At 43.6% G+C, this 288,358-nt stretch overlaps 1 protein-coding gene and 2 non-coding genes across 5 annotated transcripts; 1 reads left to right on the plus strand and 2 right to left on the minus strand.

Annotated features, from left to right (window-relative positions):
* The first annotated feature begins 6,404 nt into the window (after positions 1–6,404).
* On the plus strand, positions 6,405–241,518 carry ADCY8 (adenylate cyclase 8). 3 transcript variants are annotated; one of them, XM_027972893.3, is made up of 18 exons: positions 6,405–7,946; positions 53,831–53,980; positions 81,627–81,757; positions 93,007–93,118; positions 108,018–108,145; positions 130,321–130,479; positions 134,731–135,001; positions 153,833–154,030; positions 171,273–171,373; positions 188,495–188,696; positions 190,741–190,830; positions 204,054–204,226; positions 213,936–214,014; positions 222,380–222,538; positions 235,593–235,739; positions 237,153–237,245; positions 238,858–238,972; positions 240,939–241,518. In XM_027972893.3, the coding sequence occupies exons 1-18, from the start codon at positions 6,981–6,983 to the stop codon at positions 241,424–241,426; spliced, it is 3,762 nt and encodes a 1,253-aa protein (XP_027828694.1). In that variant the 5' UTR covers positions 6,405–6,980; the 3' UTR covers positions 241,427–241,518. The 3 variants fall into 3 exon arrangements, with proteins under 3 accessions (XP_027828694.1, XP_027828695.1, XP_027828696.2); XM_027972894.3 differs by lacking the exon at positions 190,741–190,830; XM_027972895.3 differs by lacking the exon at positions 153,833–154,030.
* TRNAG-CCC (transfer RNA glycine (anticodon CCC)) lies at positions 29,867–29,938 on the minus strand. The gene has a single exon. It is a non-coding gene; the product is annotated as a tRNA-Gly (tRNA).
* On the minus strand, positions 115,759–115,830 carry TRNAC-ACA (transfer RNA cysteine (anticodon ACA)). Its single transcript has one exon. It is a non-coding gene; the product is annotated as a tRNA-Cys (tRNA).
* Positions 241,519–288,358: the final 46,840 nt, after the last annotated feature.

A 288,358-nucleotide genomic window follows, 5' to 3' on the forward strand; every position in this document is an offset into this window, starting at 1 on the left:
GAGCCTTTACCCTAAACATTCTACATAGATCCCAAAGATCTCCAAGAGGGAAACAGTATAAGGTGAAACATTCCAAGAAAGAAGAAGAGTGGGGTCTTCCCTACTCTTAAGGCTCTGCTCTTCCAACGCAGAGGTGCTGGATTAAATCCCTGGTGTGGGAATAAGATCCCACGTGGTTCAGAGTGCAGCCAAAAGAAGAAGAACATGTCTGTGGTATTAAATTAAGAATCAGGTAGATTTTAAAAAAATAGAGTAGGGGAAAATGATCTCCTTTGTTTCCCATTGAGTCTGATCACTTTGCCCTAAGACTTCTTCAGTGTGCCAGATTAAAAAGCAGATATTAAACCATTGCCAAAGGAAGATTGGGGCTTCCCCAGTGACTCAGACAATAAAGAATCTACCTGCAATGCAGGAGACCCAGGTTCGATCCGTAGGTCAGGAAGATCCCCTAGAGAAGGAAATGGCAACCCACTCCCAGATTCTTGTCTAGAGAACTCCATGGACATAGGAGTCTCGTGGGCTACAATCCATGGGGTCACAAAGAGTCAGACAGAGCGACTAACACTTTCACTTTCAAAAGAAGGTTTGGTGATGTGGGTGAACTACCTGCAAACTCTTTCATTTTTTCTTTTACAACTACTTCTTTTAGGGAGCATCTTAACAGCTTGTCCAATGGGCTGTATGACTATGTGTGTGTGTTCTTATTATCATTTCAGTACGTGAAGGCTTCATAAGTGCTGCCACAGCAAGCTCACACCCTAGTGAAACCAGAGACAAAGGAATCATCTTTTAAGAAGAAAATGGTGCTTATGTCTGTCTCCCTTGGACAGATCTTTCTCTGACTTGCCTAACTGATGAATTCTGTGCATAAATACGCTGTCTCACAATCACTTTCCCACTGATGAGATTTCTGCTCTCAGACACCAGAGTCTAATTGAACCTAGTTCCCAGGAAGATCCAAAATGTATGCAAAATTTTCCCTCTCACATTTTACAATGCAAAGAAAACACATGGAAGGAGTAAAATGGACATTTCAATCTTTCTATTGTATATTTGTGCTGCATTTCAGATGAAACGTGAGTTTAAATTTGGTCATTCATAGACCCTTTCCATGGGTGAGCCTTATTTAATTTAGACATTGACTTTTCCTGGAGTTCCGTCCATGCTCTGATATTTCCTAAGAGCAGTGCTTCCAGTCAAGACAGTCATATCCTTTGCATCACCCTGCCCCCCAGCTTTATTGCGGTATAATTGAAACTAAAAACTGCGTCTATTTCATTTCTTCTTTTAGTGTTTGTTTATTTGCTTAGTTTTGGCTGTGCTGGCTCTCTTTGCTGTGAGGGCTCTTCTCTAGCTGCGGCGAGTGGGGGCTGCCCTCTAGTTGCGGTCCGCGGGCTTCCCATTGCAGCAGTTTCTCTTGTTGAGGATAGGCTCTAGGGTGCGGGGGCTTCAGTAGTTCCAGCTCCCAGGCTCTAGAGCACAGGCTCAGTAGTTGCGGCACACAAGCTCAGTTGCTCCTTGACATATGAGGTCTTTCCCAACCAGGGATCAAACCAGCATCTCCTGCATTGGTAGGTGGATTCTTTACCACCGAACCACCAAGAAGCCCCAAAACTGTATATATTTAAGGTTACAACTTGATATTTTGATATACAATATGAGTTCATCACAATCAAGTAATTAACATGTGCATTACCTCTTACAGTCTTTTTTTTTTTTTCCTTCATGTGTGTGTGTGTGGCCATTTAAGATCTATCCTCAGAAAATTTCCTGCTCTTTTCCTTTAAGGACTTCCAGCTTTGGAAGCTGCCTTGTCATCAACACCCTCCTTCCCTTTGGAAACAGGATCTCTCTGGTTTCAGGTCTCATTCCTGAACTGAGTCCATCTTTTCTTTTACATGTGAATATTTTATATGTCTTCAGTGAGTGTTAGAGTTTCTAAGGGTATTTTGCAAAGAGCACAGCTCTTATCAAATTTAAATCATATATTAGTTAGCCTAGAAAGTCAAAGAAGCATTTGAGAGGAACAAATTTCCCATATCTACTATACATGTGGCCAGCAGTAGGCAGCAACATCATAAAGCAAATACTTTTTTTTCCAATGGGGCTCTTTTGCCACTACTGCTCTTAGCCATTGAGTACAGTGTGATAATTAATTATTTTGGTAAATCCAATATGTGAAAAATCTGCTTTTTCACAAATTAGGAATAGTGTCCATAGCTCACACTGAGCAAAACCTAGCAGACCCTCTATAGAAACAAGAATCCGTTCTGCTACCTCATCCATTTGGAGTCATCCCACTAGACTTCTCAAAGCCCAAACATCTCAGAAGTGTCTTATTTAGTTTGCGTTTGGAAAGTCAAAATATATTTGACATTTTCTGGCCTATCAACCCTATTTAAATTAGGTCAAAAATGTGTGACCTGCTTGTCACAATATTTTTATTGAGCACATGGAGGCTAAATTTATACAATTTAAATTTAACTGCTGGAATTTTTGCTATAGATGAGATCTTGGGCAAGTTTCTTAGTTGAATGGAGCCTCAGTATCTTAATCAGTAAAATGGGAATAATAAAAATAGAGAAGGATCTAACTCAGAGAATTGATGGTTATAAAGATCATTGTAAAGGGTGAAGTGTGCCATCTACTATTGCTAATTTTATCATCTGTATGTACACTAGAGTTGTTAGAAACAGGGGGACATGGACTCAAGGAAAGTCAGTTTTGCCCTTCAATGAGCTCACCAGTTCATGGAGGGATACATGAGTAAGTAAGAACCATATTGAAGGGCCAAACAGAACAATTTGCCAGGTGGCTCAGTGGTAAAGAATCTGCCTGCTAATGCAGGAGACACAAGAGATAAAGGGTTCGATCTCTGGGTTGGGAAGCTCCCCCAGAGGAGGAAATGGCAACCCACTCCAGTATTCTTGCCTGGAAAATTCCAGGGAGAGAGGAGACTGGCGGGCTGCAGACCATGGGGTCTCAAAGAGTCGGACACAACTGAGTGGCTGAGTACAACAGAATGACAGAAAAGAAAACCCAACAACAGAAAAGGATCCGCTAGTTCTCACTGGAAATACCAGGAAAGCAGAGATGACATTGCTTGAGCTTTGAAGGAATGAGATGAGTAGGGCTTTGAAGGAAGGTTATGCAAGGAATAGAGGGAAATCCCAAGAAGAAGAAGCAGCTGTGTACAAAAAGACATTGAGTCTGCAAAATCCTTTCCCTCTACAGTGGAGACCCAGCCATAATAAATACGCAGGGAATTAAATGAAAGCACTATGAGAGGTCCAGTATAGCCTCACAGCAATGTGTTGACTTTTCTTGTTTTAAGTGATAATCATATGGTGGTTTGCATGTTCCCAAAAGCCTCCCAATATGTGTGCTGAGCCAGTGCTGTCATCCAAAAACAGAATTTTGGGGGTGCTGAATGGCACTGTGTCATTCCAACAAGAAGAATAACGTTTTATCTTATTCTGTCATCCACGCTCTTATTTTCAAACAACATGTCCTAACACCTCCTACAGCAAAGGAACTTTCAGAGGAGTCCGTTGACCAGATGCAATGTTTTCTCCCTGACATATTAGTTTCGACCTCTAAGTTCATGAAATTGTTTGAGCTGCTTTCTGTTAGCATGCTATGCTCATTCATCAGCCTGAGTCATTTTATCTGATTGGGTCCAATCTCCCCCTCCTTGGCACGCCTCCTTTTGCTGCTGAATAAATCATCCTGGGATATGTCCAGGAGGAAGATTTTCATAGGAAAGTTCCATCTGCATTCAACCCCTCATTTATTCAGGCTGAGTTCTCAGGCTCCCAAGGAGAAAGAATTGAGAAAATAAAGAGGTGTCTTCCACTGCCAAGTTTACTAATATGGTCATTAGCACAGATGACTTGGGGCTGTGCCTGCAACCTGAGGACACAGCTCCCCACATATCCTGGCATGGGGTCCACAGGAACCCCCTCCCTCCCCCACCCAGACCTCTGCCCTATTTGGGCTCCCGCGCCTCAAGTCAAGATACTTACTACCCAACCCAGAGTTTCAGGAGAGCTGGCCAGGCAGAGTCCACGGAATTTAAGAAGGGAGAAAGCAAGTAGCATTTCTCTCTCAGGAACGTAATGCCCAGGACGATTTCATTAAGGTCTGCTGCTGCTGCTAAGTCACTTCAGTCGTGTCCGACTCTGTGCGACCGCATAGACGGCAGCCCGTCAGGCTCCCCTGTCCCTGGGATTCATTAAGGTCTATATAACTGCAAAAGTGGGTTGGGAGCAGGGGGAAGGGTTTTGCCATTAAGTTCCAGCCTCACCGAAGAGACCAGCTATTCTGGGACCTCTTTACAGCTAAGGAATTAATACATCTACAACTGGGTTAAAGATAGAACCGACCTTCTTTCCATTTAAAATTGAGCCTTTAATTTAGTTCTCTTTCTTGAGGGGTGCAGTGGTAGAAGACAACTCGAAAGGACAAGGGTTAAAGGAGTCTTTTCCAGGAAGGACATAACATCTCAGAGATCTACTCTTAGGGGAAAATGCTGAGTCTTCTTCCTGCTTTGGGGCGGGGGTGGGGGCGATTCTATGTGCAAGACAGTTGACCAGTTCTGGGCTTCAACTGAAACCCATGTGTGTGGAAAAGAAAGGCTTGATATAATGAAATCTTGTGTTTCTGGGACACGGTGGACACAAATAACCCTGGAGATGGTGTAAGCGGTTGAGAAGGGAGATAGGCACAGCTATTCTTGCCCAGGGCAGGCGAAGGGAGGGGAGTTTCTCCCAGGGAAAGCAAGGAGGGACCGTCCGCTGGGGAGGGTCTGAAGGGGGTGGCGAGGCAGTCCCTAGGGCTTTCGGGGGGCGCCACGGAGAGCCGCGAAAGCGCCCGGGGCCTGACGTCATTGGCCATCAGCTGACCGTGCTCAGGGCCCGGGTTCCACCCGCGGCAGCCGCAGTCCCAGTGGCGGAGGTGGAGGCCACGGTGGCTCCGCCACCTGCAGTCGGGCTCGGGACTGCGGCGCCCGGGGCCCGTGGTCGGGCCGGCGCGGGCGCAGACACCACGCGCCCCCGGGTGGCGCCTGGCTCTGCCCCGAGCGCCACCAAGCGCTGTGTCCGCTACTGCTCGCAACCGGAGCTCAGCGGGCGGGAAACCGGGCTTCATCGGGCGGCTGGAGATGCCTTCCCCGCGGCCTCGTACTCCACCCCGCCTGTAAGCCAGGAGAAACTCGGCGTGCGAGGCACTCCGGGGGCCCTTGTATGCTAATGCCTCGCGCCCTCCACCCCCTGGACTGGCGTGATTAAGAGACTCTTTGGAGAAGCTGCCTGTCTCTACAACTGCGGCTTCTTGGGGACATTTTGCTTTTAGCCCGAAAGTTGGCTTTGTTATAAGACACCCCATTGGAGAGCGCGTAAAGGAGACCCTCTATTCCTTGGCGTTGGGCCCTCGGATTCCGTGGGCACAGCGGCCTACGAGTCCCGGCTGCGCACCTGCCCAGGACCCGAGCCAGTACCTAAAAAAGAACCGCGAAGGAACCGGCCCGCGCCGCCAGCTGGAGCGCTGCAGCCGGGCGTCAGGGGCCGGCTGGGGGCGTCGGCCGCAGCCCCACCGTCCGCTCCAGCGCGGAACTGCGCGCTCTGCCGCTTCCAAGACCCGGGGCGCCCTGGCCAGATCTGGGTGCCAGGTCCTCGCCACCACAGCCCCCCGCTCCCCGCCCGGCTCCGGGGGGTGTGGCCTGGCGTGGGGGCGGGCTTAAGTGGCCGCCGGTGTCCGGCCGCTCTGACAGGTCTCCAAATTCTTCCCCGTCGCCCGGTGACCGCAGCGCGCTTCAGAGCGACACGCGGCGCTTCCCTGGATCCGGCGGCGACTCCAGGCGACTTCCCCGCGGCCTCGGGCCTCCCTTCTCGCTCCAACCTTACACCCGCCGCAGCCACCCCGCTTCGGATCTTAGCCTCAGGAGTCTGCACCGGCGGCTTCTTTCAGTTCGAATTGTTGGCTTGGGAGCCCTCCCCACTTTTTCCTGCCCCCGCCTCCCGCTGCTCCCAGCTCCGGACAAAATGGATTCCAACGAGCAAAGTGAAGGGGGTTGAGAAGCTTGGGCGGCGACCCCCAGGAAGCCCAGCTGGAAAGGGGGGGCTTCGTCTTACAGCCGCGACTGGGACCCTGAGATCCTCCCCTCTCCCCGAGGGATGCGTCGGGCTAGGGCCAGCTCAGCGCGGCTAGTCTTCGCTCAGCAAGTGGAGACAGCTAGAAACGAACCCGGAGGGGAAGGCTCAGCACACCCCCACTTCCAAATTAACTGTTTGGTGACCCGTAAGCGCTGAGGCTAGCGCCCCTCCACGCCTCCCGCGGGCCACCCGCCACCACCTCATGGTCCCCCACTCCTCCCCCTTCAAATCCCCCGCCCCCAGCTCCGCCCCGGCTCCCCATCCCGGCGCAATGGAGTTCTCCGAAGGGCTCTGTTCCAGCCCCAGCTGCTAACTTCGTATCCATCTGCGCCGCCGGTCACCCCCCGACCAGCCCCCCTGCAGCCGCCGCGCCGTGGGCGTCCCGAGCCCAGTGCCGCAGCCAGGACCCGCCCGGCGCGCAGCTCAAGCCCGGAGCCCCAGGCGCCTGGGCGCCTCTTGGAGAGCAAAGGCTTCGCCGAGACGCTGAGCCGAGAACCAGCCGGGAAGCCCGAGCCCGGGAAGGGGGCTGCGTGGCTCCGAGCGCCGCGGCTGCTGCGGACACCGAGCACCGGCTGCCACGCACCCAAGCTGCGCGGGGCTGGCGGGAGGGCGCCGAGCAAGGACGCAGGGGTCTGCGGCCACCTACCAGACGCCCTTTGCCCCGGGGCACACTATGACCTGACGTGCGCGGGCCCTCCTGCCCGGGGCGGCTGGGGAGAGAAGGGCTCGCCGCCCAGCTCCGACCAGGCCAGCCTCTGGGTCTTTAGGGACCTCCTCTCCCGGCGGCCTCCCGCCGGTCCTGCGCCTCCCTCCCCGCGGCCCGGCGCCATGGAGCTCTCCGATGTGCGCTGCCTGAGCGGCAGCGAGGAACTCTACACCATCCACCCGACGCCCCCGGCCGGCGACGGCGGGAGCGGCTCCCGGCCGCAGCGGCTGCTGTGGCAGACGGCGGTGCGGCACATCACCGAGCAGCGCTTCATCCACGGGCACCGCGGCGGCGGCGGCGGCGGCGGGAACGGAAGCTCCAGCAAAGCCTCGGACCCCGGAGGCGGCGGCCCCAACCACCACCACGCGTCGCAGCTGTCCGGCGACTCGGCGCTGCCCCTCTACGCGCTGGGCCCTGGGGAGCGAGCGCACGGCACCGGCGGCCCCAAAGTCTTCCCGGAACGCAGCGGGAGCGGCAGCGGCAGCGGCAGCGGCGGCGGGGGCGACCTGGGCTTCCTGCACCTCGACTGCGCCCCGAGCAACTCGGATTTCTTCCTCAATGGGGGCTACAGCTACCGAGGGGTCATTTTCCCCACCCTGCGCAACTCCTTCAAGTCCCGGGATCTGGAGCGCCTCTACCAGCGCTATTTCCTGGGCCAGAGGCGCAAATCGGAGGTGGTGATGAACGTGCTGGACGTGCTGACCAAACTCACCCTCCTGGTTCTCCACTTGAGCCTGGCCTCGGCCCCCATGGACCCGCTCAAGGGCATCCTGCTGGGCTTCTTCACCGGCATAGAGGTGGTGATCTGCGCCCTGGTGGTGGTCAGGAAGGACACCACCTCGCACACATACCTGCAGTACAGCGGTGTGGTCACTTGGGTAGCCATGACCACCCAGATCTTAGCAGCAGGGCTCGGCTATGGGCTCCTGGGAGACGGCATCGGCTACGTGCTCTTCACCCTTTTTGCCACCTACAGCATGCTGCCGCTGCCGCTCACCTGGGCCATCCTGGCCGGCCTAGGCACCTCTTTGATGCAGGTGGTCCTCCAAGCGGTCATCCCCAGGCTGGCGGTCATTTCCATCAATCAGGTAACTCCTGCCTGCCTTGCTCTTCCCCTGACTCCCCTGGGGGTTCTTTAGAAATCGCTTTTCTAAGAAGCAGGGTTACCTGGCTCCCTTCGAGTCTCCTCCCCCAGCCTGGCACAGTGCCTTGCACCTGGGAGGTCCTGGGTCCCCCTGGGATGGTATTTCTTTCTTCTTAGAGGGAACTGGAATTAAATGACCTCTAAAGTTTCTACCAACTCGACCATTCCACTCTGATTCTGTGAGTAATTCCTCTCTTCTTAGCTTCTTAGCTGATGTACAGTCTCCTTTCTGCTCCTCACACATCCCCCAAGGGCTGCAGTGAGGCTCTGGAGCAGGAGATGGAAGGGGGAGGAGAAGCACCCCAATTTAGAAGGTGACCCATTCCTTAGCAGCTTTACTCATAAGCGTTACAGCAGGGGGTTGTAAGGGACTGTGGGATTCAGTGTTGGGTTTCTCTGAATCTCTGTACCGCAAAGGAATCAACATTAGTTAACCCTGTACTAATTTCTGGTGCTGGGTACCCTACTTAAGTTTTCTCAAGCAGTCCTTCAGTCAAGCCTGTGATACATGTTTTATGTGGGAATTCTTTTTTGTCTTCTGAGTCTACAAAGTTATCTTCTCTTATTACAGGATCCAACCCCAATGCTTTGAATAAATCAAATTCAGAACTTGAGGTTGGTGGGGAGGGGGAGCATGCCATTAGCAAAGAAGGCAAGTTTTTCTTCATTGGAAAGGGACATTTTGACGTAGATGGTTTGAAATATTTAGGTGGAACCTGACTCTTTATGTCCCTTTCTCCCACTTTCTTCCTATCTTTCCCCATTAAATATGGATGTGGTTTTGTGAACAGAGTTCTCTTCATCTGTGAAGGAGGAGGTAGACGATGACTATTGTTTAAATTCATTGAAATCAATAGGTAATTAATGCTCTGGCACTTCCTTGGCCAAATGTCTGGTAGGTAACAAGAGTAAATGGAAGGAGGGTCATCTCCATAAAAATGAAGGAAGCGTATCAGCAGAAGTGTTTTCAAATAAAAAGCTGATGAGAGGGGCTTGAAGAGGGGCATGCTTTGTACTTTCCTGCTTTAGCTTCAGCCTCTGGGGTACTTTTGCTCTATTGGAAGTTTAGAGGCTCCTCTTGAGGTCTGGTTTGAATAATGCTTCTTAGAATAAACAGGTACAACACCTATGAAAACTGCTCATGACTTTTAGAGCACTGGTACTGTCAGAGTTCTTTCCCCATCACTGACCTTCTGGGCTTCTAGCTGATTTGGGATTCTCTCTCTTCTCTGCTGGCTCTTTATCCATTTGCTCAGGTTACTTATCTGGTTGACTGCTTTTACGATGCTTTTTGAAGTCTCCCTGGGTAGAGCAAAGAGCATATGAAGTACTTGGCTGTGATCATCAGGCGTGAAATGAGGACGTGAGGGCCTCTGTGAGTAAGGTCTGACCAGCTGTATTTTTTCTTATTAAAGATAATAGTGAATGTTTCCTCAAAATCTCCGTGAACCTGTAATATCCACATATGATAAGAGTCTCGGTTTGGAGATTATAGGAAAGTATATGTTCACTGTTTTTCTGAATCTCGTTGACCCAGTGATTTGAGCCCCAGTGTCCTCTGATTCTCTCCCTTTCTCCCAAGCTCTCTCCTGCTTTGCATTTACTTTATTACCTACCTAGACATCAGCTAACCTCTCCTGACCCCTCTTGCTCCTTTCCCCTTCTTCCCCTTCTCAGTTTTTCTGTCTCCTTCTCCTCTTTCCTTCCCCTTCTCTCTTTTTTTCCCACTATGAGTTGTTTTCGTAATATAACTATCCAGCCATTTGCGGAAAATTCCATTTATCATAATCCATTGCTTCACATGCAGTAGCCTTTCTTGGTATGCGTTACTGAAAGGCTTCATCTAGTCAGTCTGGAATAGTATTTAGAATAACACATCCTAAGTGGCAAATGATGAATATTTTCAAAGCCCTAAGTATAGAGATACTTTTTTTGCCAAACAAATCCAGAAAGTAAAGTTTGGATCCATATTTGTTTTATACTTCACTCAAATACTACCAGATGGGAGAAGATTAAAAATAACCCCAAAATGTCTTCCTACTCCCACCCCATCATAAACAACCCTTCCGTGTGAAAACTAGGGTCCTGGTACCTGCACACCAAGCTCATCCAGCTTTCTGTTTGGGTAGGGCCTGTAGATGAACCGTCCTCTCATAACTCGTCACCTTTTACCGGACTGAAGGCACAAGCAGAGCGCTTTCCTCGGATTGTAGGTGCTGAAAAGAACCTTGGTGGCTACAAAACATTTTCCTTTGGCGCCCTCTAGAGGTTCAAGTGTCTTTCCTGGATCTTGCAGGTGGATGAAGTGAAGCATTAATCGCTTAAAAAAAAATAACCTGTGGTTTTTGTATTGATGATGTTTGGTATACCATTTGATGATATACAGGGCATACTTAATACCTGCTAACGACCTTGTATAGAAACCCGAATAAAATCCTAACTCCTTACCATGGACTACTGGATCCACTATTATTTCATGCTGCTTTTCTTGCTAATTAGATTTCTCTTCTCTCCTCTTTCCTTTTCCTTCTCTCTTCCTTTCTTTCTCTTCTACTCCTCAGTCTCCAAATCACTGTTTTCCTGTCTTTCAAATATCCCAAACTCTTTCCTACTTCTTAGGCTTTTTGCCTGCTGCCTGGAGCAATTTTTGCCAGGTTTTCCATGACTGACACATCCTCGTGATTCCAGACTCAGTTCAGATGCCACTCTCTGGTACATGACACGCCTTGTTTTCTCCAGAGCACGTGCATCATCTGGAATGATCTGATTTGTTTGTATTTCCTGTGTTTCTTCTCCCAACCCCATACGTACCCTCACAAGAATGTAAACACCATGTAAGAGGCAAGATGTTGTCTATCCTGTTTATCATTTTATCTTCATCACCTAGAAAAATGCCAGGCACCTGGTAGGCCCTTCAATTACTGAATGAGCAAGACTACTCATTGCATAAGTAATATTATGAAATAGCCAAGTCCCCTGACGTTTGTGTTGGTGAAAGCTTTCTACATACACACACACACACACACACACACACACACACACACACACCATGTATGCAAGGCAGTCTTTTACACATAAACACCTTTGGGGAAATCAAAGCACGGTAGCAACTCTTTACATTTGTACCCTATTTTGCATGTAACCTTTGCATGAGCCTTTGCACACATGATCTCATCTAGTAATGCCAAACAGATGGTAACATCCATCGCTTTTCTTTCAGAGAAGAAATGACAGGTTCTTAGAAACTTTAAAGGGACATCCGGAAGATGATAAGAATAACAAGTGGTGAGGGCTGGATTCAAATCCTAGCTCAATGCTAATCATATTTCAGAAACTTTTCAGAGAGCATCCTTCTAAAAGTGTAAGCATTTGAAGTAGCTTCAGAGCGAGAGTCTCATCCGTGTTTCATCACTCAAGGGAGTAATATCCCATATAGCCCAAGAATTAACATATAACAAAACAGCCAAAGGGCGATCAGGAAGGGAAAATGATTGAATTGCAGGGAACAGGCTCTTTGTAGCTAGCTCATCTCATCATCTAACTCAGCGGATATAAATTTGTCAACTGAAGGGCATAAACACTGGCATATCTTCTTTCCCTATATTAATCTCAATTCCCATTAAGCGGATGGCTCATGTTGAACTTAGCATTTTCAAGAAGCAGGAAGCTGAGGATATAGTGAACACACCTCTCAGCTATTTCCCTTCACCGAAAAGGCCATTTTCAAAAGGAACAAATGAGCTGGTGATTGCCTTCTCTAATCCGGGCTTGAGAGTCGGCTTCTCTTTTCCTCTGGAAGAACGTGGTATCTGTGGCTTGACGGGGTAACAACCAAGCTGCAGATCTCTGCAGATACCCTATATGAAGAGGGAGAGTCCTGTGTTCATTCAGCTCTCATGTGCTTTCCACTGTGGATCCAAGATGGAGCCTATTTTTGTAATACCGTACAGAAAAACCCGGACACACTTTTTGGCCAGCCCAATAAGAAGGGCCAACCAGGAGGTTCCTTACTATCAGCAAGGAAATGGTTACTGTTTTCTCCACTTGGTGAACCGTTGGAAAAAAGTCGTGAACTTCCCACCCAAGGAGGTTCTGTTCAAATACATAGATACGATCCCTGCATATTTTGTATGTCTAAAGCAGCATTGGAAATATTGAGGAACACTTAGAAGGTACAAAGCCCAATTCAGAGGATTCCTTTCTTTTGAAATCTCCCCCTAAGATAGTTCAGCTACTGGTCGTATTAGGACTGCAGTTTTCCCTTCCTTTGGGAGTCTCATCCATTTTAAGTTAAATCAGTTTCACTGTGGGCTTCCCTGGTGGCTCAGGGACTTCTCTTGTGGCTCAGCTGGTAAAAAATCCAGCTGCAATGTGGGAGACCTGGGTTCGATCCCTGGGTTGGGAAGATCCCCTGGAGAAGGGATAGTCTACCCACACCAGTATTCTTGGACTTCCCTTGTGGCTCAGCTGGTAAAGAATCCACCTGCAATGTGGGAGACTTCAGTTCGATCCCTGGTTTGGGAAGATCCTCTGGAGAAAGGAAAGGCTATCCACTCCAGTATTCTGGCATGGAGAATTCCATCGACTGTATAGTCCATGGGATTGCAAAGAGTCAGACATGACTGAGCAACTGGTGGCTCAGTGTAAAGTATCCGCCTGTCAACACAGGAGCACAGTTTCGATCCCTGATCTGAGAAGATCCCCTTGGAGAAGGAAATGGCAACCCACTTCAGTGTTCTTGCCTGGGGGACCCCATGGACAGAGTGCCTGGTGCACTCCAGTCCACAGGGTCGGAAAGAGTCAGAAACAACTCAGCGGCTGAAGAAACAAACAGCTTCCCTATGTGATTCAAGCCAAAGACAGTAGCACTTCTGTCCAGGTTTCCTCTACAACACAGAATTCTCCCACATGTTAAACAAATTGTTTATCCTGCCAGTTCAATTTACCCATCTAAAAATTCATTACAGAATGGCATTATATGTATAAATAACTTGTGAATGATAAGGTCATATTTGTTAAGTTCTTCCACCTGGTAGATGCAGCCTAAGCTCTGTTGCTGTAATTAGCATTTTGTTCTATTTGCTGGTGACAGTAATACAGGCTACCTAACATTTGAAATTTGTCTCATTCTCATTCTTCAGTCCATTAGTGATAAGACGGTGAAAATCATTTAGTTATTGGAACCCTGAGAGACAGCAGTATTTAACCAGAAAGATCGCTGCAGTATGCTTCCCTCTGGGGGATTCTAAAATGCTGCAGCTAGTGGCTAATTAGCCCTTTGAACCTCTTGGTGAGGCAGATAAGCAGAAGTGTCAGAGAGGAGGTGATTTCTCCAAGATAACTCTAGAACAAATGCAGCCAAGTATGCAAACCCAGGTAAGTTAGTGCTCAAGGTCATGCTGTCAGAGTTGAATTTGGAAAGCAACCTTTGCTTCCCAATCTTACATACATCCGATGAAACAGTGCCAGAAGAATGCTAATTAAGGCACAATCATTACACTTGACTAAGAGAAAGGGACTTAGAGCTTACCATTTGGCCTTTAAAAAATCCTTTTGGGGAGTATCTTTCGTTTATATTAGGTGAGATAGTGGTGTCTGGTATGAGAAGGTGGGGGTCAGGAGAGAAGTAGCCTTTGCACGTTTCTGATCATTTAAATGAAGGGTTGACTTCACAGTAAAGACAAAGTGAGCATAATGGAATTACCATCTTTCTCTCCATTTATAAAATTTAAATATAAGCATATATTATATGTTCCTTGTCTAAGTCTGCTAATCCAAGTCAGATAAAGGGAATCTTATGACTACTTAATGCATGGCGAATGACATGTCATTTAAATTATCTCAATTTGGTATTTGATATCAAGACAGATACTTCAGAAAACACAAATATCCATTAAATGAGTGTAACTGGAGTCCTATTTCAAGCACCTCACTAGTTATGATGTGCATTTTTTAAAAGCCCAAATACCTCCATTTCTGTGCATTTTCGGTTGGCAAATTCATGTAGGCTTTAAAAAAAAAATAATTGCAGCGTTCCAACCTGTCTGAGAAAATGACTTTCAAAAGCAGATTTGAGTGTCAGCATTCCCAAGAGGGTCCTCTGAACGCCAGGAAATGGAAATATTATCCTCTCTTACTTCTGAAAAATACCCAGAGACTGTCCTTTTTGGCTCTATCTATTCCTTCTTTCCTTTCCTCTTTTTTTTTTTTTGATGCAGAGTAGGCTTTGCAAAGGATCTTTTTAATGACATCTGAAATGACCAACCAAGTCCCTTCAGCCTTTATCTGTAGGCACATTTGCCCTGGAGTTGCCAATAAGCTTGACATCTGTGTATTTAGACTGAGTTGTAAAATGATGTGTGGTGTGGTCTTTGCAAGATTGGATTATGAGTTTGTGTTTCTGCCTAGCCAGTAATGTCACCTGACTGGTTTCAGTGTATCGGAGCACAGTTAGATGGGAACTGGGAAGACTGGGAGGACTTTATTTCTGGAGCAGCAGCTGCAGTATCATACTAAGTAGGGCAAGTGCGTTAGTCATATTTACACCTTGATGAGTGATGGCATTTTAAGAGCTTATCGAAAGTAAGTGAAACCAAGCATTAAAGGGAAAGATTTTTTAAAAAAAGTTGATTCCAACTTCAGTGCTGCCGGCAACATGTAATCAAAGGACACGACTACAATCACGCTGATATGACATTTCACTGATGTTTAAATATTTCTTAGGATGATAATTTATTCATTTCCCAAGTATGTCTATTTGAGTTGATCTTACATGTGTTTTGTTTTCAGAACATGGGAGACACTTACAGTACTCATCCCATAACCTTCCTCTCACCAACGAATGGGCACAATACTGATGCTGTGATCAACCAGGAAGTCTAGAATATGCAGTTGATGTCGTATCAGTTCACTAGGCATATGGCGCATTCTTTACTTTCTCTATAACACAAGGTACCAAGAACAAAAAATAGGCAAATTTCTGGGATGTATAGGTCTGACCCTCAGTTAGCAAGAAAATGGGTTCCATAAATAATTTCTCCCCCAGCATTTTCTTGGGGCTGAAGTAGAAGACTGCTACTCTGCCCAACCAGCCATCACAGAACAGTGAGAACCAGTATCATCTTCCCTGTGCTTCCCCAGGGAACATAATTGGATTTACACACTCAAATTAGATCATGTGAGTTTTGTTTATGAAGGACTATTTTAAGAAGTCAGGTCACTTAAGCAGCACTTCGGAAGCCAGCTTTTCTCACTGCAAGATTTTTCACAGTTAGCTCTCTGCAGGGTATAGAAGAATGCTGGGTAGATGAATTAACTGTTGAGGCCCCAGACATTCCCAGGGAGGCCAGGCCACCTCCCAGGAGGAATAAAAGCCATTCTACCTGTGAATGCAAATGAGTGCCCGCCCTCGCAATCAGTGAACTGGGATTATAACTCTGTTGTCAGATAAACCTACAATTCGGTATTTCCTTGATATCTCTGCTTCGGACTCTGATTGGGTATGTCTATGGTTTTGTATCTGAACTTTATTTTTAGCTACATCATGTGGTTTAATATGTATAATGCCTTGCATATTCATTAGTCAAGTGAGGTTTTCTATCTCTTCCACCCCACTTCCTGACTTACATGCCTCCAAGCTCAGGTGTTAGGAATTGCAAAGTATCTTTGAAACACAAAATTCTCCTAAATCAGAACATGGTAAAAACTTAAATGGTGAAGACAAGAGCTAAGTGTGAAATTAAATCATATTAATGTTTTTTTTTTAACAAGTAAATTTTTAAAACTGCTATCTCTCTATAAAAAGCATACCAGCATAAAATTTTCACGTGAAACAAGAATTATTTTGTTGAACTATCTTATAAACTACGTCTTTATCCTGTGTCAGCTGGTTTTCCAGTTGACTGGAATAAACCGTTTCAGAATCTTTTCTCCTTTTTTTTATGTGTGATTATGTGTTGAATATACATGATTGCTTATAAAACCAAGACGACTAAGGATTAGGGAATGTATAGTCAAAATATAATGTATTCCTTTCACTCAGAACATGGAAAAAATTGCAGCAAAATAGAACAGAACTAGAAAAACAAACAAACAAAAAGAAACACTCCTGCAAGGCCTAAAGATAGAAGATATATGGTCAGTGTTTTCAAATATTGGGGGTACTTCATGACAGAGACTGTTTATTTTAGGTGTATTATTTAAGACAGAATAATGACCAGTGGGTAGTCTCTATACCATGAGAGATTTTGGTTCACTTAAACCTCATAAGGCTTTGTAACAACTAGAGCTGCTCAGGGGGATTTTTTTTTAAGTGATGAGCTCCCTGTCAGGGGATTCATCAAGAGAAAGCTGTACAGAAATCTATCCAGATGCTCTAACAGAAAATTCCACAGGGAAGATCTTTTCCTCAAGGTCATTTGAAAACAATTGGTTGCATCTCTAAGCCATCACAGCCACTTTGCAGGCAAGAAAAAAGGAGAGGACAAAGGGCAAAGGGTCAGAGGTCAAGATGATCATGTTGTAGCCCTGCATTCTGGGAAACACTCAGGACGATGCAGGCGGTGGAGTGCAGTTTATTACACCAGCGAGCCCGCGGCAGAGAGTCTCCTCTCAGCCAAGGACCCCAACCAAATTTTGTGAAACCCTTAATACCTTAAGTGTACTGCTCAAGCCCACATCCCCAAATTCCTTAACTCTAGCCTGGAAAGTGTTAAAGGGAGACACAATCAGGTTACAGCCATGATTCACAATCAGAAGAGTCAGCTGGTTATACATTGTAGCCTACACCAATGGGTACCATAAAGATTACAAAGGTGATTGACTACATAAGGGATTATTATATTCTTTTTGGTGACGGGAAATCTTGGTATGGAATCTGGTGTTTATCACTCTGGGAAGCCAGTTTGGCTGTGGGTATATTATCCCCATGGCTACCAGGCATATAGTCCAAAGCTCAGTGAAAGTGCGAGATGGAGTTTCCTTCTTTTTCAAAGTGGAGTCAGCTCGGCCTGTTCCTTTCCTCCCTCAACCAAAGCGCATTTGCCCACGAGTCTGTAGCCCTTTCAGGAAGGGACCCCTGCATGGTCCTCTGGGACCCATACCCAATGCCATCTGCCTCTGTTTTGGGGACCAGAATTCTGAATTCTGACGCATGGCCCCGCCTCCATCATCATGAAAAGATGGCAAAAATAGATTCAAGTTTACTGCTTCTCAAAAAATCAAGAGTAGATTAGGAAGAAGAGGAGAATAAGGATTGAGTAGGAAAACTGTTCAGTAAATACTTGTTGACTGACTGTTTGGTTCTAGATTCTGAGACAGCTGTGTGCTACACTGTCAAGGCTGCCACTTTAAGGAGGGTGATACCTGAATGGATCTGGGGGGGTGAGGGTGCAGGGGAAGTTTGTGACTCTGGTATAGGAGTAGGGAGGTTGTAACTGGCTCTTGGAACCTGTCTGAAACACACAGCATTGGGTAAGTATTTCATGCAGGTCTTGAGCTCTTTTTACTACAATCTCTAAAGCAAGAAAAAAGTCAAAGCTACAGTGGATTTCTTTTAGGAGTTGTGTGAAAGGAAATGTCAGACTTTAGAAGAAATTGTAAAAGGGTGTGGATCTTCCTGGCGAAGAGGGTAAAGAGACCCTGGGAAGGGCCAGGAGGTCAGTTATAAAGCATCACCTTATCACAGACCGAGCGCATCCCAGGCCTGGTGACCAGAAGACGCACGAGAGCATCTGCCTCGTGTTGAGAAGGTCGGGCTTGGCAGCAGCTCCAGGTTCTCCTAGCTGCTCTGTGTGTTCTCAGTCACGTTTGACTCTTTGCGACCCCATGGACTGTAGCCCGCCAGGCTCCTCTGTCCGTGGGGTTTTTCAATCAAGAATGCTGGAGTGAGTTGACATTTCCTCCTCTAGGGGTTTGTCCCGACCCAGGGATCAAACCCGTGTTTCTTGTGTCTCCAGCATCAGCAGGCGTGTTCTTTATCACTAGGGCCAGGTGGGAAGCACATGTACGCAATAACTCCAGCTAGAAATGGAGCAGATGCCTTGGAGCTCCAGGCAGCCCATTTCACACAAGAGTGGGCAGACAAGGAGCTTAAGCAAGGTTCAGTTCCCTCTCCTTGGTACATTGCCACACTCTGCTTTTCCAACTATCAGAGCAACTTACAACATTTCATGTGCCTACCGGGCTGTGAGCCCCTTGAGGTAAAGGATTGTGTCTTTGTGTCCCTAGCTCCTAGCATCGTATCTGGCACATTAACAGTACTAAACAGCGCAGTTATAAGTGAAGTGAATGAATGAGTATTATATGATCAACTCCTTCCCCTGTCCCCTTCCTGGCTACCCCTCAACACACACAATCAGTGAGACACCAGTGAGAGGGGGAAAAAAAAATCCATTTCTCTGATCAATACAGGCAAAAGAACACCAAATGTTATCCCAAGAAGTCCTTTGGGCAGAAAGTTTCAAGCTGAGTGCTTGCTAGACCTGTGTTAAGGAAGTTATATTAGATAACATGAAGAAAAATTTTTCATTATCCAGATCACTTCAGTCAAAATAGGAAAAGGAGATTAAAAATGATGGACCTAAATTATCCATATCTGTTTGTCCATTCCTGAAAATTTTAAACGGATCCAGTCCACCTACACAAAATAGAGTCCAGGTATTAATGAGAGTCTTGCCCGTTCCTTGGCTTCCTTCTTGGTTCTTCAGCGCCTTGGCTGTGAATCCCGACACCGACACCTCGCTCAGGCTCCCTCTGCTTTGCGGTCCATCATCTTTCGTCTTTGTGCACGCGTGCACGCTCTGTGTGTGTGCTCAGTCCTGTCTGACGGGGACCCCATGGACTGCAGCCCTCCAGGCTCCTCTGTCCATGGAATTTTCCAGGCCAGAGTACTGGAACAGGTTGCCATTTCCTTCTCCAGGGGATCTTCTTGACCCAGGGATCAAGTCCACATCGTTTGTGTCTCCTGCATTGGAAGCAGATTCTTCACCACTTTGCCACCTGGGAAGAAGCCCCTTGCTTTGTGGTGTCGTTGTTCAGTTGCTCAGTCGTGTCCTACTCTTTGCAACCCCATGGACTGCAGCACTCCAGGCTTCCCTGTCCTTCACTACCTCCCAGAGCTTGCTCAGACTCCTGTCCATCGAGTTGGTGATGCCATCCAACCATCTCATCCTCTGTCATCCCCTTCTCCTCCTGCCTTTAATCTTTCCCAGCATCTGGGTCTTTCCTAATGAGTCGGCTCTCTGCATCAGGTGCTTTGTGGTATACTTCTTCGTGGTATTCTACCCCAAATCAATTCTTTGGCCAGACCCCTCAGTGGTCCCCGCTTTTGGTCACCCATGGATGTTCACTCTCTAGCTTCATCCAGGTGTAGCTGTGGACAAGCAGTGTCTCTGCTTTCCTACCTGCTTCCTGGCGCCCCTCACCAGCCAGGCTGGTCTGCCTCATTCCTAAGAGAAGGCCATTGAACAGAACCAGTTGATCTTGCTGAGTGTAATAACTGAATAATACTTAGTCTCCCACTTTTACAGTGTAAAACCTATCATATAAAGACCAATTTGTACCCCAACTGGACCAATTTTATCTGAAGACTACCTAAAGCCAACATATGGACTTCCCTGGTGGTCCGGTAATTAAGAATCCACCAGCCAATGCAGGGGACATGGGTTCGATCCCTGGTCCAGGAAGTTTTCCCATGCTGTGGGGCAACTAAGCCCATGAACCAGGCTGAGCTTGCATGCTGCAACTGCTGAAGCCTGTGCGCTCTAGGACCTGAGAGCCTCAACTACTGAGCAAAGTAAAGCCTGTGCCCTAAAGAAAGGCTGTGCTCCACAACTCAAGAAGCCACTGCAATCAGAAACCTGTGCCCCACAACGAGAGAATAGCCCCTGGTTGCAGCAACTAGAGAAAGCCCATGTGCAGCAATGAAGACCCAGTGCAGCCAAAAATAAATTAATTATTTAGTAAGACAATAGTAAAGGCAATATAGAGCCTGATTTTTGCAGAAGACAATGGCACCCCACTCCAGTACTTTTACCTGGAAAATCCCATGGACGGAGGAGCCTGGTGGGCTGCCGTCTATGGGGTCGCACAGAGTCAGACACAACTGAAGCAACTTAGCAGCAGCAGCAGCAGAGCCTGATTTTAGATTTTGGAACCCAATGCAAATAACTAAAACAGTCTTCACAAAAAGGTCCAAAAAGACTACGAGTCAGTCTCCTATTTTCAGTTATGTGAGTCATCACCCCCATCAATTCCCTTTTCTGCTGTCAATTAGTTCAAGAAACAAAATCAAAATCAGTAAGAACCAAATATTTTCTTCTAAGTCAGCATCAAACTTTTCCCATTACTTACATGAGTCTTCCTATCCTACTGGTGATGGGCAGCTCATTTGAGGGTGGGTTCATGGGACCAGACAGTCAGCACCCAGTGAATAGAAGGCTTTCTTCTCTGTTTATGAGAGAAACACAACCTTTGTCTCTTATCAAGTGAACAATGACATCACGTGCTGTTGGGGTCCTGCCCAAGGCATTTCAGCTAGAGAGGATCTGTGAACTGTGCCAATGGACAGTGAGAGATATTTCTGAAGCTATGTATATACATTTCCTTAAAAACATAGGAATCACCAATTGTCATCCTATTTTTACCCCGAATTTTCTCAGTGACATTGGCCAGGTGACTTTGTTTTCTTGATGCCTAAAAGGGTTTTGTGAGTAGTGAAAAAATGCCAGAATTCTGAAGTTTTCTCAGCAGCTAGAGTTAGGGGCTTCCCTGGTACCTCAGATGGTAAAGAATCTGCTTGCAATGCTGGAGACCCAGATTTGACCCCTGGGTCAGGAAGATTCCCTGGAGAAAGGAATGGCTACCCACTCTAGTATTTTTGCCTGGAGAATTCCATGGACAGGAGAATTCCACGGACAGAGAAGCTTGGTGGGTTATAGTTCATGGGGTCGCAAAGAGTTGGACCCAGCTACACGACTTAACACACACACAGAATGAATTAGATATTTCTTCTTCTCTGACCTCATTACCTTTTACCAGCCCATCTGCTTGAAATTAGCAGAGACCCCACCTTCCCTGCAATGGGCTTTCTGACAATAGACCAGGTGGATGTAGGTCCCTGTCCTCTTGGGTCTCCTTGTGCCCTTCACATCCCTCCATTTTACAGGCAATATACAGCCAAATAAATAAATAAATTTCTAAACTGTACACCCCAGGAGCTCAGCTAGTCTCACCCTAGTTCTGGTCCTGGTATCCATTTAAAAGAAAACACTTGACTTGAACTGAGATGAGAAAAGTATTCCTAATTAAGACCTGAAGAAGGACTAGAGGTTGGTACGTGAGATTGAAGCTACTGTTTCCTTGTTTCTACTACTAAACCATACACTCTTTGAGGACATTTAACGGACCTTTTACATATCTCTGGAATGGACGTTGGCACATCATGGGAACAGCTCGTAGCAGAGGCTTATTGAGTCAAGGCCTGAGGAATCATCTTAGCATCAGTGCTGCTGTTTCCTTTTTATAGCTGAGGATGCTAAGCTCAGCGTATTACATCATATCCCTTTGGTCAGATAGCTAATAAAGGATTTTAACCACTTCTGTCTCATTTCAAAGCTACCCCTCGATTTGATGGTCTTTTAAGATCATTTTATCTCAATTAACTCTGCTAGTTTCAGAAGCGATTCGTTAAAAGTCATAAAAGGGAAGAAAAATGAAATTTGTATTCCAAATGGTAGCAATGCACATAATGATATTATTGCTTTATGGAGCCAGGGGAAGAGCACATTGGATTGAAAATAGCAGCTAACAGTCCGCAAAAGATGGACCTCGGATTTTATATCCAGTACCGTGCAGCTTTGTACAGACCACTCCTCCTGTCTTGGCCTTGAAATGAATTCCTCACAGCTCTAAAAGTCTGTCACTTTGAAATGGTTTTTGAGATGGCTCATGCTCTACAATTTCGAACTGTGGTGCTGGAGAAGACTCCTGAGAGTCCCTTGGACTGCAGAGAGATCAAACCAGTCAATCCTAAAGGAAGTCAACCCTGAATATTCATTGGAAGGACAGATGCTGAAACTAAAGATCCAATAGTTTGGACATCTGGTGTGAAGAGCTGACTCACTGGAAAAGACCCTGATGCTGGGAAAGATTGAGGGCAGGAGGAGAAGGCCACAATGGAGTTTGAATAAACTCCAGGAGATAGTGAAAGACAGGGAAGCCTGAGCATGCTGCAGTCCATGAGGTCGCAAAGAATTAGACATGACTGAGCAACTGAACCACAACAACAAGTTATAATGAGCGTGGAGGTGAGGATTTGTATGTTTTCTTGGTTTATTTGGCTTCCAAGATCAGATTATGACAGTCATTACAGAAAATAGAGCTGGCTAAGGTCTGTGATCTCTGAGAAGGAAGAGAAATACAAGGAAGATTATAGCAAATGCGAAGAGAATTTCTTATGAGATTGTATTTAATGTTTAGCTCCTCCCAGTAGTTTAATTACATTGACTCCGTGACTTGTAAAACTGTATGCGGTTTTAGTCATTCGATTTGTTTCACAGGGGATAGGAACTGAGATATTTAATTGACAGACAAATGTTTACTTTGAATATTTAATTAGTGATCCGTGGCACTTGTCAGAATTGCCAATCTAGCTTTTCTAAAACGTGCGTGTCAGCCGTTATCAACAAGCCATTTTATGTCAATGTTGCGTAGAAGTGATTGAGCTGGGCATTTATGCAGCCTGAATATCCTACAGCTTGGAGTTTGGCTTCTGTGGTTTCTTCTTCATCATCTGCAGGCTCCAGGACACAAACAGCAGGGCCCTGAGGAACTCACTTTATCCTGTCATACGTTAGTCACATGATCGGGAACAAGGTGAGGATGTAGGATACCTGCTGTCAGAACCTCATAGTTTATAGACATGAAAGGAGCTGAGGAATAAGAACAAGTGTTGAGCTGCTAAACAGGAGGCACCACGCCCTGGAATGCAGTGGCAATCGCAGTATTTCTGTGGCACACATGGACCTGATGCGCTTGTCAGGCTCTCTTGCTCTGAGATGGGGCTGGAACTGGTCAAACACAGGACAGTAGCCCACAGGCTGAGTACCCGATCACTTGTACAGTGTGTGGAATCTTTTTAAAAAATGATACGGGGACTTCCCTGGTGGTTCAGTGGTTAAGATACCAGTGTTTTCACTGGAGGGGTCAAGGGTTCGATTGCTGGTCAGAGAACTAAGATCCCACAAGCCACAGGGTACTGCCAAAAAGTTAAAAAAAAAAAAAGCTTAAAAAAAGAAATAAGCATTCTCAGTTCAGTTCAGTCGCTCAGTCATGTCCGACTCTTTGCGACCCCATTTACTGCAGCATGCCAGGCCTCCCAGTCCATCACCAACTCCCAGAGCCTACTCAAACTCATGTCCATCAAGTCAGTGATGCCATCTCATCCTGTCTTCCCCTTAACCTCCCACCTTCAATCTTTCCCAGCATCAGGGTCTTTTCCAAAGAGTCAGTCCTTCGCATCAGGTGGCCAAAGTTTTGGAGTTTCAGCTTCAGTATCAGTCCTTCCAATGAATATTCAGAACTGATTTCCTTTGGAATTGACTGGTTTGATCTCCTTGCTGTTCAAGGGACTCTCAAGAGTCTTCTCCAGCACCACACCTCAAAAGCATGAATTCTTCAGCGTTCAGCCTTCCTTGTGGTCCAACTCTCACATCCATGTATGACCACCGGAAAAGCCATAGCTCTGAGAGCTCAGTTGGTAAAGAATCCGCCTTCAATGCAGAAGACCCCGGTTCGATTCCTGGGTCGGGACGATCCCCTGGAGAAGGGAAAGGCTACCCACTCCAGTATTCTGGCCTAGAGAATTCCATGGACTCTATATTCCATGGGGTCACAAAGAGTCAGACACGACTGAGTCACTTTCACTTTTCACTCACTTGACTATATGGACTTTGGTCAGCAAAGTAATGTCTCTGCTTTTTAATACACTGTCTAGATTGTCATAGCTTTTCTTCCAAGGAGCCCCATGAACACACGTCTCCATTACCAACATGTCAAATGCGATTACTAATCAATGCTGACTACAAAATATATCTGTGGTACATTGACCAATACATAACCATTGACCACTCATTGATTGCAACTCTTCTGTTGATTATCTGTTCATTTAGGAAAAACAGAGACAGTTTCATTTTGTGATTTTTTTTTTTTTTGCTTCATACTTTAGGTTTCGGGAACATAAAGAAAGATTCAGATCAGATGTTGTGTCATCTGATACATAATTTATAGCACTAGAATAAATGCCAGGCAATAATTATGGCTGGAGAAGACTTGTAGGACTATGTCCCAAGGGAAGAAACGGATGCCTTCCTATTTATAACTCTTTGAAATCACACCGGGCTTTGTGAGATTAAAAGGCATCCCTGGAGGTGTTCAGGAGAAGCCAGATGCCCATCATCAGGAATTTGGGGCAAAAGGCAAAGGGTTGAACTAAATGATTTTTAAGATCCCTTCTAATTTGAAGCTTATGACTCTGTGACTCTTGATGTTATAACTAATTGGCTACATGTAAAATAATTTGATTCTAAAAGGAAATCCAAAAAATACCTTCTAATATCATAAAGGAATGAGGCTATTTACATCCTGCAGTTCCCCTAAGCTTGCCTTCCACCCAGATCTTGATCTGAACAGATCCAGGGTTCTCTGGTCCATCCTTGCAGTTGCCCAAACCAGAAAGCCCATCTCTGTCCCTTCTCCGTCTCTCAGTCCCCACGGCTGGGCTACTGGAAGTTCCTGCCCAGTTTGCCATCCGAATAGGCTCATTTCCTCCCCCTCATCTCCATCCTTTCACTTCGGTGCAGTAGATCCTGTTCCTCTCCTGAATCACAGCGGCCACCCTGCACCCACTTTCGACCCTTTCCAGTCTTCTGTCCACAATGTCCTAGGGTGGAGTTCTTCTCTTGGGGATCATTGCTTAGAATCCTTCAGCAAAGCTGAGTAGCTTCCCATTGCTCTTGATGCAAAGGCAGAACATCCCCCTGGGATCCATGTTTAAGATTGGGCTTCTGTCTTCCTCCAATAATTCCATTCTTCATCTCCCTCTCACTCAGTTTGAGAAACTGACTTCCGTTCAGTTCCTCCAAAGACCCATGTCTCTTTCTGCCTCTGAGCTGCCCAAGTTTCTGTTCCTCCTTTTCCCAAGAAGCACTTTTCTCATTCTCAACCCAAGGAACTTTCTCAGGGAGGCTTCTTCTGCCCTCTCTTAGGTCCCAACTTGCGGCTTAGTGATAATAAATCCACCCACCAATGCAGGAGATGCAAGAGATGCCAAGTTCAGTCCCTGGATCGGGAAGATCCCCTGGAGAAGGAAATGGCAACCCACTCCAGTCTTCTTGCCTGGAGAATCCCATAGACAGAGGAGCCTGGAGGGCTACAGTCCATACCATTAGAAAGAGTCGGACATGAGTAAGCACTTGTCTTCTTTTTGTACTCTTCTTAGATAACATATAACACTCTGTGTGTGTGTGTGTGTGTGTGTGTGTGGTGAGAGTATTTGTTCCATGTCTATTTTTCCACCAGAGAGTAGGTATGATGAAATAAAGAGTGGGTCAAATTTGCTTGCACGCCTGAATACTCTTAGCATTCCATGTTTGATAAACATTTATATGAAAATGAAAAAATGAATGGGAAATACCCAACTCTGATATTCAGGGTCAGGTGGTAATTCTAGCTTCTCTAGAGGATATATTACAATAGATTTTAATGTCCAAGAAGGTGAGATAATTGTGGGTTGGACCAGGGTTCAGATTAGTGCTTCTACCAAGCTTCTGGCCTCTTTCTTTCTGGCTCAAATCCTGGATAAGGCTAAAAATTGCAAACAAAATATTTTTGATACCAGTAGATGAATAGGAATCATACCAAGGGAAGATGAATTTGCCTTTAAGTAATAATTCCAGTGATCCTACCACAAAATCATTATGCCAATGTGATGCTTTTCTTTTAATAGTCCACATTCTGGTAAAAATACTCATGACCTCCATAGTCTTTAAATAGATGATGTCATTAAAGAGATAACCACCAATTTTATTAAACATAATTACTCTTATCTTACTGCTTATTTCTTATGGTGGATTTCAGTAAGCTTGAGTTATCAAATAAATTTATAAGATCTGTTGACCTCACGATGAGGAAGTTGACACAAATACTGGATTGGGTGGCTAAATAGCTAACTAGCTAGATAAATAGATAGGTAGATGAAAGGAAAACTTACCTAATACTAGGGAAAACTTTTGAGTCATACTGACATTCATTTGTCCTCTCAGTTTTGGGACTGAGTCTGGGAAGAATAATGAACATCATAAAAAAGTAGAATATAGTTTAATATGTTTAATCTATATATGAAAGTAAAAGTTGGTCAGTTGTGTTGGACTCTTTGTGACCCCATGGATTATACAATCCATGGAATTCTCCAGGCCAGAATACTGGAGTCGGCAGCTGTTGGCTTCTCCAGGGGATCTTCCAGACCCAGGAATTGAACCGGGGTCTCCTGCATTTCAAGCAGACTCTTTACCAACTGAGCTATCAAGGAAGCAACTTAATCTATATATTTTCTATTAAATTTTTATACCAACTCTGCTTGAATACGCCAATGACAGGAAACTCACTCCACCCCAAGAAGCTCTTGGCCTTTTGTGACACACCTACTCATAGAAAATGCTGTTTGTCACATGACGTAAGCAGCTGCCATACTTTTGTGCTGCAAAAAGCCAGTACTGCCTACAATATCTCAGATCATCATTTTCATTAATTCCAACATTACCCTTATTTCCATCATCACCATGATCATTCCTTTTCTCCTCCCTTTTTGTCATCTCCATGAGAGTCCCTGGCATTTGTGTAGTATTTTGAGCCAGAAAGAAGGTGGTGTCATTAATTCTGACTGGGGACACAGGAAAATTTCACTGTAGCAGGTGAGCTGGGAATTCAAAGGTAAGATTTAGAGGTACCAACAAAATGGCATGGCTAAACAGTGAGCCCTCCACTGCTGAAAAATGAGATGCCCATATCCATACCCTCCACTATATTTTTGTTTTCAGGAAATGTCACTTGTGTATTTCCTCTCGAATTAAAGAAGATGTTTTGGCAAAATGAGTGATAAGACATGCTTTGGAACTAGAGTACTTGGGTTTGAATCCTGACACCACCACTCACTAACTTGTGATCTGGCAAGTTATTTAACTTCTTTAAGCCTCAGTTCCCTCATCTATAACATGGGGATAGTTATAGTATGTATCTTATAAGGCCAGTGTGCGCATTAACAGAGGTAATGTGGGTAAAGTCTTGGGACTTTAAACTGCTTAGGCCATGTGTGTTGTGTGTGTGTGTGTGTGTGTGTGTGTGTGAGTGTGTGTGTGTGCTCAGTCCGAGTCGTGACCCCATGGGCTAAAGCTCCCCAGGCTCCTCTGTTCATGGGATTTCTCCGGGAAGCTTACTGGAGTGGATTGCCATTTCCTTCTTCCCAACCCAGGGATTGAACCTGCGTCTCCTGCATTGGCAGGTGGGCTCTTTACCACTGAGCCACCAGGGAAGTCTTGTGTTACCTGTTACTCTACAGTTTGCAGTGGAAGCTTCATAAAGGCAAAGACCTTGGTTCTTTTTTAATATTTATTACTTTTTAATTTATTTTATCTATTTGGCTGCACCTGGTCTTACCTGTGGCTTGCGGGATATTTAGCTGTGGCATGTGGGATCTAGTTCCCCAACTAGGGATTGAACCTGAGCCCCCTGCATTGGGAGCTCAGAATCTCAGCTGCTGGGCGACCAGGGAAGTCCCGAGACCTTGATCCTTTAATTCACTGTCATCTTTCCAGCCCCTACAACATTGCCTAACACATAACTGATAATCTGTAAGTAATTATTGAATGAATGAACAGAGCTATTGGGGAGAGTGACAAGGCCAAAATGAAACAACTGGCAAAAGGCTCAGGCCAAAGCACTAGCGAATAGCCTGATTAATAAAAATGTATGCCTTTGATATTTTTAAACTGCTACTTCCAAATCATTTGATGGAAGGCTGAAAGAATGTAGTCAAACATCATTTCTCCAGCATGGTGTGTTTTACTGAAAAGAAAAAAAGTAAAAGAGTTGCGTCCCTTTCTCTGAGTATTCTCTTTGACCTTTAAAAAATAATAGCTAAAAGAGACAGTATTGGAACTCTATTGAGTCACTATTTTGGTTAAATATTGAAGGAGGACATGTATTTCAAAGCCCACTTCTTTCCATTGAACCAACGCTTTCTCTAAATGATCCACTCACTCAAAGCACTCATACCAAAAAATACACTTGGCAGTTGTTAGTACAATTTATATTTTAAAGCTTTCTGATATTCAGTGTATCAGATGGTATAATAACTTGGTTATGGAGGGCAAGTTACTAGCCCTGTTGCTTATCAGACCTGGAAGCTTGCACCTGAAATGTTTCTTATTATCCTGAAACTGGGCAGGGTACTATCCTGGACTGTTCATTTACTAGTGGGATTTCTTTTTCTCTAACTTGGGATACTTCTCTGTCACCATTTTCTAAAACTCTGATGAGCAAAGGAAATTAATTGTTAATAGATTGTGATTATAACTTGCCAAGTGGCACAGTGGGAAAGAATCTACCTGCCAATGCAGGAGACTCAGGAGACGTGGGTTTGATCCCTGGGTTGGGAAGATCCCCTGGAGTAGGAAATGGCAGCCCACTCCAGTATTCTTGCCTAGAAAATTCCATGGACAGAGGAGCCTGGTGGGCTACAGTCCATGGAGTGACGAAGAGTCAGACATGACTGAACCCGCATGCGTTATTTTACATTACAAGGCTGTTATTGCTAACTGGTTCCAGTGCCTGCCTCCAGTGGGCAATGGGGTCAGATTTGCTATTGGTCACAAGTGAGAGCAGCGTCCTCTGCCAGCTTCCCAGAGACTCCAGGAGATGGGGCAGGTCTTCTAGCATCTGGTTTCCTGGAGCTTCTCATCCCATACGCTAAAGAACGACTTTGCAAACGTATGTCCTGTACTTGAATTCAAAGCCATGGCCTTTGTCTACAGAAGGATAGGAGCAAGGAACACCAATCTGAGTGCTTCCAATCCTCTAGCTTGGCTTTCTACTGCACTTCAGAATCTCAAGCATTCCAAGCTTGAGGGGATGCTCATGCTCCCAAAAGTTCCTTCTGATCAAAGCAGGAGTCCTTCTTCCAGCTTCTTGGATGGGTCGGGAGAAGAACTTAAAGCTGAAGAAAATTTAGGAGAGCTCAGGAAGCCGTTGTGTATTCTGCAGGTTCTAGCAGATGGACCAATGGCTTTTCAGAGGATAACACCCAAAACGAATGTGTCATCAACAGAGCCCCTCCTCTGCTGCAAACCAAGCACGGCTGCCCATTTCATGCTGGTCAAGCTGGGGTCCACTCTGGCCCTCCACCTGCTGCCCGGGTTCCTGCTGCTCTCTCCCTTGTTCACTCTGCTCCAGTCTCAACTCTCCTAGAAATTCTTGAGTACACCCTCCTGGCTTTACCATCTGCTGGGGATATCCTTAACCCAGAGATCCCCATGTCAACCTCCTCTTTCACATTTTGGCAGGAAAGCCGTCTTTTCGGTGGCAGCATCTACCCTGATGTTCTCGTTTAAATTTGTAACCTCTCTCTCACACAGCATCCCTACCCCACCCCACCCCACCCCACCCCAACCTACACTCCACTGTATTTTACGCTGCAGTATTTTGTTTTTATCCATTTATTTGGCTGTGCCAGGTCTTAATTGCAGCACATGAAATCTTCGACTGCTTCGATCCAAACATGCAAGATCTTTAGTTGTAGCATGCAGGATCTAGTTCCCCAACCAGGGATTGAACCTGGGCCCCCACAGTGGGAGCGTGGAGTCTTAGCCACTGGACCACCAGGGAAGTCCCCATTGCTCTATTTAAAAGCATGCTTTTTACCTTCTTTTTGTTGTTGTTCAGTCACTAAGTCATGTCCAACTCTTTTGTGACCCCATGGACACACTGGGCTCTTTCTGCTTCACTGTCTCCTGGAGTTTGCTGAAATTCATCTCCATTGACTTGGTTATGCTATCTCACCATCTTGTCCTCTGTCATCCCCTTCTCCTTTTGCCTTCCATCTTTCCCAGCATCAGGGTCTTTTCTAGTGAGTCAGTTTTTCGCATCAGGTGGCCAAAGTATTGGAGCTTTGACATCTGTCCTTCCAATGAATATTCAGGGTTGATTTCCTTTATGATTGACTGGTTTGATCTCCTTGTTGTCCAAGAGACTCTCAAGAGTCTCCTCCAGCATCACAATTCAAAAGCATCAATTCTTCAGTGCCCATCCTTCCTTATGGTCCCACTCTCACATCCGTACATGACTATTGAGAAAACCATAGCTTTGACTATACAGTCCTTTGTCAGCAAAGCAGTGTCTCTGCTTTTTAACACGCTGTCTAGGTTTGTCATAGCTTTCCTTCCAAAGAGAAACCGTCTTTCAATCTCGTGGCTACATTCCTGTCTGCAGCGATTTTGGAGCCCAAGAAGATAAAATCTGTCGCTGCTTCCACTTTTTTCCCCTTCTGTTTGCCATGAAATGATGGGACTAGATGCCATGATCTTAATGTTTTGAATGTTGAGTTTTAAGCCAGCTTTTTCACCTTCTACCACTTCAAATAATTTATGTAGTTGTATTAGTTGTTTCTGCCAGCAGAGCAGGCCCACAGATAGAAAATGATGTCCACTTCTCACGAATGTATCCTCAAAGTCTAGAACAGTACCTGGCATGTAGTAGGCCCTTGGAAAGCATTTGTTGAATGATAAAGGAAGAAAGGAATTTCCATCATTAACTATGTCTTGATGTTTGCTCTTGTTCTCAGATGGACACAGGCTTCTTATCTAAGTGTTAGGATTACAAGCAAAGTCATCAGACAAAAGGCAAGACATTTGAAATCTGCAAACTGGGGTCTGTATTTCAGGCCTGGTTCCTCTACCTGGCCATGGATACACACAAGGATTTTCACCTCTCTGAGCCTCGTGTCTCTCATTGGAAAAGCAGGTGCCATAACCCCCATGCTGACCTATTGTGGTAAAGTACCACGCAAGTAGGAGATACATAATAAATTTAACTACTATTTTTATAATGGTGACAGCTGGTTAAAGCTGTTATGTTATAAATTATTGAAAGATCAAATCACCAAAATTATAAGGAAAACAACAGGCATATGTGAAATGAGTTTTTAAAGTCTCCGTAAAATTGCTTAGATTATATTTTATCTTCTGATTTCCATTTATTGTTATGAATGTTTGTCGATAATGGAGTATATACTCCACATTATCCCTTTGGATATCTGCATGGTTTGCTCACCTTTTGGGGAGCTCTCTGCTCAAATACAACTTGATCAGAGATAGCTATATTTTTCTCCATAGCACTCTTCCCCAGTGCACAGGAAATACTATAATTTTGTATTCCTTTGGCATTTTTCTTACGGGCCAACAGCTTTGGTGTTTTGTTTTTATTGGAGTGTAATTGCTCTAATGCTGTGTTAGTTTCTGCTGTACGGCAACGTGCATCAGCTACATGTGCGCATGTCTGCCCGCCCTTTTGGACCTCCTCTCCCATCCCAGCCCATCATCGCAGCAGCAGCACGCTGAGCCCCCTGTGCTGTGTGGCAGCTTCCCGCTAGCTGTCTCTTTCATACGTGGTGGCATGCATGTGTCCGTGGTGCTCTCTCCGTTTGTCCTGCTCTCTCCTTTCCCCCCTTGTGTCCACAAGCTCGTTCTCTCCATCTGCATCTCTGCAACTAGATTCATCAGCACCATTCTTCTATTTTCCACATATATGTGTTAATATACTGCTGCTGTTGCTGCTGCTGCTGCTGCTAAGTCGCTTCAGTTGTGTCCGACTCTGTGTGACCCCATAGATGGCAGCCCACCAGGCTCCCCCTGGGATTCTCCAGGCAAGAACACTGGGGTGGGTTGCCATTTCCTTCTCCAATGCATGAAAGTGAAAAGTGCAAGGGGAGTCACTCAATCGTGTCCAACTCTCAGCGACCCCATAGACTGCAGCCCACCAGGCTCCTCCATCCATGGGATTTTCCAGGCGAGAGTACTGGAGTGGGGTGCCATTGCCTTCTCCAGTGTTAATATACAATATTTGTTTTTCTCTTTCTGACTTACTTCACTCTGTATGACAAACTCTGGGTTCGTCCATGTCACTACAGATGACCCAATTTCATTCCTTTTTATGACTGAGTGATATTTCATTGTATACATGTACAACATCTTCTTTATTCATCTGTCCATGGACATTTAGGTTGCTTGATGTAGTTTTAAGTACTTCTTACCATTTTAAGCAGTGCTGCAATGAACGCTGGGGGTGCGTCTGTCTTTTTGTATTCCTTTGTTTATTGTCTGCATCCTCAGAAGTAGAAGGGGTTTGGTCTCTTTTGTTGATTGACATATCCCCAGACCCTAGAGCGGTGCCTGCGCTTACAGAATTGAAGACATTGCCCTTTCTTAAGCTATTTCCCAAGAGTGTAGCTTGAAGGTTTATATAATTGGCCTGTGCCTAAGCCAGGAGCATGTGCCACAGGTAGGATCACTATATATTACAGAGTGCCCAGGACACCCCAGATTGGTGCCTGCCTCCTCTCACTCTTAAAAGTATCCAAGTTTTCAAAATAGATATATTGTCATAATAGTTATAGCATCCAAAAGAATTAGGCATGACTATTGTTACTCATTAAAGGAACATGCAGGCTTCCCAGGTGGCACTAGTGCTAACGAACGCGCTTGCCAATGCAGGAGACATAAGAGATGTGGGTTCAGTGCGTGGGTTGGGAAGAGTCCCCTGGAGGAGGGTAGGGCGACCCACTCCAGTATTCTTGTCTGGAGAATCCCATGGACAGAGGCACCTAGAGGGCTACAATCTATAGGGTTGCAAAGAGTCAGACACTACTGAAGCAACTCAGCACGCACGCAAAGGAACATACAGTCTAGCTGAGAAAAAGAAATGACTTGATGGTAACAGCTGGCGCGTACTAACTGATCATTGTATGCCAAGGGATCCATGTAATCACTTCTCTCCATCACAAAAACCTATGAAGTAGGTACAGTTATTATCCCCACTTGACATGTGAGGAGCCTGAAGCTTAGAGACATTTTTAAAGCTCCATCTCCCCACATTTAGGTAAGGGGCAAAGTTGAGAATTCAAATCCCAAAGGCAGATCTTTGTACTCCTAGATTAGTGTAGCCGACAGCATGGTGGGGTTTGTCCTTAGGTGACCTCTTTTTATCTTGCGGCGATCCTGGAAAGTTAGTTGTCCCACTTTTTAAAGCTGGCGAAATAGGCTTAGCTGTGCTCAGTAGCAGAATTAAGAGACAAACATAGAATAATATGAAAAAAAATTGCAAACAGGATGGCGTTAGGTATGAGTCACCATGGGCTGGAGACACTTCATGTTCTTGGCTTCTGTTATATTTTTACTGCCTAATGTGTCACAAGGTATATAGCTCAGCCTTATAGACCCAAACACACGGCACTTACTCATAACCACCATGGACTTCAATGTTTGAAGAATATTTTATTTGATTCAAACATTAAATGGGTAAACTTGGAAAAGTGAGAGTAAACTAAACTCTTGGCAACAGATTCTGTGCTTGTGATAAGTCACTTTGGTCGTATTTGACTCTTTTGCGACCCTATGGAGTGTAGCCTGCCAGGCTCCTTGTCCGTGGGATTCTCCAGGCAAGAATACTGGAGTGGGTTGTCATGTCCTCTTCCTGGAGATCTTCCTGACCCAGGGATCAAACCGACGTCTCTTCTGTCTCCTGCATTAGCAGGCATGTTCTTTACCACTAGTGCCACAGAATAGCAATGTCTATTCTCAGCTGCAGAGGTTAACCAGTGTTTGTCCTTTGGTAGATTGCCATATTTCAACCACTCTATTCTGTATACTCATCTGATAAAAGAAATGCTGGAAAACTGGCTTTATCCCCTGCCTGTAAAATTGTGTAGTTGAGGAACTTTATAAAGTTATTCCCTATAAAGTTATCCTCTCTATGAATTGGGCTGTTCAACTTGGACATAATGGACTCTTTTTTTTTTTTTCGTCTAAGTCAATACTATATTCATCCATAACAACAAACATGCCTTTTTGTGAAGTAATGCAGATGATAATTGGGCCTTCTTTGGAGGAGTCAAGATCAAGATTTAGGTGTCTTGAGAAAATGCTCCAATTTTTGGTGTATACTGCACTTTATCAGAACAGCAGACACATTTTAAGAGAAAACAGGCTCTTGGTGAGGCACTAATTTTAGCTCAGTAGCTAATGATGAATCAAAATGTTTCTTCAAACCCGATTACCCAATAAAACTTGCCATAGTAACCATCATGTTACACAACACCTCCTTCAGGCTCACACCAAAAACTTCCCTGGGAACTGCTACCACCACCTCCTTGACAGCGCCATCTGCTCTGGAGGGAGGGGAAGGAGGAGACGGTGGGGGAGGCTGGAGAAGAAAGGGTAGTTCTGATCTCAAATCGCAGGAAGAGAGAGTCTCAGGGCAGAGATATATTGGAAAAACCATCTTCTGTGGTTTTCACCGTGACCTAGAAGTGGCTCGACCCCAGAGCACCAGGCTGAAACAAGCTATAGAGCATCAGCAAGAAGCCCTCTGCCCTTGCTCTCCCCCTACCTCACTTACTATTGGGTCACCCTCTCTGCTTGCCCTCTGCCTGGGGTAGTTGTTGCTTGCCTCTTTATTGGCCAACTCCTCCTCATTCTTCAGGTTTCCTTTAAACTTTCCACCCCTAGAGAGGTTTTTCCTGAACTATTTGATCTAAATTAAAGTTCCTACAGAGTGTTCCATAAGGAAGGGCCCTGAGAGAAGGTCTTATTTGCCATGAGAATCTAAAATAGATGTGGAGGCCACCTAGATGCTGATCAACAGAGGAATGGATGGGAAAGGTGTGGTACATATATACGACAGAATGTTACTCAGCCATGGAAAAGAGTGGAATGATGCCATTTGCAGCAACATGGATGGACGTAAATATTATCATCCTCGGTGAAGTGGGCCAGACTGACAGGGACAGATGGCATGTAATGTCACTTATATGTGGATTTTTTTTTTTTTTTTTTACAAAAGGGTACGAATGAACTTGCTTTCAAGACAGAAACAGACTCACAGCTTTTGAAATCAAGCTTTTGGTTACCAGAAGGAAAACGAGGGGACATGGTGGATTGGGAAATGGGGATTGGCTTGGCATGTGCACACTACCACGTAGAAAGTGGATAACTAATAAGGACCTATTGTATAACACAGGGAACTGTACTCAGTATTCTGAGGTGGCCTATATGGGAAAAGAATCTGAAAAAGAACGCATGCATATGTATATATTTGTGGTGGAGGGGGGCTGGTTCACTTGCTGTATACCTGAGGCTAACACAGCGTTGTGAATCAACCATACTCCAACAATAATTTTTTTTAATAAAATAAAACAGTGTCTAGGTCATTGTCTGATATCTCAGTTGGTAAAGAATCTGCCTGCAGTGCAGGAGACCCCGGTTCGATTCCTGGATCAGGAAGATCTGCTGGAGAAGGGATAGGCTACCCACTCCAGTATTCTTGGGATTCCCTTAAGTCTCAGCTGGTAAAGAATTCGCCTGCAAAGTGAGAGACCTGGGTTCTATCCCCAAAGTGAGGGACCTTGGGAAGATCCCTTGGAGAAGGGAAAGGCTACCCACTCCAGTATTCTGGCCTGGAGAATTCCATGGACTGAGTAGCCCAGGGCTCACAAAGAGTCGAACACAACTGAGCAGCTTTTGCTACACTTTTCAGGTCATTGTTGGGCCTCAGTAAATATAAAATAGGTGAAGAAAGAAGAGAACTCTCTATGACATGATCAAATCATCATCCATCTAGTGGTCTGGATGGCAAAATACACTCATTATTTAAATCATTCATTGAACAAATTTATTTGTTCAACCAATATAGGAGGCTGACAGCATTCTTGAGGGTTCTGAATGCTTTCTGGTTATTACCAGTTGGGTCCCAGACCGAGAGGTGGATGAATGTTGGGAGTTTATTAAGGGGTATTTTAAGAATTAGCTCCCTTGGAAGGGAAGAGAAGAAAGTAAAACTAGACAAAGGGACAAATTGAGCTGTGAATCAATTTCATCAGCAACCTCAGTAATTCCATGGGGAGTTTGTTTGTTTTCGGCTGATTCATGTGGCATTCAGGATCTTAGTTCCCCAACCAGGCATCGAACCTGTGCACCCTGTGATGGAAGTGCAGAGTCTTAACCTGAGAAGTCCATAGGGAATTCTGAAGCCAGGATGATGTTTCTGAGCTGAAGTTATGAGCATTTATACCTTCAAGTTCATTGGTCTTAGAGAGTGACCTTGGGTGAGGAAGCCCTCTCAGCTGAGTTGATTCTCAAAGAATGATGCCAGCCCTTGGCAGGAATCCTAGGAGAATATGTCCCTGGTTCCTAGAGGGAGACCTAATGGCTCATCCCAAGACCCACCACAGTTCACTCCTTGTGCCCCTGGGGTCTACATCTTTGCATAAGTTCTGAGAGCAGTTTCTCTATGACCCTGGTGAGCCTGTCTTTCCTGGGCAAGCTTAGAAGAGGGCAGTGCCTGAGACAAATCAGTTTCCACTGTGGCAGCTGGTCTTGGGGGCCCAGCTGATACACATGGTGTCCCTCCTCTTGTCTGTGTTCTAGATTCCCCTCTCCGCCAGCTGGCATCTCTGGTGGTGGTTTACATCTCTTGGTGGTTTAGCATCTCTTGGTGGTTCACCTGATGGCATGGTCCCATTTCTAACCCCTCAGGCCTCTGAGCCTCTGGGCACCATGCCTTTCCTAGGCCAGGATAGAATTCCTGCCTGAATGATGACTCTGCTTGTCTGCTGGTTCCTTGGCGTGATGAGCCCAACCTGCCAGATTTTGTAGTTTGCAGGACTGTTAGTCTGTCTCCTGGTAGAAGTTTTCACCCAGTGGAGAGCTGGAACTCTAAAGCTATAGCACTCCTGCTTTCAGGCTCCCCAGGTGGGTCACTGGGAGAGACGGTAAGTGGGGTCACTCCTGCTTCCCCGCTTTATTTCTCGGACTCATGCACCCCACCTACCAGGGCTTAGCATCATGCCTTTGAAGTGTCCACTGCATCCTGGAGAGTGGTGTCCCATCTTTGGAGAGGTTGACTACCAAATGACACCAAGGTGTTCCCTTATTCAGTCCAGGGCTCCCTCAGCTCCTGGGAGTGATGCAACCACTGGATCCTGCCATCCTGTGCCCATTCTCACACCCCTTCTGTCACAAAGGACATCCCAGGGTCTGACACGACACCACTGGAGACATGTTTAATATTCTCCACAGGCCAGACCCCCACACATGCATCTATCTCCAAGCTAAGCAAAACCACCCAGGCTCATACCATTACCTCCATCTTTTAAATTTTTGAAGCTAACTCTGGAAGAAGAACCCCCTTTTTTTTTTTGTCTGGCCTGTGCCAGCTCTTAGTTGCATTCTGTGGGATCTTTCGTTGCAGAGCACAGACTCTCTAGTTGTTCTTCAGGATGTGGGATCTTAGTTCCCCGACCAGGGATTGAACCTTCACCCCCTGAATTGCAAGGCAGATTCTGAACCACTGGACCACCAGGGAAGTCCTGAGAGAAAGCACTCTTACAGGTAGCTAAAGCAGATTCCCAGCTCTTCGGTGTCCTGTGTGTCAGGAAAGGAGAATGTGACAAAAGGCGACATTTCATCAGTGACCCGCCAGTGACCCGACCAGGAGGGTCCATCCAAGCAAGGGAGCAATTCATTCGAGTCTCACATTCCCCAGCTGACCCTTTGCCTCCTCCTAGCCACATCCATAAAGCACTTGAGATGCGATGCCTGACAGGCCCTAGATGGAGAGAGAAGAGAATTGAATCAGTGTCCACTTGGGTCTTCAAAACATATCTGATTTGCCTGCCTGTGAATATTTATAGGCTTCATTTCCAACACAGTGCTGCAAAATGCCCTGTGCCTTTTGCATCGAGAGTCTTTTCAAAAAGGACACCTGAGTCTCTCCTGACTCAGATGAGTCATTCATTCCTTTCTTTTCATTCAAAGAAACGCTTATTATTCACCTGCCAGCTCCAGGAGCTGTGGGCATCCAGACTCTGACTTTTCCCATCTCTACTTGTTTTGTTCATTTCCGTATTTTCTGCTACACGTGTCACAATGCAACATCTACTACTTGGATGAAACCTACTCTGGAATCACAGCTTACACTGAGGTTTGGTTTTAAAGCGAACAACGTAGTCAAAAGTCAGGCTGTAAAAAAAAAAAAAAAAAAAATCTGTTAAATGCCAAAAGGAGGATGTATCCCACCTCCATAAGCCAACATAGGCAAGTTTTACTCTGGAATGGTCGAGGCCAGATGAAGCAGCTGGCTTGTGTTTAGAGCTATGATGTGTGACAGAGATGTAATTTTAAACCTACTGGCACATCCAGTTGGATTGGGTGGGAGCCACAGACTGAGACAGGCTGTAAATCCTTGTCCTCTCCCACCACGTGCTCATGAACAGACACCATGCTCAAACCAGTTGCTCAGTCGTGCCCAACTCTTTGAGACCCCATGAGCATCAGCACGCCAGGCTTCCCTGTCCTTCACTGTCTCCCAGAGTCTGTTCAGATTCATGTCTATCGAGTCAGTGATGCCATCCAGCCATCTCATCCTCTGCGACCCCCTTCTTCTCTTGCCCTCAATCTTGCCCAGCATCAGGGACTTTTTCAATGAGTCAGTTCTTCACATCAGGTGGCCAAAGTATTAGAGCTTCAGCTTTAGCATCAGTCCTTCCAATGAATATCCAGGGTTGATTTTCTTTAGGATTGACTGGTTTAATCTCCTTGTAGTCCAAGGGACTCTCAAGAGTCTTCTCCAGCATCACTGCTCAAAAGCATCAATTCTTTAGCACTCAGCCCTCTTTATGGTCCAGGTCTCATATCCGTATGTGACTACTGGGAAAACCATAGCTTTGACTATACAGGCCTTTGTTGAGAAAGTGATGTATCTGCTTTTTAATATGCGATCTAGGTTTTTTCTTCTCTCTCTTCTTTTCCCCTCCCTTCCTTTCCCTTACCTTTTCTTTCCCCACCTCTCTCCCTCTCTCTCTTTGTTCTTCTTTCTTACCCCCATCTTGTAATTGCAATACAGAGAAGCTAAATGTACAAATGAGAAAAGTCTGCTAGGTTATAATTTAAAACTCCTTATAAAACTCAGAGTCCAGTGGAGAAGCTTCCTCCAATACTCTGGGCACATATGACAAAACTCTGCACCTAGACTTAGCTCCTGATTTTCCTTGCAAAGTAACAGTTGAGTTGGTTGATGTTGTCAAGCCTCCAGAAAAAGCATCTCCTCCTAAAAAAAATCCATTAATATTGATATTAATTGATATTAATATTAATAAGAATTCTTTGATGATGCCATCTTTAACTGAGATATTCAAGGAAGTGTTTGTGAGTCCTAAAGTTAGGAGGGCTGAGTATTCTGCAGGGAAGGATTGAGCATAGTGATACGGAATGGATTTTGGCATCAGACATATTCTTGGTTCCACTGTCAATCAAACAAATGTTTGGGATAGGATTTCGTGCATGCCAGCTCAGTCAGTCAGTCCTTTCTGACTCTTTGCAACTCTATGGACTATAGCCCACCAGGCTTCTCTGTCCATGGGATTTCCCAGGCAAGAATACTGAAGTGAGTTGCCATGTCCTCCTCCAGGGGATCTTCCCAAGCCAGGGATCGAACTCACATCTCTTGGGTCTCCTGCATTTGCAGGCAGATTCTTTACCACTGTGCCACTTGGGAAGCCCCAGGATCAGATTGAGGGAGCTACAAAGCATGATGAGACACAGAGAATGCTGTTTCCACCCCAGAGATCTGATGGGGCAAGGAGAGGGGTGGTGTTATCAAAACCTGGGGAGAGCTGTCATATTAGTTACACAGGAACACAGTCTTTGCCCAGGCTGCTGCAGAATGAGGGCTTGCCCCAGTCTCTCTCTCTCTCTCTTCCTGTCTTTCTGGCTCCTTCCTGAACTAGCCATGGAAGAACCCAAATGGAAACTGAAGACGAAGAGACCTGATACCACCCAGAGATATCAGGATAGAGAGGGGCACAAAAGGGCAGCTCTTTAGGGCAAAAAACTGATCTAGAGAACCCCAGGATATCCTCTATGACTACGAGCCAGGGAGCACATACGGGAGAAAGAAGAGAGAGAGAACCAAATCCCAATGACTCCTCCTTAGTCTCAGCCCACTGCCTTTCTCTGAAGGCAGCCTATGTGAAAACTTCTATACTAGTGGCAATTTTGGGGTGTTTATTGTGTAAAATAGAGTTGGCTTAAAACTCAACATTCACAAAAAACTAAGATCATGGCATCCAGTCCCTCATCACTTCATGGCAAATAGATGGGGAAACAATGGAAACAGTGAAAGACTTTATTTAGGGGGGTGCTCCAAAATCACCGCAGATGGTGACTGCAACCATGAAATTAAAAGACGCTTGCTCCTTGGAAGAAAAACTATGATCAACCTAGATAGCATATTAAAAATCAGAGACATTATTTTGCCAACAAAGGTCCATCTAGTCAAAGCTGTAGTTTTTCCAGTAGTCATGTATGGATGTGAGAATTGAACTATAAAGAAAGCTGAGCCTGAAGAATTGATGCTTTCGAACTGTGGTGTTGTAGAAGACTCTGAGAGTCCCTTGGATTGTGAGGAGATCCAACCAGTCCATCCTAAAGGAAATCAGTCCTGAATATTCATTAGAAGGACTGATGCTGAAGCTGAAACTCTAACACTTAGGCCACCTGATGTGAAGAACTGACTCTCTAGAAAAGACACTGATGCTGGGAAATATTGAAGGCAGGAGGGTAAGGGGATGACAGAGGATGAGATGGTTGGATGGCATCACCAACTTGATGGGCATGAGTGTGAGTAAGCTCCAGGAGTTGGTGATGGACAGGGAAGCCTGGTGTGCTGCAGTCCCTGGGGTTGCAAAGAGTCGGACACGACTGAGCTACTGAATTGGACTGAACTGACTGTGTAAATGCTAAGTAGTTCTTTATGTATAGCAACTGCCTCCCCAGCCCCCTTTTTAAAAAATTTTTTTGGCCACACCCTCTGCAGTGGAAGCACAGAGTCTTAACCACTGGACCACCTGGGAAGTCAGCCTCCCTCAATCTTTATAACTACTCACAGAGAATCATCACCTATGATGATTCTTCTATGACTGCTAAGCTATAGTAACTTTGAGAGTAAGTTTTGCGTGTTATTTTATCTTTTCAATAACCCTAGATCATAGGGATTCCTTTATTCTTTTGCATGTGAATAGTAAGTTCACTGGAATATAAGCTTCAGACAGGAGAGACTTGTTCTGTATCCCCAGAGCCCAGGATAGTGCCTAGAACATGTATAATAGGTCATCAATAGTCATTTCTATTAAAAACCAAAATAGACTCAGAGGCTCTCAGAGGTAGAGTGTTGGGGTTAAATTCTGACTCCCAAACTCTAAAATCCTAAACCATAGAAGCTTCCTGGATAATTGAAGGGGGACAACTGAGAACAGACACTTTCTTTCTTCCCTTGGGTATCCATGGAAATTTGCCTCATGAACTTCGCTGGCAGTTCAGTGTTAGGACTCCACGCTTCCACTGTAGGGGGATTTTTTCCATCCCTTGTTGGGGAACTAAGAGCCTGCAAACCACACAGCGCATGGCCAGAAAAAAAAAAAAGGTCTTGAGAATCTTTGACTAAGGCATCCCCTAAGGGAAGGCAAGAAGCTGAACAGCTCACATCCCTTTAGTCTGTCCACAACTAAGCTCATTTATTCATTCAACCAACATATCCCAAAGGCCTGAAGTGTTAAGAGTCTGTATATTTCATGTGGGCAGGGCTTATGTTTCTTTGGTCCATCTTTAGCATGCTGCCTCACATATTGGAGGCACTCAGTAAATATTTGTTGCCTCTAAGAATGAATGAGGAGCAGGCTTCCCTGGTGGCTCAAATAGTAAAGAATCTGCCTGCAATGCTGGAGACCCAGGTTTGATCCCTGGGTGGGGAAGATCTCCTGGAGAAAGGAATGGCTACCCATTCCAGTACTCTTGCCTGTAGAATCCGATGGACAGAGGAGCCTGGTGGGCTGCAGTCCAGGGAATCACAAAGAGTCAGACACCGCTGAGAGGCTAACACACACACACACACACACACACACGCACACACGTTAAGTGTAAGCACTAGGCAAGGCCCTGGGAATGTAGAGTTGACAGCGGATGAGACTGATCACCACCATTTGAGCAATGATAGATGACTGTATGAGATACAGTCCCACAGAGCAGAAAACAAAGAGGAAAGTTGCTTCTACGTGGGGTGAGGACCAGGCTGAGTCTTGAGCTCTGTGAATTGAATAGATCATGGATCCCCAAACTTTGGGATCTAAAGCTTGATAATCCTAGATGGAGCTGATGTGGTAATAACAGAAATAAAGTGCACAATAAATGTAATGTGCTTGAATCATCCCCAAACCAGCTCCCCATCAACCGTGAAAAAATTGTCTTCTGTGAAACCGGTCCCTGGTGCCAAAGAGGTTGGGGACCACTGGGTTAGATGGCAAGGAGGCTGTACAGAAAGCATGCTAGGAAAACTCCTTCTGGTTTTCCCAGGACCATCCAAGTTTTAAAGCAAAGTTCTGTGCTCCAAGAAAACCAAGACCAATTGGTCATGCTAGTGCCACTTCCTAGCTCTGTGGCCTTGGGTAATTACTTAACCTCTCTGAGTCGTATTTTTCATTTCCGTGAAATGGAGCTAATAAGACCAAGTCTGTTAGTTGGTCAGTCATGTCCAACTCTTTGCGACCCAATGGAGTGTAGCCCACCAGGCTCCTCTATCGATGGAATCCCCCAGGAAAGAATACTGGAGTGGGTTGCCATTCCCTTCTCTAGGGACTCTTCCCAACACAGGGTCTTCTGCATTGCAGGCAGATTCTTTGCCATCTGAGCCACCATGGAAGCTCCTTTAGGTTGCTATAAAATAGCATACATAAAGGCCAAAGCTCAGTATCTGGTACACAGTTGGAGTGTGTAAAAGGAAGCTCTCCTCACATTCCCTCCCTTGCAAAGAAGCAGGAGATGCTAAGGATAGAGTTACCTGAGGCTGGAAAACACTGTTGGAACATTACTGGCCACTTGGTTTGTCCCTTTCTCTGAATACTGTGGAATAAACATTGTAAATGGGCTAGTATCTTAAGTTGCTTTGCATGAGCATAATTTAGTTTAAATTTTGAGCTACTGCTTGTTATACTTGTGATATTTTCTAAAAATTTAACTTCATCATCTTACCTTATCTATTGTTGAAGGGTTTAATCATTTATTTTTCCTCACCTCCAGTCCTTCCTGTTTTTAGCCTTTAACATTTTTAGTTCCTCCTTAATGTCAGAGTTTTGTTTAATCCATTTTTTTAAAAAAATCTTATACTCTTCTTATTTGTTTAATTGTTTTTCAGAATAATTCTCTCTTCTTGTTCTCATCTGAAAAGACTGCCTTTTCCCCTCATTATTTTGTCATTTCTCACTGAACTCAGAGTTTTTTATGTACTTTTTTCATCATTTAATTCATCATGCTATCATACGCCCTCTGAATTCAGCATGCCAGCATCATTTTTTCCCCTTAGATATGCTCTTAAGTTTACTACTTTAATGCTCTGTTATTTTTTTTTAATTTCATTATGTACTACCTATAATTTCTTCTCCTAATTCAGTATGTATTATTATAAAGGACAAGTAGGAAGCTTGGTCTCAGATTGACAGCTGTAAGAAGAACCCACGACCCTGGCAGAGGATGCTGGCAGTGGTACCTTTGTGCCTCCAGTTGGCTCAGCTGAGCCCATGGAGCCTCCTAATCGCCCCCATCCCAGTCTTCTCTGAGTCCTTAACTCACAGAGAGTGGTAACTCTTCCTCCTGCTGTATTGCTGAACATCTTTCTCAAACACAAAGCTTCCCAGGTTGCTTACCTGCTCAGACCCTCCATGAGTCATTCTTGTGATAGAACACACAATGAAAGCAATAATAATAATAACCATGACCTCAGTCAACACATAGTGAGCAATGACTGTCTTATAAGCCTTTTGCTGATTGCTATCATTACTTATACAACAGCATCTTTAGGAGGGCATTCCTCTGTTATAAATGAGGGCTGTATTAACTAACTGGGCCAAGATTACATAACAAATAAGTGGCATTACTGGAAACTCGGATGGCTCAGATGGTAAAAAAAATCTGCCTGTAACACAGGAGATCTGAGTTCAGTCCCTGGGTCAGGAAGATCCCCTGGAGAAGGGAATGGCAACCGACTCCAGTATTCTTGCCTGAAGAATTCCATGGACAGAGGAGCCTGGTGGGCTACAGCCTGTGGGTTCACAAGGAGTCAGACACGACTGAGCAACTTTCACTTTCACTCACTCATTGAGAACCCAGATCCTCAACCACTGGGCTAAACTGCTAAGTGCTACAGAGAAAAGCAAACCAAACCATTTAATATCCACGCCCTTAGTGAGGGGAGTGACTTGCCTGGGTCACCCAGGGGTGAAAGGTGGAGATGGGATTGAATGACTCCATAATTCCCCCAACTACCTTCTCTACATAGTAAACAGTGAGCAGAAACATTCTTTGTAAATTAGCGTAAATACAAGAGATGTTAATACTTTATGGTCCTCTGGGTGATTTCTGAACCTGAAGGGAGAAAATCTTTTTCTCCTGTGTTCAGAACACCCCTGAAGCTTGAATAAGAAATATGATGTAGGATTGGTTAACTCAAGAAATGTGCTCAAACCCATTCATATAAACTCAAAGAGACAACATCCTCAAAGTCAACCTAAAGAGAACTAGGAACATTCGGGATTATACCTATGACCTTTTCATTTTTGGCATCATAGAGAAGGCAATGGCACCTGACTTTTCCCTTTCATGCATTGGAGAAGGCAATGGCACCCCACTCCAGTGTTCTTGCCTGGAGAATCCCAGGGACGGGGGAGCCCGGTGGGCTGCTATCTATGGGGTCGCACAGAGTCGGACACGACTGAAGTGATTTAGCAGCAGCAGCGGGAGCAGCATACTGCATCCTCACAGAATGATTTTCAGTGCTTGATTTAGCGGGCAGCTTCTTTCTCAAGAAAACAGGAAGAGAAACCAGCTAGAATAGTAATTTGTAATGCATCCTTTATTCAGAGATAAAAAATATATATTGCACTGTACACTAGAATTTGGGGGGAAATAACCCCATGGTTATATATACAACACTTATTGGATATCTGTTACCTGCTATGCATATTCATATATATATATCATGTAAATATTTATTGTTCATTGTTCTGTGGTTAAGTCGTGTCCGACTCTACAACTTCACGGACTGCAGCACGCCAGGCTTCCCTATCCTTCACCATCTCTTAGACATAAATATATAGCTATACATGTATGTACTTCTATGTGGTGAAGTTTTATTCCCATTGTTCAGATGAGAAAGTTCAAAAGGCAAAAAGTGGCCGTATGCCTGTGGTCGTGTGCCTATTAAATGGGGGCGACAGGAAGTGCAAACCCAGGTCTCTGGTTGCAGAAGCTACAGCACCGGGCAGATGTGAAGGCCCTTGGTGTGTGGCTGCCCCACTCACTTTGTCAGGACCCCCAGAACTAGGTCTTCTTTGCTTGTACGCAGGCTTTCTCTAGTTGAGCAGGGATTATTCTCTAGTGTTGGGGCAGTGGCTTCTCTTGTCACACAACATGGACTCTAGGTCCAAAGGCTTCAGCAGTTGCAGCACGCAGGCTCAGCAGTTGTGGCACACGGGCTTCGTTGCCCGCTAGCGGTGTATGGAATCTTCCCTGACCAGAGATCAAACCCATGTCCCCTCCGTTGGCAGACAGATTCTTATCCACTGTACCACCAGGGAATTCATCCTTACTAAATTAAAAAAGTAAACCTGTCCACAGGGACAGGTCCCATAGTCACTTTTCCAGAGTTAGTTTTTCCATACACACAGTAGCACTTGAAAGGATGCTTTTGGAAACGCAGAAATGAATGGAAAGGCAGTCTTTCTCCTGTTCTTATAATAAAGTGCGTCTCTTCTAGCCTTCAACAGCTTGGACTGCAGACTGTGGCAATGCTCCCTGTACACAGTGAACTGCAGAGAAAATGAGATGCATATCCCAGTGGCATAACTTTGAATGCAGAAGGGTAGGGGGATCCCCAGGGAGTCAGTCCTCTCTCCCTCCTCCGGTCTGGCCAGTTGGCAATGAATGGCACAGATCTTGCTGCCATGATAAAAGCGCAAATCCTGTGTCTAATGGGGCAGCTGACTCTGCGAGCCTTTCCAGCTCTCGACTGTCTGGCCTCGAATAGCAGTGCCCATGCTGTGGACACCGCCCCAGGGAGGAAGGGGCCAGCCTGGCCCACACAGAGAGGCTTCCATCTCCAGGGCTTGGAGGAAGAGACGATGGGGAAGGTGAGGAGGGACTCATCCTATCTGGATGAATTTGTTGAGGGCTTCCCATTCACAGTGATAACATCCCTCTTCCCAGGCATCACAAAACTGCACCCAAGAGGTGGGTCATTGAAATTCACTCATGTGACTCCGTCAAGTTAATTAGATTTGACAAGTGTTTGTTGAGTATTACAATGCCAAACCCTATGTTAAGAGATGAGATACAATGAAATGGTCTCTGCCCTGTGGGAGTCCAGAATTTAGTGATGTTAGTGAACTCAAGTTCATCTGCCCAACGTACAATGAAGCCAAATAATACCAAAACACCAGAGTTCAGATCAGAGAAAGGCTTATTGCTGGGCTATGCAAGGAAATGGATGACTTGCGCCCCAGACCAACACAAACTCCCCGAAATGCTCTCAGCAAAGCATTTTTAAAGGCAAAGTGAGGGAAGGGTGAGGTTGATTGTGGCAAACTTCTTGATGCAGAAACACTTTGTCCACATAGGTCAGGTCACCATGTTCCTGTAAATCTCCAGCTAACCAAATGTTCCTCTCTGTTTACTTTTTTTCCCTTGTTTGAGTGGAAAAGCATCATACCTTTAAAAGTCAGAGCCTTGAGAATAGGCTATCCTGTGTACTTTAAACTACAGGCAACATTCCTAACTCTTAAGCAAAAGCAAGAGAATATAAAGGTTAAAGTAAGAGAGAGAGAAGAGAATATAAGAGAGAGAATATAAAGGGTAAAGTAAAATAAATAGATCTATATGGACTCAACTTTGTTCTTCCCTATTATAGCATGACTGATGGACCTATATATAGGAGGTCAAAGGCAGTGTTATTAATGATCTTCAGACCGTTTTCATGAAGCAGTGATTCCCTATGGCAACCCATTGACCCACTGCAGAAAGTGATTTTGGGAGATTCTTAAAAAATGAAGATTCCCAGGCCTCATTCCTGTATATGTTTATTCAGTAGGTCTGAGTAGGACCGAGGGGATCTACATCTTTTTAAGCCCCTAAATGATTTGCATGTGTGGTGAGAATAGGTAATTTCCAGGAGGTCACTCTCACTTCCTCTCTTCATCATCTACACAACATTTATCAGTGAATCTTGTCTCTACCTTTGACATGTATTCAGGGCCTGGCCCAATCGCACCAGCTGCACAATTGCCACCCTGGTCCAAGCCCACAATCTCTCTTCACTGGACCTTTCTAAGAGCCTTGTAACTTTTCTCCATAACGTCATCTTGGCCCCTCATAGAGTCTGTTTTCTTCACAGAAGCCAGTGCATGACCCTTAAAACATGGAAGGTGGGTCATGTCTCCCAGGACTGAGGACTCTCCAGTGCCTTCCTGTCTCACAGAGAGAAAAGCCAGTATTCTTTTAATTTTTTGGCCACGCTGTTCAACATGTGTGATCTTAGTTCCCGACCAGGGATCAAACCTGAGTCCCCTGCAGTGGAAGTGCAGAGGGTTAGCCACTGGACCCCCCAGGGAAGTCCCTGAAGTCAATATTCTTATCATGTGCAAGGCCATGCACAGTCTAACGCTTTGGTACATTTCAGGGTTTGTCTCCTAAAAGCGCCTCCATCCTCTCTGTCCAACCATGGTGGATTTCATGATGGGCTTGAGCGGGCTTCTTGCTTCTCCAGCTCAGAGCCTTTGTGCTTTCTATTTCCTCCTCCTGAACCTCTCTTCCCAAATATTCCATGATTCTCTTCATTTTTTAAGATCTTACACAAATATCTCTTATCAGAGAGTTTTCTCTGAACTCCGTTTAAATGAGCAGTCCCAACTTTACTCCATCACTGTCTATCCTCCTTATGCTGCTATATTTTTCTTCTTAGCATTTATCTCACACACAACAAATCACCATGTGTTAAATGATGTGCTTGACGTGTTCAGTCATGTCTGACTCTGCGACCCCACAGACTGTAGCCCACCAGGCTCCTCTGTCCATGGGATTCTCCAGGCAAGAATACTGGAGTGGGCTGCCATTTCTTCCTCCAGGGGATCTTCCCGACCCAGGATCAAAACCACGTCACCTACGTCTCCTGCATTGCAGGCGGATTCTTTACCACTGAGCCAACAGGGAAGCCCCTATGTGTTAAATATTCCTTGGTTAATTTGTTCATTACCTGTTTCCTACCACTAGAATGAGAACTGAGCCTGACACACAGAACTTGCTCCAAAAATAATTTTGAATAGAAAAATTATTTAGTAGTGAAGGGTTAGGAAGACTTCTCAATGGCAGTTTACAGATATGTATGGGAAGAAAAACAAAACATTGATCAACAGATGTTTCTTAAGCATCTCACATTCAGTATGTCAGCTCTGGGGCAGAGGTGGCTTACAAGTGGGGCTTACAGGGATCTAGAGAGAGCTGTAAGTTGGAGGGATTGTATAAGATAACCAACCTGAGACATCATAGCAATATGTACCCCTCCCTTTCATGGAAACACAGATCTGCAGCTTCTGTAATGGAATAGTACCTACATAAAATTTGCTTTAAAAAATAATTCAATGTTTTAAGTATTGTCAGATACTTATTTGATACTAAAATGCAACAGTAAAGATATTTGGGAGGTCAACTACTGATCAAGGATCAAGTCCATATACAAGTGGTTGTTTGGGGACTCTTTTCTCCTCCAGCATCTCCACCTTTGCTTCCTCTCAGCTTTTGTTCCCCTGGTTCCTGAGTCTTGAACACTCAGCTCTGCTTCTGAAGCTCTCAGACACCTCCTTTGAAATTTGCAGGTGCCCTTAGGAAGAAAGAAGCCCCAAATGCTAGGCTCACCTTTTTGGGTGTAATTCTTCTCTATCTTGATTCCTCATGTTTTTGTTTTTTTCCGTTTTTACTGCCTTGTCTGAAAAACCTATTCCTCCTATTTTAACACACACACACACACACACACTTATACACATGCATGGACATATATGTAAGTACATATATATTTTTTTTCTTTTGTACTGGGCATTAGGATCACATTGATTTCATAGATTAGTGCTATAATACATTTTTAAATATTATATCTTAATGTACCATACAGGTTTGCTTATGTCATTAAATATCTTAATGCAACTTTATATTATCTCATATATGCATGCTTCAGTCATTCAGCTGTTTCCCCTACTCCTAAAATGCACTATTTCCATTTATTTTTTTCATTAATAAATGAACATCCCTTAACAGAAACTTCTGATCCTATATATGATTGTTTCCTTAAGATAGATGGCTAGAAGTTAGGTCACTGGGTGGAAAGAAATGAGTAATCTTTACCACCTACACCAGCAATATGTCAGAATAATTTCATTTTTTATAAAAAACCTACTTATTTTTGAGACTTAACTCAAGCTTTTCTGCTTAGATTAGAGCAATATTCTCTGTTATTTTCCTTTTTGAGTAGTCTCTTTTTCACATTTAAGTCTTTATTTCATTGGCATTTATTTTGATATATATTATGAAGTGGCTATCATCCATTTTTTCAATAGATGAAAAATTATCCTATTGCTGACAATTATTTTCTCACTGAATCATTGAGCTTTATGTATTGCATACAAACTCATTATGTTTTCTATTTTATTTCACTAAATTTTCAGTTGAGGTTTTCACTATTGTCAGAATTTTAATTATTGTTGCCTGATGGTGTATATTATCTTCTGGCTGTGCAGTGACCCTCTGTAATCACTTTTGTAAAAATGTCTCCAGTATTCTAACTCATATATTCTTTCAGGTACACTTTTAAGTCATCTTCCAAGTTCCAAATGGAAATTCCAGTTGGGATCTGATTGCTAATAACATTAAAGCCATAAAGCAATTTGAGTAGTGTATTTACATAGTTAATAGCTAGCATCCCTTTATCAGAAATGCTTCCCCCTCCTTCATCTCTTGTAAAGTCAGGTACTTTAGGTTTTTCCAGTTCCCACATATTTTTTAATTTTGTCAAGGATTCTTTTGGGGGTGTTTTACATTATTATTAGTATTTTAAGACCATTAGTCCATTGTGTCTTGTACGTAATGATGAGTGGTACAGCGGAGAGCTATTCATACATTCATTCATTCAGTCAGCAAATATCCCACACATACTAGGTGCCAGTTAACAGGCACTGTGCTTAAGCACTTAACAGGCACTGGGCTTAAGCACTTATCAGCCACTATGCTAGGTACTAGGTATCGGTACTGGAGAAGGCAATGGCACCCCACTCCAATACTCTTGCCTGGAAAATCCCATGGATGGAGGAGCCTGGTGGGCTGCAGTCCATGGGGTTGCTGAGAGTTGGACATGACTCAGTGACTTCACTTTCACACATTGGAGAAGGAAATGGCAACCCACTCCAGTGTTCTTGCCTGGAGAATCCCAGGAATGGGGGAGCCTGTTGGGCCGCTGTCTATGGGATCGCACAGAGTCGGACACAACTGAAGTGACTTAGCAGCAGCAGCAGGTATCAGTACATGGCAAAACAAACATCATCCTATAGCATCAGAAGTAATAATCCAATGTGATAAAATAGGTACCAGACAACCAAGCTTGTAAATAAATATAAATTGTGATAAGTGCACAGTGTGCAAGGATAAAGAATGGTAGGGCAAGCCTACTTTCTTAAGATGCTTAATTAAATTTATTTTTATTTATTTATTCTTTGGCTGCATCACACAGCATGCAGGATTTTAGTTCCCTAACCAGGGACCAAATCTGTGCCCCCTGCAGTGGAAGTGCAGATTCTTAACCACTGGACTGCCAGGGAAGTCTCTACAGACATTTTTGATTCATACAATAATAGTTAGATTTATCAACACCACTGAGTGGTATTTAAGTATTTTAATACATCCTAAAATATCCATTCTACTGTTGGTGGACATTCAGATTATTTCCACTTTCAAGCCCTTGTAAAAAACACTGTTCTTAACATTCTTGGGCATGTTTCCTGGGCTGTTTGTGCAAAGATGGCTCTGGGTATCAAGGGGAAAGGTTCAGTTCTAGTGATGTGCAAATTCAAGATTAGTGTGCAAAGTCCAAGTAGCAATGTCAGTTCACATTGCCAACAGCATCCTTTCCGATTTGATGATGCCCCACTATTTTTTTTTCCTTTTTGGTGCCAACCTGGTAGATGTAGATGTCTGTGGATTTTTAACTTATAGTTCCTAAATTGTTACACTTATTTTCATGTTGATATTCTCTTGTCTTTGAAATACTCCACTTCTCTTTTGCCTTTATATCCTATAAGATTGCTTTTATTTTTATAGATTTATACAAGTTCTTCATGTGAGCTTAAATTAATTTTTACCAGTTGTAAATGCTGCAAATATCTCTACTTATAGTGTTTCCCATTGTGTTTCTATCCCAAAGATAATGTTTCTATCTTTCAATGGATAGAAATGCTTAATTTTAATTTTGTCAAATGTATCAATCTATTTTTGTGGTTTGTATTCTTTGCATTTAATTTTTAAAATTTATCAAAATAGTAAAATATTTGTGCCTTTCATATTTAAGACGTTAATCCACTTGCAATGTATTCCTATATATTGGATTAGGCAGGAATTTACTTTTACTTTATTTTCCAAGTGAATAACAAATTGTTCTAATACCCTTTGTTGAAAAAGCCGTATTTTATCCTTAGAACTACAATGCATTATTATCAAGTTTGTGTGTTTAGGTTTCTGGGCTCTCCATTCACATCCACTGGTCAATTTCTGTATCCCCTTGTAAATACCAGGATGTCTTACTTATTATGGTTTTATAACAATTCTGTTACCCGGTACTGCAAGTCTCCTATGCTGTTTCCTTTAGGAATATTTTATGTATTCTTTTTTTAAATGTTATTTATTTATGGCGATTCAAATCTCAGTTCAATTCTTTACCATTAACTCTAGCATTTGCTGTTTGCCCTGTGCGTATGTGAGTCAGAGAAGAGTGTATATAGGAACCTCATGTTCTTCCTCACTGGTTCTCTTCTTTGGGGGCTTTTCCTATCACTTTTCAGCAGTTGTTCTGAACCTTACTAGTTTTTATTCATTGATTTTTAATTGTAGGATAATGGCTTTATAATATTGTGTTGGTTTCTGCCACCCATCAGCGTGAATCAGCCATAGGTACTGAGCCTTATTTTTTGCTTCTTCAGACCAACTGGGTTTCCCGTTGCAATTTTTCACCCTCAAACTATACCTTATGTTATCTGCCCTCAAGCTAAAGCCATAAAAATCAAGAAAGCCTTACTATGCCATTTTTTTTTCCTTCCATGTATTTTTCCTCCTTTCCAGAATCTCCTGCTTTTCCTCACCAGAGAGAAGTTTGGAACGGGGCAGGCGTGCTTCCTAGGTGGCTCAGATGGTAAAGAGTCTGCCTGTAACACAGGAAACCCGGGTTCAATCCTTGGGTCTGCAAATTTCCCTGGAGAAGGAAATGGCAACCCACTCCAGTATTCCAGCCTGGAGAATTCCCTGGACACAGCATGTGGACTATAATCCATGGGATCGCAAAGAGTCAGGCACGACTGAGCGACTAACACTTTCAATTTCAAATGTGAAAATACAAAGTTTAACTCAAGAGTTAAAGAGACTTTGGCACCTGGGAGATGGGTGATGGCAGGGGAAATCCTGTTTCTTACTAATCTTTCCCGTCTTTTCACTTGCTTCCCCAACCCTTTAAATAATTAAAAATTTCAGCTAGTGAAGGGATAAGTGAGATAGAGTGAGGAAGGAGGCTTTGCTTGAGGTTTCAAATTTGAGTTCAAATCTGGATTTAGGGAGGGAGAAGCTTTAAGCTGGATGGAGCCTGTAGGAATAAGTTGACCTGAGAACTGAATGAGGGGCCAGGTTCTATTCAACTGCTACTAAACATTTGGATTATTACCTTAAGATCTGCCTTGGAAAATTTTTTAAATCTATATTTATTTATTTGGGGCTGTCGTGGGTCTTCGTTGCTGTCTGGGTTTTCTTATAGTTGCTGCGAGCTGGGGCTACTCTTCATTGCAGTGTGTGGGTTTCTCACTGCGGCGGCTTCTCTGGGTGCAGAGTACAGACTCTAGGCATGCGGGCTTCAGTAGCTGAGGCTCCCCAGCTCTAGAGCACAGGCTCCACAGGTGTGGCCCACAGGCTTAGTTGCCCCAAGGCAGGTGGGAGATTCCCCACCCAGGGATCGAATCCATGTCTCCCGCGTTGGCAGGTGGATTCTTTATCACTGAGCCACCAGGGAAGCCCTCCCTTGGAAGTTTTTGTTTATTTAGTTATTCTCTTTGCCTGCAGGCAGCTCTTCTTTTAACCACTTGACCAGGCTATGTTTGTAATTCTGTTCTAGGTTGTGGCCCAGGCAGTGTTATTCATGTGTATGAACACAGCTGGAATCTTCATCAGTTACCTGTCAGACCGGGCCCAGCGCCAAGCCTTCCTGGAGACACGGAGGTGTGTGGAGGCCAGGCTGCGCCTGGAGACGGAAAACCAAAGACAGGTACCAACTGAAAAGACCTTCTGCCTTGCAATCACTTCGCCAGTCTCTGAATTCCATAGAGATTTTGTCTCCCCAGACGCATCCTACCTAGCAAGTGCTGTCTCAAAATCTGTGTCATGGGATTACAGACGCTGAAATAGTTATGCTAGACTCTCAGGTCAAAATGAATTGATCTTAGTTTCCACACTCAGTTGTTCTCCGTAAGAAATAAAATGAGCCTAAATATAAAGTGATTTCCTGACGCTTTTCACTGACATCTGTGTTTGTGGAAAAGGCCATGGTTTCTGAAAACCATTCATATTCTCATCTTTAATTCTTCTTTTCTCAAACTGTAAATAGTTATTTCAAGTAAAATTTTCACTACATAGCAATTCAAATTATAGGAAGCTCAGAGAAAAATCTTGCACATGTGTAGTTCTTAATGACTCATCCTGATTTTCAGAAGAGATCATTGTACACAATAAATTTTATGGAACATGATACCAGTCCCAAGATAGGAGATGCAATAGGAAAAGCAGCTTGGTGCAAAGTGGAGACCATGAGTTTTAGCTGGAAGAGGTTAAAATAAAGGAATTTCTTGGACATCCTGTTTAGGTGGGTGTTATAAGGATTTAAAAAATAGCTTTGACCTCGAATGATATGTTTCTCAAAGATAAAATTAGTTCTCAAAAAATAAAGATTTTTCTCCTATTTAAATTATTCATATACAAAAATTAATGGATATCTCTACCTCTGAAAGTAATGTTCAAATAGCAATAACAGGAATATGTTAAAGTTGGTTATAGAATGAACATATTTTATACTTAAACTGTTTATATACTCTTGGGAATCCTAGGCTCAATAGCTATATTAGTTCTACCATACAAGGCTTTTTTAAAAACAAGCTACATCTGTGGATACATGCTTGTTATTTTAAACTTTGTGCAATAGTGGTTTGGGAAATTATAAAGAAAATAGCTTCAAAAATGGAACATTTTTTATCTTAATCTCATCGAATCATCAGTAAAACTTGGATCTTTGAAGTGAGCAAAGCCAGGTCTGTTTGATAATGGATGAGGCGGACAGATAAGGTGCAACCTGACAAAATGCAACCCCCAGTGCTCTATGTTATTGCCAGGGTTACAGAAAAAATTATTGAATTTCCAGCTCCTACATAGATTTTATAGGATTTAGAATTAGGACAGTTCTAAGTTGATGTCTAAAACACCTATGGAACCTCATAACAGATTTATTGTAGTTGCCCTGAGCATCACTGTAAAATAATTTAGAAAAATAGCTTTAAGAACGAAATCACTTTGTGCAATAAACACGCTATCTCCCAGGTTCTATACACATATACATTATGTTGCTCTGTAAAACAGAGCAGTTGCTAGACTGGCACATCACTCTTTCCATGGGATCTACGCCAGTTCAGACAGTGCTGCAGATTAATAATTTATCAGCTGTTCCTGATGCACTATCACAACCAGAACTGCAACTGTGGAGAAGTTGTCTGGGAAACTTAGTCTTTTATTTAATGTTTATGAAATATTGGAGATACTGAAAATGACTGCTTCATCGTATTCATAAGACTTTTTTTCTTTTCCCATTCTTCAAGTTCATTGTCTGGGAGTCTCTTGCGACGTAACAATTTGACATGCTGCACAGACCTTCCTCAATCCTCTCTAACCTTTCTTTTTTCTTAAGTTGATAATAGGAGGAAGAAAATAACACCCAAAGGTGAGAATAAGCGACAAATCAAATGCAGTGGAAAGTTCACTAGAATACTGGGGTGGGTAGCCACTCCCTTCTCTAGGGGATCTTCCTGATGGAACTCAGGTCTCCTGCATTGCAGGCAGATTCTTTACCCTCTAAGGGACCATGAGAGCCCCGTAGAATTCATACCTCTGCCATATCACCTCCTAGTGGGCCACCTTAACTGCTTAACTCTCAGTCTTAGGCTCCTCATCCTTACTTGGTGCAATATATTTCTTCAGCATTGTGTTTGCTTCCAATAAGAGGATGCATATGAAACAATAGAAAACTGTAAGTCAGCTTCATTATTTTATGATGAAGCATGAGAAGAGGCTCTTCTGGTGGAAGGTTCTTTGTTCTGAGGATTAAATAAAATATGCTCTGAGTTTGTTATAGTCCTGTGTGTACAGTTCTGATAAAGTATTTCTGGTATATTGACCACCCCCTTCCCCCCACAACCCTCCACTCCACCCCCCTCCACCCATCACCCCACCCCACCCCCTGCCCTCACCATGGTAGTGTCAAAGCTAACTGGCTCTGAATCATTCAATGCTATTTCTTTCCACTGATATTGATCTCTCACTCAGGTTTCCTTTATCCCTGAGAACTTCCTCAATGGTAGATGGGCAGAGAAGGCAAGGTTTTCAAATGAGATGGCCCAGAATTTGAAATGTTTCCTTAACTTTCTTCCTATCTTGGCGAACTTGAAAGAGCTCTGAGCCTTCAGACTCAGAGTCCTGAAAATCAGGCCTTTTCCTTGGATAGCCTGAGGTTGCAGGCAGTGTTCTTAAGGTCAAGAGCAAGCAGGCAGAAGAAACCAGCAAATACTAAAGCTCTTTGCTCAAGGTCTCTTCTAAACTAGGTTTTTAACAAAGATCCTTGATGTTGGTTCTCAGCTTTACAGCACCCCTGTTCCTTTCCATAGTAGCTGGCAGAATTCCAGGAAGGAACTACTGCATGGGCCCAAATGTTGACATTTTTATTTTAGATGATTGGCGTGAAGACGTTGAGCTTATATTGGCTCTGTTTTCTGGGTGATAGGACTTTGTCTTTTTTTTTTTTTTTTAACAATTTTTGCCATCAACTGTAACAAGCACAGAGCATACTAAGCATGTCTGGTTTCTCAGGCTCTAGCTTCTCTTTCTCTAAACTGTTCTCCATCCCCAAAGCCCAGTTTTGTTCAGGACCAGTACACTGTAGGGGTCAAAAGCACAGTCATCAATGTCTGCAAGATCTGGATTCTAATCCTACTTCCTGTGTTTCCTGACTGTGAGAAATCAGACAAACCCCCCTCCTCTAAAGACCTTGATTTTTGTGGGTGTAAGATGGTCATTCCACGTTAGATGAAAATTCCGTGGATGGATGAGCCTGGTAGGCTACAGTCCAAGGGATCACAAAGAGTCCGGCATGACTGAGCAATTTCACTGGTTCAAGATGGTCATAATGATTCTACCTTTCTCCAGGGTTGTGGTGAGATGAAGGAGGAACAGTTCTCAGTCCAAGGCAGAGGATGCACTCAAGCCCTATTACAAAGAATGATAATGACATTGGCATCACCCTTCTATGCAGGAAAACCCTTCAGTGGTAGCATTCCCTCCAAGATGAAACCCAGACCCATGCGTGGCCCGACAGTTCCTCCAGGATCTAACCCTCTTCTTCTCTCTCTGGATTCTTCTCCACCTCCTCGCCTCACACCTGAAACCAAATGGCCATTAGCTCCCTGAATGGCTGTTTCCCTACCCTACACCATTTGGTTCTTTCAGCCCAGGAAGCTCACCTTCCTCTTGTTAATTTCAGTGAATATTAACCTGAATATTCTATTCCAGCGTCCCTCCTTCTGTGAAGCTTGCTTTCCCCTCCCCGGATTGAGGTGAAATGCTCTCCTTATGCATCTAACAGGTCTTAAAGTCAACTCTCTCATAGAATCTGTCACACTCTGTAACATTTACGAGTCTCCATTTCTTTCTTTCCATGGTCAGTAAAGACCGATTAAAGGCAGCCGTCCTCATTCATCTGGTTCTCTGGTATTTATCCAGCACAATGGCTGGAATATAAGATCTTCTGATTCACATTTATTTCACTGAGTTATACTGAACTCTCACTTCAGCTCCTGGCTTCACTTCTACCTACACGAGAGTCATGTTATCATGATTCTGCTGTATAAAAGTAAAGGGATGGTGCTCATTGTGACCCCCATTAAAAAACTTGGTAGGAAGAGGTTGTTGTTGTTGTTCAATCACTAAGCTCTGTCTGACTCTTTGAAACTCCAAGGACCACAGGACATCAGCCTCCTCTGTCCTCCACTATCTCCTGGAGTTTGCTCAAATTCATGCCTACTGAGTCTGTGATTCTATCCAACCATCTCATCCTGGGCCACTCCCTTCTCCTCCTGCCATCAGTCTTTCCCAGCATCAAGGGTCTTTTCCAATGAGTCGGCTCTTCACATCAGGTGGTCAAGTAGGAGGAGGACTCTTTTCCAATTCAGAAGAGACTGGGACAGGCTGAGACCATGTCTTGTTTGGACCTGCTATAGAATTTTCCATCTGGAAGCTACATTTTAGGAAATCTCTCTTTGGGGAGTCAGATTCTAATTATTGTAATTTTTGTAATCCCCTCTCTCTCTTCCCAAATGATCCAAATGGCCTATGTTTATTTTAAATATTAAAATGAATTAATTGTTTTTCTTTCAGCTTTGGGAGTTGCCAAAACCTGCTTATGATGATACAGCATTTTGAAGTGTCTCAGAAGCTCTGAGGGCCCTGGAATAAAGTAGTCTGATGCTGCCATATGTTGCAACAGCAAGGAGGTTATTATAAAATGCAGATGTTTTAGTTGTATTAAAACAATTCTGTTTAACTGAAACATCTTTGTTAGATAATATTGGTATAAGCAAATGGTTTGGATGATAGATTGGGTGAGAAATTTGGGTTTCTTATTGAGTTTTGAGTTGGTTGTTTGGGTGCATGTTGGTGCCCAGTGGGATCTAAGAGAGTATTTTTGAAGCTGTAGAGAACTGCTAACTAGTAAGGCAGAGCCTTGACATTCTTTCATTCATTCAAAGAAGAATCAAAATGGACCTGGAATCTCAGAATGTGTGTTTGTTTGGTTTTTTCTCCAGCTAGATGACTCTTATTATGCTCCAGAAAAACCCTTTATGCTCTTCTCCAGCTCTTACATTAAGACCATCCGTGTGCTACCCTGGGCTTTGCAGGTGGTGCTAGTGTTAAACAACCTCCCTGCAGGAGACATAAGAGATGCAGGTTTGATTCCTGAGTCAAGAAGATCTCCCAGAGGAGGACGTGGCAACCCACTCCAGTATTCTTGCCTGGAGAATACTATGTGCATGAATTTCCTCATCTCTCAATCGGAAATGATAATGCCTACTCTAACCCACAGGGTGTTTTCCCAGAGACAAATAACATAATGCCTGAAAAAGCGTTATTTCAACTGTAAAGAACTCTACAAATGTTAGGGCTATTTTTGTGAAAGTCTCACCAACGCCTCAAACCGATGCTGAGATGTCTTCCCTTTAGAAAGCCTCCTTTACTGTTTGCAGTCATGAGCTACTTTCTCCTTGGCACTTAGATATTTTTATTTAACATGAGTTCTTGCCACTCTGCCCAGTAATGGGGTCAGCACTGTGATTGCCTTTGTCAGTAAGATTTGGCGCAGTGAGCAGAAGCTCAGTGTTCATGACCATTGACCCTCCTGTAACAGCTGACTTCACTCAAGGGTCAGTCTTGTGTTTACCCCCTTGCACCTCTGGCAACCACCTGGCTGCCTAGTTCTTTGCCATCTTTCTAGCACATTGTTTGCATCTTCTGGCACAGCAAAAAGAGGAAAAGCTTTGAAGAAGGACAAACCTAGATTTGATTGCTAATTCCAACTCCAGTACTCTTGCCTGGAAAATCTCATGGATGGGGGAGCCTGGTAGGCTACAGTCCATGGGGTTGCAAAGAATCAGACACCACTGAGTGACTTCACTTTCACGTTTTCCAACTCTATGCCTGGGTGACCTTGGGGACACCACTTAAACTCTCCGAATACTGGATCCTTTATCTGTCAAAAATGATAATCCCTGTTATCTCAAGGTTGCTGTGAAGAAATCAAGGAATAGAGACGGCAGTTGGGCATCATAGTTGGTCCTTGAACCTATGGGACCACCTGGACCTGTTTTGAGCAGAGCACGCTCCAATTGTAGTACCTACAGTTTTTCTTCTTGTGGTTTGTGTTCTTCTGTCTGTCATCCCTGTGTGGGTACAGATTTTAAATACTTCCCCTGATACAAAGAGAGGCCATAATCCTGCACTCATTTGCATACAATTAACATTTCCAGAGGTAGTTCATGTAGAAGAAATCCCTCACCATCCTTGACCTCAACGCCTCTGATCTAGCTGGGAGAGGCTGAAGAGCAGACTCCAACAACCCTGTGGGGCCCTTTTAGCTCATAAAACTGTTGGGGGAATTTTGGCTACTGAAAATTGGAATTGGAAACTTCACACAACCTAACTGTATAATGCTGGAAGGAAGGTGGGATTTTGTAGCCTGGTTATAGTTAAAAGCACTTTTCAAAAATAGTAGTAAACTAGATGAGGGGAAAAGAAAAAAAAAAATATATATATATATATATATACATATATATATATATATAGAATAAAAAGATCCATGCCTAAAATAGTTTATTTCATCTGGATGTGAGTATATGTCCACTGACAGGAATTCTATACCCTCTATTTTATACAAACTGCACTCAAAATGTATTGACAATAGAAGAGGGCAAATAGTTAAAAAATACTTTTAGAGCAATCTTGAGGACAGAACCATTCTCAAATGTTCTTTATTTCCAGTCTTTTGCAATTTCATACCCACACCTAATTCAAAAGCATTTTTAAGAAGAGCGCTAAGGAATTCTGAAGCATTCAACTTTTCACAGAAACAAAAGCTCGCTTTCTTTTTATATTCATATTCTGTTGTTTGTGCTATATTTAATTACAGTTTTAGCAATTGCAAATACAGCTGACGTAAACAAATTTGGAAAAGCATGCTACTGCCTCTAGGTAAAGATACATCATAACTGATGAGGCAGACATGGGAGGTGGACTAGACAAGACCTCTTTATTTGGGAGGAGGGGCTTTGCAAATGTAATCAAAGATGAATTTACACTGCATTAGGATGGGCCTTGGAGAAGGAAATGGCAACCCACTCCAGTGTTCTTGCCTAGAGAATCCCGCGGACAGAGGAGCCTGGTGGGCTGCTGTCCATAGGGTCGCACAGAGTCGGACACGACTGAAGTGGCTGAGCGTGCATGCACGCATTGGGGAAGGAAATGGCAACCCACTCCAGTGTTCTCGCCTGGAGAATCCCAGGGACGGAGGAGCCTGGTGGGCTGCTGTCTATGGGGTCGCACAGAGTCGGACATGACTGAAGCGACGCAGCAGCAGCAGCAGCAGGATGGGCCTTCCTGGGTGGCTCAGGTGGTAAAGAATCTGCCTGCAATGCAGGAGACCCTGGTTGGGAAGTTCCCCTGGAGAAGGGATAGGCTACCCACTCCAGTATTCTTGGGCTCCCCTGGTGGCTTTGATGGTAAAGAATTTGCCTGCAGTGCGGGAGACCTGGGTTCAATCCCCAGGTTGGGAAGATCCCCTGGAGAAGGGAATGACAACTCACTCCAGTATTCTTGCCTAGAGAATCCATGGACAGAGGAGCCTGGGGGGCTACAGTCCCCCAGGGGTTTGTCCCCCATGGGGTTCCAAAGAGTTGAGTACAACTGAGTGACTACAAGCGCACACACACACACACACACACACACACACACATACAATATCTAATAAGTTGCAGAGCTGGTATTACAACCTAGACAGTCTTACTCCAGAGCACATATACCAACTATTATACCTTGTATTTAGTGAAGTCTCCTGGACATGCTACCTCTGTTCATAATCAGTGCATCATCCAGACACTGCTAAACACTCACTACCTGCCAGTGAAGTAGGTACTAAAATGATCTCCAGTAGGCAAAGGTTTGGAGCAGTTCATAGTGTTCATAAGTGGTTGAGCTGGGATTTGAACCCCAGTCTGTCTAGACACAAATCCAATGTACATGACCAGATGCTATACCACCAGAAACCTGTAGAGGACCGTAGCAGTGCGGTGACGCTTGCAGAGGAAGCCTCACACAGGAAGAACCGAAAGGTATCATTCCCATGCTTAAAACCCTTCACTCGCTTTCCGTCATGGTCAGGAAAAAGTGTATTCATCAACCTGGCTCATCCAGCCCTTCCCTGTTCCCTGTCTCTCTCTCTCCTCCGCCCAACCATTCAACCATGAGGCACTTTTGTGCAATAGTGATGCTAGGAGTTAACACATTCAGTCCTCCCCATCTCAGCCCAGCATCAGTCCAGGTCCCGCCCTTGCTCTCTTGCCCTCTCTTCCTCACTAGAGATTCTCCGACTAATTTTGGCCTTGGCAGTAAGGAGAATGCATTGCCTCGTGTTACTGAATAGATGCACTAATGACTCACCAAGACTATGGTGTAATCAATGGGAATAAAAGGAGAGACTTGGGGAAATCAAATGAAGCAAGTAGGGGAAAGAAATAGTGATTCTACTCAAAGAAGGGTCTAGTGGAGGATTCCAGTGAAACCTCAATGAGAGCTCCTGGTGCCCATGATGGACTCCAGGAGGACCAAGAGTAGCATAGGGTTTGCGGGCAGTTCCCTTTGCTTTTCTCACATGGGTTTTTTATGTTCTCCTTTCTCCTCTTAACTATTCCAAATGCCCCAACTTCATACCAATCTGCCCACTGAGTGCAAGGAACCAATAACAACTGCAAAAGATTATTTTACGAGGTGTGCACTCCTCCCAGAATTAGGGAGGAAACCAGCATTAGGCTTCAGGAACAGCTTGATCCAGGGGCTATTTGGTACACTTGGCTGATTTCATTTAATTGTTTAGGACTTCGGTTATCAAAATCCAATCAAAATTCCACTTGAATTTTGATCATTTTTTTTTTCAGAACCCTCTTCAGAATTTTCATAATGGTAACAAATGTAGTAATCAAGTTAGTGCATTATGAAATGTAGACCAATCTCCCAGTTAGGTGCTGGAAATAAAAGTAAAATCTTTAGATACAATTTTTAAGAATACACTGGAATTTGATAAGTTCGGCAGTTTACATCTTGTCTTATATGACATATCTTACATCTTGATACTGGATTACAAGCTTCTTGATCCAGGAAAACTCATATTTCATTCCCTCCTCCCCCCCCATAATATCTTACTTGATATTAGACATTCAGTAAGTAACATTGTATCAAATCAATACAATCATGATTGAATTAAGGAGCATTTCCCATGAGGCCCCTTCCCCCAAATACGAGCATATTGTTGACAAATATCGAAGAATAATTTCCCTTCCCCTCTAGTCAGTTGGGAGCTAGATTCTGCAGAGGTTTTCACATCGCACAGAGAGTGTTCCTGTTGAAGCCTACACTTGATCAACTCTTCTTTCTTCATCCCCATTGTCCAGAAGAGTTTGTGGTTTAGCTCACAAACTGGAGCCTCATCGTTTGTCTGTTAATCACCAGGATGTAAATACTTCATCTTTACACCTCTCCAACAGCTCAAAGCATTTCATTTTTCGCATCTGCTCTCCTGATATTGCTTTGGAACAGGCAGGTGACAGGTGGTGCCCTGTGCTGACTTTTATCATAATGTCATTAATATTTTATTGCAGTCATTTTCAGCCTCTCTGTCAACTAGACTACATGCACGGAAAAGGCAGAAGTGAAGCTTATCCACTGCTCTGCCCAGTGCAGAGCACATTGCCTGCCTCTAACTCATTCCTTAGTGCATATTTGCTAAATAACAGCTTGTCAGATGCATGAATGGGTAGTGGATGATACTCCACAATAGATCATACAAAGTGTGGAAAAGATTGTGATATGAGAGTCAGCCCAGGTGATCCATTGCACTCATGAAAAGGATAAACCCAGTTACATCCACATGCCCAGATTCACATCCAGGCACCGCCACTTACTAGCTCTGTGCCCTTGGGACAACTACATAACATTTCTGTGCCTCAGTTTTCACATCTGTATAATGGCAGGAAGAAATGTTTCTCCTTCGTGAGTTGTGAGGATCAAATGAAATGATTCATATACAGAGCTTGACACTTAATAAGTGCCCAGTAAGATCTATTGTTCGTAGTAAGGTTGATAAAATTGCTACTCTTTCTTAGGCATGTGCTTTATTCATTGAACTAATCCATTCCACCGAAAATAAAGTCTCCAGTCTACTACAGACTGAATTGATTTTAAATAAGTATAGGGAGAAACTGATTGAGATGCTTGGAGTGTGAGAAGTTAAGGAAACTAAAGAAAGACAAGAAAGTGAAGTCGCTCAGTCGTGTCCAACTCTTTTCGACCCCGTGGACTGTAGCCCACCAAGCTCCTCTGTCCATGGGATTCTCCAGGCAAGAATACTGGAGTGAGTTGCCATTTCCTTCTCCAGGGGATCTTCCCAACCCAGGGATCGAATCCAGGTCTCATGCATTGCAGGCAGACGCTTTAACCTCTGAGCCACTAGGGAAGCCCCAAGGAAACTAAAGACAATTGAATTACACCTTATGTTGTAGGGAGTGCCTGCCTATATTTTTCTATTGAAACAATAAAAGGGAGAACTAATGAATGAATGAGTATTGCATGTATTTTTCAGGCGAGCTCTGATGGTCATGATATTTCCTGCTTTTCAAATGTAAATGAGAAATGTTTGATAATTGCACTTCTTGGGAGCAGAAAATTGACGTGAACTCAGAATTAAATATCAAAGTGAAAAGCAATGACTGAGCTCTTTAGCCAGTTGGTTTAATGGGGTCCGCAGACTGGGTTATAGAGACCATGTGCCCGCATCTGACCCAGGCAGTTTCATGTTCGTAGGGGTGTGGACATGCAAGGGCCACCAGCCCGGTGGCCTCTGCCACGTCACACCCACCAACCTTTGATTTGGTTCCTTTTTTGGAGCTCTGGTCTTGACAGTCATGGGTTTTTGAGATACAGCAGAAAGAGGATATGCGACTTGATGCCCTGCATTAATAGATAAGCTAGCCTTGAACAAATTCTCTTAGCCTCAGTTTCCTCACTGGTAAAATCATTTTACTAACTTCAACCTTCAGGATTCTTCTGACCGTTCAGTGGGCAAGTACACATGAAAGTAATTTTTAACTATACACACACTACAGACATGAGTTATTCTTTTTTATTATTTTTTAAACTGTCATTGAAGAGGATATACAAGCTCCTGATAATGATGCCAGCAAGGGGCTCCTTATTTGAATTTTAATCCATCTTTCAACCTCCAAAGCTTTCTGTCCCAATTGCTATTAAAGTATGATGTTCTTGAATAAGAGGCTTCCCTGGTGGCTCGGGGTAAAAATATCCACCTGCCAATGCAGGAGACTTAGGAGACGTGGGTTTGATTCCTGGGTTGGGAAGATCCCCTGGTGGAGGGCATGGCAACCTACGCCAGTGTTCTTGCCTGGAGAATCCCATGGATAGAGGATTCTGGTGGGCAACAGTCCATAGGGTCACAAAGAGTTGGAAGCAACTGAGCATGCACTCACATTCTTGAATAAACATGAAAAGTTCCGCTCTCTATCAAGATAAAACACAAATTCAATGTTTTTAAAATTTCAGTGGATGAGTGTTATAAAACATCTTTAATAATCTAAAAAAGGTGCCATAATCATAACAATTGAATTAGAAACTAAGAATTTACTACATCAGAGACAGTATTCAAATAACCTTCCAAAATACATGTGTGGCACAGTTTTAATCAGGTATCTATGGAAACAGCTGCATATTAATACTTGAGCTAAGCGATACTGTGTTTTATTTGTTCACACACAGCCGCAGGCTCCAAAGTGTTGGCATCTTCCAACGTTTATAATAAAGAAAGATGGTTTGCCTGCTCAGAAGCAGACTTTTGGTGACAATGATAAAGTTTAAGCTTTAGGGCTCCTCGCTTATAAGGCTGCTCTAAGGCCCTCCAAGGGGTCCTCTGAAGTTTGCAGTTACAATTTGTGATGTTTTTCCTTTTTTTACTGTATTGGGTAAATGTCAGCCATTTTTCTAAAAAAATAATTGTATTCATTTTACTATTGGCTGTGCTGGATCTTTGTCGCGGCACGAACTTTCCTCTAGTTGCAGTGAGGGGGCTACTCTGTTTGTGGTGTGGCGGCTTCTCATTGCGGTAACTTCTCCTGTCGTGAATTTGGGGCTCTAGGGTGCAAGGGTGTTGTGGCTCCCGGGCTTTAAAGCACAGGCTCAGTATTTGTGGTGCATGGGCTTAGCTACTCCGGGGTATGTGGGATCTTCCTGGATCGGGGATAGAACCCATGTCTCCTGTGTTGGCAAACAGATTCTTGACCGTTGAGCCACCAGGGAAGGCCTTGTGATGTTTTTGTTAAATAGGATCCCTTCAATTTATTGGAGTCTCAGGACCCACAAGTCTGGATCAGCCCACTTGGAATCGATGGGAAATTTTCTCCCCACCACACCTTCAAGGCTGAAGTCTTCACTTTGCAAATACCCAAGTGGTTCCCATCCAAGGATATGGATGCTAGTTTGGAAATGTGTGTGCTCTGCCACATCCATCCAAATATTCTTGGAAATCAAAAACCAAAAAACACCCCATACCACTAAGAGCTTTTTCCACATGAGGATTTGCAGTCGTCCAAAAGGTATGTGTTTCTGTAGCCAGTTAATTGAAGCAACATTTGGTAGCTTTTATACCATTGTTTCTCAGCACCTATGATAGCATGTTATTATAACAGATTGTGAAGTGGCCGTGGTCTGAAAAGAGTTTATCAGAATCGAGGGAAATGTCACCTAGAGTTCTCCAAAGACGAGCCTCTCTGTGACTTCTGACTTTTTCAGTGTTAGAATTTCACCGGAAAATTTGTTTCTTGGACGGCTCCTACTGTGTTCACAGGTGACTTAATCGACGCTGAGACTCAGAAAGACTTGGTTTAAGTTCCAGTTTTGCACCTTATTGACTGCATAAGCTTGGGCAAAGACTGTAGCTCCCTTGGTTTTCCTATCTGTTAAACTGGCCATAATCCAACTCTCTCCACGAAATTATTGAGAGACTTATTTGAAATAGATGTCCTAGTGTGACTGAGGGACAGGGACCACCAGACCCCACTGTCCCACCCCTCCTCTGGGTCACTTCTGGTATCCCCAGAGGGCCAGGTTCCTGCTTCTCTGACGGCGCTTACTGAAATGAGCCGTGAAGTGTTCCTGCACCTGGATTCCCGGTGCAGGGACCGGGAACGCACCGGCTGTGCGTTCTCTGGGGCTGGAGTTTATTCAGCTCCTAGGAACACTTCAGACAGGACCCTGTTTATTGAAGGAAATTGAATTGAATGGTCAAATAGAGGCAAATAGGCATGCTCTTTCGGTGTGTAATAGAATATCAGAATGACATGTGGTGTGTGCCATTTGCAAATATATAGTCAAGAGGACTTCCAGGACAAGGCATATCTAATTTCTAAAGTCCTGATGAATTTTATCTTTGTTAAAATGTGGATCGTTTTTTCTAAAGTCTTTATTAAATCTGTTACAATATTGCTTCCATTTTACATTTTAGTTTTTTGGCGTGTGGCATCTTAGCTCCCCAGCTAGGGATTGAACTCACATCTCCTGCCCTGGAAAGTGAATTCCTAACCACTGAACCACAAGAGAAGTACCCTGATGAATTTTAGAAAGGATTTTTGAGTGTTGGTGAAATTATAAAATGCCTTCCTGCCACAAGAGGGCTTTCTTATCCCTTGGCCTTGGAGGTGGGTTAAATCCTCTCTTGGGACATCTGTTTCTTTTCTAAACCTTGGGGACTAGCTTCCCACATGCTGTGAAGAGCGAGGATCAGGGAATCCCTGTTGCCACAGCTCTTAGTTCCAGACCAGTGCCACCTTTTCAGTACCCCCCTGGCAAAAATATGGACAATGGCCACCTTTCAAACAGCCATAAATCTTGTGAATAGATAGCGGAAGGCTGCTATTTCAATCCCAGTATCTCCATAATCATAATTGCCAGCAACAAAAAAAACAGAAGTAGATGAAAAATAGCTTCTGTCTAACCTCCAAATTCTGTCTTATAGAAAAGCATCTAATTGTCAAAACCCAAATCAGATCCAGAATTGCAGGATTTGGGGAAATGTAGACACTAACTTTTCAGTCTCTAATTCAGAAAAGGATATTTATGGCCTTTTCACTTTTTTGACTGTAACTCCTAGTGGTTTTTTGTTTTTGTTTTTTTTTTTTTGGTAACTCCCAGTTTTAAAAATCACTTACTGCTCTCTCTTCCCCTGTGGGCTAAAGATCAGGTTTCTTTCTTTTTTTTTAATTGAAGTATAATTGTTTTTCAATGTTGTGTTAGTTTCTGCTGTACAGCAAAGTGAATCAGCTATATGTATACACATATCCCCTCCCTCTTGAACCTCCCTCCCACCCTCCTCATGCTTCCCTTCTAAGTGATCACAGTGCACCAAGCTGAGGTGTCTGTATTATACAGCAGACTTCCACTAGCTATCTGTTTCACACATTGTTGCTGTTGGGCAGTCACTAAGTCATATCTGACTCTTGGCAGCCCCGTGGACTCTCATCTGTCTTCCACTGTCTCTGGGACTTTGCAAAAATTCATGTCCATTGAATCAGTGATGCTTATATATGTCATTGCTACTCCCAATTGTTCTAGCATTTGAGGGCCATCCCAAACTGTTTCCAGTGGAATTCTCAAGTCTCAGTTCTGACCAGTGCCTCTTCACCAAGAACCTAACGCACTGGTGAGCTTTTCCACAAGCTTGCCATCTTCCATCTCTTCTCCACATCTTTGCCCATTGCCTGAGTGTTTTCCTCTGATTCTGTCCAGCAAGCTCCTTTTTTTTTTTTTAAGACACTGTAATATCCAGCTGGAATGTCTCATCCTCAATAAAGCTTCTTTGTGAAGTAGGCAGAATGAGATTTAGTACCTGCTTTTATACCTGCTTTAGTACTCACTTCCATCTGATGGCTCAGATGGTAAAGGATCTGCAATGCAGGAGTCCCGGGTTCGACCCCTGAGTCAAGAAGACCCTGTGGAGAAGAGAATGGCAACCCACTCCAGTATTCTGGCCTGGAGCCTTCCATAGACAGAGCAGCCTAGTAGGCTACAGTCCATAGGATCCCAAAGAGCTAGACATAACTGAGTCACTAACACTTCCTTCCACTTTATACCTGAAAACTCAGATTCAGAGACATTATGTAATTTGTCCAAGATCAGAAAATTAGGGAGCGCATGCCAAAAAAAATTTAGTTCTTCTGATTGTGATTTCTGACCTACATATCAACATCTTTTTACTGAAAATAGCGCAATGCTTAATCGTGTTACCTGCATCTGAGAAAAGTAGTGAACTTTGTGGGAAAGAGCCTTTTAGCATTCTCTGCAAAGACTGAAATCCTCAAGCCTTAAGAAGTGCTTCAAAGAGAGATTTTCAAGAGAGGCTACTTAGCAGCAGGTTTAGTGCCTAATGTCTTCTGGGCTAACAAATGTGTTCTTTATTCCTCACATTTGACTAAATTCCTTTAGGAGAACAAAGCATCTCCCCGAGTGTCATATTGCCTTTGGTTTATCATTGCATTCCCAAAGGGCAAAAGAAAGTGCCTTCCTTTTTATTTCATCAAGTTATAGTGGTTGATACATCAGACTAGACCCTCAGCTAAAGGTTGCACGGATGTGCATTGCCACATCATGGACGGGTCTACAGGTGTCCTATGTGCCAAGTTCTCTGCTAAGCAATCATCTTGGGAGTGAACAGGGGTATTTTATGGCTGGCGTTGTTTAAAACTGCCAATGAACAGTGATAATAAAAAGCAGAACAACCTTAATCCTTTTATTTATTTATTTGGTTGCTCTGCACAGCCTGTGGGATCATAGTTCCCTGACCAGGGATTGAACCTTGGCCCTCAGCAGTGAAAGCTCAGGGTCCTAACCACTGAACCACCAGGAAGATCCCCTGTTATAATGATCACCCCATTAACACCATAATCCTTGTCCTGATCCTGCACCATGAGCATGAGCTAGATGTTTGACCCAAGCAGAGCCCCTAAGCAGACATGTTGCATCTTGAACTCTGCAAGAATTTTCTCAAAAACAGCCAAAGGATAAGGACCAAGAGCTCTCAGTGGCTGAGAAGTCAGAGAGGAGGATGAAGCTGACCTTCAGGAGAAGGAGAGACTCAAGTTTTAGGAAACGAGTCATTATGGGTCTCTGGTTCTTTTTGTTTCCAAAGTCCAGGTTTTGCCCCTAGATTCCTTAAGACATCAGTATAGCTTCAGCTGTGTCAACTAGGATATCTGTCTCTTTATCACCAAAGGAATCAGATATATAGCCACTTCCTCACTAAGCCTGTGTTGGTTTCTGGAGGTGGAAAAAAACATGCTTTTTGCTCTCAAATGCTTCCCGGTTTAGGGAGGGTGCTGTGCTGTGCTAAGTTGCATCAGTTGTGTCCCACTCTTTGCAAACCTGTGTATGGACTGTAGCCTTCCAGGCTCCTCTGTCCATGGAATTCTCCAGACAAGAATACTGGAGCGGGTTGCCGTGCCCTCCTCCAGGGGATCTTTCCGAACCAGGGATCGAACTCTCGTCTTTTATGTCTCCTGCATTGGCGGGAGGGTTCTTTACTGCTAGTGCCACCCAGGTAGCCCTTAGGGAGGGTGACAGACACCCAAATAAGAACTGTAAAGTCCCTTTAGCTGAAGTCATCTGGATGGGAGGCTGCTTGGTAAATTGAAAAAGTAGGTTGAAATAGGAGCTTATGGGAATTCAATTTAAATATTTTATTTGTAATTTCAACATAGAATAATAAGTTCATTATCTGGTCTCTTAAAATAAGGCCAAGGTATTTTTCAGGCAGAGGTCTATTGTTTCTTACAGAGACCACAGCTACTAGTGCATCAGTCAAAATTTCCAGCTCTTTAAAATGGAGCCACATATTTAAAAGTACTCTCAACATTATCAGAGTGATTTCTGGATTTTTATTATTTTTCCCACAAATGTGTATGGCTGGCTTGCTGACATCTAGTTTGGGCGCAGTGTTGTAGCTACGCAATATTACCAAGTCTTTCCAAAGTGTTCGATTCCATTTTTACATAAACAGCATCCTGTATTCTTACTCCATATTTTTATTTACCATTCATTACCTCTAGAACATTATCTCTGCAAAGGTGAGTACCATGTCTGGTTTTGTCAACTGCCTATTCTCCGTGCCCAGCCCTGCACCTGTCACATAGCACCTACACCTTGACGTGAGAAACAAGTGAATAAATGGATGAATTATAATCTAAGTTTCAAAGGAAAAAGAAATGGGCTTGAATCTTCACTATGCACTTAGCAACTGTGTGACTCTGAACTGCTTCATTTGGCTTAAATTCTTTAAATCTCAACATCTTATATATATCAATAAAATGCAATGAAAATAGTAACCTACTGTCAATTAAAAAAATAGTCACAACCTGGAAATTGAGAGTTGTTTTGTATTTGATGGGAATTCTCAGAACTTCAAGCCCAGGAGACAGCATCCCAAGTGACCCCGAGAGAACTGTTGCAAGGAGGCAAGTGGGGAGGGGTCAGGTTAGACAGAAGTTTGCAGCAAAAGGCAGGTAGTCTGAACATCAAAAGGTTATTGTTAATTAAGGAAAATCAGGTATCTCAAATTAAGGAATTTGGTGCTCTTTTATGTATGGGAAGATGGAAGCATCTGGGCTTACTGAAATCATTCCTTTTATATGCATCTCAGCTTTCTGGGGCCAGCAACGTGCTTCTTGGTTTTTTACATCCCTAGTTCCTCATTCACTGTAGGGAGGACTCAGAAACTGAATCACAGGCATTGTTCTCCTTTTTGGGTGCCCTCTGGGCTCAGAGATTCACATTTGGAGGCTGGAAATCCCTGATGGCTGTCCCATCCTTGTTTACTGATAAGGCAGCAAATACTCCATTTCACACTACTATGGGCTTCCCAGGTGGCTCTCATGGTAAAGGACCCACCTGCCAATGCAAGAGATGTTAAGAGACATGAGTTCAATTCCTGGGCCAGGAAGAATCTCCTGAAGGAGGGCATGGCAACCCACTCCACTATTCTTGCCTGGAGAATCCCATGGACAGAGGAGCCTGATGGGCTATGGTACATGGGGTCGCAAAGAGCTGGACACAACTGAAGTGGCTTAGCATACATGCATGGTTAATGTGAGGTTTTGATTAGATACTGAATGCGAAGCACTTGGCTTGCTACACAATGAGCGATCACTTTAAAGTAAGATATTATGGGGGACTTCCCTGGGGGCCAGTGTCTGGGACTCCAAGCTTCCAATGCAGGGTCCCTGGGTTCAATCCCTAGTCAGGGAGTTGGATCCCTCACGCCACAGCTAGGAGTTCACACACCTTGACTAGGAATTTTCCTGCTGCCACTAAAGATCCCACATGCTGCAGCTAAGACACAGCACAACCAAATAAATAAATATTTTTTAAAAAAATATATTATCTATAACCCCAGGATAAGCCTCTCGCCAGAGCCTGGACCTATACTGCAGTTGACCTTGCTTGGCCTGCTGTACAGAGAGTATTGGGAGGTCTCTGGTTTGCGAGAGTCTGAATGGTGAGTTCTTCCCAAAGCCATTCAGAAGCATGGGTGCATGCAAGCTCGGAAGTACTGCCTGCCTCAGAGGACTGCCCTGCTTTCTTTCTCTCCTCCAGGACAAGTATTTGCATAAAATGAGGATGCTGACTCCCTCACTGTTTTCACCTTGACTTCCCCTTCAGGGTGCACCGTAGCAATAGATGCCATGAAGCCATTCTCAAGACTGGAATAGAGCCAGTTAGGTGAGAAGCAAATCCAGGCAGAAGCCACTGAGGCCCTTGAAATCCACCCAGAGCCCCTTTTCATGCAAATGGGAAAAACCTGGGGAGAGAAAGACGTGCAGAATGTGAGTACAAAGGCCACCCTGGGCCACAGTCTGGCTACACGAGAAAGTCTTGTACCTCTGACCTCCAAAGCCGGAAAATCTGATATTCTGCCTCAGTAAGACTTGGGAATTATATTAAGGGGCAAACTTTCCCATTTTTCTTTCAGACTGTGTTTTCAGGGGATTTGAATGATGTTTCTCAAGCAGCTAGCAAATCTGAGGGAAGCAAAAGTGTTGAAAATGGGCTTTTATAAGCAGACTCCAGGCAATTTCCCATTGTCTGGAAGAAAATGCCTTACAGGGTGGGGAGCTGAGGCAGTTGGCAGTAGCCAGACTAGCTAGAGGCTGGCAAACCTAGGTGCTCGAGAATTTTGCTATTAAAATTTTATTTTGAAAATCTCCCATAAAGATGTTGAATTTTATGAAATATATCTTCAGAATTAATGGGGACAATATTATGATTATCCCCTTTTGATTATTAAAAGGTATTTAATGTTAAATTGTGTTTCTGGAATTGTAAAACAAAGGAAACAAACAAAAAATCTATTTCTGTTTGTAAACAAGGTGCATCTACCTCCTAAATAATATCTGTTGTTCTGTTCACCAGTGTCCCAGAACTAATAGTCAGAAAATAAAACATGAAATGGTTTGGTCAGAAAAAGCTCTTGTGTATGAAAATTTGTAAAAAGTTTAAATTTTTTAGTCATCTGGGAACACATTGAAATTAAAATGTTTTCTAAAAATAAAAAATAAAAGTCTCGCATAAAGCGTCTATGCCATACTTGAAGACTGAATGTGCACTGCCACTTAAAGAATCTATTTAATAATTAATTATCCCATGCCAGGGACTGTGATGGCCGTGGAAGGAGATGCAGTCATGAGCTGAACATAGTCTCTGCCATCTCTCTGCTCACTTATTTGTTTAGGAAATATTTCTTTAGTACCTACAGTTTTGAGGCTCCGAGTGCCCCTCAAAGCCATGATGAGGACCGACTCCCACCCAGCAGCGATTACCTGAACTGGATCACAAGTATCTGGAAATTGACAGCATAATAAGCATGAAATGGACATCAGGCAGGGGCGTTTGCAGGAAGCAGGCTTCTCAGCCCCTCAATGAGACAGCTTTCCCAAGAGGAAAAAACCTTATCATGTAAAGCTCTGTGGACACTCCATTGATAAAGCCCTTCACATGAGAGGAGGGTTAAATAGAGCAAAGAAGCAGCAGGAGGGAATTAACTCCAGTACCTGCCATATTTTATTTCATTGAATTTCCTTTCCAGCCTTGTGAAGTAGGTGATATTATCACTATTTGCCAAACCAGGGAACTAAGTCTCAGAGAGTGGATGTAGTTCGCCTAGCGCTACCTTCTTATTCAGGGATGAAGGCAGGATCTGAACTCCAGTCAGACTTAGAACCTGAGGCTTTTCCTGTCTCACCAAGAATCCCATCCACGAAAAGCGTGGTAAAGGATTGCATCCTGGCTTTGCCATGTGGTAACTGTTCAGGTCATGGAAGCGATTGATTTGATTCAGTCTGTCGGTTAAGTGAAGCTAATTATCTGTGCCTGCTTCTTTTCAGGGTTTTGTAAGGAACAAATGAAAGAATGAATGGTGAAAATGCTTAGGATCCGTAAATATCTATGAAGATATGAGGAAACTATGATGATTAAAATGCACCTGTCTTAGGGGTAGAGGTTGGGGGAGGCATGGAGTGGGTGGTTGGTGTCAGCAGATGTAAGCTGTTATAGGTTAAACGGATAAACAACCAGGTCCTACTGTTTGGACAGAGAACTATATTCAATATCCTATGATAAACCATAATGGAAAAGAATATTTAAAAGAATGTATATGTATATGTGTGTGTAAATGAATCACTTTGCTGTACAGTTCAGTTCAGTTCAGTCGCTCAGTCGTGTCTGACTCTTTGTGACCCCATGAATCACAGCACGCCAGGCCTCCCTGTCCATCACCATCTCCTGGAGTTCATTCAGACTCACGTCCATCGATTCACTGACGCCATCCAGCCATCTCATCCTCTGTCGTCCCCTTCTCCTCCTGCCCCCAATGCCTCCCAGCATCAGAGTCTTTGCCAATGAGTCAACTCTTCGCATGAGGTGGCCAGAGTACTGGAGTTTCAGCTTAAGCATCATTCCCTCCAAAGAAATCCCAGGGCTGATCTCCTTCAGAATGGACTGGTGGGATCTCCTTACAGTCCAAGGAACTCTCAAGAGTCTTCTCAAACAGCACAGTTCAAAAGCATCAATTCGTCGGCGCTCTGCCTTCTTCACAGTCCAACTCTCACATCCATACATGACCACAGGAAAAACCATAGCCTTGACTAGATGGACCTTAGTTGGCAAAGTAATGTCTCTGCTTTTGAATATGCTGTATAGGTTGGTCATAACTTTCCTTCCAAACGTCTTTTAATTTCATGGCTGCAGTCACCATCTGCAGTGATTTTGGAGCCCCACAAAATAAAGTCTGACACTGTTTCCATTGTTTCCCCATCTATTTCCCATGAAGTGATGGGACCAGATGCCATGATCTTCATTTTCTGAATGTTGAGCTTTAAGCCAACTTTTTCACTCTCCTCTTTCACTTTCCTCAAGAGGCTTTTTAGTTCCTCTTCACTTTCTGCCATAAGGGCGGTGTCATCTGCATATCTGAGGTTATTGATATTTCTCCCAGCAATCTGGATTCCAGCTTGTGTTTCTTCCAGTCCAGTGTTTCTCATGATGTACTCTGCATAGAAGTTAAATAAGCAGGGTGACAATATACAGCCTTGACGTACTCCTTTTCCTATTTGGAACCAGTCTGTTGTTCCATGTCCAGTTCTAACTGTTGCTTCCTGACCTGCATACAGATTTCTCAAGAGGCAGGTCAGGTGGTCTGGTATTCCCATCTCTTTCAGAATTTTCCACAGTTTATTGTGATCCACACAGTCAAAGGCTTTGGCATAGTCAATAAAGCAGAAATAGATGTTTTTCTGGAACTCTCTTGCTTTTTCCATGATCCAGTGGATGTTGGCAATTTGATCTCTGGTTTCTCTGCCTTTTCTAAAACCAGCTTGAACATCAGGAAGTTCACGGTTCACGTATTGCTGAAGCCTGGCTTGGAGAATTTTGAGCATTACTTTCCCAGCATGTGAGATGAGTGCAATTGTGTGGTCGTTTGAGCATTCTTTGGCATTGCCTTTCTTTGGAATTGGAATGAGAACGGACCTTTTCCAGTCCTGTGGCCACTGCTGAGTTTTCCAAATTTGCTGGCATATTGAGTGCAGCACTTTCACAGCATCATCTTTCAGGATTTGAAATAGCTGAACTGGAATTCCATCACCTCCATTAGCTTTGTTCATAATGATGCTTTCTAAGGCCCACTTGACTTCACATTCCAGGATGTCTGTCTCTAGATGAGTGATCACACCATCGTGATAATCTTGGTCATGAAGATCTTTTTTGTACAGTTCTTCTGTGTATTCTTGCCACCTCTTCTTAATATCTTCTGCTTCTGTTAGGTCCATACCATTTCTGTCCTTTATCGAGCCCATCTTTGCATGAAATGTTCCCTTGGTATCTCTAATTTTCTTGAAGAGATCTCTAGTCTTTCTCATTCTGTTGTTTTCCTCTATTTCTTTGCATTGATCGCTGAAGAAGGCTTTCTTATCTCTCCTTGCTATTCTTTGGAACTCTGCATTCAGATGCTTATATCTTTCCTTTTCTCCTTTGCTTTTCACCTCTCTTCTTTTCACAGCTATTTGTAAGGCCTCCCCAGACAGCCATTTTGCTTTTTTGCATTTCTTTTCCATGGAGATGGTGTTGATCCTTGTCTCCTGTACGATGTCACGAACCTCATTCCATAGTTCATCAGGCACTCTATCAGATCTAGGCCCTTAAATCTATTTCTCACTTCCATTGTATAATCATAAGGGATTTGATTTAGATCATACCTGAATGGTCTAGTGGTTTTCCCTACTTTCTTCAACTTAAGTCTGAATTTGATAATAAGGAGTTCATGATCTGAGCCACCGTCAGCTCCTGGTCTTGTTTTTGTTGGATGTATAGAGCTTTTCCATCTTTGGCTGCAAAGAATGTAATCAATCTGATTTCAGTGTTGACCATCTGGTGATGTCCATGTGTTGAGTCTTCTCTTGTGTTGTTGGAAGAGGGTGTTTTCTATGACCAGTGCATTTTCTTGGCAGAACTCTATTAATCTTTGCCCTGCTTCATTCCTCATTCCAAGGCCAAATTTGCCTGTTACTCCAGGTGTTTCTTGACTTCCTACTTTTGCATTCCAGTCCCCTATAATGAAAAGGACATCTTTTTTGGGTGTTAGTTCTAAAAGGTCTTGTAGGTCTTCATAGAACCGTTCAACTTCAGCTTCTTCAGCGTTACTGGTTGGGGCATAGACTTGGATTACTGTAATACTGAATGGTTTGCCTTGGAATCAAACAGAGATCATTCTGTCATTTTTGAGATTGCATCCAAGTACTGCATTTTGGACTCTTTTGTTGACCATGATGACTACTCCATTTCTTCTGAGGGATTCCTGCCCACAGTAGTAGATATAATGGTCATCTGAGTTAAATTCACCCATTCCAGTCCATTTTAGTTTGCTGATTCCTAGAATGTCGACTTCACTCTTGCCATCTCCTGTTTGACCACTTCCAATTTGCCTTGATTCATGGACCTATCATTCCAGGTTCCTATGCAATATTGCTCTTTACAGCATCGGACCTTGCTTCTATCACCAGTCACATCCACAGCTGGGTATTGTTTTTGCTTTGGCTCCATCCCTTCATTCTTTCTGGAGTTATTTCTCCACTGACCTCCAGCAGCATACTGGGCACCTACTGACCTGGGGAGTACCTCTTTCAATATCCTATCATTTTACCTTTTCATACTGTTCATGGGGTTCTCAAGGCAAGAATACTGAAGTGGTTTGCCATTCCCTTCTCCAGTGGACCACATTCTGTCAGACCTCTCCACCATGACCTGCCCGTCTTGGGTTGCCCCACGGGCATGGCTTAGTTTCATTGAGTTAGACAAGGCTGTGGTCCTAGTATGATTAGACTGACTAGTTTTCTGTGAGTATGGTTTCAGTGTGTCTGCCCTCTGATGCCCTCTTGCAACACCTACCATCTTACTTGGGTTTCTTTTACCTTGGGCTTGGGGTATATTTCACGGCTGCTCCAGCAAAGTGCAGCAGCTGCTCCTTACCTTGGACGAAGGGTATCTCCTCACTGCCGCCCTTCCTGACCTTCAATGTGGGATAGCTCCTTTGCTGAATAGCATACATTAATGTACAATTAGCATTGTCAATCAACTATATTTAAATTTTGAAAATTAATAGTAATAAAAAATGTATCTGTCTTAATCTCCTTTCCATACTAGAGCAAATTATAGAAAAAGAAAGAAGCAGATTCTTGCCTAGTTCCCACAGCACAAGATCTTTTTAGGATTTAGTTCATGTTGCTAATCAATGGGTTATTTTGTTTTTATCTACCGTGTTGATCACATGGTAAAACATTTTTCTGACAAGTGTTGGGTTCCTACTTTCAGGCTATATGTGTCTGGTTTCCTTTCCTCTCAAGGAAGAGTTGATGTCTTCTGAGCCTGATTCCTCTCCCGTGTTTCCCCATTTCAGTGAATGTAGCATATGCTTCCTATTAACCAAAGTCAAAAACCTAGCTATCACCATGGTTACACCCTCCTTCTCTCCTGCCATCCCTCTGGTTGCCAGTCCTATAGACCGTATCCCCCCATTACCTCTCACCTGGTCTCCCTGCCCGCACTCTTGGCCCCTTCTGACAATTCATTCTCCAAACCACAGCCAAGGATGTTCTTTTAAAATATCAATCAGCTTATTTCATTCCTCTGTTTAGTATCATCCAGTGGCTTCTGGTTTTATTTGGAATTAAATGCTAACATCTTAGGCAGGCCTGACACATTTATCTACACCTCCAACCTCATTGCATATCACCACACTCCTGTCTTACCACCCTCCAGCCACACCATTGCTCTCCATTTGCCTCAGGACATTTGCAGTCACTGCTTCCTCTTCCTGGGGCTCTCTTCTCACACTACACAAGGCTGGCTCATTCCAAACTTTGAAAAATTCATTTACATATCAGTTCCTCAAGAAGGTCATTCCTGACCCCCAATTTGGATCATGTCATCAACCATCATAATCCCTGATCATGACCTGTTCTTCTTGGCATTTGTTACACATAAGCGTGTGTAGGCATGTTTGGGTGTGTTGTATTCAATGTCTGTATCTCCTTTTAGAATGTAAGCTCCACAGTAGCAGGGCTCTCATCCATTTGGTTCACCACCATCTACCAACACTCAGCGTGGCGCCCAGAAAATAACAAGTACTCAGTAGACATTTGTCATGTTCCTAGAATAGCAGAAAATCAATAGTTCCTCAAGAAGTTCAGCCAAGAGCCCCATGACTTCGACATGCTCCATCCACCCTTCTGAGACCCAGTGATCAGTTTAACAAGATTGTCCCTTGTTGACTGGAAAAATATTGCACAACCTAAAAGTTGATAGTTATTGTTAGGTAGTTAGAATAGGAAAAAAGGATGGCTTTTTCCACCACAAGAATGCCGATGGCTAAAAGACAAGGAAGGGAAAAGGCCACGAAAATAGAACAAAGGAAGGTCCAAGGACCGGAGTAGGACCTCAGGTAGAACAAACAGCTCTCCTGGCTAGCCCAGTTCACATAGGGTAGGCCCAGGGGGAGGAAGAAAAAACATATAAAAAGAGGAGCCAAAGGGCCCGGGGTCTCTCTGTGTGTGCGCACATACACACACTCTGTCTGTCTTTGTCTCTGTTTGTCTCTTTCTCTCTCTGTCTTCTCTTTGTGTCTTTTGGGTCGGCATGCCCTTGCCAGGGTCCAGCCCCAGTGAAGCCAGGGTAATTCAAAGCAGAGATGGAGTTGGTGATTAGGAAAGAATTATTTAATTCGAGATAGAAAGAGAGATTAGGGAAGAATAGTGTAGTGAGAGAGAGGAGAGAAAATAGAAGAGAAAAGATGCTGAATAACTTGGTTTACGCAGAAAACCAATAAAACCCTGAGACAAGGGGCTTGCACAGTCTACGTAGGCCACCGGTGTCTGCTTGAATAGTGGAGGGTGCTCCGCCTTGGGCTCCCTCTCGCGTGGGTCTTAGAAGCCAGGGCAAATAAGTAGACATGGAGAGCCTCTGTGCTCCAGATGGGAATTCAGCCTGAAAAGGAGAGAACGAGAAAAGACGACATGGGAGAAACCAGTCTTTCCAGGAACTGGTCCATTTCTTTATTTTCCAGGGCTGCTTTTATACTTTAAGTCATACATAGAGATAAATGGAAAATACAAAGTCACGCACGGTCAGCAGTCCTGACCCTTATTGAAACCACACTTTCTTTCTGCATTCCTTCCGATATACAAAGTTCCAGGTGATTTACATCATCTTCTGGCCAAGAGGCCTGCTAACATTTTATGACCCTTTCTGATGATGATTAGTAAACCAGAAAACTTATTTTCTCCAAAGGTGATTTTTCTTAAGTCAGGCACCACCCTCCGAAGGCACCAGATAAAATTGCATTCCTACAGAGCAAAGGTGCAGTGGGCTATAATCAAGAAAAGAATTTACTTAGTCTAAGGTCTAATGTGATTAATATCAAGGTTCATACTTATTTGTCCTATATGCTAGTTATATCAATTAGTGTGTATAAGGGGCAAGGGATATGGAGTCTTAGCAGCAAATATTGGCTCAACAATGAAACCCTCCACTGGTATAATTTCTAACTAACTCACTAATACTGTACTAATAATTTTCTAACTTCTCACAAGAATCTGTATTTAGAAAGTTTATGGCATCTCGTGCCTCTCACGGTTGGGAGGCTGTGAACAATCACATGTGGCCAGATAAACTTCTCAGGCAGGCTAGAGAGCCATCAGAGGAGTTTTTGGACTGAAACACTCTTGTTACGCCCAGGAGATTTATTAACTGGAGCTCTAAGTTAGCTCCTTCTCAGAGAGAGGTGGTGGGGGACAGCCCCCCGTAATGTCAGAAGTGTAGGTGAAAGCATAATGCAGTAAGGTAGGCAGACTCTGGTTTTGGGGGTAGATGCTTGAGAATGTCCAGGGGGACCCCTGAGGCCTGATCCCACGTTTGCGTATGTCAGGCCTCCTTCCTCATGACCTTTGCCACGGGCGGGATTCCTCACCCTGGCTCCAGGCATGCCCTCATGCCTTGAGGATGTATTTTCCTTTTATTTTCTAAATAAAATGGAGCTATAACATGGAGCTGTAACACTGTCCGAGAGCTATGACACGCGGAGGGCTTTAACGTCCGTCGCTTCAAATTTTTGTTGTGATGAGTCAGAATCGAGGAAATGTACCCACTCCCCTAACAGTTGTGTTTTATTCAGCAGACTTTCTGAGGATTTCAAGCCTGGAACACAGCATCTCAGACATGCTCAGAAAACTGTTTCTAAGAGGCAAGGGTGGATGGGGGAGCCAGGATATATAAGTTTTTGCAACAAGAGGCCAGGTAGTTGGAACATCAAAGGATTACTGTTAACAAAAGAAAATCAAACATCTCTCCTTAAGGAATTTGGTGCTTTTCTATGTAAGGGAAGATACAAGCATCTGGGCTCATTGAAATCATGCTTTTGATAGGCAGTTCCGCTCTCTGGGGCAAGTATCCTGTGTTTCCTCATGGGAATTTCCTCAGGGTGCATGGTCCAGGGTTGCTACAGCCACTTGACTGCTAGATGGGCTTGGCAGTGGGCAGCTCCTTTGTCTCCATCCTGAGTTCCCTCAGGGCTCACTGTCCGGGCAGCTGTAATCTCATGTCTTGATGGCTCTAATGTCCTTTGTTGACTGATACGGCAGCAATACTTTAGTTCTCACCCTTGTGTTGGTTTGTCACAGGAGCGACTTGTGCTGTCCGTGCTTCCTCGTTTTGTTGTCCTGGAGATGATCAACGATATGACCAACGTGGAAGACGAGCACCTGCAGCATCAGTTCCACCGGATCTACATCCATCGTTATGAGAATGTCAGGTGAGCAACAAGACTCCCACCTCGGTCTCTGCCCTGGCTGCTCTCACCTCACCGCCGTGATTTCTGTCTGCCTAAATGTCAGCGCCTTGCTTCATGTGATTGATTAACTCATTAACTAGTGATTATTCATCAGAGAGTTTTACACTTCCAAATTGAGCCTCCAGAATAATGTCAGAGAAATGCAGTTATATTTGCTAATCAACCTCTTGCCTGGCTCCCCTGCAGCAGACTTGCTTGCCTTTACATTTTGAGTAGGAAAGACAAGAGCTTTTTATACTTTTATGGGAAAAAATGATTCCAGAATATGATCTGGAGGCTTCAGGAGCAATTGCATACATCCCTTCTTTATATTTCTAATGCATGCCAAGTCACTTCCATCGTGTAGATTCCTATCTATGCCCAGACTTGTCTGGAACAAGCCCATCTACCTTGGCAGACAAGGGTCAAGTCGTGACGGGCTGTGAATGTCCCATTCAGGGCTCCCTTCTGAGCTGAGCTGTAGTCCTGGTTCCTCCTCATCCATGCTCATCACCACTGTTTCTAACTGGTGAATTTATGAGATACACTAAAGTATTAGAACCTCACATACAACGCAAGGCTCTGAGCATGTTCCCATAGGCTGTTTTATAACAACAAAAAATGGGTCTTTTGATTCCCCATTCAGATCAGTACGCTGAGGCTTCATCAGGTCAGGGGGCTTCCCTAATGCACAAAGCTCTTGCTGAGCGACCTACAGAGATTTGTTTGTTTAGTCACTAAGTTGTGTCCGACTCTTTGCAACCCCATGGACTGTAGCCCACCAGGCTCCTCTGTTCATGGGATTCTCCAGGCAAGAATACTGGAGTGGGTAGCCATTCTCTTCTCCAGGGGATCTTCCCCACCGAGGGACTGAACTTAGGTCTCCCACATTGCAGGTGGATTCTTTACTATCTATGCCACCAGGGAAGTCCCATAAGTGTCTTTAAAACAATACAAAAAAGGATTACAGCTTATTTTTGTTTTGCAAATATATTTTTGGCCCCACCCACTCATCCATCCATCCACCCAACCATCTATTATTGCTTCACCCATGCATCCATCCATCAGTGCCTCCTCTGTGCCAGACGATATGGTATGTAGTGAAAATCAGAGGGGCGGGATTGGCGGCTCCTTAATGAGGCAGTGAAAAAATGAAAGTGTTAGTCGCTCAGTCGTGTCCGAGTCTTTGCAACCTCATGGACATGAACCCCGTACTATAGCCCACCAGTCTTCTCTGTCCATGGAATTCTCCAGGCAAGAATACTGGAGTGTCCTCCCAAAGGAATGGTAGCCATTCCCTTCTCCCGGGGATCTTCCCAACCCAGAGATGGAAGTGGTACCTATTGCATCACAGGTGGATTTTTTACTGTCTGAGCCACCAGGGCAGCCCTTTGATGAGGCAGACCAGTTTAGAATGCCAGTTCTCCCTCTTCCTTGTGTATGACTGTGGGCAATTTACATTCCTGCATCTCAGGATCTTTCTCTGTAAACTGGGCATTTTAACAGCCACCTTATAGTGGTTTATACAGATTATGTCAGTGAAGATACATACAAAGCGAAGGATGGGTGTAAGCGTATCATAGAGCATTAAGCATATTGTAGATTGTTTCAGACATTTTCATGGTTGCAAGCGAAAAAGAATCCAACCCTGTTAAAGTCCATGAGCTGAAAAATTTGTAAAACAGCATCACTTGTAAATGTGGAGCAGCATATGTTGGTTTTAAGGTCTTATTTTTTTATAACTCAAAATAAGCAAAAAATAGTTTCTCTTTTCCTTGGTTCATATAAAGTTTACTTACAGACATATTTATGGAAATTTTGTATAGGATATTTAATATCTTAGTAATATTTTATAAGTTAAAATTCTTAAATGCTTATTAGTAATTGGTTCCAGGTCATAGTCATACCTTTTTAAATAGCAAATGAATAAAAGATAAATCAAGTCAATTTTTATTCTCTGAATTGAAATAAGTGAAAACTGATGCTTTTTAAAAAAAAAATAAATAAAGACTCCAACCCTGGCTGTTGTAAAGGAAATGTAGTGAAAGGCCACGTGGTGGCCCCCAGAGTCAACTGGGGAAGGATGGAGAGGCAGGCTCAGGAAATGGGCCAGAATGAAGTTGAAAGCACCAGCCAACATCCCAGCAGGGCACTGGGCCAGTAAGGACAAGGGCTGCTCCCGCTGTTCCTGAAGAATCCATTTCCTGCGCTACCAGCCCTGTCCCAGACTCCACCCCTGCACACAGCGTTCCTCCTGCAGCCCCAGAGTCTGGATCTGGCTGCCTCTGAGCCACCCCCCACCCTGACCCCACCTCTTTGCATCTCAAGTTAAGCAAGCCTGAGGCACATGTGTGTGTCCAATTGGCTGAGCCCCAGTCATTCCCCAAAAGTAACCAGGAAGCAGACAATCTAACTTTTCAGCTTGTCCAGTAAAATTGTGTCTCCCTCCCAGCAAATATCATAGGGTGGGAATTTCCCAAGCACTGGGGGAAATCTCTAGGTTGACCAGCTCTAAAAATCACCAGTGTACCTTCTTAGTTCCTTTCCTCCTAACTTCGGTAGAACGGAAGAACAACTTTTCCTTCTTACCAGCATCTCTGGGTGTTTTTCTGGTGTGCCAGGGTACTCGTGTGAAAGTAAGTCTGACAGAAAGCTTGATTCTAACACCACCCTTTAGAGGGTGTTTTTAAAGTATGGGTCATTCAGATACTTAACCAAGAATTGAGATACACTGGTTTAGATGCATGACTTTGCAAAGAGCCCCTTGTCAAACAGTAACTCTAACAAAAGATACAATCCAGATCAAGGAACTGGTCCCACAGTCAATGGGAACCCATCAATACCAGTTGCAGAACAGGCTCAGGGCAGTACCAATAACTATAATCCAGTGTGAGGTTCTATTATTAAAATAAGCAAAGGATGATAAGAGACCATACAAAGAAGAAGGCCTGGAATGGGGATGGAGGTGGGTAGAGAAACATTCCTAGATGAGATGATTCTTATTTGCTTCTTTGAAGTTGAGTCAGCCAAATGAAAAAACCAAGGAAAGGAATCCTGGACAGAGGAATCAGCGCAAGTGAAGGCAGAACAATGAGATATAAATACGAAAAATACAAAACATATAATAAATATTTGATATATATGACATGAAGTATGTATTGACATAGCATAATGATTTATGTATAAGCATGCATGCATACATGCTCAGTCACTTCAGTTGTGTCCCACTCTCTGTGACCCCATGGACTGTAACTTGCCAGGCTTCTCTGTCCATGGGATTCTTCAGGCAAAAATACTGAAGTGGGTTGCCATGCCCTCCTTCAACGGATCATCCCAACCCAGGGATCAAACCCATGTCTCTTGTATCTCCTGCATTGGCAGGCAAGTTCTTTACCGCTAGTGCCACCTGGGAAGCCCATATATAAGTATAATGATATGTAATTTAATGAAGTATAACTGTAATGAAACATGGCATATTTTAAAATAGGTGTATGACAAATTACAAAAGTAATGTCACCATGGAGAAAGAGGAGAGAAAAAATCACCCTAAAAATATATAGAAGTAAATATTTACAAATAAAAATATAAAGAAGCCTACATGCCCATATCAACATACTTGGGAGCTTTAAGTTCAATAAGTAACACGTTTGGGGTTCCTTCCCCATTAATCAATTTCCAGGACTTCCCTTAGTGGAGGACAACTTAAGTTACTTCTGCTCTCTGCACCTCACCCGTTTATTTTCAGCCATCGAACCGAGCTTTTGTGCTCCAGACTCCTTTCCAGAACTTGGAGCCACACTAAATTAAGATTGAGTTTGCTGCCCTACATTCTCCAGCAGCCTGAGCTATCGGTGAAGGAGCCGCTTCTAATGGGAGAAGAATGCGCAAAGATCCTGGCGGCTGGAGGCGCCCCTCCCTGCTGTTCATAGAGGCATTGATGGCTAGATGCCCATGGCCTGCAGGTCCTGGGAAGATGCTCTCAGCGCAGGGCAGTGAAGCCTCTCCTGCCCACAACAAGGCTACTGAAAACTAAAATAGGACCGGAGATTAAAAAAGAAAAAAGCAGAGGAGGACAGCCTTACCCTGGCCCCCAGAGCACACCCAGTGCAGGAAGGTGGCATTTCTGAAATGTAGTTCTCATCCTGTCACTGTCTTCCAGGCAACCCACCTGGATCATTCTTTCTTCTCGGTTGCTTTTATGTAGTTTTTATGTTGTGACCTTTCCCTAAAAATAGTCTGCTCTAAATGTCCAGCTCAGTTATATTTCATACAGCTCATTGCATCCTGTCCTGATAAGGAGTGGTAGAGGAGCCGTGCTTGGGGACATGAGTATCCCAGGGTGACTGCGGCCAGCAGCTCCAGGTTTGCACACATCCCAGAGCACTTTCTACGAGGCACTCATCTCCTGCATCATTTCATCTTTCTAGATCTCCGTTTCCCTAATTCAAAAGCCTAGCTGCTTGAAATGGACAAAACATTTGGACTGTCAAGTCGATTTCAGCTATAAACATCTGAGACTTCATCAGCTCTGTTCTGGAGCTCCACCTGGCTACTCGGCTTTTTATGGCAAACCACTTGGGCTTCCAGTCCCATCTGTCCAGTTCTATTTCTCTTTCCTTACTCCCCATATATTTAAGACTCTTCTTGTGCTAGTTAGGGTAATGCTCTATCAAATAACCTGTCAGTTTCAGTGATATAAATTCAATATAATTTGTCCACACAGTTTCCTCCTGGCTTATATACCCTGGTCAGTGGGTGATTCAGGGATAAAGGCCCCTACATTTCATATGGGTGTCAACGTTCTCACCACTCTGTTCTTGGAGAGAAAAGGCATACCTGCTTTTATAACACTTGGCCCAGAAATGGCACGTATCAGTCTGCTCAGATTCCATTGATGGAACCTGATTACATGGCCCCACCCTGATACGAGAGGGCCAGAGCCCCTGCTAGTGGCCTTTGCTAGTGACTAGGAGGTGTGGATTTGGTGGACAGTTAGCTTTTCTGCCCGAGCTCCCTAGCTCCCTTCCTCTTGCCCCCAACCCCATAGCATGAACATTTGCACCTATGCTCACATAACTCAGTCCACTCAATTTCTTGATGGCTGCTTCTTCCCAGCCAGGCTTGTCAAAGTGGGCAATCATCACTTTGAAGCTGAATCCAGCCTCTGTACTCAGACACTGAATTAATTCTTGGAGACAGAATTTTGGGTGAAGTAGAAAAGAATTGCTTTATTGCTTTGTTAAGCCAAGGGGGCCACAGTGGGCTGCTGCCCTCAAAACAATGTGTGCTGACCTGGAGGGGGCAGTGAGGAGTCTTACAGCTCAAAGAGGGTGTGATCAGCTGATGGATACTCTTCCGATCCACTGGTGGGGAAGTAAGTGGGCGTGAGCATCATCAACCTTCTGGTTTTAACCAATTTGGGGTCTCCATGCTTGTGGTCATACTGTTAACTTCTACATGGTGGGGGCTTCAAACAGCTCAAAGATATTGTTGCGTGTATCCCCTAAGGGGGAACCAGGACCCTGCCCCAATACCTTACACTATTGTTTCTTAACTGCTCCTCCCTGGTCTTTGCATCCCATCTCTTCCCTAGTTAGTAATTGTTTGAGCCTGCCCTTTGAAACTCAGGGAAAGTCACAGAGGCTGAATGGACCGTATTTTTTGTAATCAAGAAATGGGGGACACAGAAAGGCTTTTGTGCCCAGGAGCTCCACAGGGACCTGCTTGGTTTCAGCATAAACAAAATGCAATTGAGTGGAGCTAGAAAACTTGGCTTTGAAGGTCTATTTGAGTGGCCATCTCTCCAATTCCCAAAAATTTTCACAAGGAGTTACATACCCTCCACTTATTGAGGACTACACTGTTATTTATAAGTGATATAAATGATATTTATAAGTGGAATAACCTTGAAGAGTAGCTTGCATGATCTCTGCTTTATTATCAAGAAAATGGAAGCTCAAAGAGGTTAAATAACCTTCCCAAAAACACAGGTTAGAAGAAAAGTCTACACACAGCTCATGTTCCTAATGAGTCTAGTGAATTCAGCTAAGCATCCTTGAGGACAGTATTTGCAGAGTGACTAATTTTTTTCAGCCAAATGAACAACTTATGGAAGCAAATTAGATCTGACAATTAATATGGCCTCTTCTGTATATTCACCTTGGAAGGTTACAAGCTGATATTTAGAGTCAATAGATCTGATCTTGAGTCCAGCACCTGGCGTTAGCAGAATGAACAATAAAGTGAGAACCAGGGCATTGGTTTCTTCTTATCTTTTATTCGACAAATTTATTGCATAACTAAGCATGCGCAAAAATCACCTGGGGCTCTTGTTAACCTCTTGTTCGATTCTGACCCAGAGGGTCTGGGATGGGGCCTGAGATTCTGCATTTCTGAGCAGGTTCCAGGGAATCCCAGGGGTGGTCATGACCACTCAGAGGAAGGAAGATTTAATTCTGAAGATTTCTGTTGTTTCAATTCAGGGAATATTTTATGAGGCCCACCACGCGCTAAGGTTTGGGATACAGAGGTGACGCCGCTCTTCCTGTTCTTTACCTATGGATGGAGCACACCTAGGACATGTGATTAGGGGATTAGTGCCCTGACAGAGGAGCCCACAGGCTAGGCAAAGAGCGAGAGTGTGGTGACCAGCTATGCTTGGGGAAATCTCCATCAAAGGTGAATCTTAGCATATGAATGGGGTCTTAAAGGACAACTAGGATTTTGTTTTATTTTTTCCAAAGATTGTTTTTTAAGGTGGACCATTTTAAAAAGGGTTTTGTTTATTGACTTATGGCTGTCCTGGGTCTTCACTGCTGCTCAGGCTGTTCTCTAGTTGCAGCGAGCAGGGCTTACTCTCTAGTCGGGGCGCCTGGGCTTCTCGTTGTGGTGGCTTCTCTTGTTGCCGAGCTCGGGCTCTAGGGCCCTCGGGTCTCAGTAGTTGCAGGAGACCTAGGTTCGATCCCTGGGTTGGGAAGATCCCTTGGAAAAGAGAAAGACTACCCACTCCAGTATTCTGGCCTGGAGAATTCCATGGACTGTATAGTCCATGGGGTCGCAAAGAGTCAGACACGATTGAGCAACTTTCACTTTCACTTTCATTAATAGTTTATATATGTCAATTCTAATCTCCCATTTCATCCCACTCCCATTTCCGCCCTTGGTGTCCATACGTTTGTTCTGTATGACTATGTCTCTATTTCTGCTTTGCAGATAGGTTCATCAGTACCTTTTCCTAGATCGCATATACAAGCATTAATACAAAATATTTCAGTAGATAGTAAAAGGAAAGAAAGCTGTGCCAGGGAGCAGGCGCACCCTGTACAGACACAGGTGCATAAAGCAACATGTGTTCAGAAGACCACACACAAAAATGATGCTGCTCAAACCCTGAGCATGTCTGAAACCTTTATGCCCTTTGTTCTTAAGGATTCTATTTCTTTCAGTAGGCTCCTTGTTCCATAAGGGCTGTGATTATACTTTCTTCTCTCCATTGTATCTCCAGGATCTGACACATAGTAGGCATTTAATTAATTAGCTATTAAATGAATGAATGAACCATTCCTTCCATAGACAGATATTGGTAGTTTGGGGCAAATAGATCCATAAAGTGAGCAGTTCTACTAGACGGTCTCTGGACCCTTCCACTTCCCGTGTGTGTGAGGATGATGGTTTATTTCAAAGGTAGCATACTATATAGAGAAGGCAGTGGCACCTCACTCCAGTACTCTTGCTTGGAAAATCCCATGGATGGAGGAGCCTGGTGGGCTATGGTCCATGGGGTCACGAAGAGTCAGACACGACTGAGCGACTTCACTTTCACTTTTCACTTTCATGCATTGGAGAAGGAAATGGCAACCCACTCCAGTGTTCTTGCCTGGAGAATCCCAGGGACGGGGGAGCCTGGTGAGCTGCTGTCTCTGGGGTCGCCCAGTGTCAGACACGACTGAAGCGACTTAGCAGCAGCAGCAGCAGCAGACTATAGAGGTAAAGAGCGTAGACTCCCTGGCTGTCCAGTGGTTAAGAGTCTGTGCTTCTAATGCAGGGGATGTGGATTCGATCCGTGATTGGGGACCCACATGATACGTGGCATGGCCAAAAGCTTTTTTAAAAAGAGTAAAGTTTCCAGAGCCAGGCTGTCTGGTTCAAACCCCAGCTCTTCATGTGTGTTGCCAAGTTACTCAGGCTTCAGCTTCCTTATCTGTAAAACGGAGAAGATCATCCTAGATCCTCCCTCATAGGGTTTTATGAGGAATGAATGCGTTCATACTTGTAGAACTCCTAGAACTGAATCAAGTCCACAGTCTATTCTGAGGATTGCTGCTAATGTTGTTTCAGGCTTTTGCCCACAGTTAGGAATTCTTTTAACTTCAGGTGATAAATAATCCAGTTAATAGTCAGATTTTCTTCTATCTCATTGCTTGTCTCTCTCTCTTCCATTCAACCATTCAATTATAGTGTACTTTTGTACAATAATGATGCCAAGAGCTGACACATTTATGGGGCACTTACTATGCCAGGCACTGTGCTAAACACTCGCTACCTACCAATGAAGTAGGTACTGAAATGATCTCCAGTAGACAAAGGCTTGGAGAAGTTCATAGTATTCATAAGTGATTGACCTGGGATTGGAACCCCAGTCTGTCTAGACACAAATCCTATGCACATGACCAGATGCTATACCACCAGAAACCTGTAGAGGACCGTAGCAGTGCGGTGACGCTTGCAGAGGAAGCCTCACACAGGAAGAACCGAAAGGTATCATTCCTGTGCTTAAAACCCTTCACTCGCTTTCTGTCGTGGTCAGGAAAAAGTGTATTCATCAACCTGGCTCATCCAGCCCTTCTTTATTATTCCTCTGCTCTCTCCTCTGAGCTCCTCTCTCTCCCTCCCTTCCTCCCTCCTTCTCTCCCTCTTTCTCTCCCTTCTCCCTCTCCTCTTCCCACCTTCCTTGCTCAGTACTACCCTTTGACAAGCTGTCTTTGAATTCTTGCAGAACCATGGTACGTTTGCTCATTCTCCAACCAGACCCTGGTATGTGCTGATCTCTTGCCAAGAGCACCCATTCTCTTATTCACTTTACCATCAAGTCCTCTAGAGCAGCAGTCCCCAACCTTCTTGGCACCAAGGACCAGTTTCGTGGAAGACAGTTTTTCCACAGACCAGGGCATGGACAGGGGATGGTTTTGAATGATTCAAGTGCATTCCCTTTATTGTGCACTTTATTTCTATTATTATTACATCAGCTCCACCGCACATCACCAGGCCTCAGATCCCAGAGGCTGGGGACCCCTGCCCTCGGTCATTCAAGACTCCCCCTGGACTTTGCTTCACTAGGAAACTCCTGATCCTCCAGTGGCTGGTCAAGCCCCTCCACGAGTTTTTCCATTACAGCAGTCATTGCCTGTGCTGTTTTTGTCTTTCTCTTTGACTGCCCAACTCCATTCCCCATCCTCTGAGGATCTTGAGGACAGGTACTGGGCATTCTTTATCATTTAATACAATTTTCTAGCACAGTGTGTAGCGGGTCACATAAATATTTGCTTAAATGATTAAGGCATTAACTGATTAATTAAAGCAATAGCTTTTCAATTGATATCTAAAGGGGACTTCCTTGGTGGTTCAGTGGTTAAGACTCTGAGCTCCCAAGGAGAGCCTGGGTTTGATCCCTGGTCAGGGAACGAGACCCCACATGCCACAGCTAAAGACCCTGCATACTGCAACAAAGATCGAAGATGCCATCTGCCACGACTAAGATCCAGTATAAATAAATAAAAGGAAATAAATATTTTTAAACATTGAGATCTAAGGATTCCTAATGAGTCCCTGAGTGGGCTTCCGGGAAAGTAAAAATCCCTTGAAATCAAGTGCAAAATTTGGAATACTTGCACATTTTTTAGGAGCTAAAATCCATAACTTCTATCAGATTCTTAAAGGCGTTTGTAATGGAGACAACTTTAAGAACCACTGAATACCAGGGATGACCAATGTAAGTCCATGCACATTCCACGGGGCCTTCTGACCGATTCAGCTATCTCATTAAAACTAAGTCACACTGGTGGTAAAACTCACCATTATTTTATGCAACACTAAGAAAAGTAACCAAAAAGTGTGACACATTGCAAAGATGCAGTCAGTTTCAGATTTGGTAAAAACACGAGAATCAAGAAAATACGGTGCCCTCTCTGACGTTCATCCTTCCTCTCAGAGGTACCCCTGAGGCTGAATTGATCCCTGAGATGGTGTGTTAGGTGGGCGGAGTAGTACCTCACCATGCAGTTCAGCCTCAAGGACAATCCCAACTCTGCCATGGGCTACCAGTGAATGTTGGGCAAAAGTTCCTGATCTTCACATTGGGATGGATGAACAGTGCCTTCCCCACGGGCTAACTGGGTGGCTTGACTAAGACAGCACTCATACAGTGCCTTGCTTTGATAAGGCTTTCAAGGACCACCCCTCCCCTTCCACCAAGCAATATGCATAGGATAAAACCTCAGCTAACTGAAATTCTTAGTAAATATGCATTTCATAGAAGTCATTATTATTCTGCCAAAGGTCTCCCAGGCTTGCTATTTATTTCCTCAATTTTAAAAAACATCGTAACTCTATGTGCCTGCAGTTTGGGATAGAGCATATGTCATCGGACTGGAGATAAGTGGTTTTGCATTCTTTTGTCCCTGTGTCCATTACGCTCTGTGTTCATGACATCTGCATTTGCAAGGATAATTCATAAGGCTTCAGTTTGTTTTCCACAATAAATTCATCTATTCTGGGGCTTCTCTCATAGCTCAGTTGATAAAGAATCCACCTGCAATGCAGGAGACCAGGGTTCGATCCCTGGGTTGGGAAGATCCCCTGGAGAAAGGAAAGGCTACACTCTCCAGTATTCTGGCCTGGAGAATTCCAGGGGGTTACAAAGAGTCAGACACGAGTGAGTGACTTTCACTTCACTACTGAAAACTTCGCCTTTTGGGTTGTTCACGTTACCAGCGCTCCACAGTCCTGCACAGGAAGAAGGGCTTTCTCTTGCCTTCTTGTCCTTCCTGAATCCCTGGGTGGACTGTCTGCTGAAATGTTTGGTAAACACTGAGTAATACCTTGAGACTCCCCTGGCAAGGAGAGCTAACATCTCAGGCCACAGTTGGTTTGCTTGAATGGGGATGTTTCTCCCAAGATAGATTCAAGTATTAATGTACTCTCTTCCCCCTCCCCATCCCTTCCCTGTTGTCTAGTATTCTTTTTGCAGATGTTAAAGGATTTACCAACCTCTCCACGACCTTGTCTGCTCAGGAGCTGGTCAGGATGCTCAACGAGCTCTTTGCCAGATTTGATCGACTGGCCCACGTGAGTTGAATTTAATTCCCTCCTCGTCTTCGCAGGAGTGACAGACTGCATGCAGAATTAGGGGAAAAAGGGACTCAGTTTTCATCACCAATGTCATTACCATTCTGCATCCTGATCCCAGACCTGGACCCCTGACCGCTGTGCATTCTGGGGACTGATGTTAGTTATTTACAGTTTGTCAGATGAATTTTCCCAGCTGAGAGACAGCTGGTTGAGCGACAATTAAACCCAAGTCCTTTAAAATCTGCTCTCCATCTTTCTCCGCCTGTGGCCGGGCTCCCGTCAGATGCAGCGTCAGTGCTGCTTCATGCGAGCCGACTGCCCGCAGTTTCCCCACCAACCCCAGCCGTCTGGAACGAATTAGCCTCTTCTCAAGGACCAGTGAGCTACTGGCCCGTCCCACCGCCATTTTGTTTGACCTAAGAGCTTGGGTTTTAGCCAACAGGACACTACCTTTCTTTTGCTGCTGGCTTGACCAGAGCTAAAATAGAGAACAGGTTAAAGAATACGAACATTTGCCACCAAAACACAGATTTCAAGTCCTCAAGCCACTCAAGTCACAGAGGAATGTCATTGTCACACTGTATTTTTAGCCCCAGGTTTTGGATTCAAGTTAGCATGACTTGACTTCTTGCTTTGTAAAGGATGTGTAGCAGTGCCAGTTTCACAGGCTGTTGTGAGAATGGAATGAGACCATATCATTGTTCTGTGACCCCATGGACTGTAGCCCACCAGGCCCCTCTGTCTATGGAATTCTCCAGGCAAGAATACTGGAGTGGGTTGCCATTCCCTTCTCCAGGGGATCTTCCCAACCCAGGGATCGAACCCAGGTCTCCTGCATTGCAAGCAGATTCTCTACTGTCTGAGCCACCAGGGAAGCCCATATCATTATTAGAGTATCAAAAATGTCCTATTTTAAGGTCACTTCACTTCAAGAGAGATACATTCATCCTTGCATCTGAGCATCTATTAGGTGTTGTGTTAGGAATATGGGAATGACTGAAACACGTTTTCTCCCTGTGTGCTGTGATGAAAGAATCCCGTGGGAACGTAGAAACAATGTATAACCCTTGGATCAGAGAAGACTTCTGGGAGAAACTGATTCTTAGGCTGGATCTTAAAAAGGAGACGACAAACACAGCAGAATCCTATTCAGCAGTAAAAAGGAATAAACCACCAATACATGTAACAGCATCTGTGAATCTCCAATGCAATATGACAAGTGAAAGAAGCCAGGCCACAGAAGATTAGATACTTGATTCCATTTGTAAGACAATCTAGAGAAGGCAAAAATTACAGGGAAAGAAAAGGGATAAGTCATTGCCACTTAGGATAAGGGATGGAGGGAGTGGATGGATTGCACAGAAGCATCAGTTCAGTTCAGTCGCTCAGTCGTGTATAACTCTTTGCGACCCCATGCACAGCAGCATGCCAGGCTTCCCTGTCCATCACCAACTCCCAGAGCTTGTTCAAACTCATGTCCATCGAGTTGGTGATGCCATCCAACCATCTCATCCTCTGTTGTCCCATGCACAGAAGCATAGCATCGTTCTATGCAGAAAAGCATAGGGTGAGGTGATTTGTGGGGTGATCTGGTTGTTCTGTATGTAAGCGTGATTGTTCACATTTATCAAGATGGTAAATTTTATTATATAAAAATTGTACACCAATTAGGAGGTAAAGAAAACAGGAAAGGTCAATGTATGCAGAGGAGAGAACAAAAATAAAGATGCTCTATGTGTGAAGAACCAGAAGATATTTAGCATTGCTGAAAGGGGTAGAGGGGAGGCTAGAAAAATAAGCAAGGACTGGCCAAGGACCCTGCGTTGTAACCTGCAGCTATTGGACAGCTGCTAAGCAGGAGGCTGACAGGGGCAGAAGAGGTGGAAACTGAGGTCTCCTCCCAGGAGAAAGACCAGGTTAACCTGAAGGGCTGGAATTTGCAGGCAGGGAAGAATGCACACCATTCCTCTTTATCGCTGCTTCAAGGGTGGTTGGTGCCAGTTACACATAGATCTTCTACTTTATACTCTGGTTCTCAATATTTCTGCCCAGAGGTGCTGAGAAGAACAAAAATGGCCCTCCAAAGAGAACTGAAAGATATGATCAAGGTCAGTTTCTGGTGTCACAGTAATCCCCATTGACCCAGATAAAGGATTGCTATGAAAGATGCAATCCAAGTTGTTTAGTCAACAGGCCTTGTGTACCTACTATGTGCCAGGAACCGTGTGAGGCTGTGGCAAGACAGAATCAGCCCCTGCCCTCAGACTCCGCTAAGGGAGAAACAAGTCCACCAACTTTGCAGGACAGTGCAGTACAGGCAGGGGGCACAGAAGTCCTGGTGCCCACGGTCAGTGCTTGGGGTGAGGCGGGGGGTGGTTGAGCAGCATCAGGAGAAGAGGCCATATGCAGATGGGGTCTGAGGAAGAGCAGGAGCTTTGCCAGCATCAGATTAGATAACAAAGCACCTTCCAGGCTGAGCCACGCAAAGGCAGGCAAGTGTGAAAATGCGGAAGTGTGCTGCTTGTTTGGAGAGCTATAAGGAGCTCAAGATTGCTGGAGCGTAAAGGGCATGGGAGACTGCAGTGAGGAGTGAGCTTAAAGAGGAACGCAGACACAAGTCTGGAGGGCACAGCATGACATTTAAGGAATGTGGACTTGGCCTTATAGCCCCAGCTTTTTGCCCTAGCTACACTGTACACTGGGGCTTCCCTCGTGGCTCAGATGGTAAAGAATCTTCCTGCAGTGCAGGAGACCCGATTTCGATCCTTGGATCAGAAAGATCCCCTGGAGAAGGGAATGGCTAACCTACTCCAGTATTCCTGTCTGGAGTATCCCATGGACAGAGGAGCTTGGTGGGTTACAGTCCATGCGGTTGCAGAGAGTCAGACATTACAGACTTTCACTTTCACACTGTACATGGTTGGGGAGAGGTGAGATGGGTGTGCACAGCCCAGCGAGTCCCTGGGCTGCAAGAAGCTATAGTCTTTCTGGAGTTTGAACCTTATTGAAAGATTTTTGTTTTAATGAATATAAAAATAAACTCAGATAGACAATGGAGTAAAATGATTAATTTCAAGCGTATTAAACATTCATCAACTGCCCAGCGTACATTCTGTGTTACTCGGTGTATTTGCCCTGGATTACCTAACTTACAGTTAGGCAGTTCTTACGAAAATCTATAAAGGAAGTTTTTTTATTGTTCCCATTTTGTAGAACAAGTAACCGAGACTCAAAGAAGTAAAATAATCTGCCCGGGACCCCTGGTGCATCTGTGATTCAGGCCGCCTGAGGCCAGGTGCTGGCTTCTGAGCACCGAGCAATGCCCCAGGCATTTTAGGGATGGAGCGAGATGTCAGAATGTATTGTTACTCATGCTGGATGACTCTGAAAGTTAGGTCTCTAGGATTTCAACTGTGGGCTGGACTTCAGTTAACTTCAATTGAACTCCCCTGTCTGAATCTCAGCTTCCTATCAGAATAGTGCATACATGCTCAGTTGCTCAGTGGTGTCTGACCCTCTGCAACACCATGGACTGTAGCCCGCCAGGCTCCTCTGTCCTCCACTATCTCCCAGAGTTTGCTCAAATTCATGTCCATTGAGTTGGTGATGCAATTTAACCATCTCATCCTCTGTCATCCCCTTCTCCTGCCTCCAATCTTCCCCAGCATCAGGGTCTTTTCCAATGAGTTGGCTCTTTGCATCAAGTACCCAAAGTATTGGTGCTTTAGCTTCAGCATCTATCCTTCCAATGAATATTCAGGGTTGACTTCCTTTAGGATTGACTGGTTTGATCTCCTTGCAGTCCAAGTTACTCTCAAGAGTCTTCTCCAGCACCAAAATTCAAAAGCATCAGTTCTTCAGTACTCAGCTTTCTTTATGGTCCAACTCTCACATCCGTATGTGACTACTGGATGAGCTATGGACAGCTATGGGCTGGACTTCAATTAACTACAAATCACCTCTCTGAGTCTCAGTTTCCTATCAGAATCGTAATGAAGGATAAATGAAACAACACAAAGTCTGGCTCAAAATAAGTCCTCAGCACACCCAGAAGTACTCAGTGATTCCCACTCTACCCCAAGCCCATTTTCACCCACCCACCTACCCCAGGGGCATCAGCACCTTCCACTCTAGGGGACTTTCATGAAAAAGCTGGAGAAATCCTCCCAATGGAAACAATTCAGCTCACCTTGGAATGAGAAAACCTGCTTGAAATGTTTTTGCCTCCCAACCTCGGGCAAATCACTTAACCAAGTGGGTCACAGATTTTGCTTCTGTGTGAAAGAGGATTAGACTTGCCTTTTCTAGTATCTTTTAATATCAAAATTCTGTGGCTTTATAATGACCTCTCCCTGCCGTGCCATAATTCTTTGCTTAGTTTTCTGTCATGCATCTGACAGAACCCACTTCCCGTGTAAATACCATCTACTGCAGCTGCCCATTTATCCACTGCCTCATTAATATACAGGCAAAAACTTCAAAGCTTTCTGTTAAAGATCCTCTTAATGTAATTGAGTTCCTCAGCGCCCTTGTGGTTCAGGCTGCTCAAAGCAAAATGTTTTTGACTCTTTCTAGTGTCCTTGGCAAACTCTAGTAACTTTTGATCTTCGATCTTTAAAAAAAAATAGTCCATAACTACCATTTTCCCTTCCAAACTAGAAATGATATGTATGCTATTATCAAGGCTTTAAAATTGTAAATTTAAAGCAACATCATTACATCTGAAACCTTGTTTCAGATTCCTGACAAAATGGGAAGCAACCTAAATTATTGTTGCAAGAAATAATTCTGGGGTTTCTCTGGTGGTCCAGTGGTTAAGACTTCACCCTCCAATGCAGGGGTCATGGATTCGACCCCTGGTGAGGGGAACTAAGATCCCATATACCCCAGGGCCAAAAAACCAGGATATAAACAACAAAAGGAGTATTGTAATGAATTGAATAAAGACTTTTAAAATGGTCCACATCAAAAATAATATCTTTAAAAAGAAACTATTCCAACACTATGGGAAGCTTATCAATAGATTTTAAAGAATGAGATAGCCATTTCTGTACCAAACATGAAATTACAAGATAAGTGTTTGCATGAAAAAACACATGTTAGATCTATAAACATGGTATGGTCAGTTTCCTCTCCACGGATCACAGCTTTGTCATGGCGAAGGACCTTGTGTAACTCAATGACGCTATGAGCCATGCCATGCAGGACCACCCAAGATGGATGAGTCATAGTTAAGAGTTCTGACAAAACATGGTCCACTGGAGGAGGGAATGGCAAACCACTCCAGTATTCTTGCTGTGAGAACCCCGTGAACAGTGATGCAAAGAACCCATGAACATGATGTGAAGAGCTGACTCATTGGAAAAGACCCTGATGTTGGGAAAGATTGAAAGCAGGAGGAGAAGGAGGCAGCAGAGGATGAGATGGTTAGACAGCATCACTAACTCAATGCACATGAATCTGAGAAAAGTCCAGGAGGTAGAGAAGGACAGGGAGTCCCGGCCTGCTACACTCCATAGGGTCTAAAAGAGTTGGACATGACTTAGCAACTGAACAACATAATTGATCAATTTGTAACTAAAGAGCATGAAAAATAGTGCATACATAAAAATATAGAAATGTATGTATGAATGCACAGCAGTCTCAAGAGGGGAAAAGGGACCAGGTTTGTAGTGTGTGGTGTGTCTGAGGGGGAGAGACTACTCAAGGAGACTTATCTACAGCTTTGTTTTTACTAGGGCAATATATTTATGTGTTAATTTGTATAGCTGCAGTTAGATAAAGTACCATAAAAATTGCCATGATTTCTAATATAACTTTTTAAAGTGCATTGATGGCACTAATGTTCTTGTTCTGAGAGTCTTTTTCCTTTTCATGGTTTTTTTTTTTTCTGATTACTAAAGCCTTACTTGTCCATTATGTAAATTCAAACATCAAAGATAGAGACAACACATGGAACCCCTCGTGGTCCAGTGGTCAGGACTCCCTGCTTCCAAGGCAGGGGGCGTAGGTTCGATCCCTGGTTAAGGAACTAAGATCCCATATGCTGTGCAATGTGGCCAAAAAATTTTTAAACTTTTTTAAAAAGAGACCATATAGAAAGTATGTATCCCTATAATCTTACCCCTCCCCAATGATATAACCATCTTTGATAATTTGGTACCTGTGTCTCCTCAATGTTAGGTATATATATAGTTTCATAAATTCTCTGGATTTTTTTCCCTAAGATTTTTAACATATCAAAGCCATCAAGATAAGAAGAAAAGTATTATATTAGGACTAACTGAATAAAATTTATAAGACCCTCACCCTACTTTATTTTTCTTTTTCTATATCTTTTTTCAAAGCAACCTGGCTTTTTTAATGTGAATTTTTCAAAGCAGTTTCTGGTAAAAAAAAAAAAAAAAGGATGTTGCTTGGATATTACTGTCAGATCATCTGACAGCTCACAGGAATTGATCAGAAGAATGTGTCTGCAAATTGACAGAACTTGACAGATGAGAAGACAGGCCCTTTCATATTTGTATTTGTATTTATATATTGTTGTTCAGTTGCTAAGTTGTATCTGATTTTATGTGACCCCATGGACTGCAGCACTCCAGGCCTCCCTGTCCCTCATTATCTCCTTATTTATATTTATATATACGTACACAAATTATTATTATATTTATGTAAAAAGGTTAGTCACTCAGTCGTGTCTGACTCTGTGACATCAGGGATGGTAGCCCTCCAGGCTCCTCTGTCCATGGGGTTTTCCAGGCAAGAATATTGGAGTGGGTTGCCATTTCCTTCTCCAGGGGATCTTCCCTACCCAGGGATTAAACCTGGATCTCTTGCATTGTAGGCAGATTTTTTACTGTCTGAGCCATATATACATACATTGCTACTGCTAAGTCGCTTCAGCCGTGTCTGACTCTATGCGACTGCATAGATGGCAGCCCATCAGGCTCCCCCATCCCTGGGATTCTCAAGGCAAGAACACTGGAGTGGGTTGCCATTTCCTTCTCCAATGCATGAAAGTGAAAGTGAAGTCGCTCAGTCATGTCTGACTCTTCGTGACCCCATGGACTGCAGCCCACCAGGCTCCTCCATCCATGGGATTTTCCAGGCAAGAGTACTGGAGTGAGGTGCCATTGCCTTCTCCGATATACATACACAAATGGTATTTGTTTGGGGACCACAATTTTTCAAGAAGCTGTCAGCTTCACCTTCTAAACAGAAGGAAAATGGACCCTTCAAACATCGTCACCACATTGTCCTCTGTCTGCTCCAAAAGGTAATAAACTGTTTTCCATGTCTCCTTCCAAAACACATTTTGTCAAAAAATCTATCATCCTAGACCCTGCCACAATTTCGGTATTTTTCTAAAGGGAGCGTGGAGCCCCAAAGTCAGACAGAGATGCTGTGAATTCCACTCTGCCTCTGACTTGCTGGATGACCTTCATTTCCGTAATGCATCTGTGAAGTGACACGTGGCTCAGATTGTGGTCCTAAAGACTAAACAAGGTCAACGTGATGCCTTCAGCATATAGCCTGGCACGTAGTATGTGCTTAATAAATACAACTCCCTTTCCCTAAGTTTTTCCAAAATGCTTTCACCTCTGTCTTCATGGAAAAATCACGGATTTGGGGGTGTTGAATATCGTTTATAGTCCATATCATTATTTTTAGCCAGCTGCCCTGTGGCACAGGAAGTTTTCCATCTCTTGTATGCTGAAACTTTCATATCTAAAAACACGCTCGGCTGTGTTCCAGGCTGTTGTGATACTCAGAGGAGAAAAGATAAGGTGTGGTGTTGAATGTGGAGAAGACTATTTTCAGATGCTAGCTGTCATTGCCATTGCTAGTTGACGGCCATGCTTGCTTTGTTATTTGTTGAGGACAAGCGCATCATTTTGACTGGAGTCATATGGCGAATTGAAGCCCACGTGTCAGTGGCTTCAATGACTTAGCGAAGGTCAGACAGCTGGTAAATTTGGCTAGAATGGAGGTCTGATTCTTAGACCAAAGTATTTCCTGCTCCACACTTCCCCTCCTTCCTCCCATGGTCAACAGGGAGGAAGATGTCTCCACTGCACCAGGTCACCAATGGCCTGAGTCACTGCAAGCTCTGCCCAAAGACCATTTGCACGTGAAGGGAGCCCGACTGATGTTACCAGTCACTGCCTCCCAGCCTCAGTGTCCTCACTCAAAATAAGAGCAAGGGATTTGCTCCTTTGCAAACAAATTTTAACTTGTGGCCACTATGAGATATTTATATGTACATGAAAACTCACATTTCTGTAGTGTACATATCTCTATGTATACATATAGATATGTATATATCTATATATATTTAGCAATATATGCAGTATATATATGTAGCAATTGCATATATATTTACATATCTGTAATACATATACAGAAATGTAGTGAGTTTTTATCATTAATTTCATTTAGGGCCAAAAGCTTTTCTTTATTCCAAGCATGTGTCTTTTTACTTTTTCAGTGTTAAAATGCCTTTTCCTTTTTTTTTCCCTTAAAAAAGTTAGTTGAATGTAGTTTTTATTTTAAAGCAGTTTTATCTTTATAGAAAAAAATTGTGAAATAGTACAGAGTTCCAATATGTCCTACACGCAAGTTTCCCCTATTATGAAAATCTTACACTAGTATGATACACTCATTGAGATTAATGAACAAATTTTGATAGATTACTATTAATGACAGTCTATTCTGTATTCAAATTGCCTCAGTTTTTAACCAGGATACTATATTAATTCTCATGTCTCCTTTAGACTCCTTGAGGATATGACAGCTTCTCATTCCTTCCTTTTGATGACCTTCACACTTTTATTTGTTTATTTTATTTATTTACTGAAGGATAATTGCCTTACAGAATATTGTTGTTTTCTATCAAACCTCAACATAAATCAGCCGTGAAAGTGAAGTCGTTCAGTTGTGTCTGACTCTGTGTGACCCCATGGACTTTAGCCTACCAGGCTCCTCTGTCCATGGGATTTTCCAGGCAATAGTACTGGAGTGGGTTGCCATTTCCTTCTCCAGGGGATCTTCCCGACCCAGGGATTGAACCTAGGTCTCCTGCATTGTAGACAGATGCTTTACCGTCTGAACCACCAGGGAAGTCCATAGGTATACATATATCCCCTCCTTTTGAACCTTCTTCCCATCTCCCTCCCCATCCCACCCCTCTAGGTTGATACAGAGCCCCTGTTTGAGTTTCCTGAGTCATACAGCAAATTCTTGTTGGCTGTCTATTTTACATATGGTAAAGTAAGTTTCCGTGTTACTCTTTTCTTACATCCTACCCTCTCCTCCCCTCTCCCATGTCCATAAGTCTATTCTCTATGTCTGTTTCTCCATTGCTGCCCTGTAAATAAATTCTTCAGTACCATTTTTCTATATGTCATATTTGTGCATTAGAATACGATATTTATCTTTCTCTTTCTGACTCACTTCATAGCAAGATCCTCTATGACCCACCTCCTAGAGTAATGGAAATGAAAACAAAAGTGAACAAGTGGGACCTGATTAAACTTAAAAGCTTTTGCACAGCAAAGGAAACTGTAAGCAAGATGAAAAGACAACCCTCAGAATGGGAGAAAATAATAGCAAATGAAACAACTGACAAAGGATTAATTTCCAAAATATACAAGCAGCTCATACAACTCAATGCTAGAAAAACAAACAACCCAATCAAAAAGTAGGGAGAAGACCTAAACAGGCATTTCTCCAAAAAAGACATACAGATGGCTAGCAAACACATGAAAAGATGCTAAACATCACTCATTATTAAAGAAATGCAAATCAAAACCACAATGAGGTATCATCTGACACCAGTCAGAATGGCCATCATCAAAAAGTCTACAAACAATAAACACTGGAGAGGGTGTGGAGAAAGGGAACTCTCTTGCACTGCTGGTGGGAATGTAAATTGATACAGTCAGTATGGAAGACATTATGGAGACTCCTTAAAAAACTAGGGATCAGTTCAGTTCAGTTCAGTCCCTCAGTCGTGTCCGACTCTTTGCGACCCCATGAATCGCAGCATTCCAGGCCTCCCTATCCATCACCAACTCCCGGAGTTCACTCAGATTCACGTCCATCGAGTCAGTGATGCCATCCAGCCATCTCATCCTCTGTCGTCCCCTTCTCCTCCTGCCCCCAATCCCTCTCAGCATCAGAGTCTTTTCCAATAAGTCAACTCTTCACATGAGGTGGCCAAAGTACTGGAGTTTCAGCTTTAGCATCATTCCCTCCAAAGAAATCCCAGGGTTGATCTCCTTCAGAATGGACTGGTTGGATCTCCTTGCAGTCCAAGGGACTCTCAAGAGTCTTCTCCAACACCACAGTTCAAAAGCATCATTCTTTGGTGGTCAGCTTTCTTCACAGTCCAACTCTCACATCCATACATGACGACAGGAAAAACCATAGCCTTGACTAGACGGACCTTAGTCAGCAAAGTAATGTCTCTGCTTTTGAATATGCTATCTAGGTTGGTCATAACTTTTCTTCCAAGGAGTAAGCGTCTTTTAATTTCATGGCTGCAATCACCATCTGCAGTGATTTTGGAGCCCCCAAAATAAAGTCTGACACTGTTTCCACTCTTTCCCCATCTATTTCCCATGAAGTGATGGGACCGGATGCCATGATCTTCATTTTCTGAATGTTGAGCTTTAAGCCCACTTTTTCACTCTCCACTTTCACTTTCATCAAGAGGCTTTTTAGCTCCTCTTCACTTTCTGCCATAAGGGTGGTGTCATCTGCATATCTGAGGTTATTGATATTTCTCCTGGCAATCTGGATTCCAGCTTGTGTTTCTTCCACTCCAGCGTTTCTCATGATGTACTCTGCATAGAAGTTAAATAAGCAGGGTGACAATATACAGCCTTGATGTACTCCTTTTCCTATTTGGAACCAGTCTCTTGTTCCATGTCCAGTTCTAACTGTTGCTTCCTGACCTGCATACAGATTTCTCAAGAGGCAGGTCAGGTGGTCTGTATTCTCATCTCTTTCAGAATTTTCCACAGTTTATTGTGATCCATAGAGTCAAAGGCTTTGGCATAGTCAATAAAGCAGAAATAGATGTTTTTCTGGAACTCTCTTGCTTTTTACATGATCCAGCGGATGTTGGTGATTTGATCTCTGGTTCCTCTGCCTTTTCTAAAACCAGCTTGAACATCAGGAAGTTCACGGTTCACATATTGCTGAAGCTTGGCTTGGAGAATTTTGAGCATTACTTTACTAGCATGTGAGATGAGTGCAATTGTGCTGTAGTTTGAGCATTCTTTGGCATTGCCTTTCTTTGGGACTGGAATGAAAACAGACCTTTTCCAGTCCTGTGGCCACTGCTGAGTTTTCCAAATTTGCTGGCATATTGAGTGCAGCACTTTCACAGCATCATCTTGCAGGATTTGAAATAGCTCAACTGGAATGCCATCATCTCCGCTAGATGTGACTGGTGATAGAAGCAAGGTTCGATGCTATAAAGAGCAGTATTGCATAGGAACCTGGAATGTCAGGTCCATGAATCAAGGCAAATTGGAAGTGTCAAACAAGAGACGGCAAGAGTGAATGTCAACATTCTAGGAATCAGCGAACTAAAATGGACTGGAATGGGTGAATTTAACTCAGATGACCATTATATCTACTACTGTGGGCAGGAATCCCTCAGAAGAAATGGAGTAGCCATCATGGTCAACAAAAGAGTCCAAAATGCAGTACTTAGATGCAATCTCAAAAATGACAGAATGATCTCTGTTCGTCTCCAAGGGAAACCATTCAATATCATGGTAATCCAGGTCTATGCCCCAACCAGTAACGCTGAAGAAGCTGAAGTTGAATGGTTCTATGAAGACCTACAAGACCTTTTAGAACTAACACCTAAAAACCTAGGGATAAAACCACCATATAACCCAGAAATCCCACTCCTAAGCATATACCCTGAGGAAACCAGGGTTGAAAAAATGCATGTATCCCATTGTTCAATTTACAGTAGCTGGAACATGGAAGCAACCGAGATGTCCACTGACAGATGAATGGATAAAGAAGTTGTGGTACATATACACAGTGGAGTATTACTCAGCCATAAAGATGAATGCATTTGAGTTAGTTCTGATGAGGTGGATGAACCTAGAACCTATTATACAGACAGAAGTGAGTTAAAAATGCCCTTTCTTTTATAAAAAGTGATGGGAATAGTGGGATAGTTGGGCTGCTATTTTTGTATGTTGATGGACATTTTTCATACTTCCTTGGCAAAACACAAAATTGAACCTTGATGCAGTCTCTTGGGCCCTCTGGTTGTTTTATATATATATATATATATATATATATAGATATATATATAGATATATATATATATATATATTAGTGAAGTGAAGTCGCTCAGTCGTGTCCGACTCTTTGAGACCCCATGGACTGTAGCCTACAAGGCTCCTCTGTCCATGGGGTTTTCCAGGCAATAGTACTGGAGTGGATTGCCATTTCCTTCTCCAGAGGATCTTCCCAACCCAGGGACTGAACTCAGGTCTCCTGCATTGTAGACAGATGCTTTACCATCTGAGCCACCAGGGAAGTCATATATATATATATATATATATATATATATATATATATATATATATATGTATATATATATGTATGTATGTATGTATATATATAACTGTCCCATGGACTCCACAAATCTAGAAACCACCCAAACCAGTGGCCAGTATCTAGTTCTATTCTGGCCGTCACAGTCTAGATGTTAGAGTGTGTTAGGAGAAACAAGTGAAGGTCTTGAGCTTCCCTTTTTGCTGTCTTGCAAAATTAGTGGCACTGAAGCTGCCAATAGATAGAAGCTGCATGCTCCTAAAAATAACTATGGGATGCTGTGCATGCTATCAGCGTTCTGAAGATCGCATCTGTGCCTGTTTGGAAAGGTTGGCAAGACCCTGGAGATCTGATGCAGACAGGGAAACACCAAAGCCAGTTCTGATTCTCTTTTCCCTGTCTGGTATTTGTTTTTTTATTGGGAGAGTGATTTTACTCGTTACTCAAACATGATGTCCCAACCCCTCTTCAGCTTAAGAAGCCAGCATGGTGCTTTATCGCCTGCAGTACCAGGGCATTGGTGTGCTTCTGGCATCTCAGCAGGCCCCTCTGTGTCTGCACTTCCCCTCCTCCTGCCCTTGGACTCTGGTTTCCCAAGGAGAGCTGCTCACCCACAAAGCCATAGACTCATAGGCTCCTAGGGCTTCAAATCCAGAGAACACCACACAGGCCACTGAGTCCCAGCCATCTAGCCCAAGGAGATCTAGAGGGCCTCTGCCGTGGTCGCAGATAGAAATGTGGAAGAACTAGGACAGGAGTCCAAGCCCCCAGCACAGAGATGGGCAGTATTTTTAGTGTCGCATCTGCTCGACCTTATACTAAGCCTTCCCGCACATCATCTTCTTTCATCTTTACAGTCACACAGTGAGGTCCTATTCTTTTTTTCTCTTTCCTAAAGACCCAATTTTATTTTATTTGTTTTTAAACTGGTTGACCACATGGCCTGTGGAATCTCTTCCCCAACCAGGGATTGAACCCACGCCCCTTGCATTGGAAGTGCAGAGTCTCAACCACGCGATGACCAGGGACATCCCTGAGGTCCTAGTCTTCCTTATCCTCTTTTTATAGATGAGGCAACAGAGGCTCAGAGGTTAAGTAATTTACCTAAAGACACACAGTAAAGATGAGGTGGGTGGGGTGGGGGCGTCTAGGATTTGATCTCTGGCAGTGGAGCTCCTCTGCCAGCACTCTTTGCCCCAGTGCTATACTGTCCCAGGTTCTCTTTCCTCTAAAATCTGCAAAATCCAGCCTATTCTGATTCAGTATGAAAGGATGCACTGTTTCCTAGATGCTTGTTGCTCTTTGAAACTTTGTAAGAATCATATCTTCAAGAATGTGAATCCCCCATCAGCTGTGTCCTGCTTCTCACTGGTGAAATGATGAGGATAAATACTGTACCTACCTCAAGGTTGCTGTGAGATCCATTCTGTTTAGTATATGATGCATATTGTTGTTCTTTAGCTGTTAAGTCATGTCTGAGTCTTTGCGACCCCATGGACTATAGGCCACCAGGCTCCTCTGTCCATGGGATTCTCCAGGCAAGAATACTGGAGTGGGTTGCCATGCCCTCCTCCAGGGGATCTTCCTGACCCAGGGATCAAACCCAAGTTTCCTGCTTTGGCAGGCAGATTCTTTGCCACTGAGACACCAGGGAAGTTCATGGTACATACTAGGGGCTATTATTAATCACCTTTGTGTCAGAGACAATGGTTGCTTTATGATATATAGGTGCTCAACTGATGTTTTTATCAATAAGCATATGAATTAATAAATGAATGGAAGTATGTATTAGACATAGTCAGCCCATCTTATTAAGGTGTCAGTACCCTAGCTGGGAAAGGACTTTATATAGAGTTGAAATAGCTGATATCTCTAAGTGATTTATATATTTAAGTGCTTGTTTTGAGCTAACAAAGAAAAAATAAAAAAAGGAAAAGCTACCAAACCAAGGACATGTCCTGAAAAGAAATGTATCAGTGGGAGCAGGACTCATAGGGGAACATTGAATACCCATGTTGAATGCCCACTCTGCCAGGTCCATCCACACAGTAGGTATTAAGATTAGAACCAGGATATGACAGTGTATCTGTCAGGCCCAAAATACACTGTTTTTCCATGACTCCATTATGCCCCTGATACCTTCAAACATCCCCTAATTTCCTGGGAAGATGATAACAGCTTTTCAAAAGGAGGAGCCCCTGATCCCAAGGCGCAGACCTCTTGACTCAGCTCCCCTCTTTCCCAAGCCGTTCGGAAGCACTTACCTATCTGCTGACTCAATCCTTTCCCACATTATGCCTTTCAGGAGCATCACTGCCTTCGTATTAAAATCCTGGGGGACTGCTACTACTGCGTTTCAGGGCTTCCCGAGCCCCGCCAGGACCACGCCCACTGCTGTGTAGAAATGGGCCTCAGCATGATCAAAACCATCAGGTAACTTGGGACCTCCTCCCTGATACCGGGCCTTTGGTGGGCTTGATGGAAAAGACCAAAAGCACCCTATCCTTTGAGGTCAATCATGTGTATGTTGCAAGGTGGAGCTCTTTGACTTATTTTATGAAGATTTATGCCCATTAGTTCTCCCATAAAACCAATAAACCTGCTAGTTTCATTGTGTTCTAGTTATACTTCCTTTTCATTATTTGTTCAACAAATTGGTCTTCTGGGGATACAGCAAGGAACATGATGAATGTAGTGCTTACCTTCAGGGAGAGATAATGCATAGACAATTTCAACACAGTACAATATGCTCTGAGATGAATCAAACCAGGGTTGTTGGGGGCGATAGAAAACCAACAGTTTGTGCAATCTGGGGTGCTGGAGAAGACTTTCCAGCGTACAAATGTCTAAGCTGTTACCTGAAGAGTAAGACGTTAGATCCTGGAGGTGGAATGGACAGCCTGGAGGATAGATGGCCATGTGCAGAATTTGAGATGTGCTGCCAAGGCAGTTGGTGAGGTCTCGACTGGAATGTGGTGACAGGCAGGCTGCACCCTGGGATCAGCCAGAACCTGCAGGGCCTTCTCAGTCATGTTAAGGGGTCGCAGTAGCTCAGCTGGTAAAGAATCTGTCTGCAATGCAGGAAAACCCGGTTCCATTCCTGGGTCAGGAAGATCCGCTGGAGAAGGGATAGGCTACCCACTCCAGTATTGTTGGGCTTCTCTGCTGGTTCAGCTGGTGAGGAACTTGCCTGCAATGCTGAAGACCTAGGTTTGATCCCTGGGAAGATCCCTTGTAGAAGGGACCAGCTACCCACACCAGTGTTGTGGCCTGGAGAATAAACAAAGAGTCGGACATGACTGAGTAACTTTCACTTTCATTTTATCCTAAGGTCAACAGGAAGGGCAGCCAGGGGTGTCTTTATGGGTGTGTGACAAGTGCTGTTGGCTTTGGTCAGTATATCTGACAAACAGAGATTTAATCAAAGACGGATGAGTTATTGAGGTCAAGGACTTTAGAACTAGACTGTCTGTGGCTGTGTGATAAAAGCTCAGTGTTGTCAAAGCTCCCTTCGAGTTTCCAAAATGTTTGCAGATCCTTCAAGCATCACATCCTCCCACAACCACAGCAAAGGCAGTAAAGAAAGGACCCATGGACAGAAATCTCCATGGCTTCTGCCTCACCTATTAAGAGAAGAGTATTGTTGAAAAGAGACTGGAAAACTCTCCCTGTGAACTCACACCTTGGTCATATGGTCGACCTGGTATGCATGTGATGCTTGGGAGTGTTAGTCTGGATTAAAGTCAGCAGAGACAGCAACCTGCACCCCCATGCACACCCTCCACTGTAGGCTCAGCTTGCCTGCTGGTTCCCAAGACCAGTCTGGGTACAGGCAGGGGGAACCTCAGGAGCTGGAGGCTCCCTCTCTATTACAGTAGAGCCTGGCTGTGACCAACACCATGTGCCTGACCTTTCTACTTGCTGACAGATCCCTGACTTTATTCAGGTTTCAGGCAGAAGTCCATTGACACTGGGAAAGGCTGGGAAGTCCCCTAATTAAGAAGAGGGCATAGAAACACTTTTCCTAAATACGATCCTGTCCCACTGAAGCAACCCTGGTCATTTCAAGACTGAGACCGACATCACACTCTGGGAGGGCAGGTGTGCCCCCTGGGCAGGCCTTCAGGGTCCCACCTCTGGAACCAACCCATGACCAGGGCCTGGTCAAAGCACTGAGGTGCTTTGCCATGAGGTGTATGGTGAGAGGCCTTCCCTGGGCTCAGTAGTAAGGAATCCGCCAGCCAGTGTAGGAGATGTGGGTTTGATCCTGGGTGGAGAAGATCTCCTGGAGGAGGAAATGGAAGCCCATGCCAGTATTCTTACCTGAAGAATCCCATGGACAGAGGAGCCTGGTGGTCTACAATCCAAAGGGTCGCAAAGAGTTGAACACAACTGAAGCAAGTTAGCACACACGCATATATAATGAAAAACCCCACCTTCACGAACCTTAAGACCGGGTAGGCTGATGGAGAGAGGCTGGAGATGTCCACTCTGCTATTACCTCCTCTTCTACAGAGATACAGACGTTTCTTCCAAGAGGGATAGAGAAAGGAGTCCACCACTTCCCACCAGAGTTCCCTTTCTGTAGATGGGAAAGGCTACAGATGCTTCTCAGCTGTTAATCCAGATGCTTGAGAGTCTTACCCTGAAAACTAGGTTGAATTGTGATCATGTGTTGACTAGTTTCAAAGGAGTCAGTGGGCCCAAACCCAGAAGACCCAGTGTTTCATACCAGCTCTGCAGTTGATGAGGTCTGTGAACTGTACTCTGTCAGTCAATTAGTGGGTCAGTCAACAGATCATTTGTTCAGTTCTACCATGTGTCAGATACTGTGTTAAGTCCCGGAAATACAGTGATGAATGGGTCACTCCGGGGTCCTTCTCTTGTCTATGGCTGCCCAATAGAGATGTTCCTTGGATTGGTTGTCTGAAATGAGAAAGTTGGACTAGACCAGCTCTGAGGCCTCTGCAAGTTTGTAACTTATCAACCATGACTTATCAAAATCAAGTTTAAGTAGTAAAACCTTCCACTGACTTTCTGTCTTTCTCTCTTTCTTTAAATTTGTGTTAAGATTAAATTGATCAATAAAATTAAGAGCCACGGAGTCTTTGTTAAGGCTCGTGGGCTCGTCACTGCTGCGCGGAGGCTTTCTCTGGCTTTTGTGCACTGGCTTCTCATTGTGGCGGCGTCTCCTGTTGATGAGGATAGGCTGTAGAGCACGCAAGCTTCAGTAGTCGTGGCACACAGGGTAGTTGCTCCACCACATGTGGGATCTTTGTTCCCAAACGAGGGATCTAACCCGCGTACCCTGCACTGGCAGGCAGACTCGCAACTACTGGAGCGCCAGGAAAGACCCTACTTAAACATTTTTCAATGATGATCACAATCAAGTTAATGAACACAGCCATCACTTCACATAGTCATCTTTTTATGAGAATGCTTAAGACCTACTCTCAGTGAATTTCAAATATACAATATTGTCAACTATAGTCATCACGTTTGCATTAGAACCTCAGAACCTATTCATCTTATAATGAATATTTTTACCCTTTGGCCAACATTTACCCTGTTCTCTACCTCATCCCTAACTCCTGACAACTACCTTTCTATTCTGTGTCTATTGGTACAGCTTTAAAAAAAAAAAAAAAAACTGTCCGCATATAAATGGACTTAGCTTTCTCTTTCTGGCTTATTTCACTGAGTATAATACCCTCCACATTCATCCATGTTATTGCAAATGGCAAGATTTTCTTCATTTTTAAACCTGAATAATATTCCAGTGTTTCTGTGTGTGTGTGTCTGTGTCTGTGTGGAGAGAGAGAGAAAGGGAGAAAGAAAGGAAGAATGAAAGGAAAGAAGGGAGAGAGAAGGAAGGATAAAAAGAAAGAAAGAATATTCCCTTTACCCATTCATTCACAGACTTTCTATAGGAGTTTCTAACTTGAACTTCAGCAGAAGATATGCTGCAGAGATGACATTGCAGAAGAAATGAACATTTATTGTCAAAATGCTTTAAGATTCTCAGAACATTACCATTTATCTTTCTGGAGAGGATCTTATCCCTCCTGACCATTTTAACCAATTTAAAGTGTCCTTTCTGAAGCTTTGGAGTGGGACACTGAGATTTGGAGGAGTTGAAGTGATTCAAGGACTTTCTCTTGTTAGTTTATTAAGTACAGCTTTTACTTCCTTTAGAACAAGACAATTCAGGAGGATGTTTTTTAACTGCATGAGTCAGAGTCTATTAATGCTCAAACAACTCCTTGATTATAATGTAGGTGACTTGAGGTCCAGCATGAATTCTTCCGGTTACCAACAAAGCATGGTGCAGAGAAATAAACACAAGCTCTAGAAGTAGGCAAACGTGAGTTGCAATTGGCTCGGACTTGTAGAGTTTCCACTCCTGTCAAGTATTGCACTCTGAGGGATGACCAGCAGACAATATTTACACCTCCATGTGTGGATAAGAAAATTCCAGTTCTATAGTTTTACCAAAAAGTCAAAAATCTTAACCAAGCACCACTTAGACACAATGCAACTTTGTATTCAGCCCAAAGGCACTTGTTCCAACTGGAAAACTCCAAAGAAGCCGTCAAATCTGGAACCATACTTAACATTATTTGCATATGTTGTAATGTTGATAAGCCATTTATTGACTGATATCCCCAGGCTTGATGGCCACCCTGTATATTTGTCATCAGAGATGGATCCCTGTTGAGGTACTGCCCCTGCCTTGTCAGGGTTTCTCTTTGTCCCCCTTTTTGACATTTCCTCAAGGAGTCAGAATCCCAACACCAGTCCCCAGAGCACAGACTGACAATGAGGGGCTGGTGCTCTGATGGTAAGATGGCATCTGGACCCCAGCAGCTTCAGTCTTGTCCATGCTTGGGTGAGATTTATAACTCCTGCACAAATGGCAAACCAACACTCAAAATGGCCCTGGGCCTTTATTCACTGATCACTCCAAATATGTTATAGGGATTCTCCTTCTGTCACACACTAGTGGGGACAGAGAGATGGAAACTGGAAAGGTGGGATGAGTTGCTACTCAGAACACCAGAAGGCTTCTCAAGGAAACAGAGTCAAGACTGTCAGAAGTAACACCGTAAGGGAATGGTTTCCCCATCTATGTTATCTCCACAGTGGTCTTTTTCACTGAGATCCAAAGTTTTTTTCCTAAAAGCAAAGTCATGGGTCTTCCCTGGTGGCCCAGTGGTAAAGAATCCATCTCGCAACTCGTGGGACGTGGGTTTGATCCCTGGTCTGGGAAGATACCACGTGCCTTGGGGCAACTTAGCCTGGGTGGCACCACTAAGACCCAGTGCAGCCAAATAAATTTGAAGTACCTTTAAAAACCACAAGGCTATGAAGGAGGTTACCCTGGTAGTTAAGAACGACAGAAACCACATGTGTGCATATCTGTGTGCACGTGTATGTATGCTTATGTGTGCAACCCACTCCAGTACTCTTGACCGGAAAATTCCATGGATGCAGGAGCCTGGTAGACTACAGTCCATGGGTTGCAAAGAGTCGGACACAACTGAGCAACTTCACTTTCTTTCATGTGTATTGTCTATATGTACATGTGTGCTGTGTATTCATATGTGGCATGTATATGTGTGTATGTATGTGTATACGTATGGTGTGTATGTGCGTGTGTGTCTTTGTGAGATATGTGAATATGCATGAGTATGTGTGCACTTCTGTGTCTATACATGTGTGTTCATGGGCATGTTTGTGCATGTGTGTGTGTGTGTGTGTGTGTGTGTGTGTGTGTGTGTGTGTGTGTGAAGGATTTGAAGCAGGCTCCCTGGTCACTATAATTCTAAATTCCGACTGTGGAGTTAGTGCACAGATAGTTGGTGACCTCTCGAGATACACCAGGTTTTATCCCGCAGGCAATGGGAAGTCTCTGACACTTGAAGTGGGGAAGTGTCATGTTCCAATCGGCGCTTGAGGAGGGTAACCATGGAGATGGGCAACTCTCTCCAGTTGACTCCGGATGAGAGAAAACAGAGGCCAAGGGGAAGGAAACTGGTTGGGAGATATTTTTATAACAGTACAGGGAAGAGGAGTAAAGACCTTAAATAGAGCAGTAGTGAAATAGGAAAGGGTTATAATCCTCCAAAGCTGAGACCCCGAGAGTCCCTTAAGACACCAAATGTGACCTAGAAGTTAAATTTTATCATTATAGTAAATGTCCCTTGTTGATTGATAATACTGTAAGCATTTGGACAGGGTTCTAGGCTTCCCTGGTGGCTCAGACGGTAAAGAATCTGCCAGCAATGCGGGAGACTTGAGTTCGATCCTGGGTTGGGAAGATCCCCTGGAGAAGGGCATGGTAACCCGCTCCAGTATTCTTGCCTAGAGAATCCCCATGGGCAGAGGAGCCTGGCGGGCTGCAGTCCAAGGGGTCACAAAGAGTCGGGCACATTTAAGTGACTGAGCATGCATACACCACCTTATTAGAGTTTGTTGCTGGATGTGATCACAGCAATGGTTCCCTGGAAGAGTGACTATGGCACCATGAGATGACTTCTAGGGAGCACACTTCATCCTGAACTGCAGTCAGAAGACGTAATATGGTTCCTGCTTCTTTACTTCTCAAAGCCTACATGACCTCTTCTGTGAAATGGGAATCATAAGAGCCCTAACTCAGAGTGTTCTTTTGAAAATTTAAATACATAGCATGCATTTATCACCAGAAAATGTGTTTTTCTAATAGAATCTTACAATCAGGGCTGAGTTTGGACACTGGAAAATTGGACTCAGTTAAGTTACAGAAATCTATTCATTTTTTTAGGTCTCCCAGTCTAATAAGATAATAATAACAATAAGGTTTAATGAACACCTACTCTATGCCATGAACTAAGTGTTGTACATGTCTTCACTCATTTAGTCCATATAGCAGCTCTAGGAGTTAGGCAGGGCTGAGAGCAAAATATTGAACAACTAGTGATACTATGATCTCCGAAGAAGATTGAGCTTTGGAACCAAGGATCAGGCTTGATCACTCAAGAGCTTTTGTGATGCAGAGTTTTATTAAAGTATAAAAAGGGACAGAGAAAGCTTCTGACACAGACATCAGAAGGGAGAGTGGAGAGTGCCCCCCTCACTAGTCTAGCAAGGGAATTAGATACTTTTTAAATTAGTTATTACAATAACTCAAAAGAATGTCTCAAGGTTGTGAAAGTTTTACCAGACCCACTCCCACAATTTACATTTTAAGATAACAGGATTCAGTTCAGTTGCTCAGTTGTTTCCGACTCTTTGCAACCCCATGAATTGCAGCACGCCAGGCCTCTCTGTCCATCACCAGCTCCCAGAGTTCACCCAAACTCATGTGCATCGAGTTGGTGATGCCATCCAGCCATCTCATCCTCAGTCATCCCCTTCTCCTCCTGCCCCAATCCCTCCCAGCATCAGGGTCTTTTCCAATGAGTCAGCTCTTCACATCAGGTGGCCAAAGTATTGGAGTTTCAGCCTCAGCATCAGTCCTTCCAATGAACACCCAGGACTGATCTCCTTTAGGATGGACTGGTTGGATCTCCTTGCAGTCCAAGGGACTCTCAAGAGTCTTCTCCAACACCACAGTTCAAAAGCATCAATTCTTCGGCGCTCAGCTTACTTCACAGTCCAACTCTCACATCCATACATGACCACTGGAAAAACCATAGCCTTGACTAGATGGACCTTTGTTGGCAAAGTAATGTCTCTGCTTTTCAATATGCTATCTAGGTTGGTCATAACTTTCCTTCCAAGGAGTAAGCGTCTTTTAGAACTTACCAATAGAAACATTTTACCAGACGGACTCCCATAATATACATTCTAAGATATCAGGATTAGTCAGAAGGTTTTCAGGAAGGAGAAACTGTCCTTAAGCAGGATACATTGTTGTTATATAATCCTTGAAAGTGAAGTGATGTTGCTCAGTCGTGTCTGACTCTTTGCGACGCCATGGACTGTAGCACACCAGGTTCCACCGCCCATGGGATTTTCCAGGCGAGAATACTGGAGTGGGTTTCCATTTCCTTCTCCAGGAGATCTTCCCAACCCAGGGATTGAACCTGGGTCTCCTGCACTGTAGGCAGACGCTTTACCATCTGAGCCACCAGGGAAGTCCCCGTATAATCCTTGGTAAGGAGTTTAAACTGAGTTGTTTGTAGTGTAATCATCAGTTCCAGGCTTAAAGAGAGAAACGTTTTAGGTGACTAGTCGTAGTAGTAGTTTAGTCGCTAAGTCGTGTCCAACTCTTGCGACCCCATGGACTATAACCTGCCAGGCTCCTCTGTCCATGGGGTTCTCCAGGCGTGAATTCTGGAGTAGGTGGCCATTTCCTTCTCCAGGGGATCTTCCCAGCCCAGGAACTGAAACTGGGTCTCCGGTACTGCAGGCAGATTCTTTACCGACTGAGCTATAAGGGAAGCCCTAGGTGACTAATACTAAGGAATGTAGGGGGAAAAGGGCGTTTGTCCTTTCCACCTCCTTGGGAATTCCAGACCCCTATCTCCTCCTTGAGAGTCCCAGATCCGCCGCCCCCCCCCGCCCCGCCCCACAACCACCTCTCCTCCTCAGACCCTGAACTTCCTATCAACCTGCCTAGGAATTGACTCTCTCACTAATATGGCTACAACATGGACTAATCAGAATCAGCCAGGGAAGTCCATCGGAGTGGATGTTAACCATAAACAACTGTGGTTTATGTTTACCATAAACAACCATACAACTGTGTGGTTGCATCCTGACTCACCTCTGGAATTAGGCTCCTACTTTACCCATGAGGAAACTGGAGCCTATAGGGTTCATGTAGTTGCTCACAACTGGTCAGAGCTGGTCAGGAGCTGAACAAGGGCACCAGTCAAGAACCATCTGCCCTCAAAACCATTGGTCTTAACCATGACAGCATGATTACTCTCTTCTCTAGATTTCTGGAGTTCTTTCTGATGACTGCAATCTGCTATTGACACCCAAAGGGTCGAAGGGTAGCCTAGGAAGTCTCACATACATCCTTAATAAATTATCAGAACTGACACTGAGTGGGAAGAGAAGTCAGTAAACCTCTGACAATCACAAGATTGTAAGCCTTCATCAAACCTCTTAGTAAATGTATTCCATTAGAAAAAATAGTTGATTTTAGAAACATGATATTAGCTGGGTGAATGGCAAAAAAAAAAAAAAAGGTGATTGAATGTAGCTTTATTTCTAATGAAGCATTTAATAGCATCTCATGGATGTCTGTTCATAAAATTAAATTAATTAAAATAGGCTTAGATAATAGTTCCATTAAGTAGATTGAAAAGTGGTTCCAGGTGGCACTTCTTCACACACCCTGGCCCTATTTCTGGGGAGGCTTGATAGCTTATAAGACGCTAGAGCCGAAGGTGGGCTCTGTAATATGCAATATCTTTATTAACGGTCTGCAAAGGCTCCCTTGATGAAACTTAATGAAAACTGCAGAGCCTGATCTTTTCATTGCAGTTGCTAAAAAGACATGGAATGACACCAGAATGCCAAGCAGAAACTGGCTTGTCCCCAACGGTTAACTGGAGCAAAGGTCTTAATCCTTGTGGTGGGGGTGTTCTGCCAAGCAGCATGGCAGGATGAGGAATGAAAATCAGGATTTGTTTTTCTTCCCTTAAGAGGCAGGAGTGCCTAAGCCTAGTGCATGCCTCTGGGCATCTCTTCCTTCTCCTTTCTCCCTCTTGAACTTCTTTTTTACTCTTTCTATCTCTCCCTTTCTCCCTTGTCTCTCTCTTTATATATAAATCTTTCTTTCCTTTCCAAACCCCTTTCTTACCTTGATCTGAAAAGTCATTGACTACAGCATCCACAAAGCTGTAGTTCTCTTTAAAATGCAACAGAGTTGTCTGTAATGCATGAGCAAGGGTTCTTTTCACAAAATTATTTACAATGGTAAAGATCAAATCTATCCAGTTGCAATAGTTCATTAAGCTAATATTGACTGAATGCTTACCATGTGCCAAACACCATACTAAATAACCTTCCTGACTCACCTCGCCTAATAGTGACCACAGCCCTGTGAGGTGAAGAAGCTACTGTCTCTTTCCTCAATTGTAAGAGGAGGAAAATAACACTCTGATTGGATAAATAACTTCCTGTCAATGACGCACAGCCTGTTAGTGGCAGGGCAAAGACCCTGAGGCATATTCATCTAAATCCCTAAATGTCCAAAGGCAGGGAAATGGTTAGATAAATTTTTGCATATTACAAAACAGGGAAATGAGGAACCGTTAGTTGCCATGGTTTGTGTTAGTATTCAATGGCGTAGAAAAGTGCTTGTGAGTTTAAAGAAATATGCATTGTAGAGTACACACACACACACACACACACACACACATGTTCACACGCTCATCATTTAGGGCAACCTTAGTTTTTTATATCTATTTTTACAGAGAGAGAAAGACATACAGCTCAGTGTGGGAAATGAGTGGCTGGATCTTTTCTCTTGCTTTTCTCTCATGGGGTTCACACTGTTTTTGACCAGAAATCCTGCTCTAGATTCTCCCCTTACCTTCCCACTCCCAAAAGCAGGAGGGTGATGTTGAGTGGACTACAAGCAGCGACCAGGTGTCCATGGAGCTCTCAGCCTGCAGTTTGGCGTTCTGAGGGCCAATCAGGACCTATCACTTCCTAACCTTGAGCAAGAGACTTAACCTCTCTCCATGCCAGGCTTCTTAGCTGCAAAATGGGGGGAAAACATCCTAATTCAAGTTCGATAAAGACAGGAACAGATTTTCTGGTTTGTCTATTTGATTCCCTGCTTATATCTGCCAAGGTCTTCAAGAAATGCTTGTTGGATGAATGAATGAGATAAATGGATAGGATATGTAGTATCGGGTGGTCGTGAGAATGAAGGGAGATCATGAAGTCAACACAGAACATGAGGTCAACACAGAAGAGATATTGAATATGTTTTAACTCTCTTGGAACCTCAGTTTCCTCATCTGTAAAATGGAAGTTTGTAATCCTGATAGGTATCTACCTATCAGAACTGTTGTGGACATCATATGAAGTATTTTATGAGACTGCAACGTCCATGCTAGGATAAGACATGGCAGTTTTTCAACTTTTTAGAAGCAGATGAGCTGCAAGTTTTATAAGGCAAGCTGACTCCAGCGCCCAGTAAAGGCTGTGGGATAGATCATGGTTGAAGGCAAAGTCGGGCTCCACGACCAGCGTGCTGACAGCCCCCACCCTGACAGCGAGTGACTCCTGTGCTACCTTCCATGAACTCAGAAATCTACAGAAGGGAGCTTGTCATAGGTCTGCTGACTTTGGGAATTAATCAGCAGAGACTGTGTCGTCCCTCTATTGGGCAGAGCCAGATTAAACCCCAGTGGTTCGTGGACTGTTGAGGATGGCTTCTTTCTCAAAGTAAACCATTCCAGGCAGTAGAGGTGGACCCCTGGATTTAGACTCGCACCCCTGGGGAGAAATCCCAGCTATTCCACTGCTATATGTGTGACCAAAGAAAGGAACTTATTGGAACTCAGTTTCCTCGGTTGTAAAATGGCGCTGGAAATGGTACACAGAGTTATTGTAAATATAAACCTTGACACTTGCGCAGAACACCTGGCCCAGTGGCTGTAATTGGCTTCCATAACTAACTCCCATGCTGTTCCTTTTTTTCCCAGCATTTCAACTGAAAGAACATTTCTAAGGTTCTCCATCTTTTACCATACACCAAGCACTCTTCTTTAACCATTCAGTTACAGGAAATAACATCATCGCTTTTTGCTGGTTAACTGTTGCATTATGGGTACCCCCGCTTGAACTAGAGCTACAAAAAAAATTGTAATAACTATTAAGTGGAGTCTTCATTTCAAAGAAATCTTAGATAGAAGCCCTCCATGAAAACACATGAGAGCAAAGCTGCTTGAACTGAAGGGGGAAGATGTGGAGATTCTCCCCACTCTCCAACTGGCAGGCCCAAAGGCACCTCCACAGTTCCCCTGGGACTCTAAGAAGCAGCCAAAGGCTACAGAGAAAGAAAGGTTTTGTCCATGACTTCAATAAGTACATCTGAGCACTATGTGCTAGTGGTTAAGAATCTGCCTGCCGATGTAGGAGACACGAGACACGGTTTCAGTCCCTTGGTAGAGAAGATCCCTGCAGGAGGAAACGGCAGCCCACTCCAGTATTCTTGTCTGGAGAAGCTCATGGACAGAGGGCTGTAGCCCTGGCGGGCTACAGTCCATGGGGTCTCAAAGAGTTGGACACGGCTGAGCGTCTGAGCACACAGCACACCTATGTGCTATGTACTGGGCATGTGGAAATGAAAGATGGTACCCCTGCCCTCCAGAAGCTCAGAGTTTATGGAGAAGAAAGGGAAGGTAACGTTTATAAAGTGAGCAATCTATAGGCATTTTTTTCTTTATTTGCGGTGATGAAGCACAGCAAAGCATCCGTGTGGCTTTATTTTGGAAAAAGTAAACAGGATTTGTAATTCAGAGCAGAATTCTATCCATTTTAATTTCAAGAATACACAGAGCACCCCTTTAAGAACTGGGCTTGAAACACATGGTATGTGTTTGTAGTTCTATGCAACCGCTGGGCAGCCTTTCTAAAGAGGATCACTGTCTGTAAATTATTCATTACTTTGCCATAATTTCATTCTTATCTTTTATTAAGTCAAATCCCAGACACAACAGAAAGAAAACGCAGTGTAGCAACCATGTTTGTCTTCTTATGATTTTTGTTTTGTAGAAGAAAATAAAAAATCTAAATGTCTTTTCATTAAGATGTTCCAGTGCATTCCCTGGATAATGTTAATTGCCCAGTGGCATTAGCACAGAGTGCTGTTTAATAGACCCTCACAATTAGTTGGCAAAGTGCTTTAACATCCATTATCTCCTCTGGGGCTCACAGAGGCTCTGTAAGTGAAACAATCAGCTAGAGTGTTATTTTATGACCGTTGAAACTCTGGGTTGGATCTAGCTATTTGCCCAGACTCACATAACACATACAGTATCTACGTTGTGAAGTGCATGAGGTTTAAAAAACAACAGCCCCGGTTTAGTCTTAGAATCCTGCTTTTCAGCTGTGTGGCCACAAGAAAATCCTTCTACTTTCCTGTAGTTCCTCATGGGCTTCCCAGGTGACTCAGTGGTAAAGAATCCACCTGTCAATGCAGGGGACACGGGTTCAATGCCTGGCTCGGGAAGATCCCCTGGAGGAGGAAATGGCAACCCACTTCAGTATTCTTACCCAAGAAATCCCATGGGCAGAGGAGCCTGGTGGGCTACAGTTTATGCGGTCGCAAAGAATCAGACACAATTCAGTGACTTAACAGCAGTTCCTTCAAACGTGATAAGCATCCAAGTCGTCTGTAGTATGTTCCAGACACTCTTCTCAGCTCTCTGTGTATGTTTATTCAATTAATTCTGACAATGCTACTATCATTCCCATTTTAGGTAGACATTGGGTAATTTGCCTAAGATAGTGCAGCTAGTAAGGGGCAGAGCAAGACGTAAACTCAGGTAGTCTGACACCAGAGTCTGTATTACTCCCTCCACTATAGTGATGCTCATATCATGAGGAGGATGTAGATTGGAGGTGATGACTGTACCCTTCAGGATAGTGCCAAGTAGGCTGACATGACAGACATCCCCCCAAAGCTCAATGGCTTAACTCAACAAAGATTCACTTTTCATTCACATTTTCTGTCCATTGTGAACTGGCTGAGGCAATGGCAGGGAACCACTATTCAAGAACCCTAGTTAAGAAGGCTTCATCACCAGGTGTCCTTGACTGATGATGGGAACAGAGAGAAAATGTGGTTGATCAGTCTTTTAAAGCTTCTGCCTCCCCAATATGTATTTTCTTGGCCTCACGGCAAGGCATGTGGGACCTTGATTCTTCAACCAGGGATCCAACCAATGCTCCCTGCACTGCAGCTCTGAGTCTTAACTGCTGGACCACCAGAGAAGTCCCTCTGCTCGTATTGTATTGGCTAAAAATAACATGAAATATGCAAGAAAACACAGTCCTAATATGTGTTTGAATATTGTGGTGTATAAGACATGGTAGACCACACCGAAGACCTCCCCCACTGACGCATCTAGCAGAAACTCATTGAGAAAGCATCAGAAACTGAAACGCTCTTCCTAAGTGCTAGATGCTGCTTGTCCTCTTGCTTTAATGAGTTTTTCAAATGGCCTCAAATGTTTTCATTATCAGTGGATGAAGGCTGTGTGTATATATGTATACACAAGCAGTTTTTAACTTAAAAGTTAAAGTTAAAACGATGGCCCAGAAACCAGAGTCCTCACCAGGAATAACACTTGTCTCATCCTTTAGCTACAAGCATTCTTTCTAATGTCTATGGCTGCCTTCTTAACATGTAATTTATTTCTATATTCTCAACCCACTTCCACTTTACTCTCTTGTTTAAATAAGTGTATTATCTTATAACTTGTTGAAGTGAAGTGAAGTGAAGGTCACTCAGTTGTATCCGACTCTTTGCAGCCCCATGGACTGTGGCCTGCCAGGCTCCTCTGTCCATGGAATTCTCCAGGCCAGAATACTAGAGTGGGTAGCTATTCTGTTCTCCAAAGGATCTTCTCAACCCAAGGACTGAACCCAAGTCTCCCACATTGCAAGCGGATTCTTTACTGTCTTAGCCAAACTTGTTAAGAACAGAGAATACAGCTTGTATATAGAATCATTCATTTATTCTTTAAAAAAAAAACAAAAACAAAAAACTATATGTGAGGCATGATGCTCCAGGCTGTGCGAGATACAAGAATTATTCAGACAGGAATACTGCCTTCAAGAAGTTTATATGTAGAAATGTGAAACATGGGGACTGCCCTGACTGTCCAATGGTTAAGACTTATTGCTTCTACTGCAGGGGGCATGGGTTTGATCCCTCGTCAGGAAATTTTAAAAAAGAGAAAGAAATGTGAGAACATGATTAGTGAGTATGGATACCCATCCATTCACCCATCCATTTTTCCATCTAGTAAACATCCGTTAAGTGTGGGCCATGTTCCAAACCCAGTACCATGTTAAAAGGGGTGGGTGGCAATTGAACCATGCAAAGTCTATACCGCCAATGTTTAGAATCCAGTAGAGGGAAGAGATGATTACAATACAGCATCCCAGTTATTGTTCATGTGGGATGCAGTACAAACACTGGGGAAAGCAAGTAATCCAGACGTCACCTGAAGGGAGGGGATGGACATTCCAGACTGGGGGAGGAGGGCCCAGGCTTCAGGCAGTGACTTTGCAGTTTGGACGTCTGGAGTCTGATGTATGCTTGAGAAATGAGGCTGATAATTGAGATGCACGTAGCTCATGAAGGATTTTATGTGCCAGGCCAGGAATTTTCCATTTTATCTCACAGGCCAGTGATTTCTGAATATTTTGATCCCCTATCTCTATCAAAAGTGATCATAATAATCTAGAAATTGTATTATTGTCCATTCTATCATTATATTCATACATTTAAAAGCACATACTATAAAATGCACATGAGAGATGGATTGTAAATGATACTGGTGAAATAAACAATACTTTCAAATATTTGAAATTCACTGATAGTGCAAAAATCTTTCAGCTGTCATCATTTTTTGGTGAGAGCAGTGGGTTTGAACATAACTGATTTTTTTTCATCTTAATAGTTTATGATACAAAAATGCAAGAGTTGGGTTTCAAATTCAGTTTATTTCTGTGTTTGGCTCCATCAGAGAGAAATAAACATCTTATAAAGACAGGCAGATCCTGGAGGTGTATTTGCACCCTTGGTTGTATTTTCTAAGTCATTTGTGACAAAGCCTTATACAAGGTTTGCCATACATCTTCCTTTTTGAAAAATATTTACTTATTTGGGCTGCTCTGGGTTTTAGTTGCAGCATGCAGGTCTTAGTTGTGGCACGTAGGATATAGTTTCCTGACCAGGGCCCAAACCCAGGTCCCCTGCACTGGCAGCAGGGAGTTGTAGCCGCTAGACCACCAGGGAAGTTCCCAACCTTACTTTTTTTCTCTGATGTTTGTGAGTTATTCATACAAACTCATTATAAGGCAATAGGTTTTTTATATTTTTTTTAACAAACGGGTTCAAAGTCTACCATAATTCTGTACTTGGAAAATTATAAAATAGATTACCATAAGGGAGCAAAATTTGCCACCCCAAAATGTGTCTGTTTGGCATGAAGATTATTTTAGGCTGTTATTTTTGTTGTTTTGGTTTTGGGTTTCCCCCCCCCCCCCTTACTGTGCTAGGTCTTCATTGCTAAGCACAGATTTTCTCTGGTTGTGGTGAGCAGGGTCTAAACTTCATTGTGGTGCACAGGCTTCTCATTGCCATGACTTCTCTTGCTGCAAAGCACAGACGCTAGAGTGCAAGCTCAGTAGCTGTAGTACACGGGCTTAGTTGCTCTGTGGCACGTGGAATCTTCCCGAACCAGGGATCGAACCCATGTCCCCTACGTTGGCTGAGGGATTCTTATCCACTGTACCACCAGGGAAGCTCTGCCAGGTGGATTTTAAGAAACAAAAGGCTCAGGAAGAGATTTTACCGCCTCCTTTTGACTGCCTAAAAGAATTTAAATTGGCCCCATTCCAGGAAGAGACCTGGCCTCAGAGATACTACAAGGAATAGGAGCTAAACATGTTAAACTGGGGAAAACTTAGCAAGTCCTATTTGATCAAACTTCTCTCTGTGTCCCATTGTCTTTGCAAAGCCTGGCAAATGTTTGTTTACCAAACACTTCTTTCCCATCTTCATGTAAATTGCTCTCCTCCCCTTTGAAGTCACAAACTCCTCTCCCCTTCCCAAGTGGAAGAAGCCAATACTGGAGAAACCAAGCACCACACGGGGAGAATCCGGGAACTCAGGTTTATTATGCTGGCAGGCCCAGAGGAGGTAACACTCCATGCTGTGAGCCCCGGACAAAGGAGTTACAGAGTTTCCGTAGACAGACTACAGTGGGCAACACCAGCTGTTAATAGGCTGGTTTAAAAAGACGGGGAGGGGGATGCCTGACCTGGAGAGGCATGATCAAGCAGGTTTGCAGGGGCTGGGCTATCGCAAAGAGCAGGAAAAGGGTGAGTGAGATAAACTCCAATTCCTAAAGTCCCCACTTTCTGAGACTTCGTGACCTACGTGATCTAGACTTTGCAAAGGGCAAGCTAAGTTACAGAGGCAGAAGAAGGAGATTATGTAAAATTTTAACTTTTCCCCTTCATCCCTTCTCTCCTCATAGAAGCCTTCATTCTCTAATTTGTCTTGGGATGCCATTTTTCTTAGGAGGTCCTCAGTTCAGTTCAGTTCAGTCGCTCAGTCGTGTCCGACTCTGCCACCCCATGAATCGCAGCACACCAGGCCTCCGTGTTCATCATCAACTCCCTGAGTTCACTCAAAATCATGTCCGAGTCGATGATGCTATCCAGCCATCTCATCCTCTGTCGTCCCCTTTTCCTCCTGCCCCCAATCCCTCCCAGCATCAGAGTCTTTTCCAGTGAGTCAGCTCTTCTCATGAGGTGGCCAAAGTACTGGAGTTTCAGCTTTAGCATCATTCCTTCCAAAGAACACCCAGGGCTGATCTCCTTTAGAATGGACTGGTTGGATCTCCTTGCAGTCCAAGGTACTCTCAGGAGTCTTCTCCAACAGTCCTGGGTGTAGGTAATTAAATTTTATTATTTACTCTTACTCTGTCTCACGTCAATTTAATTTTTAAAGCAGTCTGAAGAAACTAGAAGGGGAAAGGAAAACTTTTTTCTCCCTGACATTAGTAAATATGCATCTTTGAGAGTATTTTTGGCCCCACTACCCAGCTTGAAAGATCTTAGTTCCCTGACCAGGGATCAAACTTGGGCCCCGGCAGTGAAAGCCTGCTAACCACTGGACCACCAAGGAACTCCCTCTCTGAGAATTTTGATAGTTGATGTAACATGTTTGACAGTCAGGTTCCCAAAGAGAAGGTGACATTTCCAAACTTCTATTTTCTAAATTCTTTCTTCAGAGTGTGAATTTCTCAGGAAAAGCGGTTACTTTCTCATTCCTTCTTAAATCATCCTCTTCAGTTTGGATAAACAAATTAAGAAAGTTTGGGTTTTTTCCCAAATATTCACTTTCATGTCAAATAAAAAGGGATAAATCTTCTTTGGAGAAATGTCTATTTAGTTCTTTGGCCCATTTTTTGATTGGGTCGTTTATTTTTCTGGAATTGAGCTGCAGAAGTTGCTTGTATATTTTTGAGATTAGTTGTTTGTCAGTTGCTTCATTTGCTATTATTTTCTCCCATTCAGAAGGCTGTCTTTTCACCTTGCTTATATTTTCCTTTGTTGTGCAGAAGCTTTTAATTTTAATTAGATCCCATTTGTTTATTTTTGCTTTTATTTCCAGAATTCTGGGAGGTGGATCATAGAGGATCCTGCTGTGATTTATGTCTGAGAGTGTTTTGCCTATGTTCTCCTCTAGGAGTTTTATAGTTTCTGATCTTACATTTAGATCTTTAATCCATTTTGAGTTTATTTTTGTATGCGGTGTTAGAAAGTGATCTAGTTTCATTCTTTTACAAGTGGTTGACCAGTTTTCCCAGCACCACTTGTTAAAGAGATTGTCTTTACTCCATTGTATATTCTTGCCTCCTTTGTCAAAGATAAGGTGTCCATATGTGTGTGGATTTATCTCTGGGCTTTCTATTTTGTTCCATTGATCTATATGTCTGTCTTTGTGCCAGTACCATACTGTCTTGATGAGTGTGGCTTTGTAGTAGAGCCTGAAGTCAGGCAAGTTGATTCCTCCAGTTCCATTCTTCTTTCTCAAGATTGCTTTGGCTATTCGAGGTTTTTTGTATTTCCATACAAATCTTGAAATTATTTGTTCTGGTTCTGTGAAAAATGTGGCTGGTAGCTTGATAGGGATTGCATTGAATTTGTAAATTGATTTGGGTAGTATACTCATTTTCACTATATTGATTCTTCCAATCCATGAACATGGTATATTTCTCCATCTATTAGTGTCCTGTTTGATTTCTTTCATCAGTGTTTTATAGTTTTCTATATATAGGTCTTTAGTTTCTTTAGGTAGATATATTCCTAAGTATTTTATTCTTTTCGTTGCAATGGTGAATGGAATTGTTTCCTTAATTTCTTTTTCTACTTTCTCATTATTCGTGTATAGGAATGCAAGGGATTTCTGTGTGTTGATTTTATATCCTGCAACTTTACTATATTCATTGATTAGCTCTAGTAATTTTCTGGTGGAGTCTTTAGGGTTTTCCATGTAGAGGATCATGTCATCTGCAAACAGTGAGAGTTTTACTTCTTCTTTTCCAATTTGGATTCCTTTTATTTCTTTTTCTGCTCTGATTGCTGTGGCCAAAACTTCCAGAACTATGTTGAATAGTAGCGGTGAAAGTGGACACCCTTGTCTTGTTCCTGACTTTAGGGGAAATGCTTTCAATTTTTCATCATTGAGGATAATGTTTGCTGTGGGTTTGTCATAGATAGCTTTTATTATGTTGAGGTATGTTCCTTCTATTCCTGCTTTCTGGAGAGTTTTTATCATAAATGGATGTTGAATTTTGTCAAAGGCCTTCTCTGCATCTATTGAGATAATCATATGGTTTTTATTTTTCAATTTGTTAATGTGGTGGCAAAGAAGACATACGGATGGCTAACAAACACATGAAAAGATGCTCAACATCACTCATTATTAGAGAAATGCAAATCAAAACCACAATGAGGTACCACTTCACACCAGTCAGAATGGCTGCTATCCAAAAATCTGCAAGCAATAAATGCTGGAGAGGGTGTGGAGAAAAGGGAACCCTCCTACACTGTTGGTGGGAATGCAAACTAGTACAGCCACTATGGAGAACAGTGTGGAGATTCCTTAAAAAATTGCAAATAGAACTACCTTATGACCCAGCAATCCCACTTCTGGGCATACACACCGAGGAAACCAGAATTGAAAGAGACACATGTACCCCAATGTTCATCGCAGCACTGTTTATAATAGCCAGGACATGGAAACACCCTAGATGTCCATCAGCAGATGAATGGATAAGAAAGCTGTGGTACATATACACAATGGAGTATTACTCAGCCGTTAAAAAGAATTCATTAGAATCAGTTCTGATGAGATGGATGAAACTGGAGCCGATTATACAGAGTGAAGTAAGCCAGAAAGAAAAACACCAATACAGTATACTAACACATATATATGGAATTTAGGAAGATAGCAATGACGACCCTGTATGCAAGACAGGGAAAGAGACACAGATGTGTATAACGGACTTTTGGACTCAGAGGGAGAGGGAGAGGGTGGGATGATTTGGGAGAATGACATTCTAACATGTATACTATCATGTGAATTGAATCGTCAGTCTATGTCTGACGCAGGATGCAGCATGCTTGGGGCTGGTGCATGGGGATGACCCAAAAAGATGTTATGGGGAGGGAGATGGGAGGGGGGTTCATGTTTGGGAATGCATGTAAGAATTAAAGATTTTAAAATTTAAAAATAAAAAACTAAAATTTAAAAAAAAAGGGATAAATCATCTTTATTTTTTACATTAATTTATTTTTTATTGAGGTATAGTTGATTTACAATATCATAATGTTGTAGCCACGTGTTCCAGGAAACAAACTCACTCAGAAGGACAATGCAGATAGTGGAGTACAGTCTATTACACCGGCGGGCCCGAGGCAGAGTCTCCTCTTAGCCAAGGACCCGGACCAGTTTTTATGAAAACCTTATATACCCTAAGTGTACGTGCTCAAACCCACCTCCCCAGATTCTCTGAAACTAGTCTGAACAAAAGAAAAGAAAGATACAATAAAAGTTAACCCGTGGTTCGTATGCCTTAAGCCTAGATAGTTAAGAGTGAACAAATATCAATAGGCCTGTGGTCATACTCCAATAAGCATAATAGAATGTATGATTCTGTTTGGTTACACAGATAATTAGGGTATTCTTTTAGGCGATGGAGAGTCTAGGCACGAGCCCTGGGGCTCTTCCATCCGGGGGGTCTGATTCTCCAGTTGGTATGTCCTCTCCATAGATACTGGGCATATAGCTCAAAGTCCACAGTCTGGTCCAAGAAGGAGTCCTGCTTTCAAGATGGAGCCTGTTCTGTCTGTTGCCTCCTTCAATAATAGTTTCAGGTATACAGCATAGTGATTCAGTATTTTTATAGATTATACTCCAATAATGGTTATTATAGGATAATGGCTATAGTTCCATGTGCTATACAATATATCCTTGTTGCTTATCTGTATGATCAATGTTGATCATATAAGCTGCCGTAAAGATAAGTCATCTTTATTTATTTACTTATTTTTGGCTGCACTAGGTCTTCGTTGCTGGGCATGGGCTTTCTCTAGTTGACACAAGTGGGGACTACTCTTTAATCACAGTGGGCAGGCTTCTCACTGTGATGAAGAGAGGCACCAGTGGCTTCTCCTGTTGTGGAGCACTGGCTGTAGGCATGCGGACTTCAGTTATTGTGCCCTGTGGGCTCTAGAACTCGGGCTCAGTAGTTCTGGCTTAGTTGCTCCACCGCACGTAGAATCTTCTCAGACCAGGGAGCGAACCCATGTCCCCTGCATTGGCAGGCGGGTTCTTACCTACCGTACCCATCAGGGAAGTCCAAATTTAAATTTGACAACTCCTTTCAGCATTTTGAAGTAAAGTAACTTTGGATTACTTCATTACTCCAAAACATTGGATTTCTTTCTGGCAGTGAAGATTTTTCTAGCTCTTCTATTTTAAAGTATTATATTCTACTGTTGGAATTTCTTTCTACCTAAATGACGTCTTTTAACTCTTAAACTGAAGTGGTTGGAAATACTCTGAAAATGAGGAAGAGATGGCAGAGGCAGCCCTTGATGGAAGAAATCTTCTATTTTCAAGATGCCTCCCCCACGCTTACAAGCAGAGGACAGTCTGACACAGACCCTGTAAAGGCCCCAAGATCAATCCATATATTGAATTCTGGTAAAGATAAAAACAAAAGCTATGGACGGAAGTTGTGTGATTGTCTATACATCCCAACAGCTGACCCGGCTTAGCCCTGGGATGTGAGCAAGTTACTCTGGAGACCACTGCTCTAAGGGGTTGGGAGGTCAGGAAAGAGTTTTAGACAAGGAGTGATGGAGTGACAGTCACTTTTGTCTTGTAGATAGCTATGTGGAACTTGAGCTGTAAGGGGACACCAGACTGAAGCTTAATAGTGACCTGAACTAGAATGTTAGTATAAGGAATGCAGAGAAGGAAATGGAATAAAAGTTAAAATATTTAGGTTGGAAATGGAGTGTTCAATGAAGTGCAGAGTCTGTAATCTATCACAGGTTTGTGCAGTAGTGGGTTGTCATTCCCTGAGAAGTTACATAGGATGACCAGGTTTGGGGAGAAAGGTGATAAAGACCCTTAGAAGTTCAGATTAAAAATTAGTGGAGTTTGGAGAAGGAAGGGTATCTTTCTAGTTATCAGGAAATCCAAGAAGTCTTCGTGGAAGAGGTGGCACGTGAATGAGCAATGAACTTATGGAGTAAGCAAGACCCAAACTGCCACCAAGGCCAAGATGGCCACTCTGGCCTCTGACATCTGTCTCTTCATTCCCTTATGTCATCAGGTATGTGCGATCAAGGACGAAGCACGATGTTGACATGCGGATTGGAATCCACTCGGGCTCAGTGCTGTGTGGCGTGTTGGGTCTTCGGAAGTGGCAGTTTGATGTCTGGTCTTGGGATGTGGACATTGCGAACAAACTTGAATCTGGAGGAATCCCCGGGTAAGCCAAAGCGAAGCCCTCTCCTTGCTTAACACTTATCATTGGCTCACTTTGTGACAGTGGGTTTCTCATGTGCAGAATTCAGAAGTACATATATTCAAGAAACAATTATTTTGGAGGACACAGAACTTTAAAACATCATGCAAATATTGGCTCCAAAAGTTTAGTGACATCTGTCAGAGGCAGTGAGGACACTCAGGTATTCTGGACTCAGTCCTGTAAAACACTGGCTTTCAGATTTGACTTCGCATTGGAAATAGCACAGGAGCATTTTAAAAATCCTGGTGTCTTGATCTCATACCAGTCCATGTCAGGCAGAATCTGTGCAAAATCTCATCTAAGTTCTTAAAGCAGTTCTCATGGGCAGCCAGGGTTAAGACTTACTGACCTTCTGTATGACCTTAACCTTCCTTTGAAAACTCAGACATGTCTCTGAACATTCCATGATTTGACATTGTTTGGCTTTTTCTGCTATTTTAATGTCTGTTATTTCCTCTCCTCTTTTGTAGGATAAAACTCAGCTTACTTTTCCTTTCAGTGAGAGAGATAGCCCCCCCATTCTAAACCCGTGTCAAGTATCTTTTATGCACTAGACAGCCTGCTAAATACCATGAATACATCATATCATTTGATCTCTCCATATAGTAAATAGTAGCTTCCTTGTTTTAATGGGGACACTGGGGCTCAAAGAAATGAAATATGTCACATAAACATAGCTATGAAGGGTCTCCCTACCCATCACTGTCTCCCATTGTTGATTTATCAGTCCTGTTTGCTCAAGATTGTCCTTTATTATGACTCTGCAGCCCGTCATTGTGTGTGCAGTGCCGAGTATGATGCATGGGACATAGGAAGAAGGGAAGGAGGCATACAACACCATGGCATAATGGTTTGTGGTCTGTTCCCCGGAGTCATGCAAAATCCATATGTAATTTGTTAAACCACCAATAGCTGGGCCCATCCTCAGAGTTTCTAATCAACATGTCTGGGATGGGAACAAAGAATGTGCCTCCCTAACAAACTCCCAAGTGCTGCTGCTGCTGCTGCTCTGAACTTTTAGTTAAGTGAAGCAATGTATATAAAGTTCTTTGCTCGGGAAGTAATTGTGGTTATTGTTGTAGTATTGACTATGTGATGTAGCTGTGGGTCTTGGAAGGACTCTGAAGGTGAAATCTGTAATCCCCATCCAGCACTGTCCTCTCCCATTCATAGGACTTTGGTTCAGTTACTTATTCATTGCCTCTGAGCCAGTTTCACTGTCAGCAAAGTGAGGGGGGAAAGTGCTTTATCACCTGCAGTTGTTGGAAGGAATGGAAATTAGATGATTCCTGGAACAAAGCAGATAGACTACATTTGGGTACAAAATAACATTTATGCAAAATAAATGTTGTCCATCTGTTAGAACTTGTTTACCATCATGACTATTATTATTATGTCGTGGCATTTAAAATTATCAGAAACTGTCAGATTTACCTAACCAATATATGAGAATATTGTCTGAGAACTGATTTATTTCCTTACAGGGAAATGTAATCACCAGACCTCAGCTGCAAATGTCTTACTCCAAAGCTCCAGATAGTAGCAAGGATGAAAATGAGCCCCCAAAATTCCATTTCCATCAAAGCATTTAAATATTGATTAAAATTTCAGCAGAAGGATCATAGTAAATGATGAGAAGTGTGTCTTTCACTATGGGAAACATACTATTGATTTAGGATATGCAAATATTAGTCCCCCTTAGCACTGACCACAGAATGATAAAATGTAGAATCCAGAGACAATACCAAATGGGGTTGGTGTGTAACTTGATTATTTTTAAAGAAAATCAGCCATCGGACTTTATAAAACACTTCCAAGAGTTTCATTTTGCCTGCGAGAAAAAGACAGCTTTCAAGCACCCAGCTCTGAGACTGATCTGAGAAAGACTGGGACACCTTTTTAGTTCATGGAAGGTGAAACAACTTTTTTATTCTCCTAGTTCAACACTACTGAGCTGAATTCCTATATATTAACAAAATTTATCATGCATGCTTTTATTTTTAGTATGGATGTACCTTGGAGATACTGCAAACTGGATTCTAGACCACTACAATAAAGCAAATATTCCAATAAAACAAATCACACGAAGTTTTTGGTTTCTCAGCACATAAAAGTTATGTTAACACTATACCATAGCTTATTGAGGATGCAATAGCAGTACGTCTGAAAAAATACGCATACCTCAATTAAAAAATTGTTTCTTGCTAAAAAGATGCTAACCACCACCCGCGCCTTCAGCAAGTTGTAATCATTTTGCGACAATAACATCAAAGATCACGGATCATCATAACAAATACAATAGTGGACAAGTTTGAAATGTTTCAAAAATTACCAAAACATGACACAGACATAAAGTGAGTAAAGGTTGTTGGAAAAATGGCTCTGATAGACTTGCTCAGTGCAAGGTCGCCACAGACCTTCAATTTGTATTTAAAAAGAAATGAAATAGCTGTGAAGCAAAATAAAGGGAAGTACAGTAAAGTGAAGCCTGCTTGTATTTTACCTCACTTTTGACATCAATGACTGTATACAAGAATACTTATTTGGAAAATGTGCAGAATCTACCTTAAATGATCAGAAATGCACTGTTGGCAATTTCTTTATATGTCTTTGCAGTGAATTATTTTCTCTGTAAGCAAGACAGGTGACAGAGGGAAGCAGAGATAGTACTAAGTAAAATGCATTTGGAAAAGTCATTTTAAAAAAATTGTTTCCTTGGATATATTGTTTCTAGAATCCAGAAGCCAAGCAAAGTCTTAAGTATCTACATTATTCATTCATTCATATATTCAAGAGCATTGAAGTCAGCGAAGAGAAATGAATTTGTGCTGAATCAGGAATGTGGGGTGAGCGTTCTAGGCAAGGAGAATGGCTTGCTCTGAGTTTAGCAGGTGTGAAATAGCACCTTGAATTTGAGGACATGCCAATTACTTGATTAGCTGGAGAGAGTGTCAGTGAATGAGCCTTGAAGGAGAAGGATCCACAGAATAGAAGCCTTATAGATCTTGTTCAGAACATATACTGTATCCCATAAGCATTGAGGAGGCATGGAATAAACAACAGAAATAAAATAGTGCCATTCTAAAGAGTACTTCAAGTGGTTTTTTTTTTTTTTTTTTTGTAGCTCGTGTAGTGTGCCACGAACTGTTTTGACTGCCTTACATGAATCAACTCTTACAATACTTGTGATGACCCTAAGAAATGAATGCTATTATTTTCACCATTTTTATGGGTGAGAAAATAGACACCTAGAAATGTTAAATAACTTGTCCAAGATCTTTCAGCTAGCAAGTGGTAGAGCTAGGGCTTCAGTGCAAGCAACCTGGCCAAAGTGTCTGTGCTTGTAAGCAACAAGCGAGTCTGCCCAGACCACAGCACAGCACAACAAGCAGTCAGATTCAGGTAGTGACGAGGATAGAAAAGCTTTTGTCCGGAAGGATTTACCATGTGACATTCCCAAGATTCACATCAGATCTTTAAAGCACTTGACGTCATCTGTTGTTTGGCTAAAAAAAGAAACTAGAATCTCGGACTGTGATGGCTAATACAAGTCTGTTACCTTGTGAGTGAGCCTAGCCCACACATATCCACAGCTTTGTTCTCTTCTGCTTTTCACATACACGTTACAGGGGAAATCGCATCTTACAGTGGTTTTCCTAAAGGATCCCTCCATGTAGCCCTGTGGACTTGTAAGACCTGCCTTTGTTCTTAAGAAGATTATAGATAAATTGAAGAAATAAGGCACAAATGTGTGAAAATTGAAATGATAGGAAAAGTAGACACTTGCATGGTAATCTGACAATAATTGCCGTTGGATTCAGCAACATTTATAGAACTTGATTTTCCGAAATAATCAACACAACTGAAAAAAAAAATCACGTGTGTTTAAAAATTACTGAGATCAGGCCAACAGTCATGAGGGAAAAAAGGAGGTTGCTTAAATGTGTCTCAATGGGGCTGCAATTTATCAGAGGCTACAGGGTCCCTTGGGGTGAAGTTGGTAATAGATACTCTGCTCATTGATTTCTGCTTATATTTCTGTTTTCTTTTATTCTTTTTGCTTTTTTTCAGAGGAACAGATACAGTCCTTGAGGACATGTCCTCCCAGCACCCATGTACAGGCCTGATTTGGGGTTTGCACAAGAACCAAAAACAGAGATGGCCTTTGCAAGCCAGGTCAGGTGTATGACAACCTATGCTTTGTCCACACAGGCGGATTCACATTTCCAAAGCCACGCTGGACTGCCTCAACGGTGACTATAACGTGGAAGAGGGCCACGGAAAAGAGAGGAATGAATTCTTGAGGAAGCATAATATAGAGACCTATTTAATTAAGCAGCCTGAGGAGAGTCTGCTGTCTTTGCCCGAAGACATCGTCAAGGAGTCTGTGAGCTCCTCAGACAGGAGAAACAGCGGGGCGACGTTCACAGAGGGATCTTGGAGCCCTGAACTGCCCTTCGATAACATAGTGGGGAAACAGAACGTAAGTCCTGGCTTCCTTCTTCTGGTTTGCTGTGAATGCATGTGCACCTCCAACCCAGATGCCTCAGGGAAAACCGATTCATCTTTAACCTTTTCTCCATTGAGCATCTTAATCGTAAATGATCAAACATGTATCCTCAGGATGGAATTAACTCATGCAGTCAATTTCAGGAAATGCCAGGAATACCAGAGGGTTCTCAACGCCCACTTCTTTTTTTTTTTTTTTTTTGACCTAGTTAAAAATAAATGTCATGTGAAGCTGGATTATCAGTTTACCAAAATGAATCCCTCATGTTGGAGAAGATAAACCTCATGTTATGAAACTAGCAACAGAAGAGGAAGGTCAAATCCATGAGAATGTCTTTTTTTTTCAGTTAGTTGGCTAGCTCAGAGAACTGAGATACCCTCTGAAATTTAGAATCAGAAGGTCACTGTTGATTGGGAAATATAATAGCTTCAAGTGAGGTAAAGGTGAGGTCATTCAAGAGTAGCAAGCGATTTCAAAGCCAGTGCTATTTTTATGTAGCATGGATTTGCATCTTCTATGAGAGATAGGATGGGCATCCCTGGTGGCTCAGCTGGTAAAGAATCCACCTGCAATGCAGGAGACACAGGTTTGATTCCTGGTTCAGGAAGATCCCCTGGAGGAGGGCATGGCAATCTGCTCCAGTATTCTTGTCTGGAGAATCCCATGGACAGAGGAATCTGGTGGGCTGTAGTCCATAGGGTCACAAAGAGTCAGACGTGACTGAAGCGACTGAGCAGTGAACGCATGAGACACAGGGCAACACAGTCAGTACATAAAGTGTAAATGATCAAAGAATCAAATTTTTTTTAACTATATCTTCAAATACTAGAATCACACTAAACCCAGTGAGATGCTCTTACTCTGAGAAGCACCAGAGAACTGAGGTTGATCAAAAGAGAACCGAAGTGGCTTCAGGGATGCTCTACTGCCCAGAGTGCTTGGTCAGAGCATGGGCAAAATCACCTGCTCAGACGTGGGTTTTCCCTTTCATTATTTAGGCCAGGCACACATAGTTGACCTTTTGTAAGTTATGTGAATTCATTGCACTTTTTTAAAGAAACTTACCCAAAAAAGTCCATATATAATACTTGTAAACAGCTTCTGACATGCTCCTGAGCCAAGGAAAAGCTGAAGCTGCTATGAAGTAAACAGACCAAATTGATAGTATCTGGAGCTTTGTGAAGACATATAGAAGTTAATTATTTTAACCCCCAGAGCTGAACATTTCTCATTGACTTGTCATTAAGAAAAATCTGTCTGCTTAAAGGCATGTGAAATAGAAAAGGTTAAAATGCTGAGAGTCTTGCCTCTTTCTTCTGCATTTGAAAGATGAAAGATGAGGCCAGGGTAACCTCCGTTTCCTTCCAGCTCTGTGTAAAGGAGCAGTAGATCAATGCATGGAACCCATTCCACTGGGCAAAGATGCAGGTTCAACCGTGTCTGCATGCATTGCAAGAGTCGACCCTTAGATCTTCAGTGTTCTATTGTGAGTGTTTACTTTCCTCCGAAATTATTATGCCCACACAAGTCATCACTGATTTCAATACCTACCTCTTTCCATCCCTAAATTGGTGCGCATGGTACAATTTGCTATTATAGAAAATTACAGTCTTAAATACTTCCTGGAGTTGGTGCATGCCCCGCTGAAAGTACCATCTGTTTCCTCTGTCTATTGTTAACTTGAGCCTGAATGCTGGTTATTTTAAATAAGATGCACACCTCACCCTGAGCACCTCAGTAACTGTGCATAAAGTTGTCTCTCTTGCTTTTATGTTTTTCCTTTTATTTTTGGTCTTTCCTTTTGAAAAACTCTGTCCATTTAAGCTGATTGTGGAAATGAGGATACTTTCTGTTAATAATTGTTCTAGTCTCAGTGTGCCTATCCTTGCTACTAAGAATTGAGAACCCAGAAGAGAGGCAGAGATACTTGGTTTTAATTCATGATTGACTGATCTGGTAGAATTATATAGGAATACTAGAAATATTTCTCTGCTAATTTCCTAATGATCTTAACTGATATCATAAAGATGTCATTATTAGTCAAAGATTATTATTTTTGGTGTTTAACCATACCATATATTTCTTAAGATGCCTGAGTTTTGCCTGTATTTACCATCTTCAGGATGAGTAATCTCAGTTTGTTTTGATGTCTTAAGACTTAAGAGCCAATGATATGCTGATAACCAAGTGGTACTAATAACATTTTGGAAACGATTAAGTCAATTAAAATGGTCACAGATGCACTTGTGCTTAGCTCTGGAAGTCAGCAAGCCATATGTGCAGTGCAGGGACATAGAGTGTGCCTGGAAGAGATCAAGACTGGTCTGGCTGAGCCTGTGCTCTGCCAAATCACCCGGTCAGTACTACAGAAAGCCCAGAGCACCAAGTGTTAGCTTAACACAGACAAAACATACTAATGCTTTGTTGGGGGTTTTCTAGCTAAATTGGCCAGATGTTTTAGCTTCTATTGATTCATACAGTATGCTTTGAAATATTTTTAATGACAGCGGTATGCCATGCTGTAATCCATGCTATATAAATAGCAGATGTTTGGATAGTTACATTCTCATGTATTCATTCATTCAATAAAGATTAATTGAGCATCTGTTTCATGCCAACTACTGCTAAAATAATAGAGAAGGAGGGACAGAGGAAAGAAACACTTTAGAGATGAAGTCAGCCAGTAGTTTATATGCTTCGGGAAGACAGGGATTGTGTCTGTTTCCCTTATCACTTTTGAGTCCACAATCAGAACATTACCTAGTGAATAACAAGGCTTGTTTACAGTTTGCTAACTGATTGAATTAAACTGATTAAATGAATAAATGTGGGTAGAAAAGGAGACGACCCAATCAAGTTTAACTTCCTGGTTTTTTGCTTGGATCTGACAGGCTGGATGGTAGACCTGCCCATCAAAATAAGCAATACTGGAATGGAAGGAAACACTAAAAGCCTGGGAGAGGTCCAGGGGGAGATATCCAAAAGGCTGTTGAACACACACTTCTGGAGTTTAAGCATAAAAGGACTACACAAGGGATGTGAGTCTGGTAACATTTGAGGATAGATGAAACCACGAGAGTGAAAGAGGTCATGCTAAGGAATATGCAAAATAAAACAGTAAGAAAGTATAAGACAGACATGCAGGGACACCAGGTGGAGGTAAAGGAGAGTCAGGATCCCATGACAGAGACAGATAGGAAGCAAAGTGACCAGTAGAGATTAGGCGATGAGGTATCATGGAAGCCGCCAGAGCAGAGCATTTTGAGAAGGATGAGGTGATCAACAGTGGCCAGTGTAGCCAAGAGGCCCAGTTAAAGGACGACTGAAAATTGCCAATTTGAATTGGATTGGAAAACAACATTGGCAAGAGGCAGACTTGCTGCAGTGGTGAAGTCAGAAGCCAGATTGTCCAAGTTGATATGAGAGAGCTCTAGATTTCCAAGAACCCCAACTCCACCCCAGTCCCCTCTCCACTACCCATTTCAGGAGTCTGTTAGTAGTTTGCAGGAGCAAGGGAAGTCACTTAGAATTATTCCTGGCCTCTATGTGAGTCTTCAGTCCCAATCTATGCCTGAAGATAATCTCTTGGTTTAGATGTTGTACATCTTCCCAGCCCCTATATCTGTGCCCCATTGGGCTAAAACTGCTTCAGCCCGCTCTTGGACACTCTAAACACTTATGCTTTTTATCCTTTACTCTTGACATGGGCAAACGATTTGCCCACCGATTTGCTGTCCTGGCTCCATGAACCCTGGCTCAGATACCTGTGAGGTTTCTTATGCTCTGAGCCTGAGTGAAATGAAATTAAGAAAACTTAGAAGGCAAGAAGCTTATGATTATACGTGGACTATTAAAATGTAAGATTACAAAAGTAAATGTAGATGGCTGAAGTACACCAAAAGTGTGAACATTTTGACCTCAAGGAGGATATCCAAGAAATTTCAAGGCTAGGTTGTTGAGTGAGTCATCAACATGGTCATTGAATTTCTCAGAACAGAGACAAAATTTGAGATGAAAATGAAGACATAAGAAAAGGGTCCTTGTTCTGAAGATCATATTTTCCCCATGCTATAACTGAAATCTGTTTGTAAGCTTGAGCTCTGGTTCATTCAATTGCTTAACAGTCAGTCTTTGAGATGGTGAGGATCCTGTAAGGAGAAGACAGACTTGGCCCCCATCTTTCATGAGCTTACATTTTAAGGGAGTAGAGAATGCAGACAATTAATCAAAACACAAAAGTACTGAGAAGTAAATATAGATGGATATATGACTAAGGATCAAATAGAATTACTGCAGACTTACTACATCAAGAGACCTCTGAAATTTTTATATGAGTGTTGAAAGAACCCTGCATTTGAATGACCTGGAAAAGAACATTATATATAGTAGGAACAGCTTGTGCAAAGACCCTGGGTGGGAAAAAAGTTTAGTGCGTTAGAAGAACAAAAAGGCCCAAGTGACTAGAGCATAGTGAGTGGGGAAGGAAGGAACACAAAATGAAGTTAAAGGAGACAGAGGCTGAGCTTGAAAACCTGGTTGACTTTGGATCTTATTCTAGGGAAGTGATAGAACTATTTTAAGCTGGCCAGTGACATGATTTGATTTAGATGTTTAAGAGATCATTCCAGCTGCCTGTGGAGAATGGATTGTAGGGAGCAAGAATGGATTCATTAGACAAGCAGCATTTTTACTTATGATTTATATGAGGATATCAAAGGTTGAAGCTTTTATGTCTCTATAAAGTGCATTGTGTGAGGACATGAATCATTTTAACTTGATTTTGTGTGTGTGTGTTTTATTGGAGTATAGTGGCTTTACACTACTATGTCAGTGTGAGTTTCTGCTGTACAGCAAAGTGCAACTTAACTTGATTTTTATGACAGGTGATATGCCAAGAGAGGTGGAGCTACTCTTTTAGAAGCAAACTCCCTTTTAAAGCCTGGGTTCTCTCCCCCATTTATTGAGAAATCATCACCATTGTCCCATCCCTCCTTTTCACATTGATCATGACATCAGAACCTAGGCATTTTTCCATTACTCCTCTAGACCTTTTAAAAGAATCACTGGCAGGGAAAGCATAGATTTGGTACTTCTGTTGTATATATTAGTTGTTTCTGTACAGTAGACTGACTTTGGTCATTATTCATGAAGCTCATATGTGCACTGTGAAGATCGCAAACAAATGAAATTATTTTAGATCTGCTTCCAAACCACCATCATAAAGCAAATGTCACAATAAAACTGGTCACACCAATATTTTGGTTTCCCAGTGCATACAGGTTAGATTAACAGTATACAGTAATCTATTACACGTGTGATAACATTATGTCTTAAAAAAAATGTACATACCTTAATTAGAAAACATATTTTTGCTAAAAAAGATAACCATCACTTGAGCTTTCAGTGAATCATAGTAGTAACAGCACAGATCATGATCACAGATCACAGCAGACATAATGCAGTAGTCTGAAATATTGTAAGAGTCACTACAATGTGACACAAAGACACCAAGTGAGCAAATACAGTTTTAAAAAAATGGCACCCAAAGACTCGCCTGAGGCAGGGTTCCACAAACCTTCAATTTGTCAAAACCACAATATCTGCAAAGTGCAATAAAATGAAGTGCGCTAAAATAAGGTATGCCTGTGTTCCATACAACAAGACAGAAATTAAATGCATTTCCTTACCAGGAACATAGATAAACATCCATGGCCTCACTGACACTAGCAGAAGGGGAGAGCCTGGGGCCAGGTACCATGTGGGGAGTGTTGCTCAAAGTCTTTACGTTTCATTCTCACATCAGTCTTACTGGGTCAGTTTGATGTGCCTGCTTTACAAGTGACCAAATTGTGATTTGAGAGATAAGTTCATTCCCTGAAGGGCATGTACTGAGTGAACAACAGAACTAAAATCAGAACCCGGTCATGTCTGGTTCTGAAACCTTCATGCTTTGAATCAGGCTGCATTGCCTCCTCTCTGCGTCCTGAAGATATATAGCAGGTGTCTACTGTCTACCTTGTTTCCTGGTCAGTCGGTCTTAAAAGGTCATGTGTGTGTGTGTGCACGTGTGTATGTCTTCACCCTCTGAAGATGACTCACTTTCTCAGCAGGCATATTTAGAAATTTTCTGTGAAAACTCCAGAAAAGGACCAGCTTTTCCTCCAGGTAGTATTAGCAATACCCCTAACATCTTACTCCCTGAAAGTCCTGATGTGATCATTGTTGGCATGGAAAGGGTTAAGCAGGAAAGTCTCTCTTGTCTATGCAGTAATAAAACAAGAAGTGAACCATTTGATTTAGTTGCACTTAGCCTAGAGAACTTTGAGTCCAGAAATGTGTAGGGAGTGAGGCTAGCCATGGTTAAAAGCAGGATATGAGCATATTTGTGTTATTATGTTTTTATCAGTCCCAGCTGGGACTTCTCTTAGAGCCTGTTTTCTGTAGGCATTGAAAGAAAAAAACTCTCATCTGATTGCCTTGCTGATCAAAGCCATGTGGACTTGGTGTTGAGGGCCTGTTTTCTCATAGTAAGCCAGTTAGCCCTGTGTGTCTCCTAATCTTGGGGCAAATTTCTGCAGGACCTCAAATTTGCCTCTATGATAATGGGAAGGGCTGGAACAGAAATTCAAGAGAATGGAGTCCTGGCCCTAATTCTCCGCATACTATTGCAAGGCCTTGGGCCACCGCGTCTGCCTTCCAGGCCTCAAGGTTCTCATCTGTGCAAAGGCAGAACTGGACTAGATGGTCCCATGACTTTTCTCTCAGCTCCAACATTGCCCCTTCAGTTTGTCAGCCTCAGACACATGTTGGAAGTCTGTGGCTATACTGGTGAGTTACCTACACTTCAGAATCTTGCCACCCAAAGCCCAGAGAACAAATAATTCACTAGGAATTATTTGTGATGATGGGAAGTAATGGGAATACCCCTTATTTACAGTTTTCCTGGTATAACAGTTTAGCGTAACTGTCATCTAATGAACTGTCTTAAAATGTTAATACCAAATCAGAAGCAAGAGTTAAAGCAAAAAAAAAAAAAATTATTGAGATGAAATTTCATCTAACTAGGAGATGAAGTCTGCCCTTTCTCTCTCTCAGTGTTCTGGATAATTGCATTTTGATTAAACGGAGTGGGGTGGGGGGGAACCAAACATCGTTATAAACATCATCACACTTTGCTATTTTTCAGGCAAAATGATCATTCAGGCAAAATAATCAACATGACCGTTGTATTCTCCTGTCAAGAAATACTGATCACTAGGGTTTGATTTCTTTCCTTCTGTTTCTCTCTAAAGGTGGGATGCAAACTAAGTGGCAGGCCCCTTCTTTTTGCCTATGAAAGGCCAGAAGACAAAGAACAGTCTTAATTCAATGGGGAGGGAGGTGGGAGGGGGGTTCATGTTTGGGAATGCATGTAAGAATTAAAGATTTTAAAATTTAAAAAATAAAAAACTAAAATTTAAAAAAAAAAAAAAAAAAAAAAACTCATTTTACTTTAGCATTTGACTTGGGCAAGTCCGTCCCCCCAGAGGTCCATTTGTTTCCTCATTTGTTTCCTCATTCGTGCAGCCACTGATTATTCAACTACTTAAAGAACTACGATTTGCTAAGCCTTGTACTGGGTGCTGAGGACAGGGAGATGCTGAAAGAGGTGCAAGCTGTCTGGGAGCTCACAGTCCAGTGGTATTACTAGCAGGTCATCAGGCTCAGTGGACATTGTTCTCATTCTAGCAGAACTGAATAGTGATCCCAGGTAGTCAGTGAAGACCTTCCCCAGGAGGGAAGGTTAAGCTGAAATCTACAGACAAGCAGGAGTAAAGCAAAGGATGAGGGAACAAGACCCCAGGAGGAGAGAAAAGACAGGGCCATCATCTCAGCCTGGGTTTCGGCTCCTGAGGACCAAATCACATGCTTCTCCTCTCCCTCTGAGAACCCTGACCTGAAGTTTCTACCCCTAAAAATGCCCGAAATACTGGGCAGTGGCCTTGAAGAGGAAGCTGTGTTTTCCAAATCAGCTGCTTCTTTGACAAGCTGCTGAGTATCTAATTGTCTGTGTTCAGTCTTGGTATAGAGGAAGCCACAGGCAAATTTTCCTCCATAGGTAATTTCTTTTGAACCACTTTTAACGTCAGATTAAGCTTTGATGTTCATTGGATGGGACATCTGCAGGCTTTGGGGATAGACACCATGATGGGTTCTGGACATTTCCCCGAAGTCCATCTGTACTCTTCCAGTAACATGGCTTGTACTGACAACAAAAGTGCCCAGGCTGCTCTTAGCCCCAACTCTGAAGATAGCAGCTGAGTTCAGCCAGGAATTAGAGGGATCTGGTTTTTCACTCTCTTCAGAAAGGCAAATGGATTTGAAGCCATCCAGAAAGGGTTGAGTGGATTAAGTGGGCATTTTGATCCATTAACTTTGACGCAACATCCCCACTTTCTCTGAAATTCCAGAGATAGACTGAGGTGGAAAAGATAAAGGGAGAGATGAGTTTGTGGCTCGTATGGAATTGCAGCTCTGGAAAGGAGCTTATAAGTTGGCACAAGACATAGCCTGTGGCTCCCCCATGGCCAATAGATGGCTGAAACTTTGCTAAACTCATTGGAGTCTTCTTTCACCAAGGATTGACTAGTTGTTTCAGGAACCCTAAACATCTGAGGAACTGGACCCAATGAACGCAGTGGTAGTTTATTTTTAATTTTTATTTTTGACCATGCAGAGAGGCATGTGGAATCTAATTTCCCCGACCAAGGATCTTCACCAATGGACTGCCAGGGAAGTCCCAATAGTATTTTAAACATGTGAAGATAATTGTATGATATTTTAAATGTGTGAAGGTAGGTAGGAAAAGAAAGCAAAAAATCTGCTTGTTTGCTTTTTTACTTATTTCCTCAATTTGAAAAAATAGCTGTGGATTTAAGTTTTATTCATCTTGGTGCCAGTTTTTCTGGGCTGAGATGTGTCACTGTAAAAGTTTTTCATTGAGTTATGTCAAGATTTTCCCACCTTTTCTCCATGAATACCTTTCATTGTTCTGACCCCATGTGATTTATATATATCAAAGTTTTTCTTTCCAAAGAAAATTGCATTTGATGTGAGTGAATTTGCAGTCCCTCTTTTTAAAGTGAGTTGGCACATGTGTCATGACCCGCCATTGCTACTGCTCTTCACAAGGAAACGAATGGTCCCATCATAAGATGATTCCGTTCCAGCCCAGAGCACAGACCCTGAATATTTCTGTTGGCCTGGCCAGCTTCATCTTGACTATTGGTGTATGTACTTATTTTCACTTCACATGGAGTTTACAAGGAGTTATAGTCCTAATTCCTTGGATATTGATGGAATTTTTTGAATGACCATCATGTCTCAAGGATCTTCAAACTACTACTGTGAATTCCAGGTTATGAACCACTAGATTCCATTGTGTCTTTCCCACTCCATGACTTCTGTATCACTTTTAGGCCCTTAAAGGATCTTTTCACAGCTTGAGATGATAAGAGCTCCATATACATCATATACGGTAGCACCCACTCAGGTGTCCATATCTTGAGAGTACTTAGACACAGGACTGTTCTTAAGTGATAAACTCAGAAACAACCATTAGGAATAATGATAGCCAGGAAGAGCTAAATTAATTGGATCGATCTAATAAAGTGTGTGGTAGAAAAGTTAGGATAAGAGGAGGTAGAAGCCAGGGAGCAGCCTCCTCTTTTCCCAGTTTTGTCCTGCTATTGTTACCCCCCAGGGTTCTTGGCCTTCTCTATATAGAGATTGATCAAAGGCCAGACAAGAAATTTAGGCAAGGCTTTACTGGGGCCCCTGCTGTAGCAGGAGGGAGTGAGAACAAGTAGCAGGTTCACTTGCTTGCTCATTCCCCAAAGTGGGGGTGAGCTTGTTCCTTACATGGGGTGAGGGTAAGGATGTATCCAGGGGTCTGGCCAGAAGGGTGGCTGGGGTTGTTTGTCCACCCTTTAGGTGGTGTTGTGCAGGGGGCATGCACAGAACCCTGCTTTTGCTACCAACTCCCTGTTTTTGCTCCTGGCTCTTCAGAAGTGGCAGTTGGGCTTTTTTGGTCTTTTTGTATCTTTTGTTCAGAATTTGCCCCAACCCCACATGCACAAAGTTATTTTTAGTCCCTTACAGTTTCTTCCTATTTTGTGGTTCGTGGAGAGGTGCGTTCAGGTGCAAGCATTGCAGCACTGCAGCCAAGGGTCCCGGGTCCCAGTCTGTCACCCCATCTCTGCTGAAAAGTTTAGAGGCTGGATTCTTGAAGGTCAGTAATGTGAGCTCCTTTGAAGCTGAATCCAGGAAAGTATCAGTCACTAAACTTAATCAGCCAAATTGTATAGTAAGACCCATAGACTTATAGCACCAAATATGAGCAATTTATCAGCAACTCTTGATAGAATGTAATGGTTAGATAGCATCACCAACTCAGTGGACATCAGTTCAGTTCAGTCACTCAGTGTTGTCCGACTCTTCGCAACCCCATGAATCGCAGCATGCCAGGCCTCCCTGTCCATCACCAACTCCCGGAGTTCACTCAGATTCACATCCATTGAGTCAGTGATGCCATCCAGCCATCTCATCCTCTGTCGTCCCCTTCTCCTCCTGCCCCCAATCCCTCCCAGCATCAGAGTCTTTTCCAATGAGTCAACTCTTCACATGAGGTGGCCAAAGTACTGGAGTTTCAGCTTTAGCATCATTCCTTCCAAAGAAATCCCAGGGCTGATCTCCTTCAGAATAGACTGGTTGGATCTCAGTGGACATGAATCTGAACAAATTCTGGGAAATAGTGAAGGACAGGGGAGCCTGGAGTGCTGCAGTCCATGAGGTCTCAAAGAATCAGACACGACTTAGCGGCTGAACAACAACTTGATGTAATACTTAGGCCACATTCCTCAGTGAAAAGAGTTACTTCAGAACCTTTTAAAAAAGATTAAAAGTTAGGTAATTCTTATATTTAAATTTTCTGCAAATTTCTGTTAAGTAAACAAAGACACAGATATAACACACATACACTAATTTTTCCCATGGCATTAACATTTCTGAAAAACCTACATCACTGATGTTCACAAGAAATCTGAATAACTTTGGTCCTGATAGATGATTGTTTATTTATTACCTGAGCTGAAATTTTCTGATTGCCAACCCAATCCATTGCCAGAACAAAGGGTCACTTGGTCAGTGGGCTAGTGGCCACCTCTCCAGCCATAGTCAATTACATTTTGGCCCAGTCATTTCAGTGCTGTGACTACTTTGATTCACACCTATCCTGTGGCTTTATAAACAAGCCATCAGTGTGTTGGTTTCTCTCGCCCCAGCTCGTGAGCCAAATCCAGAGGGAAATCCTGCCTCCCTCCCTAAGTCCACACCATCCCTCTCACCCACTCTACCCAGTCCTGAGATGAGGTCCAAGCCGGGGTTTGCACATCTCTTCCACACATTACTGTGGATGTGATATTTTAAAAGCTAATAATTCAATTGGCAGCTTGCCCCCAAATCATCTAACTTCAAAGTGGCCACATCTAAATGGGCGTGCCAAGTTCTGCTTCAGCCAATTCTGCAGCAGTTTAGCAACTATTTTTGATTAAAAATGGCTCAAGTGTGTAATGACAAGAGTACAATCCTATTCCCAAAGTGAGATTAGCATCTTTCTGAGAAATTCAGAGGATGAAATCAGACTTAAGGGATCCTGAACTAGTTAGCAGATGGGTCAAACAGAGCCAGACAAGCTCCTGGCTGGACAAAATCAGTGTCAGACACCGCTTGTCCTAGGTTAATCTGGCTCTGAGGTCCTTGGATCAGAGCTCTGGGACAAAATCTTGAATGCTGGAGCTTCCCTCTGTGGGCTCCAGGTAACCTTGTTTCGAGAGCTCTGCCCAATTACCTGGAATTGTGGTCAGCCCAAAAATTCAGCCACAAATGACCATTTGCCCACCCCTCAGCTAAAGGGCTAATCCCATGGACGGAGGAGCCTGGTAGGCTGCAGTCCATGGGGTCGCTGAGGGTCAGACACGACTGAGCGACTTCACTTTCACTTTTCACTTTCATGCATTGGAGAAGGAAATGGCAACCCACTCCAGTGTTCTTGCCTGGAGAATCCCAGGGACGGGGGAGCCGGGTGGGCTGCCGTCTCTGGGGTCGCACAGAGTCGGACACGACTGAAGCAACTTAGCAGCAGCAGCAGCAGCTAAGGGGAGGGGCTTCCTAGGTGGCACTAGTGGTAAGAACCCTCCTGCCAATGCAGGAGATACAAGAGACGCAGTTCGATCCCTGTGTTGGGAAGATCCCCTGGAGGAGGGCATGGCAACCCACTCCAGTACTCTTGCCTGGAGAATCCCATGGACAGAGGAGCCTGGCAGGCTACAGTCCACAGGGTCGCACAGAGTAGGACAGGACTGAAGCAACCTAGCACGGACGCAGTCCAAAGGCAACCAACCAGCATATCTGTGTCCAATGCCAGGAGCCACTAGTAGGATGAACTGAAACAAAGAGTGAGGCATTTAATGTCAGACAAAGGACCCTGGGAAAGGAACCTAACACATCTGGGACCTAAAACCCCAAATAAGTAAACTGTCTTGATGATCTGCCCTACCGATGTTAGTCAAAAGTTCAAGAGTGCGTTTGTGGGGTTCAAATCAGCAGCAAATTAGTAAATGTTTATTGTGGATTCTGCCAGAATTTTGGGATATCTTCCTGGTTATTGTTTTGTTCTCTTAATCATAAACAGTTTGAAATTTCAGACCACAAAGTGACAAAGGAGCTTATACATTTTTTATTCCTTATCCAATGCAGCATCCAGCCAATATTTGCACACTTCCGATTCTGCTCCAAAGTGGGAAGCAGTGAAGGATCAAATAGCCCAGGCCCCAGACTGACATTGTTTGCTGACAATTGAGAATAGGCATCCAGGCTACAGAGAGGTGCTGGAATCCTGGAGCAGGCTGGCTAGAAATGTCCGGACTATTATTTCAGCCAACAGAGTGGACATTCTGATGCTTGTTATTTCGTTTCCTGGTGCAGAAGCTATGAGCCTATTATGAAAATTCCTTCAGCTCTTCCTGTGGTTGTATTCTGTAAACCTCCTCCCACAGTAAGATCTCATTAAACATTCTTTTGATTTGTTTGGGAGATAGGTGATGATGGGATAAATATCTTAAAGAGAGAGAAAGTAAGCAATATCCCTAATTTTAGGAAAAGCATCAGGTATATCATTTGAATGTGACATTTCATTTTTTCTCAGTACAGACAGGGAAAATTGTGGCAATCTTGGCTAATACCCCTTGCTTATAAAGAATGGTCTAATTCACTAACACCTCCATTGTTTTCAAAAGGAAAAATTGTTACATGGCAGGTTCTGGAAAGCCCCATGTGGATATTTTCCCTGGGACCCCCAGCTCAGTGTTTTCCCAAATAAATACCACCTAGAATGGCAACCCACTCCAGTATTCTTGCCTGGAGAATCCCATGGATGGAGGAGCCTGGTAGGCCACAGTCCACGGGGTAGAGTAGGACACAACTGAGTGACTTCACTCACTTCACTAGAACCTTCTTACCAGAAAAACATGACATGCATACCCAAAGAAATCTCCGCTCCCCATCCCTGGATTTGAGGGGGAAAAACAATAATTGTTCCACTTTCAAATGCAACAAGCATTCTTCCTGGAGCAAGTAATTTTGGACTAGATCACCTCAAAGCTTTCCCAAGTGAGCTTTCATAAAAAGAACACAAAAATAAATTTAAAAAAAAAAGTCTTCTCTTCTGGGGGCTGGTTGGGTGTGGTTAATAAACAGTAGAAGGAAAAAAATGAGCTTTCCTGGTGGCTCAGTGGAAAAGAATGTACCTGCCAATGCAGGAGATACAGGAGACTTGGTTTCGATCCCTGGGTCAGGAAGATCTCCCGACTAGGAAATGGCAACCTGCTCCAACATTCTCGCCTGGGAACTCCCATGGACAGGGGAACCTGGAAGGCTACAATCCATGTGGTCACAAAGAGTAGGGCACAACTGAGCATAGCACAGAATAAAAAAGAGCTCTAATGTGTACACCTGAGAGCCCTTATTCAGGCTTAGTGTTTGTTCCTGGCGATTTCTTCTCGCATTGGCCTATAGTTGCAGGACACAGAAAATAGGTTAGGGACTAAAACGTACAATTTCTGCCTTTTCCGCAATCTAAACCCTGCAGGAGACAAGTTTGAAGTGGAGCCACTGAGGCCTCCAGATGAGGCTCAGGGAGATGCTGCCGTAGGAGTGATGGGAGGAAGCTCTGGAGCAGCTGAGGAAGCTGCTGGGCACACCTGCTTTGGAGTGCAGCCTCCAGCTTGAGGCTGGAAGCAGTCAGAGGCTGGGGAGAGGATAAGCCATCTCCGCGTAAGAGACAGAGGTCCCTGTGAGGTTCTGAGCCTGCTGGGCTGGGCATCTTCTCTGGGTCTTTCCCAATCAATAGCGAGCTGGCCTACAGTGCAGGATTTCAGTCACAACTACCTATCACTTAATGTCAAGACTCCATCTCCAGCAGGGCTAAAAGATGACACCCTTTCACTGATAACTTTAACCTTTGCTTTATTCTGGTTCATGGGAAACACTCAAGCTGATGTTTATCCAGGCATTGGTCCCAGAAAGGACTGTAGGTTAGTGCTTTCCCGTCTGTGATCTCATGTTCTGGATTCCAAACACCTGAATAAAACCCCATGCTGAGAAGCATCATAAAGCTGCCTTTCAAGGTTGTTGCTCTTGGCTGGAATTCTCTTAAGCTGTTGTGGCAATGCCTGTTATCCCAGGCTGATCAAAAACTAGGCATTTAATTGAATAGTAGGAAAACAAACTACTTCTTATTTAATAAATGCAATTTGGTAAACAAAGTCTAAATTTGGAGTCCATTTTGGGGAGGACAGGAAAAGCATCACCAGACTTTTGGTTGCAAGAGACTGAAAACAGTGCCCTAAGAATAGTCTGACACAGCCATTCAACCTTTCATTCACGCATGCCTTCATTCATTCCGAAAGTGCTTATTAAGAATGTATCAAATATGCCAGATGCTGAAGGTTTAGTTATGGGTAAAACTCAGTGCCTGGCCCTCCAGATCAGAGCCTAGAGAAACAGGCAAACCCACAATGAGGCGGTAACAATACCTCACAGTAACTGCTGTGCTAAGGATACGTGCAGACTCATAATAGGCTTCTTGCAGAAGATGATGTCTGAATTGAGTTTTAAAGAAGCAGCAGGACATTCTCCCTAGCTGCCACACATTCAGGTGCAGAAAATGTAGTAGACTGAGTGACTGTTTACTAGGTCATACTGTGTTAGTTGCCCAGGCTCCAACACAGAGTCTGATGTCATTTGCATTCAGTCTGATTCTGCGCAATAGTATACCCAAGGTATGGACAAAGTGGAGAGCATTGTTGTGCCCTATGTGGAAACCGTGTCACCTGTGAAGTGATTGGGAAAGCTGACACCATTAGCCTGTGGAAGAAAAGTGGAGGGGAGTAAATAGATTATATTCAGAGATCAGAAACAGATCCACTAAGTAAGAGTTGCAAACAAAACCAGGGAAGAACTTTAGCATGCTATTTCCAAAGTGGTCCTCCATGAACCATGTAGAGGAGATCTGAGCAAAAACTGTTTCATGGTTATAAAAGTTTGGAAAATGCAGTTTAAAAGCCTGATTTCTGCAGAACTTATCAGTACCTTTATTTCAGTAATGTGTACTGTGAGACTCCAATAGGAGGTTATAAGAATTTTTTCATTCAACACACCAGTACCGAGTGCCTACTTTAGTGCCAGGTTCTGACATACACACTCCAGACAAAGAGATTCACAAAAGAAACAAAATCCTTTCTCTGGAGGAGAGTAATGAGAATGGATGGCGGTAAACAAAAAGTGGATCCACATTTCCTAAACTGATTTGTCCATAAACCATTTTGTAAAGAAGCATTCCTTCATTCCTGTGTTCCTTAGAACAAGATTTTGGGGAAAGAGTTAATGAAGAGAATCTTGTGATGAAAGAGAGGGATGATTTCCTCAAATTCCAGAACGGAGACTGTGCAGGCTGATTTACAGCATCTACACGGGTGCTGCAGAGGGCATTTGAAGACTGGAATACGTGATCCATAAGAGCTAAAGTGTTTTTGACTCAACAAAACTGGATGTTTCTAGAGTACACTTTCAGTCTGAGATCTCATTAGGAGTAATTTGTTATTTGCTGGCACAAACTGATTAAGAAATACCAAATATATGACTATCCATGAAGCCATAGGACCTATTTTAAAAAAAGAAAAAAGTAGGTTGTTACTGTGTACACAGATAAACATGATTCTGAAAGAACAGGCTTCTGGTCATGATGAGTGTGAAAGGGTTTATATTCTCCTACCGCATCCAAATGAAGTTTACAAAATCCCAAGACTCTCAGCAAGACCCTATGTTCAGAAACTTGAGTTCAGAAGGAACTCTGGTTTTCATCTGGGAGTCAATCATTTTTTTTTTCCCCACACATCAAAGCATGCAGGATCTTAGCTCCCCAACCAGGGATTGAACCCATGTCCTCTGCAGCTGAAGCGTGGAGCCTTAACCATCTTAAATGCTGCTGAGCTACTAGGAAAGTCCCACAGGGTTTAAACAATTTGCCCAAATTCATAGACCTGGAATGGAGTTTGGAAAATTATGTTCCCAATGGTACTGGGCACACCTCAGTTTGTGTTTTGGGTCTGCCGTGAGCAGCAGAGTGTCTTTCCCACCTCCTCTCTGAGATAGAAGACTGAATTCTGACATTTCCAAACAGTGGAGAGAATTTCTGCCCAAGAAGATGATAGGAGATCCACAGAGGGTAGGCTCTAGTCTCCTTCACCTTCTGAGATGCTGTTCTAAAAACATTTAACACCAGAGCTCAAACCCTCTGCCCTATATGAACCCTGCTCTTCGGTTTTCTAAAATACTGGTACCTGCTTCCTTCTCTTGGATCCAGCTCTCCTCCTCACCGCTCATCCTGCCATACCTCCACCTGATATTTGTTTTTTTTTCTCTGTGCTTGCCTCCTTGGTACTCAGTGCTGAAATTAGCTTCAGTATCCTCAGAACATATACTGTACTTGCTCATGTTGGCACCTGTGACTCCATCTTTTGTCGTGTGGCTAGAGAAAAGGTTTTCAGTAAATTCTACCAGTGATAAAGCTCTGCTCTAGTTCTTTAGAGACTATAAATTTAGGTTATGTCGAGTATCTCCATGATGATTAAACGGAAGAGTCCAACAGTGTCATAGGAGGAATCCTCATGGAATGGGCTAGTGGGCTCCATGAGATCAAAGCCCCCAACTCTGGCTCCAGAGTCAGAGAGTCTGACCTGGCTGCAGAGAAGCTGATGGCTCATGAGTATAATTCTTTGAGGCTCATGAAGCTCCAATACTTTGGTCACCTGATGCAAAGAGCCAACTCATTGGAAAAAACCCTGGTGCTGGGAAAGATTGAGGGCAAGAGGAGAAGGAGGTGATAGAGGATGAGATTGGTTGAATGGCATCACCGACTCAATGGACATGAGTTTGAGCCAACTCCAGAACATAGTGAAGGACAGGGGAGCCTGGCGTGCTGTAGTTCAGGGGGTCACAAGGAGTCAGACATGACTAAGCGACTGAACAACCACACGTGTATATGAAGGATTCAGGCAGCAGGACCTCCAAGGTGTTCTGTCCGCTCTCACAGGCTGTTATTCCATGACTGCATCATCTTATCTCAGTCTAGCTTATGGTCTAACATGGGCCAAGATGAGAGGCTGGCAGAGAAAAGAAGATGCAGTGAGTGTGTTCAGAGGCAGAGCTTTCTCTTCCCCTCTACAGAGGTACTGCATCCTCCACCTCTTCTCAAGAAATCTTCTGGGGGAGGAGATGAGCCTTGCTGTCCTTATATCCCTCGAGCTCCAACTCTCATGTTTTAGGTCAAAGAAGTTGAAATTGGAGCTGTGAGTGGGTGTTGCCTTTGGCTGGATCCCACTGGTTGATCTTGTCACCTGCAGCTAAGATGCCAGGAGACGGAGTCCCCTCTGCCGAATCTGCTGGGTCTTCCTAAGCCAGTGCTATTTCTGCATCCGTGTGGCCACACCCAATGATCAACCATGATGGTTGTGCCTTTCCCCACCTCTTGCTGTTTAATCCTGTGAAACAGTGAGAGGCTGCAACTGCTTGCATTTTTGCCTAAAGGAAATCAAACACATATATCTATATGAAAATATAGATATATAACAGTCTATGGGGAAAAAACATTTGTCAAGTATAAAAGGTCTAACAATCTCCATCAAGATTAAGTAGCAGATTCTGGCTCATTTGACTGTCCATGAGAAATGCTTAAAAAAAAAAAATGCAAGCCATTCGTCCCCAAGTCTCTCCACCACCATTCAAGGAAAGACCACGTGAAAATGTGGAATCTACTTGGTTGGAGAGGATCATTTCTATGGGCTTTTCAGCTCTGTTTTCCCTTCTGTTATTTGTATTGGTTTTCTTTCTCTCAAACCAGGGATGTGCCTGGTTAGAGAAGGCTCTTGGTTAACATTTGCAAACTGACAGCTCTCCCTGTACCTGAACCGAAGGAATTCAGTGCACCTACACAGAGGAGAGGGAAATGTCCCCCTTGATATACTGTTTTTCCAGGTTGTGTTTCTGGGAACCAAATGCTAACTTATCGACTTCTGTAGGTTTCACTGAATACAACTGCATGGAATGCTCTTACTGTTTGCGATGCAACCTAATCTGAACACATTGCCTTTCTTTTTAATCCAAAGGGGACTAGCAGGTTTATTGTGTTTGCATGTGCTTTCCCCCTAGACTCTGGCTGCCCTAACAAGAAATTCAATAAATCTACTTCCAAACCATCTTGCACAAGCTTTGCATGTCCAGTCTGGGCCTGAGGAAATTAACAAGAGAATAGAACATACCATCGACTTGCGGAGTGGTGATAAATTGAGAAGAGAGCATATCAAGCCATTCTCACTGATGTTTAAAGACTCCAGCCTGGAGCACAAGGTAGAGCTGGGTCTCCACAGTGGCTCTTTTTCTGAAATAAATGGTTGTAAATGTTCATGGGACTAGAGAGCGAGCCCAGGGGCTGCGGTTTTGGTTGAGTGTGTTTGTTGTGTGTTTGCTTGGTTTGATACTGTCTTTTCTTTTTCTCTTTGAAAATCATGAGTAGACTGAAGGCCATGAAAGGAGATGCTAGTTAGATAAAGAGAGGGTCAAGTTTGCTCTTTATGGAAAAGATGATGGAAAGAACAAAGGAGTTCCTTCCACTTTGAGATTATTAACCCAAGTGACGTTAGCACCCACTTGCCATTGATTTTAGGTGAATCTGCTACCCTTGTAACCTAGTATGTGAGGGCACCCAATAACCTAATGCAAGTATTAGTGATAAACACTGTCTTTGTTAGATTGTAGACACCTGTTCTCCCATTTTCCCAGTTGTCCGCTGCTCAGAGTTCCCCTGATGTACGCATAGTACATGGTAGTGGATTCAGAATTGGGTTCCAGTTCCACCTCTGCCACTTCCTTGCTGTGTGACCTTCAGTAAGTGAAGGAGGCTCTGAGCAGGAGATCCTCTCTATACAGTGAGGCTGATGGACATGCCTCCCTGTTAATTTAAGATGAAATGCTCCAGGCAATGCCTTGATGAGATCAACTGCTCAAATGTGGCCACCATTACTGTATTGATGGTGACTTAGTTTCTTGCCCCTTCTCCCCTCCCCCCAGCACCAAACCATGAGTGGGTGCTGTCCCTGGGTAACTAGGCTGCTCGTTTGCACTGATGGAAGTTGACAGACCTTCCTTGGCTGAGCACAGGAGGTGCTTAGCATCTGTAGGAGCCTCTGGCAAGAACAGCAGGGGATTTGCAAGCAAATTTCAGGAGTTTGATTCGATACTCTGCAAAGCTCCAGTGAACAATTTTTTGCAAGTTTGCTCAGCTGCCTGGGAGATTCTACTTTGCTGGGTTTGGAGAATTCACACTTCCAAGCACATGCATTATTCCCAGTGAGTCTCTTTGATAACTATCTGAAGGTTGCAAACTCCAAAATTAAGATCTTTACCTGCCATTCACAGTTTGAATGTATTGTGTCTATGTACTAACAAAACAAAAGGCAAAGAAACACTTTGCCTATTCAACAACCCTCCCCACCCCACCCCCCACCATTGCAGGTGGATTTTTCTTGTTAGTAATATAATTAAAGGCATTTTCTATCCTGGCTTCTCCATTGAAGGAGCTAGGAAAGGCAGGGTGGTCTTACAAAGAATCTTCTCAATTAGACTGTGTCCAGAGCTGTACAAAAACTCTTTTATTCATTCTTGCTAAAGATGTACTTGCTTCACCGACGACCTGACCCCTGCAGACTAGAGATCGTTTCTAATGTATTTTATTCAATAATGTCTGGTGCTCACCTGCAGGCCCTGGTGTTGGAGGGGCATTGGAGCTAGAGGAGGCACTATGTATCAGAGGTTGCTTTCTGTGACCAGGGAGGTTCTTCTAGAAGCAAGGGACAGCATCCGCTCCTGAACAGACACATGGGGATTAGGTCACTGATAGTCCAGTCTTACACCATCTAGCCCGTGCTCTGCATAACATGGGCTCCCAGGAGCGAGCAACCAAGACACACCGGATAGTGCTCACCCCCCTCATGTTACAGACACAGTCCTCATTGACTCCTGCTCAGAGACCCTCTCCAGGGGCAACACTACTGCTGAGCAGAGGATATATCATAAGTAGTAACCAGTGGTTATTTCACCCTGGAGAAGAAAATGGCAACCTGCTCCAGTATTCCTGCCTGGGAAATCCCATGGACAGAAGAGCCTGGCAGGTTACAGTTCATGGGGTCACAAAAACAAGAAGTGCAATTCATGGGGTCAAACATGACTAGCAACTGAACAACAGGTACCATTCTAAGTTATGTGCTTTCCTGGTGGCTCAGTGGTTAAGACTCTGCCTGCCAAGCAGGAGACGCGGGTTCGATTCCAGGGTCAGGAAGATCCCATAGAGAAGGAAATGGCAGCCCACTCCAATAGTCTTGCTGGGAAATCCCATGGACAGAGTCCGGCTACAGACTCCACGGCTACAGTCCGTGGAGTCACCAAGAGTCAAATAGGACTTAGCGACTACACAACAACCGTTTCTAAGCTATGAGCACAAACTGACAATGACAATAAGAAATATTGGGTTGGCCAGAGTTCATTCGGGTTTTTCATAAGATGTTACAGAAAAACCCAAATGAACTTTTTTGGCCAACCCAATGGATGTTATAAAGAGCCTCCTTTTATACTTGATGAAATGGAGCATGGAGAAATGATTCAGTAGCCCACCCAAACTCAAGCTGTCAGTATAGGGACTGTAATCTGAGCTCACTGTGACCCCAAAGCCAGTGCCCTGGTCTGGTCAGGACACTGCCCCTCCCAGGAGCCCTGAGGATCTGCTACCCCAGGCCCTTGTCTGGAGAAGGCAATCCTGTGCCATCTTCATTCTCTTCTCTTTGAACTTTGGGTGAAGTGGAAACTCAGGGCAGGGATTTGGGAGACAGGTCAGGTAAGAAAGGGTCCCAGAGGCCTTACCGAAATAAAAGCAGAGCCTTTAAATCCACAGGACTCCAGAATTAGAGCATAGCATCAGTGTACACCTACTCTGTGGCCAGCGTTTCCGTATACTGGCCTATTGCATCCTCAGGGAAGCATTACTATCTTGCTTACTTTTGTAAGAGAAAACTGAACCTCTTAGAGGTTAAGTAGAAGTTATAGATCTCAGAATTTGGTTGCCATATTTCCTTGACTCTAAGGTACCATCGCCTGTGAGGTGTTCGGTTTCTATGCAGCACTAAGAAAAACCACCCAATAGACAGTCAACAAGGAAATTCACATGCCTCTCCCTGGGTATTGGTTAGATGAAAAAACAAAAATCCTCTCCAAGAAGCTGAACTCCAAAGTGGAATGCACATGGCTGTGCCGCCTGAGTTCACACTCTGAATGTGATCTTCAAAAAAAGTCAGGCAGAGAATTTAAAGTGGTCTCTGCCTGCAATGCAGGATTCCTGGGTTTGATTCCTGAGTTAGGAAGATCCCTTGGAGAAGGGAAAGACTACCCACTCCAGTATTCTGGCCTGGGGAATTAATGGACTGTATAAGACCAAGAGGTGGCAAAGAGTCGGACACGGCGGAGAAACTTTCACTTCACTGGGTTCATATTGCCCCCTAGTGACCAGTAGCAGCAATCACAAACCTCCCTGGAAGAATTCAAGATTTTAAGTCTCCAATGACAGTAAGATAACTCTCTGATTTCAGTGTTAAAAGGTAGGGTAAAAATTGTGCATCTTAGATTTGTTGAAATATTTACTGTATTTGTGACTCCAAAGTCTTGTCTCTTCCCACTGCCCTACCCTGCTTTTTGAAGGCAAGTTTGGACCCAAAATGTATATTTTCTGAGAGAAAAACTGGAAATGGAAGCAATGATTTTTACCTTGGAAATTCTGTAGGAAGAAATGGCTTCATTCTGTTTGAACAATATATGGTTATTTGAATAAGGGAAACTGTTTTCCTTTCCACCTTTATTTGTAAATTGGAGAACGTGAAAAACCGCTTTGAAATGTCATCTAGACACTTCTTGTAAAAATTAGCATATGTACCAAGCTTTATGTGAAGTGCGACTTTTACCCGCCTCCCAGTGTTGCATAAATACTTGTTGAATGACTGACCGCTACTGCTGCTGCTAAGTCACTTCAGTCGTGTCCGACTCTGTGCAACCCCATATAGACGGCAGCCCACCAGGCTCCCCCGTCCCTGGGATTCTCCAGGCAAGAACACTGGAGTGGGTTGCCATTTCCTTCTCCAATGCATGAAAGTGAAAAGTGAAAGTGAAGTTTCTCAGTCGTGTCCAACTCTTGGTGACCCCATGGACTGCAGCCTAGCAGGCTCCTCCGTCCCTGGGATTTTCCAGTCAAGAGTACTGAAGACTCGGGTTAATAAGGAGAATCTTTGAGGAGATTGCCTCACCCCTGCAACTGGCCTCAAGCTATATGTTGTGAATCCTAAGAGCCAAAAGACATGGGTTGCTTTTGGTCTGACTCTTGACAGCGGAGTTCCAGGAGAAAAGATTGTAATGTCCTGCTTACTCCCTGCCATGTCATCTCATGGTGGTTCACGGGATGTCCACACAGAGGAATCTTCCGAGTTAAGCTTCAGAAAGTGTGTTCGTGACTCCTGTGTCTTAGCCAAGTTTGAACGGCACACTTTCCTTCTCTGTCCTCAGGTTTTCTCACCTGTGAAATGAGATAGTTGGGCAGCTCCTGGTAGCTTTCAGCTGTCAGTGCTTTGAGGCTGTGAATTCCCGAAGGTCTTGATGAACACACGTCCTGGTTTGCCCAGTTTACGTCCGTTTTCTCGATGTAATGATAAATAGCAGCTCCAGTCACTCAAAAATCACACAGGTGACACGTCATGTGACCCCAGGCTTAGATCTTGGCCTGGTTAGAAGTAGTGATTCTCAACATCTTCACTCCCCTGCAACCACATGAGATTTCTGGGAAGACTCCAGAATGGGGGTAGAGCCCTTATCCAGTCATCTAAGGTTCCCTCCACTAAAGAATTCTCTGCCTGTCTTTAATTTCCGGCTAAAATTTCCTAAATGGAGCTTATAGATCTCAGGGGCGAAAAAAAAAAAAATAGAACTGTGATAAAGAGATGTCGGAATCATGGTGTTTGTCACATGCTGTCAGTCATATTGGGTTTTTTCTTCTAATATATATGAATTTTTTTCCTAAAAATGGTAATGCATTTGCCCTAGCAAAAGCTTGTACCAAGCATATAAAAGTGAAAAGTGAAAGTGAAGAAACAAAGAAAATGACATCTCTTGTGATCTCAACCCGCAATGCCCAGTGTTAATATTTTGCCGTGTGTCACGCTAGTCATCCATGAGTGTGATTCTTTACACTTACCTGTGCAAAGTTTCTATTAAAACAGGGCCATTTATACATCATGCCTTGTAAGACAGTGTTAAGCATTCTTCACTTGAACTTTGCCCCACAGTAATAAATGTTTAGTTACAAACTATTTTTTGTAACTGTATACTATGCCAGTGCATATTTTAACTACTTTTGCTTTTGTTCCCTCAGTTTTTGACTATTGCAAATTATAAATTGCATTGCCATTACCAGGGTCATAGTGACATCATACATCCATGTTTAATTATTTTCTTGGGATAAAATCACAAAAATGGGTACAAGAGAATGCACATTTTAAAATACTCGATGTGTATTCTGAAATAACCCTCAAAAATTGTGCCTATGCTTTCTAAAAATTACCAACTTGATAAGATACAAGGAGCATCTTCCTGCCATATTTAAAAAAATATATTATTGAGGTTGAATGTCTTTCTGTATATGTGTTTTGTGTTTTGGTCTTTATAGTTCTTCTTTTGTGATCTTCACATTTGTCTTAATTATGTGACTTGAATGTTCATCTTAATTGTCTTCTTTTATTGTGATGCTCATTTCTGTCTTATTGATTTGTGAGTGTTCTTTATATATGAAGATCTTAATCCCAGAACACTTATAGAAAGGTGATATTTCTCAGCCTGTACCCCTTATTTCTCTTCTGGGACAAGGCTCTGAATGAAACTTAAATAAGGAAGGCATGGGTTGCCATTTCCTTCTCCAGGGGATCTTCCTGACCCAGGGATTGAACCCGGATCTCCTCCATTGCAGGCAGACGGTTTAACCTCTGAACCACGAGGAAAGCCCATTTGTGATCTTCACATTTGTCTTAATTATGTGACTTGAATGTTTGTCTTAATTGTCTTCTTTTATTGTGATGCTCATTTCTGTCTTATTGATTTGTGAGTATTCTTTATATATGAAGATCTTAATCCCAGAACGCTTATAGAAAGGTGATATTTCTCAGCGTCTACCCCTTATTTCTCTTCTGGGACAAGGCTCTGAATGAAACTTAGATATGGAAGGCAATTAACTACAATAACTTTGGTTTCTGGAGAAGGCAATGGCTCCCCACTCCAGTACTCTAGCCTGGAAAATCCCATGGATGGAGGAGCTTGGTGGGCTGCAGTCCATGGGGTTGCTAAAAGTCAGACACGACTGAGCGACCTCACTTTCACTTTTCACTTTCATGCATTGGAGAAGGAAATGGCAACCCACTCCAGTGTTCTTGCCTGGAGAATCCCAGGGACGGGGGAGCCTGGTGGGCTGCTGTCCCTGGGGTCACACAGAGTCGGACACGAGTGAAGTGACGTAGCAGCAGCAGCACTTTGGTTTCTAGGCCAAAGAAAGACTTTAGTGCCTTAAGAGAGCTTAATCACATGGAAATAGTCACTGGAGTGACTTCACTCAACTTGATGTTACAAAAACATCAGGACCACCTCAAAATGAGGCAATTTCCTTATTTTGAATAAAGATTAAGATATGTTCAGTGCACACTTCAAAATGGATTGAAAATTTATGTTTTGATGTAGGGTGTTTTATGTTTAGTGTGCCGTTAAAAATCAAACCATATTGATGGTGATTAGATTCCTTCCTTCTTTGAATGCCAATATCTTCCTGTTAAATTCCAAAATTTGTTCTTTGAGAAATCAAGGCCTCCTTTGTCACCCTTACAAATTTAAGCAATAAAAAGCCTCTTTGTCCTAGGCTAATAGTTTTCAAACTTGAAGATCTTGTTTAATATGTAGGCCCCTGCCCATCTCTCTGTCCCTAAGATTCTGATTTTGCAGAGGGACCTACATTTTGAGAAAACCCTTCTGGGATTCTGTTGTCCTGAGTTGTCAGCCACATTTCTCCATTCTTGGCTGTACTTTGAAATGGGCTAGTCACTTGCTTCATGCCTTCAGAGATCAGATCACGTCAGAAGGTCCTGTAAGCCTAGAAGGAATGTCTCTATAGGCTTTCCAAGGGCTCAGGCTTGGGGGTCAAACAGACATTGGTTCAAGTCCCACTTTGAAAATAGGTGTAGGTGCAGTGGAGACTTCATTAACTTACTGATCATTATTGGATAATAACAAGTTGATAGATAGACACCCCTGTGCACATGCAAACGCTTCATTTATTTCATGAGTTTCTGAGTGAGTGAAAGTCGCTCAGTCATGTCCGACTCTTTGCAACCCCACAGGCTGTAGCCCACCAGGCTCCTTTGTCCATGAGGATTCTCCAGGCAAGAATATTGGAGTGGGTTGCTGTTTCCTTCTCCAGGGAATCTTCCCAACCCAGGATCAAACCCAGGTCTCCTACATTGCAGGCAGATTCTTTACCATCTGAACTACCAGGGAAGCTCACAAGTGTTTGGTCTTTGTTAAAAGACACAGGAAAGAACATAAACTTGTTTACTGAGTAAACATGACTTTAACCCAATTCCTGCTAGATACTGGCTAGGTGATGGAGAAAGAGGTGTTTGATCTCAGTGAGATGATGGTGATCATACCACCTGCCCTTCATCGGAATGTTGTAAAAATCAGATGAGGCAATTACAGGTGATGTAATACACATATAATAGATGTCTGAATAAATGCAATAGTTATTCTTTCTCTGTCCTTCTGGTGAATTCTATGCCAGTCCAATTCTGGGTGAGGCTGCATCCTCACTTAAAATAAATCTTACACTTCTACAGCTGCTTTAGAGAAACTACTTCATTAAAAACTGTGGTAAGGAGCAATCTTAATGTGTCTTCTATCTCAGGGTACTAGGGTCACGACTTTCATAGATTCATAACCTTGTAAGGTATATACTAATCAAGTACACACCCGAAGCTCATAGATAGTGCTTGCTATGAACTAAGTTCTGTGCCGAATATTTCAAAACATTCATTTAATATTACTTTTATTATGTTCAGTAACCACTTAAAAGCAAGGATTTGTCACACAAAGAAACCTTTATATAATCCTTTGTCTCAGTATAATTGATTCTTATATCTGTTCAGAATTTCACTCAGTTTTCTCTATCCTTTTTAAAGAAAATCAAAGCTAACTGAAGGCTTAAGAGATTTCAGGAAAATGTGTCACAAACTTTGAAATATTTCTTCCTTCTATAAACTCCTATTGGAGTTATAATGAGTGAACTAAAATAAGGAGTTTCAGCAAAGCAGAGGAGGGTAGGTAAATGAATGAAAAATCTGCTAAGAAGTTGGATTCTGGGATTAAGTAATGAGAAAAAAATGCTTTTGTCTATTTTGGGAAATGTTCAGAATGTGTTGAAGTACACTATTTCTTATTTAGATGCAGAGGGGAGATACATGAACACTGAACCAAGTGGTCTCTGGTTTTTGAAGGAATTACTCTTTTGTAGCCTCAGGTTATTCTTGAGTTTTATTGCTCTAATAAGGTTCAGAATAATAAGAATATTTAGAGCACCTTCTTCAGGTAAGAGGGACAGATTTCAAAGATATTTGGTTGGGGGGGGGATCATTCCTATTCAAATAATAGCTAAGTGAGAATCCTTAACATTCTTGATATTATCTTGTAAAATTTCTGCTACTTCTACACCCTCTAGGAGGTCAAATGAGATCAAGGACTGTGTCACTTGTGTGTCTTTTATCAGATCAATTAGCGAGCTCCAGTGCCACAAAGCCAGCATTTTCAGAGTCAGGAGTACCGATTTCATCCGTAATAGTCTAGTGTAGAATGGTACAGTTATGATTTCAACCTAAAGGTCATCATCTCAGTCTTTAAAAGTAATCGGATGCTTTATGTGTGGATATAAGCATCATCTAAACCTACTGGCTTCTGGGCAAAAAGTCAAGAAGCAGTTATCATTCTCATCCCCTCACCACGTCTTGGGTGACTGGGTCCTCAAGAAAGGAAGAGTCTTTCCTCCCGAAAATGGGAGGTTTGAAGAAGGGTGAGCTGGGAGAATGGTGGGTTGTAAGCTTTGTAGAAGTTTGACTTGGAATTCTCATATGGCAATCCATCTCCCTCCCCAGGAAGACCATAACACATTGTGTGCTTAGCCGCTCAGTCATGTCTGACTCTTTGCGACGCCATGAACTATACAGTCCATGGAATTCTCCAGTCTAGAATACTGGAGGGGGTAGCCATTCCCTTTTCCAGGGCATCTTCCCAACCCAGGGATCAAACCCAGATCTTCCCAACCCAGGGATCAAACCCAGGTCTCCTGCATTACAGGTGGATTCTTTACCAGCTGAGCCACCAAGCAAGACCATAATACATGGTCATTGTCAAGACAGATTCACAATACTGTTATCATTAAGGATCTTCTGTCATTCCTGGGGCGGCATCCTCTCTGTCTCACACTTCTGAAGCTGTCCATCTTAAATACTCATTAGCATGATTCCTTGTGACTTTGTTAAAGGATGAGGAGCCCACTTGTGTTTGAAGGTCAAGTCTCTTAGGAAGAAGTATACCAGTGAGACATTCCTCAGATACACCTGTCCCTCATAGAACTGTTCCTGGTAATGATTTGGTTAGACACCAAGATAGGAAATAGAGTCTATTTCAAAATATGAAAGGACTGAAAATTAGTTTCTTGGTTTTTACTGTAAGTATGTCTTTCACCCAAATGATCTAATTTAAGAGTGCTCTAGTCAGTGCCAGGGTTCACAATGCATGGATTCAACAATAGAATGGAGGTTGCATTCTTTAGTTCATTTGTACAAAATGAGTAGATTGTCTCAGTTGAGAGTCTTAACATATTAATTTATATTAGTGAGGGATGTGCTAGAAAACTGTCTTTCTTTAAACTAGATTTATTCAAAGATGGAATGGGCTGTCAACTGAGGGGCTGATTTCATCACTGGAAATGTTCCAGTAGGAGTTAATGGCTCATTTCTGAAGTTTTGCCAAGTAAAATCAGCATTCATCAAAGTTAGATCAAGGTGACAAATAAAATCCCCACTCCACCTACACAATTTTTCAATCCAAATAAATACATGAAGGAAAAAAAAGACAAAACTCATTGTAGTTTGGACAGTTAACTAGATTATTGCTTTGGTTTGAAGTGTCCTCTACACCCACTCCAGTACTCTTGCCTGAAGAATCTCATGGATGGAGGAGCCTGGTAGCTATAGTCCATGGGGTCACTATGAGTTGGACACGACTGAGTGACTTCACTTTCACTTTTCACTTTCATGCATTGGAGAAGGAAATGGCAACCCACTCCAGTGTTCTTGCCTGGGCTGCCGTCTATGGGGTCTCACAGAGTCAGACATGACTGAAGCGACTTAGCAGCAGCAGCAGCAGCTACATCTTGTAGAGATGTAAGAATTTAGTAAGTACCTTTTGGCTCATAGTCAAAACTGCTCCTTGGGATAAAAGCTGTGACAAAACTTGATGGCACATTAAAAGCAGAGACATCACTTTTCAGATGTGTAAGTGGTCTGTGTATTCAAAACCATGGTTTTTCCAGCAGTCATGTACAGATGAGAGAGTTGGGCCATAAAGAAGGCTGAATGCTGAAGAATGGATGCTTCTGAACTGTGGTGCTGGAGAAGACTCTTGAGAGTCCCTTCAACAGCAAGGAGATCAAACCAGTCAATCCTAAAGAAAATCAACTCTGAGTATTCACTGGAAGGACTGATACTGAATCTGAAGCTCCGATACTTTGGTCACCTGATGCAAAGAGCCAAATCACTGGGAAAGACGCTAATTCTGGGCAAGATTTAGGGCAGGAAGAAAAGGAGAAGGGTTCGACAGAGAATCAGATGGTTGGATGGTATCACCGACTCAGTGGACATGAGGTTGAGCAAACTCCAGGAGATAGTAGAGGATAGGGAAGCCTGGTGTCCTGCAGTCCATGGGGTCACAAAAAGTCAAACAAAACTTAGCAACCGAACAGCAACTACAATGACAAATTAGAGAATCTAGCAGAGTGGGGTGATTTCCCTCTGACCCACCTAGGATGATTTTCCAGGCCTGGGTCAGGCAAAGAAACATAAAAACTAGAAACTCTGTCCATCACCTCTGCAAGCTAACTTCCCTAGTCATATCTCTGTAGATGAAGAATACAGAATGGGCTTTTCCTTGTGTGATCACACTTCAGTTCCAAGCTTCCTTATGAAAGATCTAGGAAGTCATAGGTTCTGATGGCTCTGAGTTCATTTATGATTATGTCTTTCAAGAGAATGCAGGGCCAACATCCACAGACAATGAACAAAATGGAACACAAATTTTTCCTGCTCTACTTCCTTGGAAGGGAACCCAAGTTCCAACCTAATCAAATCAAGTAGGAAATTTTCATTTTTAAAACATTTTTTAAATTATTTGAAGGTGGTGGTCCCTCTTATTCTGTTGCATTTAATAAAATCCACTGTATCTTTTATTTTCTTCCCTGTTATTCATTCACCCATTTAGGCCTTAGGAAAAGGGTTCTTTATTTTGTTTTGCTTTGTGAGGAGAATGCATAAATCAATCATGAAAATGCAGCAGTGCCAATGTATTAGACTGATTCATGAAGTGTTTTAAGGTCCATTCTTTGCCCAGATCATGCTTCACTTTCATTCTAATGAAGATTTACATAGACTCAAATTTTTGATATATTTTCTTTCTTTGTATTGTAAACCACATCACTGAAATATGATCGTTCATCTTGTGAAGATGATTTTAATCTTAAAAACAGCAAAGTCTCAGCAGATAAATGTTAGGTAGTTAGAAGAGGAAAAAGGAGTCCAGGAAAGTGGCTAAAAGACAAGGAAGGGAAAAGCCCCCGAAAATAGAACAAAGGATGGTCCGAGGACTGGAGTGAGGACTTCAGGTAGCACAAACAGCACTCCCGGCTAGCCCAGTTCACACAGGGCAAGCCCAGGGGAGGAGAAAAAACGCACAGTAAGAGGAGCCAAAGGGCCGGGGTCTCTCGCTCGCCCGCTCGCTCTCTCGGTCTCTTTCTGTCTCTCTCTCTCTGCCTCTCTCGCTCTTGTTCTCTCTCTCTCTCTTCTCTTCCTGTCTTTTGGGTCGTCATGCCCTCACGCCTCAAGGATGTATTTTTCTTTATTTTCTAAATAAAACTGAGCTGTAACACGGAGCTGTAACACTGATCTGCCTGAGAGCTGTGACATGGTCTGTCCGAGGGCTGCAGTGCTGGTCCATTGCTTCAAATTTTTGTTGTGATGAGACAGAACCGAGGAAATTGCACACTTCCCTGACATAATATGGGATTCCCCGGTGGCTCAGACAGTAAAGCGTCTTCCCACAATGTGGGAGACCTGGATTTGATCCCTGGGTTGGGGAGATCCCCTAGACAAGGAAATGACAACCCACTTTAGTACTCTTACCTAGAAAATTCCGTGGAAGGAGGAGCCTGGTGGGCTACAGTCCATGGGGTCGCAAAGAGTCAGATATGACTAAGTTACTTCACTTTCTTTAGACCTTAAACTTTGGGGTCAAACAGTCTGGATTCCCTCTTTACAATCTGTGAGGTCCTGCTTGTGTTACTCAGTAATTCTAATTTTCAGTTTCATTATCTGCAAAATGGGGATATGATAAATACGATCTTCTTAAAAGTATTGTCATGATAATTAAATGAGATCATCCGCAAGAAGCACTTAGGATATTGCCTACTTATTATTATTCAATTTGTTATACTAGATTTTGGCCCTTTTCTGAACTGACTGTTTCCTGAATCAACAAAATCACTACACATTGAAAAATAATAGTACAGTTGTCCCTTTCTACTGCAGGGCATTGATTTCAGGATCATAGGTACCAAGATCACACAGTGACATAGTATTTGCACATAATCTACACACATCCTCTCATATACTTCAAATCATCTCTAATTTACTTAAAATTCAAATGCCATGTCAATAGTTGCAGATAAAGTATAAATACTATGTAAATAATTGCCAGTGAGTAGCAAATTCAAGTTTTGCTTTGGGGGACTTCCTGGAAATTTTTTTTTTTCACAAATATTTTTGATTTGTGGTTGGTTGAATCTGCTGGTGTGGAACACCTGGATACAAAGGCCATAATACTTGGAACAAATTACAAATGCTTCCTTTGAGAGCTTGGATTAGAATTTTGATTATACAAAGGGCTACCAAAATTCTAATCTAAGCTCTCAAAGGAAGCATCTGTAATTTGTTCCAAGTATTATGGCCTTTTTAATGGGTATTAATCCCATCTACAGTTAGCTCAGTTACTGTCTTCAGGGCATTTCCTGTCCAAAGACAGTGGTGTAGAGGAGCAAAAACTCCACTAGGAGCCAGGAGATGTGGCTTGTTGTCAGAACTTTGCCACCAACCACCTGATTGACTTTGACTAGGCCTTTTCCACATCTGATCTCAAGTTCTTCATTTTTAATGCAGTGGCCAAGTCCTCTTATAGATCAAGGACTCAGTGAATTATAGGACACCGTTTCCAAAGGTGCCCAGAGAAGGGAGAATTCTACCCCTTTGGTGAAAGATCTTATAGGAGGCAAAGGGAGGAGTAAAGACAAAAGTCTTTTTCTAAGACAAAAGATCATGTAGGAGATTGTAATTCCCCTTAGAAGAATCCTTTCTAACATGATGGACCCATCAGTCAGCAACATTTTGGGGCACCCTACTGAATACAAGGTACAATTTTGTACAGAAAAATGGAAGACAGCATTCTAGAAAGCAACACTTGTTGGAAAATGTAACAAATGCAGTAAGTCCCTTACACAGGAGTGTTTATGTTGAGAACTTTCAAAGATGCAAATATGTGTTCTTCAGTGTCAGGAGGCAGTGAACTTGCAGCTTGCCCTCTGTCTCCTAGTCCTGATGACCCTTCAGCTCCACCATCCCCCACATCCTCTCTTTCCTCCAGTCAGTAACTCTTGTTGTCTGTTCCCTCGATGCCAGCCCCTGTATGCCAGCTGTTGTACTTTTCAAGGTACTGAAGATTGAAAATGTATTCTTTATTTTCTGTGTTTGTTTGTTGCATGCTATTTTTGTGAGAAGTACTATCAGCTTATTACAGTATAATACTATATAGCCGATTATGTTAGTTACCTAGGTTACCTTTGTTGGACTTATGAACAAACTGGACTTAGGCTCTTGGAAAGGAACTCATTTGTATGTAGGGGACTCACTGTATAGCAATAAAATACGTATAATTCATTGATTACAGTAAATAATTAATGAGGTTACCACGTGCTATATGCGTGACTCTAAGCACTTTACATATATCAGCTCGTTTCATCCTCCCAGCAACCCACGCGAGATAGCTTTTACTATTGTCCACTTTTTCTGGGTGAGGAAACTGTGACGTGGAAAACTTGGTAAATTTGTCCAAGGTTACGTTGCTCGTAAGTGTTGAAGCTGGGATTCAAATCCTGGTAGTCTACCTCTAACTTATGCCATGCTCACCACTAAGACATAAAAGAGTAAGTGGGGCCAAGTGAGGACAGAGAGGAGGCAAGATAAAGAGTCTAACTATGGCAGGAAGGAGAATACGTGTAACTTAATATAGCTGTGAACCAGAGCGCTCAGATCTTCACAAGTCAAGAGGAAGTGAAATGAATCACCACTCAGCCTCAGCACCCTCTCATTCTAAGCCAATTAGGGATGTTCTTTCCACAGTTTTGTCTCCTTTGCATTTCCAAAGTAACAATGCACTCCATTATGAAACCAATATTTTATATTTAATTGGTATCATCTTCACAAATCTTATAAGTTTCTTCCTTTCTGTGACCTGTGCTAAGCACTGGATTTCAAACATGAAAAGATAGAAGTTATTATTAAATTCTAGCATAACAAAATACAGTAAAATGGAACAGCTTTGCAAAACCTATGAATTATATTCATTCCCCCATTTGACAGATAAGAAAACTGAGGTTAAAAGGAATTGACTTTGTTCACTGTGAAGCACTGACAGAGTGGAGGATCTGGGGGCCAAGTAAGTCCTCCTACTTTATCACCAACCAACTTGCCATCTGAAGAAAATAAGCTTGCTCAAACTCATGTTCACTGAGTCAGTGATGCCCTTCAACTATCTCATCCTCTGCTGACCCCTTCTCTTCCTGCCCCCGATCTTCCCAGCATCAGGGTCTTTTTCAGTGAGTCGGCTCTTCACATCAGGTGGTCAAAGTATTGGAGCTCCAGCTTCCTGCATCAGCCCTTCCAATGAATATTCAAGGGTTGGTTTCCGACTGACTAGTTTGATTTCCTTGAGGTCCAGGGAACTCTCAGGAGTCTACTTTAGCACCTGTTTCAAAGCATAATTCTTCAGCACTCAGCCTTCTTTATGGCCCAGCTCTCTCAACTGTACATGACTACTGGAAAAACCATAGCTTTGACTATATGGACCTTTGTCAGCAAAGTGATGTCTCTGTTTTTTAATATGCTGTTTAGGTTTGCCATAGCTTTTCTTCCAAGGAGCAAGAGTCTTTAAATTTAATGGCTGCAGTCATTGTCCACAGTGATTTTGGAGCCCAAGAAAATAAATTTTGTCACTGTTTCCATTTTCTCCCATCTATTTGCCATGAAGTGATGGGACTGGATGCCATGATCTTAGTTTTTTAAATGTTGAGTTTTAAGCCAGCTTTTTCGCTCACCTCTTTCACCTTCATCAGGAGGCTCTTTAGTTCCTCTTTGCTTTCTGCCATTATGGGGGATTATATACAAGAAAAATTATTATTGTTGTTTTTAGAATCTCATTATCAAATCTATATAACCAAGTTGGTTTGAAATCAGTCAACAGAGAATAATTAGATCTTGTGCAACTGATTGTTAGAAAGAATTCAGACATTCATCGTTCTTTGAGTAAACTGCTTTGTGGCTAAGTCTTATTTTCAGGCTGGTATGTGTGGGTCTCTCTGATGGTGCCCTGTTCTTAGGCAGTGCTCTGGAAAACTGTCAGTAACATGAGTTTTCTATCATTTTATCAAGAGTGGAGATGCTGCGTGATTTTTCAGGGACATGTTCACCTCTAGGTATGGAGCAGATTGTCAGCAAGCAGGCAGAGGACTCAGCACCAGTGAGCAGAAAAAATATTGCCCTCTGACAGCAATGAATATGCAGTTTCTAAGCTGCATTGGTGGCTACACCATGGAGCTCACTAACTGCGGGTCATTCCCACTCTCCAAGTCACAGCCATGACACCAAGCAGCAAGTTCAGTCTAAAACCTAGACCACACCAAGGAGTAGGCAAGAGAATAAAAATCATGTTACAGGGACTGGACTCCCATACCAAAAGCAAGTTTGACTAATTTTATGATTTCATTGACCCAAGCAAGTCTTCTGTTAGTATTAGGGACATAGAGCATGAGAACTCTATTTACTGGCTTCCTTCATAAAATCATGGTGAAATTCAAATTGGGGATCAAAGACATTGCAAAGTCAGACTTAGCTCTCTGTTCCCACCCCTCAAAATGTTGTGTGCTATGTGATCTATGGTGAGTTAGTAGACCTCTCTGGCATTAAGACAAGAAAAGGGACTTGGCTGTAGGCTAACTTTAAAATCTTTTTCAGTTTTAAAAAATCCTTTCTTCCTTCTGAAGGAATTGGATTATTCCTCAGTTTAGTGACTCAAAGACAGTTCAGGAAACTAGGCAGGACTAAGACAAGTATATACACGTTCAGTGCTGACCTTCCAGAAGCTTTTAAGGGTGGACAATGAAATTACTGAGTACTCTGGATAATCAAAATAAAGTTAGCACTGTTCCCCAGGGCCACCTCTAGCAGACAACAGAAGGGCAATCAAGCATATTGGTCCATCAGTCTTGGTTGCTCTTGTACAAAATGAAAGGACTACCCTTGCTGGAGATTTTCTTGGCCATTTTCTGCTCTAAGACTCCATGAATTTATTTTTTCAATAGTTTTCATGAAAAAGGGAGGCAGAAGGACTCTATGGTCAAAAATTTCCTTGTGTCCCCAAGAGCAAGATCCTTGAATGACTTAACGTTTACTCATGAAGAAAGTCCATGTGGATTTGATTTGCTACGTATATGGATGTGTGCTCTGCTGTTTTGTTCAGATGATGTGAGTTCAGAGGAAGGAGGAGAAGTGATTTATAAGTTCATGCAAAGTCCCTCTCCCGTTCCTTTTTGCTATAAAGGAAATCGGCTCCCTTTTGCTATAAAGGAGATCGTATTCACCCCTGGGCTCTCACTGGAAGGCTGGTGGGAGGGATGGAGGTAATGCCCGGAAAGATTTATTAACATATGGATGCCTCTTAATGTCAAATATATATACATATATTTATATATTGAAATGCCTTATCTTTTCTTGTTGTTTCCCCCTGACTCCAAACACTGGTTAAAAACTTAACTCTTCCAAGAGCCCAAATCTGCTGCAATGTAATTCATTCTCCCTTTTTTTTTTAATTACAGTATTCTCAAATGAGGGATGAAGTATTCAAATCAAACTTGGTCTGTGCATTTATCGTTCTTCTATTTATCACGGCAATACAAAGCTTGCTTCCTTCTTCAAGGTAAATATGAAAGGACTGAGTTATCAGATGCAATGTCTCTGAGAGCTGACGGGCCCTCACCTGGAGCCAGCCACTGACCTTTACAAGGGATTGGAATTTGAAATAACAGGATCTCGGATTCATAGCCAAACATTTGATGACAGCAGGGTCTGTTTTGGTTGTCTCACTCTGCATAATAACCTCATTACTCTCCCAAGGCAAGAGCTTTTTCCCAACCTCAGTAAAAACAACAACAAAAATCAACATAGGGTCCCCTCTTATTTGACATGGCACTCATGAATGCAGAGAGTAAGTATAAATCCCTCCATCACCATTAACGGGTCCCTTTGTTAACTGCATCTTTATTGTTCATAGATAGAATATCCTAGCTTGCAGGGTCAGCAAAACTGACACTTTCATAATACTACAATCAAATACATGTGGCCATTCCCTGGTCCAAATTCTTTACATATACCAACACATTTAATTCTCATGACAACCCTATGGGGTAGGTACTGTTATTATCCCCACTTAAAAAGGAGAAAACTGAGGCTCAGAGTAGTGAATAGAGCTGCCTAACATCTCACAGTTAAAAAATGTTACATCTTAGATGCAAACCAGATTCCACAGCCTGGAATCTTAACACTATTAGACACAGACTTGCACCATACAGGTTACAGGTGCAAGAGCCAGCATTTGAATCTAGTTCTAGATTCATCCAATGGCCATGTTTTTTGCTATCTCCTGTACTGGAAGGTAACACTTGCCTCTTTTTTCAGATAAATTCCCTTCCCCCTAAACTTGCCAGGAATTTCCCCATGTTGCTTGGTTAAAAATAACATCAACAAATATTAGTTAAATGTCTAGTACAGGCAATGCTCTCTGGCCCCTCAAGATGGTATCATTCTGCAGGAGGAAGTCTGCATCTTCTAAGATGTAATTTAGTGAGAAAGAGAGACATTAATAATGGCTTCCAGTTGCTGAGCATCTATTATGTGCTAAATCCTTCACACAGATTATCTCAATAAAGACTCAAAAATAACCAATAAGTGAGGCAGCATTCTAATCCCCATCCATATAGTGATGAAGCTGGATTTGAACAGAGACAGTCTGTGCTTTTAAATACTTAACTGCTTTGTGCCAAAATCAGTGATTCATTCTGCCTAGGTGGTTTAAAGAAAGTTGGCAGAAGGGTTGATGTTTTGTGCTGAGCAGGATGAGGGAAAAAGAGTGAAAGGGTGTTCCCAGTTTAGAAAACAGTGCAGGAAAAAGCCCAGGGATGTGAATGACCTCGTAGCACAGTGAGTAAGTGGAAGACTCTAGAGTAAAGCATTTGTACAAGGATTTGGTGGGAGCTATGGCTAAATAGGGAGGTAACCAGCAGGAATTCAATGTCAACATGCTATATTAAGGAATTTCATAATTGAATCTGGGAGCAAGGAGACCCTATGAAGGTTTTTGAGGAAGGTTGTAGCATGATTCTGTGAAAGAAAGATGTTTGACTCCAGGGCATGGCAATGCTTGACCTTTTCCTGATTAGCGGGATATAAGGAAAAAGAGGGATTGGGGGCAGGAGGAGAAGGGGACTACAGAGGATGAGATGGCTGGATGGCATCACTGACTCAATACACATGAGTTTGGGTGAACTCCGGGAGTTAGTGATGGACAAGGGAGGCCTGGCGTGCTGCGATTCATGGGGTTGCAGAGTTGGACATGACTGAGCGACTGAACTGAACTGAAGGAGAAAGAATCAAACCAGTCAGTCCTCAAGGAAATAAACCCTGAATATTCACTGGAATGACTGATGCTGAAGCTGAATCATCTTTGACCACTTGATGCGAAGAGTCAACTCATTGGAAAAGACCCTGATGCTGGGAAAGATTGAAGGCAAAAGGAAAAGGGGGCAGTGGAGGATGAGACGGTTAGATGGCATCACCAACTCAATGGATACGAATTTGAGCAAATTCCAGGAGATAGTAGAGAGCAAAGGAGCCTGGTGTGCTGCAGTCCATGGGGTCAAAAGAGTTGGACATGACTTAGCGATTGAACAACAACAAAGGAGGAAGGGGATTCCGGGAAAATGGTGGTACATCTCTGAAATTATATGTTTCTGAATTTCTCAGAATTCCCATGTATCTGAGCAACTAGATAGCAAAGCCAAAAACCTCAAGGACGATATTTGCAACAAACAGAATTAATGTGATAAACTCATAAATTTCAAAATGGGAATGACAGTCTCCCAAGAGCCCCAAGACTGGTGTGGTATCAGTATCTGTGTGGAAGGAATTGGAAAGAAACAAGCAGATATCTGTCAGATCTAGGAAGAGAGGAGTCCCAGTATTGCCAACAGTTATCCACGGGAAAGTGCCATGGACCAAACTGCAGAAGCAATTGAAAATGGGAAGGGGTTTGCCCAATCCAGCATCAGGTGAGCATGAAGATTTACAGTTAAGGTTCAAAGAGCTACAACCATTAGACACTGTGAGCTCCTAAAACTGACCAACCAAATCCCCCTCCCAGGACAGGGCCCTGTGTGAATAGGATTAAAATTACTCACAGTAAGGGCTAAAGTGAATAAGATAAGGGATGAAGTTTTGAATGCTATATGAAAACAGCTAAAGGAAGCTCTGTGGGGGCTTCCCCGGTGGCTCAGTGGTTAAGAATCCACCTTGCAATGCAAGGGACACAGGTTTGATCCCCAGTCCAGGAAGATTCCACATGCAATGGAGCAACTAAGCCTGTGCGCCACAACTACTGAGCCTATACTCTAGAACCCACGAGCCACAACCACTGAGCCCGCATATTGCAACTACTGAAGCTCATGCACCTGAAGCCTGTGATCCTCTACAAGAGAAGCCACTGCAATGAGAAGCCCATGTGCCATGACAAAGAATAGACCCCGATCACTGCAACCAGAGGAAGACCATGTGCAGCAACAAAGACCCAGCACAGCCAAAATAAAGTAAATCTTGTTTAAAAGACAAGAAAACTCTATGGAGTTAAAAACAACAACAACAACTATCCCAACCCATACTTCTTTATAAATTCTTTTTTTCTCATAATAGCTTTGTATGGGATTGCCACCAATACATTTTGTTGCTAATTTTTGTGTAATTAGCAAAATTTGTGTAGAACAAAAATTAGCAAAAAAATGTATTGGCGGCAATCCCATACGAAGCTATTATAAGAAAAAGAATTAAAAGTAGATTAGCACTTTGCTCTACAGCAGTAATTAACACAATGTTGTAAATCAGCTATCAGTTCAGTTCAGTTCAGTTCAGTCGCTCAGTCGTGTCCGACTCTTTGTGATCCCGTGAATCGCAGCATGCCAGGCCTCCCTGTCCATCACCAACTCCCAGAGTTCACCCAAACTCATGTGCGTCGAGTCGGTGATGCCATCCAGTCATCTCATCCTCTGTCGTCCCCTTCTCCTCCTGCCCCCAGTTCCTCCCAGCATCAGGGTCTTTTGCAATGAGTCAACTCTTCAGCTATACTTCAATAATAAAGTAAAAATAGATTGATATCCTTACTGGCAACGACACTCCAAAAGACATGCTTACAATAGATACCAAAATTTTAACCTACCAGTTGAAACCCTTAATGTGATTCAAAGCAGCCTGTAACAACATAAATCGGAATTAGAAAAAAACTTAGAAATTTGGGATGAGTGCTCAAAAAGGAAATAAAAGAAAGGTACATTTCAGAAATGAAGATTTAATATGAGGAAACATAAGCCACATAAATGGAGCACATAATGCCTTAAGAGAAATAGAAGGTGCAAAGGAAGAATGTTTTTAAAATCAAAAAGGAGATTTAAAGGATTGGCAGAGCCCTATCTCCCATACCTTATCACCGCATCAAGAATCCAGTGTATTATTCGAGGACTATGACAGAAAGAACTGTGAGACCCAGGCTCTTTCTGATAAGTGGGCTTCTCCAGGCAAGAATACTGGACTGGGCTGCCATTCCCTTCCTCAAGGGACCTTCCCAACCCAGGGATCAAGCCTGGGTCTCCTGCGCTGCAGGCGAATTCTTTACCGCCTGAGCCACCAGGGAAGCCCAGTGAATACTTAGGGGAGCTCAGTTCAAGAGAAGAGACAAACACAAGGAAATGAGAAGAGCCTGGAGCCACTGGTGCCTATAGATACGGCACTCCACACGGCCCACCCCTGAGCCTGATTAATACGTTAATGAATCCTCACAGTGAAGGTCTGTTCACCTCAGTAAACAGTGAAACAATATGACCTGAAACAATAGGACCAGTTTTCAACAGAAAACTATAAGGCATACCAAAGGGAAGAAGAGACAAACAGTCATCAGAACCAGGTCTGTTGAAATTATCAGAAAGAGAGCTTGAAATAACTATTGCTACATGCCAAGGGTTCAATGGGGAAAAGTAGACATGGTTCAAGAAACGATAGAAGTTCTAAGAAAAAGTCAAAAAGAAACTCACTAGAACTCAAAAACACCATAACAGAAATAATGAATGTCTTTGATGGGCTCATCAATAGATTCAACAAGGCCAAGGAAAGAATCAGTGAGCTTGAATATAGGTCAGCAGAAACTTCCCAAATTGCAAAGCAAACAGAAAAATGAAATGAAAAAAATAATAATAAAGATCAAAGCATCCAAGGACTTTGGGACAATTCCAAAAAGTGTAACTTATGCATAATCAGAATACCAGAAAGAGATGAAAGAAGATCTGAGCAGGAAAAATCTTTGAAGTAATAACGGCTGAAGATTTTCTTAAGTTAACGACAGACACCAAATCACAGAACCAGGAACCTTAGAGAACACTAGACAGTAAATAAATAACCAAATAAATAAGTAGCACATTTAAGTATGTCATATTCAAATTGCAGAAAACTGAAGAAAAAGAAAAAGTCTTCATAGAAGGCCGGAGTGGTGAGGATAGGGGAGTTACTACTTACCTACAGAAGAACAGGAAGAAATACACCATACTTCGTGTCTGAAACCATGCAAGCATGAAGAGAATGAAAAATGAAATACTTAAAGTGTTGAAAGAAAAAGTCACCCACCTAGAATTCTATATGCTTCAAAAGCGAAAGAGAACTGAAGATTTTATCAGACAAACAAAATGTGCATTTCTATGTGACCTTCCCTGGAATAAATATTTTTAAAGCTTTTTTTAAAAAAAGAAAAAAGTTTTTCAATCAGGAGGAAAACGATGTAGGTCAGAAACTTGATCTACAGAGAAAGGAAGAGAATCAGAAGAGAAATAAATGAAGTTAAAATTTTTTTCCTATTCTTAATTGATCTAAAAGATAACTGCTTGAAGTGACAATATTAACGATGTATTTAGTGGTTATAAATATAGATGAGCAAAATGAATGACTGCAGCACGATAAGGCATGTGAGGGAGGAACTGGGAATGCTTTAAGGTACAAGCGTTACCCCTGAAGTGCTACAGTGTAATTTGAAGGCTGTTGCTGGTGGTGTCGTTTAGTCACGAAGTGGTGTCCGACTCTTTGTGACCCCCTGGACCGTAGCCCACAAGGCTCCTCTGTCCGTGGGATTTCCCAGGCAAGACTACTAGAGTGGGTTGTCATTTCCTTCTCCAGGGAATCTTCCCAACCCAGGGATCAAACCTGTGTCTCCTGAATTAGCAGGCAGATTCTTTACCACTGAGCCACCAGGGAAGTCCAATTTGAAGGTAAACCATTGTAAACTCTAGAGCAAATATTAAAAAAAAAAAATTTAACAAATAAAATTGATACACTAAGAAAGGAAACAAAGTGAAATCATATAAAATGCTCATTTAAAATAAGACAGCATGCAAAAGAAGAGAAGATATTATATGGAGAGTAAAGAGGAAGAGCATTATTGCATTGGTGAAGCCAGGAGATGTTTTCAGGGTGGTGACACTATTCGCTATGATACTGTAATGGTGTATATATGACACTATGAATCTGTCAAATCCCATAAACTTTACAGCCCAAAGAATGGCCTTAATATATGATGAAGTAAGACTATGATAAAGATTATACCTGTATTAAAAGTGTGAAACAGCCTTACTGAAGGGGGTGCAGAGAAAAGACAGGGTTTTCTTAAGCAGCTTAGGGGGTTTCCTAAGGAGTTTGGGGGATTCGTGGGCTCTAGAACTAAGCATAAAAAGAACTGTACTTCAGCTGCTAAAGATTTTTCTCATGGACATATGTGTGAACAACTTGAGCCGCAGTTTACGGGCACTGTAAGTTAATGGACTGTGAGAGTCAGGTTTCTCATTGTTGGTCCAGAAGAGGTTACAGACAAAGAGAAAAGGCTAGGATGATCCGTAGGTAAAGGCTTAGAGTAGGAGACGTTAGCATGTATTTGTTAAGCTCACTAGAGTGTGTGCCTTTGGGGCATCCCATGTGGCATTACTGGTAAAAAAAATTCACCTGCCAATACAGGAGACTCAACAGACACATTCAGTCAATCCCTGGGTTGGGAAGATGCCCTAGAGCAGGAAATGGCAACCCACTCCAGTAGTCTTGCCTGGAAAATTCAATGGACAAAGGAGGCTGGTGGGCTACAGTCCAGGGGGCTGCAGAGAGTTGGACCCTACTGAGTGACGGAGCACACCAATATAGTTAGATATAGGATGTCTACATAAACACAGATATGTTTATAGACACAGATTAGAATGTATGCTAAGCCACTTCAGTCGTGTCTGACTCTTTGAGACCCCATAGACTGTAGCCCACCAGACTCTGTGGAATTCTTCAGGAGTGGGTTGCCATTGCCAGTGTCCTTGCTCTGTCAGCAGAGAGCATCCAGCAGCAGTGATGCCTCAGCAGTGATAGCACATCAAGCGATAGGCGCAACCCTGATCCAGATTTCTGACATCAATATCCAGTGCAAGGAACCAGAGCCCCTTGGAGAGCTGCTGATTCTAAGTCTGGAGTGGTAAATATACAAGATGAGCCTGGAACATCATTTAGGGCCAGAAAATTAGGAAGTGTTAAAACACACAGTGATGGAAACATATCAAAGGGACATAGGAAAAGCTCCCAAGAACCAGAGTTGGAACAACTCGAGCAAGAAAATGAATAAAATAGTATTGGGTAATAACCCAAAGATTGAGGACAAAAGGAGAAGAGGGCATCAGAGGATGAGATGACTAGATGGCATCACCAATGCAATGGACATGAACTTGAGCAAACTTTAGGAGATGGTGAGGGACAGAGAGGCCTGGCATGCTGCCGTCTATGGGGCTGTGAAGAACTGGGTGGCTGAACAACAATAACCCAAAATGTAAAATAAATATCCATGGGTTCACACTGATATCAATAGATGGTTGTGTGAATAAAGAAAAGATGAAGAATAAATAAATTTCCCATGGGGAAAAGTCCAAATAATTTATGCAGATACTGTGTCCTTGATGAGGTGAAATTTTACCCTCTACTCCTCAAAGTGTGGCTATGCTGAAAGTGACTACCTGCCAAGAAGGACAGTGTAGATGGAGGAAAAATAGGGCAGTATACCTCAGCCAGCCGATAATGGTTAAACTCAACAGGGGTAAGCCATGTTGATGAGCTGTGATGAGTTGTTCAGATGCTAATTTGTGTCCAACTCTTTGCAACCCCAAGGACTATAGCACATCAGGCTCCCCTGTCCTTTACTGACTCTTGGAGTCTACTCAAATTCATGTCCAATGAGTCAGTGATGCTTTCTAACCATCTCATTCTCTGTTGCCCTCTTCTCCTTTTGCCTTCAATCTTTCCCAATATCAGGGTCTTTTCCTATGAATCAGCTCTTCGTATTAGGTGGCCAAATGAGAATACACACAAACTCTGTGGTCTTCCTTCCCAAAACCCATTGTCTAATCATGAGGAAACATCAGACATACTGCAGTTGAAAGACATTCCATAAAATACCTGACCAGTACTTCTCCCAACAGTCAAGGTCATTTAAAACAAAGGAAGTATGAGAAACTTTCACAGCAAGAAGAGCTTAAGGAGACATGACAACCAAAAAGAAGATGGTATCCTGGATTGGCGCTCTAAGTGTGGGAAGTCCCAGAAAGAATATCCAACCCAGTAGGCATAAGCATAATTAGGGGCCAGATTGTGAACTTGAAGTAACATATCACAGTTGTTGTTTTTTAATTTTGGAGATATGTATGATGCTAGAGCTGGGACATGCAGGCTGAAACCTCTTGTCCTAATAGAATGCAACAAAGTCATCATGCTTGATAGTCACCTCTAAAGAACTCAGAAGCCACACTGAAGAAGCTTCTACTGTCCCAAGATGGAATAATTAGAGCTGTGGTGTGGATAACTGTTAAAACAGTCAATCAAATACCAGCAAATATTTTAAACTTTATGAGTCTATAATGACATTTTTAAGGGTTGATAGCCTTTGGTGGATGGTGGGGAATTGGCGTGTAATACTTAGGCTTCCCTGGTGGCTCAGTGGTAAGGAAACCACCTGCAATGCAAGACCCGAGTTTGATCCTTGGGTTGGAAAGATCCCTGGAGAAAGGCATGGCGACCCACTCCAGTATTCTTGCCTGGAGAACTCCATGGACAAGGAGCCTAGAGGGCTCCAGTCCATAGGGTCCCAAAGTGTAGAATATGACCGAGGAACTAACGCACACGTACATTGGAAACCACTGAAAAGGAAAAAGGAAACAATCATTTTTTCTGTCTTTCCTGCATGAACTGCAAGATCGGGTGAGTGGAAACTCATAAAATTATCCAAGCTCATACAATGTAAAGAAATTACAGAATTAAAATATCACCATTTCCCAACTTTCAATGAATTAATTGATCTAGTAGCTGACAACACAGAGAGGACAAGCAAGTCTATCTCCTGATGGAAGAACACAAGTCGATAGTCTCATCAAAGGGATCAAACCTAAGTCTGGCCGGGCCTTTGAACTGGGTTCTTAATTTGCGCGAATCACAGGGGAAAGAAGATATTGGATGAATTCACAAAAGTAAAATCCAGAATAAACAACAAGATCCTACCATATAGCACAAGGAACTATAGTCAATACCTGTGATAAACCACAGTGGAAAAGAATATAAAAGAGTGTGTGTGTATATATATACACAAAGTGCATTTCAAAGTGATTCAAACCGAGTCACTGAGTCAACTATATTCAATAAAGTAAACTTTTAAAAATTAAAATCCAAATAGTGAGATCAAAGGCACATTTTGTTCTTGTTGTTTAGTGGCTAAGTTGTGTTTGACTCTCTGCCACCCCATGGACTGCAGCCTGCCAGGCTCCTCTGTCCTTGGGATTTCCCAGGCAAGAATGCTGAAGTCGGTTGCCATTTCCTTCCCCAGGGGATCTTCTCTACCCACATCCCTTGTATTGGCAGGTAGATTCTTTGCCTCTGAGGGAAGTGCCAAAGGCATATACTCCTCAATAAATAATATGTAGTAAATTGTAAGGAAAGAGGTAAAGAGAGAACCTGTAAATTTTTTATAAAGACTTACAAGATACATAAAATTTAGCAAAAAATGGGCAAGACAGAACTGTAGTGTCTAAAACTGGATGCTAAAACTATAAAGAAATAGGAAGTTATTAACAAGCAGGGGAGAGAGGATCATGACTGGACCAGGAGACATGGATGCACTTTTGAAATGCCCTGCAAAGCGCTATTTCATGAACTGAGTGGCCGTTACAAAGGCAGACACTTAAAAATAGCTAATTAAGCTCTACTTATGTGGTTTTCTGTATTTATGATTCATTTTGCTATTTTTTAAAAAAATGTTTTAAATGAGGGAGAGAGAGAAGGAAGGCCCATGTACCTCTTCCACATGGGGCTGGGGAACCCTTGCCTATTGTGAGCTAGGTATGTTCTAGGTGCTGAGGTTACATCACTGAACAGAAAATAAAAAAAAAAAAAAAGAGAGAGAGAGAGACAAAACGACAGTAATCAAAAAACCCTTCCCTTCTGAGCCTTATCATCTAGTGGAAGGACATAAAGAAATATAAAGTATATGTATATGTCTAGATGTATATGCTATAAATATAGCTACTTATATGCTATGTATGTAGATGTATATGTAGATAGGTATAGCCTTCATATGTAAATTTGTATGTGCTGTGGCAATGATATTATAGTGATAATAGTATCAATAACCTCAGATATGCAGATGACACCACCCTTATGGCAGAAAGTGAAGAAGAACTAAAAAGCCTCTTGATGAAACTGAAAGAGGAGAGTGAAAAAGCTGGCTTAAAACTCAACATTCAGAAAATGAAGATTATGGCATCTGATCCCATTGCTTCATAGCAAAGACATGGGGAAACAATGAAAACAGTGACAGACTATTTTCTTGGGCTCCAAAATCGCTGCAGACGGTGACTGCAGCCATGAAATTTAAAGACGCTTGCTCCTTTGAAGAAAAGCTATGACCAACCTAGACAGCATATTAAAAAGCAGAGACATTACTTTGCCAACAAAGGTCCATCTAGTTAATGGTATGGTTTTTCCAGTAGCCATGTATGGATGTGAGAGTTGGACTATAAAGAAAACTGAGCGCCGAAGAATTGATGCTTTTGAACTGTGGTGTTGGGGAAGACTCTTGAGAGTCCCTTGGACTGCAAGGAGATCCAACCAGTCAATCCTAAAGGAAATCAGTCCTGAATATTCAGTGGAAGGGCTGATGCTGAAACTGAAGCTCCAATACTTTGACCACCAGATGTGAAGAACTGACTCATTGGAAAAGACCCTGATGCTGGGAAAGATTGAGGGCAGGAGGAGAAGGGGAGACAGAGGATGAGATGGTTGGATGGCATCACTGACTCGATGGACATGAGTTTGAGGAAGTTCTAGGAATTGGGGATGGACAAGAAGGCCCGGTGTGCTGCAGTCCATGGGTTGCAGAGTCGGACATGAGTGAGCGACTGGACAACAAAAATGGCATGAATACATCAGGATGGGGTACCAGGGAATGCTGCAGGAGAATGGGTCTCCTGACTACCCAAGAGCCATGTGGGGTCTAGGATCATGGGGAAAGGGTTGGTCTCAGGGTGGTGAGCTGTGTGTGTTTGTGGGATCCTGTCCAATTTGCCCAAATTTCCTGGACTCCCCTCCTCACTCTCACCAGTAAGGATGTGGGTGTGGTCACAGCTGGTGAGTGCTCCCTCCCACCCTGGAGCACAGGGCATTGGCGTTCCCCACAAACATCCTGCGAGCACTTACTGTGTGCCTGTCCATGCTGGACACTGGAGAGCGGCCCCTGGCATCATACAGCTGACAGTCTACCTGGGGGAAAGCCCGTGAGGTTACCAACTGCAGCGGAGTGCAATGACTGATGATAGCGCAAGCGTGCAATGAGGTGGGGGAATCAGGGCAGCTTTCCCAGAGGGGACGCTGACACCTGAGCCACCTCCTGAAGCTCTTTCCCCGGTCGTGACAGAGGACTGAGATGAAGGCCGAGAGCAGCAGGGGGAGAGCTGGAAACTGGGTGTTCTGGAGATGAGGGATGTGTAAGCCTTGCAGAGGAATTGTGACTGGTCAGCAGAGAAGACTTCATTTAAGCTTTTCTTTTAATTTTAGTTTTTTTTAAAATTTTTGTTTATTTATTAATGGCTGTGCTGGGTCTCCGTTGCTGCACTTGGCCTTTCTCTAGTCGTGGTGAGAGGCGCTGCTCTTGGTCGCGGTGCATGGACTTACTGCTGTGGCTTCTCTTGCTACTGCACGAGGCTCTAGGCACGTGGGCTTCAGTGGCAGCACCTGGGTTTAGTTGCCCCGTGGCATATGGGATCTTTCCAGACCAGGGATCAAACTGGTGTCCTTGCATTGGAAAGCAGATTCTTAACTGCTGAACCACCAAGGACTCCCCGCGGAAGCATTTTAATCCAGCAAGGGATGTGACTGTATTTCTGTTTAGAAGGGATGGATGATGATGGGAGAGGACAAGGTCTGCGGTTGGGAAAACCATTCGGGAGGCAATGGCAAAACTCCAGGTGAGAAATAAGAGGGACCAGACAGTGGCCGAGAAGCGAACCCGAGAGGATGAACTTGCTCCGTATTTAGGACAGAGAGTTGACAGTTTCCTGGACTGACCGTGTAGGGCAGATGAGAGTGAAGGAGGAGCCCAGGCTGGACCTGAGGACCTGCGCCTGGGACAAAAGAAGGGGTCACTGTGCCCCCTCTTTCCCAGCTGGCCTTCCCAGGAGAGGTGACCAAGGAAGCTGAGCCACCTTGATGCCCAATTCCTGGGTTCTCGGGGCAAGAGATCTAGAACCTCACCTAGCAGCTGACTCAATGATGTCTCTGACTCTGGGGTGCAAGCTGAAGCCAGGAACTAAAACATCAGCCAGGGTCTTCCCTGCTGGTCCAGTGGTTGAGACTCCATGCTTCCAACACAGAGGGTGCGAGTTCAATCCCTAGTCAGGAACTAAGATCCCACATGCCGTGCAGGGTATGACAAAAAGAAAGAAAGAAATACCAGCCAGCACCCCAACCTCACTTGCTCCGTGAAGAGAAAGCGCTGACAGTGAAGACAGCTTCCAAGCTTGAGCTCTGGCCAGACAGCCCACATATGTGGGGAACGGAGTGGACTTTGGGCCCAGACAGCCCAGCCTTTCTTCACTGTGAGCGCTTTCCTCTCCAACTCACTTTGTTTCTGACTGATTCTGAGACTGAACAGATGGTAGGTGCCTTGCAGTTGCCTTTCTTCCGTCATGGACTCTTTAGCAGATGAGCCAGTCTTTGCTCATATGACCACAGCGAATTCCCAGGCCCAAAGCAAAAATTAATGGACCCTGGCAAAGAAAGACAGTGATTTGCCTGGCTCTTTCCTTTAATTTCCGCATGCCTGCAGCTGTTCCTCTCCCAGAAGGGGAAACTGAGGAAAGACCAGAAGATACCTTTTGTAATTAGAGAACAGTGTATCTAAGTCTTTGAGCGTGGTAATGAGAGAGAGGGAGGGGAGGATGGGAGAAAGGGAGAGGGGAAAGAGAGAGGGAGCAACCAAGAGAGGGCAAATAGGAAAGAAAGAGGCACAGGATCTTAATTCTTTCTGTGCATCTTACTGGCTGTATGTACTTAACCTCTCTGAAGCCTCAGTTTTCTCATCTATAAAATAACAATGCCAGCTTCCCAGGGTTGCTATAAGCATCAAATGAGCCATACTCATTTTGATAAATTCTGACTCCCTTTCCCTTATTTCTGCCTAATCAAGAGACTACAAATACTGACCTCTCGGGGTTGCTACGAGGCTCAGATGTACCTCTGGACTCTTTGCCAATTCTAAAGTGTGGCACGAATGTCATCTTGGCAGTCTGCATTTCTGTTTTCCTGTCGCGCCACCAGCCACCATAGGCTTTTCACTCATTTCCCAGATCCCTGTCTCCCCAGCAAACACCCAGTCATGATACCAGCCCACACCCTGTTTTAATGACATACTGCAGAGGGCAAATTAGAACTTAAGGTCTAGAAATGTTTTGAATGGAGCTGTTTGCAAATTCTTTGTCATTCATTTTCAGACTCTATTTCAGAAATGAAAGGTTTCCTTGCCTCTTATGTGCATCAACAATGCAAAAGCAAATTCAGAATCCCTGGATGCTTGAGTAGCTCTATAATTAGATAAAAATCGCAATTGATGCTATAATGTTTACATGTGCAGAAATAAATGAACGCTGAAGAGCTGCTGCAGAGATTTCCAGAGGAAAGTTTATGTCGTGCCAGTAGCTTGCTTAGGGAGCCTATCCTGCCATTAACATTCTTCCCAGAGATCTTTAAAATGCTTTTTCAGATTTTCACCATGAATAGAGAAAGAAAATGAATGTTTTCTTTGAGTTCTTATTATGTGCTAAGCATTACATTGCTTTATTATTTTACCCTCAGAGCCTCCTTTAAGAGGTGGACTTAAAAATCCTGGTTTTGCAGATAAAAATAAGTTACTGGGAAAAAAGAAACAAGTAAGATGCTCAGAAGAATTCGCTACCTTGCCCCAGCTGTGTTATTGGCTATTTTAGAGCTACAGGTTCAAACACACAGGGCTTTGCCCTTAGCTACCTTTTACCTCCTGCCCATCAGGACTTCTTGGGACAACCTGAGCTTCCTTGCTTAAAGGAAGAGATGGTCTGGCCAAAGGGAGGAGATGACCAAGTCTCTTCCCACCAGGAAAGTCAAGGCTCTAGCTTCCTGAGTATCCCATCCCCCTTCTGGATCTCGAAGGAGGAGAGGAAAAGCATTGAACTTTGTATAAACGCTGACCTTGAGCAGCGACTCTGCCCTCCAGAAAGAACCAGGTCCACTGAACACCCCAGATGAATGCTGACCAGTAGGGCTGGTCCTTCCTCCTCTTGTAAAGGATACATCAGAGAGGGCAGGCAGAGGGGCTGAAATGTGGATAGGAATACAGCCTATGGAGGCTGATGAGAAGAAACTCTCTGTCACAAAAAACAAGGCAGTAAGTATTTATTGAGCACTTGCTGTGTTCTTAGCCTTATGCCAGGGCTTCCCAGGAGGCACTAGTGGTAAGAACCCACCTGCCAATGCAGGAGATATAAGAGACGTGGGTTCCATCTCTGGGTTGGAAAGATCCCCTGAAGAAGGAAATGGCAACCTACTCTGGTGTTCTTGCCTGGGAAATCCCATGGACAGAGGAGCCCTGGGGGCTACAGTCCATGGGGCTGCAGAGTTGGACACAACCGAAGTGGCTTAGCATAAGCACAAGCCTGATGCCAGGTGTCTTGGAAGAATCCAAAGAAAACTGAGCCTTGAAGGATGACCAGGATGTCCCTGCCCTGCACCCCCGACCCCTACTACCCCCAGAGAGTGGGAAAATACAGAGGTAGGAGGGACAGAATGATTAGGGCATGTGCTTGAGGATTGCCTGGAGGGTGCAGAGAGGTGGAAAAAGAGAAAAGGCAGTGGTGAGAACCTGCCGGGCAGGTGCACTGTAGTACGGAGGTCTGTAGACCACCCAGATGGCAGCCTTGACCATCAAAGAGTCCGAGTCTCCTGCTGAGCAGCTTTCAGACCTGCCCTTGCTTGATTTGCCTCTGCCTTCACTTTGGAACAAGATATTCGTATTCTCAGTGGCAGCCTCACATTATTAAGCTGCATCAGCATCAGCCTTGGAATTGGCCCCTTCTCTCCTGGGAGCACCTGACAAAGTGATCTGCCTGCCTTCTTCGTCGTTTGCCTCCCCTGGGTGCCCAGGAATAATGGTGTGTTGTCAGGGAGTGTTTTTCCAGCCTGTTTGGGGGGAAGTTTCCCATCTGTGTGGAGCCCTCTGGGAACCCACTGCTGCACAGACCTTCTGTTCTTATCTTAAACTCCTGCAGAGACTTCCTATCAAGGTGATCCATAAAATCAAAATTATGCAGGCATTAAAAAAAAACCCTCCCAACAACGATATCTGGGCTGTAGAAATCACTTTCCAGCCTTCATGATGGTTGACCACATAGAGGAAATTGACAGTCTACACATTGGTCCCTCCCATTCTTCTGCTACTTTGCCCACATTCTCCAGTCTTTCCTCCCTAAAATCCTGCTCTTCAACCTCCAAGGCCTAACCTAAATGTCATCTCTTCTAGGAAGTCTTCCTTTCCTTGATTTCCTTTCATATTTTTTAAAATCATGTTTGTTGATTAACTTTTCTCTATCACAACACAGTATGTAACAGTTCATCATTTGCATATCCGTATTCCCCTCTAGATTACGATCTCCTAGAAGATGGGCAAAATGTGTCTCTTGTCTTGGTACCCCTGATGCCTCCCTAATAAAACCACAGAAGCAAAAGAAATGACTGCAATTACGGGGCCTACATTACTTACCAATATGGCTAGACTTAGCAAAGTGACAAAGCAGAGTGGACTTTCAATCCTAACTCCCATACTTACCAACTCAATAACTCCTGGGAAGTTGCTGCTCTCTGAGCCTTAACTCTCCATGTGAAAAAAGAGATCAAAAGACCTCTTAGGTTTGTTCTGAGGAATGGAAATGAGAGATTATGTATTGATATAAAGTGCTTAGCACGTGCCTAAGGACATAATCAAGAGCTCAATACAGTACTTACACCAGTGTTAGTCATAAGAAATAAAGTTTAGACAAGACAGTAAGAAGTGGCAGTGCTAGCAGAAGGTGGGCTCAGGAATTTCCCTGGTGGTCCAGTGGTTAAGACACTGTGCTTCCACCACCAGGGGCACAAGTTTGATCCCAGGCTGGGGAAGTTCTACATGCCGCATGGTGCGGCCAAAACAAACAGAAGGTGGATTCAGCTTCATTCACTAAATGTACATTTGTTGAGATCCAGTCAAAATATTAAAGCCAAAGGGATGAACTTCATTTTATGGAGGAAGGAACAGATATGAAACCTCCTACCATGTCCCTCAGGACACCATTGAACATGCAGCAGTTCACTGGCTAAAACAGTGGTAGAGAAACTTGAGGTGCCAGCAGAGGACTCGAATGGCTGGGTAGAGTAGAGAGAACAGAGGATAAATTCCCAAGGAGAATCCTGGTGATAAGTTGGCTGATAAGGAGAAGAAGCAGATGCTTCCAAGAGATGGAGTTTTAGATTACCACCTGACCCCCAACAGAGGTGTCCAGTAGGTAGAAGCTGCCATGGGACGTAGTGCTGAAGCTCCAGATGTGTAATTGAGAGTGATGTTGAAACCTTAGGCAAATACAAGCCCCATATACCCACCTCCCACACAGCACATAGTGTAGCCTCTGCAAACTGTGATAATCACTAACCAAACTGAGCCACGTGGAGAGGTGCCATGTTCAGTACTTGGCATCAGAGCAGTCATGAAGGAAAGTGTTTCCTAACACCCACCTTCAGGGAGAAAGGGCATATGGATCTCTCCCACAGCCAGAGTACTCAGATAAAATTCCAGTGGTGTGTTGCTTTGGCAGCAGTTGCCAAGTGAGAAAGAGGAATGATGAAATCAGTGGGGAAAAAATGGGCAGAAGCAACAGATCAAGCCCAATGTTTGATGTTCATTGCAAAGTTTCTCAAGAGAATATTTTATAGGGATGGATGTAATTTTTGAAAAGTCTCTTGTTAATAGCCCCTTTCCTGGGCAAAGAGAGCTTTAGAGAAATTATTGGGTGCAAGGAGTGGGGAAGGGCGATCATGAACATGATTGACAGGGTTGCACAGCGAGGGGGGACCCCTGATTAACGCCACATGACCCAACATTCTGTGTTTCCTGCAGAGTGATGCCCATGGCCATCCAGTTTTCCATCCTGATCATGCTGCACTCGGCTCTGGTCCTCATCACTACGGCGGAGGATTACAAGTGCTTGCCCCTGGTCCTCCGAAAAACCTGCTGTTGGATTAACGAGACCTATTTGGCCAGGAATGTCATCATCTTTGCATCCATCTTGATTAATTTCCTGGGCGCCATCCTAAATATCGTAAGCATTGCAAGTCCTTTGGTGTCTAGTGTGCAGTCAGGAATGAAGAGTTTATAGAACCTGCAGCCTCTGGCATCACCTTCCTTGGTACTAATTATTAATGCCTTCATGTACCTGGTCAAGCCCCAAGGTCAGGGTTAGAGAAGGAAGACGTTGCTATACTATCAGAACCGTGCATTTTACTGGTGGAAAATGGTCTTTTTCTCAGTGGTGGAGGTTATTTGCTCTAAAGGCACTGCAAATGCCCTTAAGTTTCTGTGCTTTCAGTGGCCAGACAATTAAAGTCATAAATAAGAGTTACTCCTCATTAAGTTCCCACCTGCTATGTGCCATGCTCTGAAGGAGGAGCTGTCTGTGCTTCCCGTATTTAGTCCTCACATAAACCCCGTGAGGTAAGTCTCTTTATCCCCACTTTACGGCTGAGGAAACTGAGGCTCAGAGACATGAAATAACTTGCTAATAAGGTCTGTCTGACTCCATGACTCACGCTCATTCTTGTTAGCCCAACTGTATCTCTGGGAAGGGGAGAGGGGAGAATGGAAATAAGTAGCTGTCATTTATTGAACACCTACTGTGTGCCACAGGTAGGTATTACCGTTCCCATGTAACAGATGAGGAAGCTGCCTTTCAGGAAGGTTGAGCATCTTGCCTATGACGTTCTAAGGGTTCACACCGGATTTGACACTCCGAACTCAGATGAATCTGCAACTGCCATATTTATCACTGTCTTTAATGTGGTGACCCATGCTTCAGTGAGCTCATATTCTCTCTAGAATGGTAATGTGGTAGCTATAGGCATTTTCTGTGTCTACCCCGGAAGTCTTGTGTTGTCCATGGTTTAGGAACCTTGATGTTTAGGAGAGATTTATCTGATTCCGGGCTTTGAGCATTGAGGGAGACTAGTTAAGGCATCATCTTGTGGCTAAAACCATCATTGTGTCCTTTGGGCCTGAGGGAGGGTCTCCAAGTGTTCAGGGAGCCCAACTGTTCGGCCCCCACAATTGTCAGCCTGTAAGTCAGAGATTTACACTGCCTGAAATCCATTGTTCACACTGGACCAATAATTACCTAGTGTCCACGTTGCTCAAGCTCTGCGGTTGGCCTTGTTGTAAAGAGACTATGGGACAAAGAAAAGGGGAATCATAGTCTAATTAAATTCATCACCTAATGAACATTTTATAGATGATGGCAATTGAAAACAGAAGTCCTTAGTCATTGATCACAGACTGCAGAGCTGCAGCCAGGATCTCAACTCTCGATGAATCAGATATTTCTGGGGCATCCCAGTGACTGTAGGTCAGGGTTGCCACTGGGGCCAACCATCCCACAGTGTTGTGGGAGGAAGTTCAGAGGCTTTGGAGTCAGATAGACCTGTGTTCAAATCTCACCTCCACCACTTACCAGCTCGATGACCCTGGACAAGTTACTTTATTTCTCAGAGTTTCATATTTTCCAGTTGTAAAATGGGGATAAAAGTAGTAGCTACATCACAAGGGGGTTGTGATGCCCTTTTCATGCCAAGTGTCTGCCGCAGCCTAGGCGTTCAGCCAGTGGTAGCTATTCTCTTCTGAGCGCCACAAGATCTCCTGCAGCAACTTCTAGCCTAGGAAATGCCCACCACCCCAGTGCTAAGAGTCTTTCTGGAACACGTGCCCTGTGGGTCCCTCGAGTCCCCCCAGCTGTTCATGTGGAGACAGGCTGTGAGCATTCCCCACCTGGTTCTCTCTTCCAAGCCCCACAAGCGCACTCCAGTGACCCTCCATGATGGGGCTGGTGGAGCAGCCTTACCCTAGTTTCATGACTGGCTTGTAAAATTTTTTTCTGAGCCAGTCCTTTCTTTAAAACGAAATGGAAGGTCCCAGCGGGGCTTGCATTCTGAAATCCAGCCCCTTGAGGGCCCTTTCTGCCCCAGGCATTTGCCGAAGCCCCACAGCGATAGCACAGGACTCCATCTCCAGCTCACACTGACTTTGTTGTTCCTGTGTTTTTTTTTGTTTTGTTTTGTTTTTTGTTGTTCTTTTTTTTTTTTTTTCTTAATCCGCAGCTGTGGTGTGATTTTGACAAGTCGATACCCTTGAAGAACCTGACTTTCAATTCCTCAGCTGTGTTTACAGATATCTGCTCCTACCCAGAGGTATTTATTCATGAGCTCCCCTTGGCAAGACTGGGGCTTAGGCATCATCACCAGCTCTGAATCAGCAGGACTGGCTGAGGGGCCCTAGACATGCTAGCTCCCCAGGGGCCTGTCTGCCTCTTTCTCCTTCTATTCTTCTTCTTCTTCCCCTTCCTGCCCTCCCTTCTCTCCTTGTATCCGCTGTTGCTCTTTTGTCTCTTTCCTGCTCCTTCTGCCTCTCTTTCCCATTTCTCTCTTCTCCTTCCTCCTCCTCTTCTTCTTCACTTTTCCTCTGTCCACTCTCTTCTTTCCTTAGCCTCCTCTTCCCTCTCATTACCCCCCCCAACTCCTCTTAAAACCCTAGAGCGGAATGTGCTGTTGTCTCCAGTACAGGGCAGAGCACAGAGCTGCGGCTCAGAGTTTGCTGCATTGGAAAAGGAAAGGATGGAAGAAGGGGAGATAGAAGGAAGAAAGGAAGCTAGTAAATCACAAATGCAGAAAACAACTAAACATAAATCAAAGTGGGACTTCCCTGAGAATCCAGTGGTTAAGACTCCATACTTCCACTGCAGGGGACATGGTCTCAATCCCTGGCTGGGGAACTAAGATTCCATATGCTGAGCAGTGCGACCAAAGGAAAAAAAAAAAAACTAAAAAAAGATAAGTAAATAAACATATTAAAGTGGTATAGAAAGTGCCCAGAGCATCACAGACTCAGTCGGTGTCCCAGCAGGCCACTTACCATCGTAGTATAAGCCTGACCATCTCCTGGCCCCATAGCCACTAGGCTGGCCCTGGGCCTTGGGGTCAACCTAGGGATCAAGCAAAGGACAATCTTTGGTTCTGTTAAGCCATGACCCAGTCCTTTACATACTAGGATATAAACTCTGGGTCTGGAGGGAAGACGGTTGGGATGTCCCAGTTGACACCAGCCAATCTTGAGGACCTTGGGTAAACTTTTGTTCTCTGAGACCCCTTCCAGCATGTGGTGGGGGAAAGGCGCTCTGTTATCTGACCTCAGCCCCAGAATTGGTCCAGGTGAGGCTGGTGAGGCTCTCTGCCTCACCTCTGACCTCAGGTAATAGAGCATCTACTGGATATGCACAAAATCATTACATCTTCAAGATACATGCAGGATGCTACCACCATCTCCATGTTGTAGACAGTGAAACAGAGGTTCGGAAAGTAGCTTGCTCACTGCTACTCCTGCCTGACCTACCTTTTCTCTCACTTCTTTTCATTCTTCCTTCTTTCTGTCTTTCCCGTCTTCATTCAGTTATCAAGACTTGCTGCTGCAGTTGAAACCACATCTGGCTATTCATGACCTTACACTTCTGAATTCAGGCTCCGTCCCTAAGGAAGAACAAGGCTCTTCCTAAGAAAGTTCTGGGCAGGATGGGACTAGCTCTGATTTCACAGCTGTGTGGGGCAGACCATGTGTTCTGGGACTTCCTCCCACCAAGTAAGGAGTGCTCTCTAATTTTGTAGAGTCTGTGGGATACCACTCCCCCTGAGAACACTTTTATTTGGAGGGCATGAAGAGTGTCCAAGAGGCAATAAGTCAGCCAAGAAGCAGATATTTAGAGTTAGGCAAAAGCTGGATTTTGCTCCCAACAAAATTTTGAGCCCCTTTACTTGCTAGCAGTGGAATCTTGAATCAGTTCAAACTCTTTCTGAACCTCAGCTTCCTCATCTGTAAAGTGGGAAAAATAATACCTTCTTTGCACAGTGATTTTGGAGTTACAGAATATCAGGTTCTCATGGTGCTTACCTAGATGAGTTGGCAAACGTTGAGCTTCTAACATGTGATCTGACTTGAAGTTGGTGTTTAAGTATTAATCTGGGCCTCTGATTCAATGCTGTGTATATACCCCTTGCCTCAAACTTGAACTCCCAAACTTAGGACCACAGCACTCATGGATTTCCCAGGCCTAATAAAGTGGTGGGTAAGCTTTTGGATCACATAAGTTCATCTCTGTGCCTCTGTTTTCTTCTCTGCAAAATGAAGATGAAAAAAATACCTTCCTCATGGGTGATTATGAGGATTAAGTGAATTAATCCATGGAAAGTGTTTAGCGCAACACCTGCCACAAAATATCTGCTGATTAAATGTCAGCTGTGATTCATTTACAAATTAAAAGGATTTGAACCTGCACCATAAAAATATATTTATCTGCAATGTATACCAAGATCCTGGGCTTCCCAGGTGGTGCTAGTGGTAAGAACCCACCTGCCAAAGCAGGAGAAGTAAAAGATGTAGATTCAGTCCTTGAGTCAGGAAGATCTCTTGAAGGAGGGCTTGACAACCCGCTCCAGTATTCTTGCCTGGAGAATCCTATGGACAGAGGAGACTGGTAGGTTATAGTCCATGGGTCACATGACTGAAGCAACTTGGCATGCACACATGTGCCATTGTACTAAAGTATCATGTACATTATGAAACATATTCATAAAATAGAGAGGTTTAAAAATGAGATAAAATAAATGAATCAGTTTTAATATTAAAAATTTCCTCCAAAGACATCATCTTGCCCAGGAGCCAGTGAACTATGACCACAGGCCAAATTCCACTTGCCACCTGTTTTGTAAATAGCTTTACTGGGGCACAGACACACCCATTTGTTAGCAATGTCTTTATGGCTGTTTTTATAATAATATAATGGTAGAGTTCAGTAGTGGTAACTAAGTCAAAAATATTTGCTATCTAGCCCTTGCCAGGCAAAGTTTGCCAAATTCCAACATCTCCTAGGTGCAGGAATCCCACTGGCATAAAATGTGAGCACCTGGACTCTTTCCATCATCAGCTACCACAGCAACCTTGTTAAACCCACCATTTGCCATCTTGGCATATACCTGGCCATGTTTCTCTACCTAAGGATTTGTCTACCAAAGTAGAAGGAATCAGACATTCAAACCTCCTAAAAGGCTTAATTTGTACAACCACCTGCCATCACTCACAAGTGTGTATCCCCAAGCAAATCACTTCCTCTCTCTGAGCCCTGGTTTCCTCATCTGTATACTGGACCTCTCCACCTCCCTCGTGGGGAACAGTTCTCAGTCTGGAAGCAGGTAATTAAGCTGGATGATGTGGCATAAACATAAGAGACTGTCATCATATATGGTATAAAGTAAAGTTTATTTCTGAACTGGAGCTTGCCAATTACTAAAGAAAAAAAGAGTGAGGATATACGAAATGATCATGAGGAAAGTCATGTTCCAGCTATGATTTGAGAAGTAGTCTAGGAGAGCAAAGAGACATAGGTTTGTAAAGTGAATGACAGTCATATGCAGAAACCATTCTCATCATCTCAAACTTCAGAATGTGGTTCTCAGGAGGTTCAATAGGAAGGTCTTCATTTTACAATCAAGCCCCTTTATTACATGCTCTAGCAGATTGGAACAGTCATTGACTAGTCAGCTATGGTTGTGAGAGCAGTCAGAGTATGCTATGGTTTTAAAGGGTCCCTGACAACCAATTTTCCCTACAGGCATCAGTCATCATTGATGTCTTTGCATCCTGGGACTTTCTCCCACTTCTCTACCATGGGTAGAATCCCAGGTTCTACCCAGCCTTCAAGACTTCTTCAAGCATACCCAATCCCTTCAGATTCAGTTCAGTCACTCAGTCATGTCCGACTCTTTGCAACCCCATGGATTGCAGCACACCAGGGTTCCCTGTCCATCACCAACTCCCGGAGTCGGTGTTGCCGTCCAACCATCTCATCCTCTGCCATCCCCTTCTCCTCCCATCCTCAATCTTTCCCAGCTTCAGGGTCTTTTCAAATGAGCCAGTTCTTCACATCAGGTGTCCAAAGTATTGGAGTTTCAGCTTCAACATCAGTCCTTCCAATGAACATTCAGGACTGAGTTCCTTTAGGATGGACTGGTTGGATCTCCTTGCAGTCCAAGGGACTCTCAAGAGTCTTCTCCAACACCACAGTTCAAAAGCATCAATTCTTCAGTGCTCGGCTTTCTTTATAGTCCAACTCTCACATCCATACATGGCTACTGGAAAAACCATAGCTTTGACTGACGGACTTTTGTCGCAAAGTAATGCCTCTGCTTTTTAATATGCTGTCTAGGTTGGTCATAGCTTTTCTTCCAAGGAGCAAGCATCTTTTAATTTCATGGCTGCAGTCACCATTTGCAGTGATTTTGGAGCCCCCCAAAATAAAGTCTTTCCCTATTTCCATTGTTTCCCCATCTATTTACCATGAAGTGATGGGACCAGATGCCATGATCTTAGTTTTCTGAATGTTGAGTTTTAAAGCCAAGTTTTTTCACTCTCCTCTTTCACTTTCTTCAAGAGGCTCTTTAGTTCTTCTTCACTTTCTGCCATAAAGGTGGTGTCATCTGCATATCTTGAGGTTCTTGATATTTCTCCTGGCAATCTTGATTCCAGCTTGTGCTTCACCCAGCCTGGCATTTCTCGTGATGTATTCTGCATATAAGTTAAATAAGTAGGGTGACAATATACAGTCTTGACGTACTCCTTTCCCTATTTGGAACCAGTCTGTTGTTCCATGTCTGGTTTTAACTGTTGCTTCTTGACCTGCATACAGGTTTCTCAGAAGGCAGGAAAGGTGGCCTGGTATTCCGTCTCTTTAAGAATTTTCCAGTTTGTTGTGATCCACACAGTTCAAGGCTTTAGCATAGTCAATGAAGCGGAAGTAGACACGTTTCTGGAATTCTGTTCCTTTTTTGATGATCCAACAGATATTGACAATTTGATCTCTGATTCCTCTGCCTTTTCTAAATCCAGCTTGAACATCTGGAAGTTCACGGTTCACATACTGTTGAAGCCTGGCTTGGAGAATTTTGAGCATTAATTTACTAGCGTGTGCTTCTGCCAATCTCACATGTCCTTAAGGCATCGTTTTCATACTCCCACTCCATCATTTCTATAATTCATCTAGCTAGAACATTTTCCCCAACTCTTCAAACTTCTAAATTGCTCTAAGAGAAAAGACAATATTGTATAGCTGTTTAACATTACCATGAGGGCACAGCACAGGACAGAATCCACAGTCATTTTAATAATTTTTCTTTAAAAAGATAAATTTCAAGTGGAACAGTAGAGGTAAAATTGCCTTCCCACCTGAAATAGCTAAAAACTAACAAAATATATGAAACAATAGTTTTTAAGACACTGGGCATCAGGTACTGAAGGACAGCAATCCCTGAAAGACAAGAAGCAAATTAAGTGAGCCCTATGATTGCCTGGGCTGTATCTTGCATTAAGAGTGTTTCAGACTGGCTCAGGTTGGAAGAACACACATGGAACTCAGTGCAACTCCCTGATTTGAGGAGATAGAACTGAGAGTCTGGGGGAACCAAGGTGGCTAGAGTTTGTAGGACATACTCCAGCGAGAAGAGAGTTTCTGAAAGAGAAGACTCAGGGATCCGCAGAGGCCTGATCAGTGCATGCATATGGGGAAACAGCAATGCTCCAGGAAAAAAAAAAAAAAAAAAAAAAACCATCTGAAAGGATTAGTGCCTGGCTCCCACATTGGGCTGGGAATAGTGTCTTTTCCCACCAGCCAATCTGAAAAATACCATAATTCATGAGACATTAAGTAGAGCAATCAGATGAGACTTGCTTCAGTAGTGTTCAATAATTATCCCTAGATTATATGTTGCTGCTCTAGTTCTTCCTTCAAAATAATCTCAAAAGGAAGATGGGGCTTCCTGGTGGTCAAGGTTGAGACCCTGCCCTTCCATACTGGGGACTGGGTTTCGATCCCTGGTCAAGGTACTAAGATTCCACATGTCATGCAGTGTGGCAAAAAAAAAAAAAAGTAACACCAAAATTCTAAGAAGACATTTCTCCTTTTTATAAAGATCAAAATGTTTATTATTTTGTGTTACAAAAATGAAAAGAAATCCAATCAGATAATGAAGTAAACATATAGGGCAATAAATCTTTAAGAAAGGATAAATTATTCTAAAGGAAATGAATCCTAGAATGTTTTCCCTTCAAGTCAACCACTCTGTTGCTTAATAAACTTCTTGTAAAATGAGAAATATTTTATATTAAAAATACAAAGTTATGTTTCTGTATTGAAAAAGAATGTTCGTGTCAACCTTCTTTGTAATAGATAAAAACTAAAAATAACCCAATTGTCCAATTGTCCATAAACAGTTGAGAGAATAAAGAAACTAAGAAACTGTGGAATAGCCATCCAGGGGACTACTACACATCAGTAGAGAGAGATGATCTCTGGATATATGTGCAATCGCGTGGATGAATCCCAAGATCAGTATGCTGACAGAAATAAGCAAAACAAAGCAAAAGTATGCATTTGTACGGTCCTACTCCAGTACGCTGGCCACCTCATGCGAAGAGCTGAGTCATTGGGAAAGACCCTGATGCTGGGAGGGATTGGGGGCAGGAGGAGAAGGGGATGACAGAGGATGAGATGGCTGGATGGCATCACCGACTCGATGGACATGAGTTTGGGTAGACTCTGGGAGTTGGTGATGGACAGGGAGGCCTGGCATGCTGCGATTCATGGGGTTGCGAAGAGTCGGACACGACTGAGTGACTGAACTCAACTGATCTAAAAATTCTAGAAAATGTATTGATAGATTTATACGTAAAAATGTATAATACAAAATAAATTGATACATAATAGCAGAAAGAAATAGGTGGTTGCCTGGGGAGGAGAGGGAGGAACATGGGAGTGGAGAACCGTAAAGGGATACACTGAAATTCATGCTAGTATTCATTTTCATAATTGTGATGATTTTGTGGATGTACACAAATACTAAAGCTTAGCATATTGTGTGCATTAGATATATGCAGTTCACTGTAGGTGAATCATAACTGAAGAAAACTACTTTAAAATTTAAGTGCAAAAGAGGAAACAGAGAGAGAGAAAAGGGAAGAGAATTAGAGAGTCTTAAAAACCTGTAGTCAGAACATTTTGGCTGAACTTGCAGCTGTGGTCTTTGGGCCTCATTTCCACACTGGGATAACAGCTGGGCCTACCTCACAGTGTTATGAGACTTAGATTGGGAGAATGCATGTATATATTTACTACAGTTTCTGGTACATAATAAATGCTCATTAAACATCAGTTGATCATGATGATGAAGATGAGGGATGAAAGGGGGTGGGAGTTAAAAGAGGAAGACAAAAGGGAGAAAAACCAGGAAGAAGCAAAAAGAGAAGAACAGAATCAAAGGAGTGATAATAAAGCAAATAGTTCACGGTAATCACTCAGTCATGTCCAATTCTTCATGATCCCGTGGACTGTAGCATGCCAGGCTTCTCTGGCTGTGGAATTCTTCAAGAAAATAAGCAGATATTTTAAATTCCGAAAGTGACTGTAAAAATTGGTGTTTCCCTAAACTCTTGCCCTCATTTCTCTGGTTAACTTCTCAGGTAGGAATCAGAGCCTTGAGTAATTTTGGAAGAAAATGTATCCACTGCAGTCTAAAACCTCCAACTGGCATTCAGGATAAAATTAGATTCTCCAGACTTTCACAGTGGCAGGTCCACCAAAAACTTCAAACAAAAAATAAATATCAAATAGCACCATTGTAATTTCAGAACTTTTTCTAGTTGAACAGAGGGATATTATATAAGCTCCTTTTTTTTCTACACTGAGCCAATTTTATGTTATGGCTAAATACATAGAGGAGATCATTTTGTTTTTTCCCAAATGATAATTAATTTTTGGAATTGCCTTTCCCCACAAAGAGCCAAAACCTGTAATAACACAATGTGATCCAAAAACCAAGACCCATCTCACTGAAGCTTGGATTCCAAACATTTAAGGACATTAATTGTGCATGGAAAACAGAATAGATTTGAATGATAGAAGCTGTGAGGTGACATGGGATGAGCAAGCACTCTTCTTCTTCCATTGACTAGCCATTTAGCCTTGGGGAAATCACTTAACCTCTCTGAGCCTCAGTTTCCTCATCTGTTTAAGGGAATTATTAACAACACCTATCTTATAAGATTGTTTGGGTGACAAATAGAGATAATATACATAAAACACTCATTAAATATTAGTTTCTTTTCTCCTTCTCTTTCCTTTCCTTAAAGCTTTGATAATTGAGTAAATAGTATCTGCCAAAGTAGAGATTTGTATTTAAGGAAGGAAATAGGAATACAGTTGTTGTTTTTTTTTTTTAAAGCCAGGGCTTCCCTGGTGACTCAGTGGTAAACAGTCTGTCTGCCAATGCAGGAGGTGTGGGTTCGATCCCTGGTCTGGGAAGACCCCCCCATACTGCAGAGCAGCTAAGCCTGTGTGCCACAAGTAGGGAGCTGTGCTCTAGAGCCCTGGAGTCACAACTGCTGAAGCCCACACACCCTAAAGCCTATGCTCCCCAACAAGGGAAACCACCACAATGAGAAGCCCAGGCTCGGCAAACAGAGAGTAGCCCCCATTCACCTCAACTAGAAAAAAAGAAGCCTGCACAGCTGCAAAGAACCAGCACAGTCATAAATAAATAAAATTACTGAAAAAAAAAAAAAGGTGCAAGGCTTCATTCTCTAAACATGAGATTATCTACATAATCACATGTATAACATGTGACTAGAACTTTGAGCAGGCCATACTTTCATAGCAATATCAGTCTCCTATCAATTATCTGCAAAATGGCGGCCGCCTTGACTCAGATCGTTTTCAGGAAGACGGATCCCCTTAGATCTTCACTTGTTGCCCAAGCCAAGAGAGTGAGCCTGGAGAGCATACACTTACTCCAACAGCACCCCCACGTTCCTCTTTGCTACCTGTTCTTTGCCGACAGCAAATACTTCCTAGGTATGTCCAGCAATGTCAAATCATTATCCTCTGGGAACAAATTTAACTTTTGAAAGTCACCAAGATGTGTAATCTGGCTGGACATCGTTTGTTTGAAAAGTGAAAGTGAAAGAGCATCCCTGCTAGCTCAGCTAGTAAAGAATCCTCCTGCAATGCGGGTGAACCCAGTTCGATTCCTGGATGGGAAAGATCCCCTGGAGAAGGGATAGGCTACCCACTCCAGTATGCTTGGGCTTCCCTGGTGCCTCAGAAGGTAAAGAATCCACCTGCAATGTGGGAGACATAATCTGGCTGGAAATCATTGTTTAGGAATCAAATATAGAAAAACTGCATTTGTCGGGGGGAGGGGGTGGGGGTGCATTTTTCAAAACCAGACTCTGAAGATTATTTACAGGGATCTGAGCTCAGTCATCAAAGAAGCAGGATCAAGATAAACACATGGTCCGTCAACGTGACTACACTGAATTGACCAATAAGCATCATCAAGAGAAACATCATTCTTATATTTTTTTTAAAAAATGTAGAAAAAAATCAAATTCTTTCCCTAAGAACTAGCTATTTGCCTGCTCATTGTTTAGGTTTTACTTCATACTTATACCATGAGTCATCATTTGTGAACATCATTAACACAGATATGTCTTCCTGTGAATTATTACGAGGTTAAAATATTGACTGGGGCTGCAGTCCCTTCTAGGAAATAACCAGAAGAGTCCGTCCTCAACCCCAGTCAGACACCAACAGCACATCTGCTTGTGGAATTTAAATGCAGTTTCAACAGATCTAAGTTAACAACTTATGACGAACTAAATAACACTCATCATTCTTCCTCTAGTATTGGGAGGAAGGGGGACGTCAAATGGAAACCATGGTGCTCAAACAAGCCAAACACAGTCAGACTGTCCCAGAGCATCATACACGTACGAAATGTCCCTTTCCCCGACCTGATATGGTCCAGGAAACAGCTGGGAAAGTCAGATCTGTTATCCCCACTCAGCACGTGTACTGACCCCGTGTTCATGACAGCCTCATTCCTGGACCATGAGAGAGTCAGAGCTCAGGAAGAGACAGGGAAGCCACTGTCGCTGGCCTGTGTACCCTTCACTGTGCTGCTTGTACCGAGACTCGTAATTGCTAAATGTTCAATTTTGTGTGATTCGGGAAGTTTGGATCCTTTCTCTGAAAACTCTCTGCTCTCTTTCCTTCTTGTTCTGTGACTTCATAATGCCATGGGATTTTGAGAGCAATCAAATGGGTGCAGACACTCCAGTATATACTACCCCTGCCAGCAGATGTGTAAGTCCCTTTAAGTTAGCATTGTGTAAAACTCTTCTTCCTCCTTCTTCTCTAAGAGGAAAATGATGCATTGTGACAATATCCTAACATTAGGATGGTGCCTTCCAGCCTGGCACAATTCTTGGTGTCCAGCAGGTCCCTAGACAACAATTTTAGGGGAAAAATTCATTGTTTAGTTTATAAAATGCTTGTTTCAAGCAAGCAGAATATTGCTCCCCTTAACACTTTGTCAAGACATGGGAATCCTTCAGTCATCGCTCAGAGATTTCCAGAATTTCTTACCTGTCTCCTCTGCCCATACAGAAATTGTCTCTTCATGTCATAGGAGAGAGAAGACAACCAGTTGTTGGAATGCATAACAAGGCTGGAATGGTTTTTAGAAATTAAGCCCGGTATGCCCACTAGAGTTAATATTTACATGCACAGGTTGTATCCAGGTGCCCTTTGTATCATTTTCTAATTATGAGAACTTGAAAATTTTACTTAAGCTCTATGAGCCTCAGTTTCTTCACCTGTAAAATGGAAATTAGGAATCCCATCTTGACCAGCTGCTTTGAAAAATCACAAGGGAGGACCATGTGTATAAAAATCAAAGTACCACCACTAACTGGGTCTTTGATAATGCAATTTTTATTCTTTTTTCCTACTGGATACTCAGAATCCTAACCTTTCAACCAGAATGATATAGTGGGTCCTTCCATAAGGGAAATGGGCTGAGGATCTTCCTATAGAAGGCTGAAATCTACCTGGGCAGACTGACACCTGGGGGTCACTCTAATATTGCAGCCCTTGAGTGGTTCCCAACTGGCCTATTGTGCAGCTACTTTTAATACAAGATGGCAGGTATCATGCTGGGCTGTGAAGGTTGCCATGGAGGAATGAGGCCGGATCCAGAAGCACCTGGAGGATTTGCATGAAAGTTTCTCAGAGGAGAGGACACCTGAGCTAATGTTGTGAGAAGAGCAAGGCTTGGTCACATGCATGAGATTTGAGAGAAATAGGACACTGGAAAAGCAAAGCACTAGAGGTGGCTCAGATGGTAAAGCATCTGTCTACAATGTGGGAGACCCAGGTTCAATCCCTGGGTTGGGAAGATCCCCTGGAGAAGGAAATGGCAATCCACTCTAGGACTGTTGCCTGGAAAATCCCATGGACAGTGGAGCCTGGTAGGCTACAGCCCATGGGCTTGCAAAGAGTCGGACACGACTGAGCGACTTCACTTTCACTTTCTAGAGGAACAAGAGAGCAGGGAAACAGCTGTGGGTGACAGCCAGTTTATAGTGCTGCTGCTGCTGCTAAGTCACTTCAGTCGTGTCTGACTCTGTGCGACCCCAGGGACTGCAGCCTACCAGGCTCCTCCATCCATGGGATTCTCCAGGCAAGAACACGAGTCGGTTGCCACTGCCTTCTCTGCAGTTTATAGTGAGGCTGGAACATATGTCAGGATTTGGAAAGCAAAAGGGAACCTGATATATGACAGTCTTGAGAATTTTGCCATGCAGGAAGGAGAATATAGTTTGAGAGACTAGAGAGCCATGGAAAGACTTCAAGTTAAGGAGTGACGTGGTCAGATCTGAGTTTCAGAAATACTGGCTGAAAAATAACAGTGTGTATTCAGAGACTTCCCTTGTGGTCTAGGGATTAAGACTCCAAGATTCCACTGTGGGGGCCACAGGTTCAATCCCTGTTGGTGAACTAAGATCCCATGTGCCACGTGGTGTGGCCAAAAAAACAAAAACCAGTAGTGTATGTTCAGTGGGGACTGGGAACTAGAAGCAAACAGCTGCCAGAAAACTGTTCCAAAACTGTAAGAGAGAACTAAAACAGAAATAGGATAGGAGAAAGGTGGATAGATATGAGATTTATTGAGGAAATAGAATCTACAAATTTAGGATGACCAGACTGTGGAATATGGCGGAAAAGCAAAGCAGCAAAGATGAGACTAAGATTTCTGGCTTGAGAAATGGTGCCAATGGTTCCCCCCAAGAATTGGAAAGAGAGTTTTGGGGAGGTGGTGATAGCTTATGGTGAATGATGTTGGATTCATGATCTCCAAAGACGATTTAGCTTCAGGACCAGGGACCAGGCTTGATCACTCAAGAGCTTTTGGGTAGCAGAATTTTATTAAAGTGAAAAGGGGACAGAGAAAGCTTCTGACATAGACATCAGAAGGGGCATGGAGAGTGTCCACTCACCAGTCTTCGCAAGGCCTTATATACTTTCACCAGACCCACTCCCACAACATACATCTTCAATTAACAAGATTACAACTAACAATAGAAAGGTCTTACCAGACCCTTGGGGGCTGCCCTTGTGGCTCAGCTGGTAAAGAATCCACCTGCAATGCAAGAGACCTGGGTTCAATCCCTGGGTTGGGAAGATCCCCTGGAGAAGGGAAAGGCCTACCCACTCCAGTATTCTGGCCTAGAGAGTTCCATGGACTGTATAGCCCATGGGGTCGCAAAGAGTCGGACACAACTGAGTGACTTTCACTTTAGAACCTCCCTTGTAGGTCAGTTGGTAAAGAATCTGCCTGCAATGCAGGAGACCTGGGTTTGATGCCTGGGTCAGGAAGATCCCCTGGAGAAGGAAATGGCAACCCACTCCAGTATTCTTGCCTAAAGAATCTCATGGACAGAGGAGCCTGGCAGGCTATGGTTCATGGGGTCACAAGAGTCGGACACGACTTAGTAACTAAACCACCACTACCAGACCCACTCCCGCAATATACATCTTAAGATAACAAGATTAGTCAGAAGGCTCTTGTTAAGGAGAAACGTCCTGAAGCAGGACACATTGTTGTCATATAATCATTGGTACCGAGCTTAAGGGAAAACATATCCATGAGCAAGATGAGCTGTTTTGTTGTGCAATCATCAGCTCTGGGTTTGAAGAAAAAAAATTTGTCTTTTTCTCCTCCTTGAGAACCCCAGATCCTTCTCTCCTCCTCGGGAACCCTGGACTTCTTATCAACCTACCTAGAAATTGACTCTCTCAGTGGTAGGGAAATGATGAGTTCCACTTGGGACCTGTTGAATTTGAGGATAGCCTGAGACCTCCAAATGGAGATGCTCAGCAAACATCCATATAAAGAGACCTGCTGGAATCCATGACTGGGAGAATGACCGGCCCACATTCCTGTTGAATCTGACCAGCTACCTTCTCTGTTTCCAGTACTTTGTCTTCACGGGGGTGTTGGCCATGGTGACCTGTGCGGTTTTCCTCCGACTCAACTCTGTCCTTAAGCTGGCTGTGCTCCTGATCATGATTGCCATCTATGCCCTGCTGACCGAGACCATCTATGCAGGCCTCTTTCTGCGCTACGACAACCTGAACCACAGCGGAGAGTAAGTGCCCACCACTGCGCTCAAAAAGAGCTCAGCTTCTAGCGGGAAATGAAACCATGGGAAAATGATTAAGGTAGAGTTATTGAAACTTAGAGACTGATTGAATATTGACATATTTCTCATGCACTCTCTGGCTGACGAGTTTAGGCAAAATTCCTAGTTTTCCATTTTATCATGTATATTCACTACAGATTAATTCATGGACTAAAGTTTGGACTAGACCATAGCTCACATCTCCCCAGATGTAATAATTTACAATTCCTTCGACTGTAACAGCTCCAAGACTTGTAAGGTCTGGTTGTCATTTTGCTGTAGCACTATTAATAATAGCAGACCCTGTGCATTGAGCAGTTGCTAAACTCCTTACATTGTGTTATTTTGAAATATGGAAAAATACAACAACAACAAAAATCTTAGCCTAGATTTCTTAGAGAACAGAGCCTGAGGCAAGCATGAAGTGCTAATCCAAACCCAAGACAGCAAAAGTGAGGGGAAAGGAAGTGAAAAAGGAAGGGATGGAAGGCAAATACAAGCCATATTATGCTGCCCAGATGAATCGTGAAGCTGGGGCTTTGGAGGATGTCTCGAAGTATCTCTGGGTAGGCGACAAGGTAGGGAAAGTGTCTCAGACAGGAGGGATGGATCTGTTGGTTCCTGCCCTCTCATTTCTCCCATCAGTCTCAGCTCATACTCTGGATGTACTTCCTGGTGATGAACTTCAGCCATTTCTACAGCCCATTTCTACACAAGGCTGATTGGCGTTGAGAGGTGGGAAGAACAGAGGTCTCTCTGAGACCAGAACACATGGCCCACAGTCTGAGAAATAGAGGAGGAAAAGACAGTCCAAGAAGCCTCAGAAAATGTGCCTGAGACTAATAATGGGAACACTTATGATCCAACTGCTGGAAATAAACAATGCATACAATTAGTCATGTTTTCTTCTACATTTTTAAAAGGATAAAGTATTTCAGACATTGTTAAAGTTCCCTTCCCCAGCGTTGTTCTTTTATCCTCCTCCCAAGAGTCAACTTCTAAAGCAATTAATGTATATCCTTCCCATCTATGTGTTTTATTTTGGGTAGGCCAAAAAGTTCATTCTGATTTATTCAGTTTATGGAACTGAAAAAATCAGAACAAACTTTTTGGCTAACCCAGTATGTGTATATGTATATATATATATATATATATATATATACACACACATATATATATGTATATATATGTATATATATATATATATATATCTAACCCAGTATATATTTAGTTGTGTCTGTATTTTAAATTGTTTATAAAATTCTTATGCTATCATTGTACTATTGTAGTTTTTAGATACATCTAGGTTCATATCTACAGATTTAGCTCATTTTAAGTAGAACATACCAAGATATATTTACTCTTTAACCTATAAAAACTTTGTTGATACTTCAGTGACCACCATTGAAAATATCTCTTTGGGTTCATATCTCAAAGCACACTTACTGGGATAGAGGGTATCTGCATTTTCAACTTTTTAAGATCTTGCCAAATGGCTCTCCAAGTTTGGAACAGTTTCTCTCTTACAAGCAGTGGTCCCTGTAATTCTTATTCAGTTCCTTAGTGAGAATTTTATCCCATTATTTTCATTAGTAGTTCCTTCATCATGGATAAGTTTGTGCAGTTTGTTGTTGTTAATTGGCCATTTTCGGTAAACTTCCAGGTCATGTCTTTTGCCTGGTTTTCTATTAGGTGTTTTGCCCTTTTTCTCACTAAATTTGTAACGGTTCTTTCTAAATTCTAAGTACTAATGTGTGCCTGTTATGTGAATGCAACATCCGCTTTATATCCGTTACCTTATTTAACCCTCATGGCGACAGTCTGAGGAACACAGGCTCAGAGAGGCTCAACAATTACCTGGATGCACAGGGCCAGTAGGTGGCAGATCTAGATTCAAACTCGGGTCTTTCTGGCTCAAAAGCCCATCTTTGTAAATATTGCAAACATGTCTCTCACATCAAGAAGAATCTCTCACCAAATGCTCAGGGTTCAAAGAAAGTCAAAAGAGTTACAAATTAGATTAAATGGTTAGTGGCAACAGATGTCCCATCAGTTCAGTTGCTCAGTCATGTCCAACTCTTTGTGGCCCCATGGACTGCAGCACGCCAGGCCTCCCTGTCCATCACCAACTCCCGGAGTTTACCCAAACTCATGTCCATTGAGTTTGTGATGCCACCCAACCTTCTCATCCTCTGTTGTCCCCTTCTCCTCCTGCCTTCAATCTTTCCCAGCATCATGGTCTTTTCAAAAGAGTCAGCTCTTCGCATCAGGTGGCCAAAATATTGGAGTTTCAGCTTCAACATCAGTCCTTCCAGTGAACACCCAGGACTGATGTCCCATGGCCAAGTAGAAACCAGCACAAAAGAGGGCAAAAATATATATGAACAAGGGAGGCCATTTTTGTAGTAAAAATAAAAATTAAATCATCTAAAATCTATTCATTCAAAGGAAATTTTAAAAGTATTAATGGAGCAAACCAGGGCTCTGGCGTCAGATCCAGACTCTGTTGCATTGGAAAGTCCCTTCCCACCTCTGGACCTCGTTTACTCATCAGTGAAGTGAAGTAACTGTACTCTAGTGTGGGGCTGTATGAGACTCTGATGTGCCTGACACATTGTAGGTGTTCAGGATCTGTTCACTCCTATCCTGTCCTTCCTTTTTAGGAGAAAGCTTTAGTTCTGAATTCTGTTTTGAGGTCTTAAGGAAAAACTTCTTGTTAAATTGTTAAGTAGGATTCTAAGAGTGAGCATAATCCCAAGTTTGTTGCTGCTTTTCTCAGCTTCCTGACTCAAGGTTGATTGTCAATTAGTCTTGTATTGATTCACACTCTGCTATCAACAGAATTAAATTAATAAGAAATGGAAGAGTCCATTCAGCCTTCCCTCTCAGCCATGTTTATAAATCAACGGGTCAGTAGTCACTGTGGATCCATTTGGCAGTCACTGTCTGCTCCTGCTATTGGAATTTAACCAATCCTGTAGGAGCTCGCATTGGTTCGGGGCATTTCTGCTGATTGTTCCTGGAGACTGGGTCCTTGGGAAAGTACAGAGAACCTAGCACAGGGCATCCTGGCTACATCCACACTGAGATGACCCCAATACTCAGACTCTCTATCTGCTCATGAGGCCCCCTCCATGATGACTCCCATCTCCATGGATGACACTGAGCCCAAAGCAGGGGAGGCACCCTCACTGCCAATATCTTATCTGTCCCTAGAAATTCATCCTCTTCAGCACCCCTAGTAAGGATGACTGCATCATGTCAACTGCGAGTACAAGTTTAGGAGTCAAACCACCTGTCTTCAAATCCCAGCGCCTTCATCAACCAGCTGTGTGATCTTGAGAAAATGAGTTAAAAGCGACTTAACCTCTTTAAGCCTTGATCTTCTCATCTGTGAAGTGGGGGTGATAATAGTTCCTATGTTGTAGGAATATACAAGAGATAAATTGTGACATTGGAAACTTAGCTCAAGGTCTGGCATAGAATAAGCACTTGATGAATACAAATGATTATTACAGTAAGTCCCCTATATATGAACAAGTTCCCTTCTGAGAGAACATTCATAAGTCTAATTTGTTGGTAGGTCCAACAAATAGATACCCAGCTAACACAATAGGCTAAATAATCAGTTCAGTTCAATTCAGTTGCTCAGTCATGTCCGACTCTTTGTGACCCCATCGACTGTAGCACGCCAGGCCTCCCTGTCCATCACCAACTCCCAGAGTTTACCCAAACTCATGTCCACTGAGTCGGTGATGCCATCCAGCCATCTCATTCTCTGTCATCCCCTTCTCCTCCTGCCCCCAATCCCTCCCAGCATCACAGTCTTTTCAAATGAGTCAGTTCTTTGCATCAGGTGCCCAAAGTATTGGAATTTCAACTTCAACATCATTCCCACCAATGAATACTCAAGACTGATCTCCTTTAGGGTGGACTGGTTTGGATCTTCTTGCAGTCCAAGGGACTCTCAAGAGTCTTCTCCAACACCACAGTTCAAAAGCATCAATTCTTCGGCACTCAGCTTTCTTTATAGTCCAACTCTCACATCCATACATGACTACTGGAAAAACCACAGCCTTGACTAGACAGAACTTTGTTGGCAAATAATTCCATACTGTGATAGGTTTGTAATGTTTTTCAAGCAAATAATACATAGAAAACAAACACAAAAATAAAGAAAACATGTTTAATCTTACAGTACAGTACCAGCTACATCGCCACTGGTTTTACTCTTGCTTCCGGACATCCTGGGCATCAAATAAAGAGAGTGTACTTCTGTATACTGTCTGTCACTGGACAGTAGAGGACGCATGCATGTACAGTGTAGCCAGACTTGTGAACTAACTTGTGTGATTGGACATGTGAATGCATCTTTGCATCCTTAAAAGTTCACAGCTTGAAGGTTCATGGGTAGGGGACTTACTGTGTTAGACATGACCCTTTCTATAGCACAAATACTGCTATTCTTAGAAATATCCTTACTTTCATCTCTGCACTGCTATACCATAGCTGATCTCTTAACCTGCCCTCTCAAGCCATCCTCCTCAAAGCTATCTGGTCAACTCATTAACCTTCTTAAAATCCTTAGGGTTTCCTTGTTACCTCTAAAGAGAGAAAAGTTCAACTTGTTTGCCAAGAATTTCAAAACCCTCCCTGGATTCCCATTGACTCCTCCAACCTTATCTCCTACAACTCCTCAGGTCACTGTTTGGATCTTGCATTGTAGCCATGGGAAACCATATGCTGTTTCCCACGTGAGCCTCTGCACTTTCTTCCCCTTGCCAACACATCATGCTCAAGACTGCCTCCTCCATGAAGCCCTCTCTGATCATTCCTCATTTTCTAATCTGTGCATATAATTTTTTATCATTGCACTTATCTCTGTTACAATCATTAATTTCCATGTCCTCCTCCTCTGTTAGAATAGGAGCTTTTAAGGGCAAGGGCCATTACCCATGTTCATAATTTTGGCACTTAGTGGAGTATCTGGCAGCAGGTGCCCAATTAAATGTTTGTTGAATGAAATGAAAGAGTGATTGATGGAAATAGTAGTTCATTTGGAATCGTATTATACCATTAGTTCACAGTAAGCTAAGTTTCATCTACCTACACCCTATGATCTCCTGAGTGGCTCCGTAGTAAAGAATCCATCTGCCAATGCAGGAGACGCAAGAGATGTGGGTTTGATCTTGTGGGTGGGAAGATCCCCTGGAGAGGACATGGCAACCCACTCCCAGTACTGGGAAATTTCATGAACAGAGGAGCCTGGCAGGTTACAGTGCATAGGGTGGCAAAGAGTCGCACACAGCTGGGCCACTGAGCACACATTCACGCACCCGCAAACCATGCGCTCCCCATGCTGTCGGCAGAACTTGCTTCCGAACTGAAGCGTATAACCTTTGCTACGGCCTTTGGTGGGATCTGCAGATTCACAGATGAATAAGATACCGTAAGGAGTTTGCCTACAAAATCGCTTCAGTTGTGTCTGGCTCTTTGCGACCCTATGGGTTATAGCCCTCCAGGCTCCTCTCTCCATGGGATTCTCTAGACAAGAATACTGGAATGGGTTACCATGCCCTCCTCCAGAGGATCTTCCTGACCCAGGAACTGAACCCACTGCCTCTTCTCCTACATTGGCAGGCAGGTTCTTTACCACTGAGCCATCTGGGAAAAGGAGCTTAGAGGCAAGTAATTATAAGTAAGTGCATGTTAGAAAGCCGTGGTGGCTTACTGAAAAAGCATCATTGAGGTGCGGATTGATAGTCAGCCTTCACCATTCACTAGATTTGTGTCTCATTTAACATCTGAGTCTCAGTTTCTGCTTTGCTAGAATAGGGAGAATAATATTTTAAGTGTTGCTGTGACAATTAAAGTAGGCAATGTACACAAAGTGTTATTAGAGGTATGACATAAAATCAGTGCTAAGCAAATGCAGTCATTAGTATGGCAACAGAATAAAAGATAAATTCAAACTGGCTGGTTTATTTTGGCTTTCACAAGGGGAAATGGGAACTAATTGCAGCATTAAAATTTGGCATCAGATGCGCAATGGCTAATGCTCTGACTTGGTGCCTGTGATGTGAATTCTCATCCTGGGACACAAATCAGCTGTGTGACCTTGAGCAAGCATCTTATTCTTTCTGGGCCTTAGTCTTCAACAAGGAAATTAAAAGGCTTGCAAGGACCATTATATGATGTATGGCACACATAATATGGAATTCGATGGGTCCATTAAATTCACATTGTGCAATGTTTAATTACACAGAATTATTTTCATATACATACCAAGTGCAAAAATATGTTACAAAGCAGCCTGAACCCTATGATTCTAAATTTGTAAACATAAATATATTTTTGCATGAAGGAAAAGGAAATGGCATTGAGCTGGTTCCAAAATACTAATCATTGTTTTCTCTGGGTGATAGGCTGAAGAACAATTTTTATTTTTTTTTAATTTGTGAATTTGTATTAGCTTCTGAATTCACTACAACTAGTATGGGTACTCTGCAATGATTAATGCTCAAATTAAATATTAATTTTATGAGATATAGATAAGATGGTCTCTGAAGATTGTGGTAGCCCTGAGGATCACACTATTCTACATGCGCTTTCACTTAACTATGTCCTTTTCTCTGAGCATCGGGTGGAGGATACAATCAATCCAATAATTTTGTTAATACAAATAAATTAGTTCAAAATGTCCTTGGTTTCGTGTCTCTGCCACTTAATATGTGACAAAGTATTACCGTTTTGTACAAATTTCAGCCATTTGGCTCTCTTTGGAAGTTCTTCAAATAGTCATAGAAGTTACAAAGAAAAAAAGAATCCTTTCAACTCACGATTCTTTCTGGATGTTCTTTGGCCTGGCTAACTTACAGTGCATTCTGTAGTCTCTTCTCAGGCCATATTTTTTCCACCTGAAATACATCCTAAAGACCCAACAACCATTCATAATTTTCCTTTACTTTTCTTCCGAATGTGATCTAGTCATCTCTCTATTTTTAGTCAACCACTACTTTCATAATGATGTAAGGTGTATTTATGTTTTCTCTTGAAGGTATGTTTTATGTGATAAGTTTCTGAGCTTTAAAACTTCTTCTGCATCACAAAGGAAAGCATATCAGAAGTGCCAGTCAGAGCAGGAGTTCAGGCTGTGTTCATAAGGAGCTAAACACAGGACATGTCCCATTCAGTCTATGCCACCTGAATGAGTGATTTTGTAAAATGCCACCACTAGGAGCAAGTTGATGTACTGGGAGCTTTAAGGGGTAAAGAGAGGGAGACATGGGCCACACGCCATGCCAAGCATGTATATTGCTAAGATTTGGTCAATTATTTCTCATAATTAAGGAGGTAAATGCAACTGGAGTCCTTCACAAGGTAACAAACTGAGGTTCAGAGGTATTAAGTAGCTTGTCCAAGGTCAAGCCATTGGTCAGCAGCAGAGCTGAGACTGGAAGCTGGGTCTGCATGAGTGCAGCATTTTATTTTGTCGGGTGTCCACAAGCTTGAAGGACCAGAGAATTGTGACATGAAAAAAGGGTGGTGTTAGTATGTCCCTGTGCACAGCACTGTGGTGACTATACTGAGTGAATGAATGAATCCTAGCCGCTAAAATTCTGGATGGCGATACATGACTTACAGTCCAGCTGTAGGCTGTACGGCTCAACCAGATCTGAGCACTCTCTCCTGCTGAGTCTGCGTGTGGCGTCAGGCTGGATGTATGGTATTTATTTATCCTCCCTGCACTAGAGGCTTGTGAACCAGCTGTCAGCTAAACAAGATCTGTGTCTCATACCTATAGACTCCTCTCCCCCCTTTTCTTCCCAAACTCTTCAGTTCAGTTCGATTCAGTCGCACAGTTGTGTCCAACTCTTTGCAACCCCATGGACGGCAGCACACCAGGCCTCCCTGTCCATCACCAACTCCCGGAGCTCACTCAAACTCATGTTCATCGAGTTGGTGATATATCCAGCCATCCCATCCTCTGTCGTCCCCTTCTCTCGCCTTCAATCTTCCCCAGTGTCAAGATCTTTTCAAATGAGTCAGCTCTTCGCATCGGGTGGCCAAGGTGTTGGAGTTTCAGCTTCAATATCAGTCCTTCCAATGAATATTCAGGACTGATTTCCTTTAGGACTGACTCTTATCAACCTTTAATATTCAGCTCTTGAGTCTTGACTGAATATCCAGCCTAGTTTACTTTCTCTTCCCTTATATTCCCATGGCAGCCAGAGTGTATCCTTACTATGGGCTATACCATGTTATGAAATCATCTGTCTAGTTCTTTCCTTTACTGAACTGTATTGAGGGCAAAGGCAAGGTATCTTCTTCAGCTCTGTATCCTATCATGTGCCTGATACACAGTAGATGGTCAGTAATTATGTGCTTCATTGGGGCTACAGAAAAGAGATATAATAATGAGTTTCATCTATTATTAGCATCTATCTCCAAGGAAAAGCAGATGGAACTAGGAATTCGTGAATCTGCATCTTGTTGCAGCCTACAGAGTTCCTCGGAGCCCTGGGTCCCCATGTGCACAGTATCTCCCCAAGAGAAAGCACATTTCCATTCCTAAGTCTCTGTTCTGCCCAGAGAGCTGGACTGGATCTGGCCCTGTGTAAGCTGGGAGGGTCTTTTAGAATAAGGCGAGGTGAAAAGCTGGGCTTGGCAGCTGAGTTCATGCTGTCATTTCCCTGAGCCCCATGCTCCTCCTGCTAGTCTCCAGGGAGAACAGAAAAGGGAAGGCTGGAGATGGCCTGGGGGCCACCATATTTATGCCCATTCTACTCTCTCTGAGCACTGCATCTCATCTCTGAAGGCCCTGTTGTGTCCTTTAACACATCAGAGTCAAGTTTCCTCTGAATGAGTTCTGAGTATGTGTATGCTGGTGGTTGGGAAGCTATGAAACAAAGGAGTAGTGTGATCTGGTGCTGTTGTTCAGTCACTAAGTCGTGTCCGACTCTGCGACCCCAGGGACTGCAGCATGCCAGGTTCCTCTGTCCTTCACCAGCTCCTGGAGTTTGCTCAGACTCATGTTCATTGAGTCAGTGATGCCATCAGACCACCTTGTCCTCTGTTGCCGTCTTTTCTTCCTGCCCTCAATCTTTCTGGCTTTCGTCGTATTGAAAAAACAAAACTCTAGCAGCCATGCAGAAAAGAGATTGTAAAGGAGAACAACAGTGCCCCAAATTGCAAAAAGACCTTTTTATAAAAACCTAAGTGTGATTCTTAGATCACTTAGAACAGGCACTGCCACATAGCAAGTACGATGTGCCTGTCTCTTAAATGGGGCAACACTGAAGAAAGAGAATGTCTGTCTTCACATGGACCTTTGTGACAAGAAAGTGTAACAGCGCCTTGAAATTTAGGAAAAAAAAAGCTTTTTGCAATAGAAGACTTCATTATTAATGTGAATGCATTGTCTAGATGCTAGACTTTGGAGTCTTCCACCAGGTATGGCCTACATGACCTTGTGGCCTTGGGGGTCAACTGGTTTCTGATTAGCTTATATGGAGGCCTTCAGAGAGCCCCTATCATATAGTGAGAGCTCAGAAAACAGCTGCTGCTTTCTTTTTATCCCACTCCAGTCTGAATCTCAGTCTCATAATGGGTCTCCTTGAAGTCGCTTCATAGTTGTCAATAACCGCGCCACGATTTGCATTTCTCCTCCCAACAGAGATTTCCTGGGGACCAAGGAAGCGTCGCTGCTGCTGATGGCCATGTTCCTTCTGGCTGTGTTCTACCATGGACAGCAGGTAACCTGGCGTCTTCCTCTGCCTGCCTGTGCTTACCTGGCGTTTCCCGCTGCCATAAAACTGGCCTGGGGGCCACCACTCATCTCTGCATAGATGACTTTTAGTAGCTTGCAGCAAGTGGCGATTCTTCTTTTTCTTCTTCTTTTATTTTCTTTTGTTTCTTTCCTTTTTTTTTTTTTTTTTTTTTTGCCCCTTGGCTGAGCCATGCATGGCTTGTAGGATCTTAGTTTCCTGACCAGGGTTTGAACCTAGGCCCCAGTAATTAAAAGCACTGAGTCCTAAAGATTGAACTGCCAGGGAATTCCCAGCAAGTTGTGATTCTTAACAAAGCAATTCCTAGTATGGAACACTTAATAAAAAAACTAAGATGGAGATGATTTGGAGAGCAAGATGGTCTTCATTCCCTTTAGGTGCATCTCCGTCAATGAAATGATTATAAGGGAAAAAAAAAGACACAGAGCTTTCAATTTCTGGTTGAGGCCAACTGGGATCTCTTCCAGTTCTGTTGCCTGGATAAAACTATTACTATGGAAGTTGACCTGATGGGACAGTGGTAAAGAATCTTCCTGTCAATATAGAAGACCCAGGTTCGATCCCTGGGTCGGGAAGATTCCCCTGGAGAAGGAAATGGCAACCCACGCAAATATTCTTGCCTGGGAGATCCCATGGCCAGAGGAGCCTGGTAGGTTATAGTCCATGGGATTACAAAGGGTCTGACACAACCTAGCAACCAAACAATAACAATGGAAGTTGTGTAAATCAGGTTTGGGGATTTTTGTGTTTTGGCTTTTTTTTTTTTTTCATTTTTATTTTCTATTGGAGTATGGTTGAGTTAAAATGTTATGTTAGTTTCAAATGTACAGCAAAGTGATTCAGTTATATATGTATCTGTTCTTTTTCAAAATCTTTTCCCATTTAGGTTATTACAGAATATTGAGTTCAGATATTAAAGAATCTGCCTGCAACTCAGGTGACACAGGTTCAGTCTCTGGGTTGGGAAGATCCTCTGGAGAAGGAAATGGCAACCCAGTCCAGTATTCTTGCCTGGAGAATCCCATGGACAGAGGAGCCTGGTGGGCTACAGTCCATGGGATCTCAAAGAGTCAGACATGGCTGAGCGACTAACACACACTCACAACAGCACAGAGTGTGGAGCAAAGTTCCTGTGCTATACAATTGTTGTTTGTTTGCTAAGTCATGTCTGACCCTTTTGCAATTCCATGGACTGTATAGCCCGCCAGGCTCCTCTGGCCATGGACTTTTCCAGGCAAGGATACTGGAGTGGGTTGCTGTTTCCTTCTTCCTTGTTGGCTATCTATTTTAAATATAGGTATGTGTACATGCCAACTGGGTGGTGCTAGTGGTAAGAACCCACCTGCCAATGCAGGAGACATGAGAGATGTGGGTTCAATTCCTGGGTGGGGAAGATCCTCTGGAGGAAGGCATGGCAACGGACTCCAAGGACTTCTTGCCTGGAGAATCCTATGGACAGAGGAGCCTGGAAAACTACAGTCCATAGGGTCACAGAGAGTAGGATACAACTGAAACAACTTAGCATGCACACACACAGGTACATGTCTATTCCAAACTCCCAGTCCGGCTTGAGGACCATCTTAACCAAGGTTCCAATCCCACCCTGCCTCCAAGAAGTTTGTGGCCTTCTCTCTGACTCTCTGTTTCCTCCTCTTTAAAATAAGACAGTAATTCCTGACTAGGGCTGTTTTGAAGAATCATTTGAGATGATTGTACGTAGCATTTTGAGCACTGCCTTTCAGAGATAGAGGAGGCACTTCATCACTGATTTGTCCTGAGTGTATAAAGTGCCTGTAGTATTGATGCCACTTCCCCGTCTGCCAGGATCTGGGGTGGGCACCGTGGATAGCCTCGTACAAAACCCCATCCCTAGCCCCAAGGCTTCCTGTCTCCTGGAGGAGAGTGGGCACTAAGTAATGCAGTGTGGGATGTGCTCTGAATGGACCAGCCTTGTCCAAGGACCTCAAGAGTCAGAGAAGCAGGAAATGCTTCTGCATGGAGCATCACACCAGGCCTCACCCAAGAGATGTCACCTGTCCTCCACAACTGGTAGGATTTCTCCATGCGGACGCGGACCGTGAATGCAGCAACACTCGTCACTTTCTGCTAGAGCAAGGCCGTCTGCTTCACTGCTGTGCTCTGGATCCCAGTCCGTCTCTGTGTGTGTGTACTTCAAAAAAAGAAAAGTAACCAGGAAAGGAAAAAACCAAGAAGACTATCAGCCAGAGCAGAAATAGAAACATACCACTGAGAAGTCACCATGGAGACAGGGAGGTAATGAATCCTGAGAAACCAGGCATGAAACAGCCAAAAGCCCCAGGAAGCTAGAGATACATACAAAAAGTTATTTGTAATAAAGCGGGTTGGTAACATGTTGTTTAGTCACTAAGTCACGTCTGACTCTTTTGTGACCCCATGGACTGTAGCCCACCAGGCTCCTCTGTCCATGGATTTCCCAGGCAAGAAGACTGGAGTAGGTTGCCAGGGGATCTTCCCAACCCAACAATCGAAACTGTGTCCCCTGCTGGGCAGGTATATTCTTCACCACTGAACCACCTGGGAAGCCTGATAGTAAAAATGTACTCAGGGGGACAAAATCAATAAAACTAAACTTGGCAATCGAAGAAAAGAAGGCAAGAGTTAACATGGATAGCCTCCTACTATGTGTCTGGCACTTCACCTGTATTATCGAATCATCTCAACAACCTGAATGGTCATTACAACGGATCCTGTTTTACAGATGAAGGAAGTCAGGCTACTGAGCTGGAAAGTGAGAGAACTAGAATTCAACCCCAAATCTGTCTCCAGAGCCCACCTTTCCACTTTTGCGATCAGGGGAAAAACAAAAAGCACTGTCTGTGCGTCTTCACAACACCAAGGGCATTCAGTCCTGCAATATGACCTTACCTTGCTTTTCAGTTTCAGCTGGAACACTAAGCCAAAGGTCAAAGTCTGGCCGCTGGCAGTATCCCCCTACTTAGGTCTTTCTGGTTTTCCCTGAGAGCTGGGATCATGTCCTCCACATCCTAATGGCTTCTGGTTACAGGGGAGAAATTCTTCATCTGACATGCAAATAACAAGCCATTTGAGGGCTGTGAAAACAGAATCAGACAAGGCAATCCTATAGAAAAGTGTAGGTATACTCCATCACATGGGTTTTAAACTGACAAGTGAGAAATTCTCAGAAATGGCTAAGAGAAAGTTCAGAATTGGAGGGGGGAGGTCCTCATTTTAGAATAGGAAAGCTGTTTCTATCTTCCCTGTCGCCTTAAGGATTACTCTGTGCCTCTTAGTGCCTCCTCAAAGCTCTTCTGAAATCTGATTCAGTTTATTCTATTCTCCATTTGTCCTGCAAAAGCAGATAACCTTATCTCATGAAGAATATGAATAAAGTAAGAGCAAGTAAGTGAATAATGAGGGCCTGAGTACTTAAGTGATATCTGATTATTTTCTTTTTTAATTTTAACCTTCAAAAGGTTTTTTAAGAGATTTTTTTTAATGTGGACAATTTGTAAAGTCTTTATTGAATTTGCTACAATACTGTTTCTGTTTCATGCTTTGGTTTTTTTGGCTGCAAGTCATGTGGGATCTTAGTTCCCCGACCAGGGATTAAACCCGCACCCCTTGCATTGGAAAGCAGTCTTAACCCATGGACCACCAAGGAAGTCCCTCAAAAGGTTTTAAAATGACATAGCTGCGTCCCATAACTGTAGCAGTTACAGATGTACCCTTTGGAATGGGGTAGATATTATTCAAATCCCAACTCTGCCATTCAATAGATAAGTGACATTCAGTCATTTATCTAACTTTCTGTATCTCCGTTTCCTCACCTATAAAGTGGGTATGATAGTAACAGTTTCTGTTTTTTTGTAGTATTGAAAAAACTGTAATATTGTAGTATTTGTAGTATTGTTTTTTGCAGGTTTTTTGTAGTATTATATGAGAATATAATTATAATGCACCTCTCCCAGTGATTTGCGCTTGGAGTAAGTGCTCAAACATCGTGAGCTATTAATTTTTACTTTGGAAGCAAGAGTCTGAGACAAACAGAGAAAGTGTTATTATCCATCTGGTCACAAGGCAGCAGCAGAGACTCAAGTCACTTGAGGTCACAAAGTCACAAAGGAGAACCAAACAGAAACAGGGATGCAGATGCTCCAACTTCTTGGTCCACGCCCTCTCCACCACGTGGTGCTGCCTGTCTGTTAGAGGATACCTTTCTGCAGAACTGCATCACCTCAAGCATCATTTCATGACGCCCATCAGAGTCCTGTTCATCCGGATCAAGGCCGTCCACTCCTGGGTCTGTTACCTGCTCCCACTGTGTTCCCTGGTGACTCAGAGGCCCTCTATTTTTATTAAAGCCTGAATAATCCCCACTGATGCCTGGTACACAGCAGCATCCCAGTGGGAGCATGTGTAATTGTACATCTCCAGAGTGACGGAGGTGGTTATGTAAGCGAATAATTGGGAACTCTCATCCTGCACATATGTGAAAGCAATACGCCAAACACTTCCTCCTCCTCTGAGGCAGGTGAACATCCTGAATGTTGGACAGAAGAGAACAGACAGCCAGGTGCCTCCCACCTCGTGCCTGATTCATTGCAGCCCTGAGGTTTGGGCTTGGCCTCAGATCTCCCTTCAGAGCAAAGGACATCACACCTGTTCACAGAGATAGAGATTAATGAGGTCAGGTCTCTAGTTGCTTACTTCCGGGTCTGATAAAGATAGGCACTAGGATTGTGCAGCTTAGAAAGACCCAAGCCTTGGGACCAAATTATTAAATTTGCATCCCAACAAAGGTCCGGCTAGTCAAGGCTATGGTTTTTCCAGTGGTCATGTATGGATGTGAGAGTTGGACTGTGAAGAAAGCTGAGCGCCAAAGAATTGATGTTTTTGAACTGTGGTGCTGGAGAAGACTCTTGAGAGTCCCTTGGACTACAAGGAGATCCAACCAGTCCCTTCTAAAGGAGATCAGCCCTGGGTGTTCTTTGGAAAGAATGATGCTAAAGCTGAAACTCCAGTACTTAGCCCACCTCATGTGAAGAGTTGACTCATTGGAAAAGACTCTGATGGTAGGAGGGATTTGGGGGCAGGAGGAAAAGGGGACGACAGAGGATGAGATGGCTGGATGGCATCACCGACTCGATGGACATGAGTTTGAGTGAACTCCGGGAGTTGGTGATGGACAGGGAGACCTGGCGTGCTGTGATTCATGGGGTCGCAAAGAGTTGGACACGACTGAGCTACTGAACTGAACTGAACTGAACTGAGGCTCTTGGAAGAATAGATGACCTTGAGATGCTCAACCTCCCAAACCTGCCATTTCTTTACCTGCAAAAGGAAAAGTCTAATAGTTATCTATCAAGGGTTGGAGAACCGCTGAATGAAGTCATGTTCGTAGAGTGCAGGGGTTAAAAGCCACAGCTTGGAGTCCAAATGCCCTGAGTTCAAAGCCCAGCCTCTATCTGTGAAACCTTGGGCACCGGACTTTACCTTCCTGTGCCTCTGTTTCCTCAATTATAAAATGGGCATAAAAAAGTACCTGCTTTGTTGAGCCATGGTGTAATTAGAAGACTTTCAGTATGTTTGAAATGCTAAATACAGTGCCCAGTTCAAGACAAGGACTCAGCCCGTGTTAATTATCATTCTGTGTTAAGAGCCTGGCACAAAACATTTAAACAATGTTTGTTAGTTCCTTTGGTACTCTTTTCTTTTTTCTTTTATAAACTCAGAAATTTATTTCTCCCAGTGGAGGATAGGAAGTCCAAGGCCAAGGTGCTGGCAGATTCAGTGTCTGGTGAGGAGGGCCCACGTCCTGGTTCATAGGCTTCTCACTACATCCTCACATGGCAGGAGGCACAGGGACATCTCTGGGATCTCTTTTATAGACCTTGATCTCATTCATGAAAGTTCAAACCTCATGACCTAAACACCTCCCAAAGGCCCCACCTCTGAATACCATCACTTTGAGGGTTAAGATTTCAAAATATGAATTTTGAGGGCACACAAACCCTTGGTACTGTTTTCATGTAGCCAGTTCCTAAATGGTTTGGGAAGGGAAATCAGAACACAAAAAGCTGAAAAGGATTATTCATTGTATCTTGCAACTCAGATACAATGCAAGTGAAAGTATTAGTTGCTCAGTCATGTCCAACTCTTTGTGACCCCATGGACTGTGGCCCACCAGATTCCTCTGTCCATGGAATTCTCCAGGCAAGAATACTGTGGGTAGTCAGTCCCTTCTCCAGGGAATCTTCCCAACCCAGAGACTGAACCCAGGTCTCCCACATCGCAAGCAGATTCCTTACTGTCTGAGCCACCAAGGAAGCCCCTCAGATACAATCAATTCAGTTCAGTTGCTATCATGTCCAACTCTTTGCTACCCCATGGACTGCAGCACACCAGGCTTCCCTGTCCATCACCAACCCTGAGCTTGCTCAAACTCATGTCCATCGAGTTGGTGATGCCATCCAGCCATCTTATCCTCTTTTGTTCCCTTCTTCTCCTGCCTTCAATTTTTCTCAGCATCAGGGTCTTTTCTGATGACTCAGTTCTTTGCATCAGGTGGCCAAAGTATTGGAGCTTCAGCTTCAGCATCAGTCCTTCCAATGAATATTCAGGAATTTCCTTTAGTACTTGACTGGTTTGATCTCCTTGCTGTCCAAGGGACTCTCAAGAGTCTTTTCCAAAACCACAATAATCTAACAATAATACCACAGATACCACCACCTACCAGGTGATTGTTGTAAACACTTTGAAGATTCTTGTCGAGCTCTTTTTAGCCTTAGAATATTTCTCTCTATGAACGTGTCTGCAAATTATTGTGTTAAAAGATATTTGGAATAATTCCTCTCTGTGTGGTTATACCTGTAGGTTTGCTTGTTTGTTTGAGCTTTTAAAAATTCCATCCAGTTTCATAATTAAGTAAAATATTTCCATGATTCAAAAGTCAGGATTATAAAACAAGATATAATTTTTAAAGTTTAAATGTATCCCTGTTCCTTCACCCCACCTTCCTCGTCTCATTGTAATGATTTTTTATATTTTTGTACTTCGATTTTAATAAATAAAGAAATATATATATATGTGGAGAGAGAAATATATAGATATTCCCTTTCCTTAGATTGATAATGGCAAACTGTGCATGTATTTCTCCGCCTTAGATACCAACCCATCAAAGTACATATAGAGAAATGTTCTTCGTTTCTTTTTATAGCTGTATGTAAGTTTATTCAACCAAAATGAGCACTTGGATTGTTTCCAGCTTTTGCTATTAGAAATTCTGCTGAAAGAATAACCTTGCACCTCTGCCTTTTCATATTTTTGTCATCCACTGAGACTTGCACATAAGACAAAGAAAAAAAAAATAGCTGAATTTTTTTAAGCCCTTGAATTCAGGGCGTCTAACCATGTGTTTAATGGTGCAACATATTGTTCATTTCAACAGTTAAAGACTTTGAAATAATGACGTTACTAAAAGCCCTCATAAATATGATTTCTGAGATTTTTTAGAAAAGGAAACTGTCCTCTTTCCAATGAAAAGAAATGCTAAGATGGGAGAGAAGTTGGCAAAGGGTGGATACACGTATGTGTATGGCAGAGTCCCTTTGCTGTTCACCTGAAACTATCAAAACATTGTTAATCAGCTATACCCCAATACAAAAGATAAAGTTTTTAAGAAAGAGTAACAATTTTTAAAAATTAAAAATCAAACAGAATTTTAGGAGAAGAGGGAACTAATAGGTATTAAATACCTACTGTGACTCATATGTTCTACTTACAACTTCCTAAATAATTCCTGACCCAGGGATTGAACCCACGTCTCCAGCACTGCAGGTGGATTCTTTACCACTGAGCCACTAGGACATCCTTGTTGTATAGATTAAAGGCATTAATATATGTATATTCCCTAGAAAAGTTCCTGGCACCATCTAATGAGCACAGCCTACGTGTTAGCTGGTTTTACTACTGTAATTTATTTGTTGGGTCAAGAAATATTAATGGAACACCAGCCCTGTGCCAGGAACGTTGCTATACGGTAAGGATGTGATATTGAACTGGGGGAAGAACCTTGACCTCACAGCACCTGCAAAGCACAGTGGAGGAAAGAATCAATGGCAAAATCCTAGGTGCCCCAGTGCTAGGAAGGGGAGGTACACAGCCCTGTAAAACCTACTTATCTTCTGATCTCTTGGTGTCAGGCAAAAGGCCTCCCAAAATGTTCAGCTTGGGCTCTGTTTCACCTGTGGAGGGCTCCGGAGAAACCCTGTCCACCTCCCACAAACGTGTGTCTGAACCCGTTCCTTCCCTTCTGTCCCCTGAACCGCAGCTGGAGTACACGGCCCGCCTGGACTTCCTGTGGCGAGTCCAGGCCAAAGAGGAGATCAACGAGATGAAGGAGCTGAGGGAGCACAATGAGAACATGCTGAGGAACATCCTGCCCAGCCACGTGGCCCGCCACTTCCTGGAGAAGGACCGGGACAATGAGGTGAGCCCAGGCTTGTCCGGCTCCCGAGGACGGGCAGCCGCGGGAGGGCTGCGGTAGGACACACTGACCCCAAGCGCTCGGAGGGTCCTGCTGTCCTCATCTGGAGACCAGGCCCACTCCCCAGTACTCTGAAACACGCATGTGGCCTCCCCAGCTTCTGGTACCTCGTCTGTAAGATGCATGTAATAAGTTCGCTAGTGCAAGACTGAGTTGGGATTTTAAAGTTTTACATAGGTGTGCATATATATATAGAGAAATCCAACAATTCCACTTAGGGGTTAAGTAACCAACAGGATGCAAACTAGAGTCACAAGAAGACAGCTGCACAGTCACATTCATAGCAACATTATTTATAATAGCGGAATGTTGGGATCACACAAGACTCCATCAAAAGATAAATGGACAAGGGAAACGGGGTCTGTATGTACAGCGGAATGTTGTGTGAATACATATAGAGGAATGTTGTTCAGTCTTCGGAAGGAAGTAAATTCTGACACATGCTGCCACACGGATGAAGCCTGAACACTACAGCAAGTGAAGTAAGCCTTAGCCTTTGCCTACAAAAGGACAGCCTTGTCTGAGCAAAGCAAACTAAACCTTCCTGTTGTCCGAGTCACAACAAACACTCAAAAAATATTTCTCAGGCACAGACTGTGCAATAAACATCTAAAAGGCCCTGGGACGCTTCTGGGGGATTACCTCGACAAGGGCTTGCCATCATGTAGCTTATATTCAAATGGGGGCAGAGAGATAACAGCCCAGTACAGAAGCACACTGTGACGGCGCTGCTCCGATGGGTGAGCAAAGGTTACCTGCTAGTAGCTGCTGGCAAGGGCAGGTGTGATCAGGGGAGATGCCCACACCTGGCCTGCAACAGAGTGATGGGAAGGACCAAGTCATCCTAAGAGAGTGGGGAGGAGGCAGGGCAATTCAGGAGAGAGAGAACAGCACAAGCAGAGACAAGGTGAGGATGAGCTTGAGGTGCCCGTGGAACAGGAAGGTCGGGCTAGAGGATTGTCTCAGTCCCCCAAGGCTGTTATAATAAATACTGCATGACTTAAAGCAACAGAAATGCCTTCTCTCACAGTCCTGGCAGCCAGAAATCTGAAATCAGAGCAGTAACATGACCATGCCCTCTCTGAAGTCTCTAGGAAGAATTCTTCCTCCTCTTCCAGCTTCTGGTGGCCTCAAGCACTCCTTAGCTTGTGGCCACATCAGTCTAGTCTCTGCCTTAGTCATATGACCTTCCCCCTCCTTATAAGGGCCTGTGTCCTCTTTTCATATGAGGACACCAGTCCTTAGATTTAGGACTCTCTCTCTCCAGTATGACCTCATCTTAGCTTAATCACATTTGCAAAGACCTCGTTTCCAAATAAGGGCTCATTCTGAGGTTGTGGAAAGAAAGAAAGGGAAAATGAAAGTCGCTCAGTCATGTCTGACTCTTTGCAACCCCATGGACTATACAGTCCATGGAATTCTCCAGGCCAGAATACTGAAGTGGGTAGCCTTTCCCTTCTCCAGGGGATCTTCCCAACCCATGGATCGAACCACACTGCAGGCAGATTCTCTACCAGTTGAGCCACATGGGAAGCCCGGGTTGTGCGGGGGACATGAATCTGGAACACTTCCCATTCCAAGGATGAAGAGTGATGAGTGATGTGAGAAGGTCTGGGGCCAGGGCCTAGTAGTTGGGTCTCATGGAGTATGGTAGGGTTCAGGGCACCCTTTTGAGTGCTGTGTGAGCCTTCTTTGGAAAGTGTTACCTAATCTGACCAAATGCTAATAGAGTGTGGATAGTTCAGTTCAGTTCATTTCAGTCGCTCAGTCGTGTCCAACTCTTTGTAACCCCATGAATTGCAGCACACCAGGCCTCCCTGTCTATCACCAACTCCCGGCGTTCACCCAAACTCATGTCCATCGAGTCAGTGATGCCATCCAGCCATCTCACCCTCTGTTGTCCCCTTCTCTTCCTGCCCTAATCCCTCCCAGCATCAGAGTCTTTTCCAATGAGTCAGCTCTTTGCATGAGGTGGCCAAAGTACTGGAGTTTCAGCTTTAGCATCAGTCCTTCCAAAGAACACCCAGGACTGATCTCCTTTAGAATGGACTGGTTGGATCTCCTTGCAGTCCAAGGGACTCTCAAGAGTCTTCTCCAACACCACAGTTCAAAGGCATCAATTCTTAGGCACTCAGCTTTCTTCACAGTCCAACTTTCACATCCCTACATGACCACTGGAAAAACCATAGCCTTGACTAGACAGACCTTTGTTGGCAAAGTATGTCTCTGCTTTTTAATATGTTATCTAGATTGGTCGTAACTTTCCTTCCAAGGAGTAAGAGTCTTTTAATTTCATGGCTGCAATCACCATCTGCAGTGATTTTGGAGAAAGCAAAGGAGAAAAGGAAAGATATAAGCATCTGAATGCAGAGTTCCAAAGAATAGCAAGGAGAGATAAGAAAGCCTTCCTCAGTAATCAATGCAAAGAAATAGAGGAAAACAACAGAATGCGAAAGACTAGAGATCTCTTCAAGAAAATTAGAGACACCAAGGGAACATTCCATGCAAAGATGGGCTCGATAAAGGACAGAAATGGTATGGACCTAACAGAAGCAGAAGATACTAAGAAGAGGTGGCAAGAATATACAGAAGAACTGTACAAAAAAAAGATCTTCATGATCCAGATAATCATGATGGTGTGATCACTCACCTAGAGCCAGACATCCCGGAATATGAAGCCAAGTGGGCCTTAGAAAGCATCACTATGAACAAAGCTAGTGGAGGTGATGGAATTCCAGTTGAACTATTTCAAATCCTGAAAGATGATGCTGTGAAAGTGCTGCACTCAATATGCCAGCAAATTTGGAAAACTCAGCAGTGGCCACAGGACTGGAAAAGGTCAGTTTTCATTCCAGTTCCAAAGAAAGGCAATGCCAAAGAATGCTCAAACTACTGCACAATTGCATTCATCTCACATGCTAGTAAAGTAATGCTCAAAATTCTCCAAGCCAGGCTTTAGCAATACATGAACCGTGAACTTCCAGATGTTCAAGCTGGTTTTAGAAAAGGCAAAGGAACCAGAGGAAAGACTTGCCAACATCCACTGGATCATGGAAAAGGAAGAGAGTTCCAGAAAATCATCTATTTCTGCTTTATTGACTATGCCAAAGCCTTTGACTGTGTGGATCACAATAAACTGGAAAATTCTGAAAGAGACGGGAATACCAGACCACCTGACCTGCCTCTTGAGACACCTATATGCAGGTCAGGAAGCAACAGTTAGAACTGGACATGGAATAACAGAGTGTGGATAAGAGAGTCACAAAGCCAGAAACTAGTTAGGTCATCAGGAAAGGGTCTGATGGGGAGGCCTAAGATGTCACAGTGAGATAGAAGTGGATGAATCCCAGGTACCTTTACAGATTGGAGTCAACAGGACTCGATAATGGAGTGGATGTGAAAGGTAAGAAATGGAGAGGAAAAAAAAAAAACAACACAAAAATCAAGCCATTTGGTTCACCCTCTCACCACCTAGAAAAAGGTAACTCAAGAGGGAAATAAAAGATGCCTTTGAAGACCTGAAGGGTTATCGCACGAGAGGGACTGACCTTGCTCTGTGAGACTCCAGAGGGCAGACCCAGGGCCGTGGACACCCTCAGGGGATATCTCTGTATTCAGCACTATGTGGAACCCTATGGTGATGGGGCCATCAGGCTGTGAGACCCACAAGAGCAGGGACAACGTCAGTCTTAGTCACCACCAATCCTTGGGCCCTGGTGCCTTCACCCTGTGGTCTTGCTCACTAAAGGTTTATGGACAAACTAGAATGGTGAGTTCCTTTGCTGAAACTTTTTAAGTGGAGAGAAGAAAGGCCTTGCCAAGGAAGGACACTACAAAGGCAAGGTCAGTTGTCGGGGAGACCAGACCAAGACAACCCTTCCACTAGAGAGTTTCAAACTAAGTCAAATAGGGGATGAAAAACTCATAGAGCAAAGATCACAGACTGGCTGATCCTGAGACAAATCTGACCAGCAAGCCAGTGGGCTGGGACAGTGGTCAGTTGGTTGTTTTGCTTTTTGGTTTTAATTGGTAGATTCGATGCCTTTAGACATGGAATGGACTCTCCAATTTATTCATCTCTACTCTGACACTTACGTTACCTGCTGGACCTCTGAAAACATTTGGGGTTGTGACCCCTGCCTTAGGATAGAATTTAGGAGAGACCTACAAGGTCCATTTCCCATCTGAGCCTCTGCAAAAGGCCAGTGGGAGAGAAACCAAGAGCATGAGTCATCTGCTGCTTGAATAATCAGCCCTTGAAGAACTCACGCCCTTGAGAGTCTGTTGGATGCAGATTAAGGCACCAAACACCCTCAACAGATGGAGTTCTCTGGAATTGGGTTCAAGCCTGGTTTCCTTAGAGCTCCCTAAGGTCAGGGACTTTGTTGCAAGAGCTTCTTGAGGAAGCCAAGAAAGCGAAATGTCGCTGAGCATCAACTGCAACCACCGGAAGAAGCAGATGGAGCGCTGGAGCCCTTGGAGGGAAGACCCACAAAGAAATGAAAGGAAAGCCACCTGTCAATCAAGACACCAAAACAAGGAGTTATTTGGAACCAGTGGGGAAGAACAAGAATGCACTGGCTGACTTCATACTGAAAGGAAGGAAACCAACCAGAGATGCCCAGACCCCAGGTCATCAGCAATTATTCTAGCCAAACCCCCACTGAGCAAAATAAAGGTCAGGCTCAGCCTTCATCACATGGATAAGACATTCTCAATAGAAAGTCTTGTCAAGTTCATTTGTGGTTTTATAAATATTTAAACAGTTTGCACTTGGCTAGGCTTAAACAGAGAAAGTTTTCGCTTTGCCTGGAGGACTTCACGTTATACTGCCGTATCATTTACTGAACACCTACTGTGTGCCAGGTGCTGAGACAGGCAATTGATGAAAATGATCTTTCATTCTATTCACAACCTGAAGAGGAGGGTTCTGTGACCCCCACTGTCGTGATGAAGAAACTGGGGCTCAGAGAGGTCCATGGTGTGCCTCTGTTGACTTTAGCAAAGCCACGACTCTGCTCCAGCCCCTCGAATTTCTTCCATCTGTGCCACGTTACCCCTTACTGTGCTGCTGCCGTGGTGCCCCAGGAGTTTGTCAAGATGAGGGAGTGTGTACGTGTGTGTGGTGGTTATAGAAGATGTCTATGTGGTGTGACTTATATTGCGTAGATATCTGGAAAGATTGGGATGTGTGTCTGGAAATATGAACGTATATGTGGGAGAACTTGGCATTTGTGTGTGTGTGTGTGTGTGTGTGTGTGTGTGTGTGTGAGTGCTTGTGCATGTGTGTGTGTGTGCAGGAGACATAGGCAGAGTGGTGTAACATGTGAAGGGGTGACAGACAGAGGCAGGACAGCTATAGCCTGCAAGAATTCCCAATTTCATGCTCTGTTTCCATAAGAGGCATTTTTAGCTTCTTCTCTCGCTACAAATCTGACTGTGATACAAACCTGTGAATATCTGCTTGGGGACATTCGTGACTTTGGGTCCCAGCTTTCAGAGGTGAGGGCAGTGCTCACCGATATGGGCAACAAGGCAGTAAGAATGATTCTCCCCATTTCATTGATGAAGAAACTGAGGCTCAGAGAAGTAAAGGAATCTGCCCAAGGTCACAAAGCTAGTGTGTGGTGAGCGGGAATTCGAGCCCAGCTATGCACAGCCTCCAAGCCCGATGCTGTGCTTTTTCTCCTGCACTTTGCTCTCAGGGCCTGAGTGGCAGAGACGGGGGAGCAGTGGCAAGGAATGACGCAAGCCACCCAAGCCTAGGGCAGCTGACAGAGCCTTGCCCTCGGGAACATCCTGTCCGAGTCTGTTCCGGCTGTGTCAGCCACGCAGAGGTCCTGGCAGCTTCTGCTATCCTGCTTGACTTTCGGCTTAGAATAGCACTCAGCACGCCAGGCAGGGACTCTCTTGCCGATCAGGCCAGCTGGGCCGGGTCAGCAGTGTCAGGCAGGCGCTCGCTGAGTCCCAGGAAACCTGCTCGCTCATCCCGGCTCCGTTGAAACTTCTGAAAGGACAGTGACAAGGGCAGTTGTCTCAGGTGCTGGACAGCCCGTGCCACACAAATGCCGCCTCTGCCCTGAGCTAGCTGTGTGACCCAGGGCAGCTTATGCAACCTCTCTGAATCCATTCTGTCATCCAGCTGAGGAGGAAATAATACCAACCTTGCTGAACTGCTGTGAGAATTAAATTGGGCAAGAAGAACGCATGAAGTGCCGGCTGTAAGCAGGGCTCATCGTAGAAGAGCCATTTGGTATATTTGAAAATCTGATGCCTGAACTTCAGTCCTGGCTCCTCACACGACTCTCTGACCGTGAACAAGTGGCCAGCCTCTCTAGAGCTCATTTTCCGCCTCTCCACAGTAACAGTATCCCCCAACTGTACGTTACAACATTTACATGAGTTATTATGCATAAAGGGCTTAAGCAGTGCCTGGCACATTTTACAAGCCCTCTGATGCTTGCTGTTGTTAATTCTGAAAATATGAGTCATCATTACTCTTTTCCACTCCCAGCCCCACCTCCCACCTATTCACTCCATCATTCATTCCCCAAGGATTTCTTGAGGGTCAACCATGTGCCATATGTTATTCTGGATCCTGGGGTTCAAACAAAGAAGAACAAAGAAGACGAAGTCCTGCTTGATATGAGGCACGTGTTTTTCTGGGAAAACAGACATTAAAACGAATGAATATGTAACACAGTTATATATTAATGTTAATGTTCTATGAGGGTGGACGAAGCTGAGTTAGACAACTGTTGTTGCTGTTGTTGTTCAGTCGCTAAGTAATGTCCGACTCTTTGCGATCCCCTGGACTATAGCCTGCCGGGCCCCTCTGTCCATGGGATTGTCCAGGCAAGAATACTGGAGTAGGCTGCTGTTTCTTCCTCCAGGGGATCTCCCACCCCAGAAATCACACCCGTGTCTCCTAAATTGGCAGGAAGATTCTTTACCACTGAGCCACCTCGGTACCCCCCAGTAAGAGAAAACCACGTGTGAAAAGAGGGCATTTACACTGGAGGGTCCTGGAAGTTCTCTCTGAGCACATGGCATTTGAGCTGAGACCTGAGGATACTTACAAGGCCAGGAGGTATCAGACACTGTTTCTCCCCTGCAGAGAGGTGACTTCACTTAGTTTAAGACACACAGGATCAGACAGGCCTGGGCCAATGAAAAACCAGACTTGGTTCCCTGGGCAAAATCTTCATCTTGGCTTCCGGGTAGGGGGCAGAGGGTGGAGCATGCAGGCGCTCGAATCCTCTGCAAAGCCCAAACCTGTACATCCAGCCAGAGGAGGGTGACAATGAAACAATAATGGCCTTTCTATACTCATCAATCCCTCTGCAGCGTTCAGTGTTTTTATCTTTTTAGAACTCAAAATAGAAAGAAACAGATGGCACACTCAGCGCGGTCGATTGGAGCGAGTCAGGTGACAGGATGTCTCTAAAGGTGTGGACAGGTGTGGGCAGGGGTCTGGAGCTCTCCCGTGAACCCCTCCAAGCACCCCACCCCCTTCTCCCTGCTCGCTTGGAAAGGGTGGGGGCAACCTGCCTGGGTCACGGCAGTGACCTCGCAAGCCCTCTGACACCCAGATGAGGGTTATCAACTGGGGACGCTGGGCCAGAGATCCAGGAGCAGGGGAAGGAGAATGAGGTCAGTATATTATTATTCCTTTGGTTCCCTGCCTTGGGATCCATCTGAGGCTGCCTACATCCCCCACAGAAACTGACAGCTCCTCCCGAGGCCACTGCTGGGCCGCCTCCGATGTCAAATCAACATCCTTGTGTCTGGCTCTTCTCATCCCTTTGAGGCCAGGAGGACGGCAGCTCAACTGCCACAGCTCGACTGCCACGAGCCCTGTTTTCCTGAGGGATTTCTTAGGGGAAACTTGTACTTGACCCTCATCTTCCTAGTTAAGCCCTTTGTAAATTGTTGTCCTTTAATCGCTAAGTCATGTTCAACTCTTTGCAACCCCCTGGACTGTAGCCCGCCAGGCTCCTCTGTCCATGGGATTCTCCAGGCAAGAATACTGGAGTGGGTTGCCATGCCCACCTCCAGGAGATTTTCCTGACCCAGGGGTTGAACCCACATCTCGTGCGTTGGTAGGCGAGTTGTTTACTGTTCACCTGGGAAGCCCTTTGTAAATTACCCTCCTTGAATTATCTTAATTTGAATGTGCCCTTTCTTTTCTGTTGTGTCCCTAGTTGAAGCCACAGGAACAAAGAAGTGGGTAAAGCCTCATAGGGTCAATAGTCTTGGGAACTGGTACCATCCCACGCCTGAAGGGTCAACAGATAAAGCAGTTCCCGGGACCAGTGAGAGTTGTAGCGCTAGGAGAGGGCACCTTGACAGGAGCCAGGCCACCAGGAGAAGACAGCCACTGCTGACCGCAGTGCAGAGGATCAAGGGCGCCACACAGAGCATCTCGGGAAGACCAGGGCGGCAGCAGATCAGACTTGAGCATCTCCTCTACCCCCGAGGGACCTGAAGCAGAGACCTGATCTCCCTGGCCGAGACCACGGGACTACATCTGCAGGCTCATCGTCTCCTCTCTTCACGTGTTCCCAACTTGGCCCACTGAGGAAAGAGCTTCCTGTGACACCTTCCACCCTCTGGGGCAGTGCTATGGAGGCGGGGTCTCATCACCACCTATCCCACCTTCCCCGCCCTAGTGGATGTGACTGGGGAGGCCAGAGTCGTTGGACTACTGTGCTAATGGCTCATGAATCCCGCAGTCTGTCTCATTTCCTCTGGGACTTGTTTGTGCCCAAGACAAAGAAGTTCTGTCCTTCCACTTGGCCAGCCCAGTAGTGCAGAACCCCCTTGCTACCCGCTAGGATCACAGAATGTGACTGTGTTTGGAGATGAGGTCTTTAAAGGGAGAGGGTAGGGTTCTCATCTAAAGTGCCTGGTGTCTTTATAAAAGGAGGAAATTAGGACACAGATACACATGTAACAGACCTCACGTGAAGACCCAGGGAGAAGAAGCCACCTGTAAGCCAATGGAGAGCAGCCTCAGAAGGAGCCAACCCAGCCAACACCTTGACCTTAAGCTTCTAGCCTCCAGCACTGTGAGAAGGTAAACTTCGGTAGTTTAAGCCCCTTGGGCTGCAGCACTTTGTTACAGCAGCTTGAGCAAACTAATACAACAGGTAATTGAGCAAACAGAGATTTTCTTTCTCTCCGAATCGCAGCCATTCAGAGGATGCGGTTCTGTAGGTTTGCTTATGCAGGTTCTCCGACCCATAAAGCAGCCAGGCTTCTCCTACGGTATCGCTCCATTGTTCAAGGCCAAGGTGAATGACCCAGCCTCAGAAAGCTGTGTACCATGGCTATGCAACTTGGCTACAATCTGCACTGCCCCCCAGTCCAACCCAATCCAGCTGGTCACCAGCCACCTCTGCACTTTTGAATGAAGGTTAGCAAAACCATCCATTCAGATGTACCCACTCTTAAAGCTCAAGTCAACTGATCATGGATCAGGGACAACCTCTTTCTCAGACCAAGGGCATAAAAGGCAGAGAAGTCAAGTCCAGGTGTGCTGAGTGGGAAAGACCCTGGACGTCTTTAACCCTGGCTCTTCTGCTGCCAACTGCATGATCCCAATGTCTTAGGTCATCCGTGTCTCATTTTCCTTATCTGTATAGTGGGTATAAAAATTGTACCTACTTCTCACAGGATTAGCTCAAGGATTAAAGCATCGGATTCTATCCAAAAGTGCTTTGTAAAGCTTTAATGTTTCCTACACAGGCTAAGGGACCTGGGTTCAATCCCTGGGTCGGAAAGATCTCCTGGAGAAGGAAATGGCAGTCCACTCTAGTACTCTTGCCTGGAAAATTCCATGGACAGAGGAGCCTGGTACAGTCCATGGGGTCACAAAGAGTCAGACACAACTGAGCGACTTCACTTTCACTTTAGACCCTGTATAGGGCATGTACGACATTGCAGGCATCCAAAAACTACTAATTGGATGATTTGAACACGTTGAGATGAATGGCGTGGAGTCCCTGCCCTTGCGGAGTCCACAGGTAAAGGAAGAGAGGGACATTAAGACGATGCACACGGCGGGCCCAGGTGCCCGCACGGCCCAAGTCAGCCTCCCACCCCTATCGGTGAGTCCGGGAAGTTTTGCAGGAAGATATGATACCTAGGTGGGTAGTGAAGGCAGAAAACTAGAGTTAGCCTGGTTAGGGAGGCTCATTTCAGGGAAGGAAGGACCTATTCTATCAAGGGACAGACAGTAAAAATGAAAGCATTGAAGAGGATGTGTCTTTGGCTTCTTCCAGAAACATTCTTTGGGACAAGGGTTCGCGTGCAAGTGTCTTGCTTGGAGGTTGTCCCAGGAAACTCTCCCAGGTAGACAGGCGAGGAAGAAGGAATGTAGGGAGAGGACAGGAACCCGGTCTTGAGGCGTTGTCAGCCTGGTTAGCTCTGTGGGTGGCTGGAGCTGAATCTCGCTGGAGAATCTGGCAAGTGGCGTAGAAAGCTCGCCTCAACGTTCTCCGGCCCAAAGGGTGAGGGCGCGGAGGACTATGCTGGTGTCCATTGGAATCTGTTAACAGCAGCTAAGCAGGGAGTGGAGGGGGCGGGCGTTAGTTTCCTGGAGATTTTAGCCTGCAGCTCACATGGGCAGAGTGCCCTCTAGTGGCCAGAGAAAAACTCCATGCAAAGAAACTCAAGGGCCGGCTGACTGCAGAACCTGAGAAGAGAGAATGCAGGCCAGGCGCCTACTGCGTCCGCTATCGTGAGCATACAGGAGTACAGATGCTTCTCTGTTTCTGGAACACAAGGCCCAACACAGGAAATTGCAGGCCATGAAGCGGAAGAAACAGGCGGAAGCGAGGACAGGAATATGTGAATATAGGTCATGCTCCTGTGTTTCAACTTCGTCCTGAGGGCAGTTGGAGGGTTTTAAGAATGGGAAGGGCATGGTCAGTATTGTATCTTTGAAATATCACTCTGGTTGCCATATGGAAGATGCCTTTGAATGAGATAAGACCAGTTCTGAACCCAGGAAGAGGTTCTTATATTAATTAATAGTCAAGGAAGGGACTTCCATAGTGGTCCAATGGTTAAGACTTTGCCTTCCATTGCAGAAGTTGTGGGTTCGATCCCTGGTCAGGGAACTAAGGTCCCACATGCTGCGCAGTGCAGGCAAAACAAACAAACAAACAAAAACCGTATAGCTTGGACCGTATTAAAAAAATCTTAAGAATAGTCAAGGAGGAAAACAGCAAGGACCTGATAGAAAGGAATAGTGAGAGGATTAGAAAAAATATGTTGGAGGCAAAAAGAAACCCACCTGGACTTGGCAATGTATTGGATCTGAATATGATGGGAAGAAAGGGTCAAGGATGACTCTGAGGGTCTCTAACTTTGACGACTTGTCCATGCTGGTGCTACCAACCGAGTCAGCGAATGAAGAAACAGGAGCAGGTGTAGGTAGCGAGGACATGCACTCCGGTGCAGCACTTATAATTTGAGGAGTGTGAAGGCAACCCAGCATGAAACAGAGAAGCTTGAAGCCCAAAGAGAACTGACTTGCAAATGGGATTCTAGAGACTCACACATGAATGTTGGTGAAAGGTTGAGAGTGAACAGGATGGCCCAGGTGACTATGGAAACTGTGAACCTTGTAGGGGGTCAAGGTCAGAACCAGAACAACAATCACCAACACTGAAGATAGTAGATAATAATAAAAAAAAAATCCTTGAAGGGGCCAGGCACAAGGAAAATAGATGTAGTATAACTAACACAGGGAAGTCGAGAGACCTATGAACTTGGGTGTGATCACACCAGTTCCCAGGGATGCCCAGCAAGCCTTGGACAGAGATTGATGTAGTAATGTCCTCATTTTAGCTGGCAATCTGACCTTCCCTAGATTCATTTCATGCGAATGGACACAGGCACCAGAGATAGCTAGTTTGAGAAGTTAGGGTGGAGATGGTTAGTTACAAGTGTCTTCAGCATCCAGAGCACCTTGTGGTTTTTCTTATCGGAGGCGCTTAGAGAAAGTGGAGGGGGAGAGGAGAAAGAAAGAAGAAAGGAAGGGATCACTGTAGGAGGACGAGACTGAAGAAGTGAGAGGGGGATCCAGAGATGAGGAAGAAGCACTGATATTCTGCAGGAGAAGGGAAGATGCATTGTCTGGAGTTGAAGCCGAAGAGATGAAAATACGATGAAAGAGATGATTGTATGAGTAAGGAAAGTGAGAGCCTCAGTGTTCTCAATAGCATATCAGACAAGGCCATCTACTGAGAAGAATCAAGTGGAGAGTGAAGGTAAGGAGAGCGATTAGAGCTGAGAAGGGCCACTGAGAATAGCAGAAAAGGAAGCTGACCAAGGACAAAGTGAGGTGCAGGCAGAAATCTGGGCCCAGCTGAGGCTGGAGGCCATGGATTTACCAATTTTCTCTTTTTCTCGTCATAGTTTTTTTTTTTTTTTAATCCTCATTCAGGCTATTAGTACAATGTATTTTTACAATAGAAAGCAAAAATTATTTATTTTTTTAAAATTTATTTTAATTGGAAGGTAATTACTTTACAATATTGTGATAGCTTTTTGCCATACGTCAACATGAATCAGCTATAGCTTTGCCACTTAAAATTATCAATTGGTCTTAGAATAACACACTAAAAATGTTTTGGAAACAAATTCAACCCAAAAAGAAAAAAAAGAAGAAGACTGTGAATGTTTAGTCATTAAAAAAAACAGTTTTATAGTAAGCATTTGTCATTCATGCCCATTTACATGGCATATTGTATCATTATACTCATTTTATGTCAGTTTTTAGGCTTCAGTTAAGCTCAAGTCAGCGAAATTGAGACCATGAGTTTTCAATGGCCCCAGCCCTCTTTGTGACGATGCTAAGGTGAGATGGTGCCAGAGCGCCGCTCTCTGCCCTCTCTGGGCACCTGTGCATGGCTTCAGGGGCACCACCGCAGAACTTCACCTCTGAGGACTGTTTCTGGTTCCTTCTGTGTGTCTGTCTGTCCAGGAGCTGTATTCTCAATCCTATGATGCAGTTGGGGTGATGTTCGCCTCCATCCCGGGGTTTGCAGACTTTTACTCTCAGACCGAAATGAACAACCAAGGAGTGGAATGCCTCCGCCTGCTGAATGAGATCATTGCTGACTTCGATGAGGTAAACGGGAGCCTCAGAAATTTACAGTCGAGAATAAGCATCCTTGCTGTCGTAGCGTTGTGTTGTTCATTGTAAACTATGTCTGCACTTACAGAATTCCAGACTAAGTTATAGACACAGAAATGTGTCATCTAATTTCATTATCACATGAGATACAGACAGTTGTTTCTCCTGGAGGACCAGGAATGTGAGCTTCAGTGAGGCTAGGAACTTAACCCAGTGTCACGCAACCAGCAAATGGCAAAATCAGGACCTGACTGGAGGCCGGCACTACAAGGCCCTGACATCACAGAGACCGGGCCATTTCTCCATCTGCTCAAACTGCCAAAGATAAAACCATCAGTTAGCATTTGCTCACAGACCTCCGCAATATATAAACACACCCCAGATGGTACTTTCTTCTTCCAGTTTCCAAGAATGGGGGAACATTCATGCTGCACTTTATTTACATTAATGGGCTTTGCAGGAGGGGTTTTTCCCCTCCTCACCACCCCCTAGCTTGACGTAGGACACCCATGTCCATCCACATGGGGAAATGCAATTGTAAGGAGGAAGAGAGAGGGAGGTGGGCAACCAAAAACATGCCAAAATCTTCAAGCTAAAATATTAATAGTCAAAGGGCTGCTAAGAGACCAAACCTGCTTAGTGGCATCTGAGGATAAATGTCAGACATTAAACTGGGCTGAGGACAGACCCTGCTCCGGCCACTGTCTGCCCTGGGCACAGTTTGCAGGATCTCAGAATAGTGGCTTAACTTTAGCTCAAGAAGTGAAGTTACTGCAATACAGTAACCAAGTATAAGGGTTTCCCTGGTGGCTCAGTGGTAAAGAATCCACCTGCAGTGCAGGAGACGCGGGTTTGATCCCTGGGTCAGGAAGATCCCCTGGAGAAGGAAATGGCAACCCACTCCAGTATTCTTGCCTGGAGAATCCCATGGACAGAGCAGCCTGATGGGCTATAGTCCCTGGGGTCGCACACGACTTAGAGACTAAACCATAATAACAACAAACCAGGTATAGACTAATGGCACCTTAGACCAGGGTGCTGACATGAAATGCTAAGATTTTAAATACATGCTGACAGTAAAGCCAAAAGGAAGTATTGATGGATTTTGGAATATTTGCCCTTTCTTCTTTAATAAGATAAATTTGTTTCTTTCAGAGACTCGCAGAAACTGATCTAGTCCTTAGAGTATCTGGTCACAGCCATCTGGGCACCTAACACTTAGCATGTAATCAATAAACATATGTTGATGGCCTGGATGTTTGATTCTGAAAGAAAAAGTGGTTACCTCAAGGATGCTAACCCAGCCCAAGGTGGTCCTCACCGTGAGCCAGGGGTCTGTTTCCAGGAGCCCCAGGCTGCTGGAAGCACAAGTACCAAGACTGACACTGTTGTCTGGGTCTGTTTCAGCTGCTCGGTGAAGACCGGTTTCAAGACATTGAAAAGATTAAGACCATTGGTAGTACCTACATGGCCGTGTCAGGCCTGTCACCTGAAAAGCAGGTAAAGGAATGCTCTAGACTCGACCACACCCTCCGGCAGGGACCTCACTGTGGTTATGTCGCTGAAGGTGGGAGAGTGGTGGGCTGTCAGCGCCAGGAGACCTGGTGACTGGCAGGGAGAAACTTTGATAAGTGGACCTTCCAGGTGTGTGATGTATTTGTTCCCCATGTAAGCAGGATCCACTGGGTGAAACGATGCTTCTTTATGATTGAGACGCCTTTAGGCTTCACTCTGAAACTCACTGTTCACTTGATGTGCAAAATCAGGACCGAGAAATACCAATTATGAGCGTTTGCTGGTGTTGCTAAACCCATGATCCCAGCCTGTTTTCTTACTCTTACTTTTGTTTCCTCCTCCAAAAGTGATGATAATAATAGCTCCAGTTTTTAAAAATTGAAAGTCAGACTTTAAAACATTTTTTATGTATTTATTTTTTGGCTGCACTGGGTCTTCGTTGCAGCATGCAGGCTTTCTCTCCTTATGTTGAGTGGGGGCATCTCATTATGGTGGCTTTTCTTGTTGTGGAGCTCGGGCTCTAGGGCACGTGGGCTCAGTAGTTGTGGCTCCTGGGCTCCAGTATTAATAGTTTTACTTTTTTGAGAGGTGATTGTGTGCCAGGCACTAGTGTTAAGTGGGAAAACCAACATCTACCCCCCAAGGTCAGTGGATGAATTTACCTGGGATAGAGTCATGCTGCCCGCACAAAGCCCTGCCCATGGTAGGTCCTCAGTAAATGCTTTCTGGATATGGACGTGAACTACCAGGGACAGGAGTCCTCATCCCTTCTCATCCTTCTTTGCTCACTTTCCAACTAAAATCCTAGAAGTGTTGCAAGACTACCTGAGAAGAAACCCTTGGTGGTCACTGGGTACGTGTACACATCCGTCTACTGCAGGGATCCCCAGAGACATCCTCCAGGCCAAATCCAGCCCACCACCTGTTTTCACAGATTAAGTTTTATTGGAACACAGCCACACACATTCATTTCTATTTTGTCTATGGCTCCTTTCTGGCCAAAATGGCAGTGTTGGGTAGTCATGACAAAGACCACATGGCCCACAAAACCTAAAATACTTGCTGTCTGGCCCTTTAGTGACTGCCAGCCTCTGCTCTAGAGAGACACAGAATTCCTTTCACATATACACTGTCATTCAGTTCCCATGAACTTGTTCATCCCCACTCCAGAGATGAGGAAACTGAGGCTCAGAAAGCAAATGTCTATGTGAAATATCCCTTAAACAGACCCGGTGAGTGCTTCAAAGGAAAGAGACACGGCTCCTAGATGGGAAACATCATACATGTGAACATAGGAGTGTACACACACACACATACACATACACATACACACACACACACACACCTGTGGGCAGCAGCAGCCTGAACGGGCAAGGGTAAGGGTAGGGAATGCAATCTGAGAGGCACACATATGACGCTCTCTGGAGCAAATCTCCTGGCACCCTGTGATTCTGGACACTGATGACTGTGCGGCTCACAACCTGTACTTCCCTTGAAGGGGGGTGTAGGTGGAGTTAGGTTAGGACGCAGACCAGACCCCTGCAGCAGAAATGATCCTGTTTGCCCCATCCAATGACTTCTCTCACGTTCACTGCAGCAATGCGAGGATAAGTGGGGGCATTTGTGCGCCCTGGCCGATTTCTCCCTCGCCCTGACTGAAAGCATCCAGGAGATCAACAAGCATTCCTTCAACAATTTTGAGCTCCGGATTGGTGAGTAGCAGCTGGAAGGCTGGCTGGCCTCGCTCCATTGAGCCCTTCCGTACCCTGGGCATCAAGCCAGGGGCGCTTTTTCCCGCAAGAATACAGCAGAGCCAGTGTGACCTGGCCAAGGACAGGCCCGTCTGGGCTTCTTCTTGCTCAAGATGCTGGAAGCAGGGGAAGGATTGTGGCCTGTGTGCAGAAATACCAAGAATATGATACACCACAGCTCCTCCCTCCTCCAGCTTATCTGGAATCCCACCCTGCAAGGCCTTGGGTAGAGAGAAAGCTGACTGTCAATCATTTCCCTCTGTCTCACCTGATGCTAGGGGTCAATGCATTGCCCTGTGGTTCTTCTGGGTATTTGCCTTGAGCCAAAAGCCAGTATTCTGTTCCTGAGGATGTCAGATGCTGAATTGAGCCAGGGACAGGCAGATAGCATTTGAGTTCTTCACTCAGCCACACAGCTCAGCATCCTTTGGGCTTTGGGACACCCTTGTGCAAAACAACACAATACTCACAGTGACGTGATAATAGTCATTTACAATGTGTATAACTTGTTAATTTTTTCAGCATCTCTACTGAGCCTGCGGGCAGCAGGGGGTGCGGGGTGTTCCTAAAGCACAGTCTAAAAGTGAACATGTTAGTTGCTCAGTCGTGTCCAACTCTTTGCGACCCCATGGACTGTAGCCCACCAGGCTCCTCTGTCCATGGGATTCTCCAGGCAAGAATACTGGAGTGGGTTGCCATTTCCTTCTCCAGATGATCTTCCCAACCCAGGGATCAAACCTGGGTCATCTGCATTGCAGGCAGATTTACCATCTGAGCCACCTGGGAAGCCCAACCTGAAAGCCCCTGCTAAGTCCACATTCACATTGTATAGATGGGTAAACTCAGGCCCAGAGAAGGGGAGCAACTAGCCTCAAATCACACACCCAGATGATCCTCCAGCAGCAGCTCCAGGATTTCCTTACTGAGACCAGTGACCTTCTGGGGGCCAGTGTGCAATCTGAAAACAAATGTTCTTGCAGTCCTCGTGTCTTAGATATCCTCTGGCTGGTGTGCCATTTTACTTGCTTGGTCCTGCTTTAGTAGCTTTGAAGTATAAAAGGTCAAGTAATAGCCATGCCTGACTTGTTAGATCTAAGGACTCCCTTTGTTCACTGGAATAAAGCAGTGATATTTTATGTTTTGATCGATGAATGGGATGTTCACGGCTTGTTTCCACATCTTTCAAGGGCCCTACATGTCCTTTCTGAAATTGCTGAATACATGATCGAACCAGAAATAAAAAAAACTATAACCCTGAGCAAAGGCTCTGTAATTTCAGGAGATATTGCTGAGATTAAGGCCAACCTGTACTTTACACTGGAGGCATAGTTTGGAATTTGGAAAATTATATTCCCAATGGGATTGGGTGCCTCGGTTTGTGTCTTGGGTCTGCTGTAACCAGCTCTATGACTTGGGCAAATCTTTTTAATCCTCTGGGACTGCCCTGCTCTGGTGGTCCAGTGGATAAGACTCCATACTTCCCCTGCAGGGGTCACAGATTCAATCCCCTGTCAGGGAACTAAGATTCCAAATGCCTCGAGGTGTGGCCCCAAATTAGAAAACAAAACTCCCTGAGTGTCAGCTTTATTCTGTATAAGCTGGGTTTTATATCGTTACCTCCTAGTAGTAAGATGAGATGAAAATAGGTGGCCCCGTGGTAAAGACTCTGCCTGCTAATCAGGAGCCACAGAAGATGTGGGTCTGATCCTGGATCAGGAAGATCCCCTGAAGGAGGGCATGGCAACCTACTCCAGTATTCTTGCCTAGAGAAATCCATGGACAGAGGAGCTTGGTGGGCTACAGTCCATGGGGTCGCAGGGTCGGACATGGCTGAGCACACACAGGCACACACATGCTCCCGGGCGGAGGCAGCTCCCTCTGAGACCTCCCTCTTCTCTCATCTCTTGCTCCTTTGCTTCCCTCACAGGCATCAGCCACGGCTCAGTGGTAGCCGGCGTCATCGGCGCTAAGAAACCACAGTACGACATTTGGGGCAAAACCGTGAACCTGGCGAGTCGGATGGACAGCACGGGGGTCAGCGGCAGGATCCAGGTCCCGGAGGAGACCTACCTCATCCTGAAGGACCAGGGCTTTGCCTTTGACTACCGAGGGGAGATCTATGTGAAGGGCATCAGCGAACAGGAAGGGAAAATCAAAACGTACTTTCTCCTGGGAAGAGTCCAGCCCAACCCCTTCATCCTACCCCCCAGGAGACTGCCCGGGCAGTACTCCCTGGCCGCGGTGGTCCTGGGCCTCGTCCAGTCCCTCAACAGGCAGAGGCAGAAGCAGCTGCTGAACGAGAACAACAACACGGGCATTATCAAGGGCCACTACAACCGGCGGACTTTGCTGACACCCAGCGGGCCAGAGCCGGGAGCCCCAGCCGAAGGCGCCGACAAGTCCGAGTTGCCATGAACGCATTTTCTTTGTGTTTCTTTTTTTGTATTTCTTTTATATATAAAATAAATATACTAATAAAAAGGTTTAATTTTTTTTAGAACAAGGATGGTTTTGTTGGTCTCTGGATGCTCTAGATTGAAGACATGATCTGAGTTTCTCTCCCGTCACAGACATTTCTTCATCGTCTCTTATGTACACGGTTTATTGGGAAGTGAATATAAGTAAGACCTTGTCCTTGACCTTCAGAGGCTCACAATGAACTGTGGAAAGAGAGACCTGTAAACAGAGACTCAATATAGTGGGATCTGCATAAAGAGCTGCTGCTTATAGAGCGCTTGTCATGTGCCTGGTATGTGATAATTTTGACGGATAATATTCCTATAAACCAATACATAATACTCTGCTTTCAGAGTGTTTAGGGGCTTCCCTGGTGGCACTGAAAAGTGAAAGTGAGGTGAAAGTGAAAGCTGCTCAGTCATGTCAGACTGTATAGTCCATGGAATTCTCCAGGCCAGAACACTGGAGTGGGTAGCCTTTCCCTTCCCCAGGGGATCTTCCCAATCCAGGGATCAAACCCAGGTCTCCCACATTGCAGGCAGATTCTTTACCAGCTGAGCCACCAGGGAAGCCCTCCTGGTAGCACTAGTGGTAAAGAGCCCACCTGCCAATGCAGGAAACACAAGAGATGCAAGTTTGATCTCTGGGTTGGGAAGATCCTCTGGAGTAAGAAATGGCAGCCCACTCTAGTATTCTTGCCTGCAGAATCCCATGGACAGAGGAGCCTGGTGGGCTACACTCCCTGGGGTTGAGAAGAATCAGACATGACTAAGCATGGAACAGTGCTTTCAGAGAGGGATAGAGGCAATGAAAAAAAAAATTATGTAAGACAACTGTGATAAAGAATTGAAGGTCATGGACTTCCCTGGCGGTCCAGAGGTTAAGACACTGCTTTTCCAGTGCAGGGTACACAGGTTCGATCCCTGGTTGGGGAACTATGATCCCACATGCTGTGGCCAAAAAAGAAAGAATTGGAGGTCAAGCATGTTCTTTGAACTGAAGGCACCAGGGAAGGCATCTTTGAGGATATGCTGCTAAAGATTAGCCCTCAATGATGAGAAAGAGGAAAGCCGTAGAACCTGGGAGAAAAGTGACCCAAGCAGAAGGAACAGCAAGTACAAGTGCCCTGAGGTGGGATCAAGACCACTAGATCGGATGGGAGCACAATGAGAAGGCAGCAGGTGGGTGAGCAGGTTCAGGCAGGTGCGCTGTTTCCTGGGAAGACTGCATGCTAAGCTCTGCTCTGCTGACTGCAGAGCCTGCCAGCAAAGCTTCATACAGATGAGAAAGCTCAGAAGCAGTAAAGGAATTGCCCAGGATCTTATAGTTAGGTGTAGAACTAGGCTCGGAACCGTATTGGTCAATAATAACTAAGTGCTGTTAACAAATGACTCCCACTCTTAGCAGCTAAAATGAAATGAGAGATTTAGATCTCATTTATGTCCTATTCAATGCGTGGCAGGGGCCTTCCTGGTAATGGTCTCAGGATCTCAATCTCCTTCCACTTGGAGTCCTCTGCCTGATCCTCTCTATCCAGCCAGCTATAGGGAAGAGAGGGAAAGAAAGGGAGGTCACTCAGAAGGCCTTGAGTACCAGGCCTGGGAGTCACCCATATTATTATATTTTTCTATCATCAACCAGAACACAGTCACTAGCCCCACCTCAGGGCAAGTGAGGTGAGGAGATGGATTCTTCCTGTGTTCACCACTAAGAGAAAGCTGAAATGTAATGAGAAATACTGTCTCTTCCATAAGAATCTATACCTGGGGACTTCCCTGGTGGTCCAGTGGATAAGACTTCACCTTCCAGGTCAGGGGGTGGGTGTTCAATCCCTGGTCCGGGAGGAAGCTAAGATCCCCTCACAGCCAGAAAAGCAAAATATAAAACAGAAGCAATATTGTAATAAATTTGATAAAGGATTTTAAAATAGTAGACTTCCCAAAAAATCTTAAAAAGAAGAATCCATACCTGTCTAAGCCCACGTGTGCAAACACGAAGCTCTTCTGATAAGTTTCATGCTGGAGGGGAGGACAAGGTTTAAGTAATGAAAGGAAAAGTAGTAAATTCCAATCACTATCTAACTCTTGACTCTTAACTATAGCTCGTTGAAAAGAAAGTTACCATCGGAAACAAATCTATCGTAGATACACTCTCAAAGAAATATCCACCTGTGTTACCTCAGCTGAGACCCTCATGACAGAAGAGAAACTACACTCTCTGCTGTTGTTCACCGGCTAAGCCATGCCTGACTCTTTGCGACCCCATGGACTGCAGCATGTCAGGCTTCCTGGCCCATCACTATCTCCCAGAGTTTGCTCAAACTCATGAGAAGCACAAAGTACAGAGAAGGAGTTGAGGTTCAGGTGGACTTCAACCTTGGAGCCAAGTTCAGAAAGTTTTTCATTCTCAGAAATTTTGCACATATCAAAGAAGTATAGGAAGCCCTGGTGGAACATGGAGAGGGTGTCAGGTGAGAAAGCTTCTGTGAGCAAAGCCCATGACCAACATCAGGGCTTATCATTTTCTTTGCAGACTCAGAGAAAGCCAGAGAAAGCCTTGAGGTTTATTCAGTCCAACCTGCTGGGGACATTTAAACAAGGAAAAGCTCAAGGCATACCAAGGCCTAGAGCCACAGGATAGAGGTGGGAAGGTGAGTTCAGGTAGGTTGGGGCCCAGCAAACATCACAGCAAGAGGCCAGCCTCGGTGGAGAGTCTGGCTGAGAAAGCACATCATCCAGCAGAGAAACCTGACATGTGGCATCCGGCTTTGGGCTAATCCACAACACAGGGCCCTTCTGGAAGCTGGGGACAGTTCAGCAGAGGCTTCAGTGAGCAGACAAGCCCTGGTGAGCTGGATCCTGCCCCAGGAACAGAGGTTGTCCCTAAACTCAGAGCTAGGACTCAGGACAAGGTCCCTGGACTAGAAGCAGAATGTGGTCCCAGGTGTGATAGCTGGGCAGACCCTAAGGGAGGAAGCATGGGGCCAAACACAGGTCAATGGATGCCACCCATCTGGGTGTAAGAGTGAAGCTGCCACTGTGAGGCTTCACCCAGAACCCATCCCTGACTCAGGAATATTGAGATTTTGGGTGGGGAGATAGAGGTGATGGAGACCCCATCTTGAGTCTGGGAGGTGTGGCTTCATGACAGGTTCCATCAAGCAGAGGAGCAAGGGGGCAATGCGGTGCTGAGAATCACCATCAGATCATCAAGAACCCCACAAAGAGAAGGTCTCGTCTCTGCTCCAAAATGCCCAGCCCCAAATCACTCAGTGCTTGCCCCTCAGGCCAGTCTGTTTTATGACCCCACGGGGCATGCAGAGTTTGCATATGAAGGGCAAAGGGAAAGAGACATAACCAGGCAACCAGCCTGTGGTTGAATAGCCGATAAGCACACCTCCTCTTGGGCCTTGGATAAGTGAAGGGTGATGGTCTTCCTGAAGTCAGATATATTTTCTATTTACCTACTTTTTAGTCCACTCAGCTCATTTGTTCAAAGAACTTCAAATATCAAGTGATTTCCAGAAACCTGGCATAACTCAGAAATCATCCTGGCATCGTATTCTATCCAGGGGCCCCAGACTCACCTTTTCTTTTCTGAACTCTACTTGTGACATTTTAGGTTTGATCTTAGAAATGTCAAGTATCAACTCTGGCAGTGCAAAAAGAAACACAGAACAGGATACTGGCTTAGGTTACGTATGTTGAGGCCTAAGAGAGGCTTTCTCAACAGCTCTGTATTCTTGACCTGATGATGACATCTTCTGGGTGCTGACCCCCGCTTTCTGTTGATCAGCGTGTGTAGGTACCGCACATTTTCCCACAAGACAAGCACAGCCTCTCTTAGAGAACAGGCAAGGCGTCTACCTACCTACAAGGGCTGGATCTGAGGACCTGCTACCTCCCAACCCCCCATCCCCAAAAGTTAAGAGGATCATCCTGAGTTCAGGGTCCCCCCCAGCAGCTCCACTGCTTCCCTCCTGCCTTGGGGACCACGTGAATGTTGTTGCTCTCAGCTGGAAGTAAGTACAATGTTATCGTCTCCATTCTACAGATGAAGGGACTGAGACACAGAGAACTTGAGCCACTCACCCTGGAAAGATCTCTGATGTCATTGTCATTTAGCCGCTAAGTCGGGTCCAATCCCAGGGACTGTAGCCCGCCAGGCTCCTCTGTCCGTGTGATTTCCCAGGCAAGAACACTGGAGTGGGTTGCCCTTTCCTTTTCCAGGAAAGGTCTTACAACCAGAAAATGGAGGTGCTGGGATTCAAACCCAGGCGGTCAGATTCTAGAGTTCTTTTCTGAAGCACCACTGCCCAACCCTGTGATGGATCAATCATACTCTATAAATGAAAGTTAAATTCTGGGTGGACTCCCCACCAGGGGGCGGCAGGCTGAGTAAGGGTGTGAGGATGGCAGGACTCTGAAGCGGCTGACGTCAGGACAGCCTGGACCACTTGTCCTGGTTCTGAGCACCCTCATCCTCTGTCGCCGTGGGTGAAACAACCATTATCCTTCTCCGTGTGTTGTGATGTGGGAAGGATTGGGAGGTATGTAGTTTCTTGAGGTGTGCAGACCTGGATTCAACTCCTCTCTCTACCTCTTCTCAGCTGTTTGATGTCAGGCCTGCGGCGTAGGGTTTCCCTGTGGCTCAGACAGTAAAGAATCCAGCTGCAGTGCAGGAGACCTGGCTTGATCCCTGGGTCAGGAAGATCCCCTGGAGAAGGAAATGGCAACCCACTCCAGTATTCTTGCCTAGGAAATTCCGTGGACAGAGGAGCCTGGTGGGCTATAGTCCACAGGGTCACAAAAGAGTCAGACACGACGGAGTGACTAACAAGTGCCAAAAACTCTGCGCCTCAAGTTCTTCAGCTGTCACAGGGGGATCATAAAGGATGCCATCATGATTTGGAATTATAAAATTTGCAGATCTGAGAAATGTGGTAAACAATACCACATACTAAAAAATATCCACAGGGGGCCTGAGACAGTGCTCGGTAATTAAAACCATGAATAATGTTGCATTAATACGTGAATATTCACACCAAGCAGCTTAACTAAAGACTATAAATAGGACTCAGTTCATGTTGAGCCCCCAAATTCATTATAAAACAAACTTCAGTCTTTAGATCTTATTGGGTTTTGGAGTGGAGTCACCCAGGCCGCCAGGTGAGGCTGCCATGAAGATGACAGGTGAAAACGCACCCAGAACACTCAGCGTCCCGGCCCTCTGCTGCACCATTTTTGCTATTATTAAACACACATGATTTTCTTGAAATAGTGGACATTTGCCATTTTTTCTCGTCTTGACACCATCATCTATATGTGCAAACTTTTCTTTAACGAGTAGGTATTCCTTTAAGAGTGAAAAATGACAATTAAGAAAAAGTAAAGCACATGGGCTTATCTAAAGGGCTTCAGAAGGGCTCACTGGCTCCTCCTGAGTCAGAGGGGCTGGACCACTCCCGGGATGGAGGCAGCCGTCTTGCAGAGGGGGGCCAGCCAGACAGCATGCAGGAGTCCCCCACCTCATGGGTAGAATGTTCCCAGGGCCACAGTAACCACTGCTGACCTGCTTCAGGGCTGTTCTTTTGGATGTGGTACAGGAAGGAGTGTTAGAAACTCACTTCCCTTCGTGACATTTTTATTCCAGACCCATGGGCTTCTCTGACACTCTGGCTCCCATGCAAACCAGCCTTTCCAAGTGAGAATGTTGCTCTCAGATTAGCTGTGGGCTCCACAGCACTGAGCCCAGTATTTTATTGATGAGTTACCAGGGGCAGGGTGCCCGGCAGGATGACACCTTGTGCCTTCTTGAATTATTAACTGCATGTCAGCCACCCTCCTGCCCTCCCACCCTGGGAAAGTAATATTCCCACTCTCGGAGTGAGCACCCCAACCCTTCTGAGTTGACTGTGCATTTGTCTTTACTGTTTATCTTTAATTAATTTTCACTGGAGTATAGCTGCTTTACAAAGTTGTGTTAATTTCTCCTGTAGAACAAAGTGAATCAGCCACACGTGTACAGATATCCCCTCTTTTTTTTGGATTGGCTTCCCATTTAGGTCAACACAGAGCATTGAATAGAGTTCCCCGTGTTACACAGTAAGCTCTCATTAATTATCTATTTCATACAGAGTAGTGTATACATGCCTGGAGGAGGGCATGGCAACACACTCCAGTCTTCTTGCCTGGAGAATTCCCGTGGACAGGAGCCCGGCAGGCTACAGTCCGTGGGGTTGTGAAGACTCGGACACGACCGAGCGACAAGCACAGCACATAGTGCGTGGACGTCAATCCCAATCTCCCATTCATCCCACTGCCCCGCCCCCTCCCCCGGTATCCGTACATTTGCTCTCTCTGTCTGTGTCTCTATTTCTGCTTTGAAAATAAGTTCATCTGTACCATTTTTGTAGATTCCATACAAGCGATATTATACAATTGTCTTCAACTTTTATAAAACAGTGTGACTCAAATGCAATCAATTTCGGTTTGGAAATAATAATTTCAAACATAGCCTCTTCAGAATACACTAACCCCCTATCTTGATATTATCATGACCATAATGATCACGAGAATTAACATCTTCAGAGTACTTGGCCAAGTGGATCCTGCCACTGATCCTGCCAGACATACAAGTTGGAAGGCAGAGGAAGGATCCAAACTGAAGATGCAATCATGACGCTGATTCTTCCTGGAGTACTTGATCCAGCCCTCCTTGCCTCCTTCATAGGATGCTCCCTTCCTCTGCTCTGCGTAGCTACTTTCCTACTGAGCAAGACTTCAGTCTTGCTGCAGCTTTCCAACTCCTCCCTCCTAAGCTGCCTTCCTCCTCGGCACAATCCTGCTTGGCACCCTGCTTCCCTTGCACCCCCAGGAGCGTGCTCTCACACTTTACCAGACTTCTTCCCATGATACCAGCCACCATCTCTGCAGATGATTCTAAGGGTAAGCCCAGACCTCTCTTCTGAACTGGGAAATCAAATATCTAACAGGTTTCATGGCAAAACCCTGGCTGTCCCACGAGCTTCAAGTCTAATCCTCTGTAAAGAAGCTCATCTTCTCTTCCTCAGCCTCGCTGTGGCCCCAGCCAGGCTGAGGGCAACTCCTTATATCCAGTTTGGGGTAAGTACATCAAGCTGTTTCTCCATCCATCCTTCCCCTTCTCCCTCTTACTCCTGAGCTCCGGCTCTTATCACAAGCCCACACATATCACCCAGGCATACATGAACCACACCGTGAGCCTTGCTTAAGACCCTGCAGAGAATAGACTGGTTTCTCCTCCCATGATAGCTCTCTGACCTGAAGCCCACTTGCTTGGGATCCAATGAGGCCCTGTCATCCAGTGATTAACTGTGTAGACTTTGGAGCCAGGGGAACTGGATTGCAAATTTATCAATATGTTGCCCAAACGAAACTGCACTCTAGCTACCTCCACCTCAGGTCCTAGATTTTTCCTTGAGTAGAAATAAAATCCCTCCAACCCCCTGTACCTTGGAATATGATAGCCCAGAACCCCACAGGGGAGGGAATCCTAGGGTGTGGTTCTTGGCTCCTCCGTGGTGCAGAGGGGAGCTAAGTTAGGATGGGGTGACAGTGAGGCCAAGTTGACAGTCGACAACCAGCATGCCAGCATGCCCCCCAGCTCCCCCACTGCGCACTGTGCCTTGGCACCCTGCTTCCCTTGCACCCCCAGGAGTGTGCTCTCACACTTTACCACACTTTATAATAAACTACTAATCATCTGTGACTTCCCCATCTGCTAATTACAGATGAGATCATAGTTCACATTAACAGTCTAAAATGCAATGCTCTGAGCCCCTCTTGTTTCAATAGAAGGATTTTGTGTCTCTTCCAGAAAATCCAACCTCCAAAAAGATTGTTATCGGTCAGCTTCAAGGCCAGTGGCATCCAGGCCTCATAGAGGAAAGGCTTCAGTGAAGGAAAGTGATCAGGACCATGTTTCAGTCTAGCTTCTAACACTGAAGGTGATGTCATGACTAGCATCAGTCAGTCAGTTCAGTCACTCAATCATGTCCGACTCTTTGCAACCCCATGGACTGCAGCATGCCAGGCCTCCCTGTCCATCACCAACTCCCAGAGTCCACCCAAACCCATGTCCATCGAGTCGATGATGCCATCCAACCATCTCATCCTCTGTCTCCCCTTCTCCTCCTGCCCTCAAGCTTTCCCAGCATCAGGGTCTTTTCAAATGAGTCAGCTCTTCACACCAGGTGGCCAAAGTACTGGAGTTTCAGCTTCAACATCAGTCCTTCCAATGAACATTCAGGACTGATTTCCTTTAGGATGGATTGGTTGGATCTCCTTGCAGTCCAAGGGACTCTCAAGAGTCTTCTCCAACACCACAGTTCAAAAGCATCAATTCTTCGGCACTCAGCTTTCTTCACAGTCCAACTCTCACATCCATACATGACCACTGGAGAAACCATAGCCTTGACTAAATGGAGATGGACCTTTGTTGTCAGAGTAATGTCTCTGCTTTTGAATATGCTGTCTAGGTTGGTCATAACTTTCCTTCCAAGGAGTAAGCGTCTTTTAATTTCATGGCTGCAGTCACCATCTGCAGTGATTTTGGAGCTCAGAAAAATAAAGTCTGACACTGTTTCCACTGTTTCCCCATCTATTTCCCATGAAGTGATGGGACTGGATGCCATGATCTTAGTTTTCTGAATGTTGAGCTTTAAGCCAACTTGTTCACTCTCCTCTTTCACTTTCATCAAGAGGCTCTTTAGTTCCTCTTCATTTTCTGCCATAAGGATGGTGTCATCTGCATATCTGAGGTTCCTGATATTTCTCCCGGCAATCTTGATTCCAGCTTGTGCTTCTTCCCGCCCAGTGTTTCTCATGATGTACTCTATATATAAGTTAAATAAGCAGGGTGACAATATACAGCCCTGACATATTCCATTTCCTATTTGGAATCAGACTGTGTTCCATGTCCAGTACTAACTGTTGCTTCCTGACCTGCATATAGATTTCTCAGGAGGCAGGTCAGGTGGTCTAGTATTCCCATCTCTTTCAGAATTTTCCACAGTTTATTGTGATCCACACAGTCAAAGGCTTTGGCATAGTCAATAAAGCAGAAATAGTTGTTTTTCTGGAACTCTTGCTTTGTCTATGGTACAACAGATGTTAGCAATTTGTTCTCTGGTTCCTCTGCCTTTTCTAAATCCAGCTTGAACATCTGGTAGTTCACGGTTCATGTATTGCTGAAGCCTGGCTTGGAGAACCCCACTTACCTCCCCACCAGCCAATCAGAAGTATGTCCACCAGCTGATCATGCTCCCTTTGAACCGTTGCTATAAAACTCCTGACTACCCACTCCAGATTGTCCCAGGTTTGAGCATTACTTTGCTACATGTGAGATGAGTGCAGTTATGAAGTAGTCTGAGCATTCTTTGGCATTGCCTTTCTTAGGAATTGGAATGAAAACTGACCTTTTCCAGTCCTGTGGCCACTGTTGAGTCTTCCAAATTTGCTGGCATATTGAGTGCAGCACTTTCACAGCATCATCTTTTAGGATTTGAAACAGCTCTACTGGAATTCCATCATCTCCACTAGCTTTGTTCTTAGTGATGCTTCCTAAGGCCTACTTGACTTTCCATTCCGGGATGTCTGGCTCTAGGTGAGTGATCACACCATTGTGATTATCTGGTCATGAAGATCTTTTTTGTACAGTTCATTTGTTGAATGAATAAATGAATGAACCACTAAACATACTCAAGAAAGAAGCTGTACATGAGCAAGATCTCATGAGTAGGTCTGCCTGCTCAGAAGATATAGCTCAGACTCTCCAGAAAGCCCTCCCAGACTTGGTCCCTGACCCCTCTTTTCCCATCTCTTTACCTATTCCTTCCTCATCCTCTGCAGGAGGACAGGGAGGAGGGGCAGAGTATTCCACACCATCCACCAGAGTCTTCCAAGGGTACAGATGACAGATGAACCCAAAAAGTCTTCCAGGAGGACATCCTGGTCAACAAGGTCGGGGGGCTGTGAAAGAGTATCAATAACCACCTCCACCCCAGGTTTAGAGTCCTCAGTGAGTGTCCTTCTGAAGCTTAATCCTGCCTTTGTAAACTTGACACAGAATTAAATCTTAGAGACTGAGTTTTGGGTGAAGTCAAAAAGAAAAGCTTTATTGTTTGCCCAGCAAAGGGAACCACAGTGGGTTAATGCCCTCAAAACAGTGTGTCTCAACCTGGAGCGGGTAGTCAGGAGTTTCATAGCAATGGTTCAAAGGGAGCATGATCAGCTGGTGGACATACTTCTGATCAGCTGGTGAAGAGGTAAGTGGGAGCCAGCATCATCAACCTTCTGGTTCCAACCCATCTGGGATCTACATACTTGTGGGCAGCATACTGTGAACGTCTCCCACCTGGAGGGGGCTTCAGTATGGGCAAACAGCTCAAAGATATTGTTGCGTGTATCCCCTGAGGGGGACCAGGACCCTGCCCGAAGGCTGCACTATTGTTCCTTAACTGCTCTTCCCTGGTCTCTGCACCCCCTGTGCTTAATGCTTAGTCGCTCAGTCATGTCTGATTCTGGGGCCTGCCAGGTTCCTCTCTGCATGGACTTTTCCAGGCAAGAATGCTGGAGTGGTCCTCCAGGGGATCTTCCCAATCCAGGGATTGAATCCAGGTCTTCCACATTGCAGGCAGGTTCTTTACTATCATCTGAGCCGCCAGGAAAGCACATGAATACTGAAGGGTTAGCCTATCCCTTCTCCGGGGAACTTCCCGACTCAGGAATCGAACCGGGTCTCCCGCATTGCAGGCAGATTCTTTGCCAGCTGAGCTACCAGGAAATCCCCACCACATCCCTTCCTTTCCCTAATTAGCAACTGTTTGAACCTGCTCCTTGGAACTCAGGGAAGGTCATGGAGCCCGAAGGAAGCCTGTTTCCTGTAATCAAGGAAGGAGATGGGTCGCAGAAAGGCTTCTCTGCCCAGGAGGCCCACAGGTTTACTCCTTTAGAACCGAGAACCAACACCCCCTTCAGAGAAAATCTCGAATTTCCAAGATGACCCCTGGGCTGTTACCCTTTGCTTTACTCAGGCTGTTGAATTCCTCTGTGGCTTAAAGATCCCACATTGAGGCCTCATTTAGCTCAAGCCTCAGTCTCGGATTCCAGTCTTTTTTCCTGCTCATTAGATTTACTCTCCACTCACCTCATTGTCATTTATTTTCTCCGTTGGTTTCAAGGAGGGCAGGGCAGGCAGGCAGGCTGCAGAGAGCAGCATGGGGGCCGTGGGCACACCTCCAAAGCCAGCAGAGGAAATGCCATCAGCCTCAAATCCAGGACAGGAAGGGAGGCCGGGCTTTGCCACCCAAGGCGACACTCCTGGAGGGGTGGAGGCGGGGAATCAGCAGGGAACAGGAAAGCCTGGGGCAGAACCCTCGCCTTTTGACAGCTTTTATAGCAGCATCCATTCCTGCAGAAGGCTGGCGAGCGCTTCTGCAGAGCCCAGAACAAGCAGGCGGGTGGAGAGGGAGCAGGCAGCCCAGGAGGGCTCTTTCACATACGTGTCCAACCACCAATTACAGGGGCCACAGGGATCTTGATGCAAATGCCTGCAAGACAAGAAGATTTGACTCTTCTCTGGGAGCCAACTGCAGAGGATTGAGGCGAGGTTAAGGGATTCAGCAGGGAGAATGAGCAGCCAAAATCAAAATTATTTTGTTTATCTCCTTCTCTCAGGTCACATCTGCATTCAGAGGCAGTCAAGTTCCAAGTTCAAAGGCTGCTTCCACCTCTTCTAAGCTACAATGCCTGGGAGAGTCACTTCATCTCTCCAAGCCCTCGTTTCCCACACACACAGAGAAAGGGACTCCCCATCTCTCCCTCACAAGGCTGGCACATCAATTCAAGGTGATCCTGGGGAGAAAACCATCACTAACTATGCCCAACCCCCTTAGGGCTGGCATGAGAACAGGCTTGTTCAAAGTTTCCCATGAAGATGGGTGGGCAGGTACTCTTCTGGTTCCCAGATCTTTGCTGGAGGTGGAAACAGCCCTGAACAGAAAAAGAAAGCTGGGCTCATCCCAGACCCAACCTTTATCACACGTCTTAGCATCTCCTTGCGGTTCAGCCCCCAGTGTTTTCGATCGCTTCAGGTGCCTGGGACAGGGTAATGAACACGGGATCATTATGAACACAGGCCTTCTGTCCTTGACCCGGAAGACCCCTGAGGAGCAGAACAAGAGACAAGCCCCCAAATAAATGCGTGATCCATGCATCGCAGGAAAAGTTCAGGATGTCACGAGGGAGAGGGACAGCTACACTGGTGGGGGGCGGAGATAGGGAGAGACACGATTTGTTTCAAGTTCATCAGTTCTTGTCTGAGAGAGAGCTCACCTGTATGCCAGGCAGGGCTCTACTTCTGACATCACCGCCAACACTGTCCTACATGTCCTGCTGAGCGGAGAGCCAGAGACACACAAAAGCAACTTACAAAACAGAGACATGAAATTACTTCTGATGGCAGGAAGTGCTTTGAAGAAGTGTGGTAGAAAGCAGGGGCTGGGATGAATTGGGAAATTGGGATTAACGTATACCCACTATTGACACGATGTATAAAATGGACACCTAAAGAGAACCTACTGCAAAGCTCAGGGAACTCAGTGCCGTATGGTAACCTAAATAGGAAGGGAACCCCAAAAAAGAGGGGATATATGTCTACATATGGGCTGCCCAGGTGGTGCAGTGGGAAAGAGTCCACCTGCAATGCGGGAGATCCAGGAGACTAGTTCCATCCCTGGGTCAAAAGACCCCCTGGGGGAGGAGATGGCGACCCACTCTAGCACTCTTGCCTGGAAAATTCCATGGACAGAGGAGCCTGGTGGGCTACAGTCCAAGGGGTCGCAAAGAGTCGCTCAGTTGTGTCCGAGCTCACACACACATATGTACAGCTGATACACTTTGTCGTTCAGGAAAAACTAACACAACTTTGTAAAGCAACTATACAGTACTAAAAATTAATTTTAAAAAAGAACATTGTCTGTGTGTGTTAGTCTTTCAGTCGTGTCCAGCTCTTAGCAACCCCATGGACTGTAGCCCACCAGGCTCCCCTGTCCATGGAATTCTTCAGGCAAGAATACTGGACTGCGTTGCCATTTCCTTTTCCAGGGGATTTTCCTGACCCAGGAATCGAACTTGGGTTTCCTGCATTGCAGTCATTAATAAACCTAAAAAAAGAAAAAGCGGGGGGGGGGGGCTACTTTCAAAGGGAGGGAACATCTCAGAGAAGGAAATATTTGACCTGATACGCGCAGCCATAATCATAACACTGGTCTCAAAATGAGATGACGGTGTTAAGATTCCTAATCCACTGTTGTATCAGTAGGTGATGATACCTTGAGACATCACAAATCTGATCTGGTCACACCCCACTCTAACTCCTCATCCACACCCCCAATGCCCCAGTGGGGACCATTTAAGACTCGAAATCCAATCCAATGGCCTTCTTTGTGGGTGTTTTCACAGCTCTGCCAGACCACAGTCAGAAAGCATCCTACAGAATGTGCTGTCCCTTCACATCTGAGCAGCAGCAGGCCACTTCAAAGAGGATAAGCAATTAGGATCTGCACGGCCCACAGGTCCAGGAAGCTCAGGAAGCAGTGAGCATCCTCCGTGTCCTAATGCAGGGACACCAGGTGTCTGGAATTAAGTGGGTAGGAGCCCTGAGGACCGTGACCGCCTCGTCACAGGGACCCGCTCTCCTTTGCTGCCATCTTGTGGTCACATTTGGGAATAACAGCCGCAAGAACGGGGCGCGACATTCACTGGCTCTCTGCAGGCTGACTCCGTCCTCACCTCTTACTGGGTGCAAAGTCTTATGGAGGCTCTTGCTGCACGTAGCCCACCCTATCACGGCCTGAAGCATCTCCACGGCTTTTCCTCTCTTGGCTCTGGGCCCATCACACCCTCTGCCTCTGATTATTCCCCCTGGTTCATTGACTGTAGGAGGAGTCTTATGACTGGGGCGCTGCTGAGAAATTCCATGCCACTGCTGTCGTCTAGGGTTTCCCAGGTGGCGCTAGTGGTAAAGCACCCACCTGCCAATGCACGAGACATGAGAGACATAGGTTTGATCCCAGGTCAGGAAGATCCCCTGGAGGAGGAAATGGCAACCCCCTCCAGCATTCTTGCCTGAAAAATCCCATGGACAGAGGAGCCTAGCATGCATGCTTGCTGTTGTCTAAGTTGTCTCCTGCCTACACGTCCTTGAATGGTCTAATTTATTCCTCTCAACAATTGTTAAGGACTTCCCTGGGAGTTCAGTGGTTAAGACTCTGCGCTTCCTGTGCAGGGGGCAAGAGGTCAATCCCTGGCTGGGAACCAAGATCCCACACGCCACAGGGTGTGACCAGAAATAAATAAATAGAAATAAAAGTTGATGCAAAAAGCAATCCATGGTGAACACAGAGTCAAAATTTTTAAAAAGAACCTGTATTGGATGGTATTACCTCAGTTCAGGCTTACCCCAGATAAGAAGGAGGAGCTCAGCCTAGTAAGTAGAATGAGGCTAACTCTCTCCACAGCTTCCATCTTATCCCTGACAGGCATCCTCTGACATTCACCCACAGAGGCACCCCGAGAGCTTTGGTTTCCCAACAGGTCATATCTGAGAAGTCATGACGTCACCTGAACACAGGTTCTTTGTGAAGCAGAACAGTGACGGGGTTTTCCTTCATAGCGGTCATCACAGCTGTTCATAATACATTTACTTGGGTGATCATGTTTTAATGGTTTTCCCACCCAGATGGGCCAATGCCGGGGACACGGGTTCAGTCTCTGGCTCGGGAAGATCCCGCATGCCACGGAGCCAGAAAGCCCGTCCACCACAGCTACTGAGCCTGTGCTCTAGAGCCCGGAGGCCACAAGCACTGAGCCCACGGGCCACAGCTGCTGAAGCCCGCGAGCCCTAGAGCCTGTGCTCAAGAGATGCCCCAGCCCTGAGAAGCCCACGCACCGCAACCCGAGTGCAGCCCCCGCCCTCTACGATTAGACAAAAGCCCTCGCGCAGCAACAAAGACCCAGCAGAGCGAGGAATAAATAAATAAGTAAATTTAAACTACTATCATTTATTTTTTAAAAAAGAACACAGCAGGGGGAAACATTCATACAGTCCTTACTGTCTCCAAACCTACACATTAGAAGAGAAGGCAAGCAATCGTAATCCAGTGGGTCAGCTCTCACAGTGAAAGAAGTAGAAGATGCAAAGCCATTTTAAGGAGGAAAGAAAGAAAGGGGAGGAGGAAGGGAAAGAAAGAAAGAGAAAAAGGAAGGAAGAAAGGGAGAGAGAAAAAGAGGGAAAGGAAGGAGGCTAGCCTCCTCCAAGCTCGGGCCACTGTTAGATATTCAGCGCTGGGATTAGCCATCTTCCCGGTATTTGCCATGTGAAAGAAAGCGCAGTTCCTCAGTCCTGTCGGACCCTTTGCGACCCTTTGCATGGACTGTAGCCTACCAGGCTCCTCCGTCCGTGGGATTTTCCAGGCAAGAGTATGGAGCGGGCTGCCATTTGCCATATAGCATTTATGTAATTTTGGCTTCCCAGGTGGCGCTAGTGGTAAAGAGGCCACTTGACAATGTAGGAGATGTAAGAGACAGGTTCGATCCTCTGGTTGGGAAGATCCCCTGAAGCAGGAAATGGCAACCGGCTCCAGTATTCTCACCTGGAGAATCCAGTGGACGGAGGATCCTGGCAGGCTTTAGTCCACAGCGTCGCACAGAGTTGGACATGACTGAAGCGACTCAGCACACACACACATTTACGTAATCTTGATGTCCTACAACTTCTTTTGATGCTGGATATTTCAAAGATGCTTAATAGCCATGAGCAGCACCAGGGCACTAAAAAAGGAGAAATAGCCCGGTCCAGCTTTCAAGTTCTGACAGGCCAAGTCCTGTGCACATCACCAAATGAGATCCATGGCGTCAAATAGCCCTGAACTAGAGAGTGGATTGTGCTGGCTTGTCTCCTGTTGTCCCCTACAGAAGAGATATGGACTGCTCAGGAGATGCTGGCAGGAAGCGGAGGGAACAGGTCGCCATCCGGAGGAGCCCTTGTTTCTGTAGATTTTGTGAAGGTTGACACACTGGAGGGCAGCCAAGCCCACCTGGAGATGCGCTGCCTCAGGACTTCATGAGGTCAAGAAAATAACCCCAACATTCTGAAAAGCAGGCTGCTTTCCTGTCCTATGCTATCCTGGGATGCGCACGAAGCCCTCGGATAATAGAACCGGGAGCAGGAGAATATGCCGGGCGACGCTGGGTCCAGCACGCCTATCAACTAATTTTACTCTAGACAACTTACTCTAGGTCATGTGTTTTAAACAACTGGTGACTGCTGAGTTTGTAAACCAAATAAGAATTTTTAAAATGTTATTTATTGTTTATTTGACTGTGGTGGGTCTTCGTTGCCAAGCGTGGGTGTTCTCTAGTTGTGGTGAGCAGGGGCAGCTCCTCTCTAGTTGCAATGTGCGGGCTTCTCGTTGTGGCGGCGTCTCTTGCTGCAGAGCACGGGCTGCAGTAGTTGCCACGTGTGGGCTCAGCGGCTGTGGCGCCCGGGCTCTAGAGCTCAGACTCAGCAGTTGCGGTGCACGGGCTTAGTTGTTCCGTGGCATGCGCAATCTTTCCAGACCAGGGATCGAACCCATGACCTCTGCATTGGCAGCTGGATTTCTAACCATCAGACCACTAGGGAAGCCCGAAATAAGCTTTTTTTTTTTTTTAAAGAAACTAAATGGAAGTATAAAAGGCAGTGAAAATAGCAAAGACAGTTGTAATTTTATGAAACTTTTGTCTGAGTCACATATGCACATATACAGAATGTGGGTATCACAGGATGACAACGTAATATCTATTTTTACCTAACGAGAGAAGTTTACGTTTTTGAAAACCAGCACTTTGGGCGATAAGGTTATATATTTATAGTCTTCATGTTTTCTTCACTAAATTTTTAATTTTACACAATCAAAATGTTTTACTTTTGTGATAACTGAAGAGTGGGATCTTTTCAATTTTTCATTATAGCAAATTCAATTATACAGAAAAATTGAAATAATAATACAATGAACCCCTGTATATCTTTCCTCTAGGTTTACCAATTAATAGCACTTGATCAAATTTGATATCATGGCCCTTTACTCTTAAGTTTTTCTAACTCCCAAGGTCGGGGACATGATTACAAAGCAATTAACCTGTTGAGGATTTTACCAAAGATACAGTGTTAGCTAATATACATTCCATATTTAACTCTCCCTGATTATCTTAATGATGTCTTAAAACCATAGTTTTCTTTTTGCTTTTGTTGAATCATTCAGTAAATCAATTATTGCACACTGCATTTAGTTATTCTTAAAAGTGCATATTTTTTCATTTTCAAAAATAGAAAGCAGGAGAGGGCAGAGCAGATAAAGTACCCCTCACCTCCATACTGCATACTGGGGTGTATGCTCTGTTCACATTTGAATCTGGGGTGGCAACTGTTACACAGGGCACTGGGGACCCAACATGTGCCCATCGTCCCTCACAGGTTTCTTTAGCTCCTGACTGGGCGCAAGTAATGATGTTGAACCCTTGGTAAAACCCCAGTGACAACAGAGCAGAACTCACATTCCCGCTTCCTTATTTACCCTCTGAGTGATCTCTATTTGCCCACCTCTCCTTGGTTTCTTACCTGCCCATGGGATTATCACAGTGCCCATCTCCTATGGCTGCCACGAAGCACTCAGAGGCACAGTTTACAGACAGCTAGCTCATCCTCAGTATTCCAAAAATATTAGCTACAGTTATTAAGACTGTTATCTTGGTTCTCATCAAAAGATCTTAATTAGGACATGCCAACAGAGCATCGGGCTTCCCCAGTGGCTCAGTGGTAAAGAATCTGCCTGCAGGGCAGGAGACGTGGGTCAGGGATATCCTGGAGAAGATTCCCTGGAGAAGGAAATGGCAACCCACTCCAGTATTCTCACCTGGAGAATCCCATGGACAGAGGAGCCTGATGGCTACAGTCCATGGGGTCGCAGAGAGTCAACTTAGAGGCTAAACAACAATATCAGACCATCCCTCTGAGATGGCCCAATGGCTTGTGCATCAAAAATGAAGCTTCAGCACATCAACCACAAAGTGTGTGCGAGGATGAAAAGAGCAAGGACACGCCACATCGGGGAGAAGTTCCTCGTCACCTCTTCCTCTCCTCTAGTCTCTGCTAGTCTTTGCTTCTCTTTTTCCTGGTGTGGTAGGATAGTAGGAAGAGTAGCTAGTAGGTCCATTTCATTGATGCAACAAGAGGTACACGACAAGATGAGACCAGAGTCCTATTCCGAATCCCGATTCCCTTGCTAACTTCACTCGCAAGGTTTGGGTCCCCATATGACTGCTCTGAGCCTCAATTTCCCTAGCTGAAAAATTCGAAGTTGGCCTGGATCCTCTCTTCCAATCTGCACAATCCCTGATTCTATGGGTTGGGTTAAAACAGCAACAGTCCAACCTGCACTGATTCTGACAATAAAAAAATTAGCCTGAGGTCAAGAAAAGGAAGAGAATGGAGAACAAGGTGCTGTTAAAATAGCAGCAGACAAATTACTTCTTTATTTCTCACAACTCTCAAATGCAGAACTAACAAAGCATTGGTCTAGCTTTATATATTCTTAGATATGATCAACAGTCTTCACTCCTTGGAACCAAAAACAAAGCTACAAGTCAACCCAACAGGTACAGAAATAGAGACTCTGGGTCAACCCCTAAAGTCACGGACTCTTCTCAACCATGTTCAAAGTCAAACAAAGAAAATATTCCAGAATTTTTTACATTAATTTTCACATATTTTCCAAATAATTGGGACTCTGAATAAGAATTTGTGGATCTCAAAGTATTTCAATTAATTTAACAACCATAAATCCCCTTTTTATCTATGTATCACTCCATGTTTGATCAACCACATCCAGGCTGCAGTCCACCAATAGCACTCTGGACCAGACAAAAGAAAACAGATTCATATCGCAGGCTTCTTCTATTCAGTAACACTCTGCTTCTTATGCTGGAAATACAGTGGGCAATTTAAACCATCAACTCCACCATTACGTTATCTGCTTGAAAATCTCAACAGAAAAATTTATTAACAGGCTTCTGACAGGGAAGACAGAAAGATTCAGTCCATTTTACCAATTCCGGGGCAGAGGCATTACCTGTGAAAGTTACCTGTGATGGAGAAAGTATTCATGTAGCTAAGATTTACTAAGTGCTTACTTTCTGCCAAGTACAATGCTGATGCTTACGATAGAATCTCATCTCTCTGGATCTGTGTCTTTCTCACCCATAAGATGTAGGACAGCATCTGAGAGCTTACAAAGTAATTGATTCACTAACATAAAATCCTGCATAGCATCCACATGGACTAGGGTCCCACTTAACAGCATCAGGGGTGGATCACACATACTTTATGTAACATACTTCTGGCCCCCTGGACCTGCTCAAACCTGATCTCACTCTCACTTTGTGATGACTTTTCCTGGTCTTACTCAGCCGTGTGACTAGTGCGTCTGGTAGGAAGTTCATGCTCATGACAGGAAGTTCTGGCCACAAGACAGTGGTGGTATAGAGAGGCACTATGCAATTCAACAAACAAAAAATTGTTTACTAACATCACTGCTGTCTATTTATGAGAAAGAAACTACTGGCAGGTGAAATGTAAAGTGTTGGGGGAATGAGATTGCTCATGTTATTGGTCACTAGTCATTAATCACTAACCACTAGCCATTTAATTAGTCACTAATTGAAAGGGGCAAAGTTTTTTCAATGATTTTCTTTTTTTAAAAAAATTATTTTTAATTGGAGGATAATTGCTTTTTGATATGGTGTTGGTTTCTGCTATACATCAAAAGTTTTGCTGTCTTAAGAAGATTCTGCTTTTTATGGGTACCAAAGGGGAAAGTGGGGTGGGATGAATTGGGAGATTTTAACTGACATACATACACTATTGATGCTATGTATAAAAGAGATAACTAATAGATATCCTACTGTATAGCACAGAAATTCTACTTAATGCTCGATGGTGATCTAAATGGGAAGGCAATCAAAAAAGAGGCAATCATCAAAAGCAGATTTCCATTACACTGGGTAAAAATCCCATTCCTTGCTGAGGATTTCAGACCATAGTCTTGAATTCACATCTTCAAATCATTTCTCATCTCCTCTTTGTTGGCTAAGCTCCAGTCATATGGATCTCCTTCTAGCTTGCTTCTGCACCAGCAATGCCCCCTCTCATAACTGGCTATTTCTTATCCTTTGGGTCTCAGCTTCAATCATCTTCTTTCCCAATCACCGTTTTAAAAGCAGTAACTTCTTTCTAAAAACTTTTTTGTTGGATTGTCGCTGCTTTACAATGCTGTGTTAGTTTCTACAGCACAGCAAAGTGAACCACCCATGAATACACATCACGTTCAGGTTGTTAGTGGCTCAACCGTGTCCGACTCTTTGCATCCGCATGGACTGTAGCCCACCAGGCTCCTCTGTCCACAGAGCTCTCCAGGCAAGAACACTGGAGTGGGTTGCCATTCCCTTCTCCAGGGTATCTTCCTGACCCGGTGATCGAACCCGAGTCTCCATCGACAGGTGGATTCTTCATCACTGTGCCACGTGGGAACCCCATATTGGCATATAGCTGATTAACAATGCTGTGATAGTTTCAGACGAACAGCAAAGGGACTCAGCCATACATATACACGTAACCATTCCCCTCCAAACCCCACTCCCATCCATGCTGCCACTTAACATCAAGCAGAGTTCCCTGTGCTATCCAGTAGGTCCTTCAACATCTGATTTTAAGAAAGCCACTTTGGCTACCATATAGAAAAAGGGTTGGAGGAGAATAAAGTGGAAACAGCAGGCCGATCAGAAGTCTACTGCAATAGTCCATGCAATATGAAGTTCATCTTTGTTACTGACTTTCAATCCTCTCCCCCATGAAAGCACACCAAACACCTATAACACCCGCAATGACCCACCTGTTTCCAAATCCAGTGCCAGGGTATTCAAAAGAAAAGCCCCTTGATGCAAGTGAGATATTTCCTTCAACATCAAAACTTCTGCTCTTTTCAAAGCCTTGAACAGTGACTAATAAAATGAATAACTGCAACCCCACCCCACTCCCCACTGAAACACTCTAAATTAAGAACTTAACACTCCATTTATAGTGTCCTTTACCTGGAAGAATTAACACCAGATGCAGAAGAATGGCAGTGATTAGTAATTTTCTCCCATGAGAGCCGTTTTTAGAAAGGATACAGATTGCGCTCTCACTGCGCCCCCTCGTTCCACCCCCTCCCAGCTGTTTCCTCAAGCTGGGTTCCCACTCACCTGACTGACAATAGAACTCATAGGGATGGAGCATCTTGGTACAGAGAGGGATGAGACCCCCAGACCTCCAATCTGCAAAATTGTAGCTATACTAAAAACAGTAATAATAGCATAATGGCAATCATTTGTTGAGACCCTTCTATGGGTCAGGCATTCTACTGAGAACTTAATGTGCCTTTTAAAATGGGATTCCCCTGGAAGCTCAGATGGTAAAGACTCTGCCTGCATTGCAGGAAACCCAGGTTCAGTCCCTGGGTCGGGAAGATCCCTTGGAGAAGGAAATGGCTATCCACTCTAGTATTCTTGCGAGAGGAGCCTGGCGGGCTACAGTCCTTGGGTGGCAAAGAGTCGGACACGACTAAGCACACATGCTTTTTAAAAGTCCTGAGATACCAAGTTATTATCTAGGATCCCATTGGAACTTTAGCAGGTGTCCCCAGCACGGCAAAATGGCATAAGCCACATATAGTATAAATAGTATGGTAGTCGCTTGGTATTTACAAGAATCCAAGCTTCCATCTATTCAAATGTCATCTTACTTTGTTATCTATCTTCCAACCCTGAGTTTGAATCTCTGGGTCCTCTCTTGCTCTGCTGTCCTAACTTTCTGACTACTTTAAAAAAAAAATTTCTCATCTCCCCTCCTGCCTGCACTAGTCCCCAGGCTTCAGTGAGCACCTGTGCCCTGGAGGCTCACACCGTCATCACAGCTGTCCTGTAAAGACCATCAGGCCAGCTTGCGTGGGTGAAACCTGGCTGCATGTCTCTCACCACCCTTCTCTGACTGGTCCCAGAGATTTTTTTTTTTTAATTTGAGGATAATTGTTTTACAATGTTGTGTTGGTTTCTGCTGTACAACAACGTGAATCAGCAGTCTGTGTACATATATCCCCTCCCTCTTGGACCTCCTTCCCACCTTCCCCATCCCACCCTTCTAGGCCATCACAGAGCATCGAGCTGAGTTCAGTCTCAGGGATTTAGAGAGAAATCTTCACTGCAGGAGAAACATGATACCACTTTCAGCAAATTAACCTTCATTTAATGAGGTGTTGTATAACTTGAATTTTTTTTCAATTATCTAACTTTTCTTCCTGCCCCAGGTTCCCTACATAGCCAGCCAATTCAACCACACACGTCTGTGTGAGTCATTGCAGCTGATGGCAAAAATAGCCACCACCGTTCTTCACTCCTCCCTGGATCTGGGCACTTTCCGGCACCACTTTACGGCTCTTTCCATCAAAGGAAAGGGGGTCTGTTTCATTGCGCTTTTTACCTGGACCAGCCTCGTGACACTTGGGCCAACGGAATGTGGTGGGAGTAATGGGCCATCAGTCCCAAGTACAGACCCCCAAGACCCCTTGCACAGCATTGCTCTCCCTGCTGTGTGAGCAAGCCCAGGCCAGCCTGCTGGAGGATGGAAGACCATCCTCCAGGAAAACCGAGGAACACCAGCCAAGCTCCCAAAGCAGAGCCGCCTAGCGACCTGGAGCTGCTTGCAGGCTAGATGAGGAAGCCTGCTGAAACCAGAACTAAGCAGCTTGAAGCACAGGCTCAGGAGCAGTAGGCATTTGTGGCTACCTGAAGTCACAAAGTTCGGGACGGTTTGTTATCCATCACTAGATAACTGATACAGTCAGGAACCTGCACAGCTATTGGAGGAAATTGTCCAAATCACCATGTGCTATTTTTCTCTTTATCAGTCTTCTCCACTGAACTGAAATCCTCTTAAGAACAGAGATGGAAATATATTCATTCTGGTATTCCCAGTGCCTAACACAGGGCAGGCTCAAGAGACATAAAATGAATAAATAAATGAACAAATGAACAAACAATGTCCCTATATGCCATGGAAAGTGGAAAGTGAAGTCGCTCAGTCGTGTCCGACTCTTTGCGACCCCATGGACTGTAGCCTACCACACTCCTCCGTCCATGGGATTTTCCAGGCAACAGTACTGGAGTGGGTTGCCAGTTCCTTCTCCAGGGGATTTTCCCAACCCAGGGATCAAACCCGGGTCTCCTGCATTGTAGACAGACGCTTTACCGTCTGAGCCACCAGGGAAGTGTTAATATATGATATTTGTTTTTCTCTGACTTACTACATTCTGTATGACAGACCCTAGGTCCATCCACATAACTACAAATGACCCAATTTTGTTCCTTTTATGGCTGAGTAGTATTCCACTATATATGTGTACCACGTCTTCTTTATTCATCTATCAGTGGACATTCAGGCTGTGTCCATGTCCTGGTTATTGTAAACAGTGCTGTGGTGAACGTTGGGGTACATGTGTCTTTTTGCATTGTGGTTTTCTCAGAGTATATGCCCAGCAGCAGGATTGCTGGGTGATATGGTAGCTCTATTTTCAGCTTTTTGAGGAGCCTCCATACTGTTCTCCTTAGTGGCTGTATCAGTTTGCATTCCCACTAACAGTGCAAGAGGATTCCCATTTCTCCACACTCTCTCCAGCATTTATTGTTGTGAATTTTCTGATGACGGCCATTGAGATTGGTGTTTGTAGGGGAGGAGCAGTGACGCAGATGCAGAGAATGGACTTGTGGGCACAGTGTTGGTGGGGGGGAGGCTGGGAGGAACTGGGAGAGCAGCACTGACAGGTTTACACTAGAGGGTGTGACAGAGACCGCCAGTGGGGAGCTGCTGCTCAGCACGGGGAGCTCAGCTCAGTGCTCCGTGATGACCTAGAGGGGTGGGTGGGGGGAGGGAGGGTGGGAAGGGGGCCTCAAGAGGGAGGAGACACGTGGATACCTAAAGCTGATTCAGTTTGTTGTACACCAGAAACTACAACATTGTAAAGCAATTATACTCCAATAAAAACAAATTTAATATCCCTAGATCAGGGAGGGACACATATTTTCCAATGCCCCAGTGCACACAGCCTTGATAAAGAACCTCTCTACGTGCAATTCTGTGCTCCCTACACGCCCTTCTTATCTGTGGTTTAGTCTCTTGAGGTGACATTTCTCCCAGGAGGAAGTGTTCTGTGAATGCTTGTTGTTCCAGTGCTCAAGTCATATAAATGTCATGGAGGAAATTATTAATTTGGCATGTTGGTCCATTTGTCTAACTCCTGGCAGTTCAGGCATGGAGCAGGCCCTGTGACCAGTTCCACCTGGATGAACGGAGAGAATCAAGTTTTCAGGCCTACAAATGTGCTGCTCTGACCATACAATAGCTTCTGCTATTTCTTCCCCCTCCTTACCTCTCTGCTTAGACACATGCAATTAAAAATCAAAAGGCCTCATCCCAGTGCTCTGATAGATGTTTCCAGATGTGAGAGAATTTCAGAAAAAGAAAAAAAAGTGACACCCCAAGATGACTGAAAAAGAACTTCTGAACCTCCCTTCCATCTGCAAAATAAAGGTGTCTAACTGCATCCTCTTGGATTGGTTAATCAAGCCTTTCTGAGCATCTGCTGTGTGTGAAGTGTTATGACAGGTGCTATGAACAGGGCTTCACAGAGCAATGATGCGGGGAGTTCAAAGGCACCAAGAGTCAGTAGTTTTGACTGTGTGACATCTTTTGTATTCACTGCCTAACAGTAGCAGTAATTAGTAGAGAGAACTTTAGAGTTTACAATGCAATTGATTCAGAAGTCAAAGTGACTCCCATGAAAACAAAGCAGTTCACATGACAAGATGCTCAACATCACTAATTATCAGAGAAATGCAAATCAAAACACAAGGAGATATCACCTCACACCTGTCAGAATGGCTGACTTCAGGAAGACAAGGAATAAGTTGGTGAGGATGTGGAGAAAAGGAAGTCCTCCTGCACCACACCTTTGGTATGCACTGCCTAACAGTAGCAGTAATTAATAGAGAGAACTTTAGAGTTTACAGTGCATAGTAAAGTTTACAATGATAGTAACTTGGTGCAGACATTACAGTAAATGGGACGGAGATTCCTCAAAAATTTAGAAATAGAACTGCCATATGATCCAGCAATTTCCCTGCTGGGTATTTACCCAAAGAAAACAAAAACACAAATTCAAAAAGATATATGTACTCCAATGTTCATTGCAGCATTATTTACAATAGCCAAGAAGCAGAAGCAACGTAAGTGTCCATCAATAGACGGATGGATAAGAAGATGTAGCATATATCTTCTTTATCCAACTTTATCCTTCTTTATCCAACCTTATCCTTCTTAAAGGCATTGGGTCTTAGTTGCAGCTTGTGGGCTTAGTTGCCCCATGGCATGTGGCAGCTTAGTTCCCAGACCAGGGATTGAATTGACATCCTCTGCATTAGAAGGCAGATTCTTAACCACTGGACCACCAGGGAAGTCCCTGGTATATACATTAAAATGGAATATTACTCAACCATTTAAAAATCTACCTATTGCTAACAACATGGATGGATCTAGAGGGTATTATGCTAAGTGAAATAAGTCACAGAAAACAATGCATGAACTCACTTGTATGTGGGACCTAAAAAATAAACCAAAAACAGACTCCTAGGTACAGAGAATAAATGGGTGGTTGCCAGAGGGAGGGGGTTGGGGTTGGTGAAATAGATGCTGGAAATTAAGAGCTATGAACATCTAGTTATATAATAAATAAGTCACAGGTATATAACATACAGAATAAGACATATGGTCAATAATATTATAATAACTTTGTATGGTTTACTGAACTACCATGATCATTTCATAATTATGTAAATGTCAAATCATTATGTTATACACCTGAAACTAACATAATATTATATGTCAATTCTGTTTCAATTAAAATTAAAGAACAAATCCAAAATAGATCAGCCCTAACAGCCCAAAACCCAGTCTCACATAGAATAGGATAATGTGGTCATTCTCCTCTGCCAAAAGAAAATTCAATCCTATCTGGAGAAGGACCACTTCACCAAGAGCCTCCACATTTTTATATGCAATATCTGATATTCAATAGAAATGTATTGGTAGGCCAGAAAAGAGACAAAAAATGAACAAAAGCCAAGAGCCGGAAAAAAATGACATAAGTGAATCTCCAGATTATCCACATGTTTAGGTTATCAGGTGTACACTTGACTATCATCAAGATTAAAGTTATCTTTTCTAGGGAGTTTAAGCAGGCCCCAGAAGTTGGTGATGGGCAGGGAAGCCTGGAATGCTGCAGTCCATGGGGCTGCAAAGAGTCGGACACGACTGAATGACTGAACTGAACTGAACTGATTCTAGGGAGTAGATGGAAAGGTAGAAAAGATCATCAGAAAATTGAAATCCCTTTTTAAAACCATCAAACAGCAATTCTAGAAATGTTTCAAAGAGTTAAATAAAAGTAAGAATACAGTAAGTGGCTTTGATAGCAGATTAGAAACAGCTAGAGTGCAGATTTGTGACTCAGAGTCACTAAAAATATTTAAATTAAACACACGTGAAAAAAATGATGGTGGAAAATACAGAAAAAATCATAAGAGACATTTGGGACACATTGAAACATCTAATATATTGTGTAACCAAATTCCAAAATTGAGAGGAGGGAGAGAAAAAGCAAAACAAATATTTGAAGAGGTACCTTCAATTTCTAAAACTATTGGAAGATATCAAGTTGCAGAATAAAGCAACATCTATGCGTATTGTAGTAAAACTGCTAAAAATCAAGGGAAAAGAAAAAAAATCATAAAAGCATCCAGATAAAGAAGATGCCTTACATTCAAAGGAATAGCAATGTTTGCTAACTGACTTTTCAACAGAAATTATAGATGCAGTCAATGGAATAAAATTTCCAAAGTGCTGAAATAAAATAACAACCAATCAAAAATCTCATATCCAGTCCCATTTCCTCTCCCCCCCAAAAAAAATTCTTCATAAATGAAGGCAAATGACCAAATGGCATTTATGCTAGGAATGCAGCTGATTTCATCATAGGAATTATATTAATATAGTCCAAAAAACAAATAGATCAAAGGAAAAATGTGATTATCTCCAGAGATGCTGAAAAGTATCAAAATTCAATATGCATTTCCAACTTAACCATTTAAGAAAATAAGCACTGCTGAATACTTTCTTAGCAACATCTTCCTTAGTGGGAAGACACTAGGGACTTTTCCACTAAGATCAAGAACACGGAAAAGATGTTCACTATCTCCTCTGCTTGCAACATTGTGCTGGAAGTAATAGCCAATGCAATTTGATAAGAAAAATCAACTAAAGCTATGCAAAGTTACAAAGAATAAATTGCCTCTATTTTCAAGTAATATAAACCAATTAAAAAGTAAACTTGAGAACAAGATGGCAGAGGAGTAGGTGGACGTGGAGTACATCTCTCTCCACAGATACATCAGGAATACACCTTCAGGCACAGAAGTGCATGCAGAACACCAGCTGAGAGAGGACAGGAGTGCCTGACCAGAGGGAGAGAATACATAGACCCACGCAAAACTCGGGAGGAGGAAGGAACCAGGGGGAAAACAGGAGTGTTAGTACGACTGAAACTGCCCTCAGCTGGTGGGGGAAATGAAACAGGGGGTCCGATCCCCACATCGGGGCAACTGTCTGAGTCAGAGGAGAAACATTTAAGGCTGAGAATGAAACAGCTGATCTGTGGCAGCCTAAATGGAATGAGAATCAGACAGTCCTTGCCGCAGCCATACGTACCCTGGACAGGGACACAGGTCCCCTGGAAGGTGCAGTGGCTGGGAGCTGGAGTTTGGGGATTGCGGAGCAATCCCAGGGCAAGGGCTGCTGTTAACTGTGGTGAGATGGATTGAGGGCATGAGAGGGAGGAGGTTGTGGTGGGAAATGCCTGTGGAGGAAAGCTGGGCAGCCATGGAAGCAAGGCGATACTGCTGAGTCACATGTAGGGGCTGTCTCCCCACACTGCCAGCATCTGCAGCTGAACAATAGAGAGACTGGCCCATCAAATGCCTGACACACTGAACTACAGAGCAGGACCCCACCCAGGGTGCCCCTTTAAGTGCCTGACTCACTGAACAACAGAGAAGGCTCCCAGGCAATGGAGCCCTCTAAGTGCCTGAATGGGCGCAGCTATGGAAAAACTGGCCAAAGAGGCCTTCTGATCGCCAGCTACAAGAGGCTGGAAGAAAGACTCTGATAGGACCATAACTCCTGTGGCAGAGGCAGTCCGAGTCACTGCACACTTGGTGCCACCAGGGTCCCCGCAAGCCAAGCTTGCACCACCTTCTTGTTCAACTCTCACTGGGGAAGAGCTGCCACAGGCAAAAAAGCCTTGAGTCTATGCACACAGGGTCACTTCAGTAGTGTCCAACTATTTGCGACCCTGTGGACTGTGGTCTGCCAGGCTTCTCTGTCAGGGAGGGGTTTCGCCAGCCAAGAATACTGGAGCATATTGGCCAATACTGGTCGCCATGCCTTCTAGAGCACTATATTTCCTGCTGCCCTAGCTGCCAACTCCCCTGAGTACCTGGTGCTGCCAGAAACCCTGTGACCCAAGCACCACCTCCACACCCGGCCTTCACAGAGGTAAACCCAAGTCCTCCAGGGCAGCCTCAGGAGCAAACGCCAGTGGACGACCCACATGCAGAGGTGGAAATAAAACCACAATTGAAACCCAGGGGCAGTGTGGCTAAGGAAGAAGACCCAAAACCTTCCCACCAGCTGTACAAACTGCAGATTAAAGCTACACAATCAACGAGGCAGACTCTGTGTCTGTGGAATATATAAAAGGACATTGAGAGCTCCCACAAAAGAAGACGCACTAGTTCTGATAGCTGTGGACACTGGAGGCAAGAACACACAGGAGTATGACCAGATTAGAATCTGAGCTGCCCCCACAGCAGGTCCAGAGATCAGCACAGTGTTGGAGGGCATCCTAGGGAGGTTAGGTGGACTCCCAGCAAGGGAAAGGACTCTGACAGCAGTGACTCAAGAAAAACATTTATTATTCTTATGTTTTGACTTGCTCTGTAGATTGTTTTGGATTTTTTTTTCTTTTTTTCTCCCCTCCATTGTAGTTGTTGATTTTATTGGCACTATGAAATCTAATTAAGGTGTTGAGCTTTTTTTTTTCCTCAGTCACATTTTTTATTGTTTTTATAAAGCTCTGCCGCTATGTTGGGCTTCTGCTGTTCTGTGTTTTCCTTTTTGTTTTTTATTTTATTTTTTTCAACCTATTATTATTTTTTCTACATTTATTCCTTTGTTTTTTTCTCCTACTGTTTGTCTCCCCTTGAAGTTAATTTTTAATGTATATAAATCTTCTTTACCTACCTCTATTTAAATTTGCATATTGATTCTTTCTTTTTTTCTTTCTTTCCTTTCCTCTGAACATATTTGTTAGTTTTATTTTCATTGCTTTATTCCCCAATTGGCACCTGGCTTTAATTTTGATTTCCAGTTTGTGTTTTAGTTAGCTTTCTTCTGGTAGATATAATTTTTGGTTATCTTTGTTCACTGAGTCAGTCTATCATATGCTATTTTTGACTGTTTTGATTTTGCTTATGGGTGTATATGTATATGTGTATATTCAGTCATATTTTTAATTGTTGTTATAAACCTCTGCCTCTAAGTTGGGCCTTTGCTGTTCTGTAGAGTTTTCCTTCCCCCCCTACTTTTTTCTTCTTTTTCTGTTTTTTTTTCTTTTCTCTTTTTTATAATTTTAATTTTTTAAAACCTATCATATTTCTCTACATTTATTCCTCTATTTGCCTTTCCTACTGTTGCACTCATTCCTACTGTCATTGCACGCAGATTGCACTCACCTCACACGCTAGCAAAGTAACGCTCAAAATTCTCCAAGCCAGGCTTCAACAGTACGTGATCCGTGAACTTCCAGATGTTCAAGCTGGTTCTAGAAAATGCAGAGGAACCAGAAATGAAGTTGCCAACATCCACTGGATCATCGAAGAAGCAAGAGTTCCAGAAAAACATCTACTTCTGCTTTATTGACTATGCCAAAGCCTTTGACTGTGTGGATCACAACAAATTCTGGAAAATTCTTCAAAAGATGGGAATACCAGACCACCTGACATGTATTCTGAGAAATCTCTATACAGGTCAAGAAGCAACAGTTAGAACTGGACATGGAACAACAGACTGGTTCTAAATCAGGAAAAGAGCACATCAAGGCTGTATATTGTCACCCAGCATATTTAACTTATATGCAGAGTCCATCATGTGAAATGCTGAGCTGGATGAAGCACAAGCTGGAATAAAGATTGCCGGAAGAAATATCAATAACTTCATAAATGCAGATCCATTTGCATTTATGGCAGAAAGTGAAGAACTAAAGAGCCCCTTGATGAAAGTGAAAGAGAATGAAAAAGTTGGCTTCAAACTCAACATTTGGAAAACAAAGATCATGGCATCTGGTCCCATCACTTCATGGCAAATAGATGGGGAAATAATGAAAACAGTGACAGACTTTATTTTGGGGATGCTCCAAAATCACTGCAGATGGTGACTGCAGCCATGAACTTAAAAGACAATTGCTCCTTGGAAGAAAAGCTATGACCAGCCTAGACAGCATACTAAAAAGCAGAGACATTACTTTGCCAACAAAAGCCCATCTAGTCAAAACTATGGTTTTTCCAGTAGTGACGTGTAGATGTGAGAGTTGGACTATAAAGAAAGCTGAGCACCGAAGAACTGATGTTTTGAACTGTGGTGTTGGAGAAGACTCTTGAGAGTCCCTTGGACTGCAAGGAGATTAAACAGTCCATCCTAAAGGAAATCAGTCCTGAATATTCATTGGAAGGACTGATGCTGAAGCTGAAACTTTGGCCACCTGATGCAAAGAACTGACTCATTGGAAAAGACCCTGATGCTGGGAAAGATTGAAGGCAGGAGGAGAAGGGGATGACAGTGGGTGAGATTATTGGATGGCATCACTGACTCAATGGACATGAGTTTGAGTAAACTCTGGGAGTTGGTGATGGACAGGGAAGCCTGGCATGCTGCAGTCCATGGGGTTGCAAAGAGTTGGACACGACTGAGTGACTGAAATTAACTGTTCTTTTCCCCTTGCAGTTAAATTTTAATGTATATAGATCTTCTTCATCTACCTCTATTTAACTCTGCATATCTATTCTTTCTTTCTTTCCTTTTCTCTCAATATTTTGTAAGTTTTACTTTCATTGCTTTATTCCCCACTTGGCACCTTGTTTCAGTTTTGTTTTCCAGTTTGTGCTTTAGTTAGTTTTGTTCTTAACTGGTAAATATACTTTTTGATTTCCTTTGTTCACCAGGTCAATCTACTGTACTTTATTTTTGTTGGACTGTTTTTGTTCATGGGTGTATATGTATGTGTGTAAATTCCATTTTAATTATTATTTGCCTGATGTTGTAACTGCCATTTGTCTGGGGGTCATCTTGGATATTTGTTTTAATCTCATGTAATGCCATAACAAAACACTTGTGGAGTCTTCATTCCTGACCAGAGATCAAGCCTGGAGCCTTTGGAAGGGGAGCACTGACTCCAAGACCCTACACTACCAGAGAACTAACCCTAGGGAGGATCAAATAGTGGGAACCACTTGAATACAAGACCCTGCATCACCCAACCACCAGTAGCACCCTGTGCAGGACATCTCATCTAGACAACAAACAAAACAAAAGTACAAACCCAATCATCAGCAGACAGGATTACCACCTCACTCAGCCTTGCCCATCAGAGGAAAATCAAACAAACAAAAACTCAGCACAAATCTCACCCTATACATAGCTTACACAAACCACTGGACCAAACTTAGGAGGGCAGAAACCAAAAGGAACAAAGAATTCAACCTTGAAGCCTGGGAAAAGGAGACCTCAAACACAATAAGTTAAAAGTAATAATAATAAAAAGGCAGAGAAATACTCCACAAATGAGGGAGCAAACCAGAAACACAGAAGTCCAAATAAATGAATAGTAAATAGGCGAACTACCTAAAAAGAATTAAGAATAATGATAGTAAAGATGATCAAAAACCTTGAAAATAAAATGGAGAAACTGCAAGAATCAATCAACAAAGACCTAGAAGAATTAAAGAATAAACATACAGAGACAAACAGCACAATTACTGAAGTTAAAAATACTCTAGAGGGAATTAATAGCAGAATATCTGAAGCAGAAGAACGAATCAGTGAGTGGAAAGATAAAATGATGGAAATAACTTCTGAAGAGCAGAATAAAGTAAAAAGAATGAAAAGAACTGGTGATAGACTCAGAGACCACTGAGACAATATCAAACACACCAACATTCAAACTACAGGGGTCCCAGAAGAGAAAAAGAAAGGGTATGAGAAATTTTTTGAAGAGATTATAGTTGAACATTTCCCCAACATGGAAAAGGAAATAGTCAATCAAGTCCAAGAGGCACAAACAGTCCCATACAGGATAAACCCAAGGAGAAACACACCAAGAAACGTGCTAATCAAACTAATAAAGACTAAACACAAATAAAAAATATTGAAAGCAGCAATGGAGAAGCAACAAGTAACATACAACGGAAACCCCACACGCTCAACAGCTTATCTTTCAGCAGAAACTCTGCAGACCAGAAGGGTATGGCCGGATATATTTAAAGTACTAAAAAGGAAAAATCTACAACCAAGATTACAGTACCTGGCAAGGATCTCTTTCAAAACTGATGGAGAAATAAAAAGCTTTTCAGACAAGCAAAAGTTAAGAGAATTCAGTACCACCAAACCAGCTTTACAACAAATGTTAAAGGGACTTATATAGTCAAGAAATACAAAAGAAGAAAAAAGATCTACAAAATCAACACCAAACAACTTAGAAAATGGCAATAGGAACATATATATCAATAATTACTTTAAATGTAAATGGATTAAATGCTCCAACCAAAAGACACAGACTGGCTGAATGGATACAAAAACAAGACCCATATATATGCTGTCTACAAGAAACCCACTTCAAACCTAAAGACACATATAGACTGGAAGTGAGAGAATATAAAAATATATTCCATGAAAATGGGAAGCAAAAGAAAGCTGGAGTAGTAATCCTCATATCAAACAAAATATACTTTAAAACAAAGGAGATTACAAGAGATAAGGAAAGACACTACATAATGATCAAGGGATCAATCCAAGAGGAAGACACAGCAATTGTAAATATCTATGCAACCCACATAGTAGCACATCAATAGGTAAGACAAATACAAACAGACATAAAAGGAGAAATTGACAGTAACACAATAATAGTAGGAAACTTTAACACCCCACTCACACCAATGGACAGATTACCAAAACAGAAAATTAAAAAGGAAACACAAGTCTTAAATGATACATTAGATGAGATGGATCTCGTTGATATCTTCAGGACACCCCATCCAAATGCAGAAGAATACACCTTCTTCTTAAGTGCACATGGAACATTTTCCAGGATAGACCACATCTTGGGTCACAAATCAAACCTCAGTAAATTTAAGAAAATTACAATAATATCAAGCATCTTCTCTGACAACAATGCTTTGAAAGTAGACATCAATTACAAGAAAAAAACTGTAAGAAACACAAACACATGGAGATTAAGCAACACATTTCTAAATAACCAACAGGTTACTGAAGAAATCAAAAGGGAAATAAAAAAATTTCTAGAAACAAACGTGACAACCCAAAACCTATGGGATGGAGCAAAAGCAGTTCTAAGAGGGAAATTTATAGCAATACAATCCTACCTCAGGAAACAAGGAAAAACATCAAATAGGTAACCTCACTTTTTACCTAAAACAACTGGAAAAAAAATCAAACAAACAAACAAAATTAGTGGAAGGAAAAAAATCATAAAACACCAAGCGGAAATCAATGAAAAAGAAATGAAAGAAACAATAGTAAAAATTAATAAAACTAAAAGCTGGTTCTTTGAGAAGATAAACAAAGTTGACAAGCCTTCAGCCAGACTCATCAAGAAAAAAAAGAGAGAAGAATCAAATCAACAAAATTAGAAGTAAAAAAGGAGAGGTTACAACAGACAATGCAGAAATACAAAGGATTATAGGAGACTATTATGAACAACTATATGGCAATAAAATGGATAACCTGGAAGAATTGGACAGATTCTTAGAAAAGTTCAATCTTCCCAGACTGAACCAAGAAGAAATAGAAATTATGAACAATCCAGTTACAAGCAACGAAATTGAAGCTGTGATCAAAAATCTCCCAAAAAACAAAAGCCCAGGACCAGATGGCTTCACAGGAGAATTCTTTCAAACATTTAGAGAAGAGTTAATGTCTATCCTTCTAAAACTCTCAAAATATTGCAGAGGAAGGAACACTTCCAAACTCATTCTACGAGGCCACCATCACCCCAATACCAAAACCAGACAAAGACAACACACAAAAAAAAGAAAACTAAAGGCCAATATCACTAATGAACATAGATGTAAAAATCATCAACAAAATTTTAGCAAACGGAATTCAGCAACACATCAAAAAGCTCATACACCATGATCAAGCTGGGTTTATTCCAGGAATGCAAGGATTCTTCAATATACACAAATCTACCAATGTGATATTCCATATTAACAAATTGAAAGATAAAAACCATATGATCATCTCAATAGATGCAGAAAAAGCCTTTGGCAAAATTTAGCATCCATTTATGATTAAAACTCTTCAAAAAAAAAATGGGCATAGAAGGAACCTACCTCAACATACTAAAGACCATATATGATAAGCCTACTGCAAACACTGCTGCTGCTGCTACGTCACTTCAGTCGTGTCCAGCTCTGTGCAACCCCATAGACGGCAGCCCACCAGGCTCTCCCATCCCTGGGATTCTCCAGGCAAGAATACTGGAGTGGTTTGCCATTTCCTTCTCCAGTGCACGAAAGTGAAAAGTGAAAGTGAAGTCGCTCAGTCATGTCTGACTCTTCGCAACCCATGGACTGCAGTCTATCAGGCTCCTCCATCCATGAGATTTCCCAGGCAAGAGTACTAGAGTGGGGTGCCATTCCGTTCTCCACAGCAAACACTGCCACTGGTGAAAACCTGAAAGCATTCCACCTAAAAGCAGGAACAAGACAAGGGTGTCCACTTTTACCACTATTATTCAACATAGTTCTGGAAGCCCTAGTTACAGCAAACAGAGAAGAAAAAGAAATAAAAGGAATCCAGATTGGAAAAGAAGTAAAGCTTTCACTGTTTGCAGATGACATGATACTGTACGTAGAAAACCCTAAAGATAGTATCAGAAAATTGCTAGAGCTAATCAGTGAATTTAGCAAAGTTGCAGGATACAAAATCATTTGCATTTCTATATATTAACAATGAAAAATCAGAAAGAGAAATTAAAGAATCAAACCCATTCACCACTGCAACAAAAAGAAATAAATATCTAGGAATAAACTTACCTAAGGAGACAAAAGAACTGTACACAGAAAATTGTAAGACATTAATGAAAGAAATCAAAAACAACATAAACAGATGGAGAGATATTCCATGTTCCTAGGTAGGAAGAATCAATATTGTGAAAATGACTATACTACCAAATGCAATCTACAGATTCAAGGTGATCCCTATCAAATTACCAATGACATTTTTCACAGAACTAGAAAAGAAAATTTCACAATTCACATGGAAACAAAAAAGACCCCAAATAGCCAAAGCAGTCTTGAGAAAAAAGAGTGGAGCTGAAGGAATCAACCTTCCTGACTTCAGATTATACTACAAAGCTACAGTCATCAAGACACTATGGTACTGGCACAAAACCAGAACTATAGACCAATGGAACAAGACAGAAAGCCCAGAAAGAAATCCATGCACCTATGAGTACCTTATTTTCAACAGAGAAGGCAAGAATATACAAAAGGGCAAAGACAGCCACTTCAATAAGTGGTGCTGGGAAAACTGGACAGCTACATGTAAAAGAATAAAATTAGAACACTTTCTAACACCATACACAAAGATAAGCTCAAAATGGATTAAAGATCTAAATGTAAGACCAGAAACTATAAAACTTTTAGTGGAAAACATAGGCAGAACACTCAATGACATGAATCAAAGCAAGATCCTCTATGGTCCACCTAGAGTAATGGAAATAAAAACAAAAGTAAACAAGCGGGACCTGATTAAACTTAAAAGTTCTGCACAGCAAAGGAAACTATAAGCAAAGTGAAAAGACAACCCTCAGAATGGGAGAAAATAATGGCAAATGAAACAACTGACAACTGATTAATTTCCAAAATATACAAGCAAGTCATACAACTCAATGCCAAAAAACAAACAATTCAATCAAAAAGTGGGGAAAAGACTTAAACAGACATTTCTCCAAAGAAGACATGCAGATGGCTAACAAACACATAAAAAGATGCACAACATTGTTCATAGTTATTAGAGAAATGCAAATCAAAACTACAATGAGATATCACCTCACAACAGTCAGAATGACCATCATCAAAAATTCTATAAACAATAAATGCTGGAAAGGATGTGGAGAAAAGGGAACACTCTTGCACTGTTGGTGGGAATGTAAATTGATACAGCCACCATGGAGAACAGTATAGAGATTCCTTTGAAAACTAGGAATAAAACCACCATATGACCCAGCAATCCCACTCCTAGGCATATACCCTGAGGAAACCAAAATTGAAAAAGACACATGTAACCCATTGTTCAATGCAGCACTATTTACAATAGCTAGAACCTGGAAGCAACATAGATGTCCATTGACAGATGAATGGATAAAGAAGTTTTGGTACATATTCACAGTGGAATATTACTCAGCCATAAAAAGGAATGCATTTGAGTGAGTTCTGATGAGGTGGATGAACCTAGAACCTATTATACAGAGTGAAGTGAGTCAGAAAGGGAAAGACAAATATTATATTCTAATGCATATATACAGAATCTAGAAAAATGGTGCTGAAGAACTTATTTACAGGGCAGCAATGGAGAAACAAACAAAGAATAGACTTATGGATATGGGGAGAGGGGAGGCGAGGGTGAGATGTATGGAAAGAGTCACACGGAAACTTACATTACCACATGTAAAATAGATAGCCAACGGGAATTGGCTGTATGGCTCAGGAAACTCAAACAGGGGCTCTGTATCAATCTAGAGGGGGGGGATGGGGTGGGAGATGGGAGGGAGGTTCAAATGGGAGGGGATATACGTATACCTATGGCTGATTCATGTCGAGGTTTGACAGAAAACAATAATATTCTGTAAAGCAATTATTGTTCAATAAAAAAATTAATTAAAATAAAAAATAAAACTGTAAGGTTCTGCTGTGTGATGCAGGGAGATCAAACTCAGTGTGCTGTGACTACCTAAAGATGGGATGGGAGGTGGGAGGAAGGTTCAAGAAGGAGGGGATACATGTATGCCTATGACTGATTAATGTTGATGTATGGCAGAAACCAACACAATATTGTCAAGCAATTATCCAATTAAAAATAAATAAAAAATAAACTCAAACAAGAATACAATAATGTAGGAGGTTATAAAAGTAACCTACAGAAATTAATAGTCTCCATGTGAACAGTTAATAACCAGTTACAATGTAAAATGGTAGAGAAAATCCCATATTTTTTTGTAAAAGTGACAAAGAAGAATATATACTTGAGAATCAACTTAATAAGGAATGTACAAAACTTATTGAGAACAGCATTAAAACACTCCTGATGAAAACAGCTTGACAGTTTCTTAAAAAGTTAAATGTGTACCTACCATATGATCATCTGGTTATTTACCCAAAAGAAATGAAGGCATGTCCATAAAAAGGTGTGCACAGTGTTCTGGGCAGATTTACTTGTAATAGCAAAAAAAAAAAAAAAAAATTTGGAGACAACCCAAAGGTCCATTAATCCATTAATAGGTTAATGGATTAAAACTCTTTGGTACATCCATACAAAGAAATACTAATCAGCAATTCAGGGAATAAACTACTAATATAAGCCATGACATAGATGAATCTCAAAATCATTTATGTTAAATCAAAAAAAGGGGGAAATATTATTCCATCCATATAAAATTCTAGAATATAAAAACTAATCAGTAGTGACCAAAAGGATATTAGTGGTTACCTGGGGACAAGAGGGAGGGGCTGGAAGGAGGGATTACAGAGACCTGCATGGAAACTTTTAGAGGTGACAAATATGCTCATTATCTTAACCATGGTGAGGGTTTCATGGGTATGAGATAAAAATACTTTCGAGTGTAGCACCTTTCATGAAGTCTCAGGCAGCATGTTGAAATCAGCACCATGCTCCAAGGTCATGACCTCCTCTTTGCACATTTTGGAGAAGAAAGTTTATGACAAAGGTAAGAAGCTCACAGCCTTCCTATTGAGAATCAGCAAACAAGTAGAAGTTCTCTGCCTAGAACCTCTTCAACAACTCCCCTCCTCCTGCCCCCACAGATTCCAGGCACTACTGCTGTCTAAACTAGTAGCGTCACAAAGAGGCAATGCTACGTATTAAACCCCTTCACTCATGGTCTCCAGTTCTCAAGACCACCTTGCAAAGAAGGTATTATCTACTTTCTACTGCTAAGGGAACTGAGGCTCAGTCATTTTTAGCCACACAACCAGTAAGGAAAGTTGTTGTTCAGTTGCTAAGTCTTGTCCAACTCTTTGTGATCCCATGGACTGCAGCATGCCAGATTGCCCTGTCCTTCACTATCTCCTGGAGTTTGCTCAAATTCATGTCCATTGAGTTGATGATGCTATCTAACCACCTCAACCTCTGCAGCCTCCTTCTTCTTTTGCCATCAATTTTTCCCAACATCAGGGTCTTGTCCAAAGAGCTGGCTCTTCTCATCAGGTGACTAAAGTATTGAAGGTTCAGCAACAGCTCTTTCAATAAATATTCAGGGTTGATTTCCTTTAGGACTGAATGGTTTGACCTCCTTGCAGTTCAAGGGACTCTCCAGAGTCTTCTCCAGCACCAAAATTTGAAAGCATTGATTCCTCAGTGCTCAGTCTTCTTTATGGTCCAATTCTCACATCCATACGTGACTACTGGAAAAACCATAGCTTTGACTCTACAGACTGGGAAAGCCCCAAGTGTGTACCCGCTCAGATGTCTCTACATCCTGAGGCTCTATTCCCCACAAGCAGTGGTTAAGAGCATGCGCTCTGGAGTCAGTCAGGCCTGGAGTTAGACATCCTCACTTGTTAACTATTTGAGCTTGCGCAGCATATTAACCTTGCCAAGATTCAGTATTCTTCTCTATAAAATGAGGACAATAATAATTCCTATCACATAGCTTTAGTTCAAGGATTAGAAAAGAGACTATATCTAAAATATTTCCTGAAACATGAAATAGCTCAAATGATGTTGCCTAGTATTACACAACAGGGGCCCCACTTCAATATTTAAGAAGGCTTGTAGCTATTCAGAAAGTCAGCTAAGTCAAAATGAGAGTGGATCCCAGAGTCTAACATACAAACATCCCAATTTCAAAGGTCACAATTTTTTCCTTTAGATCCAGTTATTCTGAAATTTTCCTTCAATAAGATCTCATAGGCAAGAAGATCCCTTCTTTCCTGAAATTTTTTTTGTATCACAAAATGTATTGCTTTTAGAGTCCCGAGACTGATCAGAATGGGAAATTATCATGCTGCCTTTTCTTTTCAAACACTGCCTGTGACCGCCTGCCTGGCTCACTAATGTCTGTTCCAGTCCAGGACTGGAAATAGCAGCCCTCAGTTAACAGCAGGAGCCAAAAATATCACATTCCCTCAGTGGAATAATTTAGTCACTTTAAACCAGACCCTTCTCTTCCTGTCCTTATTTTCAAAAGCAGTGTTGAATGTAGGTTGTTTTATTCCTTATACGCAAATGAAGCATCCATGTACAGATAAAGGACACATAACCCCTAATACTCATTTTTTCCATTCATATATGCAAAGAGTCAGACACAACTGGGCAACAACAACAACAAATTCAAATAATATGTATCCAATCCCTATGTATCTAGCATGAATATCTTTGGTGCTGGGAGCAACAGTAAACAAGCAGGGAGGTGGTTCCTGCCCTCATATACCTCTGGTCTAGCAGAGACAAGATGCTAAATCAGTATTTTTAAATAATTGTACAATTGCAACTGGGGTAAGAGCTGAGAGGATAAATTGAGGGGCTCTGAGAGTGATGAAGAGGTCACTGATGTCATCCCTGAAGGCTGATACTTTCTCCCTCTTTCACTGAGCTGAATGCAGAGGAGAAGCATCTGAGAGTGGGCAAGGACAGCTTCAAGGGAAGAAACTGCCTGAACAAAGTCACCAAGCAAGGTGACTAGAAGGGAAATTTCACTTGATCAGATACAGTACAGATCAGATACAGCTGGCTCAACATCTCACTTTCCAAGGTCTATCCTGTTGATTCAGAGGCTGAAGAGCTGACAACCCCGTCTCCCAGACTCCCTTGCAGCTAGAATTCTGGATGCAATTCAGAGCTCCCCTACTGGTTTTGCTCACACAGGACATGAGTTTATAACTGAGCTAACCAGAAAGAAAGGAGTAGGGGACAAGCTGTCATTTTGCTGGACTTGATCAAGAGGGGATGGCATGAGTCATCAGTAGCAGCAGTATCTTACTGATTCCCACATCAAGACCACTGTACTGTGAGTACCAAACCAACCGTTGGGAAGAACTACCAAAGCAGCAGACACTGTTTGGGCCCCATGCTTGTCCCTCAGCCCAGCTATGATAGATGGTTCTGTGCAAGCTGCCCACAGCCCATCCCAAGCACCCCAAGGGCATCTCTCTGTTTCTCTGCATCAGGGCTTTCTCCAAAGTCATGGGAAGGTTGTTCAGCCTTTAGAAATGCAACCCACAAGTTCTAAGATGTTAACAGCCCTGGGTCCTACCCTCAAGCAACAGGGAAGAGGTGCCATGTATAAATGCTCTAGTTTCTTGTCTCTGGAGGGATCCTACTGAGGTGCATTCTATCAGTTCCTTCCAGAATCCCCAGAGGAATACCTAGTTGCCCATGGTGACAACCTGCCCATCATTTCACATGCTATTGACTCTCTTTCCTTCCCTGTTTCCCTATCCTCTATCCCTCATCCTGGGTTTTTGGGATAACCTTCCAAGTGAACTCTTTTCAGGTCTGCTTTTGAGGGAGCCAATAAGACACCCAGGTTACAGATGGAGTTGGATATAATTGCTCTCTCATTTGGCCACTTCTGCAGAATTTTTCTGGGAGTGGCTCTGGATACCCAGCCAAGAGCTGGCTCCTCCAGCACCAATGACAATTCTGTAAGCAATAATTCCCTGCATCCAACCCCTTTTAATCAAAATCACTAGAGTGACTATGTAGGGTGCACCTGAACCCTGACTGCTACAACATGGCTTTCATGTTCTGAAAGTCCTCCCTCTGCCTGGCACTTGGAGAGGCAGAGTGGAGAGCTTCTAGTCTGACTCGCTTGATCCCACTGCCAGGGGAGACATTTCTCCGCAGCAGATCAAGAAAACTGCAGCTGTGTCTTCACCCTTCTTCAGATCTAATGTATATCATTATCATTTTAATTTGAAGTTTTTTTCTTTTGCCCAGATAACATCTATTTACTTGTTAAAGCATCCTTTAATTGCCTGCTTGTGGCTTCTTTGGGTCAGGATAAGACCATCGGACAATATTAGCCCACAGGATAATTTTAAAGACGTGAATATACAGTGGCTTATTCATGGTTCACGAACACACCCAGTTTATGTTTTTCTCCAAGAAATGCAACGATTTCAGTGGTTAAGACCAAATAATACTAGTGGTGAGGCATATGGCAGGTGGGGTTGAGGCAAGGATTTCTTTTTGCAAGTTAAAGTGTTGAAAATACATAAAAATACAATAAATATTATAATAAGCATCCAAAATTAACAAATGATATCATACTTCCAGTTTTAGTTACTTTTGTAGAAAAAAAGATACATAAAAATGTACAAACAAATTTGAAACCCCTATGTCATCCTCCCTATTCTAATTTATCTTCCTTCCCCAAAGGTACCCTGTGTTATGAATTTTACATGGAACTTCCCAGTCTATATAGACATATTTGTTATAAGATGAATTAACAATATAAAATAACTTGTTTTTCTAATTTACATAAATGATGCATTATATTAATTCCTCTGCAACTCTCTTACTTTACTCAACATTGAAAGTTTTATTTTTTATTCATACTGGAACAAACAGATCTATTTTATTTTTTTCTAACTGCTGTGAGTGATTATATTCATTTTTCCAATGATGGGCAAGTATTACTAGGTTGCTCTAAATTCATGCTCTTAAAAACTTTACTTTGATGACTACCCTTATATAGCCTTCCCTTGGAAACACCTGTGAACATTTCATTAGGAGATATACTTATAACTGGATGTGCAAAACACATTCTTTAGGGTCTGCACATGTTCAATTTTTCTAGATGCTGCCAACTTCTTTTCCAAGGTGGCCACATATAACCCCTTCAACAGTATATGAAAGTTTTTGCTTCCTCCTACATTTGGGAACACTTGGTATTTTCAGAATTTTTAAATTCTGCCAAGCTTATGGGTGTAAAATGATATCTTATTTTGTTGTTTCATTTGCATCTCTGTGGTTTACTGCTAAGGCTGAGCATCTTGTCCTAATTTACATGTGAATATAAATTTTGGAATGCCTTGCATCAACTCTATGTATGTTTCTACTGTGTTGCCCATTTCCTCTCAACCCACAGAATGTGTGTATACGTGTGTTTTGCATACTAAGTCTATCATTATATATAGTATATCCATTGTATGTATGCTTCATCGCTCAATCATGCCCGACTCTTTTGTGACCCCATGGACTGTAGCCCACCAGACTCCTGTGTCCAAGGGATTTTCCCAGCAAGGATACTGAAGTGGGCTGCCATTTCCTTCACCAGGGGATCTCCCCAACCCAGGGACTGAGCCCACATCTCCTGCATTGGGGGCAGATTCTATACCCCTGAGCCACCAGGGAAGCCCAATATATCCATTTGCTATTTAACAAACTAATGAGAAACTCAATAGCTTAAAAGAATAATTATTTATCATTGCTCACAAGATATGGGTCAACTGGGCAGTTTTGTTGGTCTGGGCCAGGCTCTGCTAATCTCAAATGGGCGAGCTCATGCATCTCGGTTGAGTGGTGGGTTGATTGGGAGATGGTTGCTCTAAGATAGACTCAGGCACACACCTGGTTGCTGTGTGGCTGCCAGCAGGGACAACAGGAGTAACTGGCCCAGGCCTCTCATCATCATAGGTTAATCCTCTTTGATCATGGAACACTGTCCGGTTTCCAGAATCACATAAGGCCTCTTAAGACAGTGCTCAAAGGTGGCATAGTGTCACTTCCAGAACATTCTCTTGGTCAAAGAATGTCACAAACTAACTCTGATTCAAGGGGTAAGGACTCCTTTGATGGGAAGACAATGGGAAGGGTAAAGAATAGAGTACACTATTCACATGCAATTTCACTTGATCAGATAGAGTACAGATCAGATACAGCTGGCTCAACATCTCACTTTCCAAGGTCTATCCTGTTGATTCAGAGGCTGAAGAGCTGACAACCCCGTCTCCCAGACTCCCATAATGCTTAAATATTTAACACCCTTATTAGTAGTGACTTACATATTTAACAGTACCTTATATTTCCCCTACAAAGCTCAAATTTATTGGATATCTCTATCTTCCAAATAGGGCTTCCCTGGTGGCTCAGTGGGAAAGAATCTGCCTGCAATGCAAGAGACACGGGTTTGATCCCTGGATCAGGAAGATCCCCCGAAGAAGAAAATGGCAACCCAGTCCAGTATTCTTGCCTGGGAAATCCCATGGACAGAGGAGCCTGGTGGTTGCAAAAGAGTCAGACATAACTTAGCAACTAAACAACATCTTCCAACTAGGAAAAGAAAGTTGGTGTATTTTAAATCATTGTAACTGCCCCATTCCCATCTTTAATCTTATTGATGTCCAAAAATTTTACTTCCATCATTTTATTTAAATCCAAAAAATGTCTGTGTGTACATGGGTAGATTTTACTTTGCACAGTTAGTTACTTACATATTTCATGAGTTTCTTGGTTCATGGTTTCTTCTTGCACCTCACTTCTCTCTTCCATGTCCATTTTCCTTTTTGATGAATTTTATCATTTTGTAGTTCTTTAAGCGCACACATGAGTCATACCTTTCTTTAATCTTTGCATGCCTGAAAATATCTATGCTTTTACCTCTTGAGCAACTGTTTGATTTTCTATATAATTCTGGGATGATAGCTATTTTATCTCTGCATTTTGGCAGAGGCTGGGACCCAAATTATGTGTATACACATACAAATTATATATTTCAAAGTATAATATGTATTACTTCAATGTCAAATTTAAAATATATTATTTTTATGAAAAGAGTAGGTTTAATAATGAATTGGTTAAAGGAAAATAATCAGTAAGGCAAAAATTATTCAACATTACTGGAAAAACCTAAGTATGAGAAACACTTTTTAAGCCATCCTAAATCCCCTCCTCCCTCACTCCTTCACCAGCAAGCTGCCCTCACAAGGCCTCTGTGTGGATCAGCTAGCTGGACTCTAAGTTACAAATCTGAAAGAGGCAAAAGTTTAGACCTTCTCTTTCTACAGCCTTTTGCAGAATTCCCCGACACTTTGCAAAAGTGCTACCTTTATCACTTTCAGTTTGAGGAAGTGGTAAGTGCAGGATCCATTTTAAAAGGAAGAAACTAGAAACAGCTGGTCACAGAGGCATGAGGGAACATCTGAGATGCCTTTGGAATCCCTGAGGGGCGAACTCCCATTGGCAGGAAAACTGAACCTTTGCTCCATCGATTTGATTCTTAGAGCTCCATTTGCCTTCCTCCCATCTGTTCTTTCAAAGAGCTTACAGTCAGATGCAGCTCACAAGCCCACCCTCTTAGTGCTATTAAGTGAATCAGTGAGTGAAAACCTAATACCACATCTCCCCTGACACAGCCTTATGCTAAACTCGATATCCAGTCTTAAGCATTTCCTGTCAAAAGCCCATATGCTCCCATTACTGAACTGCACTTGTTTAGAGGCTAAGTCTAGCTAATGCCCAGAACACTGTACAGAGTCAGACTGAGTTGGAGGCTCTACTCTCTTTGAGCTAGTTTTCCCGCAGTCAAGTCAAAAGGGAGGGCAATTTGTCTCCCAGTTCCCAGATCTCAGGACTCCAGGGGAATACTGACTTCTCTTTAAACCTCATCCACAAATAGCAGGAGATTGGAAAACATTTTGGAAAACAAGAACATCCATTCTTAGGACAGAGGAAAATGGGCACATTCATACACTGCTGAAGGTATATAAATTCCCTTTCTAGAAAATAGTCAGGCACTAGGACTTCTCTGGCGGTCCAGTGGTTAAGAATCCACCTTACAATGCAGGAGACGTGGGGTTTGATCCCTGATCAGGGAAGTAAGATTCCACAAGCTGCAGGGCAACTCGCCCCACAGGCTGCAACTACTGAGCCCACCACACCACAGTGAAAGATCCCATATGATGCGCCTAAGACCTGATGCAGCTATACAAATAAATATTTTTCAGAAAAAGAAAATAGGTAATATTTTTAAATACGCATCTTTCTCTCCCAGCATTTGTAATATTTTGAGAGACTCCAGTGTACAAGGAAAAACATATTCAAGGATATTTACAGAACCGTCATTTGTAATAGCAAAACACTAGAAACAACTTCATTCATCAATAGAGAATCATGGAAAACTGTAATATCCATGCTATGAAATATTATGTAGCTCTTAAAAAGAGAGAGATGTGTATGTGTTGAACTGGATAAATGTTCATGAAATGTTATTAAGAGGAGAAAAAGTATTAAGTGGAAAAAAACAAGCTAGAGAGTAGTATGTAGAATATCATCCAATTACTCACTTAAAAAAGAAAAACTGCATAGACAAATATGTAAATATACACATCCACACACACATGAAGGAAGAAACATGTATGCATGAATGTAAAAATCGGAAAAATATCCCCCCACGCAAAAACTATTAACACTGGTTAGTTTGAAGGAAAGGGATTGTAGGGAGGATAAGAAAAACTATTAATTTTTAAAATATCTTTCTCATTTTGTTTGACTTGTAATAAGCATACATTATTTTTATAATGCAAAAATATAAGATTGGTTTCATTGAGCACAAAATATTCTGATCCTAAAATATAAATAGCTTAAATAATACTATCAACTCCATTATTCTTAAATTGAGTTTAAATCTTCAATTTAGTCATTCACCACTTCACCCAGTGGGCACTGCTGCTGCTGCTGCTAAGTCACTTCAGTCGTGTCTGACTCTGTGTGACCCCATAGACGGCAGCCCACCAGGCTTCCCCATCGCTGGGATTCTCCAGGCAAGAACACTGGAGTGGGTTGCCATATCCTTCTCCAATGCATGAAAGTGAAAAGTGAAAGGGAAGTCGCTCAGTCATGTCCAAGTCTTCACTACATCGAGTCAATCTAGAAATGGTAATGCCTGACTTGAATCAGGCACTGTGCTATATTCTAGGATACAGCAGGGAACAAAACAGACAGACACTGCCTTCATTGAACTTACAGACTGCAAGGTAGAACAGACACTAAACTAGCAAACAAAAGTGTTAG

This window comes from Ovis aries, chromosome 9 (assembly GCF_016772045.2).
Source record: "Ovis aries strain OAR_USU_Benz2616 breed Rambouillet chromosome 9, ARS-UI_Ramb_v3.0, whole genome shotgun sequence".
Classification (NCBI taxonomy): domain Eukaryota; kingdom Metazoa; phylum Chordata; class Mammalia; order Artiodactyla; family Bovidae; genus Ovis; species Ovis aries.

Bases quoted from the DNA above. Each gene is read 5' to 3' on its own strand.
- ADCY8 (XM_027972893.3), top strand. From the start codon at position 6,981: ATGGAGCTCTCCGATGTGCGCTGCCTGAGCGGCAGCGAGGAACTCTAC. The intron at 108,146-130,320 runs GTAACTTGGGAC...TTATGTCATCAG, and splicing joins AGCATGATCAAAACCATCAG to GTATGTGCGATCAAGGACGA. The intron at 214,015-222,379 runs GTAACCTGGCGT...CCTGAACCGCAG, and splicing joins TGTTCTACCATGGACAGCAG to CTGGAGTACACGGCCCGCCT.